The sequence below is a fragment of the Myotis daubentonii genome, chromosome 13 (assembly GCF_963259705.1).
Source record: "Myotis daubentonii chromosome 13, mMyoDau2.1, whole genome shotgun sequence".
NCBI classification, from domain to species: domain Eukaryota; kingdom Metazoa; phylum Chordata; class Mammalia; order Chiroptera; family Vespertilionidae; genus Myotis; species Myotis daubentonii.
The window spans coordinates 54,431,746-54,673,571 of record NC_081852.1 but is presented as its reverse complement, the minus strand read 5'-3'; the positions used below and the strand labels follow the sequence as shown (position 1 = coordinate 54,673,571).

Genomic DNA, 241,826 nt, shown 5'->3' with positions numbered 1-241,826 from the left:
TCTGGCTTGGCACCATAAACTCTTTATAAGTAATTAATTAAGAGTCATAATTAAAAAAAAAAACTAAAGATTTTACAAATTTGACATTTTTAACAGAGGAAATAGATGGTCAGATCATGTGGGGTCACTTTTTGTTTATTATTTGAGTAATAGGGTATTTTTTTCTTGAATTATCATTTTTCATTGGTTAAAAGGTTTTTAATGATTTTGAATGTTTTACTTTGATAATCCAGGCATGTTATTTAAGAGCAGCCACAGCCTTTACAAAAACATCTTTCTACACAAACAGCACCATTTATGGTGGCTTGGAATGATTTTGTTTTGCTGCTATTGGCTGAAGAATGTACAAAACCTCATTTAGGGACCATTCCAAATAGTTTTATAAGTAAGTCACAATCACAGCCAAACTTTTCGAGGCTCTGCTGAGTGCTGTATATGAAATTTTTAGTTCCAGTACCTAACACTTTGGTAGATAAAAAGTTTCCATTTTAAAGTGAAATGGAAGAAGAAATCTACATTAATTAATCCAAAATAAATGGACGATAGCTCGTGAGCATCCTAAACGTGTATAGAAGGAGAAGGAGAATTAAACCAACATGGGCAAAAATGTTTTACCATATATATATTTGGAACTTCTCAGAAAACTTTTTTAGCATCTTATCTGACATTGAACATTGAATTACCAGATGCAGGGACAACAGGCAGACTTCAAGTTCTCATTACTTTGATGTAATAGGAAAATATTTTCCACTTGATGTCAATGTCTTTTAAATATATTAATTGATGTTTTGGTTTTCAGAATAACTAATTGAAATTAATGTCTTGTTCAGTGATTGAGTTATATTCCTGTGAACCAAATACTTTCAGAATTTCCTTATTTGGTCCCGAATAACCATCAATAGCTAGACTAAGGAACTAAGAGTAGAATCATCTTCAAGTACTAATCCCCAAAATGATCTGTCTTAAAAGAGTATTGATAGTGACTTGTAACTTTTCTGGTGGACTTATGTTCATTCAATTTATTTGGTATTGATCTTATAAAATTTCCCATAAAGAAGTTGTTTGAGCCCGGCCAGTGTGGCTCAGTGGTTGAATGACAACCCAGGAACCAAGAGATCACCAGTTCAATTCCCAGTCAGGGTACATGCCCGGGTTGCAGGCTTGATCCCCAGTGGGGCATGCCATAAGCAGTCAGTCAGTGATTCTCGCTCATCATTGATGTTTCTATCCCTCTCCCTCTCTGAAATCAATAAACACATATTTTTTTAAAAAAATTGACTTCCTAAATTTTCTTACGTGTTTTCTTTAAATGAAAAGTCTTATTCCAGAAGAACCATTGACAATAAAAATATATTGAAACTGTGTAGTTGATCATTTTGGTACATTAAAATGTCTGTTACTTAACGTCCATTTCAGCATAGGAACAATTTAGAGAATAAACTCTTTTTGGTCAAGCTATCACTTTAGTTTGTCACTAAAATCCATCAATGAACATTGGAATCCTGCCTTCAGGAAATTACATTCTATCCATCAACATTACTTACTGATTATCTAAGCACACTATTTGCTTTGTTCTAAATATGATAAACTTGTTTTTCAAGGACAAAAGATGTTCCATAAAATCCAGTTACATTATCTGTATAAGCCCTTTTGTTATTTCAAAATGGAAAGCAAGAGCTTAAGATCATAAAATGGTATCAGAGCAGCGCTTTAATACTATTGGGTAATGGTATTAAGCTGCTTTTTAAAGTTTCTCTGAAAGAACTATTTTGGACTTTGTTGTGGCTCTGAGCTCTGCTTGTGTGTCACATGGGATAAGCAGATAAAATTGTAAGTGAACTAAAAGCAACGGTATCTGGAAGGGGAATAAACGCCACATACCCTTGTATTTTTTGCTAGATGTTGTTGTTTTTTTAATTAGTGTCTTTTATCCATGAAAAGGGTGCCAAAATCTGTTTTATTTTTTTAACAGTTTGATTGAGATAATTCACATACCATATAACTCACCCATTTAAATAGTGTTGTGCAACCATCACCATAATCCATTTTAGAGTAATTTTATTCAAAAAAGAAATCCTACACCCATTAGGATCTTGGGTCTAGATTTGCTAGAAATAGTGGTGTTTAATAATGACAAGCCTACAGTTTTAGTCCAATAAGAATTATGAGTTAGTAACAAGGTAAATTTAAAATACATAGCAGTAAACCAGGTTATATGCAGTGTAGGTAAGAAACTTTACTTCCTTGGCTTGCAGGAGGAAGCTAAATGATCTTTATAAGTCAGAAAGGAAGATGAGATAGGAAGGTTTTAAATATTGGGGTGGATAACACCAGCTGACCTTGAATAAGCAATGTCATTTATGAAAATGGCCCACAATGGTGATGTGAATATATAAATGTAACTCTACCCAGTTTTTAAACTTTAAAATTGCAGCTTGCTATTTGAGATCTTGATAGTGAAATAAATAACTTATTGGGTTCCGTTTAGCCCTAAATCCTATAATTATGTAATTTCTGGTTACCATCAAGTTTTTTAAAAGTACATAATGAAAACGGTGCTTTAAATAGCTTCGCTGTTCACATGTCATGAGAATAGATGATCAGCCAAGAAACTTATCTTTTTGTTTCAAAGCTGTTAACTTTTATATAAGAACTCTATACTTATTCTAGGTTGTGTCCTAGTAATTTATTCATATGTATTAAAATTTTAAACACATGTCTGACAAACAGGTGATATAAGTCAGGAGTCATTAGAAGGTCAGCATGAAGTTCTTTTTATCACCATTGGCCAGAGGAAACAGATGGATTTGGTTACATTATCTTGCTCTGCCAAGTAAACAGTTGAGGAAAATGTTAAATATCCTTTTGCAATGTGTCTATGCCTCGGGTAGGAATGGTGCTTGATGTTAACCGTGTTAGTCTTTTCAGCTGCTTGATACTTAATGACAGAAACTTGAGCCTGGCCAGCATGGTTCAGTGGTTGAGCATCGACCTATGAACCAGGAGGTCACGGTTCAATTGTGGGTCAGGGCACATACCTGGGTTGCAAGCTCAATCCCCAGCGGGGGCTGCAGAAGGCAGCCGATCAATGACTCTCATGATTGATGTTTCTATCTCTCCCTCTCCCTTTCTGAAATCAATAAAAAGATATTAATGATAGAAGCTTGAAAACTTTTAAAATACATAATATGAAAATTATTTGATTTCTTATTGGGTGACTTAGTTTATTCCCTCAGGAAACATTTACTAGGTGTAATTGTGTGTAAGACACTGTGCTGGGCAGGGGAAGGGGCTTGGGTTCCTTAGGGAAATCTTCAGAGACCAGTTGTTATCGAACTAAAGGGGTCCATTGGCCTGCATGCTTCAAAGCCCAATCATACGCAAACAGTAATTTGCAGCCAAGAAAGGGTTTATTACTTGAGGAAATGGCACCAAGCCCGGAGTCACAGGTAAGCTAGTGCACAAAGGCCTGGCCCCCCGATGGTTTCCAGAGGATGGGGTATACAGGGAGAAAATCATGAATCATAGTGGTTGAAGGAATTGGGGTCATGGGTTCTACTGATGAGTCAGGGCCTGGGTAGGAGCCACTGAAGTATGTTAAGCAGAGCTGGTGTGCTAAGACCAGTTTTAGGCAGATTCCTCTCCCTGTACTGTGGAAATCATTTGAAAGGCAAGCCTAGAATCAGAGAAAAGAGTTGAGAAGCAATGGAAGCAATCATGGCAAGAAATGATGGTACCCCAAGTAGGAAAGTGACAACCCCAAACGATGGTACCTCAAGTAGGGGTTAGAGAGAAGGAGGCTTCTGAAGGGCAGTGTTGGCAGGATCAGTGAGAGTGAGGACGTGTCCATGAGCATCAGCTCCAGCAGGGCCGGGACCACTTTGACCTCATTTACCATTCCATCCGGAGGCCTGCCTAGCACAGTTTCTGGTACATGTTGACACTCAGTAAATATTCATGATCTAAAGAAAAGAGAAGAACCAAGAATGAGGCTTGGAAGTCTGACCAGGTTACCTGGGGGAATGATGAGTTGTGTCTGAGCAGTAGCACAGGAGTGAGGGGAGACCAATGAGTAGCTTGGACTGGTTGGGTTGTAGATTCCTGGTACTCATTCACATGAAGTCACTCAGTGAACAGTTGGATCTCCTGAGCTGCAAAATCTTGGCTAGCATAGGTTTGAGTGTCACCAGTATAAAGATGGTACCTTGAGTCAGAGGGAGAATAATATTCCCTTAGAATATATACATAGGCGAGAGGAGACAATAGGACAGAGCCTCTCAGCATCTCCCAAATTAAAGGTCAGAGGTTATGTAGTTTAGTAAGTAGGAACAGCCAGAGAGAAAAGGGGAAAGCAGGTGTCACACAAGACAGCAGAGAGGAATGTTGCCAATAGAGCATGAAGATCAGTTCTGGAAAATGCCTGTGTATTTAGAGCAAAGAGATTGTTGGTGACAATCTTCTGGGGAGTTTTAGAATACACAGGGAAATTAGAGATTGTGAATCATTTTATTGTGTTAAGGAGACTGATGGAGTGAGCTACCATCCTTTCCTCCTCTTTAGTCCTCCCCTTTAATTTTAATGCATCCCTGAACTTGTACCCACTGCTAAATTGTCACCTTCTTATCAAAGTTCCAATGACTAGTTGGCAGTGGGAAGGTTTTTCCACTTGGTCACATTTGTAATCAGTGCACTGCCAGTGAGCTGACAGGGACCTGTTTGTGCGCATTCAAAATGTGGCTCCTGTGAAAACAGTCCTCCAAGTACTTTGCTTTCCCTACTTTATGATCACATCCACAGTTCCTGTGTGTCTTGTTCGTCTTCCCTAAAATAAAGATACACACACACACACAGATCCAGAAAAGGATAATAGATTTTATAACTAAAAATTATGCTGCTGTCATATTCCTGGTGATTGATTGACATTTGGATTGTGTATGTTTCCACATTTTCTTGGCTAAGGATAGTGTCAGCCTTGCTTATTTTCTGAATACAGCTCCCCACCTCCTTTCTTCCCTCGAGCCATCAATTCTCTTTTTATTACAGCTCCATAATATTTATTACTTTTTCTCTATCATCAACCAGCCCTGTTTCGTGCTTCTACTTAAACAACATGGAATGAATCTCTCTCTCTCTCTCTCTCTCTCTCTTATCTTTCCTATGTTGTATTTCATGATTTTCTCTTCATAATACCTCTTGGAAGCAACCAATCATTTGGCAAATTGCATAGGAATATTAAGGGCATGATATTTTGTGATAGAGTGTACTGTGTTCAAACAAAATGTTTCTCATTGTATACCCCCTGCTTTTGTCAGCAAAACATTCATTCAAAAACCACTCTCCTGAGCCCCTTCTGGCCAGTGGGCACCATGTATGTGCTATAGATATCAATAGCAAATGGGGGCCTTAGAAGCTATTCAATAAGTCTGTGAATGAATGCGAAACCTCAGGCAACCACTAATACTGATAGTTTTGGGGAAGCATATGAGATGAGATTAGACATCATACCTGGAAACCCCTAAAGATAACATGGAAGCATTCCACAGAGGATGGTGGGCCCTGCCATAGCAGCCCAGATAGAAGCAGACTAAGTGATGGATAGCAGGTCTTGAGTAGCTTTTAGAGATAGTGGATAAAACAAATTCACTCCCAAGCATGGCTCTTTGATGCTGAAAAACCTTTTGGTTGGAATGGCCACCAAAGAGGGGATTTTTCCAGCTCCAATTAAACATGATGAAATTATCCAAGTGAGCTGGGAGTACTAACACCATTTTGAGATGATTGGAGGGGTCAAACGTTAGCTCTGTAAAAAGACCATTGATATCATCATCATAGAATGTTATAATTAATTTAGAAATTTTTGAGAAGAGATATTGCTGATACAGCATGTGTAGTAATGGAAACTTTTGGCTTAGTTTCCAGAGACTATCATTTAGGCCTGGTTCTGCCACTAATTTTGTGATCTTGATCAAATTAATTCACTTCCCTGAATTACTGAAAGAGATCTGTTTCCTCCACTAGAATGAGAGAGCTGATTAATCTCTAGGTCATGCCTGTATAATTCTCTGAGTCTGTTAGCTCAGTTGCTTTTTCCTCCCGAGTGTTTCATGCCTTTGCAAGACTTGGACAGAATGGTTTGGGTCAATCTACTTATCACAATGGCTATGGTCTATAATATTAAAATATGTTAGATGAGAAAATGTTTTGAACCACTTTATTTTGTTTATTATTTTACTAGAGGCCCGTGCATGAATTTGTTCATGGGGGTGGAGGTGGGGAGTCCCTCAGCCCGGCCTACACCCTCTCGCAATCTGGGACCACTGGCTTCTAACCACTCTGCTTGCCTGCCTGATTGCCCCTAAAACTCAAGCTTCTTCTTTTTTTATTCTTAATATTTATATTTCTTCTTTATTTTTTATTTTAAAATTCAATGTTCTTGAGAACATGAGGCATTTAACATTATTCCATATTCCTTACAGAGAGCTAAGCATGGTAAACACAGCCAATACTTAATACTTATGGGCTTCTATACAAACACTTTCCAACCAGGAATGTTTATTTTATTTTATTTTAAATATATTTTCTTGATTTTTTTTGCAGAGAGGAAGGGAGAGGGATAGAGAGTCAGAAACATTGATGGGAGAGAAACATAGATCAGCCGCCTCCTGCACACCTCCCACCGGGGATGTGTCTGCAACCAAGGCACATGCCCTTGGCCAGAATCAAACCTGGGACCCTTCAGTCTGCAGGCCGATGCTCTACCCACTGAGCAAAACCAGTCAGGGCCAACCAGGAATGTTTAATACGCAGTCTCCAAAAACTTGAACTGGAAAACCTAAAAGTAGAGTGCTCAGATTTCAGGAATCAAGTGCTATTTGCAGGATTTCTGTCCCAATTAAACTCTAATTCTGAGCTCTTAACAGTCTGGACAAGCTGTCCTTCACTATCTCCAAAGTTTCTTATTCGTCACTATCCCATTTTCTTCTGCTTCAAACCAAGGTAACAAACGAAACCTTTAATTCTAACCTTCCTCGCAGCAAAGGAACAGCAAACCTCAACTGAAACAATTTCCCGCCAGAAGTCACATCCAAATAGTGAGAGGCTGAGGACTATAGGGCTGGCTATGCACATGCGCAATAACAGGCTCACGTTGCAGCGGTAGGCGCCCAGGCATCCTCCACAATCCCACAATCTCCATCAAACTCACACCCTATCGCATTGCCTAGGGCACCCCTAACCGCTCCCTGGGGGGCGGGGCCAGCCTGGGCGAGGGGCCATGGTGTTCTGGTCTCTGGTTGTTCTGGTCGTTATGGCGTTCTGGTCGCTGGCTTTTTATAGATTTTCTTGGCTATAAATAGCAGCTTAGGTTTGGGATCTTGGAGATAGAGCAATGGGAGAATCAATCCCATACAGTGGTATTACCAGTAATTAGCTAAAAATGGGGCCATGAGACAATGGTATCAGAATAGCCTGTCAGTAGTAATAAGAGCAAGCATAGCCCATTCATTTTTTAGCATTCTCAAGGTAGAGTGAGCAGCTGGGAGCAGAACAAATCCACAGTGATTCACTTTGATAAGGTGCTGATGCAAATAATTGGTAGGACCTATATGTCACATCAGCTGCCAAGTAATGCCTTACAGCTCAGAACTGCGGGTCCCAGAGTCAGCCTAGTGACACCCTACAGTAGGAAGGCTTTGGCAGGTCTGTGGAACCTCTTTGGTGATTCCATTGGTTGATCATACACTTCAGGATTTGCTCCTCCCCTGCACTTAGAATAAATTGATAGTCCAAGAGGCATGAACAAAAAGGTTGAGGTGGCTTTGAGGAGACTTGGAAGTGAAACATAGAGAAGCTGAGTAACCCTGAGTAAGGACTGCCCGTTTCCTGCTCAAAGGAGAGAACTTTTGCATCCCATCCCCTTCCCTGTACTCAGCATTCCCTCCACAGGCTTATGAACGCCAGGTTCCCACATGGAAGATTAATTCCCCACTGGGCAAGGCAATGGGAGCACAGGAAGAAAAGCTGTTCTGCTTGTGGAAAAAAAAGAATAACTTTTCAAAGTTCCATTATTCTCTTTTCTTTTTCTGGATTATTCTCTGCAGACAGCTCTTCCGCCACAAGGAAGATGGATACAGGCTGCCGGGATACGAACCGCACTGTTAATCATTCATCCACGTTTGCAACTTCTTTCCTCCCATCACAACAGCCAAATGTTCAAAAGATACCAAGCATGTCCCTCTGTTTATCCCTAAAGGGGTCCATGGAGACATCTTTTCATCACTTCCTGGTTTGGTGAGAGGATGTTGTTAACCAAGTGCCGTTTTACTGGTCAGATTACGGTGTCAAGACTAACAGGGCAGCTGCTTTGCTTCACCGATAAAAGAATGAAAGACCTTGCTTGTAAATAGCTTTGTTTGTGTTAACCACCTCTTAAATCAGTCCTGCTACCCTCGCATTCCCCAACTGCTACTTCAAAAGCTCTGCTCCATTCCTAGGCTGGGAGTTACCCTGGTGACTAAGCTTGATCATTAGTTTCTGGAGGTTTCTATTGGGGCAGTTGGTGTATAATTTGGTGGGGCCAGGTGACTTTTGTGGACTTCTGTGTGTTTGCGGTTCCTGGTAATGTTGGAGGGGGTGTCTGTGTAGAGTAGGGTGGAGGAGGAATACGGAATACTCCCTCGCCGGGATCCGAGCAATGGGGTGCTACTGAATTTCCCCACCACTTTACGTGACGCCTACCGTAGTCATCTTAAAGATAAGGTGATTTATTCCCGGCCAATGCCAAGACTCTGGAGAGAGCGGCCTCTTGGCCTTTCTGAAGTTCTGAGGCGCACCTTTAAGTGCTGCTAACAATGGATAGTTACCTACTCCATCTTCTTCAAAACAGTCCTCTAACAACATTGCAACAGCTTCTGAAAAGGAGGTTGGGTGATAGAGGAGAAAAGAATTTAGTGCCTAAGTGAATCAAAAAAGAAGGAGGCAGGGGAGGAAGGCATGGAGAACAGGCAGGAGGAGGAGGAGCAGGGGAAGGCAACCAGATGATGGAATGAGGTCATTTTTTGAAACAAAGCATTTGCCTTTATCTCTTCTGGAGGCATCCAGAAACTTCCCTCTGCAGAATGGTTGCTTCACTCACAGGACTTTTTAACTCTTCATGGGTGTTTTTCTGAGATGATAGCTTAATAAGTGGTTGAGAATAGCTAACACCGCTCTTCATTTTAGGGTTTCTCAGAGCACAACCTGAGCCTCTCTCATAATCACTTAGGGCCCTAGTTAAAAAAGACAGATTCCTGGACCTACAACAGTATCTTCAGGGATAGGGCCTGGGGGGTTTGCAATCTGCAAGGCTTTTCGCTTTTGTGTTTCAGGAGGAGGGTCCCAGATGACTTTAAATACCAACAAAAATGTGTGCATCACTACTTGAATTCATGGGCTCTGTTTTTCTCCGTTAAGATAAAATTGAACAGTTCTTTTTAGCACTTGGATCATCAGCCAACAATGTGGGTGTTGCTTAGCTCCAAGCATCCTGCAACATTAAAGAAATATGTGTGTACAAATATTGAAAGAGAAAACAGTTGCTGCATGGCTACGATGCACAGTCAGACATCAGAAAAGATACCAACATCCTAGGTCATGAAACAAAAAGAATCAGGACCTAGCAGGTGTGGCTCAGTGGTTGAGCATCGACCTATGAACCAAAAGGTGAGGGTTGGATTCCGGGTCAGGGCATATGCCTGGGTTGCGGGCTTAATCACCAGTGTGGAGGTGTGCAGGAGGCAGCCGATCAATGATTCTTTCTCATTATTGATGTTTCTATCTCTCTCTCTCTCTCCCTCTCCCTTCTTCTCTGAAATCAATGAAAAATATATAGATTTTAAAAAATTGGGACGCTCATCTGCTGGTGGCTTAAGAGTATACGTATGTATAAGGGAACGATGGTACATCTGGAAGCACAGTTTGAATGGGGAAGTGGCTTTATCGGGGATCCCTTTGCAGGCTGCGCTGCGGGTGAACTTCCAGCGCAAGCTGCCTTCTGTCCACCCTGGAAGCCCGCCTCTGCCTCCTGAAGGGCGCAGGCCGGTTCCCCACTGTGGGCCAGGGAATGCGCTGACTTTTAGCGGTACCATAATCCGGGGCCGAAAAACACTGGGATCTCATGCCTCGCCACTCTCACAGAGTTCAACTCGCTCTTCTGCCATTTATGCTTATTAGCTTGGCATCCCGCTTCCGGGAAAACGTAGCATGATGTACACACTCAGAGATGTCAAGCCTGGATCATTTACAAAAATTCAGGACTAATTCTGGCTCGGATGCCGGGGATGGCATTCATATTTGCAGGTTTGTGTTCAGAGAAGAATCGTCCATCTTTCCCTAGTCTCTGCTTGAGTTTCCAGTTCTGCTCTGGATTTATTTTATTTTAGGACCAAATCCATGCACCTTGGCTAATTTGCCTGTTAGCTTTAGATGTTCATTCTGTAGCTGAGACCCATTATTGGGGGTAAGTTAGCCCCCAGATTGGAGAGGAATAGTCTTCTCTGACCCTCAAGAACACAGCCATGGTAGCTGTTCTGCTAACGTGCCTGGGTAGGCATTACACCAACACACACCTGCTGGGTCTGCATTAGGGGGTGTGAATGACAATTCTAATTGTTTTATTGTCTTTGCTACCCCCAGAGCTTTCTTGTCATGGAGCAGTTAACATAGCTGAAATTATTATTTAACTTTGTAAACTTCACGTGCCAGATGCCTGAAATCACTACATTACACAAGGGTTGCTCACAAAACTGTCAGTCTTGGCAATATTAATCATGTGTAGATTTGAGTCCAGTAAAAGACATGTGCTTCCTGTGGGCCTTAGAACGAGGAAATAGCAAGGGAACTTCACTTAGAGCAGGTTGGAGCTTCTCTGTGATGAAAGGAACATGTGTAGCGATTCTGCATTCTAAAAGCCAAGACTGAATTCCGTAACATTCTTAACACACTGTTTTGTTCTGACTCCAAATTCCAACAGTACAAATGAAAGCCAAGCCTTTCTTGGATTAAAATAAAAGATGGGCAGTAATCCCCTGTTGCTTCTCTAATGCTTTATTATTTACAAATTTCTGTCCCACTCAGCTCACCAGCCCAAGTCCAGACCACTATGTGCAGATGTCCCGAAAGCCCTTACTCAGAGCTTTGGTGAAACAGTTTGTTCTCTTGTTAGAACCCGGTCTGGACAAGCTGGGAAAGTTCCTGGAGGCAGGTGGGGGTAGAAGAAGCCTCTACTTTCTGTCCATGTCTTCAAATCCCCCCAAATGCCACTACTTCTGCTGTCATGTGTTCTACTCAGATGTGTAACTTTGGTGTCCTTATAGCACAGGGGACCTGCTGGGAACTGCGGGGAGTAGAATAACTCCATACCTTTCACTCCTTCTCAGTGGCAGCCTTTCATAGGTCTTCTATGAGCTAGTAAATGCTTCTTACTAATTCATTCAATGAATCTGGAGGTTAGGAGTCCTAGGTTCAAGTTCTTGTTTTGCCCCTAACAGAGTTACCTTGGGTGTGTCTTTCAGCCTCACTCTGTAGAGGAGAATGTTAGATCAGATGGTCTTCCAATTCCAGCACTCCATGTCTTCTAGAGAAGGGTTGAGTGTCTTCTCCAAATGAGACATGCAGGGGTGGGGAAAAAGTAGGTTTATAATTGTAAGACACATAAATAATAGAACAATCTACACTAATAAATGAGAAACATGCAAATTGGTGTCACTCCGCTACACCCACCAGCCAATCAGGATGATTATACAAATTAACCCAACAAAGATGGTAGTTAATTTGCATACGCAGGCACAGAGCGAAGACTGAAGGCTCCAGCCAAGTGAAGACTGAAGACTGAAGAGGCTTGTCTTCTCTACTGCAGCTGGACCAAAGGCCTGAGTTCTGGTGCCGGAGGAAAACCGGTGCCGGCAACCAGGGGACGGAAGGCCTATTGCATGAATCTCTTCGTGCAATGGGCCTCTAGTCTATATAATAAAAACCGAGTGGTCATAATGCCATAATAACTAAATACCAGTCACCAGGAGGCTCCGTGCATGGCAAGGGGTGCGTGGGTGGGCGGGGCTGCGCGATTTCACATGCTGGGCTTCTAGTCAGTAAATAATAATACAAGAATAAACTGTGCTTTGTGTACTCACTGCTGTAAACCTATCTTTGCCCACCCCTGTACAGGAGACTGTGAGGAGGGCCAGGTCCTGGTCCAGCACTTCAGTCACTACAGTAAAGATGGGGAGTGGAGACATAGAAATCAGAGCTTTTCAGCCCAGCTGGCCTGGCTCAACGTCAACCTATGAATCAGGAAGTCATAGTGGTTGAGCATCAACCTATGAACTAGGAAGTCTTAGTTCTATTCCCAGTCAGTGCACATGCCTGGTTGTGGGCTCGGTCCCCAGTGTAAGACGTCCAGCAGGCAGCCAATCAATGACTCTCTCTCTCATCACTGATGTTTCTATCTCTCCCTCTCCCTTCCTTCCTATCTGAAATCAATAAAAATATATTTTAAGAAAAGAAATAAAGGAACAAGAGCTTTGAGTCTAAGGCTATGTGTTAAATGTCCCAGCTGCTGACTGCTCAGGCTCTCCATTTTGATGGCAAAGCTTGAAAATAATACTCAATGTAGTTTGTAAACAAATCTGTTAGTTCTTGGAAGGCCAAATATCATCAGCAGTCTTTTGCAATTTGTTGGAGGAGGGACACTCCGTAAATTGTAGATATTTATAGAGATGAAACACAATACTCTAAAGGGCTTAGACTGTGTCTTCAGGAAAAATGAAAGGTCCTGCCACCATATTGTAAATTTAATTCCAACCAGAATCTTTATTAAGCCTCTTGGGGCAGGAGAACATGGGGACATAAACATTTTAAAACTTGGCCACTCTCCAGAAGCCAGCTGTCAAAAATGCAGTGGTGCTCTCTCTTCCCCTTTGCTGAAACAAGACTGTCCTATTTTAGCCATATTTCAGTCATTTTAATTGAACTATAACTCTTCATTAGCTAGTTCTTAAGATACCAAGACGAAGTTAAGGGGTGTACAGGTATGTAGAACAATGACTACTTTTTTTGGTGAATATTCCTAACCAAGCTTGATAATGAGTCAGGGTCTTCATTAGACCACGGACCTCAGTATAGGGCTCTGTACATGGGAGACCCTTACGAAATCAAGGGATTTACTTGAAATTTCAATATATCTGAGAGCCAACTTTTTTTGTGTGCAGTTAAAACATTTTTATTTTTGTTATTAATTTTTCATTGAATTTATTGGGGGTGACATTGGTTAATAAAATCATATGGTTTCAACTGTACAATTCTATAATATATCACCCATATATTGTCCTAGAGGCCTGTTGCACAAAGAGATTCATGCAATAGGCCTTCCCTTCCCTTGGCTTGCTGGCACCGGTTTGCCTCTGGCACCCAGGACCCAGACCTTCGCTCTGGCCAGGCTCTGGCTGGAGCCGGCCCTGGAGCTGTCAGGCTTCACTCTCCTGCCCCGGGGCCGTCCAGTTTCGCTGCTCTGGCTCTGGAACCGTCCGGCTTCACTGCTCCAGCCCTGGGGCCATCAGGCTTCGCTCCGCCACTTGGAGCCTACGTATGCAAATTAACCATCATCTTTTGGGTTAATTTGCATACTCTCCTGATTGTCTGGTTAGCGTAGCAAAGGTGCGGTCAATTTACATGTTTGTCTATTATTGGGTAAGATTGTGCATTCATCACCCCAAGTCAAGTCTTCTTTCGTCACCACTTTACCCTTTTCTACCACCCCAACCCCCCTTTCCCTCTGGTAATCACCATACTGTTGTTTGTGTCTATGAATTTGTTTCTGCTTAATGCCTTTACCTTCTTCACGCAGCCCCTGAACCCCTTTCTCTCTGACAGCTGTTCGTCTGTTCTCTGTATCTATGAGTCTGTTTCTATCTTTGTTTGGTTGTTTATTTTGTTCATTAGATTCCACATATAAGTGAAATCATATGTTATTCGTCTTTCTCTGACTAGTTTATTTCACTTAGCACAATACTCTCCAGGTCCATCCATGCTGTCACAAAAGGTAAGATTTCCTTCTTTTTTTACAGTCAAGTAGTATTCCACTGTGTAAATGTACCACAGCTTTTTTATTCACTCAGGTTTCTTTAGGTGTATTCCCAGAAATGGAATCACTGGCTCGTACAGCAGTTCCATTTTTTAATTTTTGAGGAAACGCCATATTGTTTTCCATACTGGCTGCAACAATCTGCATTCCCACCAACAGTGCACAAGGATTCCCTTTTCTCCTTGTTAGTCGATTTATTGATGATAGCCATCCTGACAGGTGCAAGGTGATATCTCACTGTGCTTTTAATTGGCATCTCTCCGTTGATTAGCGCCATTGAGCCTCTTTTCATGTGTCTATTGGCTTCTGTATGTCCTCTTTGGAGAAGTGTCCATTTTAAAATTGGTGTGTGTGTGTGTGTGTGTGTGTGTGTGTGTGTGTGTGTGTGTGGAGTTTGATATGTCCTTCATAAATTTTGGATATTAACACCTTATCAAATGTATCATTGGTGAATATGTTCTCCCATTCAGGGGGCTGTCTTTTTATTTCATTGATGGTTTCCTTTGTTGTGCAAAACCTTTTTAGTTTGATGTAGTCCCACTTGTTTAGTTTTGTAAAAATATTTTATCTGCCTTAAAAAAATTTTTCATATTTATTTTTTTTATTTTTTGATTGTCCTATATTTTAGTTGTAATTCCAGTGTGGTCCTGAGAAAAGGTAAGTGTAGCTTCTACCTACTCTTTCACAAAAGCCAACGTTAAAGAAATTAATTAACACTTACACAGTGGAAAATTTTATAAGTGATTTGTATTTCTGTTGCTTTTCTATATGACCCCATTTTACAAATGAGGAAACTGAAGATTAAGAGATGAACTTGCTCAAGATCACATTGTCATGGCATCAGATACCCCACCTTAGATTTTAAATTCCATAGTTCTTTCCACAGCTCTGAAGGTTTAGAACATAGACATAAATATAGACAGGTATAGATATTTCTCCCCCCAAAATTTGTATTTTTTGGAGGCAAAGTAATCCTTGAAAAAGAACAATTTCTCATTCTGTAGGATTTTCTCCCTTCCCATCTCCTTTCCTATTTCCCAGGCTTTCAAACACCTGCCTTGGTTGCATATATTGAGCTTCCCAAATATTAGACCCAAGTAGAAGCTTCAGAAAAAAGCAAAAAACAAAACAAAACAAAAAAAAAAACACGACCTTGAGAATAATTTTAAGACATCTTGCAATCTTTAAAGGTTCCTTTTGTACCCAGTGTGCATTGGCCAGGCTTCTTAAGCAGGGCTGACATCTGGCCTGGTGTTTACTTCCCTCTACTGCTACCTGCTGGTAGTAGATCTGCAATGGCAACTCCCAGTACATAGACCACATGATCATTCATGTTTCCAGGGTCAGACTGTAATGAGTCAGTGATTCTCAGCTCCAATGACTGCCTATTGCAATCATGTGGGACATTTTTTAAGAATTGTTTCCCAAGACCCACTCCTAGAGATTCTGATTCCGTTTGGTCTGGGGAGGGGCCATGGCACTGATATTTTTTGAAAAGCTCACCAGAAAATTCTAATGTGTAGCCAGAGTTGAGAACCACTGACTTAATCAGTCACATCTCACTAGTACAGGTAATCATAAAGTTCATGTAACCATGAAAAATATGCATTCAATTTTTTAATATCTACATCAGGTACTCCAATTTATTTCATACCCTTAATACAATCTATTTCAATTCTGAGATTTTTATGGATTAGAAGAAGTTATAATCAATCATTTTCTCTGTAAACTTTTAGAATTTTCATCCTAACCAAACAGGAATACTGCCTAAAATAAGTCAGCTTTCATTATTTTATCACATTTTATATTATAAACTATGATATAAATAAATGCTAAAAGTTATTTTAAAAAACATATAATTCAGAAAGAGAAGACATATTAATATGTACTTGATATTAGTGTTCCTGTAAATGTAGCATTCCTTTACCACACGAGTCCATGTCAGACTAAGAATCAGAGGCTTTCTTAATATTTTAAGTAGGCAGGTTAAAAAAGCAATTTATTTGAGATTTAATTTTGTCTAGTCATGAAGAAAACAGGAAATTTTCAGGAGAGAATATAAGTGCCAAGCCAATGTTGCTCAGTGGTTGAGTCTTGACCTATGAACTAGGAGGTCACAGTTTGATTTCAGGTCAGGGCACATGCCTGGGTTGTGGGCTCAATCCCCAATGGGGGGCATGAAGGAGACAGCCAATCAATGATTTTCTCTCATCATTGATGATTCTAGTTCTCTCTCTACCTCTCCCTTCCTCTCTGAAGTCAATAAAAATATATTTTTGAAAAAGAAAATAAGCTTTACACACACACACACACACACACACACACACACACACACACACACACACACACACACACACACCATGTATAGACCCTGTCTATTTTCATAAATTATAAATGGTGGGAAAAGTGTTTGAATTTCTTAGAAGTGAATTTGACCAATGATTCAAAGAACATGTTTTAGATTAAGTAAATGTTTATCCTGGGTTTCCAGGAGACATTCTGTAGGCCTGCAGGTCAAGAGGCACCCTCACCCCCTAGCCAACCCCAATCTTCAATAGCCCCAAGGACAATGCAGCCTGCTCACTCTATGGCTCCTCATTATTGTCGGGTTGTTTTGTATTTTGTTGGACAGAATGTCAGAATTTAAATATATATATTTGTTTGTTTTTATTGAATTCAGAGAGGAAGGGAGAGGGAGAGAGAGAGAGAGAGAGAGAGAGAGAGAGAGAGAACATCAATGATGAGAGAGTATCATTGACCAGCTGCCACTTGCATGCCCCATACTGGGGATCAAACCTGCAACCCGGGCATGTGCCCTCACCAGGAACTGAACCATGAACTCCTGGTTCATAGGTCAATGCTCAACCACTGAGCCATGCCGGCCGGACTGTCAGAATTTTTTATCATTGACTGTACCTGTGAGGCTTTGATCCTGTGACTTGCTAGACTTCCTGGTAGCAGGTGTGGCATTTTCTCCTTCACTGTGTGAACTTTCTGGAAAAATAAAAAAAGAAACCAAAATCAAACCAACCAACAACAACCCTACCTGGTATCTTTTGGCTTTTAGGCCTTTTTTTTTTAGTTTTTAAAAATTTAAGAACACACAAAACATTTACTGTCTTGTTAAGGTGTGTTTTTCTAGTCTCATGGAGGAAAATGGCCACTATTAGCCTCAATGGCTATTTATGTTGGGAAAAAATTTTATATAATGGACTATATAACCCATTCCTTAACAAGATGAATCTGAAGTTTTCACTGAACTAAAAAGATTTCCAATAATTATAGCTCTTATAAAAATAACCCAAGGAAATGTGAAAAAGAAGCAGGGTAAATTCAGTTGTTTTTAGTCTGATTGCCTCATTTCAACCTGGTTTAAGTTCTGAAAATATTGTGCAATTATTTATTTTCATGGCTGAAGGAATGAGTTACAAAACTCGGGAGATGTGATCTTGAAATAATTTGAAAACAATCCTCCAGCCCAGTCTCTCACCTTTGTTTTATTAAGAGGCTTAGATTACAGTCCTGTGAATGTCCCAATATTGTCCTTTTGGATTTAGCCAAAATTCCAATTCTGATCATTCAGAACAGATCTAGGGGAGGTCATGTGATTTTAAAAGTTCTGTTAAAATCATTTTGTACATGAAGGGAACTAATGTTAGTGCTTTTTGGTACTGAAAAGTAGACATCCATTTCCAAATTCCTGAGATTAGTGTCAATATCAAACAAAATGCTAACATGAAGATGAATTGTTCCACCCGGTTCTATTTAAAAGTAAATGGGATTGCACACAGGGATCCAATCTATTTGATTTAAACCCTATCAAATTGTTTGGGAGGGAAAGCTCATGATGGAGGCCAGATGGAGGCTTTAAATGGAGAAGGGGGTGGGGAACCAGAGAAGTTGTCACCTATCTAAGGTTGTACAGTGAGTCGGTGGTGAAGGTCAGACTAAATCCAGATGTTGTACTGTTCACCAACACCCCACTGTCTTAGGATCCCCACTGTTGAATTCATTGGCAACGTTACCCTCTTTTTTAGTTCTTTTAATAAAGGCAGACCTCTTCAAGTTTTTAACCAATTTCTTGCTTTTTCTAAATGGTGCACGTTCTCATCTGCATGTTAAATTCCAGCGCTCTTTGTATCCAAAAGATGTTGCTAGGAAGTGTCTAATCCATGCCAATTACTTTGCAGAAATGGCATGGCATAAGCAAAATTATGAAGTGAAAAATACTTGAGGCCTTGAAAGGGTACACATGTGGGATATGTCTCAGGTCAAAAACAAGTTATTCGAGAGATATTTGTTGGAAGGAGAAAGTCAAGATTATGCCGACAGCAGAAACCATAAGCAAGCAAGACCCAAGATCTTAGGGAGAACAGAAAATTCATGAAACTTTTTTGATATTGTCAGCATAGTGAGTATATTTTAAAATTTTAAATGAGTAATTTAAAGTATATGTATTTATTAATACACTAGAGGCCCGTTGCATGAAGAGATTCGTGCAATAGGCCTTCCCTTCCCCTGGCTGCCGGCACCGGTTTTCCTCCAGCACCCAGGACCCAGGCCTTCGCTGCTCCAGGCAGAGCCTTCAGTCTTCACTGCTCCGGCTGGAGCCTTCAGTCTTCGCTCCGCCGCTTCGCGCCTATGTATGCAAATTAACCGCCATCTTTGTTGGGTTAATTTTAATACTCTCCTGATTGGCTGGTGGGCGTAGCAGAGGGACAGTCAATTTACATGTTTATCTATTATTAGGTAAGATAGTTATACTTAGTTTTAGTGCACTTAACATGTACACTATTATTTTTTTAAAAAACAAGGGCATAATTAATTAAATAGCAACCAATATGCCTACTATTTAGAAAGTTCATTTTCAATTCAGATGTTGGTCAATAAAAATTCTTTCTAAAATAATATTGACAGAAAATATCTAATCTCTATCAATTTTGTATGGAAAACACATCTATTACAGTATTATAATTGCTATGCTTTTACCAAAATGTAAGCTCCATAAATGTAAACCACAATTGTTACTTATTTTGTCTAATGATATACCTCTGGTGCCTTGAATGGTCCCTGGGATGTAGTAGGTGCTAGAAATATATTTGTTGAACCAATGACTTTTTAAAAAAAAGATAGCCCTAACCAATTTGGCTCAGTGGATAGAGCGTCAGCCTGTGGACTGAAGGGTCCCGGGTTTGATTCTGGTCAAGGGCACATGCCTGGGTTTTGGGCTTGATCCCCAGCAGGGGGCATGCCAGAAGACCCCAAACATTTCTCATCATTGATGTTTCTATCTCTCTCTCCTTCTCCCTTCCTCTCAGAAATCAATAAAATTTAAAAACAAAACAGATACAAGTTGGCTAGCAGATAGCCAGGACTATAAATATGGAGGACTTACCAAGATTAAATAGCATTTACTGCTTGAATCTTCTTTCCACTTTTAGGTTGAGGTTGGTCATCAATTTGGGAATAAGAATGGATTTGGGGTTTGGCATGATTTTCCAGATCTTCAGCCCATGAGTTTGCAGCCACACATTCACCTTAACTGTTTGAAATGCCAGAGATGGCAATGGAAGGAAGCCTTATGTTTCATTCATCTTTATATCCTCAGGGTGTCTTATACACTGCAGGTATTCAATATATGTTGATAGAGTTGCACTGGACTACTTAAGCTACTTAGGCAACTTAAGTTTTATTTTTTTTAATTTTTAAAAATATATTTTTATTGATTTCAGAGAGGAAGGGAGCGGAAGAGAGAGATAGAAACATTAATGATTATTGAGCCCAAAACTTGGGCATATGGCCTGACAGGGAATCGAACCGTGACCTCCTGGTCCACCAGTTGACACTCAACCACTAAGCCACGCCGGACAGCTTAGGCAACTTAAGTTTTAAATGTAGCTTTCTATTTTTCTTGGGCAAATCTTAATCTGGGAAAGAATCGACATAAGGCCCGAACACATAGACATACTGTTAGTCAGCCCTGCTGTGATGATTAAGCTCGGTTTTATTTCCAGACCTGAAATGAAAAGCAGTTAACATATGGGGAAATGCTGTGCAATTCCTCTCCACCTGCCAGGCATTTTCAAGGAAAGTGCTACCCACATAATTTCCCATGTGGTTGGTTGTAGAATGGATTCATGTTATATTAAGATACTTTGCTTAAACAGTTCAATCTGAGGCCCCCTAGGGGCCAGGTAGGTTGACACAAATTGGCTAAACTTGCTCTCTCTGGTGCCCCACCTGGCCCACTCACATCACACAGCTAGGAGACTGCGAGGCTGAGTTTTCACAGGAGGGCACCAGGGAAGGTTGGGCACTCAAGGAGGGGGGACAGGGGGTGTACCTCCCAACATCTTCAGCACTCCTTCCTCAGAGCGAGTGCAGGAATTATTATTGAATGCTCACTCTCAACACCATTTACTTCCTTTCCAAATGCAATCTTCTCATCTGAAGCCCTGGGATCCAGAATTTTCCCTTCTGAAAAGACTTATACTTTTACTGGGTGATCATCTTGGTCTTGAATCATCGGCCTCCCGAGAAAGTCCATGCAGGGTATAACAGCAGCAGCTTCACCTGATGATTGCAGGATCTTCAAGTGATCGTTTCCTACTGTGCATTCTGGGCACAAACTCTCACCAAATGCTGGGGTCCCCACCCTTGAAGGCACAGTATTTATACCATGAAGTTGGGTGACAGGTTGACTGAGTCTTTCCATTGCAGATGAATAAAAACAGATGTGGATGCTTCAAACCATCAGTGGTCACCTAAAGAGTAGTTCTTTCTGCCTGGCTGGTGTGGCTCAGTGTTTGAGCATCAGCCTAAGAGCCAGAAAGTCATGGTTCAATTCCCAGTCAGGGCACATGCCCAGGTTGCAGGATTGATACCCAATAGGGGACATAGAGGAAGCAGCCAATCAATGATTCTCTCTCATCATTGATGTTTCTATCCCTCTCCTTTCCTCTCTGAAATCAATAAAAATATATATATTTTAAAAAGTAGTTCTTTCTGAACCTAAAGGGCCAGTGATCAAAGGTGCTTTAATTTCGAAACCAGATCACTTCTAGATCCCTGATGGCAGAGTGAAGCATTGAATTGTTCCATTTTGTGGAAGGCAGCACGGAAATGACTTCTATCATGTCATTTGTATATTAAAGTTCTAGCCTTAAATTTTTTAATTGCTTGGAGCAGAAGGACTAAATATATGATAGAACATACATACACACACACACACACACACACACACACACAACTAGGAGAAAGAAATAGAGGGGGGAAATCAATAAGCACATGAGAAATTAGTCTAAAAATTAGAACAATGATAGTAAAACTTGGAATGCTTTGTTAAACATAATGACATTAAAAGAAATTTAGACTACAAAACAAAGATCTTAAAGACTATTTTCCTCTAATAGAAATGCATCTCTATAAAGTACTTCTTTCCCATGGAATTAAGGAAATAAATTTGCTTATTCATTGACCAGCCAACTTCTCCTTGTTCTTTCAACAAGGAATAATAGACAAATTATTAAGTAAAAAAATTATTAGATATTAACTTTTAAAAAAGGAAGTGTACATTTCAAAAGGGGAAGAAAAGTAAATACTGGAAACCACCTTGATTTTATGTTGACATCAGGATATAATTAACAAAAAACAAAATCTATTGACATTGGGGAAAATGACCTTTTTTACCCAGAAAAGGTCAAATCAAATGAGTTGGATTTTTTTTTTTCACCAAAGGGTAGGACAGCATTTATGCCATGAAGTTGAGTGACAGGTTGACTGAGCATCTAAGCTCCAAGCCTGTACTAAGCAGCACTGAATAAACACTTGTGTATTGATCCCAAGTGGAGGACTTTTGGTAATGATAAATGTTAGAACTCTATTATCCCTAGAGTCTCTGAAGGACTCATCTTCGTAGCCAAAACCAAGTGGGGACTTGCTGTACTGTGGGCACTGTGGCTGCATTCTGGGGAAGGCCCTGCACTGTGAGATTTTAACTAATATTTCACTTTGACCTGCATTTATTATTAATCTGAGCACTCTTAACCCCAACCATATAAAGTGATCAAAATATGGCTTTTCTTGCAAAGCATCCACAATCTATTGATAAATAACCTTAATAGATTTACACACTTCAGAGAAAATAGATGTAAAGTGATGTGGGGACGTGGCTGGAGCAATCGATTCCACCTGAGAAGGGGAAGCAAAGAGATAGAGAAGGATGACTTTTGAGCTGGACCTTATGGGTCGAGTGTTCAACAAGCAAGCAAATACTATATTAAAAGTGTTGACAGCACTGTGCTTTGCTTTATTCTTTCCTGTAATTCCTATATCACAGAGAGTTACTCAGGCAATTCTGAGGGGGTTTTGATGATCTGGATCGTCACCTACACTCAGCAGAGGATTGCAGTAGGAAGGGTGGTTAAGGATAGAAAAATGCCTTGAGGATAATGAATAATGTGCAGACGCCTAACAGCCAACATCAGACCACATGAAGAGAAGCATCTTTTGTGAACTGATGGTGACACTCCCATCAAATCTATTTATATGGCTCAGTAAATAAACACTGCATTAAACACGTTCACAGCACTGCCTAATAAATCCATAACCCAGCTCAAGTTTGGCTCGTGTAAGCCGAGAGGAATCCTGGCAGAGTCCTCTGTGATTTCACCCACTTAGTTTGGAAGTGTGAGATATTAATTAAAGAAAAGCTGCATTACAGCATCCAGGCTGATTTGAGCTGGCAGCATCTTGCTAGCCATCTGGGACTGGTGAAGACCAGTTTTATAAATCTCTCGCTTTTTTAGTTCAAACCATCCTCCTCCTCCTCTGCTTAGCTCATTTGCCAGAGATTCCGATTCCTTAACTGACCCCCACAGTGTGATCATTGTTTAGGCCTTGCAAAACCTTTTCACTACAGTGTTCAAAAGTTGTGTGATTTGTGTGTGTGTGTGTGGCAAGATAATGCGGTTGCAAGACAGTTTATGAGAAATCAGGATTGGATTAGTGTAGAAGGCAAAAAAAAATGTTCAAAAAGTTAGTTACCTTTCTTTAGAGTACAAGAAAGCCCTGCCCGTCCTAAATATGACTTTGAACAAAAATAGCAGTTATGTTTCCTCAGCCGTTATTAGAAGAGGGCTTTAGAGGAAGGACTATAATTTTTGGCTACCTTAGCCAATATTACTTAGCTATTGATAAGTTGAGAAATATGTTACTTGTCTTTGATGATTTATTGGTATCTTTCCTCTTTTTCTGTAGCCTAGCTCTGCACATCCTTCTCTGCTAGACACTGAGCGCCCTCTAGACCTCTTTTGTCATCCTTTTGTTCTATTCTTCGTATAGTCATTTACACCTTAGTATAAAAGTGGGACTCAAAGTCCTTGAGGTACTTTTAAGATTTGATGGTAATAAGAATGATTATCTAGGAAGGAATTCAGGACCATTGTTAATTAGGTAATCTATTGTTTCTTACACGGGGATACTTTTACCATCTTCCTATGAAGTCACATTTCAGAAAAGTCTGCTGAATCAGTCGGTGAGGAAGACTGCTTCTTCCCTTATGTCAGTAACTATAAACGAAGCCAATTTCCAAGGTTGGGGTGATACCTTGATATCCAATTTCCCTACCCTAGTTTAGAGGCTATGAGGGAATTCTTAAAAATGTTTTTATATTGACATAAACTTTATGTACCAAATACAATTCAGTGGTTTTTAGTGTATCCACAGAGTGGTACAACCATCACCACTATCTTGCCAATGTAAGAAACATTCAAACCTGTGAAGAATTTTTGTGAGTTTATTTGAGCCAAACTGTTGACAATTGCTGGGAAGCAAAATCTCAATGGGTTGAGATAATGCTCCAGAGAAAGGCAGTTTGCACTTTATTTTATACATTACACTCAGAAGAGAAGACATAAGTTGGTTATATGAAATTCATTGGTGAGAGATTAGGGAGGCAGGAGAAAGCAGAGGTGGGGGGAAACTTCTGGGATTGGATTCAAAGTAAAATGATAGACATGTACACATTTTCCAAAGTGAGTACAGGATGGTGAATAGTCAACAATTAACATGCTAAAAGTAACAAAGAACGCATTTATAGTCTCTGTTCTGGTGCATTGGTGTGCTCTGAGGGGGTTGGAAAAAGGGAAGTTGCCCTGACATTCCGAAGGTATGTTATTTTAGATGCGAAAGACAATAGACAAGCTTAGTTAAAGTAAAGATTGACTTTTGTCAGGGAAGATGCTAGCCTAGGACATGACTACCTGCCATAAACTGCTTTCAGTTTAAAAGTTTTAATTTCAGACCATCCTTTATGGTGATTTTAGATCTCTGAGTTTGCAAGGCCTTCCCTGAGCTTGTCAGGTTAGCGTGAGGCCCCTTTCATCCACAATCTAATTTCAAAACATTTTCAACACCCACAAAAGAAGCCCTGTATCTACGAGCAGTCACTCCCCATTGTCTCCTTCGGTGACCATTATTTCACTTTCTGTCTCTATGGATTTGTCTATTCTGGACATTTCATACAAATGCAATCATACAACATGTGGCCTTTTGTGTCTAGATTCTTTTAGTTAGCCTAATGTGTTCATGGTTCATCCATGTTATAGCATGTACCAGTACTTCACTTCTTTTTGCAGCTAAATAATATTCCACTATATGGACATACCACATTTTATTTATCCATAATCAATTGATAGACATTTCCATTTTTTGACTAATATGAATGAGGCTGCACTAATATGTATAAGTTTTTGTAGAACTATCTCTTTTAATTTGATGAGGGGAAAATGTACCCCTAAGCAATTTTTATGTCCATATCCTTTATTAGATTATCACCTTCCTGAGGGAATTTTTCCCCCTCTTAATATCACCAGCACTTGTCACAGTGCCCTGCACCTGGAGGTGCTCAAAAAGTGATGGTGGTGACAATTCAAAGGTCTGGAATTGCATAAAAATTGAGTTCTACAGGACTTCTGAGAACGTCTTTGGTCCTGTAAATTACATACATTGTGACGGCTGTGCAGTGGGGTTTTGGCCTGATCTAGAAGATCAAGTAAATTCTATTCATTCTTCCAGATGTAAAATTCCACTCCCAACAATTAAAAAAAAAAAATCAATCACTCTTTGAAGCTTTTCCCAAACCAACTAGATAGGATTAGTCTTTAAGTCTTTTACTCATTTCACACTGAATTTTCTCTTTCACAAAGGATTTAGGATCATTGGACTTGCCTTGTAGTGATCTGTGTATATGTTTGCATCACCCCCATTGAGGATAAGGTTTGTAGTCAGGGATTCTTGATTACTCATCTCCTATCCGGAGGACCAGCCTTTGTCATTGGAACTGTGTACTAATTGCTCGTTAACTTGAGTGTTTTATGAAGCCAGGTGGCCATGCAAAAGGAGGGGTGTAAAACATGCTAATGAGCCACAACAAGAGCCTGCACAGAATTCCCTTGGTTCCTGGAACATAAGGTGTGGGCTTCGTTGGTTCTCCTGGGCAAGAGGCCCAGAAAATGAATGGGTATTACTGAAATCAGAGATGTGAACAAGCTGAGTCATTGCCCACATTCCTTGTTCTCCCTAGGAAGTAGGCTCCGTGCTGGCTCCTGTCTGCATCACTGCCCCCTGTGGACTATTCTCCTCTAGAGCTCAAATCATCGTCTCTTCCAGGAAGTGTTCAATGTGGCCTCCAAAGGCAACCGTCTGGTTTAAATTCTGGCTCTGTCATGCACTAGCTGTAGCCTTGAGCAAGCTATTGAACTTCTCTGGGCTCGAGCTTCCCCATCCAAAAGAATGGGTGTAGTGACAGCCCTGGTTGTGCAAGGCTGTAGTAGGATTCAGTGGTGTGTGCTCCCTGACTGTCATGATGAGCACCACGATCTCTCTCCTCTCTAAACTCCTCTATCATTACACACTATGGTAGTTAATTTTCTAGTTTTTTATATAGTAGCGTTACTTGGCTCCCGATCATTTTTCTAGTCGTCTCACCTATCCAGAACACTCTTGAGAACCAAGAGGCATACAAATAAATGACTGTACCACCAACACCACCATCAAGATAACTGTGCACCCAAATCAATGTCACAGAAACCCTGTACCAGAAATGAATGAGCTTTACTCAAGAATCCTCTTATACCCACACTCATAGTGTATGTGTGGCTAGAACAAGCCGTATCATCTGCTTTCCCGGCCTGCAGCATAAACAGAAGCAGTATGGGATCATTGGTGGAGGAGGAAACAGTCCTCCATACGGAATACTTGAGAGTGTGGTGAAATCATGCCCATCGCCTTGACCCTGAGAAGGAAGGCAAGAACATGTTGACACATTTCAGAAGGATTACAATGAACATAGTTTAAAAATCAAGCTTACAGAATGGTGCCTTCTCATATGACAGCAGGTAAACGAGACCTTGGTGTGCTCATATTTTTCTTCCCCATATGTCATAGGCTCTTGTTAGAGAGTTTTAGACCTTATATTTCCTCTGCATCCTCATAACAGCTCATAAGTCAATACTGGCTCTCCCGAGAAATCCATTAATTGTTGGGAAAACGGCTTGTATTTATTATTATTATTATTTAAATATTTTTATTAATTTCAGAGCGGAAGGGAGAGGGAAAGAGAGATGGCAACATCAATGATGAGAGAATCATTGTTTGGCTGCTTCCTGCACACCCCCCACTGGGGATCGAGCCTGTAACCTGGGCATATGCCCTTGACCATAATCGAACCTGGGACCCTTCAGTCCGCAGGCCGACACTCTATCCACTGAGCTAAACCGGCTAGGGCAAAGCTTATATTTAAAAGGCCCACAGCTTGGTTTTAAGTTAATCAGATTTAACCCTGTCAAAAAAAAAAATGCTACCAAAATCATTGATGTGAATATTTTATCTGGAAACATTATCAAAATAGAATAATGCTTTTGAACAAGGCAAATGTGACCTGTTCCCCTCTTGGAAGTTGAACACTGTTTTCTGGAACTTTCCATGAGGATGGACGTATTCTTTGTTGGGTAATGCTGTAGCCACCTGCCACATAGGGCTACTGAACATTCCAAAGGTGGCTAGTGCAACCGAGAAACTAAATTTTAACTTTTACCTAATTTTAAATGTAAAAGGCCACATGTGGCTGGTGGCTGCCAACTTAGGCAGGCCAGCTCCAGAGTTGGACCTGTGAGTGCAAAGTTCACTTAAACCTTTCGTTTTCCAGAACCATCTAGCCCGAGTTGATACTGAGAATGAATGGCTCTGAGATCCTGCCAAATCCTTGGTCATTAGGTAAAGATTTCATTAACAGAAAATGAACTGTATTTGAATGGCTCTTCTATGTGCTGAAGGTCTTTTCAAACCTAAATCTAAATACAAAGTGGGGATCAGGACACCTGCTCCTCAGAGCTGGTTTTAGATTCTTGGTTCTGCCACTAGCAGGTGTGAAACGGGGAGCCACGAAGGCAGTAGATCATTAAATGTTCGAGGCCTTGATTTCTTCCCATGCAAAATCACAGCTGGTGAAGCATACAGGGTGGGCAACGTAGGTTTACAGTAGGAGTATGCCAAACTCCCAACTGAGTTTATTCTTGTCTTATTATTTATTAATTATTGTACTGTTTTCTATACAAACAATTGTAAACCTACTTTTTGCCCACCCTGTCTTTTCTGAAGCCCCCTGTTGCTCTACCATCCCCAGGCTGGGTTAGTCCTTTGGCTCTCTGCCTTTGTTTTCCTACATATGAAAAAAGATTGGGTTCTTTTGGCCATCCGGGATCATTTAGTTAATGCATCAATTAGCTAAGACCTTCCAAACTTAGAAGTGCTGAGTAGTTCTCTTATTTAGAGAGCAAGCAGGTCTTTGCTGGATATGACCTAAAACTGCTTTAACTTCTAACATAGTTACTGGGTCTTTAAAAAAGATAATTATTGAATTCTAGAGGCCACTCTATCTCAGCATTCTGTTTATTTTTCTTTTTTCTTTTCTTCTTTATTTTTTTTTTCTGTGTGTGTGTGTGTGTGTGTGTGTGTGTGTGTGTGTGTGTGTTGCAGTTTGTCTCAGCATTCTGGACCACAGGCATGATGGGTAGCAGGAAGTGTTGGGAAGGCTGAATGATATCACATCTCTCTCAGGAATCTTGCCTTCCCGGAATGAGTATTTCCAACAGCACGTTCCCTAACAAAGAAGGGATTATGTGGACTGTGACCTCAGAGCGCACAGCACATTCTCAGTGAGGGAATTACCCAATCTCTGTCTGTGCTGTTTGGAACAAAGTCTGAGATAAGGCCTCCTATTTTCACTGTGTCCCGTAGTCTCTATCCCACTCGGCCCTCTTCACGCCCCTGACGCAGTTGCCAGCGAGGGCGTAGTTAGTCCCGTGGTGCAGAGGCAGCTGTGGGAATTCAGAGAGGTGTGCTGACTTGCCTCTCCTCACACAGCGATAAGTGGCAGAGTCCAGTACGGAGTCCGGGTCCTATCCCCACCCCTTGGGTGGGTCCCACATGTTACTCTCCAGTTCTCTTCTGATGACCCTTTCTAATGGCTGGGCTCCTCTTCGGGGCCCTCTCCAGTTCAGACTTTTCCAATTCAGAAGGTACAACGTCTTGGTATTTGAAGGAGCATGTACAGTCTATAGCGTGGAATTTCTCGGAATTTGGGATCCGGCCTATAGTGAGTTTCACTTTCTAAAACAAAAGGAAGAAAATAATTAAATGACTGAAGATTGTCCGCATGTCCTCATTCGCACCCTTCGAAGCAGGTTTTGAGGAAAAAGTCCGGTGATGAACTACAGTCAGAGGAGGCAGGAGGACTTGTATGTCCAGGTGGAAGGTGGAGTTTTATTGTCTGGCATCCAAGGTCTGGAGCCTTTTGGGCAGATCCTAAATGTCATCAATGGTGCCCGATGGGCCCATTTGTACCAAGAATTAAAAAGCCTCTGGATGCTAAAGACCAGAAATGACACCACCAGCCAGAACAAGCCCCTGACAAAATGGGGAGAAAATTGAAGTTTGATGTGTCTCCTGCAAAACTAGCATCTCCTCCCCTTCCATTGAAAATCTCACATTTTCTCCTCTCACTGGCTTTATCCAGCTCCACCCCATCCTCCCACATGAGTCCGCTCAAGGAAGGAGGGGCGATCTGCTTCGTTCAGGTGCTTAAAACAATAGCGGCCCTTGGCTGCCCTGCCTTTGCCTCCACATCTCCCCTCTTCCAACTTTCTTTTTCCTTCCAGCGGCCAGAACTTTGAATTTTTAAAAAGGACTGGATAGCTATTTTCACATAGAGAACTTGGCCAGGAATGGTAAGGGTGGGGAAGGAAGGGTTTTTTTTTTGTTTTGTTTTGTTTTTTTTGTCATCCGGATAATCATGCTGGTGAGCACCCCAGATTTCTCAGAAGCATCTGGTTGTCCCCCCAGAAAAAGGGGTCAGGCAGATGGAGCACAGGAGGAATGCTGCTGTCCCCTCCCAGGCAGAGGACTCCACAATCCAGAAAGGCAGCCTTGATAACTGCAGTCAGTGGCACCCAGGCAAACATTCTTTCCTTGGACCTGCCCCCAGGCCAAACTCCTTCTCTTGGCTTTGAAGCTGATGGGTCAGAGCATTGTTTGGTAACTTTCCAAAAGGTTCAGAAGATTCCATTGAACCCTAGGCCCCAGCGTGGGTATCTGGCAGAGGAAATATTGGTCCCCGATTGTTGGACTGGGCCCCTGAAAGCTACCTTTTTTTTTTCTCACCGCACAAACGCCTACCCGAGTCTTCGAAACTCAAGGCCAACACCTCCTTCTCTGAGACACCTTTCTGGCCTCCCTCAGATAGATTGATTCCATTCTCCCTTTACACTGCATGGCTCTCTGGTCATCTCAAGGCACACGCTGGATCATAGCTAGCACATAAAATGCCTGATTTATCACTAATCTGTGAACTCCCTAAGCTCAGGCTGAGGCCTCTTTTGTAGCTCAAGGACCTACAGCCAGCATACAGTACATGTTCAATAAATAGCCAGTGAGTGAATGGAGGAACGAATGAATGAACAAATGAATCCTTGCTCTCCACTAACTAGTTATGTGTCTTAGACAACTCACCCAATCTTACTGGTTTCCCATTTAGATAATAGAAGTGATACAATCTGTCTCACCAACAAGGTTACATGTGATATGACCCACAGAACCACAAACTCTCAGAGCTGGAGGAAATTCGAGAGATCATCCTGTACAGTGGTTTGCAAAAAAAAAAAATAATAATACTAAGTAATGGTTTCTTCAAGGAGAGCTAACAGGAAAGTCCAACGTATAAAAAAGATAACTGGTAAATGTAAATTGCTCTGGTTGAAGCTCCATACCGTCCCCTTCCCCTCTTCTCCTGTCATTTTCAGGGGCCAAGAAGCATAGTTGAAAACCAACTCGCCCACGTTGGAGAGAAGAAACTGATGCCCAGAGAAGGAAGTGTTTCCCAAGGTCATGTGGCTCGTCAGACATAAAAACGGACAAGGGAAGGCATGAACAACATGGAAACGGTACTAACAGGCAGAACCATGGCTGCGCACTTCATAGGTACCACTCACTGTTGTAAGCACGTTAGATATATTTTCTCATTTCATTCACCAATAACTAATATTATCACTACATTAGAGAAAATTGAGGCCAAAAAAAATGATTAAAGGGCGCGGGATGCAAACCTTGAGCCGGTTTGGTTCCAATGCAAGTTCTTTATGCCACATCATGTGTCTGAGGTCCTGACCAGCAATTCAGTCTCCTAGTCCAGTGCTCGCTCCCTAATTACCTCACATGAAAGGGCCCTATTATAACTTTCTGTTATTTACACTCCTTAGTCTCTTATTTACACATGGTGGCTGAGGATTGAAGAGTCTCATTTGTGTTCAGATACAGTTCAGACTCAATCTAAGACCTTGATCTTGTTCCTTCTGGCACCGACTTGCCCTGGGCAGGGCTGGTCAGCAGGACTCACCTCCTTCTGGATGGACCGGCTGAGAAACAAGGAGGCCTCCTCCAGACTGTGGGGCTTTAGGTCATTCACGGCCAAAAGGTGGTCTCCGTGAAAAAATAAGCATCCCAGGCGTGGGGGTCCCTTCCACGCAGCCACACTGCAAGGGGAATACAGCGTCGGACACAAGCATGAGACCACACTCACTGGCAGGACACGGATGGGGACACAGATGGGGTCCCTCACTCTAATCTATCCCATCATTACTACCACTAGTTTCGTTAGCTATGTTATACCACATCCAAAGTAATTGAATCCTTTTTCTGTCTGAAATATTCTTTCCTCTTTCCCCACTGTGGGAGCCTTACCCTTCCCCCAAAACCTCTACAATGCCCTCCTGCATTCCACTTCCCTTACTCTAATTAATCGCTCCTCTCCTACCCCTGGGCTTCTATTGCACTGTGTGAGCACTCACTTATGGTATATTTAAATAAATGCGTTTTATATTGTTTATGCGGCTGTCTTTTTCACCAGAAGTATGGCACTAACTCCTTTTAAAAAATTGTATATATCCCCATAACTCCAAGAAAACAAAATGTGCTTAGTAAGTACGTATTCACTGAAAGTGAGCACATAATGATTACACTGCGAACATCTAATGAACAAATACTGTAAATGGGTTAATGCATGAGAAATCCCAGGCACAGAGAGGGCCACAGTTTTAATCAGGTATTTATTGAGCCTCAGATTGTGGGCGATGTGGGAAAAGGCAAGGCTGTGGTTCCTGCCTCCTTATAGAACCTGTAAGGCAATTGGTGTGAAATGTTTTATTTACACTGAAGCACTTTCTTCCCTTGTAGAAATGTAATCTTCCATCAGAATGAATTACAAAGTCTTTAAGAGAATTAGACTCAAATGAACTGTGATTATTTCAAGAAAACTCTCTGTCACGGGGTCTGTTGTGTCTGTCTCCGACCAGCAGGTTTTCAGCTGGTGTCTGGAAGTCTGATATGTCTTCCTTTTAGACCTTAGATTCTTGTCGGCTAAACTAACTTCATTCATTCACAAATACTCATTGCTCATTCATCGGGATAATATCCTTAGATGTATGTATTCCACCCCACTTTTCCTCACCCTGAAAAATGTCAGAAATTTGCTCCTTCCTGGATTTTTAGGTCTTCCTAAACCCACCCATCTCCCGCTGACCCTCCCACACAACGATTCCCTTATTTCGGCATCAATCAAAGACCAGCTACAACAGCAAAAGAACAGTCTGAGCTCTCCAGGCAGTTTTGCCACCTACAGTGTTTCAAAGTATGAGTGTTGCCTTCAAATCTCCCAACCGAGTTTATAATCAATAACCCTCCAATCTCCGACCCACCATATCAGTCCTGCAGCTTCTGTGAGACCCAAATAATTGGTGACGTCGAGAGGAGAAAGGAACACATTCAGTCTCTCCAAGTGGCTTTCTTCAGGAATGTTACTATGAGAGAAAACATTTGTAAAAGTCAAATCAGGCAACTGTCTTTGGCTTTGAACGGTACTTTCTGGGTACACTCTGGCCTCCTACATAGGAGATGGCCTTTTCCAGCTAAAGATCGTCCAACATATTTAGAGAAGAATATGAATTTAAGTTACTGAAAAGTACCCACAGATGCCCTCCCCACCCCTCTTGGGATGTGGTGGTGGATGGGAGACCATGAGAAGGGAGAAAAAATGGACTAAATTGATTATATAATTGTCCATATCAGGTCACTTTGCACACTTCTCCACTGGGAATGAAGAAGACACTGAAAGAGTTAAAATTGAGAATAATCTCATCAAATGCCCTTGGCATCACTACATCTAAATGTCCCTTTCCTTCTCCTCCTACTAGTAGTATAGAACCAGGCCTCTTATGATTTGCATGACCAAAATTTTAACAGTAAAAGCTGGGTGATATGCCCCCCAGATCAGTGTGAACCAGGGCCTGAGAGGCTAGCCCATGAAGAATCTTTACAAAATATTTGAAAATGCCACCCACCACCCAGGGAGCACAGCTTCCAGCCCTTTTGCACACTGTGCTTGGCCACCACGTCAGTGACAAGGGGAAGCAAGTCAGATTCTTGGCTGACTTTGAGATTTTTTAGGAATTTCTTTAAAATTTGAATTCTGAGTAAAAAAGGAAGGCTGTCTTGCTCTAAGGGCCCACAAAGTTTGAGAAATTAGAACTTTACTTGATTAATATGGACAATTGCACAACAGTTAGTGAGGTCGACCCCTTTTTGCCATTCATGGTCTGGGCCTCCGTTTTGGCAGGTGGAAGGCAAGAGTCACTCCTGGAACCTTGTTCTTGCAGATGAAGCCCCCTGTTCTGGGTCTCTGGAAGGGCCTGGGATTCCTCTTCGCTACCAGCAGACTCATCGGTTGTCTCTTTGAAGAAACTAGAGTATAAGAAGTGAACACAAACCCTTTTTTAGCATATCTATTGACAACGTTCACATGTATGCACCTAACAGCAATGTGAACATTAACAAGATGTTGAAGTACGTCCAACCATCAACATCGCAGTCACAGAATCAAATCCTACCAACTCTCCATCTAAAAGTGGATATGGAGTTAAAATAACCCTCCACCTTGAGAAGGTTGGGAGACAGAAGTGAGAGTGTGAGAGATGTAAATGCAAACTAGAAAATCACTTCCTCAGGAAACAGAAAAAAGTCCCAAGGATGTCATTAATGGTTTTCTGTGGGGAGAGAAGCCAATTCTCACTTTATCTTGTTTTGAGGTTCACTGAACGTGTTGAATTTGGTCTATGGTAATGCTTTTGTATTAACATTTCAATGGTGATTTTCTGTAACCATACATTAGCCCAAGCCAATTTTTAAAATATGGTAGTTTTACTTACCAGGATTTCATTGACATGTAATGATGCTCAAGTCTCTCAGAGACCTGGTTTGGACTATCAAGTTCAGTGGGTTCACCAGATTCATTGGCAGCAATAATATTATCCAACTATAGACAAGAGGAATAAATGTAAGGATGCAAGTCTACCAATAAGTCAAATGTCCATGATGGCTCTAGGCCAGGGGTGGGCAAACTTTTTGACTCGAGGGCCACAATGGGTTCTTAAACTGGACTGGAGGGCTGGAACAAAAGCATGGATGGAGTGTTTGTGTGAACTAATATAAATTCAAAGTAAACATCATTACCTAAAAGGGTACGGTCTTTTTTTTTTTTTTAGTTTTATTCATTTCAAACGGGCCGGATCCAGCCCGCAGGCCGTAGTTTGCCCACGGCTGGCCTAGGGCCTAAACTTGGAAATGCATCCACCATTGGATGCACAGCGGTGCTCGTTCTGAGGGACTGATCCAGGAAAGCTCTGGCAGACTCAGAGTCCATTTTCCTCTCCTGGGTCCCCCATGCCCCTGTCGCAAGTGTTTTATTGGACTAAATTGCTATTGATTTTTCTGTTTCATTGGCAGGCACTTAATGACATGAATTCTTTCCCCCAACCAGTGACACTGTGAAATCATGTCACCTGGCTGGGTCAAAGACTCTGATACAGAGCTGGCCTCAGGCTACTATAATCACAGGTGACCCAAGTTGCTTCAAAAGTCCATAAAGGGTTTTACAGACCCTGGAGAGCTTCTCAACAAACCCCTCAGAACTAAGGCAGTCATTTGGGGTAGTGGTTGCTCAAAACCCTACGGGCTTTCTATTGCCTACCTAAAAAATGAAGCATCAACCCATAATTGGAAGAGTTCATTCCAGTCAAGCCAGTCTTCCCACTACATATCTACCAATGCCCTTCTAGTGCCCGTTTTCATGCTGTTTCCTTTACCAGGAATACCCATTTTCTCTGCTGCCTAATGAAGTGTGTTCAGACCTGGCTGAGGTCCCATGGCCCTTCCTGACCACTTCAGCCACTGCCAATCTTTCCCTTTGAACTTTTACTGCACAGTTTTGCAATTACTTTTTTTTTAAATGGACTTTTAGCTTCCACTTCTTGGTATATATCCAAAGAAACCCAAAACACTAATTCAAAAGAATAAATACACCCCTGTGTTCATTATAGCATTATTTACAATAGCCAGGATAGCGAAGCAACACAAGTGCCTGCCCATCATCTACCTCAACTATAGCTCTGGGTCAATAGTACTAGAAGATAATTTAGGTTCTTCCCCTGCCCATCTCAGAGGCCACCACAGCCTCTGTGCTGACTGCAGAATGAAGTCAACGCCCCATCCTGGTCTGGCTCATTTTTTTCCTGTCATATTCCCTACTGTGCCATTCACTCACTCTAAGTTACAGCCAACTGAACTATTTACTGTGTACCTATCAAGTGGCTTATTGTCTCTGAAGCCTTCCGTGACTCCAGGGGAGAGAAAAACTCTGCTTTTTCTATTGATTCCAGAGCTCGTTGACCATGCCTCTTGGGTAACATTGTCATGTGATAACTAGTAGGGCTGTGAGCTCTGAGGGCAGAGTGATATAAGTTCCATGCCTCGTAGAGCACTGTGACTAGCACACAGAAGGCACTCAGTAGGGGCTTCTAGTAGATCAATAGACTGGTTGATACACACCAAACCATTTATCACCCAAGGGCCTGTGTTCATAGTATTGTTTCTTCCCAGAATGCAGAAAGTCTCCCCAAGTCAACCCCCAAGTCCAAATTTTACCTATCAAGTGAAGTCATATGTCATCTCCCTGAAATGTTCCCTCGTCTTCTGTCTGGAAGTCAGTCTCCTTGCCTCCCACCCCTTGTGCACTCTGGGCATTTTATAAACATCTTTCTTCAGCATGGAGCCCTTTCATCTTGTATCATGGTTGGTTCCTATTCAACTGGTTGAATAGGAACATTGAGCACATCACCCGTGTCTGATTAACTGATTCAGTGTTTTACTTATCCAGCCTAGTGCCTCAGGAACAGTGCAGGGGCTCAGGCAAATATTTGTAGAAGGGATAAACGATTAATAAATGGAAAGGGTTACCTCTAAAAGAATACTTCGAGGACTAATATAATGACTCTCTTCTTCCGTATCCTGAGTAGTCTCTGTCAAGAAATCATGTAGTAGATGAGCTTGTCTGAGTCCTGGAGGACTTTTTTCCATTAAATGCTGAAAAAAAAGATGAAGACAGAATGAATGCTTTGCTTTTTCTTTGCAAGAGAACAGAATTAAACCACATGCTTTCTGGGAAAGCCATAAAAATGAATTGGATTGAGAAGATCAGAGGGTCTTCCAAGGTTACATCCAGAATCCTACACAACCTGGAGATGCCTCTTGAGTCTGGGTCACCCCTGACAACGTGAACATACGAGCTCATCTTTCAGGCTTTTCTCTACCATTGGGATCTGTAACTCAAAACAAGTAGTTCTCTCAGTGGGTGGCATCTTAAGTCACTAAGCTCTGCCAAAGTCCCCCACCCCCATCTTTTTTCTAGTTTTCATTCAAGGCATCTGAGAAGGTTATTAATCCAGAGTTAAAACATTGCAAATTTCCTCTTCCTGCTCAATATTTCTCTCTTGTGTTCTGTTCACATACTCCTATTGTTTTCATAGCAATGCAATGTGGTGGTGCTGGTTCATGTGACAGTATGAATTACAGGCTTCAGGGTGATCTAGGTTCAACCAATCACTGCCTTCCCTCCCCAATACATACAAGATACAAGTAGCTGCTTTGCATGGCAGGGAAATAGTTGGTACAATTCAATTCTTCCAAGAGCAATGCCTTAGAGCAGGGGTTTTTAAAAAGACCTGGGATGTTCTCTAGGCAGTCCTTGAAGGGAAGTGATTTAAAAAACATAGATGCATTGAAGTTGTGTCCATTTATCCAGCTCCAAGCTCATGGAGCCAGATCATGCTGATCTGGGGATGAAGAAGGAATCTAATTTAATTTCAGCAACAACAATAGCAAAAACAACAATAAATCCCAGCAATGCAGATGATATTCTTAGCTGGAACGGATAAAAACCACTGGATTGAATACATAGTGTGAAAAGGTGAGATGGCCAATAACATTATCTTTGGGGAGAAGGGGTAGCATGAGTGGAAGGCAAGAGGCATTTACTGAAAACGGTTATTCTTCCCAACCCTGTTTCCTGTCACCTCCCCTACAAACACCAAGTGAGGTTTTGGTTTGGTGAGCTTGATAAGCCACAAAAAGCTTTTAAAATAGTTGGAGAGCTTCCAACTAGATAAAAACAGAAGGCTATGCCATATTAAGACGTGTCTGGTACCCAGGGAGAAGGGGAAGTCCATGGTTACATCTCTAAGGGACAAAATAGTATTTGTGGCAGAAGAAGAAAACACTTAACCCATTTTTTTAAATAATATCTAAAGCTGGGAGGATCACAAATGCAAGAGAGCTGAGAGGACAATTACAAATCACTTCCAGAGGACAGATGTATTTTTTCTTCAACTAAATTTCATTGGAAATTAAGGTGAAATCACACACACACACACACACACACACACACACACACACACACATACAAGCAAGACTGATTTAGGCAAATGAAGTAAATAAAAATTCTGATTTTGCCTTGAGGAGCACAGATGATATGGCAGGAAATCAAGTGGTGTTTTGGCAATTTTTTGCCGAGATAATCTGTGCCCTGTGTGTGAAAGGAAGGATGAGGCTACTAACCAGCCTTTGGTTTAGCTAGGGGAGGTGAGAGTGGGAGGGGGGGCGGGTGTTCTTCCGGTATACCCAGATGTATCTGGAGGAGCATCCAAAATGAATGAATCCATTTAGAGGCAGGCGGGCAAGCAGTAAGGCTCATCTATAGTATAGCCAACAGACTACATCTAGGTTAAATACTGGGGATAAGAGTCGTTCTTATGGTGGGTTAGGAAGGGGTCAAATCCATTGGAGAGACCCTTGAAGCATCAGAGGACTCCCAGGCAGGGCATCCTGAGAGAGGGGAGGCGAGTCCGGTTACCATGTCTGGAAGAGTATTTCTTGATGTGGTGGATCCAACGGCCTCCGATGTGCTGGAATAACCGAGGAGAGGGCTGGGGTCTGAAGAGGGCCTTTTCGCAGCCAATAAGAGTGTCTCCTGCTTATGAAAAAGGATACTGGAATCAGGGCACGATGGACCTCTTGTCTGGAATGAGGCAACAGCCTCGTCCCTGGGCTCCCTGCCTCTGGTCTTTCACCACTAACATTTATTCCACTGGCCAGCGTTCCCTCACTAAGACATGGGGTGATCTTGTCTTCCTCCTGTTTCCAAATCCTCAAGGACTCTCAGCGTGGCCGCCAGACACTCCCCGAACTTCCCTCAACCTGTCTTTTCAACCCTATGGCTCTCTGCACCCCCTCCCCACCTCTTCGTTCTAATAATTTGAGTCAATTTGTAGAAACCGCATGTTTTCCCTTCTGCCTTGGCTTCAGCTTTTGTTGGAAGCACAAAACAACCTAGAAAACATGTTAAAACAATACCTGGAGGGCAACGTTCCATGAATAAAGGTCTGCCCTCCAAAAGGACTTGTGCAAATTACCAAAGGTTCTTAGGAAGTCAACAAAAAAAAGCTTCAAGTCACTAGCCCTTACATTAGAGAGACATCATATTGAAAATGCAAGGGAAAGGAAAAGCATTGTATAGAAACCACCCTAGACTTAGTCATCCCGAAGGTAGCTGTTATGTACCTGGAATAACAATGAGGGAAAATACTGTTGTTTCGGCTACTATTAAAAAATGTCACAGTTAATTTTCACTCCTCCTACCTCAATAATGGAAATCTGAAGTGCCTCTATTTTAGCGCAAAACACAAAAGTATTTTCCCCCGTTGTTAATCATAAAAATAACAAGGATGTACATTTTCTCACTTATTTATTCCTTGTATTAATGCCAGTTGCCAAGGAGGAGGGGGAGAAAAGCTCCCATTGTTTCCTGGTGAAAGGAGGGCTGTGCTCAGGTGCCCTGTCATTTTGTGAGTGATGGAGACTCACCTCTGCATTCGGGCGTGCTGCTTTCATATCCCGGCAGAATGATGACATGAACGAGACCCAGTCTTTAATCTTCTCCCTGTTGATAGGAATAAATTTGCAGCTGGCATGTGGCAACAATCGCGCCTTCGCTCCTTTTGAACTGAAGGAGGATTCTTTTGTGAAGGTTGGAACAGGCAGTGGGAGCAGGTACTGGGGAAATAAGGATTTTTTTCTAAGTAGCTTGAATGACCCCCTGGCTCCTTACCTCCTCCACACTCACACACTAGAATTAACCCTCGTGCCACCTCTGCGAGGAAAGCTCAGAGAAATGGGAGGGAAAGGGGAAAATGACAGTAGTAATCACAGGGTTCGGAGCTGTTGCTTTGACACTGATTTCTTTTGTGTTCTAAGCGAGCCCGGTACCTGTCGGCACCATTTTTTGTGTAGCCAGCCAGGTGTGCCTCCCTTGATACAATGTGTGTGTTTGTGAAGAACGTGCTTGAAAAGTTCCTATAAATCCCATTTTCTTTTCTGTTGATGCTTATGACAATGTAGAAGAAAGCTTTTTGCCTCTGGGTGGATCTGAAACAGATCAAGGCTCTTCCCACTGTGGCTGTAGCATTCGCTGCCCCCTCTGCATGGCTTCCTCCTCCAACCTTGGCCTCCCTATCAAGCAGATAATCATCCACGAAGAACCCACACGGCGGCACCTTCTTAAAACTGAGGACTCCTTCAGGGACGAGCACAGCCCCCCACCCTAACACATGTAGCTTGTACAGATGTCTGTGTAGTGGCTTCTTTTACAGGGGACGCATCTGGGGTGATGGTGACTGTTATGGGTTGAATTATGTGTGCCTCCCAAATTCATATATCAAAGTTCCAATCCCCGGGACCTCAGAATATGACCTTATTTGGAAATCGGGTAGGGCTGTTGCAGATGTAATTAGTTAAGATGAGGTCATACTGAATGAAGTAAGGCAGTATGCCTGGTGTCATAATAAAAAGGGGAAACTGAACACCGAGACGTGCACACAGGGAGGATGCCATGAGCCATGGAAGTACCAGGAGGCCTGGAGCAGGTCTTCCCTGGGGACTTCAGAGTGAGCATGGCCCTAGGCACTGTGATTTAGGACTCAGCCTCCAGGATAGTGAAAATAAACTCTTCCGTTGTTCTGAGCACCTCCTCCCCCACCCCCCCCCCCCACCCCCCATGTGTGTGCCTGGTTATGGCAGCCCTAGGAAATGAACACCGTGACTTTTCAAGGGATTTTAACCAATAGTGCAATACTGAAGACTGCCAAGATGGTGTGGAAGGGTGTGGGAGGGGTTCTGTTCTAAGCATGTTCATTGTTCACTGCTTTAAAATGGTTTTGTTTGCTTGCTTGGTGTTTGGCACCTGGGCAACACTGTTATCTGATGACTCACCTTGCTTGGTGTTTGGCACCCGGGCAACACTGTTATCTGACGACTCACCTGTCACTGCCGATGAGGAAGTACTCTCTGTCGGTGGTCCTGATGGACATCACCTCATCGGGGTGGCACTTAAACATCTTCTGTACGGATCGCATTTTTTCATGGCTACTTATGCCAACGTCTACACTGGAATTTCTGTTCAATATAGACATAAAGTATCAAACACATACACACACAAAATTAGAAAGAACACTAATGTTTCATGTTACGCTTCAAATGGAGTAAAACTTGAGGTTTGCTTGTTCAATGTTTTGAAAATTACCTAATCATTTTAGAAAATAAGTTTAGATCTGGGTCATCAAATACTTTGTTCAGCATAAAACATAATCCAAAAATTCCTCTTTCACTTGGATCCTTGATCCCACAATTATCATGGTTTCTAATTTTTTGGTACATAGTTCCTTAAAGACCAAAGATTCAATCTCAGTATTTTTCAAAACCTATCTGGGCTTTATGAAATGGTAATTTCATCTGCTCTCTCTCATCCATAAATTAAGTGCATCAATGCCTTTTGTAACTAAATACTAATGAATAATTTACCAACTAGAATGTACAATATGGAATAATTATTTAGCTATCTTCTACTCATATGTTCCTCAGTTAGCTTCTTTTTGGCAACAAATATGCTCCTTTTTTAAATTGATTTTTTTTTTTAGAGAGAGGAGGGGAGAGAGAGAAACATCGATGTGAGACTGAATACTGATGGACTGCCTCTTGCAGGGGTATCGAGCCCACAACCCAGGCATGTGCCCTGACTACTAATCCTTTGGCGCGGCGGGCCTTGCTTCTTTCAACAATGACTTCAATTTCAGTTTGCATGCAACAAAAGTTAAAAACTTTTGCTCAATTGGATACATACCCATCGATTTTAATGGAACCTCGGGGATGATGGTCCTTGTAATAGGAAAGACTAAAGCCCTTCTCCCGACTCCTGGTCAGAACAAAAAACCTCTTTTTCCAAGAGGGCTGAAAAATGAAAACATTTTGCATCTCAGTTAAATCTCAGAGGAAGTGGAAGGGTTGAAAAAATGCTCAGGAGGTTGGTGGGAGGCCTGTCAAAATCCTAGCGAGTACTTACTGCTGAGGAGAAAAGCTGAGGAGGTGGTGACTTAATAAAGTAATCTTGTTTGCAGACTTCATTTTCAGAATAATATGTAAATTGTTTGCCTAATAAAAGAAAGTGAACAGAACTCAGTTTGTTCCCAGTGAGTTTCTAAAAAGAACTGCTTTAGTTGGAAAACATTGTTTACTTCTGGAAAAGTCTTCAAATTATTCAGTTATGGAAAAACAAAACAACAAAAAAACAAAAAAAAAACCCCAAAACACCCATCTATAATAGGCCAGGAAAACAAAGGGCCCAAAGACCAAGTGTGTGACTCTTTTTTAGCCACGGCGGCGACCTTCATTCAGGTGCCTGCGTTCAGCTCACACCCGCTGGGTCCTCTGTTTCTGAAGCACTTAACTGGTTCTCTGGATGTGAGCAAAGGCTTGTCTCCCTTCCTGCTGATGCACCAGCCACAGGAGGAAGATGATTCTGCCTTGCCCTTGGCTTAGCAAATGAAAGCAAAATCACCAACTATGAAAAATATGGTGGCAAATGTGCTTACAGGGGTATCCAAAATATTGTTTCTTTTTTTTAAAAAAATATATTTTTTGATTTTTTTACAGAGAGGAAGGGAGAGGGATAGAGAGTTAGAAATATCGATGAGAGAGAAACATCGATCAGCTGCCTCCTGCACATCTCCTACTGGGGATGTGCCCGCAACCAAGGTACATGTCCTTGCCTGGAATCGAACCTGGGACCCTTCAGTCTACAGGCCAATACTCTATCCACTGAGCCAAACCGGTCAGGGCTATTGTTTCTTTTTTTAAAAATATATTTTTATTGATTTCAGAGAGAAAGGGTGTGGGGGGGAGAGAGAGAGAGAGAGAGAGAGAGAGAGAGAGAGAGAGAGATGGAAACATTAATGAAGAGAGAGAATCATTGATTGGAAGCCTCCTGCACACCCCCACAGTGGGGATCGAGCCCGCAACCTGGGCATGTGACCAGGAATCAAACGCATGACCTCCTGGTTCACAGGTCAAAGCTCAACCACTGAGCCAAGCCAGCCAGGCTTAAGTGTTCCTTTGAAAGTGTTGAAATTATATGCAGTATTGATTTTTTTCTATATTTTCCAAACTGTCTACAAGAAATATAAACCACATTCATTATTTAGAAAACATAACTAAATGTTAAAATAAAAAAAATAATTGTTCAGCCCAGCTGGTATGGCTCTGTGGTTGAGCATCCACTTATGAACCAGGAGGTCACCGTTTAATTCCTAGTCAGGGCACATACCTGGGTTTCAGGTTTGATCCCCAGTAGGGCATGCAGTAGGCAGCCAATCAATGATTCTTTCTCATCATTGATGTTTCTATCTCTCTCTCCCTCTCCCTTCCTCTCTGAAACCTATAAAAATATATTTTTTAAAAAATAATTTTTTAAAAAAGTTTGGTTTTGTTTTCATATCCAGATGATAATTCTAATTTGTTCTTGGTTTGGGGAAAGGCAGCCTTTACTAAAGAATTAGAGCTTTTTTTTTTTTTATCCAGTGAAAAGAGAATCTGGGTTAGGTAAGGCAGCTGATGGGACCATTACACTAGTGTTCAGTGATTCTTGGACAGCTGTCCTCACTCTCCTTCTGCAACTGCTCCCCAAAGCCCCCCCCCAAAAAAAAAGGAAAAGGAAAAAACCTGAAGGAAAAATATAACAAGTTTCAGCTCCTCTAGTAATTGTAGGGCCTTGGACAAATTAAGGAAATCTTCCCGAGTCTTTTCTGGGTATAGTTTGTTGTTAGTATCATCTCTAAGCAACAATGGAACGTGAAACAAATGGAACAAATTGTCCACGAAAATCAGAAAGTGCCAAGTTTCTAGCTAGAAGAGGTCTTACAAAATAATTAACTGAACCCAATGGCCTCTGCTACATCCTCCAAACCAAGAATCATTGTCCCAGAGTGCCACGTGTTATCCCCACTAAAACCATCTTCTGTATCCTGGTTAGATTGATGGGAATTGTTCCTCATTTTCAATAAAAGTGTTTTTCCTTCTAAGAGTATGCCCCCTGGGTACCTGGACTCTCCCGAGGTTTGGGTTCCATTGTGGCTGGCTGTTCTTGCCTGTCAAAAAGAATTAAGAGCTGTTAGTCCCCAAACAACAGGATGCTTCATGGATTAGCCACTTGATCATCAAGTATCAGGATGGTGCCCATGCATGGGGATGAGATGGGTTATCTGGCTCCTCCCCCACCTGGCTGATGGTAGCCACGGCAATAGGACCTTTCCAAGTAGCACTCACCAAATGTCAGTTCTGTGGAGATGACTGAAGAAGCTGTCTTCCCTGGACGTTGCTCCTGCTCTGACAAGAGAGTTCCAACCTAGCTGGTTTGGCTCAGTGGATAGAGCGTCGGCCTGTGGACTGAAGGGTCCCAGGTTTGATTCCAGTCAAGGGCACAGCCCAGGTTGCAGGCTTGATCCCCAGTAGGGGGCATGCAGTAGGCAGCCGATCAATGATTCTCTCTCATCATTGATGTTTCCATCTCTCTCTCCCGCTCCCTTCCTCTCTGAAATCAATAAAAAATATCCTATCTAATAAAATGGTAATATGCAAATTAACCATCACTCCATCACAAAGGTGGCAGTGCCCATAGCCACAAGATGGCAGCGCCCAGTCTCTCAGCCCTGCCAGAGTCCCCCAGTCCTGGGGGGGGGGGGTGGCCACTCAGAGTGGGCAGCGTGAGTGGCCTGGCGGAATGCTTGCTTCGTCGCCGTGGCGATGAGGCAAGCTTTCCACCACAGCAGCAAAGGGCCTCTGGGCAGTGGGCGTGGAGCAGCTAGGTCCCACTGAGAGCTACTGGTGCACGGATTCGTGCGCAAGGCTACTACTAGTCTATACATAAAAAAAATAGAGTGTCCCCGGGGGGAAGCAACACCAAGAAGGACAGGGCAAGGGCAGGGTGCTACGGATCAAATCTCGCTGAGAAAGCATTTCTGGCTGAAAGGAAGCCCACGATGAGCCCTTCTCCACGCCAGGAGCTCACTTTCCCGAGAGGGAACCTACACGCAAGGACCACGGCATGCTGAAGTTGCCCCAGCCCCGAGTGGCCCGTCCCCAAGGCTGCCTGGCTCTGGGGACTGAGGCTGACATGGTGATACTGACCCGGAGAGGAGACTCTTTCCTGGATGCTCTGCCAGCAAGCCCATGACCATTGGGGGACCTGAGAGAAGGGGAATCCCACAGGGCAGAGGGCCTCAGGGCAGGTGAGGTTCTTTAGAACAGGAAATCATGGATGGCCAGTTTTTCACATTGAATTAATGACTCACCCCCGAGAAGGAAGCACGGAACAGGGCAGTGTCAGGACAGTCCCAGAAAAATGGAAAGAGGCCAAGGGACTTTTGCTGCCCTTGGGCATGATGTCCTTCCTCCCTCTCCTTCCTAATTTCTCCTTTTCTTAGGCATGAACTCATTCTTTCCTCCTAAGGCATAAATGACTGACAGTCTTTCTTTTTCTAATTCTCACCCAAGGATATATTCTTTTTTGAGAGAGAGAGAGTGAAAGGAGAGAGGAGCAGAGAGAAACATCGATGTGAGAGAGAGAGACATTGACTGGTTACCTTCTGCACAAGCCCCGACTGGGGCCAGAAAGCAAACCTGCAACCAAGATATGTGCCCTTGGCTGGGAATCAAACCTGGACCCTTTGGTCCGTGAGCCAATGCTCTAACCACTGAACAACCCGAACAGGGAAGAGATGACAGTCTTAAGGTTAAGACCACAAGTTCCCAAAGTCTACTTGAGCTGACTTGTCAGAAACATGAGAGAGCTATTTGAAGACCAGTGGGTTTTTCTGGATGCTGAGCTCACAGCTTCCAGGACCAGAGAAAAGTTTTTCTTCTGTGGAGGGATCCCTATATACTAACAGTAATGATTATGTGGACAAATAAACACACAGCAAGTGAAATAACCACTAAGACCTTTCTGGTGTCTTAAGGCATTTGTCGAAGAAGTGTTGCCCTTGGCCCCAGCTGGTGTAAGGGTGCACTTAGCTCTGTGCAATGAGCTAGAATGCCTGAGGCCCCTGAGGCCAAACCCTCCATTCCCTGGAAGAGCAATTCTGTATGAGGAAGAGCAATATAACATACCTACGTTTTGTCCAACTCCCCCAAAACATGGACATTAAAAAAATTTACCCCTGAGATTTTGCAACTAACCCATTAGGTTCTTTCCAATTTTAGGGATTTCACTGCCTAAGCAGAAGTGGGACCAGTGGTTTTCAGTCCTTCACCCTTCCTTCCATCCATCTACGTGGAACTTGGCCAACCTTCCCACTGGGCATTTAGCCTAGTGAGTGTTAGAGTTCAAAGATCAGATGACAGGACTGTGCAGGAGCAATGAGCTGAGAGCGAGATATTTTCAAGCAGTGTGTTTACAGCAAGCTCTTGGTTTAAAAAGCCAATAATGTTTTCTTTTCTTGATCAAACAATGATTCATAGAGCCTTTATGGATTATAAATGTTGCATACATTGTTGCTTTGGTGTCTCAGAACTCGTGGCTCCTTTTACAAATGAAGACCTGCATTTGATAGAAGAGCCAGGTCGTAGGCTCCCAGCAGAGCCTACACCGCACCACACCGATGCTCACTCACAGACACTCCTGACAACATTCCTCTCCCTGCACACTATGGATGCAAGAGAGCTCGGAAGGACATTTCCAGTCTTCATGCCTGTGGAAGGCTCCACTGTCAAGCGTAGGGGCCTCTCCTCCCTCTTTTCTCCACCCACCATAAAAGGAGATGGCAGATGAGGCAGTAGGGTGTGGTGGGTTAGAGTGCTAACTCTAGAACCTGTATTTAAATACATCTCCATCTGTGACGAGAGATGTGATCTTGGGCACATTATACCACCTCTCCATACCCCCATTTCTTCATCTATATAAAATGAAAATTAAATATTACCACCCTCATAGGTTTGCTGTCAGCATCGCTTGAGATAAGCTAGCGAGGAGCGTTCAGTATCTAATAGGTGCTCAATAAATGCTACTTGTTAAGTCCTTTGTAGCTCAGATATTCCATAATTCTATGACTGTTTAATATTGACTAGCATTTATTGAGTACTTATTACATTCCAGGCACTTCTAAGGGAAATTTGTATAATGGATTTCATACATATGTCTATAATGGATTTCATACATATGTCTACATAAATTAGATTTTGGATATATAATATAGAATTTATAGAGATAATATGAAATATCTATACTAATAATAGCCCAGGGTCGTCACTACCAGACGGGTTGACCGAACACCAGGAAGTGCATGGAGCACCTCTAGGTCGCTCCCCCCACCCCCCAGGCTCCCATTGCTGGATGGCCAATGGGGAACCCAGGGGAACCAGGCTGGGTGATAGCAGAGCAGGACTGGGGACTGGCGAGCGGGCAAAGGCAGATCTCCTGGTCCCTCCCCCCAGCGGGCAGGCTCCAATGGATCCTCAGTTTCTTCTGAAAGGAACCTGGCGCCTCCACTGCGCAGCCTCCCAGGATGTGGACTCACCGCTGTGAGAGGCTCCGGAGGGGAGACTCCAACAAGGACTTCGGCACCTGCAGCGACCCTCAGCCTTCACTGCTGGGAGGTGGACGGAGAGCGTCAGCTTTAAAGCGCTAACACCCTCCTCAGGAAAAGCCGCCACCTGCCTACTCCACAGTGCTGCCCTGTCTGCAGGAAACGGCACATGCACCTCCCTGTGGGACGGGCAGGGCCAGAGCCTGAGTTGAGTGGCTCTGCGATGGGGGAGGGGCCGAGCCAGGCGGCTGGGCCAGTGCAGGGATGGAGGGAGGGAGGGCGGGGCAGGAGCAAGGGGGCAGCCCTGGTTATAAGTAATATCCTTATCTCCGTTTGATAACTGCAACAACTAATCCACAAGGAGACAGAGAAGTGGCCCAGAAGAAAGGGGAGCAGCCCTACCCACCAGCGCCTCACACTCCGCCAGCCCGGCACCCTCAGGACTTCTCTGGTGCAGAACCAGGTGCTCATGGAAAGCTTAACAAGTGTCCCCAGGATTATAAACACTCACTGTGCTGGGTGACATAGGAGGAAATCAGAGACTGGCACCCAACACCCGGAGACTGGCACCTAACACCAGAGACAGGCACCTGCCACCCAGAGACAGGCACCCAACACCCAGAGACTGGCACCCAGCACCCAGAGACAGGCACCCAACACCCAGAGACTGGCACCCAACACCCAGAGACTGGCACCCAACACCTGGAGACTGGCACCCACGAGAGCCAAGCTGTTCTCCTGGCTCCCCAAGCATTGCATTCATTTGCCTAATATCCATTAAGAGCTTTAGAGGTTCACTCAGTAGAAAAGGAAAGCAACCCAAACTAACTAAACAAACAAAATAGTCACTGTATCCCCAGAAAAGCATCCTTTTTAAACCTGCGCTCCCTTTCGGTGCTGCTGTCCCTGTGGAGTTAGGTCAAATGTCCTCAGCGCCCTTCCATTGACCCCCTCAGGAAACATTTCTGGAGCCCACGGGGTGTCGGCCCCAAGCCAGGCCCTACAGAGAAAGACGGGAAGGCCCTCCCCACCCCTGAGGAGCTCTCCCTGTGGTCAGAGCAGAGCCGAAGAAGGGACAATGCATCTGTCCTGTGTGCACCTAGATGAAAAGCAACCAGATGCAAACCATGTTTAATAATCTAAAACACACTCCTGCCGGGACACCCCACACTCCCACAGGGACACCCCACACGCTCCCACCAGGACACCCCATGAGCTGCCACTGGATTAAAGTAAAAAACCATGGCAGTATGCACACTCCCCGCTTCCGAGTCTAGAACTGGAAGACATTCAGCTCTGCAGACACCATCTGTGATAATAAAAACATTATATGCTAATTAGACCGGACAGTCAAACAACCTTCTGGGCATTATTCTGGACGTCCTTCCGGACAAAGCTGCTGTGGCAGGGGCCAAGGCAGAGGCGGTTAGGGGCAATCAGGCAGGCAGGTGAGTGGTTAGGGGCGATCAGGTAGGCAGGCAAGCGGTTAGGAGTCAGTGGTCCCGGATTGTAAGAGGGATGTCCAACTGCTGGCAGTCAGACATCCCCCGAGGGGTCCTGGATTGTGAGAGGGTGCAGGCTGGGCTGAGGGACCCAAACCTTCCCCCAACCCTCGTGCACAAATTTTGTGCACCGGGCCTCTAGTAATTATATATGAAACCCAGTGTATGTATATGTGTGTGAAATCCACTGCAAACATATATATGCAATAAATTATATCAATGCTTACATAATATAAGCAAACTCATATATATGAAATCTCATTATATATGTATATATATCACATAACAGCACTATAAGGCTAACACTATTTTTATAATGACACACACCCATTTTACAGATGAGGGCACGTACCAGAGGGATTAAGCAGTTGGTCTTTGACCACAGAACTGCAAAGAAGCAGAGTCAGAATTCTAACTTGAGAGTCTCAACCACTTTGCTCTTCCTCCCACCTCAGAAAGAAGAATGAAATCATTTCATAGTTCTGCGTGCATTTCTTGGCATTGCCTGCAAACAAGAAAGCCTTTCAGATTTAGCTCTTTGATCTCATGCGGGACAATCTACCCACTGCTGTTGCCTACCCTGGTCATTATCATGTCGTTTGGAATTTGATGAGTGTGACATCAAGGGGTCCTATTTCCCTCTGACTGTACAGAGCAAGAAGGTTATGAAGAGCCCATACCAGCGATTTGGGGCAGGTAAGCTTCCAGATCACCACGGCCTTGAGACCCCACACGAAGCACAGCAAACAGGACTTACTAGAAGCCAGGAGGTCCCAGGTTCAGCTCTCAGCAAGGAGCCCTCTCCCTGGGTTTCTTGCTTTACCCCTGCTCACTCTGAGCTCCAGTGCCAGGGTGATGATGCATGCACAAGCTCCGTTTGAAATGTGAACCAAAAGGAAGTTCCCCGACTTCTAGCTTAGGACAGATTTTACTCTCGCCCCAAGTTGAAATGGAAGCTGGTATCCCAGGGGAAGTCCCTGGCTTTTAATCTTCTTGTGGCTTGGCACAGACCTGCAGGCCTGCCATTCCAGTCGTCTAGAGAAAAAGAAAGAAAGAAAAGAATACATATTTTAAAAAAAAAATTCCTGCCAGACTTTGGACCGTAGTCACAATGACTTATTGAGAACAGTGGCAGCCCAGCCTTGACCTGCCGTGGCTTCCATTGAAACGATTCCCTTGCTTCCACCATCCATATCCTGCCCTGTCCTCCTGGGGATGAGAGGAAGGATTAGGAAACAAAAGCCTGGCTTCTCCAACACAGGTGTACAGGCCAAGGATGTCCAGGAAGACTTGCTTATCATCCGTAATGAGAATATCAACAGGGTGACACTGAGTGGTTCCTGCACAGCACCCAACAGTCCTTAGAAAGAGGCAGGCTAACGTGAATGGCCACTCTTACACCTGCTGAGTGGGATCTGGCTACCATAGGCCCTTTGGCATATTTTCACTTATATTAAATTTTTAGGGGACCCTGGCCAGAGTGGCTCAGCTGGTTTGGAGCGATGTCCTGTACTCCAAGGGTCATGGGTTTGATTCCAGGTCATGGCACATAACCAGGTTGTGCGTTCAATCCCCAGTTGGGAAGTGTACAAAAGGCAACTGATCTCTCTCTCTCTCTCTCTCTCTCTCTCTCTCTCTCTCTCTCTATCTATCTCTATCTCCCCCATCTCTATCTAAAAAAAAAATCAATTAAAAAATTTTTTTTAGGGTGAAAGAGGAAGTGGCTAATACATTTTATCTTCTTCGATCACCTTTAGAAGTGAATGTACAAAATTTTAATCTTTTTTTATTACTAGCATAACTGGGTTGGAACCAGCCCTACCAGGTATTCATTGAGTGGCCTTAGCTAATTTAAGTTTCCTCATCTTCAAAATGGGGTGGATAGTGTTGACCTCACAGGATCTTTTTAAAATTAAGTGAGGCCTGGCTGGCATGACTCAGTGGTTGAGCATCAGCCTATGAGCCAGGAGGTCATTGTTCAATTCCCAGTCAGAGCACATGCCTAGATTGTGGGCTCCATCCCCAGTAGGGGGCATGCAGGACACGGCTGATCAATGATTCTCTCTCGTCACTGATGTTTCTATCTCCCTCTCCCTTCCTCTCTGAAATCAATAAAAATATATTTAAAAAAATAAAAATAAAAAAAAGCATATAGTGCTCAATCCACGGTAAGCATTAAACAAAGATGATTTCTCTGTTTTTCCCTTTTGCGCCCCATGCACAGTACAAATATTATTGGTTCCTTCATTTAGAAAACACAGCTGGGTTTCAGACATGCAGATATGATTAGACTATCATCCACTTTTGCGCAGGACAGGTTGTTTTAGGAGAAATATTTTCTTGGAGCGTATTTCATTGTATGTTTGTTTAGGTCACCATTTGACTATTCTGAAAATAGTCTTTAATATTTTTACATTTGGTCTTTAACTAGCCATTACTAGTTATTGCTCTAAGTAGTTTATAAAAAGCTTGTGTTGATCTCCACTCACTTGGGAACTGGAATGCTGCCCACAGACCATCATCATAATCCAGAGACCTAACCAAACATAGGACAGAGAAAATCACTTTAACATTGTGTTTCTTTGGGAAAAAAATATCTATAAATCAGTAATAAAAACAGATGGACTTCCCATCCATCCATCCATCCATCCATCCATCCATCCATCCATCCATCCGTGTGTCTGTTCACCCACATACTCATTCACTCAGCCAACCTGTTCTAGGCTTTTTGGTCATATTTCCCTAATAGTATTACAAAGCTCTTTGAGGACCTTAATTTCTGGCACTTCTGGTCTATGTAGGCCCCTGCACTGAGGTGATTAACATGCAGGGGGGACAGCTGGCTGCTACTAGTGTCTCCTTTGGGAAAATGCTCTTCACTTCTACCTGCAAATCGTTCTGTGAAATGTCGTTTTTTAGCTGGGCACAATGTTATTTTCATCTCAATCAGGGTTTTGAGGATAAGGCAGTTGAGACATAAAGTAAACTAAATAATGCCCCCGTGCCTAGCCCAAGATGCCCACACCCTAATCCCTGGTACCAGCACTTAAATAATCAACCAGCACTGAGCAGCCATATGCCCAACAGAACAGTGGTCCCTCTCATTCCTGAGGGTACATGATCCATTTGTGATGGAAAAGGGCTGTGTTGGAGGATTTGTACTTTCAGAAACATCACAGTTGGTTCACACTTTCTCTTCTAAGTTATGACAGGTCTTGTGGGAGCTGAAGACCAATTTCTTGTTCAGACATGAAGATATGGAAGGTGTGGGTGGTTATATAAAAATGCACTAATTAGCCTTCTGAGTAAACCACACCTACCTGAGAAGCTACCACTAGTCTTCGACTAACCATGGTAGACATCTAAAGGGAAACAACCATGTATAGGAACAGAGCGGGTGATAAAACACTCCTAGTCCTCAAAGAATTTATATTTTAGTAGCAAAAACAAAGAGTTATATAATTTTATATAGTGAGAAGTGCTATGAAGAAAGATAAGGCAGGGTAGGTAGCTCAGGAATGGTGAGGAGGGGCAGGTTAAGTTAGGTGGAATAGCTGGGAAGAGAAAGGCCTCTCTAAGGCCCACATCAGAGTGGAGTGAGGGAGCGGGCCATGTGGATATGTGAAGAAGGAGGGCTCTACGCAGCGCAAGTCGCAGGTGCAAAGGTCCTGAGGCAGCAACCATCTGGGTATGTTTGAGAAACTTCATGAAAGCCAGTGCTATAGAGTAGGCTGACAGGAAATAAGGGTGAAAGGCAGAGAGGGTCATGTAGGGCTTTCAACCATGGTGAGCACCTTGGATTTAATTCTTATGCAAGGGGAAGACCTTAGAAAGCTTTAAGCAGAGAAGTGATGGGATCCAGTAAACTCTTATAAAGGAGACGCTGGAGGATGGATTCAAAAGAGAAAGAGTAGAAGCAGGGAGGCCAGGCGAGACGCTGCTGCAGCGGGGCCCAGGTGAGATGAAGACGGGTTGGAGTGGCCGTGGAGGGCATGAGAAGTTGTTAGACGTGGGCTTTCTCTTGCAGGTAGAGCCAGCAGCTTTGCTGACAGATTTGAAGTGAGACTATGAGAAAGGACTGGACATTGAGCGTGCCTTCTAAGTTTATGGCCTAAGCAGATAGATGCAATAGTTCTGTTTCCTGAGGCTGGGAAGAGGTTTGGGGCAGGGGAAAGGGTGAAAAGATTTCTGTTTCCCAAAAGTTGATGGAAAAGGGCTGTGTTGGAGGATTTGGGCTTTCAGTGAAATCACAGTTGGTTCACAACTTTTTCTTCCGAGTCCACACATTATTTTTGGCTCCTCCCAACATCCCTGTGAGCTGGGCATTTGGGGCTGGGAGGAAGCCTTGGCAGCTGGATCAGGGGTCTGCAGAGTGAGGGCTGAGGTGGCGCAAAACAACCAACCAACAAAACCGAAACAATAACGACAAAGCAAAACAATAGTAATAAAAAAAAGAACTCGCCCAACACAGAATCCTCAGTTAAACTAAGCAATATTGGGGACATACTTACATGAAGAAAATGACTGCTCTTTCTGAAGTTCCCACTTAACTGGGCACTTTTTTTTTTAGGGGACAGAGCCACACTCAGTGCCCACTCCTTGTGTGAAGTGCGGGCTCCTGGCTCTTCCATCCTCTTGCCTTCCTCCAATCTCCCAGCAACTTGACATCTCAGTATCTGCCCACATTCTTCCTCCTCTCCTTTGCATGCATAGCCATTATCCTCAGAAAGAACCTCTTGCCTATTAGAATCTTTTTGCATTTCCCCCCCCCCCACTTCCTAATCTCTTTCCTGTGGCCTAAATTACTTATTGGGACAGGCTCCTTTTAACACACTCCAACACTTACTCAGCTCTTTCTGTGTGGCAGGCGTTGTGCTGTGCGCTTTGCACTCATTAGCTCATTCACTCTTCACCAGACCCTTGGAGGTAGGTACCGTTTCCTCGGTACCCGTTCCCTTTTAAGATGGAGAAGCAGAGGTTTCGGGAGCCCCAGAGATTCCTCAAGGTCCTACAACTCGGAAGTGCCAAAGCTGGGATTTGAACAGGGCTGTCTGACGAGGGCCTTTGCTATTGACTAGCTCGCGGGGGAAACAGGATGGCGAGCCTTGGGCTCTGCTAGTCCAGCTTTCCAGCTTGTTCATGGTAGCTTTCCGAAGTCCCTGGGATTTGGAACAGGAGAAATCGCTTCTTCCATGCCATGTGGGTGGCCTGGAGGATTCGAAGTGTTGACAATATAACAATCCATAAGATGCATATGTATTTTGGGAAACCTTATTTTTAACCCTGAAGTGGGGCGGGGTGGGGGGTGGGGGGAAAGAAGTGTCACCCACAGGCTCTTGAAGGAAGACTTCAGCAGCCACTGCCAGCCAAGTAAATCCTAAATCAAACCAGGGACATCGTTCTTTAAACACGTTTGCCGAGGCTAAGGGGCAAATAGTTTATGCTGATTCTGGGTAACCATCCACAAATAAATTGTGTCAAAGAGGCTTTTTTTCCTCCAAGTGTTCCATATCGTTTTTGGTGTAAGCTGCCGCTGTGCTTTAACTGTCGGTAAATATTTGTGCAATTAATGTATGCTGGTAAATGTCTCGAGAGGAAAGCCGGCTTCTAGTGCCAGTTGCCATTAGTAACACAAGAGAAAAAGACTGTTTCTTTCATCTCAGTGCTTAAAAACCGTCAGCACTTAATACAGCTGGAACCTTCAGAAAGGATAATCTGCAAGAGTTGATGTTCCTCAGCTTTTAAGAGTTGGTCCTTTACTCTGGTATAAAAGCATTCACTTGAGAATTGTTTTTTTCCCCTTGCCTACTTCACAGTAATCTAGTTAATATTAATTATGAAAAGTGATTGTACAGAGAAGTTCTTTTTTAAAATGTCAGAAACGTTGTTAGAGGGAGCATCTTGCATTGTGGTACCTACAAGGTACTGGAGGGGAAGGAAACAGGAGAGGCCCTTCTTGTCTAGAAATGATTGCCTTCGTGATTGGAGAGGACCAGGAATGAGGTGCGCCTGCTGACACCAGCTGGAGAATCCAGGCACCTGCACCCATTCATGGCAAACTGGCTGGTGGTCTGCTCCTCCCTCACTCACATTTCCCCAGCTTCCTCTAAAGTCGCCCTGGGCTTGAAGTTACTGTGAAGCCTGTGAAAGTTCCTGGGCAAGAGGCCCCCTAGTTCTTGAATGTGTACCTTGAATCCTTTGCCATTCAAACTGGAGGTAGGATGGCTAATTGAGTATTATGGATTGAATGATTGTGTTCCCCCCTAAATTCGTATGTTCAAACTTAACCCCCAAAGTAATGGTATTTGGAAGTGGGGCCTTTAGGAGATCACGAGAGTGGAGCCCTCAGGAATAGGATTAGTGCCATTATAAGAGAGACCCCAGAGACCTCCCTCACCCCTTCTGTCATGTGGGAACACAGCAAAGAGGTGAAGTCTATGAACCAGAAAGCAGATTCTCACCAAACAATGAATCTGCTGACACCTTGATCTTGGACATCTCAGCCTCCAGAGCTGCGAGAAATAAATGTTTGTCGTTTTAGCCACCGATCCATAGTAATTTGCTATATAGCAGCCCAAACTGATTAAGAAATGGGTCTGCGAGTAGCCAATGCCTTGCTGGCCCTTTGGTGGTCTTTTCCAGATGCTTAATTCAGGCTTTGCTGCTATTCGTGCTGATGTGCAAGGGAGTCTCTGGTATCAGGATAAAGCATGTTGTCCTAGGACCACCTTGTATATCTGCAGCCATAACCCCATGTGGCTTTCCGATATAAATCTTTTGGCACAGATTGGCTTTATATACTTAAAACAAGCTTGTTAGAAAATTGTAGCACTGTAAGTATTTATAGTGCTATAGAAACCAAAAGCCAACTCATCATTTTTGTTGATCACATAGTTTCAGAGGACTATCCAGGCATGAACCTGCAAGATGGAGTTTCCACAGCCACACCAGTTTCCACTGCAGTGGTGGCTGGGGCCCTGCCAATGTAGTGTGCTTGCGTTAATGATTTCTAAGTCAAAATGAATTATTTGCCATCGGATCCAAAACAAAGCCCCGAGGTCTATCAAAAGGGTGACCTATGGCCCGAGGGCTCATGGGCAGAGAGAGAGCAGAATTCTCTGGGTGTACACAGGGCTCCAAGGATGGGTGGGAAGAGACAAACTCTGTGGCTTCGACGCACAACAGCTCCGACCGCCAACGGAAACATGCAAGGAATGGCTCCCTTAATCCTGCTCTGTTTATGAAGACATTTTAAAGGCTGCGGTCCACATTCGCAGACACTCTGAGAACATAAACAATCCTATGACATCACTCGGCTGAAGGCTCATTTGAAATAGACAAGGGTGTAGAAAGTCTACCACGGAAATGAAGGGCGTCATGTCGTCTTACAAGAAGATTTGCTGAAGGAGAAGAGATGCTTGAAAACATATTTTCGGTGAAAGCTCCAAAACACTTATGCTCCTTCCCTAATCCTTTTAGGCATGTACTTGATCAACTCCACGTTCCCTGCTGAGGGGAAGCAAAAATGTGTCAACAAGCGATCCTTGCCCTCAGAAGTGAGCTTCTCAAACTGGGATGTGTAGGTGGGTGCAGATGCTAGTTGAGCAGATCTGGGCGGGGCCGAGCTTCCAGGGGATGCTGATGTCACTGCACACACGTGCTGCTGAAGGTCCTAAAACACAAGGCAAACAGGGTAAAAGAACCCTTTGATCGGCAAATTTCTGAAGAACTGACAAACATCACATTCCTTCAGAAATTAGGGATACCCGGGCTGCTGCTGTGTGTCTCCCCGCCTAACACAGGTGAATTGCTGCTTTCAACTGGTGACCAACACAGCTTGCCACCTGGCCAGATGCCCGCAGGAAAAAAGCCCGACAGGTGAAAAGCTAGGCAGAAGGGCGTGCTCCTAGGACGTCAGAGGCCATCCTTGGTAGCCAGAGCGGCAGAACCAAAGATTTCAGGCGACACAATGCAAGACTGGACAAAAAAAAGGATTTGTCAACCAGTGTCTGCGCCCTATCAGTGGACATCGTTTTCTTTCTCACAGTGAGGCCTTGGCGGTGGTTGTTTTTTTGAGGTTGTAAATCACAAGGAAACACAGAAGCCTAGCACTTCTTTTGAGGCCTATTTTGCGGCAATCTGAAACATAATAGGTTTCGGATGGTTTATGGAAACTTGCTCAGAGAGCAAGCTCAGGGCAGAGCCTAAAGCTGATGCTTCAAGTAGGTTAGTGGCACCTTGAGAAAAGACAGAGAAACTCAGATTTGAGCCGATTAAGGTCGCACAGAATTGCACTGTCTTCCTCATGACAACAGCGCCCTGCCTGCTTCCCTTGCAGGGGGAGCTTGGTCCTAAGTAGGAATATATATTAACCATCAGATGCTCTCCTTTTGCCATCAGAATTTCAGGTAATGAAAGGATCGGAGTTTAAGACTAGAGTTGACTGAACACATACCCGTCCTGGAATAGGATGTGTAGTCTTGATAACCAAGTGTTTGCCCCGATGAAGTTGTCTAGGACAAAGGCTTTTTTTTTTTTTTTAATCCTCACCCAAGAATGTTTTTTTTCTTTCAATTGATCTTGAGAGAGAAATATCCATCGGTTGCCTCTTGTACATACCCCAACTGGGGACTAAAACCTACAACCGAGGTATGTGACCTGACCAGAAATCGAACCCATGACCTTTCGGTGTACGGGATGACGCTCCAACCAACCGAGGCACACTGGCCAGGGCCAAAGGCGCTTTCTTAATAGTGTTTTTATGTCTCTGATCTAAGGAGCATGAGGTAATATTCTATTTATAAACTAAGTAAGTGTAACTGCTCAGAGTTTTTGAAAATTAATTTTTTTTAACACGAGATCATTTCTCTCTCTATAATAAATGCTTTTGAAGGCCAATAACTAGAGTGCTATGATTTTTACTTCAGATGACAATGTATGTCGGCACATTTATTTCTATAAGAGGGAACAGGAGAGTCTTATTTTCCAAAGAACAGCCTGTGAATTCTGGGGAAAGCGGGCTGGTTGCCTGTTGATTCTTGATTCATGATCTCTGCTTCAATTTTGAACATTTGGTATATTTTAGATGGCAGAAAACCAGGGACAAGTCTCATAAACTGACCCTACATCCACTTTATTATTGAAAGAAGATAGTTTTACACCATCTGACTTATTGCCAAATTAATAAATGGCAGCCCGTCACAAACAACTTCAGACGTTGATTAATCCTTTATGTGAAGCATTTCGGTGATTCCCTAGCGATTACTTAGTATTTTGTGAGTGTTCTAGCTTCAAAAGAAATGCGAGTTATATTTTGTGTGGAGGACAAGTGAGTAGGGTCAATTCCTTTCCTGTTTTCTCATTTTCCCACGACCATAAGACACATCCAAAGGAATAGAAACTGAGCAGGTTAGACATTAAGCACGGTATTTTAACCAATAAATATGAACATTAAACCCATCATTAGACCCAATAAAGTATCAAAAGTTCAAAAGAAACCACCACCTTGAAAACAAAGTGCAAAAAATCTTTGCCATGAATTGTCCCCCCCTTAACAAAAAATGTGCTCAGAATAAGGCTTGGAATCATCTGAAAAGTTTCAGGTATCTATTAGAGCTAAAACAGACTGGTTTGCACATAGCAGGCGATACATAGATTATCTGACAACTGAATGAATAGAAGACTGAATGGAGGAATCGCTGAACATCAGGAAATATAATTACTTTTATTCACATTATGGGCAGCTTACATCCACTCCTTGTTCCTCCCCCGCCCCATTCACTGCCCCTTCCTCTGCTGTATTGCAGGGAAATACACTTCCCAGCCCCCTTGTCAACTGGTTTCCACGTGTGTCTGGAAGGGTAAGTGCCGGAGGAAGACTCGGAGGGCAGAAGAGGTGAAGCCAGGGTACTTCTCCATGTCTGACTCATCTGGTGTTGCCCCATCTCAGGCAGTGGGCTTGTCCCTGCCATGGCTCCATTTTCTGTAACTCCTCTCTCCTCGGGGGTGCTGGTTCCCACCAGGCAGCCCCTGGTTCCAGCTCTTGGGGAGACCTCCCGCAATATCAGGAAGACCACCCCCTTGGCTGTGTTTTGTCAAGCACTGGGACTCGTTGACAGGTACCAACATGACTCTAAATGTCCATCAAAGGCACCCCCACCCAGAGTGTCACCTACAGAGGTAATTGTTGTTGTATTGCTACATGTGACAACCAGAGAAGTACAAACCCCCCCCAAAAAACACAAAAAAACCCCATAATATTAAGAGGAAATGACAAAGTCATTGCATAGATAACATTGTCAACATAAGATAGCACCCAAGTCCCTTTCCCCAATTAACCAAGAAATTTTCCTGAAAGAAAAATCCTTTAGAATTTATGTAAATTTGAAGAGGATAAAAACAAAACAAAACATCTGATTATCAATAAAGGATCCATTGCTTTCCAGCTACACGGCACCCGTGGGCAAAGCTACTTAAGGAAGTAGAGGTCCTTGGTGAGCATGGAGACCATACACGGGATCTGCTTCTTCTCGTGGAATTGCGGGTCGTTGCACTGAGACTCGAAGTGCCTGGCCACCTTGTAGTTCACCCTGGTCAGGATCTTTAAGAGGTCCAGGCTTTTCCCGTGCTCGTTCAGGGTGGCGCAGAGGGCCTGCACAAACCAGGAGCCACATCCTGGGTTCCTCCACGAGTAATAGCCTTCAACAGACAGGAAGAAGAGCAAGTCAGCTGCCCTGGCCGCGGCCTCACTCACCCCTGACCGTGAGCTCTCGGTGTCTGGGGCCCTCCCACATACCTTTCTGAAACGGAGTTACTCTACTCTGCACGTGAGTCCCTAATGAGAATCGTGCCGGGGTGCTCAATGGGCAAATGTCTTAAGATTTAGAGGGCTGCATGGAGATGCTCAACACAGGACTTGGTGGACCAGCAGGGGTGCATGTCAGATTCCTAAGTGAGTGTGTGACAAGTCGAACACGGAGCCTGCCTAAGGAGAGGCTGGAGAACTGCCCCGTAGCTGGAACGCCTCACCATTCTTTGGGGGGAAGTGCTACTTTCCAATCCAAGGGGGACCCCAGAGGATTTTGAGATGTGTTCCAGCTGCTGAGGGAGAACTTAAAGGCTGGCTCCTGCTGAAGAAATCTAGAAGTGAGAGGTGGCTGAACGACCAATTACCTTAGGGGCAGAGCTAGGAGAGCCAGCTGCCCTGGGAGGGCTGGAGGAAGGGGGCCCGTAAGCCAAGGAATGCGGGAGGTTCTAATTGCAGGGGAGAAAGTAAAGACACAGATTTTAACCCCTACAGCCTCCATCTGAAAGGGATGCAGCTCTGCCAACCCACTTTGGAATTCTGACCTTCAGAGCAGTTAAGATCACACAATTGTGTGTGTTCAGCCACTATGATTGTGGTAGTTTATCACCGTGGCAACGCGAAACGCATACAGCCCCAAGCCTGCACTCTGATGGTGGAATGGCATGGCCCAGTGAGCAGATAAGGGACTTGATACCTGACACTGTGGAATAGGCGAAGAGAAAGTCGGCCTCGACGGGGATCTTCTGTCGAGGGCTGGCATCTGTGTCACCGATAGGCCCCGAGTCGGCCTGGATCCCGTCATCTAGCTCTGTCCCGCGGCACGCCTAAGTGGCAAAGCAGAGATCACTCCGTGGAATCAAGAACAGAAACACGCGTGCTGTTCCCTGCTGTGTCCCAGTGCCTGGAACCGTGCTTGGCATGAACGAGGAGCTCAGTGATAATCTGCTGAGTGACTCAATGAATGTTGAACTGAGTTCGTCAGCAAAGCAAGTAACAGTATGGCAACGTCTTAAAGAAACCCTCATGATTTGTGATCTGAAGCCAACACAGAAGCCCAGCATTTAGAGGTAGAAAAACAAAACCCACATTTACATAACCCAATCGAAACAGCACGGAGATTTGTAGAGATGATACAGTTCAAGTCACGCTGTAACCTTTTCCCTCTTTCAGTGGGGTTGGCTTTGAACAGGGTTTACCTGGATGAAGAAGAGCTTGGGTTTTCCTAAAAGGGTTCTGCATCTATCCCCCCGAAAAAGACTCGTCAAGTCCTTGATGTCCATCTTGCCGTCCGTTCCGTAAATCGAGTTTTCTTCTCCATGGCTCAACAAGACGCAGGCGAAGCAGGCTGCATTACTGTGGTCCTCCTCAGAGGCTGCAAGCAAGCGATTTGAACAGTGACCGGTTAAAGCACAAGCCCTGTGCGACCTCAGAGGCGGTGTCCCTCCCGCCTGGCAGCTGCCACTGACAGAGAGCCATGCAGGGGGAGGAACACCCCAGTGGGGAGGAGGAGGACCAGTGGAGAAGTTAGAGAAGTCTAGCATCCTCAGTCTGAAACCAGAATGGAGCTGTCTCATGAGGAAGTGACCCCACAGGTGGGAGGGTTTAGGCAGCTGCTGGGAGGCAGCATTTTGGGGTGCTGAAGGGGGTGGCCCTGCTATCTGTTAGGTCTGTGACATCAGGCACATTTCTTTGCCATTCTTTGTCTTGGTTTCCTTGTCTGTAAAATGGATAGGATAGTATCTATTACGTGAGTTAATATTTGTCATGCAAGTATTTGTTAAAGAAAATACAGCATCATGCTAAGTGAAATAAGCCAGTCACTAACGGACAAATACTTGATGTTTCCACTTACGAGGTCCCTAAGGAGTCAAATTCTCAGAGACAGAAAGAATGGTGGTTGTCGGGGGCCAGGGGAGGAGGGAACGTCATTGTGAGGTACACAGGATTATTCTTCTGTCTCTTCCACCAGGGAAAAGTTTACTCTTAAACTGTGTGATGAGCAGCATGGCATCCACTTGTTACTTCCCTAGGAATCAGCCTTTTGAAATTGAGACTTTCTGTAGAGACAGATCTTATTTCTCTTGCTGTCATAGAAGCTGATTTCATCTTTTTAGGGAGAAAGCTAAGTTTCCTGAAAGAGACCCACCCACCCCGGAGACAGGTACGGAGTGGTCCGGAGGCAGGAAAGGCCTCCCACCCTGAAATCCCCGTGTCCTGCGAAGCATCCTACAGAGACCAGCTGGGGCCCTGCTCCTCTCTCGGGCACAGGAAAAGGACACAGGGAGGAGGGGGTGGGCACGCACCGTTTTTCAGCACAGCATGCATCTGGGCACAAGAGTAGTTGTTATACACCACCACGTCGAAACCCAGGTCTCGGAAGGTCTTGAAAAGGGACCCGGCATCTTTGTCTGTTCCGGTCCGGACGGACATACCTGTGGGAGTCAAGCACCAGTTCACGGTGAGCAATCCTCGGCTGAGCACCATGTGCCGGCATCGCCCGGCCAGGCGCCACGTGCAGCTGAGAAGTAACTCTCAGCTGTAGTCAAGGCCAACGGCTCCCCTTGAGTCTCAGCTCATGCACATATAGGGTGTCCCAAAATTCACGCAAGATTTGAATTTTGCCTGAGCATTAACAACAACAACAAAAAATAAAAGCCTAATTTTACTTGGTTTATTGAATCAGATTCTAATATCTGTTGCCCTTTGATTTCAATCCCTTTGATTTGATAAGCATTACCAAGTACCAATTATGGCCCAGGAGCAGGGACAATGAAGACCAATGAAGACCACGGCTTTGCGTATGTGCCAGCAAAGCCGTGGAGGCCATTTACCCGATGTGCTATTCCATACATAACCCTGTACCAGGGGTCCTCAAACTTTTTAAACAGGGGGCCAGTTCACTGTCCCTCAGACCACTGGAGGGCCGGACTATAGTTTTAAAAAAAAGCTACGAACAAATTCCTATGCACACTGCACATATCTTATTTTGAAGTAAAAAAACAAAACGGGAACAAATACAATATTTGTATTTGCATGTGGCCCGCAGGCCATAGTTTGAGGGCCCCTGCCCTATACTGTATACTTTATGAATCAATCAAAATTTTACAATTTTTAATTATAAACCTGTGTTTTCTATCAAAATTACTTCTTGCGTGAATTTTGGGACACCCTATACATGGTGGGTCCTTCAACTGAAAGTTCCTGATTTCTCCACATCCCTTCCTCCTGGACATGCAAATACCATCTACAAAGGGGCCGTGTGCCCTAGTAGCTGGGCACACCACTCTCTGCTGAATGAGTGCTACAAGTCTTAGCACCGCTGGAGAAACTGGAAGGGAACGGGAAAGGTGAGCCCGTGCCCACAGCACCTACCTGTCGATTCATCGAAGTTCTTGTTGTTTATTATGATGCATTTGCCCACCTTTTCAAAATTCATGCTATACTGATATGTAGGCTCTTTCTCCTGGGTGCTCTTGTTGGATTTCCCAGAGTCATTTTTCTTCTTCATACTGGGGAAACAGAAAGCCAGTCAGGGGCTGTGGGGGAAGCCTGGACATGAATGGCCCTTGCTTTTACCCATCAGCATGAAAGGGGCGGCCAAGGAAGCTACAGTATCTGTGACGGAAAGACCTGGGGCAGACAGATGGCTCTGTTTAATCATCATATTTAAAAGGAACGTGCATCTTAATTGCATTAGTTGCCAGAGAAAAAAATCACAATGCAATACCAGAACGGCTGCACCTGTGGATGACCGTGCGCAGCACCTGAAAGTGTCACACATGGTTGGGCAGAGCCTGCTTTGTGCGGCCAAGTGGCAGAAGTCTCTGAAAACTGAACTTAACTATATCCTGTGACAGAGCAATTCCACTCCTCGGCATGTGCCCCAAAGTGAGCCAACGTGTGCCCCAAAAGACAGACCATAGCATGCGTAGAAATAACCCAAATGTCCAATCACAGTAGAAAGGGTAAACTGCTCAATAATCGTAGATAACAAGGAGAGTGAACAAACCATGACAGCATGAAGCCACAGGAACGAACCTCACAAATACAATCCTGAGGGAAAGAACCAAGAGTTAAAACAGCGGTTCTCAACCTGTGGGTCGCGACCCCTTTGGGGGTCGAACGACCCATTCACAGGGGTCGCCTAAGACCATCGGAAAACACATATATAATTACATATCGTTTTTGTGACGAATCACTATGCTTTCATTATGTTCAATTTGTAACAATGAAAATACATCCTGCATATCAGATATTTATATGACGATTCATAACAGTAGCAAAATTACAGTTATGAAGTAGCAACGAAAATAATTTTATGGTTGGGGGTCACCACAACAAGAGGAACTGTATTAAAGGGTCGCGGCATTAGGAAGGTTGAGAACCACTGCTCTAGGAGGAATCCGTCTTTCATAAAGTTCAGGAAACTAACACCTGGTATTCGAAGTTGGGAGGTGGTTTTCCTGATGGTGGGATAGTTAGGGACCGGAAGGGATATAAGGACTTTCTCAGCTGCAGGTCATAGTTTGTTCTTGATGTGGGTGCTGGTTACATGGTTGTGTCAGTTAGTGCAAATGCATTAGTGTGTGTCTCTTTCTATGTGCCCCTTAATTCAATGAACAGTGACATTATACCAGGGAAAAAGGAACAGCAATTTAAAAAAGACAGTAGGCCTCTTCCAATCTTCAAATGCCAAAGTCCAGTTTACCAAAAGTCTAGCATGTAAGCCCTGAGGCCGGAACAGGGGTATCATTGAGGGGCCTGGGGAAAAAAAAACATCCAATGTGAATGGAAAGCCGCCTTGCTAGTCATCCAGTCAAATGTTAAGTCCCACAAAAGAAGAGATCATTTTAAATCTGTTCTGAAAAATTGAGGAATCCCTATTACCTAGAACAATGCCTAGCATATAAGTGGCTCAATAAATATTTGTTATAAACCACAGGCCAATATCCCTTATGAACAGAGATGCAAAAAATCCTTAACAAAATATTAGCAAGTCAAATCCAGCAATCTATAAATGGGATTATACATCATGACCAAGTGTGATTGATCCCAGGAATACAAGGTTGGTTTAAATCTCTGAAAATCAATTAATGTAACCCATCCTATTAATAAAAGCCAAAGACCATACAGTCAACTCGATGGATACAGAAATGGCATTTGGAAAAATCCAACACCCTGTTATAAAAATGTGAAATAAACTAGGATGACGATGGAACTCGACTTGAGAAGGGCATCTATGAAAACCCCACAGCATCACACTTACTGATGCAAGACTGAATGCTTCCCTCTAAGATCAGGAACAAGCCACATAAGCCCACTCCTGCTGCTTCTATTAAATATTGTACGAGAGGTTCTGGTCAGGGCAATTAGGTTCAAAAGAATGTGTTACATAAATGAATGAATCAAGTCTTATGCCCCCATTTTCCAGATATGAAAACTGATGCACACAAAGAGGCAGGGGTTGTCCAAGATCTCCCAGCTAGTGACCAGCAAAGCGGGACCATCAGGCTTCCATGTCAGCATTCGAGAGCCCGATGCCCTTGAATTATTCATCCCCTGTTCCGCCCAAGCTCTTATCAAAAGCTGGAAGAGGTAAAGTGAAAGAGAAGATGAAGCTTGTTACCCATTAACTATGGGTCCAAGGGTCCTGGGCTCTGAGTTGTCATTAAATCTTATCTGTTGGGGTTTCTCAGGATATTGGAAAGGACCTGGCCTTTTCCCTTGCACCCTCCTACCTTGGTCCAGATTACAGGTTAGCTCTCTATGTCGAGCCTTCAGTTTCCTTGCTATTATTCAACTTCACCATGACTATATCCTCCACTTTTATAGGGCCTGATTTCTTCCAGATCATCTATATATATAAAAGGCTAATATGCAAAGTGTCCCCTTGGCAGTTCAACAGGGAAACTGGGAGTTCAATCACTCACTATGACATGTGCTGACCACCAGGGGGCAGCTCAAAACGAAGGAAGGTCCCTGCAGCTGGGGAAGGAAGGCCCTGGCCAGCAGCTGGAAGGCCCTGATCAGCCCTGATTGCCAGCCAGGCCTAGGGACCCTACCTGTGCATGAATTTCGTGCACTGGGCCTCTAGTTTTATTTTTAAAAGAGAAGTCTTCTGAATCTGTTCTCACTTCTCCCTCCCTTTGTTTGTTGTCTGTTTACAGGTGATGCCAGGTTCTCTTCCCACGTCTGCCCCCAGAGGCAGCCCCAAAAGAGCACTGGACCTGGAGTCAGACAGAGGTCTGCATCCCTGCACCTGTGCAACCTGGGCCAGCGAGTCTCCACCCTTCACAGAGCATCAGTCTCCTCTCCCGAAAGATGGAGCCTTGTATGACTGTCACAAGATTAGACATGGGGGCTCAGTGGGAGCGGGCACTCCAGCGCAGCCTTCTCCCCTCCCAGGCCTCCAAGAAAACCTCAGAGGAGTTGAGTATCAGCAAATCGAGTTTCTGTAAGCTTCAAGGACATGCCATTGGGAAGGGGTAGGACAGGTCATTGCTGCCTTGTCAATAACCCCTACTGACAGCATCTGTGCACATTAAAATATGTGGCAACAGCCCAGCCAGTGTAGCTCAGTGGTTGAGCACTGACCCATGAACCACGAAGTCATGGTTCGATTCTGAGTCAGGGCACATGCCCAAGTCTCAGGCTTGATCTCCAGGTGAGAACAGGCAGGAGGTAGCCAATCAATGATTCTCACTCATCATGGGTGTTTCTATCTCCCTCTCCCTCTCCCTCTCCCTTCCTCTCTGAAATCAATAAAAACATACTTTAAAACACATCTGTCCACAGCCTTTCATGGGCACCACGATCTTTGGTCTTCAATTGACGTCTCTGAGGTAGGTGGAGGGCATACAATCATACCCACTGTATAGGTCCCAATAACAGCAATCAACATCTGTCAGTGCTTTTACTATGGGTGGGGATCTGGTTAAACTCTCAGCTGCCTTTTCTCACTGACTCCTGACAGGTCTTTAGGTCACTTAAGGCCAAAGACCATAATCAGAGTCACACTGAGTCTGGCAGGCTGGAGAGCACGGTTTATGCACTAAAGCCCTTTCAGAGATAAAAGCCTATTTTTATCGTTGGCAGCATGGATTATTTTAAAATCAACTGTACAATATCCAAGTAACAAAATAAGATGTGATTTCTTTTAAGCTGCCATTAGCCCATCCTCGATGATGAGCAAACAAAACCAGTGAGCATCTTTTAAAGAGAAACAGGCTTGAATTGTCACATTAAAAAAAAGGACTCCGCTTCTATCAGAATAGAATTTGGAAAATTAAATGTGTTGTTTTTTTTTTTTTTTAAGGAACACAATAGGGGAATAAAGATATACACACTTTAAAGAAAACACTTTCCATGGTTATGAAAAGTGCCTTAAAACTGAATATGAAATGTGATTCTTATCCTTGGTAAACATCTCAAAAAGGAGGTAAGGAAAGTGTCCCTTACCTAGCCTGGCCCTAACTTGAACTCTCATTTTTCAAAATGAACTTAATATCTGCTTCCTTTTTCTAGATTTAAAGGTGGCTGATTCTGCAGGAACACAGGACAATTTTTGTGCTTAAGTATTTCTTTTGTGTGTGACATCTAATATTACTTGGAAATGCTTCTGGATTGACAAGTTTTCTTCCGTTTTTCCCCCCCTTGCCTCTCTCATTTCCAATTTTGAATTTTAATAGCATCCCTCAATTAAAAGACCTGGCTGGCAGGCATATGTGATTCAGCTAGCCCCTCAGTCCCATAATGACCAGCAGGACACTTCAAACATGCAGTTCAGTCTCTACTTCCTGTTTGGACTGGAAAGGGCAGGGTTTTTCATCAAAACCACAGAGTATTGAAAAAAAAAATGAGGAAGCTCTCTGCTCTGATGTGAGATGATTTCCAGTAAGTGTGAAGCGTTGAATAAAACAAAAGGGCAGAACAAGATGCTACCTTTTGAGGGGAAATGAGGAGGAAATAAATACATGTTATCAGTACTAATGTTCCTGTATATCATTCAAAGTAGGTACCCGTGTCTTGGGGGGCCAGGAGCAGGACAGCAGGAAGAAATGGGAAAAGGAATTTTTGACTGTACGCCTGTCAGTATATGTGAATAAGGTCATTATTCAATAATAAAATTATTATTAATAGCTAAAGATCACTTGCAGCAAATAGATTTCGAGATCTGACCTATTTAGAAGATTACTGGATTTTTATGCTAATTGTTGAAAGGGCTCCATTTTTCTGTTTCCCACTGTGGTTTTACCCGTCTCCCCAGCTTTTAAACTTCTTACTCTTCTATGCGTCAATAACAACATTCATAGTTATAATAAATATCATTATGCCCCACCCCGGTGATGGCGAACCTATGATACGCGTGTCAGAGGTGACACGCGAACTCATTTTTTTGGTTGATTTTTCTCTGTTAAATGGCATTTAAGTATATAAAATAAATATCAAAAATATAAGTCTTTGTTTTACTATGGTTGCAAATATCAAAAAATTTCTGTCTGTGACACGGCACCAGAGTTAAGTTAGGGTTTTTTAAAATGCTGACACACCTAGCTCAAAAGGTTCGCCATCACTGCCCCACCCTATCAAACACCACTCTCCACCTGGGTACAGCCTTTGGGACTCTTGGCTCTTGGCCCGAAGGTCAAGCGAGATGTGCCTTGAGGGGCACACACTGTGGAAGGTGCCCCAGGGCAGCATCGAGGTGTATTCAGGGCCATGTGTGAGGTTCACAACGTTCCATGAAACCTGCAAGGTCGAGCTGAACATTCAATCGAAATTACCAACACAACCAAAATGCGTCCGCGGCACAGCCATGGTGGAGCTGTCGCTCACCATCAGCCGTCAGGGGAGGAAAGATGGGTGATCCCCGTGGCAGCAGCTCATAAAGTTACCGTCTGTCTGGAAATCAACTGCCAGAGCCTAGCAGATCATCAGATAAATGACGCCCAATGGACAGGAGTAACGGCCCCAAGGGCTCCAAAGAGATTGCGCTAATTAACCAGCCCACGGCAGGAAGACAGCTACCGTCCACAGATCTGCGGGACAGCTTCTTGCAGGGCCGGGGGGCCGGGGAGGGAACGCGAAGGGTAGTAAGAAGCTTTCAAAGATCCAGATTAGAAACTTCTTGGGCTGGCGATCATCCCCCAGAGATAAGATTTTCTAAAAGTGGCTGTTCTTGTCCCACTTTCATATAAGGCCTTTCCGGCAGAGGAAGGAGGCTGCAACATGTGAGAACACAGCCCCTAACAAGTGGGCACGCTGAGTTTCTTTTAAGTCCGGATCAATGGAAACCAGTCTTTCTCCTAAATCTGATAAATGGAGGAATCACTTCAGGTAGCTCCCTAAATCCCCAGGATCAAGTATCGTTAACATTGGTGTGATGATTTATGCTTGACAAAGTGTGTGACTGATCATTCTTCCATTCACTCTGCAAAATCCAGACCAGAGACATAAGAACACTCAGCAAATAAAAGCCGGCCAGGGTATTTTTAGGCCACATTCTCTCTCTTGCCATTCTACCTCCTTCTCTCTTTGCTAATTCTCTGCTGATACAACTGCCCTTTACCTGGAACTTTTTTTTAACACTGTGAAGACTTCGGCCGAGATTATTATGTTGAGAAGAAATACACCCAGCCAGGGTCCTTGTCTTGGAACCTGGTGTTAAGTGTAAGGCTCATGATAACCCGGACCAGTGAATTAAAAGTTCTAAATCCTCTTAAAGGCTCATGTGTTCCACAATTGGCTACAGATTTTACAGCAAATCTGGCCAGAATATCACTGTGCTTAGGGCCAGATAAGCAAGACTGTAACAACTCGGGGAGCCTGGAAGAATGACTTAGTAAATGCACGTAAGTGTGCACGAGCGGGCAGTCAATAAGGAAGCAGGCTGGGTCACTGCGCTGCTTCCTGGCCATCCTCACTGTCTCTTGGTGTTGTGTTTCCTCACCCACCCGGGCCAGTACCGGTATCTCCGTTTCCCAGATGTGTTCAAAGAGGCTCAGATCTCTGCCGGGAACACAGATAACGCCAGCGTAGATGATCAGGAAGGAACTGGAATCATCCGAACTTCTTAGGTACAGAGCCAGTTTGTGGAGCCTCAAATTTCACAGTGCGAGGCCAACGCAGTCATTCCGACAAAGTCAAGAGGCCAAAAAATGACAACCCACGCTCGGTGGTTATTTAATATAAAAAAGACCTCCTGGAGGAGTCTATGGCAGCTCCTACCAGAAAGCACCAGCGGATTATATAACCGTCAGCTTACTTTGCAAAGCAGCGGAAAAAAAATCTCAGAAAAGTGCCCGCTGAACTTTCGTAATCCGCTCCGGGCGAGAATGTAATTTTCCCCATGGCCGGAGCGGGTAAGTACAGGTTCTATCCTCTTACAGATCCCCCAGCCTGCTCGAAACGTGAATTATAGCTTTCTATACTTGGAAGGGACTAGCCAGAAGCATGCCAAGCCCATGAACAGAATTCCCAGGGGCTCTGTGTGTGTGCAGGCATTCATCAGCACGAGAACAAACACCCTCCCAGCACACATTCCCCCTGGCCGGTTCATTGGGAACCAGAGCTCTGCTTTTCGTAGCTGCTTTGTCTAAATATTTTTGGGATGATTCACTCATGGCTGCCACATGTCAACAGAGGGCATCCCCAACACTCCTGACACTCCCAGGCACAGAGCAAGACCGAGAGGAGAGGGAAGGAAAGGGGCAGGGCAATACCTCGGGTCTCCATCCGAAAGCACCCCACTGGGCATCAGCGCCAGGCTTCGCCCTGTGACGACAGGCAGCAAGTTTCCCTCTTCTCTGTAATAATAAAAACTGAACATGCTTGGAGCTCAGCCGGAGACAGAAGGCTGGCGTAGCCGGCCGGGCCCTGAAGGCCTGCGACTGAATCAGCAGTGAGCTGCCCGCTGGAGTTTTCCATAGGACCATTCACGCTGGGGCTGGGAAAGTCACCCTGGCCTCCCCCTTCTCTGCTGACCAGCAGAAATGCCCAGGCTCCATCCACCCTGCTGCATCCTCCCCACCCAGTGATAGCTCCCCAGGGACAAAGAGACTTTCCATGTGCATGAGGTCCAAAGGAAAAAAGACCCACGTTCCCTCTAAGGGGCAGTCAGTAGCTCCATCTTTTAGAGCCAAAAGCTGGAAACAGCAGGGGAATGAATGGCTAGGCCAGGGACCGAGAATTAGTAAACTAAAATCCTACACAAAGTGGTGAGCACACACAGGCAGGCAACCTACTGAAGGGACAAATCTACCAAAAGTGGCAAAACAGCCCAGGCAGGAAGTTTGCAACATACATGAAATGGATAGGTAAGTAAATGAACAGAATCAGGGTGTGAGTTTGTGGCAAACCAAACAGTTCAGACTCATCCGGCTATTTTTTTTTCCTTCTAAAGGCACTCAAGGTAGTAATACAAATAACAAAAGGCTGGAGTGGATACCAGATCTGTCAATTTTCAATGAGGCACATCAATGTTCAATGTTTTGAATGAAGTCAGTGATCCCAGGAGTTATTATCGTTTCCCATCTCACCTCTCCAAGGGCAAAGGCAAAAATGTGAACTCATAAAAACCAAACACTTATTAAGCAAAAGGCTCGGCAAAGCTTCTCTCCATTTCCTGGTTCAGGGTCACAGTCGGTGCAAAGTGCGAGGCTTACAACACCTGCGACCCTGGGCAGACCTCCTAATCATTTCCACGCACAGGTCCCTGACCGAGAGAGGACACCGGCTCAGTGCATTTTCCCCTGAAGCCCAGTTTGCACAAATACCCTGGGAAACAAAGTCAGTTTAATACAGGCTAGGGGGAAAAAAGATTCCTTCCCCTAAATGCACCCCTCCACGTTTCCCTCTTCCCCCTGAAAAACGAGCAGAGGAGACCTCTGACAGTAAAAATTGATCAAGGGCTTAAAAAAATCACTCAGGGGAAATAAAAAACGGAATTCTCTTTACCTCACCTATAACCGAGCGGAAGATGCAGTGAGGCCTGCATGATGGCTGCAGGCCCCAGAATTCGGGACAGTTAACACGCTTCAGTCCTCATTCTTACACAACCACCTCATCCGTCTTTGGTCTTTGTCCCTTTCACCTGAGCAGAACGCACAGGCACCATCACAGACGCTGGCCGGGCACACAGCCCTCAGGCTCCAGCAGCCACCTCCTGGCTAGAACACGCAAGGCCATTATGCACACTTTTAAAGTGCATAATTGAGAAGCCACAGGTCTTATTTCCCTAGTACTTTCCTAGTCCTAGATTGAATTCTATACTAAGAGTGCTTTAAAATTTCTATTACTAGGAAAACCTCATTTATTTCCCTTCCTCATTTTTTTTTCTTTTAACCTTAGAGCTTGTTTTTCCCCCTTTAGAAGAGCCAGGACCTAAAACAACTGGAGGTGGTCTATGCATCTGGTACGTTTACACAGCCTCAAAGTTCCTTGACCCTGTGACCGTGTTTCAGATGGGTGGCTCCCTGCTCCCGAGACGTGCACGTGGCCTACCAGAAAGCTCACTGCCAAGCCCTGTGGGAACAGCGGTCCCTACCGCTCCCTCGCCTGAAGTGAAGCAGAAAGGGAGCAGTTTCAATAAAGAATTAAGTTTCTTGGGTAGAAGAAAAAACCGCTCTGCGGGTGGATTAACAGGGTTGAACAGTTCGGTGCCTCTGCAGTTGGGGATGGCACTTGATGTAAGGGGGTGGGGACCCTGGACTCCCAAGTTAGGCCTGGGTCTCGGGCCTGTTCCTGCTGGGTGACTATGGGTGGAGCACTTCACTTCTCTGGTCTTAGCTTTCCGTGATCTTTATAGAAGGGAGATGGATAAATTACCTTTTAAGGAGTCTTCCGATTTTAACATGACGCTGCCAGCGGTTCCTCCCTCAACAGGAATTCAGCAAGCTGACAGTTACTTTAATTCTCACAACAATCCAGTGGGTGGGTGTTCACATCCCTATTATGCTGATGAGGAAACTGAGGCTCAGAAAGGTCAGAGGACTCGCCATAGTCCCTCAACTGGCAAGTGAGAGGCAGGGCCAGGATCCGAACCTGGGTTGTTCGACTCCACTCCACCACCGATCCTCATTTAGGTGGAATAGTCCCTGCTTCAAACACAGCGCTAAATCTTTATCACTCTTTCTATACAAACTTGGGAGACAGGCATCCAGTATTCTGGAGTCTGGATCTGAAGCCTTCATTTGCTAAAAAGTAACCCGCCTCGCTATGTTTCCATGTTCCTTTGCTCTTAGGGGGCCCAGACACGGCCTCATTCAATCGACGGTTGTGATTGAATGACTTTCACTTAACACGGAACGTATTTTTCTGGAATGAATTAAGGTCTGCGTTCTTTGTTTTTCTTTCCCCCTCCAATTCTAAAGCATTGCTTTTTCTAAAACATTTTTTTCCTTCCCTTTCCAGATGAAAAGGCAGGCCACCTGAGTCTGTCTTATAATTACACAAATAACACATTTTTTATAGGGACCTGTTTACATCGTAACACTCACTGGGGGAGAAACCCAAGTTGCCCTGCCAAGGAAGAATTACGACCAAGTGGCATTTATTAAACACTCCGGGAGGACAAAGGCTGGAAGGACAAAGGCTGGAAGGCAAAGATGACACAGAGGAGAGAGAAAGCTCACGGGATCTGAGCCAGTGCCTCGAAAAATGGGGAGTTTATCAAGTTCTGAAAGATGGGCCTGTTCTGCCCTCTTCACTCAGGACCAGATCGTAAACAATCCCCCGGCAGGGACACACAGGCTCCACAGGCCCTGGGGGAATTCGAGAGGGAGTGGAATCTGTTTGCTACTTTAAAAAATGTTCCTTTAATACCGACCTTGAGCAGAGCTCAGAAAGGAATCTGACTTCACTGCAGACATGTTCCTGGGCAGGGCCATCTGCTAGGACGCCCAGCTGCTCAACCTGCAATGGCTCCTAGTGGTGCACCAGGACCAAGCTCACCCATCCGAGGCCTCCACCCACTCTCCCAGGACCTGTGCTGTGTGTTCCCAGGCCCTGGCAGGCAGCCCCTTCTGGTCCCCTGATAACCGACTGCTTTTTCTCTGACACTTCAAGTCCCAACTCCTCCTCTCCCCAGCCTCCCACAGCTCCCACTCAGTGCCCTACCATCCAGCAATTAGTTATTTTTTGGTATTAACTGTTTTCTATAGCCGTGCTCAGGCGATAAGAACCCAAGTTTATATCATATAAACTCAGGGACATCATTAAGTTGGGTGGCAGGTAATCTGTGCTAGGTGTTAGGGTCACCTTTACATGAAAAGGCGCCCTCTTCACGTTCACAGATGACACTAGGTTTTGTTCCATAAACTAGGGCTCATAATGAATGTCGACTGGGCACATAAGGTATTTCTTTTTCTTTTTAAATATATTTTTATTGATTTCAGAGAGGAAGGGAGAGGGAGAGAGAGAAACAGATGAGAGAGAATCATTGATGGGCTGCCTCTTGCATGCCCCCTACTGGGGATTGAGCCTGCAGTCCAGGCATGTGCCTTTGACCAGAATCCTTATCTGGAACCCTTCAATCAGCAGGCTGATGCTCTATTCACTGACCAAAACTGGTGAGGGCCATAAGGTATTTCTTCTAAACCATTTTTTAAAAGCCCAACACTTTACTAATTTTAAATTAATATTTAGAGGTTTTTCCTTTGTGGTTTTATGTGCTTTCCAAATGTTCTTCAATAATCAGACAAATTAAAAAACAATTTTAATAAATTTTTGTTTTTACATGAACCTAAGGAACAGGCTGGGTTTTATTCGAGCCCCAATGGAACGGAAATAAAATGATGCTGTTGTGCCATCTAGTGGCAATGAGACAAAAAAGCCAGGATGGGACTGAACTACCTACCCCAGGCCAGCGAGCGCCATCCAGGCTCTGGGAGAAAAGGAGTTTCTTTCCAGTTCCCAGAATCCTTGGTCTCCAGGGCAGGGTGGGCGGGCAGTCTGTCCTCAATTACAGATGGGTATTGGGTGTTACTGCTCCCTAAAATGCCTTACAAAACAGCAATTCTGAGGCCTTGGAGAAAGGTGCTGGGGATGGGATGGAAGGAAGAAGGGGCCTGCCATCAGCTGCAGGGAGCACCCTATTATTCCCAAAGACAGCATCACTGTTGAGCTAAAGTCCAGTGAGAGCAAAGCAAACACCTGCTCAAGGAGGTAAACACAGCACTTGGCTTTGTGCCCTCTCCTCCCTCCTTCCCTTCCCATCATCCATCCAAGAATTAGAATCCATCCATCCATCCATCCATCCATCCACCCATCCATCATCCATCTATCCAAGAATTAGAATTCAAGATGGCTTTCACGGGGATATCAAATAACACATTTATTAATAGAAAATAAATGGTATCAGACCTTGACTGATGGAAAGCAAGTTTGATAAGGAGAACTGGCTTTGTCCACTAAGTTACACAGCAGACATTTCCCATAAACGAATAAACTCCATTTGTAGCAACAAGGTCTTAACAAAAAGAATATTTCTTTTTAAAGCATATGGTCTAAAAGCATTTTCCAAGAAGAAAAAACAAGGATACTAACAAACGTTCGTTAATGCTTTTTAAATTAACGTATCTCTGTTGAGTATTTGGGCTAGACAAGTTGCTTCTAAGGAAAAGAGGAACAGGTTTGATTAACGGTTGTTAGAGAAGTTTTGATAAAGCCTCTTTGGTGTATGTCCCAGAAACTGAAAATATAAGTGTCTCTAAGGGCTGAATAACAATTCTTTGAAAGTCAGGTAATTCCCAATTCTTAATTTTCAAAATAACTGAAGAAGGACCTAAATGAGTTGTCATTTTCTGACAGAGAACTTGGAAGGAATTCAAAGAAGTAATGACATCAGTTGAAGAAAACTCCTGCCCACCCCATGCATTTATTCATGGCTCCTTAGAGCTTTTATCTCCAAAAAAAAAAAAAATTAGGAAAAAGATGATACTAAATATCTTTCTTTCTAGCGATAAGTACTATTTGTCCACTTATTCATAAGCTAACTTTTAAGGCCAACCCATTCCATTATAGAGTTTGCAATTTCAACACAATTTCCATTTAACAATTACTTTGGTGACTAACAACTTAACAATGTGGATGAATAAAAGGGATTCTATGGGAAGTAATTTCACAGGGTGATCAGATCATAAATTCCAAACTGGGCAGGTCACGGTGGGTAGTCATGCCCCAGGCCTATCACTTTTTTGTTTTTAATAATTTTGTATTTTTTCAATTATAGTTGGTATACCATATTACATTCCTTTCAGGTGTACAATATAGTGATTAGACATTTATATAACTTATGAAAAGATCACCCCTATAAGGTTAGAACCCATCTGACACTATACACAGTTACTATAATATTATTGACTGTATTGTACTTTACCCCTGTGACCATTTTTATAACTAGCAATTTGCACATCTTAATTCGTTCCCCTTTTTTTTACCCATTCCCCAAACACCCCTCCCATCTGGCAACCATCAAAATGTTTTCTGTATCTATGAATTTGTTTCTGTTTTGTTTGTTCCTTTGTTTTTTTAGATTCCACATCTAAATGAGATCATATAGTATGTGTCTTTCTCGGTCTGACTTATTTCACTTAGCATAATACCTTCTAGATTCATCCACGTATTGCTGATGGCAAGCTTCCATTCTTTTTTTATGGCTGAGTAATACTCCCATTGTATATACGTACCACATCTTCTTTACCCATTTGCCTATCAATGGAAATGTAGGTTTCCATATCTTGGCTATTGTAAATAAAGCTGCAATGAACATAGGACGCACACGTCTTTTCAAATGAGTGTTTTGGGTTTCTTTAGATAAATACCCCAAAGTGGAATTGCTGAGTGTTTGTTTTAAAATCTACTTGTCTGGTATAAGTATTGCTAACTCAGCTTTTTTTTTTCATTTCATTTTCATGAACTATCTTTCTCCACCACTTCACTTTCAGTCTGTGTGTGTCTTTCGATATGAAGCAAGTCTAGTGGAATTGCTGAGTGTTTGTTTTAAAATCTACTTGTCAGGTATAAGTATTGCTAACTCAGCTTTTTTTTCCCATTTTCATTTTCATGACTTCACTTTCAGTCTGTGTGTCTTTCGATAGGAAGCGAGTTTCATGTAGGCAGCATAAGTATGAGGTGTGTTTTCTATCCCACTCAGCCACCCTATCTTTTTATTGGAGCATAAATTCCATTTACATTTAAAGTAATTATTGATAGGCATGTAGTTATTGCCATTTTATTATACATATTTTCTTCTTAAAGAAGACCCTTTAACATTTCTTATAATACTAGCCTGGTGGCCAAGGTCAGCTGAGGCCTGTGCCCAGTCACCTGGTTGGAGCTACAAAGTGATCTGCGGTTGGTAGCTGCCTGTGCTGGGTTTGTAGGCACCTGAGAGAGGCTATGCTGCCAACCGAGGCCAGCTACTACTGGTGCCAAGTTTGGGGCCACCTGGCAAGAGGTACAGGGCATGCTGAAGTAGACACTGCCTGTTTGGGTACTTTTCAGAGATTTTACGGAAGTCCTCAGCACAGGGTCAGGTCAGCCGCTTGTGAAGAAAAGCAGTGGAAAGAGGTTCGGGCCTGTGAGTGAATTGGAGGGGGAGCGAGACCAGTGTTACCCTGGCTAACAGAGACTCAGACAAGCAAGCAGGGTGGGAGAAGGCTCAACAAAGAAACAATGGTGCCTGCCCTGCCCCAGAGAGCTGCCCCTCCAGCCTCGCCCACAGCCAGGTAATTCAGTTCCTCCAGGTATGTCCCTGTGCTTTTGAGCTACTGTCCCTACTCTGGGGCCTTTAAAAGGATGCCTGGGATTTGAGCAGCCCTCTGGCTCACCCAGAATCTCCACTGATTTTCACAGCCAGATGATGTGGGGACTCCTCTTCCTGCACTGGTGATCCGGGCTGGGTAGGGAGCCCTCGCCCCTCAAGGGGGACCTTCTAGCTAAGTTATCCTCCTGATTCTTCACCACCACACATACCAGTAGGTGTGGGACCAGCCTGTTCCGTGTCTCTGCCCCTCCTACCAGTCTCAATGTGGCTTCTTCTTTATATCCTTAATTGTAGGACTTCTGTTCAGCTAGATTTCAGGTGGTTCTGGATGATAGTTGTTCGTAGTTGAGGTGTAATTTTGATGTGGTTGTGGGAGGTTCAGAGTATCATTTACCTTAACCATCACCTTGACTGGAAGTCTCCAGGCCTATGACTTCTTTAGTTTTAAGCCAGCCCTTCCATTGTTCTTGTGCATCTAAGTTAACACACCTTTGAAATGCCAGAAGTAATACCCCTTGGAGAGGGTATTAACCCTCAAGACAGCATATAATGTTAACTGTCCGTAATCCAATCCTTGCCTTGCTTTCTCCCACCTACATGTATTTCCTTCCTTAATGTCAAATGCAGAAGAGAAACTGAAAAACTGTTATTCTCCAGAGCATTTGAGATCTTGCTCCCTGGCATCTGTCATCAGTTTGCCCCAAATAAACTTATAAACATTTTCCACAGGTTTGGACATTTCTTATGTTGACAATAATGCTAATGATTTATCAACATTTATTTGTTTAGATCAACTGTGAATTCATAGCTGGAACAGTAACTTAATCTACGAGAAATTAATAGTATGAATTTAGATTCCACTGGATAGGTTTAAAGGAGTTATTTTTAAATGTCAATATTTACAATACACTATTCATTTTCATAGTTTCTGGAAAGTACATCAAAAGACTCATATGCTAAGACTCATAAAATGATTATTACTTGATTTCTGTTCCTCTTTCACTTCGAAACCAATCTGCTTAACCCAAATACTCAAGAGTTGGAAAACTGAAATATTACATTTTTGTAACTATTTTGACAAGAAATTTAGGTATCATCTTAAAAGTGTATGAGGGGGATGTGTAACCTGACATTATTTGGTAGGGTGGGGTCTGTAAGCAAAAACATTCGAAAGCCACTGCTCTACAGGCTTAGCCTGGACCAACTGACCATATGCCTTTAAAATTTTCAGGAGCTGGAACTTTAAGTTCTGGCCATTTCATTGGGTGTTCTTGACCCTAAATGGCAGCCAGTAAATGCCAATGGAATTCAGGTCCAGGATGCTGGGGTCTTCCCACTTTTCTTAGTTTTATCTGGGATGGTATGACCCGAAGCTCTCCAGGATGTTTCAGAGAGCCAGGCTGCCCCTCCTCACCAGCTCTTCCCATCCTGAGTGCTGCCTGGGAGCCCCCCTAACCTCAACTATAACCCTCCCCACCCCCCCTCCCCCCACCCCAGCTGTCTCTCCCAGATGGGGCTTGGCTTAGGAGCTATCAAGAAGTCTGATGCTTCTGACCCACAGACTGTTCCCGTCTCTTTCAGGAAGCCCCACTCACTTGCCCCGCTGAGACCAGGGTTAAGGTGGGGTCTGAGGCTCCTCCACGTCTCTGCAGCCCTACTTCTAAATGGGAAGCACAGCGGATCCATGAAATGGGTGGGTGAAGCTGGCACCACCTGGGTTCTAATCTCGGCTCTACCATTTTTAACTGTCTTCAGAAAGGCAAGCTATTAGACCTCTTAGCACCTCAGGTTTCCTACCCATTAAATGGTGATAGCAATACAACCATTTCCTGGGGTTATAAGGACTGCATACAATACTGACCTGGCGTACAAGAGTTTAATACACAAAGTGATTATTATTAATATTAAATGTGAGATTTCAGAATTTACAAGTAAACTCAGTAAGGGAAAAAGTGGGACTCAGTAGACAGGATGCTCCCTTTTCAGTGGAGCACCTCTGAAGGCACAGGGTGGGGGTGAGCCCAGGTTCGACGCCCAACGGCTGTGGCTGCACCTCTGGCTAGGACAGCCCCTCAATCCTGGGCAGCTGCCACCCAGACACACAGCCTCTGGGCAGGAGACTCCATGGCTTGCTTTTTTCCCACACCTGGGCTTGTCCCAGCAACACAGGAGTACATGGGGGAACCTAGTCACACGGAGCCAGCAGGACCCTGTGCAAACCTCCCCTGCACAGCGTAAACGCTCTTCCCTGAGTATCCCCCTCCCCGTGGGTGGGTGGAAAAAGCAGAGAAGTGGCCCAGGCCCCTGATTAACCCAGCCAGGAAGGAAACTTACCTCAAGATTGAGGGGACAAAGGAGCACCGATCTGGCTTAGCATCAATTGCATCTTCACTTGCTGACTCCCCAGCTCCCTGCTCCCCGACAGAGTTTTGATCGACAGAGTTTTGATCGTCTGCCATCTGGGAGGAGAAAAACAAAACAGAAAATTGGTATCCAGTGTGATGTTTTTAAATAACACTCAGTCGGTGACGAGGTTTTTACTGAAGCTTAGAGATAAGCACTCATGCACACGGAGGCTCCAGGGCTGCGCTCCTGCCCCATCAATTCATTCAGATGCCTGAATGCTAACTCTATTCCAGGCATTGTTCCAGAGACGGTCCACGGTGGGGAAGAGCACCCAGTCCTTGTCCCCAGGGAGCTCCTACTAGTAATCCGGCAGCCATGATTTTGTTCAATGTTCCTTGTGTAAGAGAAGCTGTGGGAGGTAAGTTAAGGTTTGTAACAAGAAACGCCCCTGAATTCCTGACAGGTTATAAGGTGCTTATCCTTTGCCAGGTATCGCTCAAACCCAGTTTTAAAAAAGGAGCAACCTACAGTATAAAACTCTCTTTCTGCTTCACAGGATTTCCCATGGTTTCCCAGAACAGATTTCCTCAAATCTGTCTGGTGCTCGATCGTTTTTAAGAGATCCCTAGAACATACAATTTCAAATTTAACCCCACTCCTTCGACTTTAAGGCCCTTCAAACTATGGCCCGCCATCAGTTTTTAGCAGTATAGTTTTATTGGAACACAGCCTTCCCATTCACTGATGATCTGTCTGTGGCTGCTTTACCCACCACAATCAGAGTTGAGCAATTGTGGCAAGAGATAATATGACCCATAAGCTGAAAATATTCACTACCTGGCTCTTTGCAAAATAGGTGCACTGACTCCTGATCTAGGAAAACTATCAGCCGATAAGATCTCCTACTCACCTACCACTCCCTCTAAGAAGTAAAAATAACAATATAAGAATAAAAATTCACATTTAATGTTGTTTTATCAGTATTATCTTTTTTTTAATACTGCCAATAAATGCTGTTAGGTCAGTTTTTTTGATAATTGCCTTTTTAAAAAAAATATTTTTTGATTGATTTTAGAGAGAGGAAGAGAGAGAGAGAGAGAGAGAGAGAGAGAGAAAGAGGGAGGGAGGAGAGAGGAGAGAGAGATTGATTTGTTGTTCCACTTATGCATTCATTGGTTGATTCTTGTATGTGCCCTGACCAGGGATCAAACCCGCAACCTTGGTGTATCAGGACGACACTCTAACCAACTGAGCTACCCAGACAGAGCAATAATTGCCTTTTGACAGATGAGAAAGCTGAGTCTGAGAAAGGCTAATAACTTGTCCCAGGCCACATAATCAGTAAATAGTAGGAATCAGACCTTTAACCAGCAACAGGCACTCCAGAGACCACCCCTCACCATTTAGCTCCCAGCTCCCTTGGGCACACTATGCTGATCTCAGGTTCTGTCTGGACTCATGGTTGGTTCTCTTTCTAGAAGTCAGCACCCACATGGTTGCTGGATAAACCCTCTTTGCCCAGCTGGCTACTTCTCAATCTTCAGAATTCAGCGTAAATGGCACCTCTGCAGAAATGTCCTCCTGGATTACCCCTATCCCACCAGCCCCCATTCCCCCACCCCCTCCCAATTCCTATCCCCTTTACAGCCCTTGTGTTTGTCTGTTTTTTTGCACTCTGCTTACTGCTTGGCTCAAACACGACAATGTAAGTTCATCATGGCACAGGCTCCTGGCACACAGAGGTGCTTCCTAAATAAATATTAATTGAATGAAAAGCTGGGAGGAGAATTTGCTAGAAGTGATGCAGCTGGTCAGAAGCAGAGCCTGCTTTCGAGTCCTCTGCCCTAAATCAAGTCCCGTTTCCTTCCCCGTGAAGGGATCGGCTCTGCAGAACGAAGGCACCCCTCCTCCAGACCCTAAGTCTACTCGCCTCCGTCTCTGAGCCACGGCACAGAGCACAGCACGCTTGGCAGACGCAAGTCTGCATTCCTGCTGGGCTCACTCGGGATGTTTGCCAGATGAGGAAGCTGAGGCCGAAGACGGTTAATAACTTGACATTGATTTGGCAGAAGGTACGGTGTCCCAGAGCACAAGTAATGCCTTTTGGAAGGTGGAGAGGAGAAGGAGTCCAGCTTAGGGGGACGTGTCCAAGATGGCAAAGCACACCTAGAGGCCTGGAGCTCTACGTGGCGTTATCATGTCACGTTCCAGCTTCCCTTAGGGCTGAGCTGGCCAGTGCGGAGAGACGGACGGGGAGTCCGCCCAGATCTCTACAATGACCTTGAGAAGTCAGGTGGCCATGCCGTTTCTCAAACACATCACGAAGGCCCCCCACCATGGCCACCGGCGTGTTTCCAGTTCGGAGGCAGTTAGATTTTTCAGATCAGGACTCAAAATATTTCTCAAAATCTAGAGATAAAACCCTATCCTCAGGGAGAAGGGTAAATCCGGGTACGCGGAAGTGCTCAATAGTTTTTATTTCATCTCCTTCATACAGACTTAATTACCTTTCAGTGTGGATTGGTATTTAGCAAAGCACTGAAATATTTTCAAAATGAGCAAGTTCAAGTTATACATGATCCATCAGAAAAAGACACCAACTTCACCACGTGGTGTATAAGACTTGAGCCTTTGGATATCGCTAATCTTAGAGGCTGGATCTAGGCTGTATGATGATAAAACGATGTGACCACTGTATTAAAAGAACAAAAACAAAAAAAGAATGCTTAGCAAAATGGCTCCTATGAAAGGCAAACACTTAACAAGCTGGCACGGCTGAGAAGACTCATCGATGACTGTGTACGCGATGTCTCATGCGCCAGGTTGCGTGCGTGCTAGGACATGGGGGACATACTTTGGAGCACAGACCTGGTCCTGTCTTGTTGGGGAAAAGGCATCGTTCCCGTAACAGGAAGCCGCAAATGTGGGGCTGCTGTTGGGTGTGTGCGAATACCAGAGGGGCTGACTAAGCTTCAGAGGAATTGGAGAATTTTTCAGCAGAGGAATTGTTTGACCAGAGATCTGGGAAGGGTAAGAAGGGAGAAGTGAGCAGGCAAAGAAAACTGCACACTCATGGAACATCTGACCTGCATCATCAAAGGAGAAGTGTGGCTCATACTCCTTCCCGGACACTTGGGAGGGGGCTTTGGGCTTAGCTACAGAGTGGTTAAGTTCAGGCTGATTTCCATAGCTCAGTAGTGGGAATTTTCCAAAGATTTCCCTCCAAACACAGTGCCAGAAGGGTGTTCGGTAGGAAATCTACAGCATCTTTCTGGGTTAATGCTGAACAGTCTTGGAGGGTGGGGGGAAGGGGGGGGCAGCAAACATTCCTTCTAACAACCTGCTGGAGTGTATGTCTAAAACATGCCAACGTGGTGGACTTGGCCCTTATAAGTCTGCAAGCCTAAACATTCAGTGACTTTCTGATGCCTGTGACACTGGGCTTGATTTCTGAGTGAAACCAAGTTCACCCAGGGCAAGGGCAGTGACCGAGTGGGGTGCCTGACCCCAGTCACATCATTTCAGTGAAGCCAAGTCTTGGTGTTCACCCCTTATTTCCATGTGTCCTCACAGCCCACCATGAAAATCCAGGCCTATCTCAGCTCTCCGGTCTCTGGTGCGGGCACACCTGGCCTTACTTGTCTGATGTGTCCCCTGCTTGGGGCTCAGGCTCAAAGAGCAGTCATCATGGGACACTGCATACTCAACTGTTAAATACATCTATCTTCTCTTAAATTAATTCCTGTACAATATACACAAAGCATTAATCGTGTACATCTACAGGCACTCTAGGTTAATTATTACTCTTATCCATTATGAGTCAAGCTATTTGCAGACCGAGAGCTTATCTTAATGATCCTTTCTTTGGTTCCAGTCACAGAAAAGAGCCAGATACACGGCAGGCACACAATACATTATTTCTTTATAAATGCTGTAATGGAAAGGCACTTAAAATTTTTAAATTCTTCAGTGTCCCAAATAAACTGTGGATACAAGACACACAACAGAACTAAAGGGGCCCAGGGAGGGCCGCGGAGAGCCCAGTCAGGGAAAACAGAAGATCAGGGGCTGAATCAGCTCCTCCACCTATTGGCCATAGGACCTTGAGCAAAGTACTCAGTTTTCTCATCTGTAAAGTGGGCAAACAACAATGCCTCCGTCACGAGCAGCTGTCGGCTCATAGAAACAATGCACGTAAAGTGCAAAGCACAGCGAAGCACATTCTAAATGCTCAATCAATATTCCCTATTATCACCACGGCCTGAGCTACTCAAGACCAAGGTAACCTTCGACTATCAATCTTCACTGGTATTTTAAAACCACATCCGTATGTTAAGCAGCTTTTATGAAAACAAAACTAAAACCCTCCAGTGATTATGTCCACGCACGCTTCGTTGGCGACTGGTACACATCTGGCAGGAAATCACTTTTTTTTAATGGGGGGGGGAGGGGTGCAGGTGCTTCCTCCAAAAAAAAAAATGTCATAATACATCTTACACCCCATTCTTGGCCCCAATGAAGACAATCTTCCGGAAAGACTCAAAGAGAAGCAGCTCTGAGGACCTCCACCTCTTACCTCCCGCACTGGAGAAGGAGGGGGCTCAGGTACCGACCGCGCTGTCACCTGATGCTCAGGCACTGACAGGAGACTGGAGCCTTCGCCTGTACTGCACCTGCCTAAAGCCACACAGCTAAGAAGGCAGAAGCAGGCTGTGAATCTAGGAAACACCTGCCTATCAAGGAGGAAGGCCAGGCTGTGTAGATCCTTCCAGAGGAAACAGCCTTAAAGAAAAAGTTAGGGCCAAGCTGCCAGCCAGCCCAGACGTTCAATCTAAGCCGAGGAAAAGACTTGGGCATGACCCACACACAACCACCCAGAGGTAATTTTACTGCCCCATAAATGGATAACTTGAATACAACGGCTTAAGGTTACCAGGTGCCTGGCAGCCCTGCCTTTTTTCACTTCCTCAAGGCATCTTCAAGGGGCCAGCACAAGGGCACCCCAACAATGACGACAGCTCACGTGTAGCATACTAAGCCTCGCTGGAGGCACTGCTACGCACCCTAATCAGCTCCTCCCATCCTCGCTGCAGCCTTTAGCCTGGGCTCGTCATCATTCCCACTGAACCCAGAGGCCAAGGCCCCATGGCTGGCAAGCTGGGAGGCGGGGACTGGAACCTCCAGCCCCAGTGACTCGGGAGCCCTTGCTGTCAGCCCTGCGAGAACCGCTCCTTCCCTTCTAAACCCTCCTCGCCTTTCCCCAAACTGACTAGTACCGGGTGACGCCAGCCCGCTGGCTAGGAGGGAAAGGAGACCAAGCAAATCCAAGCGAGCGATGCTGGGGGCGCGGACAGCCCTCTCCCCAAAGTTGCAGCGCAAGCGGTCGGGCCGGCCTAGCGCACGGGACCCAGCTTCCCGCGGACTGCGGTCCCGGCGGCCGGAAGAGCGCGCGCGATAGAAGGGAAGGCGGAGGGCGGAAGAGGGAGCAGGAAGGAGGGAGGAGGGAGGAGGCGCGCCGCCGCGGCCGGCCGGGCGGGAAAGACGAAAGCGCGGGCGGGACCGCAGTTACCTTCCTCTGGAGCCGGGCCGCCGGAGCGTGCGGCCGTCTCTCTCCGGCTGCAGCAACGGTCTGGGCGACACGCACCGAAACGAAAGTAAAAGCTCCGCGCTGGCGTGGGAGGAGTCGCCGGGACGCACGCGGGACACCGGGGCCGCGGCACCGCCCCGTCCGCTTGGCGCGCCCCGAAGCCGGCGGTGCGCACCGTCGCGGAGGAGCGCGCCACGGTCCGGCGCCTGGTCCCGGGGCGGGGGGCGCCCGAGGCACAATGGGCCGCGCGTCCCGGGAAGGTGGCCGCGCACACCGGCCCCGCGGAGCCCCCTCCGTCCAGCTGCCGCGCGCCACGGCGAGCGTGCGGGGTAGTTGGCGGAGACCCAGGCGATCCCGCCGCCGCGCTCGCAGCCCCCAGGAGGCCACCGTCTGCAGAAATGGCCGCGCGCAAAGTTCACCTGGACAGCGCGCCCCGCCAACCTGCCGCACGCAGCGTCCCAACCACGCAACCGGGAGAGCCGCCCTGTAGCTTCCCGGCCTCCAAAGATGGGCGCTCTTCAGAGTCCTGCCCCCCTCCCCCAAAAGCCGCCCTCCCCCAGCCGCAGCTGCCTCCAGTCTACACCTGGACTTGGGCCTCAGGACTCAGCCTTAAGGGTCTTCCGTAGACGGACCTTGGACCCCAGTCTGTGCGGTTCGCGCCCCCGTGGCCCCCGAGAGCTCGCGCCCGCATCTGCAGAAACTACCTTCTTCCAAGACGGAGCCCCTCTGGCCTCACCGTGGAATGCGCGGCGGTCGCCCGTCCCCTGGCCGCTGGAATTTAATGCCAGTCGCAGGGGCGCCGCCTTCGGGAGTGGGCAGTACGTCGCTGACTCAGTTTTTCCCTGAGCAACTTTGCATCACAAATCAGCTAGCTGCAGGATTTGGCACCAGTCACTCAGCAATATTTACTGAGTCAGCCTTTGGGTTTGTAGCAGTTTGTTAGTCTAAACTGGGAAACTGCACTTCCACAAATTCCCCTCCACTCCTAACCCCACAACCCCCATCACTCTCTCTCTCTCTCTCTCTCTCTCACACACACACACACACACACACACACACACACACACACACGGCTTTTTCACTCCTCAAGGGAGCAGCTGATTAACTCAATCACCCTGAGGTGTAACTATGTGAGAAGAAATTCGTTGTATTCATAGTAGAGATCCTTGCTTTTAAAGAACTATCCACACCTTGAGTGAAAGGAGTGAAACCTTTCATGGTGTGACATCAGGTAAGAACCTCACCTTGCCTTGTGGTTTGCTTGCTTGCCTCTGGGCCCGAGACTTGAATCTTGTCTCTAAAATCCCACCAGGTAAGGACACTTTCTTGGCTTAAGAAGGACTGGTCCCAGGCAAGTGTAGAGGAATAATTGTAAGTTATTAACTTATGTGAAAATCCTTTGGGGCTCCATGGACACAGACATGGCATGGACGTGTAAGAGAGTCAACTCCCAATGGGGCAGAGCTTCCACCAATGGGAGACAGAGGCCAACAGAGAAATCTCCTATTTTCTAGCGCAGTGGTTCTCAACCTTGGCTGCACATTAGAATCACCTGGGAATCTTTTTAAAATCCTGATGTCTGGGCTTCATCCACCGGAAATTCTGTTTCTTTGTTATGGGGTGAGGCCACAACATTAGTAACAAAGGAACAGAATTTCCGGAGGATGAGGCCCAGACATCAGGATTTTAAAAAGATTCCCAGGTGATTCTACTGTGCAGCCAAGGTGGAGAACCACTGCTCTAGTGGATGTTCTTGAATTGTAGTTGCTCAGCTGGCCCCTTGGAAGATGGAGATCAAGCGAGCCAATGCACTTCATAGCAAGCGGTGGCTGCTTTGAGAACAAACCCTCATATTGACTCTTCTCCCTCCATTTCCTGCCCCTTGCTCCTGATCCTCGGGACACTTCTGAATAAGGTCCTTATACTTAAGCCCTTGCCTCAGGTTCTGTTTTCTGAGGAACCCAGGCTAAGACAAATGTTTGAACCAATCCTGACGGCCGATGGAGCTCGTGTGCTCCTTGGTGAAGGCTCCCATGGCCTGACCATCACGGCGATGACGGAGGGGCTCCAGATGTGAGAGAGTGGGATGGACACGGGGGTGGGGGGTAGGGCCGAGAGCCATGTCTGTCCAGAAGGTGAGGGCTGTGTGTACCTTACCCCAGCAATGAGTGTTCACTCTGGTTCCTTAAACCCGTGGTCGGCAAACCGCGGCTCTCGAGCCACATGCGGCTCTTTGGCCCCTTGAGTGTGGCTCTTCCACAAAATACCAGGTGCGGGCGCGCACGTACACTGCGATTGAAACTTTGTGGCCCATGCGCAGAAGTAGGTATTTTGTGGAAGAGCCACACTCAAGGGGCCAAAGAGCCGCATGTGGCTCGCGAGCCACGGTTTGCCGAGCCGCAGTTTGCCGACGACTGCCTTAAACTGTCCCATTTCCAGTTGGTGGGCGTTATTTCTCCTCACAGAGTCTAATATCTAATAAGTGCCTTTTAAAAACATAAGGGGTGGCGTAAGTCACATCTAACGTTTTTCATGTTGGCACTTCTGGTTTTCACAGGGTGCCGAGGACTTGTAGCTGCTATGGAGAACCACCAACCACAACCACAGGCAGAGAGAAAGTAGCTTTTTCTCGAGATGAACTGACTGTGGTTCCTCATCCACGCCCCCGCACCCCCTGGGTTGGGACAGAGTTCTTTCTTGGTGGTCACTGGGGCTTCCAGCCCACTTCCGAGGTAAGGCTCGAGAGATTCGGCACAGAGCAGTGCCGGGAGCCGGTCCATGCTTGCTGTTTCAAGGGACCTGGCATATATGGCATACGGTTCTTAATATGTTTGCTCACCTTCTTGGCGCTGTGTTTTAACCAAGGTCACCTCTCCAAGAAAGGTTGTTCCCCCAGGTAGGGATTTTCCCCTGAAGTTAGGGAGGGAATAAAACCCCTCAACTAAGTGCCAGGCGGGTAATTAATCACTTTAACTACGAACAATCATACTTAAGCTACATAATCTTTACTCCCTGGAATGGAGATAAGAAACGCCCTAACCTTTGTAATAGAGATTGATAGGATTGAATCAACTGGTATAAATACAGATGTAACAAGACAGAAAGAGACAGAATTTAGAACACAGAACTAGAGACAGAAGAACTTCGCTGGAGAGAGCATGCTGGAGGATCCTGGACAGGGACTGGCCTCGGAGCCTGGAGGCGGAGCCTGGCAAGAGAGCATGGCAGGGGATCCTGGACTGAACCTGACTGTGGAGATTGGCAGGAGAGCCTGACTAGAACCTGGTGACTGAACCTGACTGGAGAACCTGGTGACAGAACCTGACTGGAGATCCTAAGCAGAACCTCTCTGGAGTTCCAGACCAGAACTTGGCTGGAGATCTGGGCTAGAGATCCTGGCTAGGCTGCTGATCAACTGAACACTGTCTCCGTGTCCTTCCTTCTTCGCCGACTCCGTCTACGCCTTTGGGGACCCCTGGACCCGCTGGGGCAGGACCCCAGCAGAGCAGAACATTCCGGGAGCCTTCAGGTCTTTTGTTCTTTGTCTTTGCTGTTCCTGTTCGCCCAGGCTGCCCTGTATGTATCACATTTCAGCATGGGAGCCTTCCTGAGCCCGGAGCCCCTACTGAGAGTCCCCTTCCCTCCCCCTGAGAGCGCGCGGAGCCCCACTATCTACTATGGGGAGCCTCCAGCTGCACCCTCTCCTTAGTGTGTGTGATGCTAATCCTCTTCACTTGCTTTGCAGCCTCCTCCTCCCTGCTGGCTCTCCCAACAGAAGTGCTGTTGACTTTCCTCCACCTGCAGATCCCCCATCATCATAATCTCCGAACGTTTTGGCCAACTGGTCACTAATTGGTAGACTGCCAGCCAAATACTGCCCATGGCCCTGTTGTACTGTTTTGTTCCCAGTGTTTTACAAAACAGGGAATTTCATGTATAATCTGGCTTCTCTGGAAAGATCAGAATATTAGCCATGTTGGATACTCATGACAAGTTGGCTGGGGTGTGTGCCCTCCCATTTGGAAAGGTTCCTACCATAACATATGACTTCACCTCTGGCCCCTATAGGCATTTTGGTGAGAGTGTCATGTTTATGTCATTGATTCCTTGAAGAGGTACTGAGTACCTTTTCCATGTCAGTCCTTGTTCTGGGCACAGGATAGGAAATGACAACAAGGACCAAGTATCCTGTTTTGATGAAAGGAGATAGGTTTTTAAAAGTGGAGGCACAGTATTTAAGATGTCAGGTGGTGGCAACTGCTATGTAGAATTTAAAACAGGGTAAGGTTATATCAGGTTGGGCGCCATCTTTTTTTCTTTTTAAAAAAATATATATATTTATTTGATTTTCAGAGAGGAAGGGAGAGGGAGAGAGAGAGAGAGATAGAAACATCAATGGTGAGAGAGAATCATTGCTTGGATGCGTCCTGGGGATCGAGCCCACAACCCAGGCATGTGCCCTGACCAGGAATCGAACCATGACCTCCTGTTTCATGGGCCCACTGTCAACCACTGAGCCACTCCAGCTGGGCAAGGTGCCATCTTTTCTAAACTGTTTCTGGAAGGTCCATTTTGGGGTAACGTTTAGGGGCAATGAGGGGCTTCACAAAGCCAGGGAGAGAAAGTTTTCCTTCAAGCTGCTTCTCTTCAGGCCTGGGGGTGAGGAAATAAACGGGCCTTTTTGGAACAGTAACATACAGAGGCCAAAGCACTGATCGTTCTCATTTGTTCTTATTTTAATCCCTTTCCAGTTGCCAATATTTTTCATACATAAAGCTAAGATTCACATATGGCTTTTACCCCTACCGTGGCGTGGATCAGTCCTGTTTTATTTCCTATATTTTGGGGAGCTGCCCTTTCTGCTTTAGTCACCCTGTTCACAGAGCAAGCCTTTCTAATTTGATCACCGGGGGAGCGTGTGTGGTTTTCCCTGGGGTTCTTTTCTTGGGCTATGATCACAGCTAGTGAGAAACGACTCCATGCTGCCTACTCATACCCCAGGATTTGGCCATCCACACAAACATGATGCTGTTGTGAGTTCACTTTTCTATTTAGAGAAGCATGTCGGCTAGAAATACCTCTACCTCGCTTCCCAGACGCATGCGTGTTGAGCGCGTGGCCAAAATAGCCCCCTGAGTAAGTGGCAGCTTTAAAAGCCGTCCAGCTGCTGACTTCGAACTCGAAGGTCAGCAAAGGAAAGTGGAAGCTGGGTTCTGAACAATCAAGGTGGCCCAGAGTTGAAGAGGGGTCGGGATTTGCGAGACTTGAACGACTAGACTGAGGCTTCTCCTTGGACTCCTTGCCTGTCACCTGCCGCTGTCGCCTCCCCTGGGAAGTCAGGATGAATGTGCAGGCTTGCTCGAGATGTGGCTATGGAGTGTACCCCGCTGAGAAGATCAGCTGCCTAGATCAGGTCAGTAGACGTTGCTTGGCCTTTGGCAGGAATCACAAACGTGGGAAATTTATCTTCTCACGTAGGGACATGTGGATTCTTTTGAACCACCCGAAAAAGATGTATTTCTCACCCTTTTGCAGTTCTACCCAGTTCTAGCTATGTCTTCTATATTGTCTCAAAAAATGTCACTCATTTATATAACATACTGTAGCTGCGTGTTTTTAAATCACCGTTTTATGCCCAAAGCTCTTTTTTTTTTTCTAACCCTGAAATATGTAAGAATCCTGAGTCTGAAAAAAAAAAAGGGCAATTTTGGTAAATCTTTTCTGTATGATTTCTAGATATGGCATAAAGCATGTTTTCACTGTGAAGTTTGCAAGATGATGCTGTCGGTTAATAACTTTGTGAGTCACCAGAAAAAGCCATACTGTCATGCGTAAGTGTTCGATGGCCCTCCCCAACACCTCCTGAGTTTTGTTTGTTTATTTTTTAACAAGTAGCCAATCAGAGATTCAAAATCACGCACCCCAGGGGTAAATCCAAGAAATGTCTTCTCAAAGGTTTTTACTTACAATCGCTGATGAACCCTAAGGCAGGATTTTATGCAGTATATAAAAAGTTGAAAGTTTCATATTTCTTCTTATAAGTAAAAGATAAAATCTACCCTCTATAAACCCATGTCAAACTATTAAATATTGTCCAAAACAATATAATTGCCATGATACAGTATATGCATATAGAGTTTTAACAGTTTTTCTTTTAAATAATTTTGGAATCTTTTTGTATTTGTTCAGAAAGTTTTTAAGTGATCATTTCCAGTTACATTTGGTCTTTAAGTTACATATATTGAATTTTTTTTAAATTTATTTATTGTCTTTAAGACCTATTGTCTGGAAAATCATGAATTATTGTTTTCTATTTATTAATTTTTAAAAACGACTGTGCCTTTGAGATAAGTCACTCAATCATCTTGGAGAAAGTACATTTCTAATTTGGCTTTACACCCGTTTTTTGTAGTCACAACCCAAAGATCAACACTTTCACGAGTGTCTATCAGACTCCATTAAATGTAAACAGGAGGAAGTCTCCAGGAGACCTTCATGGGGTAAGTTACTTACTTTTGAATTTCAAAACAGCCTTTAAAGAAAGTTTCTTAGCTCAGACGCCTATTAAGTTTTCAAGTATGTATCTAAATGTGAACTTGCCCATTTTCTCCACATACACACGCATGTAGGTGACAAATGTTGCTATTGGTCCTATCACAGTATAGGGGCCCAGGGTAATCGTGCTTGAATATCTGAGGTGCTTGTATCCAGAGTAATCTCTCTGGTCTGCCAGCTTTGGACACATTGATGACAGTTTATACAATAGGTCCTGTATATACCAGGAGCCTGATACATAAAACAACGTTTTTATAGTTAGAAAATGTTACAAAAGCCTTTCCTTTGTTTCCCCCATAATTCTTTTGGTATAGGTAAATTAAAAACCTCTAGTACAGGGGTCCCCGCGGGCCACATGCAAATACAAATATTGTATTTGTTCCTGTTTTGTTTTTTTACTTCAAAATAAGATATGTGCAGTGTGCATAGGAATTCGTTCATAGTTTTTTTAAAAAACTGTAGTCCGGCCCTCCAACGGCCTGAGGGACAATAAACTGGCCCCCTGTTTAAAAAGTTTGAGGACCCCTGCTCTAGTATGACCATTTCAAATCTCTCCTAATTCAGTAGTGCTTAAGATTATTTGCAGCCTCTCTTTCCCCTTGGGGTAGCAGTAGGTCAAAGATATTTTTATTTAGAAGTGATATTTGGGTGGACAAGGAGGCCACGTTGATCAACCAGCCTCTTTTGAAAAAACCAACAGTGGAGTTTTGTCAAATAACCAGCTGTTGATTGAACACTTGAATTTATTACAATGATGAATCATTTAACTTCTCCTCCCAACCTCCCCATGCCCCACAAGAAGTTCTTTGGGGTAGAGCTAGTAGCTTTCTAAAATTAGAAAATTACACATTGGATGGAAGGTGCTCTAGAAATCTTCCTAATGTTACCTCATTTCCTACTGACTCCTGACTGCTCAGGCCATACTCCTCTCAAAAAAATGTGTATTAGATCAGCCTTAGCCTTATCACGTGGCTCGCTATATATACCGTCAAGATTGCCTATTTTGCTAAGTACTTTGCACTACTTTCAACTTGTTTTTTTTTTAACAAGCTTATATAGCACTTACTGTACATTTTTTTTGCTTAATTCATTTAATGTACATTGTAGTCCAATAAATTAAATGCTATTGTTATTCTATTCTACTGGAGAGGGAATGGAGGCTCAGATTGTTGTTCATTTATCATTGGTTTCTGAGGATTCACGAGACTTAAGAAGTCACAAGCAATCTTAGATTACTGAGAAGGCTAATTCTTTCAGGATTTTGTTTTCATCTCTTGAGGTCTAAGGGCACCTACATGATTATTTTAAAAATAAGTAAGTAATTACTAAGACAGAATTCCCTGTTTGGTAGAAGTTGTAGAAGAATGAAACATCTAGGTTCTTTTCTATCCAGAGAATGAACGTTAGCCTGCCGGGGTCCAACCCCAGCTGGTCCAGGGGTTCCCAAAGGCGTAGACGGAGTCGGCGAAGAAGGAATGACACGGAGACAGCGTTCAGTTGATCAGCAGCCTAGCCAGGATCTCTAGCCAGGATCTCCAGCCAAGTTCTGGTCTGGATCTCCAGAGAGGTTCTGTCCAGGTTCTCCAGTCAGGTTCAGTCACCAGGTTCTAGTCAGGCTCTCCTGCCAATCTCCGCAGTCAGGTTCAGTCCAGGATCCCCTGCCATGCTCTCTCGCCAGGCTCCGCCTCCAGGCTCCGAAGCCAGTCCCTGTCCAGGATCCTCCGGCATGCTCTCTCCAGCGAAGTTCTTCTGTCTCTAGAGAACGTTCTGTGTCGGTTCTGTGCCTAGGCTCTGTCTCTCTTGGTCCTGTCTTCCAAGCCCTGTGACTTGCTGTCTTGTTACATCTGTATTTATACCAGTTCATTCAATCCTATCAATCTCTATTACAAAGGTTAGGGCGTTTCTTATCTCCATTCCAGGGAGTAAAGATTATGTAGCTTAAGCATGATTGTTCGTAGTTAAAGTGATTAATTACCCGCCTGGCACTTAGTTGAGGGGTTTTATTCCCTCCCTAACTTCAGGGGAAAATCCCTACCTGGGGAAACAACCTTTCTCAGAGAGGAGACCTTGGTTAAAACACATAGTGCCAAGAAGGTGAGCAAACATTTTAAGAACAGTATGCCATATATGCCAGGTCCCTTGAAACAGCAAGGATAGACCGGCTCCCGGCATTAGCCCTTAGAGCAGTGATGGCGAACCTATGACACGTGTGTCAGAGGTGACACGCGAACTCATTTTTTTGGTTGATTTTTCTTTGTTAAATGGCATTTAAATATATAAAATAAATATAAAAAATGTAAATCTTTGTTTTACTATGGTTGCAAATATCAAACAATTTCTATATGTGACACGGCACCAGAGTTAAGTTAGGGTTTTTCAAAATGCTGACACGCCAAGCTCAAAAGGTTTGCCATCACTGCCTTAGATCTTCCTTACCCCGCTAATAGCATGTAGCCCCCCCCCCCCCACTTCTTCCTGCTTCCTCACAATAATCCTGAATCTTGTGGAAGGTCTCTGGGGACAGACACTCCTCAGTCTGGGATTTGTGCTGTGGGAGGGGGACCACAAAGATGTGGTTATGATTCCTTAAGCCAGTGGCTCTCCAGGGGACATTTGATAATGTCTTTTTTGATGATCACAACTGGGAGGAGGACATCTGGTGGACAGAGATCAGCTATGCTGCTGAATATCCTACAATGCATAAGAAACGCTGCCTTCGTTATGTAGTGTTCATGGTAGCTTCCTAACTCCAAGGGGAAAAGCATGTAAAACCTCTCAATTTATATATTTAAAAATATACGTATTGGAGCTGCATTATCTAGCCTAGAAAGTCAGTGATGGGAAGTGCCTTGATGAGGAACTAGAATCCCTGGGTTCTACATCTGGCTCTGACGACCCACTGAAAAAAAAAATTTTTTTTTAAATGTATTTTATTGATTTTTACAGAGAGGAAGGGAGAAGGATAGAGAGTTAGAAACATTGATGAGAGCGAAACATTGATCAGCTGCCTCCTGCACACTCCCCACTGGGGATGTGCCCGCAACCAAGGTACATGCCCTTGACCGGAATCGGACCTGGGACCCTTAAGTCCGCAGGCCGACGCTCTTATCTGCTGAGCTAAACCGGTTAGGGCCTCACTGAAAAATTTTAGTGAGTTCACTTCTTTTCCCAGACCTTTCTCATCTATAAAATCAATGGTTTAAAATTTAGCTTGTTAATATTGCAGGTTTTTGGGCCCCACTTTAAACCTCATAAATTATGTTATTAGACCTAAAATCTTTGGATTTTTTCTTTTATGGCTAGTCCTTTTTATGTTTTCTTTAAGAAATCTTTGCCTATTTCATGGTCACAAAGATATTGTTGATATGTCATACTCCCAAATTGATCTATACATTCAATGCAATCCCCAAATCTTAGGTTTTGTTCATGGAAATTTATTAACTAGTTTTAAAATTGATATGAACATGCAGAAATTCTAGAATGGCCAAGAAATCATGAAAAACAAAATTGCAGGACTTAGGTTACCAGATTTCAAGACTTACAACAAAAGTAGTAGTAATTAACTCAGTGTCGTAATGTCATAAGAACAAATAGACCAGTAGCATATAATCCAAGGTCCGGAAATAGAACTTCTCATATATGGTCACTCGAATTACAACACAGGCACCACTGCCATTCCATGTAGCAAGAATGATCTTTAAATAAATGGTGAGGGAGGGATTGGATATTTGCATGGAAAAAAAGGAACCTTGATTCCTACCTCACATTTATACACAAAGATTAACTAAAGATGTGTTATGGATCCAGATGCTAAAGGTAAAATTATAAAACATGAGAGAACACCTACTTGAATCTGGGGAGCCAGCATTTTTACAAGCTCCCTGGGTAACTGTTGCACAAACTAAAGTTAAGAATTGCTACTCTAATGTGTAGTGTTTTCTGAGGTTCATTTAACCTGAATTCTCGTTGTGTGATAAGCTCATGGAGACTTTAAGTCCTTGTAATTGCACCACTGAAGTGAACTTTGCACACAGCAGGTGCTCTATGCATGCTGCCCATCTGGTGGAACAGCTGAAACCACGAGGAGACTGACAGCACAGTGTGTTGTGGTGCAGTGATGCTGTGCAGTTGAGACTTAGGAAAATCCTCCCAATTCAGCTGCAGATTATTTCTTTTCTTTTCTTTTTTTTCTGATGAAAACGTTACTGACAACATCTTCATTGGTAGGTTGATGAGCCAGACGATGGTGGAAGGTTTAAATCGGTGTTTCAGTGGGACATGGAATCCAAGGATGGGGCGACCACATCTAATGGGCGACCATTGGTGAACGAGGTGAGTTATGAATGGGTTTGGAAACAGAAAAGATTGACACCCTGTGCAAATGAAATGCATTCTCATTATTACTGCTAGACAAATTCAGTGAGGCTTCTCTTATCCAGTTTGTACATCCAACTGTCCAATTACCTTTAGAACTCTTCTATGATGTAAGTGAATCGCAGAAAGTCGATTGCTTAGGACAGTGGTCGGCAAACTGTGGCTTGCGAGCCACATGCGGCTCTTTGGCCCCTTGAGTGTGGCTGTTCCACAAAATACCACGTGCGGGCGCGCACGTACAGTGCGATTTAAACTTCATGGCCCATGCGCAGAAGTTGGTATTTTGTGGAAGAGCCACACTCAAGGGGCCAAAGAGCTGCATGTGGCTCTCGAGCCGCAGTTTGCCAACCACTGGCTTAGGACATTAGGTTATTTTTTTAGTTTGATAAAAATGAACATTTTGCTTAGCTGAGACCTGCCATATGCCAATAGGAGAGTGTAGTTTTTAGAGAACTTCTCTCTGATATTGACGATGTGTTGTGAGCATTGCAGGGAGGGTGGGGTTGGTAGGGGGAATCCTACCTGCCAAATGCGCATAGGGGGTGTTTGTATGCATTTGTGTGTTTCCTTTTTAGAGACCCTACTGGACTGGATATGGGGAAGGGAATGCTTGGTGCCCAGGAGCTCTGCCAGACCCTGAAATCGTAAGGATGGTTGAGGCTCGAAAGTCTCTTGGTGAGGTAAGGGCTTTAGAAATTATTTCAGCCATTCATTTGAATGTTCCTTTATTTTAAAGTGTGGTGGACGGAGTACTGGCCCCTCCCCCAAGATCCCCACGTCCTAACAACTGGAACCTGTGCATATGTTACATGTCCAAAGGGACTTTGCGGACGTCAATAACCTAAGGATTTTGAGATGGAAGATTTATCGTGGATTATTAGGGTGGCCGCAGGGTAATCAATTGGGTCCTTATAAGGAGGGAGGCAGGAGGGTCGGAGTCAGAGAAGAGGTGATGTGACAACAGAAGCAGAGGTCAAGGCCCTGCGGAGCCAGAAGCCAAGAATGCTGGCAGCCTCTGGAAGCGGGAAAAGGCCAGAAACAGGTTCTCCCCAGAGCCTCCAGAAGGAACAGCCCTGAGGGCCCGGCTTAGGTTCCTGACAGCCAGCACTGTCAGAGAGTCCTCACTTTAGCAGGTTTTCGTGTGAAAAAGGCATTGGTAGCCCAGATGGTGGAAATCCTTAACAATTTGCACAGACTCCCTTCCCGTCCTCCCCAAACATCTGGGTTACCTGCCCTTTGAAGAAATCACTTCGGGAAATACGGGTAGTCTTCAGTGACTTTTCCTTTAGCAAATGGAAAGGACACAATAGAAACACAACTGCTAAGTTTCTGTGTCTTATTAGGGAAACTAATCAGAGATACTAAAAAAGCAAGGAGGGAAAAGTAACTAACATTGTACTCCCAATGCTGTTATAAGCATGTCACACTCCAGGCCTGCGGGCCACATGCGGCCCACAGCAAATATTCTTGCAGCCCAGCCGATATAACAGTATGTAAGAAACACTTTAATAAAAATTTTGTAGCTTAATTTTTATAATATCCTGTTATACATAATTATTAATAACAAATTACCACATTTGCTAGCGACTGATTACTATAATCGTGTTGCATTCATTTTCCTCATGCACCTTACGTGCAAGTGCACCATTTCTCTCCACTAATACTAGCAGTGAATATTTTAGCAGCCAATTGCCACATCTTTAGTTTTGTACTGACTTGTTTGGTGTGCGCAACAGGAAATATTTCGCTTTTGGAGAACAAAAAAAAAACAGTTTTATTTGCGTTACACTTATTAATTTGTGCAGTTATTCAGTGTCTGGTAAGTTAATGTTCAAGAAAAAATACGAATTTTTATTAAAATGTTCTATTATTTTATGTTAACGATGACTCATTTATTTCAGCCCTTCATATTCAGCACATCTCTATCAAAATAAACCTACATTTCTATGAAAATCGAAGCTTTTGTTCATTGCGGTCCACATCAACTTAAACCTTGTTCATTTGGCCAGTGTTAGCCTTTGAGTTTGGCATGCTTGCTGTAGAACTATCTCTAGTGGACAAGTTAAGGCCAGGCTCCTGCATATTAATGGATTTATTATCATACATGCCTTTGAGTCAAAGAAATACGGATTGAGGTGTGCCGGGTTCCACATAATATGATGTCAACATGGAAGGGGGAAGTTTTTTTTTTTTCACCTGGGGAATATTATTTGAAGGTGTGATTCATTTGTGAATAATAGTTTCCAAAATGTGAATAACATTTTTGGATTCATTCCAGGTGGCTGAATTATTTTCCAGGTATCTTACACATCCAGTGGCATTGGTTCTGATGGTGCTTGCTATTGCTATTTTATTAGCTCTCATCCGAAATTGTATAGTAGGTTCTCATGCTGACCTTGGTTCTGACCAGCAGGAGTACACAGAAGACTATGAGCAGCCGCGGGGTAAGGGGAGCTTCCCAGCCATGATCACGCCTGCTTATCAAAGGGCCAAGAGAGCCAGCCAGCTGGCCAGCCAAGTGAGTGTGTTCGTGCTTAGTCACTATTAATTATGCTAATGTTTGTTATTAGTGTACCCCCAGGGGTCAGATAAAATTCAATGAGACAGTGCTTTTGGACAGAAGGCACCATTAGTGTGGTGTTATGTGGAGAAAACTGTGTTCTTGTCTCTCCCCTATCAGTTATCCTCTGTACCATAATTGGGCCGCATCCATCACATGGAGAGAAGACCATGCATCTCACCCCAAAACTGGACCAAATAAGTTCTTGAGGTCACTTTAGCATGAAGGACACTGGTTCTTCTTAAGCAGATAGCAGACCCTCCTGAAGAACAGCACAGCTTGCTAGTTAAGACTTTAGAATTTGAATCCTGGCTCTCTCGCTGGCTGTGAGCAAATTACTTAACCTCTCTGTGTCTCAGCTACTTCTGTGCAAAATAGGGTGATGAAGTGAGTTAGCATTTGTTAATGTTTAGCAGTGCCTGGTACCCTCTTAGACTTTTCCTATTAGCATCATTGCTTTTTGAAGTGGAGACTCACCCCAGGTGTGTGTTCACAGTAGCCCCAAGGTGTAGCTTCTGGAGAGCTCCAAGGAGAGGTTTTCACAAAGGCCAGTGAGTATGACCTTGACCCTATACTGTCTCCTCAGGTGGAATACAAGAGAGGGCACGATGAGCGAGTCTCCAGGTTCACCACAGTGGCGGATACTCCTGAGCTGCTACGGGCCAGGGCTGGGGGACAGCTTCAAAGTGATGTAAGAAATGATGAAGGCGGAGACTCAGTGATTCTCACTTATGACCCCCCATTCTTTCCTTATTTGGAGAAGGAGGGAGGGGGAATGTGGGAGGCATGTCAGTCCTACACGGGGAATAGGGAGAACTTCCTAAGGTCAAGTATGGTCAGATCAGATAAGTCAGCTCACATACTGTAGACCTTGTGAAAACTCATGTTTAGAGAGAAAACTTGAGAATAGTAACAAATCAGATGTATCTGATGAATCTGAAAGAATTCATTTTATATTCTCTCCTTGTCACTGAAAATTATAGACCACAACTTCTAAAGAATTTCTACCACTTTTCATAGTCTAGTTGCTCCGTAGGATAAGGCCAAGAACTCACTATTGTTCTGAGTGGGAAGCTTAAAACAAGTTGAAGTTCAGCTGAACAAGTGGCTTCTATTTGCCTTGGGTTGAGAAGCCTGTCTTGTCTCCCAGACTTGACTGGCGGCTCCTCAAAGGCGGAAGCCGTATTCCTCTGCCTAGCCTTTCACCTGGCCCACACCAGGTGCTGCACACACACGTGTTGAATTCTACATTGAGTTTCATGTGCCAGGCACTGTGTCAAGTATTGGGAATAAGAAGGTAAATAGGATGTGCAGGGCCCATCCAGCTCTAACAGCTGTGACCTAACAGCTGTGACTAGGGGATTGCAGGGTGTTCCAGGAGCCCTTAGCAAGGCTTCCCACCCGATTGCCTGGTAGACAGCAGGATGGTGACATGCGATTCAAAGTTTGTTTTCATTTTCCAGGTGGTCTACACTGAGGACTATGAACAGCAGAGAGGCAAAGGCAGTTTTCCTGCTATGATCACACCTGCTTATCAGATAGCCAAAAGGGCCAATGAGCTGGCGAGTGATGTGAGTGTCCCCAGCAATGGTGTCCTGTTAGGGGAGGAAACAGGAAGTTACCTGGGCCTGACAAGTCCAACCTCCTGTCTCCTGTTGCATGGGCTGTGGACCCAAGAAGTAGCTTTTCTTCATGGTTGTCAATCAATTTCACTACAATCTGGCACTTTATGTCCCAGCACGCTCCCGGGACCCAAACATAAAAAGAACACTCCACAGCCATTTAGTTTTACACTCTGGCCTCTGTGCATAGGAGGCAGAATTCACCCGGTTTGTCCTTTCTCTTCAAACAGGTGAGGTACCATCAACAATATCAAAGAGAAATGAAGGGAATGGCTGGTTCAGCCACAGCAGCCGAGGGCACATTGGCAAGGGACTATGTGGACCAGTGTGGTCAGGTATGTGATCAAAGGACTCTCTGGGAGAACGGCCCTTTGCGATGGTCAGTTATGTAGCCTGTGACACAGCCCGTGGCCATTTCATCGGAGGTTGGGCTGTGGCTTATCTTTGCCCTATTGATGAAAGGTGGACTTTCCAAGCCAGAAAGTAGCGGGCAAGCAATTTCATGGGGGCCATCTTGAACCACTTAGGAAAACAGATTCCAAGCATTCCGCCCCCCCCCTTTTTTTAAAAATAAAGGACCTATATCAAGATGGTGGTTTTACAAGAATACAGCATTCTCATCTATTCCCTGAAGAATGGTCTCATGGACTAAAACTGGCTACTTAAAATTTTTTTTTTAAATTTATTTTGAGAGAGAGGGGAAGGGAGAGGGAGAGAGAAAGAAACATCAATGTGATCGGCTGCCTCCTGCATGCCCCCTACCAGGGATTGAGCCTACAACCCAGGCATGTGCCCTGACTGGGAATCGAACTGGCAACCTTTTGGTGCATGGGATGATATCCAACCAACTGAGCCACACCGGCCAGGACAGGACTGGCTACTTTTAACTCACTATTGCATAAGCACAAAGGGGATCTAAATACGTGTCTTGAAAAATATTTAGCAATTCACCAAGCAGCAGGGCTCATTTTCTTAAGTGGAGTTTCTTATCTGGGTTGCTGGATAAAGCAACATTCCAGAGAATGCAAACCTTTTCCCCAGTTTTAGTTCTTAAATGAACTATACTTGATAGACTGTAAAAAGGTTGAGGTGACAATTACAAGCTACTTTTTATTTGCACATCCCTGTCTGTTTTCTGGTACTAGACGGGTGTCGCAGGGGAGAAAGAAAACATTATTTTTTTCATGGTTGTAAGTAAAGAACATTGGAAGACCAATTGTGTGTACTGGAAGAGTACATTCACTGAGCTTAGTTAATATTTTTTTCTTAATTGGGCAGTTGTGTGAAATGATGGCAGTAGGTAGACTCTACAACATAAATGATTCATTCAACATAATTTATAAAAGATAACAAATAACTTATTTCTCTTCTTCAGAGAAACAGGTTGCCCATGTGCGGATACACTCGTGAAGATAGTTAGTGACTCCATTGCAAATGTCTGCCTGAGCAAAAATACTGCGTTTTGAATTAAAAAGGCCATTTTATGAAATTCCATAATAAGTTAGTTAAATGGTCTCCGAGTGCTTTAAACTCAGTGGAAATACTTTTTTTTTTTTTATTGATTTCATGTTTTAAATATGTTGTTAAGAAGGCTCAGGACAACTTTTAAAAAATCCGTACAGTATTTGGCGAAAATGATTTTGTTCTAAATGTGGGCCTGAGAAAGGTAGCATTCAGGACGACTGGAAGACAGGACGGCTTTCCCGGCATCCATTCAGAAAGGAATTCTCCATTATCCATGGGCCTGGGAGGCTGGGAAAGTGTCGTGATTTATCTGGCGAAAATGACTATGATGATAATGAGAATGGCCACCGTTTACTTAGCGCTGACTGGGTACTGGGCCCCAGGAAGTGGTGCTGACTCCACAGTCTGCTGCCTTAACCCCTACGTGGCACCACTCCTGGGGAGATCACTGGAATGTCCGGTGTGGACGGGCCTCAGGGGGAACAGGTTCTAGGAAAGATCACGGCTCACTTCCCACCCGTGCAGGGAGGGAAACCTTACTGATGGAAGGTTTTGATCAACTCAGCAGGGTTACGTGGAGGACTATGAGGAGCACCGAGGGAAGGGCAGCTTCCCCGCCATGATCACCCCAGCTTATCAGAACGCCAAGAAAGCCCACGCACTCGCTAGTGATGTAAGTACCGCATTGGGACGACCGCAGGTCCACAGAAGCAGAGAAGTGAGACTGAAGGCGGTGCTGGCTGAAACCTACACACGGATACATTTGTTAGAGCCGAGCCAAAGTAGAATGCTAGCCCTCAGTTTCTATGCAGATTTCTGGCATCCACTGCTTTTGTTCAGACTGTTTTGGTCCCATGTATCTGCTTCAAAGGAGATTGACATGGACAGAATGGCATGCCTCACTTTAGGTCAGCTGAAGCCAGTGCAAATGCTGGCCCAGGCAGGTATGCTGGGGCTAGGACACTCTTTGCAAAATAACCCATCTAGAAATCGAGCATTTTTTAAAATACTTTATTTTTAAGAATTATTTATTTGTATTCATTGTTTTATCTTATTCCCTGGAGTGTGGTATTTTTTTTAAGAAAATGTATTTTTTTCAAAATTTCCTTTTTATTTAAAGAAATGGTTCTTCCTAAGACAATGTAGAATACTCATTTTTCTCACAAGTTGGCCAGGAGCACACAAATGCAAGAATTTCTGATTTGAGATTAGTAGATTTGTTTCTTTCAGTCTTTTGTTTTTCACTTTTAATTTCTTTATTGATTATGGCATTACATATGTGCCCTTATCCCCCTATCACTCCCCGACTCATGCCCTCACCCCCAATCAAGCACTTTTGATAGCTGATTAGAAAAGTCATATGATTATCAGACTGGGTGTAACCCAGGTGATAAAATGATTTTTATTTGCAGAAGGTTGGCCAGCTACCGGTCCTTGAGAGACAGGCTATAATTAAATTTGGTAAAGTGACACACACACTGTGTAGAACTAAGACACCAACTTGAACTTGGTGTATAATTGGAAGCCAGGCATTCAGTTCACAACCCTTTGCCCTTCTCAATTACTCGGTTACTATTCAGTTATTAAACCTGTTTACCCAGAGCAATACACTTGCACCCCAAGGGGAAATAGAAAGACACATTCATCTCTCTGCCCCTTCTCAGCAGACAAGATGAGAAATGATGTTGAAACCTATGACAGACCGGGTTTGGGACTACACCTTTTTTTATGCAGAATTAGAGTGCAAAGTGTGAAAAGGGCCAGTAACTTTTTTGTAGTGAAATTCTTGTTTTTTTCTTATTCACCTTATTTACAAACGTGATCCTGTTTATTTCAGTTTACAATTATGTTACATAGACAGAAAATTTATAGATATTTCTAGGGTGTGAAAATGAGCCACTTTCCATAAAGACAGTGGTTCTCAACCTTCTGGCCCTTTAAATACAGTTCCTCACGTTGTGACCCAACCATAAAATTATTTTTGTTGCTACTTCATAACTGTAATGTTGCTACTGTTATGAATCATAATGTAAATATCTGATATGCAGGATGGTCTTAGGTGACCCCTGTGAAAGGGTCCTTCGACCGCCAAAGGGGTCGCGACCCACAGGTTGAGAACCGCTGCGTAAAGATGTACTGACAGTGCACCAAATAAAAGTGACCCGAGCCAATAACATTTTAATATGAAAGGGACTGAGTGGGATGTGGATTGTATGGAGAGAAAAAAACACATATGATATGATATTTGTCCTTCAGGAAATTCTGTGAAGTGAATGTTGCCATTAAGTGTGGTATAATTTGAGGGTAAGTTCTGCCATGGAGCATGAAGACAGCACCTCTGGACCCTCTTTGTGTGTGTCTTTCAGATAAAATACAGGCAGGACTTCAACAGGATGAAAGGTGCTGCTCATTACCACTCCCTCCCGGCCCAGGACAACCTGGTTCTGAAGCGGGCTCAGAGCGTGAACAAGCTTGTGAGCGAGGTGCGTATGGGGGACAGTCGCTACTGCTTGCTGTCACTTCCTTTAACCCCCATAAAGGCAGTGAAAGGACAAATTCCATGTAAAGCCACAGGCACTACACCTGGGCTGCCAGTTCCCAAAGAACGAACGTGCAGTGAAAGCAATTCACAGGCGAGCCCAGAACAAAACCAATTCATTAAATAACAAATTTAATTTCTGATGGCTCAAAAGCTTCTCCCTGAATTCTTACAGGGCTGAGCTATTCAGAGCTTCCAGGCAATAGATTTCTAGTTGCCAAATATCAGGTGAGCTAACCTGTAGAAATATGCGTCATCCCTATAGAGTGGGAATCAACGGACAGGAAGTGGCTTGAACTGGAACTTCTCCCATTCTCTCATCATTGTAGTCAAATTCCCAAGAAAATTGTGGGCACTACATGAATCACCTTTACCTTAGAGGCTGAACTGGCTGCCAGAGGGTGTGCTTTGTTGGTCCTACCCAGTGATTAAGCTATTTAGAACTGTTAGGACTCTTCCAAGGAAATCTCCCCTCTAGTTCTCCATGTCCTTTTCAAGCCCCAGATTCTCATTTGCTTTACCTATCTGGACCCTAAAGGCATTTGAGTTGGCAACAGGTCATAAAAGGGAAGAATGCTTTGTGAATGTTTGCTGAACCTTGCTCTTTTTTATTTCTTTTTAAAATATTTTATTGATCTCAGAGAGGAAGGGAGAGGGAGAGAAAGAAAGAGAAACATCAATGATGAGAGATAATCACTAATTGGTGTCTGCAACTTGGGCATGTGCCCTGACCCTGACCGAGAATTGAAGCATGACCTCCTGGTTCATAGGTCGATGCTCAACCACTGAGCCACGCCTGGTCACAGGGCATTAGATCTGGGTGGGACCTTTACAGCCTGCAGGTCCTTCCTTTGTCATAGGCCTGGAAAAGTAAAGTGTCTCTTTCTGGTTCAAAGAGACTTTCAGGGACAGAACTGGAACTAGAAGGCTGACAACACAGTCCTGCCACCCAGGAACAACAGTTACCATTTTGAGCTTTTTCTGTGTGAATATTTTATAAGCAAGTACATGAATGTAAGAACATACAGTTTCAGAATTAGAATTCAGCTGTACTTTTTAATTTTATACTAGGGGCCCGGTGCACGAAATTCGTGCACTGGGTGTGTGTGTGTGGGGGGGGGGAGTGTCCCTCAGCCCAGCCTGCCCCCTCTCACATACTGGGAGCCCTCAGGCATTGACCCCCATCACCCTCCAATCGCAGGATTGGCCCCTTGCCCAGGCCTGACGCCTCCGCCAGAGGTGTCAGGCTTGGACAGGGGACCCCCATCTCCCCCCGATCACTGGCTCTGGCCCCCGCCCAGGCCTGAGGCCTCTGGCCCAGGAATCATGCCTGGGCATGGGACCCCCATCTCCCTCTGATCGCTTGCTCCACCCCCCGCCCAAGCCTGACGCCTCTGACCCAGGCTTCAGGCCTGGGCAAGGGAACCATCATATCCCCCCAATCCCTGGCTCCGCCCCCCACCCAGGCCTGATGCCTCGGCCAGAGGAGTTGACCCTCATCACCCTCCGATCACCAATCACCGGATCGGCCCCTTGACCAGGCCTGAGGCCTCCGGCAGAGGTGTCAGGCCTGGGCAGGGGACCCCCAGCTCCCCGCGGTTGCAGGCTCCGCCCCTGCCCAGGCCTAACGCCTCTGGCTGAGGCGTCCGGCTCGGGCAGCGGGGACCCGCAGCTGCAGCGGCCCCGCGATCGTGGGCTCTGCTTTAGGCCCAGGCAAGGGACCCCTAGCTCCTGGGACTGCCAGCTTCGACTGTGCCCAGCTCCCATCGCTGGCTCCACCCCTACTTCCTGCTATCACTGGCCAGGGCAGCAAAGGCGCCTGATTCTCTGATCACGGCTGGGGGGCAGGGCAAAGGCGGCCCCAGGGCCACCTTTGCCCTGCCCCCCAGCTCTTAGCTCCCCCTTGGTTTTCCGATCACTGTCAGTGGCAGGGGGCTTCTTCCTGCTTTCCCTTTCACCTCCCTGCATTGTGCCTACATATGCAAATTAACCGCCATCTTGTTGGCAGTTAACTGCCAATCTTAGTTGGCAGTTAATTTGCATATAGCCCTGATTAGCCAATGAAAAGGATATCGTCGTACGCCAATTACCATTTTTCTCTTTTATTAGTGTTGATCCTATTGTGAGCATCTTGCATACCTTAGAAGGCATATTGCCACCCTATCCTATATAATAAAAGGCTAATATGCAAATCAACCAAATGGCAGAACGACCGCAATGACGCATACTGACCACCAGGGGGCAGATACTCAACACAGGAGCTGCACTCGATGGTCAATGTGCTCCCCTAGGGGGAGCGCCACTCAACCAGAAGCTGGGCTCACAGCTGGTGAGCGCAGTGGCGGTGACGGGAGCCTCTCCCACTTCCATAGCAGCCTTAAGGATGTCTGACTGCCAGCAGGCCTAAGCCATCAGTCGGATATCCCCCAAGGGCTCCTGGACTGCGAAAGGGCTCAGGCCAGGCTGAGGAACCCTCCTGAGTGCATGAATTTCATGCACCGAGCCTCTAGTGCAGTGAGGGCGAACCTTTTGAGCTCAGCGTGTCAGCATTTTGAAAAACCCTAACTTAACTCTGGTGCTGTGTCACATATAGAACTTTTTTGATATTTGCAACCATAGTAAAACAAAGATTTATATTTTTGATATTTATTTTATATATTTAAATGCCATTTAACAAAGAAAAATCAACCAAAAAAATGAGTTCGCGTGTCACCTCTGACGCGTGTGTCATAGGTTCACCATCACTGCTCTAGTGTTTAATAAAACAGGATAACAAACTGTATTGCCTTTGGTAAGAGGTCGCAAGGGAGCTTTGGTTTCTTTTTGCCCTTATGTTTATCAAGTGAGTTAAACCAGCCATGCCTCTATTAGTGGCAGTCACCCTCAGCTCTTTCTCCTGTGACCTGGAGTCTATTTAATAACTGCAGCCTCACATTTGACACCCAGCTACCCAGGGGAAGCTCAGCTAGCCAACCCATTTAAAATGAGAAGACACTCTGTGCATCTATGGTCGTATTTATTTTATGCCTTTGAAAAGTAACTTTTTAGGTTATATTTTATTGATGCATGCATACAAAGAAGTGCATATATCAAGTGTAACAGGAAGGATTCTCACTAGTGGACACATCTGCATAACTAGTGCCCAGATCAAAAAACAGAACATAACCGAAGTCCAGACACCCCCCCCTCTCTGTCTATCCCCGCAGACACCCGTCCCCAGTAGTAACCACTGCCTTGAGTCCTAAAACCAGTTCTGCCGTTTTTAAGTGGTATGAAATCTTATAGTATTTAGTCTTGAAAGAGATTGTATATTTTTAATGTTTAGAACCAAATTGATTGTCACTTATTTATTCCTTGAAAGGAAAATCTGTACTATTAACTTAAGAGTATGCTGGTCCTGGTATTTTTAAATCTTGGGCTGAAAGTTTTCTAAAAATATCCTGGTAAAGTCCTGGTGACATATTCAAGAGTGACTTCGGGTTCTATTGTGCAAGTGGTGTTTTGGTTTCTAAGGTGGAGTATAAGAAGGATCACGAAAGTAGTAAAGGTCACAGTATCAACTACTGTGAAACACCTCAATTCAGGAACGTGAGCAAGATCTCAAAATTCACCAGTGACGTGAGTTTTTAATGCCTAAGCATTTCTGGGTCTCCTAAGAGACAGTCTGCGTGAATGTATTTATGTGTCTTGGAAAAGCATGGCCTTTTAAGCACAGATACCTAACAGGTCTGATTAAGATTGCTGGAACTGGTCAATGTAGTGTTAAATTCTTTTACACCTCCCGATGCACACTTGACCTTGAGTGCTCAGGGCAGTGCCTGCCTGTCCTCTCGCATCCTTCCTGTATGGCAGTATCTGGTACCTAGAGGCGAATGCTGGTGAGCAGAGCATGCAACATCCTCTCCCAATGCAAATTTATGCTTCTTAATTTAACACCTGGCTGACCGGTCAGGAGATAAGTCGTGTCTGCATGTACATTAAGTCATTTTAAAACTCTGAAAGCTTAAAATCACTTAATGTAAATACAGACACGAGTTATCTCCTGACTGGTCAGCAAGGTGTTAATACCTGCTCTCGTTTGACCTGCAGAGTCACCTGGGGAGCCAGATGTTATTTCCCCCCGATTACAGATAAGCAGCTATATGCTGGAGTGGCATTTGCAAATTTGGGAATTCTCAGAGAAGGTCTGGAGATGTATCCTGGGGAACATAATCTACACCAGATTATGTGACTTTCCTTCTGTTTAGTTGTGCATCCTCGTAGAATTTAAAGTCACTCAGGACTTTGTAAAGCTCAGTGAGGTATTTATTTTTCATCAGTTAGTGGGGAAGAGCACCAGCTTTGGAGCTGACAGATGTGGTTTCACAATTAGCCAAGTGGCCAACTTTGGGCAAATTGTTTAAGCTCTCCAGCCACTTTGCCCATTGGAAAATGGGGATGATGGTAATTCCTGTCCTCATAGAGTGAGATCAACTGAGATAAGTAGAATCCTGTCTTGATATATAGTAACATTATTCTGTTTAAATACTCTCAGTGCCCAATAACTCAGTGGCCTCCCAGGGCAGGTCATGTTAATGTGGCTTCATTAGCTGCTACCCAAATTTTCCTATTTATGGCTTCTTATCATCCCATTTTGGTTCTCATTATTTGGTAAGCTGCATTTGGGGCACAATATTATTTCACCTGGTTGTAGTAGTGACCAATCTGTGGTGAAATGTTCATAGAATTTGGCAGAGCTCAAGTTTTATTCTTCATCTATTTTGAAATGGAGGCAGTAGTCTACAGTGATTGTACTATCCCCCAGCATGGGGCTTCACACACAATCAGGGCTTGCCCAGTAGAGAGCTCCTGCTCTCACAGTAGGTTTGCACATTGAAAAAGATCTGGTATATACACAATTGAAAATATTTTTTAAAAGTCAGGTATGTTTTGTGCTGGCTGTGCCCATCAGATTTTATGGTGTTTTTTTTTTTGTTTTTTTTTTTTTGCCTGCTGTGTGCTTGCCCCATTCCAACTTCTTGTCCTTGCTTGAAACTTCAGTTGATTATTTTTTTAAAAGTTGTGTCTTGTTATTCAGTGAAACACTGACTACTTAAATGGGTTGTCTTTAATCATTTATATTTTCAATTTAGTCCATTAAGAGGAGTAGTTAATTTTGAACATGTTGGGAAGAGAATGCTTTTGTTGAAAGTTTTGTGGTCCCCTGTAGAATAAATACAAAGAAAACTACCAGAACCACATGAGAGGCCACTATGAAGGAGTTGGTATGGACAGACGGACTCTCCATGCGATGAAAGTCGGAAGTCTGGCAAGCAACGTGAGTTCTTGTGTGAGGGGCCTGGCGGTCCTGGGGGTCAGTTGGAGGGGAAAGAGGTGGGGCATAAAGAGTTCAGCCAATTCTTTTCAGCCTCCCTTTGGAAAAATCAGTTTTCTGTTGTGTAAAGGCTGACCCATCAGAGTTCCTAAACATGAACCGATACAACCAAGGCTAGGTAAAAATCCTTGACATTGATCAGTAGCTTCAATTTATTTATCTCAGCTTTCTCTGGTTTGAAGAGTAGTCAGATCCATTGTAACTGATCCAGTGTGAGAAAAAAACTTTCAATTTCTGAGAGATAAAGAGAAATGGACGAGCATAATTTTTATTTGAAATTCCTGCTATGAAATTTGTTGGTTGGGTGGGTGCTTGGTTGATTGGTTCATTCATTTATTCCATCGTGATGTTCATTGAAGACCTTCTGTTCATTGAAGGCACTGGTCTTCAAAGTAGATCAGGTCCCTGTTTCATCAAAGCCTGAAATCTATTAATCCATCTTTGGCTTTGTCAATTCAGTTCATAGGTTTGCAAATGCCAAGTTGTAAATCTTACCAATTTCATTATTAAAACATAGAAATGTCAGATGTCCTCTGCTTGAGAATGTCAAATTTGATCTTTAGGGGGGAAAAATTGAAAGCACTCTGAAGACTCTTGACTTTTCATTTATTTTCTAGAAGAAGCTTTTCCATTGTATATTCATGTGCAAATACTTCTTATTAACAAAAATTACAAGGGGCTCCATATTTAATAAGATAAAATAAATGTGCTGCAGATGGAAGTTAATGAATTTTGGATTAATTAAGAGGAATAATTCAAATTAATTGAAGGCAGAAGTGTGAGCGTAACTTAATTTTCCTTGGAGGTGATGAAACTGAATTAATTTTGTTTCTGGTTACTTTTTTATTTCCCCCTCTGGTTACCTTTTAAAATACTTCCTATGACATTCAAACAAGGTAAACAAAAAAAAGTAGAGGCTAATTTCTCTTTTCTTGTTATTTTCTTTGTGTTTCAGATTGCCTACAAGGAGGATTACAAACACGATGTTGTCGACTACAACTACCCAGCCACTCTCACGCCTTCCTATCAAACAGTCATGAAGCTGGTTCCTTTGAAAGATGTAAGTCCTCTTCCAGTAGTCCTCTCTGCTCTTTCTTGTCGCTTCTTTCCTGTGGAGTGATTCTTAGGCAGCAAGATGGAAAGAAACAAGATACATAGGAAATGGAAGAAGGGATTGAGAAAGGGACACTCTTTTTCACTAGGAAGTCCATTTATGCATGTTTGGAAACTCTTCTTATTTTATTTTATTTATTTGAGAGAGAGAGAGAGAGGGGAAGGAGGGAGGGGGAGAGAAAGCGAGAGAGAGAGAGAGAGAGAGAGAGAGAGAGAGAGAGAGATACATTTGTGCCCTGATCAAACCCACAACATTGACATATCAGGATGATGTGCTAACCAACTGAACTACCCGGCAAGGCCTAAGGGAACTCTTAGCTTTTCAATATAAGGTGAGGACAACTCTAGTTTTGTTTTAAAAATAACCTGAGGTTGAATTTCTCCTGTTGGAATTTGGTGGACTGTGTCCACTGCTGGGCACATTCAGTAATTGTTCTTAGCAATGATGACCTTTTTTTTTTTTTTTTTTAAAAAGTTTAGGAGTGTGCTATGTTTAAGGACTGGAGGAAATAAGATAAAGTGGCTGTAAGTTGTGAGAAAGTGGTAATGGTAACTCAATTTTTTTCTTAGGAGCACTTGGGAAATATATGTGTGGAATAATATATAACTCAATTATTACATCAGTGATTTTATTTATAGTTTGGCTGGCACAAAATAAAATATGCAGAATTAATTAAATTTATTGTTTTTTACTTATAAGAATTTTACTATATCTTTATTACAGAAAATTTAGAAAATACAGAAAAGTACGAAGAAAAAAAGACAAAAGTCATGTCCTATCTTAAAAAGTACTTAAGGTGGTTTAGAATTGAGTTGATATCACAGTTACTTGTCAGCAAAGGTTATCATAAATCAGTCAATAACTTAACAAATATTTCAACAAATATTTAGTAAATGGTCAGTGCTACTTTCCTGCACATTCCTTTGGGATCAGTAGTTGACTTGGGTTTTGCTATTGGTAGGTAGGTCTTTATGTCACTCTGTCTTTTGCTCAGAGTAGGAGCAGTGTTGGCTGTGGTGGGTATCTCTAGTGTCTGACACAGTTTGCAGGACAATGGAGGATAATCATTGGCAAATGACAGTTTAATGGATGAAAGGGGCTTTCAAACATGTACTAAAGCAAGGCATGGGCGGTAGAGAAATATAAAGGACTTAAACTTTGCTTCTCTTTTTCTGAGGAAACTTGGTTGGGTTGACTTGCTCACTTCACCTTAATGAAACCCAAGGTTAAACTTGACTGCCAAAACGACTTCTTTTTTTTTTTTGGCTGCATACATTACCTGGGGAATGTGAGGATCAAGAGCATTTCATTAAAATTCAAGTGTGTGCTCTTACAGAAATCATTGGTAATAGCACAAGCAAACCAAGGTAGATTCCTACAACGTGTACTCCCATTATAACATGGCTTGCTATGACATTCATCTGTATAAGGCCGACTCAAACCAAGCACCTGAAATATAGCCAGCTCACCTTTGGAAATCTGGGAATAGAATGGAATTAGACTGGATTAGAAATAAGCAGAGGTAAGTTCAAAATGGAGCCCATGAGCCAAATCCGGGCTGCTAAGATGTATTTGGCCACAGAGTGTTTAAAAAAAAATTGGACCAGTATATAGAAATTTATGTAAGTGAGCACAAATTTTTATATTCTTTTTTTTTTTTTTTAAGTTGGAAAACTCAGGGAACTGTGGCCCTAGTTCCTGCATGGCAGTGCTTGGGTGGGACTGAGTGGCAGCTGCTCTCTGTCACCACCTTCCTCCTACTTTCTTGGCTCCCTGTGATTTTGAGTTTACACCCTAATGTAGGGGCGTTGGTGTTCAGGAAGTTTGGGGGACCCATTACAAGAACATTTGTGGCCTCTCTTGCTGTCTGGTAGTTGTAAAGGTGGTCAGATAGCTATGAAATTAAACAAGCACAGCCCTTGATTAGAGAGGGTTCCCTTCAGATGGGTTTTATAAACACTAACAGAATTACAATGAGACTATGCTCAGCGAAGAGCCCCTTCAGAGAGAAAACTGAAGCAATGGCCACGGATCTCTGAGGTGGCGAAGGTGTGGTTAATCACGGAGACTGTCAGTTATGTCCTGCAGAGGAAAGCAACTGTGCTCTGCCACATACTTAATGCAGAGTTATAGGGAAGGAATATGCCATTCTATAAATATAGTTTTTGTGACCTTTTATCGTGCATAATTCTGAATTCTATTAGACACTTCATTATGAGATGATAATTTTTCCCTCTGAATTAATGCATCAGGAAGCCACTGTACTCTAATCTCAGTAATAGTTGACATTGAAATGAGTTTATATTTCCTAGTTTTCCCTCCATACCCCATGTCCCAAACTCAGAATGTGCAAAAACTTTTCTTCTTGAATCTAGGCCTGAAGAAGCTATAACAGTGTGTGGGGTGCTGGGTGGGGTCCTGGGCTTTAGGCAATAAAACAGAGGCATACCCTAGCCAGTTTGGCTCAGTGGATAGAGTGTCAGCCTGCAGACTGAAGGTCACAGGTTCGATTCTGGTCAAGGGGAAGTATCTTGGTTACAGGCTCAATTCCTGGCCCTGGTTGGGGCATGTGGGGGCGGCAGTCAATCGATGTGTCTCTCTCACATGGATATTTCTCTCTCTCTGCCTCTCCCCCTCCCTTCCACTCTCTCTAAAAATCGATGGAAAATTATCCTCGGGTGAGGTTTAACAAACAGCAGAGGCATGATGACTGTGAGTGGGGTGGGTGATCAAAGCCAGAGCCCAGCTGACTAAGGGCCAACGTGGAGTCTGTGCCTGGAAAGGCTCAGGTGGGCTCGGAATGTTTGTTGTCTCCAGTTGGAATCTTTAGTTCTCTTTCTAGTCATTTGAGAATCGCAGCTCGGTTGGGCTTAGGCAGACGGGGCTAAGCAGGTCTCAGAGACAAGTGCGAGTGACATCTTCCTGTGCCTCTTTGCACCCAGGCCAACTACAGGCAAAGCATCGACAAGTTGAAGTACAGCTCTGTGACCAACACCCCTCAGATTGTTCAAGCCAAAATCAACGCCCAGCAACTGAGTCATGTAAGTGACCCCACATGCCCAGCCGGATGTGGGTGACTTGTGATTGCCGGGTGGCCTCTGGATAGCGGGCTCCTAAGGACGTGACTTTCATGAATGGTGACATTTGTCTTATTACAGCTATGAAATGGCCCCCCCGCTCTTGACGAATTCAAATACATTCACAAGTAAAAAGAGTAGTGTAAAGAATCCCCATGGCCCATCACCCAGCTTCACCCTCACCTCACGGCCAGTCTTGCTTTATCGTTATGCCCATCCACTCCCTTCCCCGCCCATGTTATTTTGAAAAATATCCCAGGTATCATATTATTTACTCTATAAGTATTTTAGTATGAGTCTCTAAAAGATGAAAAAAATTTAAAACATAGTTATGCATTTTTTATATATCACAACCAAAAATTAATAATTCTTAATATCACTAATGTTAATTAGTGTTCAACACTCCAGTTGTCTCATAAGGTTATACTTTTTTATAGTTTGTTTGAATAGTCAAATAAGGTCCACATTTTGTGATTAGTTGATATGTCTTCAAGACTTTTCATCTTTTAAGTTTTTTAAAAAATGTCTTCTTTTCTCGCAAATTGTCTGTTGAAGAGACTGGATTGTTTATCCTGTACCATTTCCCACAGTCTGAGATTTGCCAACTGCATCCCACTGCGGCTTTCACATGTTCCTCCAGCCTCCACTTGTCCTATGAAATAGTGGTTGGGTCTATAGACTCGATCAGGTTCTGGTTTAATTTTGGGCAAGACTGTGTCTCAGATGATGCTGTATTCTTCCACTGGGAATCACGTAATGTCTGGATGGCTCTTTCTTGGAGATTGAAGATTGCTTTTCTTCAATGTGGGCAGACATTTGATAATTACTCTTTGAGTATCCACCATGCATATCGCAAGATGTTCTGCACGGCAGTGAGATAATAAACTAAGCTCCATCGCCTCACGAGTTCTTCAAAGGAGAGCTGCTGAGGTGGCCACAGGGAAAGCCTTTGCAAGCTCATGACTCTGAGTGCCTCTGAGTTGTTTTACTTTCCACTGGGCATCTTCAGTCTGTTCATTTAAAACATTCACAGAATTGTAGGCTTCCTGGTCAAGTGCCTTTTCCAGAAACTCCTTCTCAGCTATGAGTCTAAAGGGAAAGTGGAAAAGAGAGTGTTCTTCTGCCCATCCAAACACCTTGCATTTACCCTGTGGGTTTACTTGAAACCCAATAGGTGAATTACCGTGCTGACTATGAGAAAAACAAGTTGAATTACACATTGCCCCAGGATGTACCTCAACTGGCGAAGGCCAAATCCAACGCCGAGCTCTTTAGCGAGGTAAGCAGGCAGCATGGGGAGAGTGTGGTGGAGGTTATGTGCACAGGTGAGCATGATGATACCAGTCCCAATGAGCCGGGACTATTCGGCTCATGAGATGGGTTCGTTCACAGCACCTACCATGCTATAATTTTGAATCTTGCTGTCTCATGGCCTGTGGTAGTTCACTGGGGGTAAATTGATCTTAGCAGTTTTATTCTCACAATATGAGCATGTGTGCAATATGTGTATGAACACGCACATGGCATCATCATCATCATCATCATCATCATCATCATCTGGGTGACTTCAAGCTGGAGCTTTGCTGTGTGGAGAAACTTTAAGTTAAAGATCGATGTTAATTACCAGATTCTTCCTGGAGTCCCAAATGGGCTGTGATTAGGCTTCTCATTCTAGATAGGATTTGTGGGACAAAAGAAGAAAAGAAAAAGGAACTAATATTTGTTGATGTGTATTCTGTGCTGGGCACTGGGAGAAGCAATGGAGTTAATTGTCATACCCCCAGGAGGTATTTATTATAGAGACATAGTGACGTGGGCTTTGGTATCAGATAGACCCAGGTCAGATGTTGGCATTGCCACTTTCAACCCATGTCCCTACATGAGGTTTTAATGTCTCTGAGCCTCACAAGCCCAATGCAAAGACTTAGAGTTGCTGAGTAGAAGACACATAGGAAAGGGCCAGAAAACAATAGGCGCTGTTACCATGGCAACACCAATATCAACACCTTAGATCTAGGTTGCACTTTACCAGCTTAAGATCTGTTTTCATATACTACATCCAATTTATTCTCACATCAATCCTGAGACAGATAATAGGGTATTCTTTTTGCAAATGACAAACTAAGGCATAAAAAGGTAATTTACCCAAGGTCACATGATCAGGAAACACCAGACCTAGGATGAACACATGGGTCTTCTCTTTGTCCTACCCATTACCGTTGCCCTGCATGGCTCTGCAGCTAAGGAATCAATGAACTGTCGTAATAATTGCTATGATCCTTTTGATAATAACACCAAGATTCTTGTCTGTAGACAGATGAAGATGCCACCTTCGCTATTTGTTTGTTTTTTTCTTCAACTTTTGGCAGGAATATGGATAGGGACTCTTAATTCACCTGTGTCTTTGTTTGTCAGATTAAGTACAAAGAAGGCTGGGAAAAGTCCAAGGGGAAAGGATTTGAAATGAAGCTGGACGCCATGTCTCTGCTGGCCGCCAAAGCCTCCGGAGAGCTTGCTAGCAATGTAGGTTTTTCTCTCATTAACTCAGAAATGCATAAGAAATGGTTTCCATAAAATGTCAGTGGTCCTGCAGAAAAAAATAATGACTGTTAACGTGGCAAACATCACAATCCTTTCATCTTCTGGGTGCGAAAGACTGGGAGGTGTTTTTGCAGAATTATTCCCCTTGCACTTGTTAAAACCAGAACCCCTGATATGGGAAAGTTTCTTTCTCCCTCACGATAGACTTTCTTCTTTCTCTCAAGATTAAATACAAAGAAGAATATGAAAAAAGCAAAGGCAAAGCCATGGGAACTACGGACTCTAGGCTTCTGCACTCCCTGCAGGTTGCCAAGATGAGCAGCGAGGTAAATTCCTTTTTGCCCACCATCCTTTACTTAGAGTTGTGTTACTTTAAAGTTTTTCCTGGGCCTCCTTCACTTGGGACTGTTACCTTTTTATTGACTCCCACCTACGACTTCTTTCCTGGCTTGTGTGAGAAGTTTGTTCCATTTCTTTGTTCTTAAATGTATTTTTGTTGATTTCAGAGAGGAAGGGAGAGAGAGAGAGAGATAGAAACATCAAGGATGAGAGAGAATCACTGATCAGCTGCCTCCTAAATGCCTCCTACTGGGGATAGAGCCTGTAAGCTCAGCATATGCCCTGACCGGGAATCGAACCAGTGACCTCTCTCTTGGTGCATGGGTTGATGTTCAACCACTGAGCCACATCCGCCAGGCTGTTTCATTTCTTTTGTTTGCAAAAGCATTCTTTTAAAATAGATGAGTGATGTGTTCCCTATGAGTGACCAGGATCTCCTAGTGAAGGTATAAAGGTGTTCAGCCTCATTTACTGATTCTACAAATGTTTACTAAACAACTACTATGGGCAAGATCCTGTGTGAGAGACACGGGGCTCTAGGAATGAGAACCACATAACAGGTTCCTCTCTGACAGAACGTAATTCTACTGAGAGGGTTCAGCAGTAAGCACCCTGATTACTGTGGCGATGTCCTGGATGAATCCTGTAGTTACAAATGCACACAGTATTCAAAATATTTAGCAAACAACTGGGCATCTAGGCTCCAACCAATCAGAGTGATGCTCCTTTGTAAACAACTATAGTTAATGTCTGGAGATGAACTGTGGTAAATTGTCACTTACTGAAACCCCGTGGGAGGTAAATTCTGCTAGAAGGGGCAGATGTGGCTTCTCATCAAGTCTTCCCTGCCAATACTCAACAGTTAAAAGGACATGTAAGTATCAGGTTTCTGCTTTATGACTGCCTGCTCCAAGCTGTGAGGCCAGCTGACAGTGCTCTGATGGTGCAGACTGGTCTAATTGCCTGGTAAATCATTAAGGAGCCATGGCTTGAATAAAGTAAGAAGGTTGGTGTCCGAGTCACCATTTTGGATGTGCCTATATAATAAGCCCTTTAAAGTGCATAGTTGTGAAACATACAGAGAAATTGAGAATCTGGCTTCGGGTTAGATAGAGAACGAAATGGTATTTCATATTTGCAGTTGGAGCATCTAGGGCCAAAAAGACTGTCTTGCCCAAGGTCATATAGTAGTCAGTGATAGTGGTGGAGGGGTAGAGAACTAGATTCTAGAACTCTTGCTTACTGGCACTATATTCTTTTTACTGTAGATCACTACCTTTCCCTACCACCGTATCATCACCACCGACATCACCATCATCACCATCACCATCATTATCACCACCACCATCACCATCATCACCACCATTACCATCACCACCACCATCACCGTTATCATCACCACCATCGTCGTCATTCCTATCATCAACATGATCATCACTATTATCAACATCACCATTATCACCATCAGAACTATCACTGACATCATTGTCATCGCCAACACTATCATTACCACCATCATCATTACCATAATTACCATCAACACTATCATCATTCCTATCACCAACATCACCGTCACCATTATCAACATCACCATCATCACTATTCTCCTCACCACCACTATCATCACCATCCTTCCCATTACCAACATCATCATCACCATTATCAATATCACCATCACCACCATATTATCATCACTAAGGCCATCATTACCATCATTATCACTATTATCATCATCACAATCTTCACCATTGTCAACACCACCATCACCACCATCATCACTGTTGTCATTGCCAACCTCATTGCTAACATTTACCAAGCGTTTTCTGTATGCCAGCCTCTGCATGAAGCAGGTATCACCTACTATTTTGTTGACTTATCACAATAGTCCCCCGAAGAAAATGAGCCCTTAGAGCAGTGGTTCTCAACCTTCTGGCCCTTTAAATACAGTTCCTCATGCTGTGACCCAACCATAAAATTATTTTCGTTGCTACTTCATAACTGTAATGTTGCTACTGTTATGAATCGTAATGTAAATATCTGATATGCAGGATGGTCTTAGGCAACCCCTGTGAAAGGCAACCGCCAAAGGGGTCGCGACCCACAGGTTGAGAACCGCTGCCTTGGAGAGATGATGTAACTTTCCAGAGATCTCCAGTTGGCAGAGGGCAGATCAGGTTTGAACTCAGGCTTCTCTGGCTCTGGAGCCTAAGCTTTGTTATTCTACCTTTTCAAGCTTCTACAGAAACCATGGATAAAGTGTTTGCCTCCTGGGGTAGCCAGATAAAATGATTTAGGATTGGAAGGAGGCATTTCTCCCAGAGACAAAGTAGTGTGGAATCTCAGCTCCCTGGCACTGTCATCTTACAGAGCCAGAAATGGGTCCCACTTTCCTGACAGATGGGTGCCATTGCCCAGAGTGCCAACTTCTCACGAAAATCTGGGCTTCTTTCCTGTGTTTCCATATCATGCCTGCAAACACAGGCTTCGAGTAATGGGCCTCGTTTTGGTACATTCAAGGTTGAATACAAGAAAGGCTTTGAAGAGAGTAAGACCCACTTTCACCTGCCCATGGACATGGTAAACATCAGGCATGCTAAGAAGGCCCAAGCTCTGGCCAGTGACCTGGACTACAGGAAAAAGCTGCACGAATACACCGTGCTGCCCGAAGATATGAAGACGCAGTGGGCCAAGAAAGCCTACGGGCTCCAGAGCGAGGTGAGCCCCTCTCATTGACAGTCTCCCGTGCATCTCTCGCAGTGGGAGACAGTGACACTTTGAGTGTGAACCTGTGCACATGAAATGACATAACTAGAAGGACCAGGAAGAACTGCTGGAGATGTACCAGGCCTGAGGAGGGTGGATGGGGAGATAGAGATACAGTTTTAGCTGAAACAGTGGAGACTAGAGGATGCAGGACAGGGGGCTCAGAGCCATGACAAAACTCAAGATGAGCGAAGAGGAATCAAATGTTGAAAATGGTAAGTAAATCTCAGAAATTTAGCAGATTGAAAGATGAGGTCCTTGATCAAAAAGTCTGAAAAGCCCACTTTCTGGTTAGGTTAGGACGTTTCAGTGCTAAAGTAGAACATGGTTACAAAAGTGGGCCCAGTGTCCTCCCTACCTAGGCAGAGTCCTGACAGATTATGAAGGAGTAGGGAGCAGTTCTTCTAGGAAGACGATGCAGAAGCAAGGAATTTCCTAACTCTCCCCTCACCTTTGCGCAGTCTGCACCCATGCATCTGTTAGAGACTGGCTTTTCTCTTGCAGCTGCAGTACAAATCTGACCTGGCGTGGATGAGAGGCGTGGGGTGGCTGACGGAGGGCAGTCTCAATTTGGAACAGGCCAAGAAGGCTGGACAGCTGGTCAGCGAGGTAACCTGAGCCGAGGCCCCTGGCTTCTAGTAGTGATCTTGTCCTCTGATTCCCCCCCTCCAACCCCCAGAATTATTTGGGGTATGACTCATAGGAGTATTTTTTTATTTTGCACCTGGGGAAGGTATGTGTACGCAGCCCAGCAATGTAAGTAGCAGCAGCGTCCACAGAAGAGTTCAGAAAGGTTGTCATACACAATCTGTTGGCATGAAGAAGCACATGTTTGTTGTGTAAGTGTTTGTGATTACTTCTGAATTAGAGTTCGACATGTGGAGGACAGTGTTCTCATTACACCCTTGCCTTTCATTCACTGCAGACTCTGAGCAAGTCATTCAACCCTCCCCGCCCTCTTTCACATAAAAATGAGAAGGTTGGACAGGCTATACCCTCCAAAGTCATCATGGCTCCAAGCTTGCTTCTCTTTGCACTGTGTAAAGCTGGCTTTGGCAGCAGGCAGAGGAGGACTTTTGAAGGGCATTTCATTTGGAAATGGGACTATTTCAGGATCGCTCTTTGGGATCTTTTAAAGGGGATTCTTGTGTCGTGGCCAGGAAGGCTGAGCCGACATCTCTCTTGCAAATGGTAATAATAGTGGTAGTCATAGCTGCCAACTGTGGACTGATAATTATGTACTCATTGCTGTCATTTATTTACCACTTTGAGTGTGTTACCTACATATTGCTCATTTATTGCTCACAGCAGCCCTAGGTGAGTGACACTATTATTATTCTGTTAACATCCCATTTTACACACGAGGAAAGTGAGACTTAAAGTCACACTTCCAGGAACTAGCAGAGGTGGCAACTGAATCAAGTGTTTGACCCAGTGCCCCGGCTTTTGACCACTCAGCAATATTGCACCCCCCAAAGCACGTTTTTGTAATTTATCCTTATTTCCTACGTACTCGTCTTTCTCTCCAACCCAGACACATTTATGGCCAGAATGTATAAATAAGGAAGGTAGAGAGGATAGAATAACCCTTTAGGGTCCTATTACTTAGCTTCTTTGAGACCAGCTAAAATACAGGGGGAGCAACTAAAGGTTCACTTGTCTTGGACACGAGTGCAGTAAGGAGCCCCAGCTAGCCGTAGGAACGAATTCAGCCTGAGGAATGTGTTTCTACCTCACTTCCTGTGCCTACTCATTGTTAAGCTCCTCAAGGGACACGTAGATACCATCTCCTTCGCCTTTTTAATGTCCCTACTGTGCCCTGTCCAGGGTGATTCTTGGCTCCTCAATAAGAATGTTTACCAGTGTGGACTGAGGGATAAGTGGGAATTTCAATCTTGGAAGGGCAATGTCACTTCCTTCAATTATGTGGGGAAGGGGTTTTTCCATCAACACAATGGAGCTAGGAAGGAAACTGCAATTGTCTGGAGTATTTGCTCTAGAATTTTATTTTCCTGCAGGGAGGAGATTTGGAGGGGTTTTTTTTTTAATATTCCAATTCCTATTTGGGGTTCAGTTGGTATCTATAATCCTCTTGCCGACAGCACTGGGGGTTTTGCTCATCTCTGAAGCTGGAAGGAGGTGGAGGTGAGATTCAGACTTTGGTTTTCATGATTGTGAAGTCCAAGTTCCCTACACCTCCCTATCCTGGGTCAGATCTAGATTTGTAAGATGGACACATCCCAGGGCACATGGTGAAATACAGAATTGATTAGGAGAAAACGCAGGAGTAGCAACTAAAACACTCTCACCAGAGCAGGCAGTCTCAGGTCTGCCTGGCCCTAAGTGCAGAGAGAGAGAGAGAGAGAGAGAGAGAGAGAGAGAGAGACAGACAGACACGGGGGTGGGGGTCAGCCTCATCCTAATGGGGTCCCTTTTCTTTGAAAACAGAAAAACTACAGGCAGAGGGCGGACGAGCTGAAGTTCACCAGTGTGGCCGACAGCTCCCAGATGGAGCACGCCAAGAAGAGCCAGGAGCTGCAGAGCGGGGTGAGTCCCGGGCTGCCCTCTCTCCACCAAGCTGCTGTGTCATGGGCCTGGGAGCCTCTGGGGACAACAGCAGGTGCTGCCCAGGCACGATCCAGGGACCAACAAAGAATCATCCCTTTAAATAGGCTGGACCCAGCTTTCTGCAGGCTTCCAGGCTGTGTCTGGGAGCTGGATCCCTGGTCTCCCCGCCTCATTCACCACCCTTCTCCCTAGTTGTTGGGGTCAATGCCATCTGATTTTATTCCTTTCAGCTTTCCTTATTGCCTAGTTCCTTCTTTCTTCTTCTTTCTTTCTCCTCCGTCTCTCATCAGAGGCTCTATAATTCTGGAGCCAGTAGAGCTTTATCGTGGGGGACAATGATATTTGCTTGTGGGTTGTGTACAGTTCATGCCCGCTTGAGCTCACATGTGGGGGGCAGAGCAGTGAAACTCCACGCGTGTTATCGATACATCAGTGTTCAACACTGGTTGCGCACCTGCACCAAGTAGGTATCGTCGTTGCTACGGTCCTCACTTTCCCTCCTAAAGGTCCAGGTACACCTGCCAGAAAGGATGCTATCAACGTAACGAGTCAGCAGAAAGCCACTGTTTAGAAACTCAAGTTGTTGGTCGGGAGGAAAGGAGAGGGAGAAAGAGCCAGAGTGATGGAGGTGTTCACTCATGGTGTCGTTCTGGTCGCTGCTCACTGTCCAGGTGTCAGACCTACGAATGCATTAGGCTCGATTATGGGGGCCCAGGAGGCAGAGTGCGCTTTTCATTTTTCCTGCTTGGAGAGTCTGTGCTCACTTGAGCTCTCTAATGGGTTATTTTAAGGCTGCAGACAGCGTAGGTGAGAACACTATGGGGCGGTCTATGTTTTCTCAAGGGAAAGGCATGAGGGATTTGGGGGTTGGTTCCCCGGCCACATTCTTTTCTCAACTCCTCACTGCTGCTTCTCCTATTAACTCTCCTGTGTTAAGCCTCATTTACTGTATCTCACCAGCCACTGTCTGGCCTGGGTGGTTTTGTAAGGTCTTCCCAGGCAAGGCACAGAAGATTCAAGCAGACATAAGAACCCATGAGTGATGCCCATCCGCCCACCTGCTCTTGACCCAGTTCTCTCTCCCAACAGGTGGCCTACAAGGCAGGAAACGAGCAGGCCCTCCACCAGTACAGCATCAGCAAAGACGAACCCCTCTTCTTACAGGCCCGAGCCAATGCTGCCAATCTCAGCGAGGTACAGCATGGGGCTTCCCTCTGTGGGCACCTGGACCCCCAAACCTGACCAGCCATGTTGGTGGGTCAGCTCGGGTTGCATACATCTGGTCATTGTAAACAGCTTGTCTAGCAACCTTGTTCCTGACCAGTGTTTTACGGGAGGACAATCTTTCATAGGAGTGAGCCAGTGGTGACTTGAGCCACTGACTGTGTGAAGGAGTAGGAGGCAGTGGTTATCTGGGGTCAGGGTGGACACAGCATAGGAGCAGTGTCATAGGGGAGGGAGTAAGAGCTCAGACGTTTGCTCTAAACTGCCTGGGTTTGATCCCTGGCTCTGCCAGTTACTAGGTGAGTGACTTTGGGCAAATTTTTGCTCTCGGTTGTCCCATCAGTGTCTTCTAAGGAGGGGCCTTCGCTCTGCCACTCAGCTCCCAGGTCTTTGAGGTCTTGATCTGATTAACGGGGAGAGGAAAGAATTAGAGGGAGTGACAGAGGCTAAATTGACTCACACACAGCAGGCAGGGGAGCCTTCCAGAAGAAAGAACTTGAAATCTGGAGGTGGAGGCAGGACAGGAAATGGGAGAAGAAAGGACAAGACACAAAGGAACTAGAGGCTGGGGGACAGGGAAAGAAGAGAGTGGGGCAGCGGCTGGATCGGTGGGGTGTGCCCTGAGCTGGAGAACACCTTTCAGAAAGGTTGCTGTGTGTCATGTCATGTTATCCCATCTTCGGCATGTCAAGGCTTCTCGAGTTCAATGTCTGCTTCTTTTTGATTGAAGCCATGTGTTGCAAGAGGCATTAAGGCAGGAACAAGGAGGCCTGGTTGTGTTCAGGTTACAGGGTTTCTGAGGTCTTGGGGTTTGGGGGAAAGGCGTGATCGGTGTTTGCCTCCCAGAGGGGTTGTTACGTAACGAGTCCACGGGCATGGTCTCACGTGAAGATGATCTCTTTTCCCCTGATTCCCCTTAGAAACTGTATAAGAGCAGCTGGGAAAACCAGAAGGCAAAAGGCTTTGAGCTTCGTCTTGACTCCTTGGCCTTCCTGGCAGCCAAAGCCAAGAGGGACCTGGCCAGCGAGGTGAGTCAGTCTCCAACTTGTCCATGTCTCCGTGAACCCTGCCGTTTACAGCATGTATATATACACATTACATACTCCGTAGGTCATGTATATATTATGTAACATATGGATTCCATGGACATAAATATAGAGAGACGTCAGCTGAACTAAACAGTGGCTTGGTGGTCGGTTGATTTACATTCCAATACCAGCTCCTTATGCTATCCGAGGGTAACATTTTACAAACCAGCTCCGGTCTGGAGTGACACAGGTGTATACCAAGCCTGGCTCAGAAAGTGTCCAGTGAATGGTGACAGATACTGATACGGCTGTTGCTGTTGGCAGAGGTGAGCGAGGAGCCCAAGTCACCTGATGGCCACAGCAATGACAATGTTGAAAATAGTGCCACACACTGGTATCCTGTTACACTTTTTAAAACATTCCCATACTTATTCTTTCTCCTGATTCTCATTGCTCTTGGCCTAATACCTTTTTTTTCTTCAGGCCAATATGCTTCCTTTGGCACCCATACTTCTAAATGGGTCCCAGTTGTTTTTTAATTCGAGCTCCTTTCTCAAACAGCAATTGCATTTTGGACATTCTGTGTCTTTTTAACTTCGTGAATACTTTTTATTTATAATGTTTTCACTGTTACCAAAAAGGATTTTAAAGTGGCTTTCAGGAAAGCAAGAGGGCACTTAAAAATAAATCCAGGAAGAGGGGTGGCAAATAATATAGAGAAAAGATGGAATTTCACGAGGAAATTTGGAGAAAACTGTTCTATAACTGAGCATCGTGTGGCTCTGAGCTTTCTGGTAGCTCAGGTGGAAAGGGAATAATGAGCAGTAATATTTTATTTCACTGTTTGATGAAAGGTTATTCAAAGGAGGCAAACTTTTTATTAGGATTCTGTCATATGGCTTTGTTTTAACTTTCACACCTGTGTTTTTTTGTTTGTTTGTTTGTTTTAAACATGTTTTCATTGACTTTAGGAAGAGAGTAAGGGAGAGGGAGAGAGAGATAGAAACATCAGTGAGAGAGAAACATCGATCAACTGCCTCCTGCAAGCCTCCTACTGAGGATCTAGCCTGCAACTCGGGCACTTGTCCTGACCAGAAATCAAATCTGACCTCTTGGTGTGTGGGAAGATACTCAACAAACTGAGCCACACCAGCCAGGCAATGCATGTGGTTTAAAATGTCACAATTCCTTTATTTTTAAAAAATACGTTTTTATTGATTTTCAGAGAGAGAGAGAGAGAGAGAGAAGAAAGAAATCAAATCAATGATGAGAGAATCATGGATCGGCTGCCTCTTGCATGCCCCCTACTGGGGATCGAGCCTGCAACCCAGGCATGTGCCCTGACTGGGAATCGAACTGTGACCTTCTGGTTCATGGGTCGATGCTCAACCACTGAGCCACACTGTCCAGGCCACACTTCCTTTAGGAGATTCTGACCCACCCCTGCTCTCCTCTTCTCATCCAGGTGAAGTACAAGGAGGACTACGAGAGGTCCAGAGGGAAGCTCATTGGGGCACAGGGTGCCCAGGGCGACTCGCAGATGAGCCACTCCCTGCAGATGTCCAAGCTGCAGAGCGACCTGGAGTACAGAAAGGGATTCGAAGACACCAAGTCCCAGTGCCACGTCTCCCTAGACATGGTCCACCTTGTGCACGCCCGCAAGGCTCAGCATTTAGCCACAGACGTAGGCTACAAGACGGCGTCCCATCACTTCACAGCTCTGCCCACGGACATGAAGGTGGAATGGGCCAAGAAGGCTTACGGTTTACAGAGTGATGTAAGCTCCGTGTATGTGCATGTGTGTGTACGTGTGTGTGGTCGCCTTGGTGCAGGTCACCCAGATCCTTCAAGACAATAGTTTATACTTACGGAAATACCGACTTCTGGGTCCCCAGGTGGAAACATGGCAGCTTCCTAGTGTTTTAACTCTTATTCAGATTATGCCCCTTGTAAGTTCGATAGGACTAAACAGAAAATTATGAAGCCACTTTTTTCTTCTTGGAATTCTGATCTGCATACGTTTTCCTTGTTCCTTTGTATTGCCCCCTGGTGAGGGGGATGTATTTGTGACCTTCTGAGTGGTGGCTTCCTTATGGGAGGGCATCTCTGATAGGCATTCCAACTTTTAGAATGATCAGCTCGCTAATCAATAGCCCTCACCCCCTTTTCCTTATATTCCCCACCTGGCTCTGTTTTCTTTCATCTTCGGTTGGCTCTTGTACTCGAAGGTGGGTGAACTGAAAAGGCAGGTCGGCGGCGGCCAGCAGTTACACGGGGTAGACCGGGTGCCGTGTGGACACATCCTCGCCGGTAGAGCTGTGTCAGGGTAGATAGGGGATATGCCCGTTTCAGAGAAGTGTCCATTTAATGGCTTTCCATTGTATCTACTCCTTCATTGACAAGAAAGGGAATGAGAACTCCACCCCCCGTCCGCCCGGAGGTGAGGTGTGTACGAAGGAACTGGCGCTGTGGGAAGCCTCGGGTGTCTTGTGAAAGTCCCTCCAATAGCTCCCCTCCTGGGTTCCGTTGTGAATTCTCATTTTCTTCTCCCCTGCATGTCATTTTAAACAAGGAAACGGGAAGGCAGACAATGAGGACGTTCCTTTTCTCTAGGTAGACCTCAGTTTCTAATGAGGGACCCGGTGGACTCGGCCCCTCCCTCCCCACCCCCAGCAGTGTTGGGCGGGGCCTAAAGTGGCCATCAGCAGGCAGGCTGCAATTAAAGGGGAATTAATTTACCTTTTGGAGCCTTACCTGTGACTGTGCAGAAATGGATAAGACAAAGGTGGCATCTCATTCAACTCAGCTGCCACCAAGGCTACATTGGCAGTTGCTAATAGCCCTTTAAATGCCTGCATACCAACAATGGCCTGTCTTTTTTTTCTTTTCTTTTCTTTCCCCTTTGTCAGAACCAATACAGGGCAGATGTGAAGTGGATGAAAGGCGCGGGCTGGGTCGCCGTCGGGTCATTAAATGTGGAGCAGGCGAAGAAGGCAGGAGAACTCATTAGCGAGGTGAGATTTCCTGACAGCCTGCAACAGGCCCGGCTGCATGAGGCATGTGGCATTTCTGTATAAAATTAAAATCATTTCCACTCAAAAGGCAAAGAAAAAGGGGAAGCTACATGAAAGACCTCCAACCCCACACGAGGGCTGGTAATTATAGAGAAACCACATACCAAACACACACCAGTAGGGGCCCATAGAGCCCTGGCAAAAACAAAGTGGGTGACAAATGATATGATGAATAATAATGACAATCAAACGGGAGCCCAATTGCTCCCCCACTAACTTACCTTTTTAATGAAGCAACACGGGAGAGATGATGAAAAGACACGTTTATTGCTCCCAGAAAGCCCTTTTGTGAGTTTATGCACATTGTCTCCCTTTCTTTCTGCCAGTATAAACAGCTTTTGAATATTCACGTGGTGTGGAACACGTAACATGGTTCCCTCTTGTTGCGGGGGGGAGGTCTTACTTCTATTTAAATCTCACTCCTGTCTACTTGTGGCCACCCTCCCTGGACCCTAAGGCATTCCGGCTTCATGAAAAGGGGCACTTCCTCACCTTGTAAGACAGCCTCATGGAGCAGATCAGGGTTGCTCAATCTTGGCGCTGTTGACATTTTGATCGTCTTTGTCGTGGGGACTGTCCTGGGCCTTGTAGGGTGTTTGGCAGCATCCCTGGCCTCTACCCACTAGGTGCCAGTAGCACCCTCTGCCCAGTTGTGACAACTAAAAATAATTCCAGACATTGCTGGAAGGTAGAGGCCCACTCGACTGGATACACCAGGTAGCTGTCCTTGGCTCACGCTCACAGAGAGGCTGCGCACTCCCAAACACCCCAGATCCACCCCTGCTCCTGTCTGTCTGGAGAGGGACTTATTCAGACACCAAGTAAGCATTTGTTTAGTTGCCTTCAGAGTTGCCTGGTCCTTCTGGACTTTTCTGGGCGGGGACCAGAGTGGCCGTAGCCCCAGAAGACTTCAGCCTCCGCAGTGAGTCCGCCGGGACCTTGTTTTGGTCCCAGGAGGAGACTGAATGTATACTTAAGACAGACCCCTGTGTTGGATTTTCAAACACACGTACTCAGCACTGGCATTTCCCAGTCAGAGAGCATTCTAGTTACCTGATACGTCTTGGAGCTGATTTGGAAAGCGGGCTCACTCTGGTTGGCCTAATTTTTAGAAACATTGGTCAGCATTCAAGGCTCAGAAGACCCTGAGAGCCTGGTGGAGACTGTACCGCCCTGGGAAGTTCTAATGAAGAAAAGGCCATCTTAGGAGGATGCCTGTGGGAAACTTACAGGAGCAAACATGTAGGTTTGAGGATTCATGGCCCCAAGCTCTCCATAGGGGACCCCTCATAACAAGACACAAAGAATAAAGACCATTATGCACGTCGTTTAGACTTCACAGTGATGCCTCCATGCATCCACGTCTGGCAGCAAAGGGATCTGCCTGGAGCTATCTACCCCACAAGGGTCTTAATTTTCCACCTCATTTTGCAAATTTACTCAACAAATTTGCTTACCTTCCATGCTTCAAACAAGTCCTCAAACTTCAGGAAGTCAGGACATCTTTTAGCACCTTTTCCCAACCATCTCGCTGCAGTCTGGCATGCTTCCAGGTTAGTGTCACATGGCTGACCTCTTAATTTTCAGACGGAACGTGAGGCTCCATCAGAAGAGCCATGAAAGCACCCCCACCTATCAGTGAAAGCAGCCGTCAGCAAACCTTTTTTTGTGAAGGACCAGATAGTAAATATTTTTGGCTTTATGGGGCCGCACGGTTTCTGTCACAACAGCTCACCTCTGTCATTGTAGCGTGAAAGCAGCCACGGGCAGTACGCAAATGAATGAGCATGGGGTGTTCCCATAAAACTTTATTTACAAAGTCAGGGGATGGATATTGAGCTGTGACTTCTTAAGACAACCCAGGATATGGGAGTGCTCATAAAATAATTGATTGGAGGCAAGGTAAGCTTCCTAATTCCATGAAGTTGGCAACTGTTCTATTCTCTTGAGAATGTGCTTTGATTGAAAGACAAATTCATTTAAGCACGATTTTTAGAATCAAAATGGGGTTTATAGGCTTTCACCAGCATTTGAATTTGTTGCTGTTGTTGTTTCAAACTGCATGATGACTCCCATTACCCTTCTCCTTGTTACTGTTAACCATTGTTAACCAAAACTGAACCGGGTTCAGAATTGGTTAGATGGTGTACGATCACTCACTGTTAAATGCGAGGGTTTTGACTGTGATCATCTCTGCCAAGTCCTTTCGTGGAAAGAAAATTAGACAGCTTCCATTGATAAATGCAACTATGAATGTTCTTTTCTTGCCTCGGAGACTCAACCTAAGATCTGTAAACAACTGTGAGGCACTATTTAAAGCCTATAAAAAAGACATCCTTTCCTAAGTGTGTCTCCCATAGCATTTTACTGGTATAACCTAATTTTGAGATGTTTTCTTTGCACCAGGTAGATAGACTTTAATGTTAATTGACACGAGGTTATTCTTAAATGGAAACAAATATTAACCTGAAGCCACCGAGGGTATAAAGATGGAGGAAGCCGAATAATAATTATGTTCACAAATTCACTCTAATCTCAAGCAACCTATGATTTTTCTCTTTCAAATGGCATGAAAGAGCCGCACAAAATTCACAGCTTTGATCTTTTTCTGCTCAACAGAAGAAGTACCGTCAGCATCCAGATGCTTTGAAGTTTACCAGCATTAAAGACACTCCGGAGATGGTCCAGGCCAGAATTAGTTACACCCAAGCAGTGGATGTAAGCGATAATGTATATACATTATGACTCTGAGAGTGGGCGCCTCTTTCAACCCTGCGATTGAAGCCGAGGGGTTCTTGGCTTGCTCCTTCAGTTGCTCTCGGGATGAAGGCGCGTCTTGTCCTTTGCTGAGGCTCACCTTAGCGGGGTGCTGCCTCATTAGGGTGTGGGGTGGGGTGTGTGAACGCTTTCAGGATGCCAACTGGGGCTCCGCCACCCCACAGCCCCAGGCTCACTTTTTCCTGTTTGGATGTCGGGAAGATTTGTCTGCGGTGGGGCCTCCCCCCCCCATCCCCCCCGCCCCGGCTCCTTTTGTTTTAAAGCATTGTTTGCAGAACTGGAACTTTTGGGGTGAAATTCTCAGTAGTTGGAACACTGAAGCCAGGCTCAGGGCTCCTGGGGTCTGAAGGACAGGAATTCTTCCTCTTGGAATTTCCCAAGGCTTTGGAAATGATTTGGATCTCGTGTATGTACCTTGGACTAAACTGCCAAGCCACGTCTCATCTCCCCAGTTTAATGTCAGCCGAGACCTGGCCTTTTGTCCTCTCAGCTCAGGGTTCATTGAAAGACGGGGTGCTATAAAAAGTCACCCGAGGACACCCGGTTTGGCTGACTCTGCTGAGAGAGGTCCACAGATCTCTGTGCAGGGCACACACGCCTGTGAAATATCTTCAAACCATTCAACTTGCTACGAGGAAAATCTACCAGCCTTATGGGGAGCGGTTTCAGAATGCTCCCCTATTTCCTAATTGGGCCAGGTATTCCGGTTGTGCCTTATTCGACAGGCATTCTGAAATGGCCCAAGCACCCGTCCAAGTATGTTCTGGGATGATTTAAAAACGCCCAGGCTTAGGAATGTATCCTATCTTGATAATCAGACATCAGGATCAAATTGGATTCTGAGAAACACGAACTTTTTTGTATGAAGGAAAACAGTACCTGCTTCTTCCTTACCCTAACCAACTCTAGGGGGCAGTGCTGTGATGCACAGAAACTTGGACACATCAGATACGATTCGGGGTGGAAAAAAGCCCAGTTTAGAAACTTTCTCTGTGGCTGTTGCCAGCGCCATGTGTCCCTGCTCACTACCAGAATATCCCAAAGCCCAAATCAGAATTCTGGGTGAATAGTGCCCTAGACCCACCCAGGAGACAGTTTTTAAAAAATATATATATTTTTTATTGATTTCTGAGAGGAAGGGAGAGGGGGAGAGAGATAGAAACATCCATGATGAGAGAGAATCATTGATCAGCTGCCTCCTGCTCGCTCCTACTGGGGATTGAACCTGCAACCCAGGCATGTGCCCTTGACCGGATTGAACCCGAGACCCTTCAGTCCACACACAGGCTGACGCTCTATCCACTGAGCCAAACCAGCTAGCGCAGGAGACAGTTTGAGCACAAGAATCCTTGCAATGGGAGAGGGATGAGGATTGATGTAAAGCCAGGGGAAACCTCACCTGTGGATGAGCCGTCGTCTCTCATGCCGCCTGAGTTTTGATGCCCTCTCTTCGCTTATATAGTTAATAACAAAATCACGGATGTTAACCGGACCTCATTTGTCATTTGACACCCGTCTCAGCCGTGTGCTACCAGTGGAGCGTTAACCCAGGGCGCAGTTTCAGCCTGTCGTGTTCTGAGCGGGGATGTAGAACTCGGGAGGGAATGAAGCGTGTGTCCCCGCGCTGGCTGTGAAATCCACACGGAGGCAGGGCGCCCGTGGTCCTGTCTCGGGGGAGGTGGCAGCTGCCTCACCTTTGTCGGCCGGAGTTTAACTTGGCTGATGGCTGCGTGGGGGAGGCTTCTGGGTTTAATGCGAAACCTCTCTCCGCCCACAGAGGTTATACAGGGAACAAGGAGAAAACATAAAGCATCATTACACGCAGACCGCCGACCTCCCGGAAGTCCTGCTGGCCAAGCTGAATGCCATGAATATCAGCGAGGTGAGGCTGGTGGAGGGGCACGGGTTTTCACGGTGGGGCCTCGGGACCTGCGCAGACACAGCATCCTGTGCCCAGAAGGGCCCCGCTTGGCGTGATGCTCTGTCATTGTCTTGGAATGTGTGATAGTTTTGAACAAGGGGCCCGCATTCCCATTTGCCCTGGGCCCTGCGGATTAGGTGGCTGGTCCTGCGGGAGCGTCAAGGTCATTTACAAGGAGGGGGCTAAGAGAAATGCCTTAGTGCAAGGGGCATGTGCACTGTGGGACTGGTATGTGGGCATCAGAATACAGCGGCTGTGGCGAGGAGAGACACGGGGGCCTTCACCTCCAGAGTCTCTGCCAGCCCCCCACCTGTTCCTTGACGGAGACAGCCGGGTTCTCTTTATCCTACGTAAAGAGCCACGCACGTACAGCCTCACGCCTCCTTCTTGCAGTTGGCCTGCTGCTCACAGAAATCTGGGTCTGTCTGCCTCCAAAGCTCTTGCTTTGTAACCCCCCGTCCCCTCCCCGCGCCCCCCGCCCTTTCCCATGGGTGGGCAGGAGCCGGGATCCAGCTCTTTGGTGATTTGTGCTAAACCCCAGGGATCTCTGACTTCCCAACTGGGAGACAGACCTACCACAAACCAGATTCCCGTTTTGGTAACGGGAGCTTGGGAAGCCAGCAGGCCACATGACGGTCTCTACTGGTGCACATCTTCCCAACAGACACGGTATAAGGAATCCTGGAGCAAGCTACGAGACGGCGGGTATAAACTGAGGCTGGACGCCATCCCATTCCAGGCGGCGAAGGCCTCCGGTGAAATCATCAGCGATGTGAGCATCCATCTCCGTTACCGTGGCAGCGTTTAATTCTAACCGATGTGGTTGCCTTCTGCCCCTGACCCCAGCCTGTGGATAATACCCTCTCCTCTCCCAACTGACGGTGGCAGGGCGATCAGATAACGACCAATGAGAAAGAACGTACCTGACAACAAAAGAACTGCCCTGGCTGGGGTACAAAGCCAGATGCTTTGTAAACATGGAGCCTGGGCAGATGAAATGCACCCTCCGCCCAGCGTGTTCCTAAAGCAGGTCCCTGTGCGGAGACTGCTGACAACGCACCCACCTTCTTCCAGCCTGGGCCGCCCGAGCGCTCACTCATCCTGCCATGTCACATCCCAGCCCTTTAGTCATTGGGAGTCTTGCATATGAAAGAACGGGCCCTTTGACGACTCCCACGTGTTTCTTTTAACTCACCCAGTCACTGTCAAAAGAACAAAACATTTTCGCCCAATGCCCACCTCTTCCATTCCGTGTCCCTTGTCCCCGAGCTGTTACTCTCTCCTGTTCTCTTTCCCTTTAGTACAAATACAAAGAGGCATTTGAGAGAATGAAAGGGCAGATGCTCGGCTCCCGGAGCTTGGAAGACGATATCAGCCTTGCGCATTCAGTGTACGCCAGCTCGCTGCAGAGTGAAGTGAGTGGGAGAAAAATGCCACAGAGCCGCACCCCCTCCCCCACCTCCCCACCCCACCCCCTACCATGCACCGCTGCCTAATGTCGATCGTCCTCTGGTTGCGGGGACTGTCTCTGTGGCATGGTCAGGCCCCTCGGCCCCTCTGGGTTTCAGCTTCTTCCTCCGTCAAGTGAGAGGTTGGGCTAGCTGACCCCTTACTCCTGCCAGGCTGGGAGTTCTATGATTTTTGCCCAACAGCCTCTAAAAGGGACCTGAAGTCTGGATTTGGATTGCAGAAGCGTTTTGTTGTGTCTGCAATGAATTCATTGCAAGCCTTTAAAAACGGGAACTTTCACATAAAAGTTTTAGGCTTCTGGCCAGAAGGCGGCTCTGGAGTCTGCAAAGCTACAGGTGCCGTTGATTACGGAGAGCTGCATTTAGAGGGGCCTGTGCCTTCCTGGTCATGCAGCCCTACCCCCTCGCCCCCTTGTCCCCCACTTCCTCCTTCACTTCTTTTTGCTGCCTGTCTGGCTCCTGGAGGCATCTCAGATTACAACCCTTGACTTCACCCCTCTGGATGCTGGCACATGTGTGTTCCCTGCCCCCTGGCACATATTAGTATATGTGGGACTTAGCTAGTAGTAGTGATGAAATCTGATATGTGGCAACATGTTACAGAGGACCAAACACTTTTACATGCAATGTCTCATTTAACCGTCAGACTCTCTCTGGGAACGTCATCTGTTTATTCATCCTGGGTGGGTGTACTGATAAGGAGACCTACGCTCTGGGTGGCTCAGCCCCTTGCCCAAGATCAGCTGGAAAGGGGAAGAGCCAGCTCCGCATCTTACACTCTTTCCACAACTTCTTGTGTTCTCTGCCTCAGTGTCCCCATTTCTAACATTGTTTTCCCCATTCTGTCGTGGGGTGCTGACCTAAGAGTATGGGGTTGGACATGAATTGTCCTTGGCTTTATGGTAGGGATGAGGGGAGGATTCGCGGGGGTGGGACTGAGGGTAGGCAGGAGTGGCTGCAGCTAAGAGGTGGTGATTACACATCTGACTCCCAAGAAGCCTGGAGTGAGCTTCACAGACCTGCAGACAGCTCCTCCCGGGACTCAGTGGAGCTTGTGGTCTGCCAACAGGCTCCTCCCTTTCTCCCCCGGGATGCGGGTTGGGCCCTTGGAAATATCCGCCCCTCCAAACTGGCTTCCTAGGTGGCCACCCACTACACCTGGCTCCCAGAGTTCCTGGGAGGGCATCCGATGCTTTGAAAAAGCTCTTCATAAGCTAGCTTGAGAGGAAACTCCTTGGTGTCTAGAACCTGAACTTGAGAAGGTGAAGGGAAGAGCCTGTGGTGGGAGGGCTCGGGTCCCCAAGCATCTTTTTGCCTCGGGAAAATGGGAAGAGCCCGTCTTGAGCGTTAGGACCTGGAGATTAGTTCTGTGTATTAAGCCAGTCCCCAAAGCAAGGAACCCCGTCCCTGCCAAGAACCTCCCCCAGACTTCCCTGGGACAGTGGCATGGCAGTCCCTGTCCCTGATGCCCCTGAGGCGAATGGTGGCTTTGAAATAGCTGCCGTGGATCTGTCTGCCCCTCTAGGTGAATTACAAGAAAGGCTTTGAGCGCTCAAAGGCGCAGTTCCATCTGCCGTTGGACATGGTCACCCTGGTGCATGCCAAGAAGGCGCAGAGCCTGGCCAGCGACCAGGACTACAGACACCCGCTCCCCCAGTACACATCCTTGGCGGAGGACCTGAGGCTCAGCTGTGCCAAGAGAGCTCACAAGTTGCAGAGCGAGGTAAGGAGACCTGGCCTCTCTCTCTCCCAGGGCTCTTTCCTCTCCCATTTGCCCACAAGGCACTGACCTGGCGGCTCCCTTTGGCTCAGTGGGGCCTCCAGAGAAGGGATACCCAAAACTTGGGGTTTCTTTGAAAACCCCCTCCCCCCATGTTCCTACCTAGCTCTTCATAGAAAGCACGCACAGCTGCACAGATCTAATAACAACAACCATCTATGGAGTGTTTCTGCTGAATTCCGAGCCTGGCGTTTTCATGCATTATCTCATTTAAACCTCAGAATGACCCTGTACTAATAGTCTTGGTCCCATTTTACAGAGAAATAATAGTGAGGCTGGAAGGAGTTGGGCAGCTTGCCCAAGGTCACGTGGCTGTACACGAGCAGGGGAACTGAGCCTGGAAGTGCATTCGTGGCTCACGCCTCTGTTTTCTGAAGCAGGCAGGGGACGGGGGAGGGGTAGGGGGGAGAGGGGGAGAGGATCTCCTCACTCCCAAGGAGATATAGGACGTCTCAGCAGCCTCCTTAGCTTGCCGGGCTCTTGTGCTGTAAGATTTGCATTAACGGGCCTGTGTCAGAAAGGAAACGGCTCCAGCCCGGCTTCCTGGTGTGGCTGGGCCTGCCAGCCCAGCAGCACTTAGATCTGGGTATCTGTCGTCTGCTCAGATTTTATGCCCGTGTGCGGCGTTTACTGAATGACAGAAGCTGACAGGAACCGCCGAGCAGTTGTAGGGACAGGAGCTGCCAGGCTCAGCTCGTGGGCCCTTTGTCACTTGAGCACAGCCCTCGCTGGCCCCGCCTCTCCTCCCGATAGCGATTTGAAGGCAGCGCGCCCAGCGGTACCTAGGTGGCTGAAGGGGAGTGGACTTGGGGGCCCTTTAAAGTGTCAGCCCACATCACTGAGGTAGCCACATGTGCCTTACTCAGCAGACTCAGGCAGGCCTTTGCGACATTCTTCTGGATTCATTCATTAGTTCTTTCTTAACCTTTGATTCATTCGTGCCACCCGCTGCTACTGGGTTTTGTTTTAGAAGACCTGTCAGACCATTTCCACGTTTGCCCCAAGTCGACTGACTTTCTAACCACCATCCGCCCCAGCGTTTATTTTCCTAATGAGCATTTACTAAGCTGTTGGCTGAGTATGAGACATCTGGAGAGACCGGCTTGGCCCTGAGTACCAGCCACGGCGCTGTCCTGTCCCGGGTCCTCTGGCTTCTCTCTGCTCCTTTGTTCTGCAAGTTTGGCTCTTCTGATTCCTAGTGTTTTTTGTAGAATGAGTACCGGTCGGACTTGAACTTCATGCGAGGGGTGGCCTGTGTCATTCCAGGCACGTTAGAGATCGAAGGGAGAAAAAGAGCGTCTGAACTCATCAGTGAGGTAACTGGGACTCGAGGGGTGAGGGCTGTCAGTATATTTCTACAGCAGAGGTTGTTGCATAGCCATCAGGTGTTTTTTGTTTTGTTTTTAAATATATTTTTATTGAATTCAGAGGTGAGAGAGAGAGAGAGATATCAGTGATGAGAGAGAATCATTGATTGCCTGTCTCCTGCATGTCCCACAATGGGGATCGAGCCCACAACCTGGGCATGTGACCTAACTGGGAATTGAACTGTAACCTGGTTCATAGGTCGATGCTCAGCTACTGAGCCATGCCGGCTGGGTACCATCTGTTTGTTGTTACTGTGAAAGTGAGTTATATGTTCCACTATTAACATTGGTGACTAGCCACTAACCTCTTGCCCGGCTTCTCTTCTTTGCACTGGATTCTCCATTCAGACCAAATGCCATTTAAGACAGCTTTGCAGCTAGCGAGTCAGTTCCGTTGTGAACATAAAAGAATTATTCACACTTCACTGACTCATTAGATGTATCTCCCTGTGTCCTTTTGGAGATTGGCGCTGTGGTGCAGTGTAGACAGGGTAGGCTTTAGAGACCAACAGCTGGAGGCTGAAATTCCACTCATTTGCTGTGTGACATCAAGCCAGTCACCTAACCTCTCTGAGCCTCAACATTTTAATCAGCCAAATGGGGATACTATTACAACCTTTGTTTAGTTTTTGTTAGGATTGGGACTCATTGAAGCTCAGTGCTTCTCTGGTGGCTGTACATGAAATGGTTGCTCTAAGCTGGATCATAGTTTCTTGGTAGAATTATAGAAGTTTAGAATTCTAAGCTCCTGGAATCTTGCTCGCCCTTGAGAGGGCTTTGGGACTTCTATTCATGGTAGATCAAGGACAGGAGGGCATAATGGAAGGCTCTGGAAGTGAAGGGTGGTCAGTGGCCAGATTGGGTAGTATTAGATGGGCTTATGGCTTGCTTACACCAGCGGAATTGGCCAAAGTTTAGATTTAACTTTGTGCTTCACTTTTCCAATGAAATCTCCAAAACAAGTGGTTTCTAAACCTTGTGGTGCATTGGAATTCTCATTGGATCCAGAGCCTTGGGTCCACTGCCGATTTACTGAATCCTGATCTCCCGGGGTGGGTGCAGGCATATGTACAGGTGTTTCTGGTATGTTCTCAACGCTGAGGAGCCCTGGATTTATAACGAGCAAAGGTTGGGAGCAGAACTGGAATTTCAGTAGTCACCTTCACATTCATAGCAAAGGGCTAGCTCTCCCTTTCCCGCTGGTTAAGCGTCTGATTCGGTCTGTCCTATGCTCCTCTCTGCTCCTCCATCCCATTGAATTCTGAGGCCATAAGAGCAAATGACAGACTAGGTTCCAGCTGACAGACTGCCAGCCTTTGCAAAAAGAGGTTTTATCACCAGTGTTTCAAGAGCTGGTTTTATATCTTACCACATCTTCTTATTCCTTCTCGTGTGTGAATTCAGAGCAAATACCGTCAGCATCCCCAGTCATTCAAGTACACAGCTGTGACCGACACCCCCAGCCTCCTTCAAGCAAAACTCAGCAACCAGATTACGAATGAGGTAAAGTCTCCCGCTGATGGCTTTGGAACGGGCTTTGGAGAAACTGCTAGATTGTTAAAAATATGTGTGACTGTGTGTGGGTTTGGGGAGGTGGTGGAAAGCCTGGGTGTTTGCATGGAGGTTTAGGAGAAGAGAACGCCATTATACGGAGCTTAAATATTTCCCCGAAGGAGGAGGCCCAGGTGGAAATCTGGTTGTCTTCCGTCTCGTCCAAGTGCAATCACAGACCAGCAGGCAGCATCTGCTTCTCCTGGGAGCTTGTTAGGAATGCTGAGCCCCAGGCCCCACCCCAGACCCACTGACTGCGTATTAACCTTTGAGACATGCTGGTGTGCCATTCATTTGTTCTGTCTCAGCAAATACTGGGTAACCACTTTTGCAGCGCCATTCTGATGGTTGTCGTGGGGAGATTTGTGGTGAGCCAAGGATAGCCCTAGAGCAGTGATGGCGAACCTTTTGAGCTCGGCGTGTCAGCATTTTGAAAAACCCTAACTTAACTCTGGTGCCGTGTCACATATAGACATTTTTTGATATTTGCAACCATAGTAAAATGAAGACTTATATTTTTGATATTTATTTTATGTATTTAAATGCCATTTAACAGAAAAATCAACCAAAAAATGAGTTCGCGCGTCACCTCTGACACGCGTGTCATAGGTTCGCCATCACTGTCCTAGAGTATGTTGTTTGTCAGACTTCTCGAATTTCTACCTCGTCGTGTCTTCTCACTCATCCTTTACCCAGTTTACACTTTAATACATCTATCGGAGGGGGAACCAAGGAAAGGAATCTCATGTTAAACCATCTTTTCAATTCTGTTTCTTCTTAGTGGCTGTCGGACAAGCTTGAAATAGAAAGTGAACTTGGCAGAGAATTAAATTTTGCATCATCTTTAGTTTATAAGATACTCCCCCTGACTCTAACTCTTAGAAGTCGGTTGAGATTTGGCTATTTCTACTATTAGTTCCCACTCTCACTTGGGATAAGTACATCCAAAGGGCTTCTTTCATGAGTTGTAAGTTTTAAATTCCTGTTGAACCTTTCTTGTTTGAGTGGTGAGCTGGATGCTGTGGGGTAACAAAACCTGTTATGGCCTCAAAGAGCTCAGCCACCACAGACCCATTTCTCATCACGCGAATAAATGCTTTTGCCCTGGCGGAGACCCCTCAGGCCGGCCCTGGGGTGGCTGCCCCTGTGGCAGGATCTGCGGTTTTAGGAAAGAACACAGACTAGGGTTTGGGAACGTCCCTTACACATCGCAGCGTTTCTCCTACACTTCCCACGTCTTCGTGTTGTCTTGACACTGAGTCCTTGAGGGAAAAGTTTATGTGGGAAGAACGTTGAGATTGACTTCCTAAATGGTTTTTCTTTCCTCAGACTATTATTGAGTGAAGTGTAGGGGAGGAAAAAAACACCTTTTTCTTTCCCTTCTGAGGGTCTGGGCCAGGGCTCTGTGACAAAAGACAGATTAACGAGAGAAAAGCACAGACGTTTATTTAATATGCATGTCAGGTGGTAGGGGAGCCTTTGTAAAGAAACGAAGACCTGAAGACATGGTTAAGCCCGAGCGTTATTACACTGGGTTTGAGGAAAAGTGAAAAGTCGTGGGGAAATGTGACAGGACAAAGGGTATCCGCTAAGTGTAGGAAAGTGGGGGACATTCAGCAAGGTCTGTTTGCTCAGCTCCTTTCCGCGTCCTGCGGCGTCCCTTTCGTCTTCGGAGATAAGGATGCTGTTTCCTCAGGTGTAGGGAGGGCACCCGCACCGGAGGGGCTCGTGACCTGCCTGGGGGGGGGGGGGGGAGCCAGAGAGCATCCTTGTAGCACCTGCACTTCTCACATCCCTTCCGCTTGGGTGCCCTGTTTGGAGGTATCACGTCCTGAGCCCTACCTATCAAAAGTAACTTGCAGTCTCTTATTATACATTTTATGTCACGCAATTCGACTCATGCAAAAAGCTTTCGTGGAAAGAAACATCTTGCCCAAGGCTGCCGGTGCACCCAGGGCACAGCGAATGGCCTTGTACAGATGTGTTTTCCGACTGCGAGCGAGGGAGGGCCTCCAGGCCTGCAGACATGCACCGCGCTGATCTTCTTGCTTTTCTTGCTTTTCCTGTCTTTCTCTTTGCCCAGCGTCTCTACAAAGCAGCCGGGGAGGATGCGAGACACCAGTACACGATGACCCTGGGGCTGCCCGAGTTCGTCCGAGCGAAAACCAATGCGGCCAACCTGAGTGACGTAAGCCTTCCTTGTTGCTGAAGTTCAGGCGCACGCCAAAGCCACGTATGTCTGTGACGTGACCTAACAGTGACCCTTCCAGCGTTCACAGGAACGTGAAAACACACACACACACACACACACACACACACACACGTGTCTTTTCGATGCGCATGTTAAATAGACCTTTTCACAAATGTGTTACGTTCATAACCTGTCAGAGCCCACGACAGCGACAGCAGGTGTGCTGATGAGATTTTCTTTGCAAAACAGAAAGCTCTCGCTTGTCAGAAATAGATCCTGGGACACGGTGCTACAGAATGAAAGGGGTAGCCTTTGTTCATTGATTCATGTAATTTTTTTTTAAAGAAAATCTACATGTGTTTCCATTGTAGGCAAAATACAAGGAGTCTTGGCATAATCTCCGTGCTCAAGGCTACAAGCTGACAATAGACGCGCTCCCCTTCCAGGCTGCTCGGGTCTCTGGAGATATCGCCAGTGATGTGAGTGGAATGATATGACCTTCCGTCTCGCCTAATTTCTGTTAACTTCATGTAAAACCAGGTCTGCAGCTGATTTTCCTGAATTAAAGCAAATCTCTCGCCGTGTGAGACAGGATGTCACCTGCAGAATATATTAGTTACGAATGAGATTCTCTGACAGAGGGAGGGGAAGCGAGCTTTTGTTAATCAGAAGCTAAATTCAGACAACGGTCTCGGGCAGGAAGGAGATGGTGATTTATTTCTAATTGCGATGTCGAGGCCACCGTCCCTCTGGACCCGGGGAACTGCCTGCTTTCTCACGCCACCCAGAATTAGAGAGAAAACGCGCCAGAGAAATTGTACTGAGCCCGAGCACGTCTCGCTCCGGGCTCTCTGCAGTTCCACACGCCGGCTGTGTGCTAGGATTTGCTGGCTGTGTGCAGACGCTCTGTTGATGGCGTCCATCGCGTTGGGGCATGAAGGTGACTTTCTCTTCCACACAAACAAGTCACTGAAAACGTGGACTTCAGATAAACGGGTCCTGTCTTTTGGGTTTCACGTTTTGCCAAGTGCGAAAGGATACATTTATTTTTAACCCTTTTTGATGAACTCCTCTTGGCCACAGGAGACGCGGGCAGTGTGGAGAGTGGGGCCCTCGCTTTGGTCCCGAGGACCTGGCTGTAATTAGAAAGGAAGGATGGGGGGATGTTTTAATTGTTGGTCCCCCAGGCAGGAAGCCTGCTCCCAGGCTGGCCTCACTGTGGCTTTTCTTATAATCATCACTTCCTACTGTCAGAACAGGTGACTTTTCTAGGGTCTGCGGTGAGAACGTGCAGGTGGGATTTCAGCAGGTGGCACGCCAGCCCCTGACCCGCGGGCCTTCTCTTCCAGTTTCTCTACAGACATGACTTTGTGAAGGAGCGAGGGAGGCTGATCGGGGCGCGGAGTGTCAGCGACGACCCCCGGCTCCGGCACTGCCGGCGGGTGGGCCAGCTGCAGAGCGAGCTCCAGTACAGGAGGCAGGCAGTGGGCAGCCAAGCACAGTACCACCTGCCCATGGACATGGTGCACCTGGTCCACGCCAGGAAGGCCCAGGCCCTGGCCAGCGACCACGACTACAGGACACGGTGCCACGAGTTCACGGCGCTGCCCGAGGACCTGAAGATGGCCTCGGCCAAGAAAGCTCACGCCCTGCAGAGTGAGGTAGGGGCACCTGGTGGGTCAGACACCAGCTCCTGACCCTCCTCCTACTATCAAGCCTGGGTATAACTTACAATCTCTGCTCCCTCCTTAGCCTGTCAGACACTCCCTATGCCCAACAACGACTTGCTCAGTCTGTGTTATCTGGGTTGGAGTTAGTCAATCCGTCATTCAACAAATATTTATTGAGCACCTACTATGCACTGGGTGTTATTCTAGGTGCTGGGACTATAGCAGCCAACAAAAAAAGGCAAAAGTCCTGTGCTCTTGGAGGTTCCATGATATGGGAGCGAGATAAAATAGGATAAGTCGAATATTTAGTGGGGTGCCTGCTGTGGAGACAGACAAAGCAGAGAAGTGGGCTAGGAGGGTGTGATTGTGTGTATGTGTACATACACACGTGCAATGGAAGATGGGGTCATGGAAAAGGTGGCATTTGTGCAAAGAGCAAAGAGATGCTGGAAGGGAATGGCGCTCTCCAGCAAACAGAATAGCAAATTCAAAGGCTGAGCCCAGAGCAGGAGCAGTCTCAGCATATTTGAGGCCAGAGTGAAGCATGAGGGTGAGTGGGGCGGACGTCGCAGGGTCCAAGAGAGAAGTAGGGGCTCAATCATTAATGGCAGGAGTGATGGTGATGATAGAAAAGTCATTGTCTCGCAGCTGACACTGATTGAGTGATCACTGTTACTGTCACCCTCGCTATGGTGCTGTGAAGTAGGGCCCATTGTTACTCATGTTTCATTTTATTTTTTTAAATATGTTTTTATTGATTTTTTAGAGAGAGAGAAAGGGGGAGGGACACAGAGATAGAAACATCGATGAAAGAGGAACATCATCCATTGGCTGGCTCCTGCAGGCCCCCTACTGGGGCTGGAGCCTGCAACCTGGGCATGTGCCCTGACTGGGAATCGAACAATCCACCTCTTGATTCCTGGGTCGATGCCCAACTGCTGAGCCACACCAGCCAGGCTCTTACCCCTGTGTTTAAGATGAGGTCACCTGGGAAGTGTCGACGCAGGGCTGGCTCCGGAGCCCACACTTGGTACCATCCTGCCCTTCCGGAGGGAGCTCCCTGCAGGGGAGTCATGGTTCCTACAGCTCAGAGCAGACACTGAGGCCCAGAAAGAGGAGGTCCTCTCCCAGGCAAGGGCACCACGCAGGCTGGCAGGTAGCACCAGCCCCGCCCAGGTCAGCTCCAGTCCCAGGCCCCCTCCAAGCTGGGGCCCTCGGCGGGGACATGGCAACGAGGGTAGCGTGTGGTCAGCACGTACGGGCTGTGTGCGCATTGGCTCTCTAGGCCCAGGAGGGAGGCGCTCTCATTTCAGAGCACAGACCACGGGACTCTTGTCACATCCACCCTCATCACCCATGTCGGGGTTTCTCAACTCTGGCACCTTTGACATTTGGGGCTGGAGAATTCCTTGTCGTGGGGGCCGTCCTGGCAGCATCCAGGCTTCTACCCAGTAGATACCAATAGCACCCACCTTCCCCCAGTGTGACAGTCAAGTATGTCTTAAAGTATTTCCAGATGTACCTGGGGGACAGCAGTGCACCTGGGGGAGAAGCCGTTTCTCAGTTGAGAACTGGTCTGTGTGAGGCACGCAGCACGGTGCCTGGTCCATGGAAAACACCAGGAAGAATGAGCTGTTCTGATGACGTTCCCTACACCAGGCCTCCCAATTCTGGTCGCCCTCAGGCAATGACTGTTCTTAGTTTGCTTATGGCACAGGCACATTATTCTGAGCACATGATTGATGATTAAGGATGATACAATGATTGAATGAACGAATGATGTTCCAGTTATTGTTACAATTTCCTGGAACTACAGGGTGGCGCTGTTCACTCGCAGGCTGAGTATGGGGCAGCTTGCCCAGGGTCACAAACTGGCCGGGAAATGGCTTGTTCAAGACCATGGAGCCAGTACCAGGCCAAGCGGGCACTTGTCTCCTGACTCCGGCTCAGAGCTCTCCAGCTCCCCCAGGTGGCCGGATTAGGAAACCCAGGTGCTCTAGCTCCTGAGGTGTCTCTCCAGGGCCCCAGGTGCGGCATGCCCAGAGGACAGCAGCTGGTGGCACTTCTGAGACTCTGAACAATCGTTTGAACATCAAAATGGTCCTGTAGGTGGAAATAAGAACCCCGCCTTTGCAGGATGGTGTGTGAACAGAACGAGAGGAGTCTAAAGCAATGCACACCTTATGCAAGGCAGTGATTATTATAATGATTCTTATTAGGATGACAAATATACCCTTCCCGTGGCCACCTCCTGGGCGCAACTGCTGACACGCTCCTGTTAGAAATCAGGGACCCAGCCTGGCCATTGTGGATCAGTGGTTGAGCGTCGACCTATGTATGAACCAGGAGGTCAGGGTTTGATTCCTGTTCAGGACACATGTCCAAGTTGCAGGCTCAATCCCCAGTAGGGGGCGTGCAGGAGGCAGCCGATCAGTGATTCTCTCTCATCTCTTTCTCCCTCTCCCTTCCTCTCTGAAATCAATAAGAATAAAAATAAAAAAGAAATCAGGGACCCAAATACTTAGCCTGTGCTACAACACAGTGTGTGAATCTGCAGGTGGCTTCCAGGCCTTACTGTGTGCAAGGAAAAAGGGTGAGGCTGCCACATGGGGATGCCAGGTTCAGCCAGGCTGCTCGAGAAGGTCTCTTATTATCTTAGAATCCTTCTTCGAAGCCATCTCTGGGTAGCTGCGTCTTCTCGACCCCCCTCCAGGCCCCCCCCTTTTTTTTATCGTGAACTCTGAGGCAGGCGTGTTGTTTTTAGGGTGTGTGTGAATAGTCAAAGCTGGGCCGGGAGCTGAAATATTAATAGACCGTCCATTTTATAAGAGAGTCGGAGGCGCAGTCAGATCTTCGGGGAACCCGCATCTTGCTTTCTGACTTACCTGCGATTGTACTGTGCAGCACAACAAAAGGCGAGTTGAAAGAGCGCTCCCCACTTCATCTTGCTTCTGAAAGGAGCAAGGCCCGGCTGTGAAGAGGCCCTGTAGGATTATTCTCTCTAACTTAGAAATTTATCCAATTTTCTCTGTTCTTCATCAGAGTGGAAGGCATAAGCTTTGCCGGTGTAGACTGAAAGATCGTGCTCTAAAAAGCAGTGTGGTTGACACGGGGTTTTGAAACCTGCTCCTGAACCCGAGTGATGTCTCCTGCATCAGTTGGGAAGCAGAGTGGGATTTGCACGGGGGCATTCACCAGCAGACAGTACATCAGAGACGGACCCTCTTTGAGGCCGGCTGCGAGGGCCCCTGTGAATCCTGAAATGAAAGGGAACTAACAAGGCTGCAAGGCCGGTCTCTGGAGCGATATTTTTGCGTTACGGCAGAGCTGATGTCTAAATTAGAGGAATGCTATCAACTTTGTTTAGATCCAAATTTTAGATTTCCTCAGAGGGTCTTTTTCCATCTTTAAAAATGCCTAATAGCCATAAAGCGAAGAAGAGAAGCATGCATGCGCAGGCTCACCGTCAGCGATGGTGGGCAGATCAAGGCATAGTAGTAAGGTTAAGGCTTTCGGAACCCCTCACCAGACCCATTGTCTTAAAGCACTGCTTCGTTTCTCCCAGGAATGATGCTGCAGATTTAATCTTCTGAGTTCTTAACAAAAAAAACAAAAAGAAGGGAAAGCCTTAGCCCATTTTTTGTAATATAAGCACATCATGACTAACAGTGGGAGGAGGGGGTAAACTGAGGCACAGAAAGGTTAAAATGGCTTGCACACAAGTCTAAAGATACATTTAGCTGGTTGTATCTGAGTTTGGTCCTGTTTTTAGAGTCCTGCTCTCATGGTCCCCTCCACTCCGCCCACTACCACAAGGGAATAAAACACCTAGCGAATAGAGTAGCCTTTGCCCCCAAATACGCCCCAGTGTTTTTTTTGTTGTTGTTTTTTTGTTTGTTTTTGTTTGTTTGAGCACAGAGTGGTTGCTATGAACTCCAGGCATCAGAGAGAGAAACTGAGTCACATATTGGTCAAGTGACTTGGTCCAAGTCACAGCAGGTTGGACCCGGAGCTCCAAGCACTTTTATCATGGGGAGTGCGGAAGTGTTTCCGTTGAGGCAGTTGGTCAGTCACGTGGCTGCCAGAAGGCAGCAGCATCCTGGGCTGGTGCTCGGCCTGGAGCACATCTCAGCCCTTCCTTTACAAGGGCATTCCCACAGGTCTGCATCCTCCGCTTCCGGTCCTGCCATCACGCTGGCGGGTTCTGGTTGTGTCTTACACACGATGCACTATTTAATCCCTGGCAGAGTGCACACATTCAAACACCTTCGCTTAACATCATGCAGGTGTCGCGATGTTGTGATGGAGCGTTATGACCAAAGCCCCCACAGGCTCAGACCTTCCCTGATGAAATGTTCTTCTTTCTGCAGTTCCGCTACAAGTCAGACCTGATGGGCATGAGGGGCACAGGATGGCTGGCGCTGAGCTCCCCGCAGATAGAGAGTGCAAAGAAGGCTGGAGAGCTCATCAGCGAGGTACCACCCACCTGCCTCTACTGCGACTACAGCCTAGCCCTAACCTCCTTCTGCAGAGGGGACCTATTTGTGGGGGGGGGGGCGGTTCCCAAGAGAGCCCCATGGCCACTGAACGCCCAGTATTCTTCCAGGGCCATTTGCAGCCAAATCCCAAAAGGGAACAAGCTTTCTCTCCAAGTGAATTCTTTGCTGAGGAGTTAAAGACACGTTCAGATTGGGCGGTGAAAGATGGAAGATGCATTAACAGCGGTTCTCAACCTGTGGGTTGCGACCCCTTTGGCGGTCGAACGACCCTTTCACAGGGGTCGCCTAAGACCATCCTGCATATCAGATATTTACATTACGATTCATAACAGTAGCAACATGACAGTTATGAAGTAGCAACGAAAACAACTTTATGGTTGGGTCACAACATGAGGAACTGTATTTAAAGGGCCAGAAGGTTGAGAACCACTGCATTAGAAGGTTCTCAATAGATACATTGTGAGCAATATAATCTAAACGGGCCCATCGTTTTCATGGGGCAGGGCACAGAATTTACCACTCACCTTCTCAGTTTACTCAGGGTATCCAGGGTTTCTCTGATTGCAGGTGTTCAAAGATGCACAGGGATAGTTTCATTAACTGAACTCTCACCATTTAAAAAAAAATTTTAATTGATTTTTTTAGAGAGAGAGGAAGGGAGAGGGATAGAGAGATAGAAACATTGATCGGCTGCCTCCTGCACTCCCCCTACTGGGGATCGAGCCCGAAACCCGGGCATGTGTCCTGAACGGGAATCAAACTGGTGACCTCTTGGTTCATGGGTCGATGCTCAACCACTGAGCCACACTGGCCTGGCTGAACTCCCACCGTTTATTTTAATGGCCGGGGATTCTTGCCCTGGGATCCCCTCCAGGGTGCTGCATCCAGAAAAATGCCTGACATTCAGCTGTTACGTGGGTATCTTTGCCTCCTTTTTACAGACCAAGTACCGGAAAAAACCAGACAGTCTCAAGTTCACCTCAGTGGTCGACTCCCCGGACCTGGTTCATGCCAAGAACAGCTACCTGCACTGCAGTGAGGTGGGTGTTTTCTCGTCACTCCTTCCAGGCTCACGGCACTGGGTCGTGAGCTCAGTGGTCAGTGCTGAGCAGCACGGGCTCCCCATAGGATGGCTGTGTGTGAAAAACCTGCTTGCTACCCGGATGATCTCGGGCCAGTAACTTCATTGCTTCCAACCTCAGTCCCTTTATTAGAAAGAAAGGGAATGACAGCACCCATTTCATAAGATGCAGTGAGTTAAATGAGGATTAAATAAAAGCACATGAAGCTTTTAGCACTGGAACATAGGAAGTCCTCAGTAAATGTTCCTCATTATGGTTTGATTCATAACTGTAACAATAATAATACTAAGTGTTATTGATGATCCCTTACCAGATACTAAATCAGATACAGTGGGGCCTTGACTTATGAGTGTCCCAACTAACGAGTTTTTTGAGATACCAGCTGTTTCTCGGCCGATTTTTTGCATTGAGTTGATAGAGTAATTTGAATTAACGAGCTCCTTAACGAGCTCAGTCTCAGAACGAATTAAACTCGTAAGTCAAGGTCCCACTGTATATCCTTTTTTTAAATTGATTTTAGAGAGAGGAAGGGAGAGAGAGAGAGACATCGATGTGAGAGAGAAACATTGATAGGCTGCCTCTTATACATGCTCCAATCTGGGATCGAACCCACAACCTTTTTGGTATATGGGACGGTGCTCCAACCAGTTGACCCACCCAGCCAGCTAGGGTGATCAGATACATCTTAATTATTGATAGATGGTAATGGAATTATCAGCTTAACACAACCCAGGTAGAAAAGAACAGCTATGCTAAAAGCTTCTTTCTGCTTTACTGTCTGTATGAGTTAGCCCCATTTCCTCGCTCCTGCATTGATTTCAAAGAATAGGAAGTTAACTGTTATTTCTCTGAAAGTGTCAGAGATTTCAGTTCTGTACACACAGTGACAAAGCTGTGCCAGCCTCCCTCGAAATCTGAATGCTCTCCCACTCACGTTGGCAAAGCCCGCAGTGAACTTGGGGAAGGATCAGAAAATTAAGTATTAAATTCTCCTCTCGGAGCACAGATGGGACTCCAGTACTTCTTGAAATTGTGTGCAAGCCTTAAAGTGCTGCTCTAAACGTAACAGCTAAGATAAAGAGTGAGCTTTAAAACTGTGTCTTTCCGGGACCCCGAAAACTATGAAAACTTCACTTTTCTGAGCACATGTTAAAGTGTCCTACATAATAAAAACCTAATATGCAAATTGTCCCCTCAACCAGGATTTCAACCAGGGGGCAGGGCCAGCTGGCCCCGCCCCGGCCAGCAGCGTCAGGCAGCCGGGGGAAGGGAGGCCCCTTGGTAGTAGCAGCTGCTAGGGACCCTACCCGTGCACGAATTTCATGCACTGGGCCTCTAGTTTTAGAATGAAAAGACTAATTAGTTCTTGTGTCATCTTGAGGCATCTTATTATGAGTAAAAAGCTTGAACGCTGTTCAGCTGCAAAGATTCTCCGAAGTAGCCACACTCTTGACACTGTTCGTAAAGCACACGGTGGCGCCCACAGGATGCTGGTGGAGTGACCCATTTGGAGCAGAGCTTGAGGAATATTTTAAACAGGGTCTGTTTCAAAGCAGCCACCCCACCTGGCCCTGACCACGTGGGCCCTCCCTCCTTACCTGGGTGGCTTCTGAGGGATGCTGTCCACCTGCAGGCTGGGCTGTGTCCCTGCGATGGGCACTCGAGCAGGAGGGGCAGGAGCAGAGAGCAGCCTGCTCCTCACCTGTGCGTTCAGCAGGTGGAGTTCTACATTGACCGTGAACCTGTCTTACCTGCAGCGCCTGTACAGGTCGGGGGATGCGGAATCCCTGCACAGATTCACCCTGATCCCCGACCACCCCGACTTCATCAGGGCCCGCCTCAACGCGCTGCACCTGAGCGATGTGAGTGAGCCGGCCATCCATGGGGGCCGGGTGGGAGGGTTGCCTGTTTCTGTCAGATTATCCAAAGTGGCTTTTATTTGTTAAAAGCAAAAGTCCTAGAGAGGAAGACTTAGGAGAAAAGGAACGCTGCACTGAGAGTGGGATTTGAGTCACTTTCCCCGCTGGGCCTCAGTTTCCTCAGCTGTGAAATGGGAATGGAACTGAGCTAATGATGCCTGTGGTTCCTCCCAGCTCTCACATTCTGGTTCTGGACATGGCTGCAAAGACCTCGGTGTGTGCTGGGTTACAGCCAGAGGAGTGGGCCCCATCAGGCGTGGACACCTGCTCTCTCTGATTCCTGGACACCCCTCCGTAGCCATTCAGAGGGTGACCTTGGAGAAACGGTGGCTCTTCCTCACTCTGCAGTTTGGAAAGTTGCTGCCATGGTGGCCCATCAGGCGCAAATACAATTTGCTCCTTGTGCATGGGGCTGTGGCCTCCACACTCCAGTTTCCCTTGGATGTGTGCCCTTTGCGTGCATAACCAAGATGCTGTTTCCTAAACCCAGGCTTGTTGTTGGCGGGGGGTTGGAGGCCCCTGGTTGTAATAGAATAGGCGGCCGCTCGGCCAGCAAAGCTGTGATCCTGGGATAACAGGTAGTGAGGCGGCAGAATCAAAAGACGCTGTCAGATCAGAATAACACGGGCTGAGTGTGTCGGCCTGGGGCGGCGGCGGGCCTCCCAGCGTCGGCCATTCTCCCCTCCCTGGCCTGGCCATTGTGTCCTGGGGCTCCGTGCAGAAGAACAGCTGCTACCGGTCGCCCCAGAGGTGGCCGCCTTGCAGGGGTTGGCGAGGCGCCTTCTAGTTAGCGTGTACGAGAGTTTGTTGCATTTGTAAAGCCCTGTGGGATCCCACGCAGCGGATGCGATGGTGCTTTGTAAATAGGAGTCATTATGACCATCTGAGGCTTTGGAGGGATGCACGCGGGATAATTTTAGAACAGCAGCCCTGGTGGGCTGACCTCCATCTGGGGAAGCGGGGCCTCCCCCTTCTGCAGAGCTGGAACAAAACATCCGTCTCATTAACGCTTCGAGGATGGGGGAGGCCAGGCCTCCGTGCGAGGGACCACTGGAGGCCCACACAGCCCTAGAGACGGGGATAGGACTGCCAGTCCACGTGGGGCCCAGCTTAAAGAGGACAGCCACCCCGGGCTGGCGATGGACGCGTCTTTCCTCTCACGGGAGATGCCCGTCTATAGAGTCCTGGAGCTGAAATTAGCCACCGGGGCATGCGGATGTGGAGAACTCACAGACCTCTTTTGAAAGAGCACTTCTTCAGGGCGTGCGGAATACACACAATTGGATCAAGTGCTGTGTGCGGAGGCTGTGGAGGGAAAGTGACCTTCCTGGGCAAAGAAAGCCATTGAGATGTGTCAGGCAGCCGAAATAACTAAAAATCAAATGGCTGTAATGTGTGAGGATGAGGACAAAACTGTGCCCACTGTGATAAAGAAGAGGAACGCCCAGGGTTCCAAATCAAAGGGGCTGCGGAATCTAAAGACTCCCAGTGGCAAGGCAAAAACCTCAACAGAATCAAAAACTCGGGGAGGAAGTGATGACCATCAGGCACATAGTATCCAGGGAGCAGTGACCAGGAGGAAGGGGGCCGGGGCCTCGAGGAGAACCCCGATCTGGGTCACGTGCTCTCGTTGACCCTCCGTTACAGAGACTCAGAAGCTGGGGTGCACTGCACACCAAACTGGGGTGATGTTGGGGTTGGATGCTGTCATTACCCAGCCCAGGTCTGGTGTGGACCAGGCTCTTGAATTAGGAAGACCCTGACTGTTCCCTCTCCAGGAAATGATCAGGGTTTGACTCAATTTGCTGGGATATTTGTGGGACCCCTTCTATATGGCTCCCCTTCCTGCCTGCTAAACTCAACAGTGACCCAGTAAATCCAATCATGTGGGCCTCTGTGTGAGATCCACCGATTAGGTGGTGACCCCAGGGATGATCGGTTCTGTATTTCAAGACCCTTGCACATAGTAGGCTTTTGGCTCCTGGTTTGTGGTGGTAGTTGTTGGGGCTGGAGGCTAAGACGCAGGAGAAGATGGGCAGCAGGACACGGGAATGATAAGACCCATCAGGCTTGGCCCAGGCCCTTCACAGTCCCCTCTGGTTCCAGTTGTAGAGTGGGTGAGGTTTTATCTTTTTATCCACCACTGCTCCTTCGTCCGTCCTCCCTCGCCCCCCTCCCCCATCAGTCCCCTAACAAAACAGAGCCCCAGCCTTGAGCTCTGTTTCCAGGTGACAAAAGTGAGGTTCTTAAGGGCGCCCTGCTGTGGCTCACAGAACGAGCCAGCTACCGGCCCGCTCTGGGGCTGTCACTTTGTCAAATGCTGGTGATGAGCCTCTCCCGCTGCCTCCCTTGCCTGTGGCCGAATAAAGGACAGAGCCTCCACGGGCATCTCCAGATGACTCCTTTCACAGAGCCGTTGCCTTATGCATCCGCTACATGAAGGCACGGGCGATGGCGATGCCTCTGTCCGTGATGCGGGTCTACCTGGGGACCCAGGGGCTGTGATTCCAGGCTCCTGGAGGGGGTGTGAGAACGACTTGAAAAGGAGGAAAATGAAAGAGGAAGATGTGAGATCCACAGGTCAGGGACTCAGTCAGGCTCTTGACAATCAATTTAATTCAGGTGAAGGCTCTTCCCTCGCTCAGTGCAGCCACCAAGGGAGCATATGGGATGCAGCATAATGGGGTGACATGACATCAGAAGTAGCCGAGGGCCCCTGGGAAGTCAGTGGAGCTAATGAACATGGGGACCAGGATCCAAGGAGCAGCACCTCCTGCTGTGGGAAGAAACAGCTCTTGATCTTTGAGTTCCGGCATCTAGAAGCTGCAAACCTGCATCCCTGAATGTGAGAGCAGACATGGGAGGGAGGGGGCGGGGGCCTCTGATAGCAACGGAGTGTGGCCAGTGGGCCAGACCCACAGACCCTAAGACCCACAAGAGCAGCCCCTGGCACTCAGGTTGCACTTGGAGCTGGAGCCCATGGTGGCCAGTCCCAGCAATCCCAGAGCAGAGGAGGTCCCAGATGGGCTTGGGGCCATGGGCTCTGCCATTCTGGGCACCATCAAGGCGAGGGTTTGTGCTTAGAAACTGCCCTGCTGAGAACCAGCCACATGGCAGACAGGGAGTGACACCTGCTCACTCACTTCTTTGTTCTCCTTGTCTAGAAAGTCTACAGGAACTCTTGGGAGCAGACTCGGGCTGGCGGCTACGACTTCAGGCTGGACGCCATCCCGTTCCAGACTGCCCGGGCGTCCAGGGAGATCGCCAGCGACGTAAGGCCTTGTGTTCTCTCGCCTCTGTGACCAATAGATCTTACTCTGGTTTTCCCAGTCCTGCTGACAGGCAAACCACCAGGAACCGAAACTGAACAAGTGGTTCATGGGAGGGGAAGAAATAGGCTTTACTTCTGAGAAGTCCATTAACACGTGATTGATTTGTTGAGCTGCAGTAAAGGGACTTCTTTCAGCTGAAGTGCAGTATGATGGGTTGGAAGAGATTGGTTTTCCCCCTTCATTGACTTAAGGTGCTGGCTCAGTCATTTAGGAATTGGCTCTAAGGCAGTGGTTCTCAACCTTCCTAATGCCACGACCCTTGAATACAGTTCCTCATGTTGGGGTGACCCCCAACCATAAAATTATTTTCGTTGCTACTTCATAACTAATTTTGCTACTGTTATGAATCATAATGTAAATATCTGATATGCAGGATGTATTTTCATTGTTACAAATTGAACATAATTAAAGCATAGTGATTAATCACAAAAAACAATATGTAATTATATATGTGTTTTCCGATGGTCTTAGGCGACCCCTGTGAAAGGGTCGTTCGACCCCCAAAGGGGTTGCGACCCACAGCTTGAGAACTGCTGCTCTAAGGTCTTGGGCGAGTTGCTTAAATTCTCTGAACTCAAATTGTTACATTTATGAAATCGGGATCTAACACTTGTCTACTAGGATGGATGTAGGAATGAAAACATTAGAGCGTCATGCCCATAGCAGGTGTCCAAACATGGCAGCTGTTACGATGGAAGAGGAAGCATCGTGGTTAGATATGCATCATCTGTGAACGGCTTGGTACTGGTCCACAATGAGATACATACAGAAACTAAGAGCAAGCATTTAGAAAGATGTTTAACAATTAGACATGTGAAATCCAGGCATGCGACCTGTGGACTCATCTTGTTGAGCAGTGGGGAGGCCAGTTTGGGTGTTTTTAAATCCATGTGGTACCACTGTGCACTAATTGCATCCAGTAGGACCATATATTTGATGAATTGCATATTGAAAAAGCAAATTGAAATGAATGTGGTCCTTCATATAGAGAGTTTGAGGAGCACTGGACTGGATCCCTGAAAGATGGAAAGAATCAGAGGAAGAGTGGCTGCTGAGAGAATGGGTACATTTCTCTTCCATGGGATTGTGAATTACAGCAGCAATAATACTCGTAGCCACCACTCAGTGCCAGACATGAAGCTAACCCTCCATGTCATGGAATCTTCTCCATGTCCCATAGGGTGGAAGTTCATTCTCCCATTTTTTTGTTAAATATTTTTATTGCATTCAGAGAGGAAAGGAGAGGGAGAGAGAGAGATAGAAACATCAATGATGAGAGAGCATCCTTGATTGGCTGCCTCTGGCACGCTCCTACTGGGGATCGAGCCCACAACCCGGGCATGTGCCCTCGACTGAAATCAAACCTAGGACCCTTCAGTCCGCAGGCCAACGCTCTATCCACTGAGCCAAACCAGCTAGGGCCATTCTCCCATTTTTATCAGATGGGGAAACTGAGGCTCAGAGAGACTCAGTAACTGGCCCAAGGCCACACAGCTAGAAGGTAGCAGAGGGCCATACAGATGGTAAGTCTACTTGAATCCAAAGCTGTGCCCTTGACCCACTGTAGAATTCCTGCTGAGAATCCGTGGGGAGAGGTGGGTACCCATGACCCATCTCTGCTCTTCTGACCTGCAGTTTCGGTACAGAGAGGCCTTCCTGCGGGACCGGGGCCTGCAGATCGGGTACCGCAGCATCGACGACGACCCAAGGATGAGGCATTTCCTCAGCGTCGGCAAGCTCCAGAGTGACAATGAGTACAAGAAGGACTTTGCTAAGAATCGGTCCCGATTCCACAGCCGCCCAGACCAGCCCGGCTTCCTCCAGGCCAAGCGGAGCCAGCAGCTGGCCAGCGACGTGTGCTACAGGCAGCCCTTGCCCCAGCCCACCTGCGACCCGGAGCAGCTGGGCCTGAAGCACGCACAGAGGGCCCACCAGCTGCAGAGTGATGTGAGCTGCCCCACCCGCCTGGCCGAGGCCCTTCAAAGGGGTGGCTCCAACCCCACAGTCAGGCTCCATCTGGGAGGAGCCAGGCTGAGATAGAACCCGGGATGCCTGATACATTAGTTCCCGAAGAAGCAATATAACAATAACTGCTCTTTATCCAGTCCTTACTGTGGGCCAGGCTGCGGTGCCAAATGCTTTCCAAGCGTTGTGTCCGGTAGTCCTCCCGATAGCCCCATCATTGCCCCATTTTACAGAGGAGGGACCTGAGGATTCGAGAAGTTAAGTAACTTACTCAAGATCCCGTGGCAAGCAAGTGGCAGACCTGGGACACGAACCCCTTTGGCTTGATGTGAGAGCCCACGCTCTTGATGGCTATGCCAAACTCTTTCCAGGGGATCTTAGTAGTTACCTAACCCAGGCCTTGCCCTTTTCTCTCTGGGAGGAAACTGAAGCCCAGAGAAGGGAAGTGACTTGTCTAAGGCCACAGAGCAAGGTAAGGTAGGAGCTTGGACTTGAACCACGTCTCCCCATCCACCGCCCCCATTGTGCTCCCCTCACTTGAAATGGGTGGGGAGCGTCTGGCCCACAGGCCACATAAAGGCCCGAGAAATCATTTGGTGTGGTCCTGCCAAGGCATTAGGGGTGAGTTAATTAAATGTCTGACCAAATAGAGCGGGCTAATCGTTAAGTTGATAACTTTGTATGGCCCACGAATGATGTTATAAATATCCACATGGCCCTTCGCAGAAAAAAGGTTCCCTCCCCTGAGAAAGATGCAAGGGACAGCGACAAGCTGGCCGGGTTCACAGCACGTTGGGTCAGGGAGCTCCTGCTTTAGATAAGTTTGCTCTCCTTGCTTTACTGACAACACATTTTCCATCTCACGCTCACCTGTAAGCCTCTCCACCCCATGCCCAAACCATCCCCAAGCCTGCTGACACAGTCCTCTTACTTCCCTTCCCCCCCCCAAAGGTCAAGTACAAATCAGACTTGAACCTGACCAGAGGTATTGGCTGGACCCCTCCTGGCTCCTACAAAGTGGAGATGGCTCGGCGGGCTGCAGAACTGGCCAACGCAAGGGGCCTGGCTCTCCAGGGGGCTTATGTAAGTAGCAAGGGGCAAACCCGGCTTGCAAGGCCACGGGCAAGGGCAAGCTCACCTTTCCTTTTTCAGGCTTTATTTTTGGCCAAAGTTCAGCTGGCTCTAAAGAGTGTGAGATGCAGCTCGAGCAAGGTGCCTAATTCCATGGGTCCGAGGTGACCAGGCGGATGAGACCTGGGTTAAACTTCCTGCAGGGTTTTCTCTGAAGCCGCAGCCATTAGTTCTGCGGCGACGAACCTGCTGGGGCCGCATCAGTCCTGGGCCACGGTGGGCTGCCTGCTTGCTCATTACGTTCCCACAAAGGGTCAGGGACTTGCTGGCTACACCAGTCTGGGTTTTGAACCCTCCTTTGTTCAGAAGAAAGACAGCGCATCTAAATGAAAAATTGGCTTTGCTTCCTCCTCGTTCTTGCCTTGAGGATCCTTTCTCTGGAGAGAGGGTGGTGGAGGGGAAAAGGAAGGGCGGGTGGACGTGTTAAATGCTCCCGGGGCCTCTTAGACACCTCATCCTAAAGGAGCCGGCTGGAAGCTTCGTTTGGACTCACGGAGGTGTGTTTGGTTTCTGCAGCGGGGGGCAGAGGCTGTGGAGCCCAGAGATCATCTGAGGGCGGATGTGAACCCAGATGCCACTGAGATTCTGCACGTCAAGAGGAGGAAGGTGCTGCCGTTGTGAGCAAGTGGGTCCACCCAGGATTCTCGGGAGAGACGCTGGAGAGGAAGCTTGCACGCCAGCGACAGGCCTAGTGGCTTCAGCTGGGGCGAGCCATGTAACGGCACACCAGCCATGCCCTGGTCGCCTTTATTAAAGTAACAAGTCTGTGAAAGCAGATGGAGAATGCGGTCTTTTGTGGTCCTCTAGCTGCTACCTAGAAGTGGACGGCTCGTTCTGTTGGGGGCCTTGAGGGTCTCCGATGAGGCAAACAGATGCCAAGGGTCACCCACCGATGTGGAACGTTGAGAGATCCCACATTGGCAAATGTCCGAGGTGGAGGCAGTCAGTGAACCGTGATTTTCTAGAAGGTGCCATGGTGTGAAGGGAAGCAAGCACAATATATTTAGGGCTGATTCTGTCATTTCCTGACTGACTCGGGAGGGAGCCTGATGATGGTGGAGATGTTGGTCCGGGACGCCCCAGGCCGGGAAGCTGTTGTCTCTGCTTAGAGCACGGACGCTTCGCCGTGTGCATCCTGGAGGCTCCCAGGGGTGTCTGTTGCTGCCCACGAGGCCTCGCCTGGTCTGGGTGCTCAGGAGGAGGGGCTCTGAGGTTCGGAAGGTACCTTAGAAGCCAGTCTCCCTTTGGATGGTGGCTTTGATCCAATTCAGGAACTTGGTAACTTGGGTGTAGACCCCTGGCTTCTTCCCACATTCCTCGCCCCAGCTCACTATCCCATAGACATAGTAGGTCCCGTCCTTCTCACAGGTCAGAGGGCCTCCAGAGTCACCCTGGGGGGAAAAGATGCGAGTTCAGCTCTGTGAACAGAATTCGTTAGGAGACACCCCACCTCCCATGAGGGGATGGCAGCGGGGGATGGCGTGGGCCCTCGGGAAAGCAGTGACAAGACTCTTCCTGGGCCTCGTGAGACCCAAGGCTCTGAAGCAAATACCAGCCCCTGCCCCTGGGTCAGGGAGGGCCTGGCCACAGTGCTGTGGTCACAGCCTCATATCCAGATGCCATCATGGCTCTCAGTAACACAGGTATTACTATCGTGAGTTCTCAGGGGCCCTCGACTCCTCATTCCAGCAGGACCTGGGGTGGGGTTGGGGTGCCCTGTTAGGATAGAGCCCTTCCAGGACCCACGGGGCACACACAGGGTAGAAGGGTGGGTCTCAGAGGCGCATGGCTCAGACGTCCAACATGCTTTATGGGGTTAGATCTTCCGGGTTCCAAATCAGGCCCTACCTCCTGCTAGCCAGCTGGGCCTCCATGTCTCACATTGTGAACGGTGTTAGCAACAGAACACTACCCCCACCCCCAGGATTTTTGTGAAGATTTAATGTTTGGAAAGCACATAGAACAATGCCTGGTTTATATCAAACCCCACACCCCCAAGGAAAGCGGCGAGGAGGAGGATGGCTCTCAACCACACAGCACTGCTTACACTCTCCAACTGGATTTTCAGTGTTACCTCTTTTCATCTGCCTCAGATTTTACGGGGGCAACATTTCCATCTTATAGATGAGGCACCCGAGCTTCTAGAATTATTTTGGTGCAAGGGACTGAATTCATATGTTGAAACCTAACCTCCAAAGGGATGGTATTGGGAGGTGGGGCCTTTGGGGGGGGATTAGGTGATGAGGGTGGAGCTCTCATGCATGGGATTCTTGCCCTAGTTAAAGGGTCCTAGAGAGCTAGCTCACTCTCTCGACACCACATGAGGACACAATGAGGAGTTGGCAGTCTGCAACCCGGGAGAGGGTTCTCCCTGGAACCCAACCACGCTGGCGCCCTGATCTCAGACTTCCAGCCTTCAGAACGGTGAGAAATTCCTAAGCTCTGTCAAATAACACTAGTGACATCCCCCTTGACCAGAGTGTCACAAGGATGAAATGCAGCAACGCAGGCAACGTGACCACCATGGTGATTGTGCTGTATCTTCCTGGATTGATATGGGTTCAGATATGCCAGCCCAGGCCTGCGCTTTACGGCAGGTGGGTCCCTGAGCCTGTCTCCCAGCCCAGGGCTCTAAGGGGGTCTGTGCCCCCGTGTAAGGTCCTGCTAGCCTCTTGCTCTCCAAGCCCATTTGGAGTCTCTGACCTGGCAGGTGTCTTGCCCAGGCCTCTGCAGGTTTCCCGCACAGATCATGGTCTCGTCGATCGTGTGGTTGTAGAGTCGGCGGGAGTTGCACAGAGTGTTGGCGATCAGCTTGACTTTGGCGTCCAGGAGCTGTCGGGATCCTTCCCCTGCGGGGCAGAAAGAAGAGGTGGCCACTGAGGGGACCAGGGTGGCACCCAGCCTACCAGAAGCCAGCTGGAGTAAGAAGAGGGCCACCAGCTCTGAGCTTGGGAAGGAAGGGTCTCTCCAGGAGATGGGCTCTGCCTGCAGCTGTCACCAGGGCTATCTGGACCTGCAATGCTCTGCTTATCACAACGGAGCAAAAGCATTCATTCCCTCCTCTGTCTGCCCAGCTAGACCGTGAAGTCAGGAAGACAGGGAGGGTGTGTCTCAACCATTTTTTAATTTCCCATGACTAGCAGAGGATTGGCATGTAGAAAATGCTTAGTGATGGATGCATTTCCCTGGTTGATCATCTACATCACCTGCTTCCCAGAGCAGGTATTTCCTCCCCTAAACTTCTGTTCTGCTCAGAACGCTTTAGTCGGTATGCTGATGGGGAGAGGGTTAGATGGACTATAATGACGATAGCTACAAACAGGGTTAACCCTAAATCCAATGAACCAGCTATCTTCTTTCCCCCAATCCTTCTGACCATTTCATATATTACATGCCACTTTCTTTATGAATACAGGCCTACTTAGAGTGACTCCTGCTTTTCCTTATGAAGGACATGATGTATGGGGAAGAATTCCATCTTGAATATTAAAGAAAGTCCCATATATTAGAAGATATCATCATGTCAGTACTATGAGCAAAGTAACACTTTGGTTACTTTCTTAGATAAGACCAAACCCTGGAGCCAAATCAAAAGTTTGATGTAACAAAACTTTATAGAACGCCTACTAAGATCAGCACACTGTGGGAGACGCAAAGATGAATGAGACCTGATCCCACCCCCCTGGGTTGAATTAATCAGTGTCTCTCTAGAATTCTATCTCCTGTTATCATGATTCTAAACCTAGGAGGTAAATATGGTTATTGGAAAACTGAAACTCGGCTGCCCAAGTGACAAGCCAAGAATCTGACTCCACAATTCATCTTCTTTCCAGTGTATCCCCTTTCTAGTCTACTTAGGGAAGGCAACAGTTCATTATGGATACAGGGTCAATGCTTGATGAATGTCAAGGGGCCAGAGCCAGAGGCAGGTGTGAGATCAGGGACACTCCTTGGAGCTGATGAGACTTAACCTTGAGAGATGATGCAATCTTTCTTTCGATAATACATTTTGAATATAACACTGGTTTCAAGTTCAGAAGGACAGTTGAGTTTGACCCTTTATTTTCTGGTTAAAATAACTCACCCGAGTCTCAGGAGACGGCATGGCCAGACTCACCTGTTTCTGTAAGACCCCAGCCAGAGATGTGGCACTCGGTCCCAGAGGGAAAGGGACCATCAGGCAAACATACAGTCCTCACATATTTGGATTCCAGAGCACAGTGGCCATCCACTGGCTTTAGCTTGAGCAAAGCTAGTTAGAGAGAGAAAGTGGAAATGGGTGATGTTATCCTCTGTATCAAAGCATCCACTCCACCTTGATTGGAAGGTGCTTGTAGCAAAGCCCCACTTTTTCCATAATTTCATTTTTTAAATGACTAATCAATTTAAAAAACAACAACAGGCTTTCTAAGGGTAAAAAATGATATTGAGGAAGGAGAGAGAATGAGAAGTACCATGAATGGAAAACTGGGCAGTAAGAAGCTTAAGTATATCATTGCCTAGCAGGTGTGATACGGGGTGTGCACGGGGACACATGCACATGATGACACCTAACACACAGGAAGCTGAGAATTGCAGTCAGCTTCCCATTTTATAGAAGAGCAAACTGAGGCGAAGAGAGGTGACGCTGGCTAGCAAGTGGGAGAGGTGGGATTCAAGGCTGAGCTCTTTCACACAACACAACATGGCTTCCCCTTAAGAGCTTGTGAATGTTTATCCACAACAGTAACCTTTAAGGACTAGAAAGTGATGGAATAAATTTTCTACCTTATAAGGTCTATGAGGGACCAAACAGAACCAACCCTCAGCTTTCCATCAGTAGAGAAATCCACCCAGGACAAGACCCGAGAGAGATCCCCTGCTAGAAGAGACTTGCCGATATCGTTGTAGGGAATGTCATCTCGTTCATGATAGTGGCTGTACTTGAGTATCTTCTCTACCCTGAAGGTCTGCTCATGGAATTCTGTCTTCTTCAAGTCCTGGTCCCCTAGTACCACTCTTAGATTTTTGGCTTTTAGGCTGCAAGGGAAAGTAAGATGGTCAAGAAGGAGCCCTGGCACTGGAGAGGCTGCAGCCAAGCCCTGGCTCTGCTCCTGGTGAACTGTGTGACCTTCAGTAAATGGCCCGACCGCCTGAAGACTTGGCATCCTCATCTGTTATCATTGTCTTCTTCACAGAATTCTTCCGTGTGGTCCAAATGGGACAACATGAAGAAACTGTTTTATTGAGGGGACAGTCTTTAAATACAAGCTGTAACTTGTATCCCACATCTCCTGGGAGACCTCTCATTCCCCACGGGTTTTGCTAAAGAGCAGCCAATGAACATCTTGAACAAATATCCTTGGTAGATGCCAATGTTTGCATGTTTGACCCTTGAGGGTCAAAGAAATTGTCTAAGAACAGGGTGGACAGGAAGACTTTCAAGGCCACCACCAGAGCCTGGCTTCCATGGGACCAGCCCTGGCCACAAACTTAGGGAAGTCAGGGGAGGTAGTGATTCTTCAGGCTCCCAGTGGGTTCTGGCTTCTCTGAGGCACACAGGACCGAAGACACTTGACCTGGGAGGCTCACTGGTGAGGGCATCAGATGGGAGCATGTTATTGTTTCTTTCTGTCCAGATAGGACTAAAGAGGTGAAGGAAGCAGGTGGTCTGGGTTCACATCCCACTCACCTACTTCCTTACCATGTGACTTAAGGCCAGGTGCTAAACCTTCCCAAACTCGGGGTCCTCGTTTATGAAATAAGAGTAACAGTTAACTCTCTTTTTGCCCAAGTGTTTACTGAGCACTTGCTCATACAAAGACCTATTCTGGGCAGTGGGGACACTTTAATTCATAAAAGGTAAAAATCCCTGTCCTCCCTCAGCCTGTCTTCTGGTGGATTGTTCTGAGTTTTAAATGCCATAAATACATGGAATTCAAAGGGACGCATTCTGCCACCCTCTTGGCCCCTGGAGAGCAACAGATGCTGCTCAAATGGGAAGGGGAGAACATCCCCATGGACCAGGTCCCCTGTCCTCTGCTCCCAGCAGGCACCTACTCAGTGCAGTGGGCAGCAGTGAGCACCCAGCAGGGGTGGATCAGCGCCCCCCCACAGAAGTGGCCCTTGGGCATGAAGGTGGTCAGTGGCAGCGAGGTCTGCAGGGACACCTGCCACGGGTGCTTGCCCGCCGTGCTCTTAAAGCCTCCGTAGATCCTCTTGATTTTTCTCTCTGTTATCTCAGTCCTCCCGCACGAGTCAAAGCCCGGAAGCTTGGTCAGGGGCTCTACCGGGTCGGTAATGTCTGTGGGACACAAGAAAGACAAATCACACCATTCACCCTCCCTCCAGGTCCTCAGAAGGACCTTGTTAGAGGTATGACTCTGAGTCTAGCAACTTAGCGAGTATCCAGAGCTAAGAGATGGGTGCACACAGGGTGAGTAGGTAGTAGGCACACAATATTTGTTGACTACATTGATTGATATAAAGCAAGTCTATAAAGTTAACAATGAAAAACGTTGCTTTTTCATTCTTATTTTGACATGTACACACACAAAGATGTGAGTGCAAACATATAAGTGCATCACTGGGTATGTTCTTAGCTATCATTAGTGCACACATATATTTGGGGGCCTCTTTTGGTGTATAGGGAAAGATACCCAGATGAAGTAGAATGGGGGAAATAAGACATTTGCAGAGGTAACCATCATACAAAGTGATAAGTGCTGTAAGGATGGTGCCTGGTTTCTTTCCCTGAGGTTTCTGAGGTGGGGGGGAGATAGTACTGTATTTGGGAGATCATGAAGGACTTCCTGGAGGAGGGCTCCTTGAGTTGGGTCTCACAGAATGGTGGGTTATGGACAAGAGTAGATATGAATGCAGTGTTACATCAAAGGTGATCGTAAGAGCACAGAAGTGAAACTGTCCAGGCAGGCAACCCCATTGATCAGGATGGAAGGTGCGTTGTTCCAGTTGTGGGTAGAGAGGTGGGCCAGCGCAGCCTGGAAGACTGTGAGGCTGGAATCCAGGCTGTTTTGTATCCTGAGAGGCTATGGGGGCCCAGCCAATGTTTGGTCACCATTGTACACCCAGAGCCAGGCATAGTTCCTGGAACACAGCAAACAATCAACAAATATTTGCCGGGTGCACTGACTTGGAGTTAGGAAACACGAATTTGCATTTGCGCCACTGGCCCAAATTGACAAAGGTCTCCAGTCCTGCTCGGCATCCCAAGAGGGGAGTGGAGGATCCGGCAGTGGGACCACCACTGGGATGAGGGTCGGCGAAGCAGATGCTTGGGAAGACAAAGGTGGGAGAGATGGGGGCCAGGAACATCTGTCTACGGATCTGCATCCTCCCCCGACCAGGGCCTCTGGACAGTCAGGGTCTTACCTAGGGCTGGGCAGGCTGGGACATCACAGTACTCCCATTTCACCTTTGCACTGTTTGCTTTAATGAAACACCAGGGCTTTTTGTCTCCATCTGGGTTTCTAAAACAAAAACCAAGGTAGCCCAGGGTCAAGGCTTGGTGAATCCACGGGACCTCATTACAGGACCCTTGGGTAGAAGAGCAACACATTCTTGTGTGTCCCTGGGATCATAGATTGATTCTGGCATATAAGGGTGGTTGTAGTTTTTTGCAAAACCTTAACTTCCAGAGGAGAATCCAATGACCAGGAAGGAGTGCATGAGCCTTGTGCCAGATCCATGGGACACATCCAATTATTTGTAGGAAAAGAAGTGAGATCCCCATTGACGATCCTTCTTTGTCAGGAAAGTGAAATAGCCACAGAAACATAGTGAAAGTAGGGCTCCTTGGCCCCAACCTCCAAATTCCATGCATGGGAAGTCTCTGAGAAAGGCCGCTGAGGGAGTCACCCTGAAGACAGCTCCATGAAGGGAACAGCTCAAGGTGAGTGAAAGTGGAAGGTCCCTCTTGCTTAATGGAACCAGATTAAAGTCATACAAACAACTCCTGTCTCTTAGATACAGATCACAAATGCCCTTGGCCTTGATTAGACAATGAAGAGTAAGAGAAAACCAGCAGAAAGGTCTGGAGGCACGAGAAGGGGCAGAAGGGAACTTGTTGTCACCTTTCCTTGGGAAAACCTGAGCATTCTTGTGGTGAAGACCCTAACCCTCACCAGACATCCAATTTCCTTCTCCACATTTCTCCCTTAATGTTGTACGGGGCCTCATGACACTTTTTCATCAATGGCATATGTGTGCAGAGATGATGTGTCACTTCTAGGTTGAAGTAGTAAAAACAAAGCAAAACTCCTGCTCCATTTTTTTCATTCTCTTTCTTTCTTGCCCTTTCTGGGTAATTGAGTCACTTTGTGGAGCTGAATCCCCCCATCCCCTACCAACCCACAGGACACATTAGTGAGAAATAAACTTTGATGTGTTCAAGCCACTGGGGTTGGGGTTTGTTTGTTACAGCAGCATCACCTAGCCTGTTCTGAGTATGAAAATCTTCCTAGAAAGAAGGATGATGAGTTCCAGTGTTCTGTCCCAAAATGTCTAAGCTGGCCCAGGAAATCTTGGAGCAGCGGGAAGAGACAAACCAACCCTTACACTGACAAGCGACCAAGACTGAGCGTAGGGAAGAAGGTGGTTTTTACCTGCAGAAGTTGTGCTCCCCAATCCCGTGGGCTTCAGCATCCTCCATAAACATGTTGTAATTCTCTTGCAGGAGGAGGTGGGAATTCCAGTAAAGGCATGAGTGCTGGTTGATCGTCTTACTCACTTTCCCCCGGTAAGAGTAGCCATCACCAACATAGCAGTCATCAGAACCTCAGAGAGAGCAGGTAGGGATGTGAGAATGGAAAGCAACTGGCATGCTGCTCCTGAAAAGGACTTGGCAGGTGTGTCAGGGCGTGAGACGATTGGGCCTGAATAGTGATCACCCTGAGAGTTCACAGCAAAGTCCCAGAAAGAAGGTGCCTTGAAGGTCCCACATTTAACCCAGCTCAAAAATGTGAAATAACCCTCGCTGGTTTTGCTCAGTGAATAGAGCGTTGGCCTGCAGACTGAATGGTCCCGGGTTCGATTCTGGTTAAAGGCACACGTCTGGCTTGTGGGCTTGATCCCCAGTAGGTGTGCAGGAGGCAGCCAGTCAATGATTCTCGCTCATCACTGATGTTTCTAACTCTCTCCCTTCACCTCTGAAATCAATTATATATACAAACAAACAAACAAACAAGCCTATGAAATAAAAAGTGCTTGTGGGTGGGTGGAAACTTACTTAACTTTGGCTCTCACAAGACCTGGTGGCAGGTGGGTTGAGGCCCAGAGGAGGCCCAGGTGGATCTGAGTTGCCTATACTCTATCCCAGTTTCTTACTTTCTCTACCTGGAGCCAGACACACTGTATGCCCTCAGGTGAGACAGTGATGGCGAACCTATGATACGTGTGTCAGAGGGGACACGTGAACTCATTTTTTTGGTTGATTTTTCTTTGTTAAATGGCATTTCAATATATAAAATAAATATCAAAAAGATAAATCTTTGTTTTACTATGGTTGCATATATCAAAAATTGTCTATATGTGACACGGCACCAGAGTTAAGTTAGTGACACGCCGAGCTCAAAAGGTTCGTCATCACTGGGTTAGAAGGCTGAGGCAACAGCAGAGTTTGAGAATCTTGACTTGAATCCTATTCTGGGAACAAAACCCAAACAGAACAGGATTCACAAGGCCTCGCTGGTGGCCCTGAGATTCTGCCGAGGTGGTGGCAGAGACCCATACCTATTTCACAGAATTTCCCCTTGAACTGGTCAGGACAGACACAGGTGAACTTGGATCTTCGCCGGTTCCGGGAGCAGACACCACCGTTTCGGCAGGGGTTTGGCCTGCACGCGGGAACCGCTGTGAACACAGGAAGTGGGGCCAGGAAAGGTCTTCAGAATGAGTTGCGGCCACATATGAGATGATGAGGAGACACTGGTGGCATTCCTCTGGTGTCCATCATTTCACAAAAGATAGGTCACCCAAGGGACAGACAGACCAACGGACACCCTAGTAAATGTGCACATCAACTCAAAGATCATCTACAAACACGGATGAGGCGCTGTGATGAAGTCCACAAAGTGTATGCAAGTGCATGGGTCATGCAGTAAGGAATAGCAAGAGGCATGGACTGGCAGGCCTTTGGGGGTCAGTCTGAGCTAAGCTGAAACTTGGCTGTCCCCCTTTAAGGCTGTGTGACTGTGATCAAGTTAGTCAACCTCTCTGAACTTTACTTTCTTCATCCGCAAAATTCTTCCTTGAGTGTTTTAGGGAGAATGTGAGAGAGAATATAAATCGCCTTGGACAATCCCTGACTCATACACTGAAACAGTATAGATTTATGCCCCACCATGGGCCATTCCGGGAATAAACCAGGGCTGACTTCCTGGAGGAAGTGATTTTTAAGATGATTCTTTTTGGATGATAAGGAGCACAGATCAGGCAATTCTCAGTAACTCTCTAGGGATGATGAATCTTTAAAACTCCTAGTGATAATGGCCATCATGGATGTTACTAGAACATCAAATGTATCTGGACTGTAAGGTGCAGAGACCCCAGGCACGAGCCAGGGCAGAGAAAGTCTAGCATGGAAGGTGCTGCGGGCACTTACCTATGGAGCAGTCTGAACCCAGGTAGGGGTGCTTGCAGGCACAGCGGTAGTAGGGAGGACTCTGAGTAATGAGACATTCGCCCAGGCCACATGCGTTTTCCTTGCACTTGTTTTTCACTGTAGGAGATCCATAGAGAAGAAGGTTCAAAGTACAGAACATTATTGGGGGCACATTTCACTTAGAGGGTTACCTGAACAGTACAATGTTTGAGGGTCAGATGGCTGATGGAGAGTGTGCCCTTGTCCATGGTCCTGAAAGACCTGCTTCTTTTACCCTGCTGCTTTCCCCGCCCCTCCCCCCCCCCCACACCCCCACCCAAGCAAGGCTTTTCTCTAATCTTCAGGTTATTATGATTGCTTCCCAGTTCCTTCCCATACTTACTCACATATTATTCTATCTTGATAAAAACCTTGATAACGTTTCCACCTTTAACAGAGCTGCATTTTGAGTTTCTCCGTTTCATAGCTGATTTTATAGTTCATTTACATCTCCCCCTGACCATTCTTCTGAGAAGGTAAGGGGTGAACCCAGATACTATGTTTATATCGATGTACCAAACTATCCAGAACCATTTGTGGAAGGACTTGTAGGATTGAAAATGGAAGGAGTAAATAAAGAGGACACAGAAGAGAGAAGTCAACCATAAAACCCTATGTATGTAAGACCTCCACTGCCTCCCCCACCCTGGTTAGATGGCTGCTAGATGGAACAGAATCCAGGTGCTCTCCAGGGGTGCAATTAGTCCACAGGAGTTCCATTTGTCGTGCTTATCGTATGCCCCCAAGAACTCATTGAAGGCAGACACAGCCTTTAATCAGAGCCCCCATGAGTGAGGAGAACAGGGAGAAAGCATGGAGCCAGGCGTTAGGCACCAGGGCTCTAACTTATGCTCTTCTCCTAACTAGCTGTGTGGCCATGAGGAAGCCCCCTGCCCACGCTGGGCCCTCTTTCTCTAATGGAGTTGGGTGTTATGTGCCCTGAGGTGCTTCCTGCTCTCCCATTTGAGAACAATGTTTCTCTGGTGTCATTAGTCTACACACTCAAACCAAAACAAAGACAAGTCCTGAGTTTTGAATATGCCTTGGTCAGATTCCAGCTCTTATCTCTTCTTAGCCTTGATATTCTCAACTGTAGAATGGACACACCACTCGTCCTATGTATCATGCAGGGGCAAGGATTCAGTGAGCTGCTGCCTGTGACCATGCTGAGGAGTCCATCATGCATGTTGTAATGTGTGTGGCGATGATCCTTCCTGAGGGATCACTCGGCTCTTCTTTACCCCATTGACCTGGAGAAGGAAACTGCAGAGGGAGAGTGAATCCAGTGAAGGTGCACTCACCATTCTGACACCTGCTTCCAGAGAAAGGGTCCAGGCAGCTGCACTTGAAAGTGTCCCCGCTGATGAGACAGGTCCCACCGTGCTCACAGGGGCTGGACAGGCATGGATCTGAGACATTTGGACAGAAAGCAATGTTTGCAATAAACAGCAGGCAGGCGAGGAGCCCCCTACATACTCATCGAATTTCAGTCTCCGGCCAAAATGAGGAAGTAACTACACAGCCAGTGACTGGGGAAAAGGGGACACAGGCATGGCCCTTAAAGAGCAAGGAAGCCCTAGCCAGTTTGGCTCAGTAGATAGAGCATCTGCCTGCAGACCAAAGGGTCCTGGGTTTAATTCCGGTCAAGGCCACATACCTCGGTTGCCCAGGCCCTGATTGGGGCACGTGCAGGAGGCAACTAGTTGATATGTTTCTCTCACATCATTGTTTCTCTCTGCCTTTCCCTCTCTCTTCCACTCTCTCTAAAAATCATTGGAAAAATATCCTCGGGCATGGATTAACAAAAACAAAACAAAAGAGCAAGGACAAAAGCAGTCACACGACCAGAGAGAGGGATTCAGGTTGGAAAGAGGACTGACAAGAAGGAATGGTGACTGTCTCCCCTCTGCCTGGCTTGCGAGGGGGCCTTTCTCATTGAGAAACTCCCCTTTCCCATCCTCAGTCTTTTCCTCCTCCCAGCCTCGCTGGGAGTGCCACGGGGTCTGTCTCTGATGCTGAATGCATTTCACAAGCCTGAAGACCTCCCCTACTCCCAGGCCCTGGGGGTGGAGGTCAGGCCTGGGGAAAGAAAACCCACCCCTAACGGAACACACGCTTTCTGAACATCAGGCACGAAGACCAAAGGCAAGAGGGTGACAGAAAAATTGACGGCAAGGAGGAAATGACCCAGTGGCCTTCATCTTTCTTCAACTACTTGTTCAGTTAGATTTTGTCATATTTCATCTGTGCCTTTGGCTTTTCATGGTTGTCTGAATGGATCTTCCCTCGGGGAATTCTTTATCCTTCTGTTCACACGCATTGTTCTTTGGTTCAGGGACTAGGATCCCTGGGCCCCGCTCTTGTTTTGATAGTCCCTTCTGATGTTCCCCCGATGCCCCATGTCTTAGCCCTGCCTTCCAGGCCACTTCGCACAGTTTCACAGCTTTTATTCCAGCGGCTGGCTGCTTTCTGTTTCTTCCGCTGCTGTAAGGCACATGGCTGTGCTTGGGCCAGCGTCTCCCTTTCCTTTCTGCACTATGGCTCGGTTAAGAAGCCACAAAAAAAAAAAAAAATGGGGCAGAAGCACACATGTGAACACACACACATACACACACACACACACACACACACACGCACACACGCACATCCTAAAAACAATGCAAAGCTTCTAAAGAATCAAAGAGGAAGAAAAACACAGCGCAGGCGCGAGGGAAGGGAAGTGCCAATGCCAAGTTTGTGAATGCTGCCAATCTGACGCTGAATGTTAACTCAGACGCTTCTCCCTAATTAGGGCCTACCTGTCAGGAAAGCTCTGGGAATGATTTTGACTCTGACTCCTACTCACAGTGTCGGGAGAGCTAGATGATGAGGCACTAACTTGTGTATCAACTTGACTGAGTCAACTCCTTTCCTGGTCTCATTTGCCTCACCTGTCCTCTGAGGCTGAGAGAGATGGTCTCAGAGGACCTCCCCAGGCCCCACAATATATAATTCTAGCTGGAAAAATAGCCAGTTTAAATAATTTCTTTGGTACCTATTTTACCATGCCCGTCAGAGAGCAGGAAGAGCGGGAGGCCTTTACACATGGTAACACATAAATTCACCTCCAGGTGTGCTGCCCTCCTCCTGGGAGGGCCCCTGAACAGTGTTGGTACCTGCTATTGAGAGGAGTTAGCTTGGAATGCAGGCAGATAGGCCTGGGGTCCTGTGGAAAACAAAAGCAGGTGGAACACAGGCAGGGGCAGGCACGGCAGTTTGAGCAGCCTAACCACAGGAACCAACCAAGCAGAAATAATAAAACGGTTCTGGACTCAAAGCGGGAGGCATGGGAAACCAAGGGAGGGCCTGCAGTAAACAAGATGCACGAACACACAGAAACAGGGAAAGTTCAGCACAGGAACAGAGAAAGCACACACAGAAACAGGGAAAGTTCAGGTCTGTTGCTGGGCAAGAACAATTGAGGGCATCAATCAGGTGACGACACAGGTAGACATAGAGCAGCTTGTAGCAAATATATACGCCTGGACCACAAGGCTTTAGTGGGCATCCCATTCTTGGGTCCCCCTCTCCTTGTGGGGAGTCTGAATCTGCTTGTAATAAATTTTCCACACTGTGCTTAAATCTTTTGGTCCGCATAGCTCATTCTTCAGTGTCTTAAGACACAACCCCTGGAAAACACCTTGGCTCACCGTTCCGGTTATCACTGTAGTCTTCATAGTACCACTCAGGATTATCGGGGTGTTCAACAGCACCATCCGTGCTCTCTTCCTGCGTGTAGTACTCAGGGCTGTACTCATAGTTGTCGGGAGTCCAATCTGCAGGGGTGGGAACAGGACCGAAGAAACCCTAATGATTACATCAGCCATTTTATTTCACTGAACATTCCCACCCCCCCCCCCTTCCGCAAAGATTTCAAAGTCCTGGAGGAGGAATCATGTGTCTTTCCAGATCCTCACACTGATGGGGTGGACAGAGGTCAAGCATCATGAGTTTCCATTTGGAAGAAGGATGAGGTCACCCCCAGCAAAGCAGCGTTGGCACTGGACAGGGTGAAGAGCACCTGATTGGAAAGGGGAAGAAGTCACGTTCTGGCTTCCCACTGAATGTGACCTTGGACAAGGCAATGGTGTCCTTGGTGTCCCCGTGTTCTCATCCGGAAGCAGCATGAAGGTGATTGGAGCCTGAAAGGTCTCCAAGGTCCTGTGTAAGATCTGCCCAGGGTCGAAGCCAATGGCACTTGAGTGCCCCATTGGATGGTTCTGTGAATAAAATTTCTCGATGGGACTTTATTAGTCACCTGAGCTTAATGAAGTCAAATGAACTAGTCTTCTTGGTCACAGCATCAAATCCTCCTGAGTTGTCTAGAGAGTCATCACACAGCTAATGTTCATTGAGCCTTTACTGTGTACCAGGCCCTGGACTAAGCATTTTACATGAACCTTCAATTTCATCCTCATAAAAATTCAGATATGTTATTATCTCCATTTTAGGTTGAGAAACGCAAGGCTGAAAGAGGTTAAGTAACTTGCCCAAGGTCACATACCTAATAAACAGCAGGATATAAATTAAGACAGTTTATCTCAATAGAACCCCTAAATTGAACCCTTGGCTGCTTCAGTTTGGCCTCGTACAGGCCTTAGGTACCTCTACACTTGCCCTTGGGAAAAGCCATCCCCGTGGAATAGCCAGCCTGCTAATTAGGAATCGCCCAACGACAACCTTGAGAAGGTTCCTGGATCCTGCGCACTGAAAGGCGGGGCCGTGTATGGCGTTTCCCAAGGTGCAAACCTCACACTGGCCAGTCCACTGGGAAGAGCAAGTGTGTGACAGGCTGGACTCAAGCTCATTGACATGGGGCCTTGGAAGATGCTGGGAGCTCTGTGGCTCACGGAGAGAAGTCTGGGGTTTGCAGAAAGTTTGCAGAGGCCAAGCAGCTGGGGGACCGAGCAAGAAGGGCGCTAAGACTCCTTCCATTTGGGGTGAGCGGCAGCATGTGCTGAAGGTGCTTTGTGGGGGCATCACCTGGGAGGGTTGTTTTACCTCTGAACTTAAAGCTTATTTTGTCCTTTCTCTTCTGTTGGCACTTAATCCCATTGTCTAGATTAAAAACACGTGCATTGTACACCATGGACTTGGCTGGCTCCAGCTGGCAGGAGCATGGCAGGCAGAAGCCGTACGGAAGCCGTCCAGAGATGCATATGATAATGAGGCCAGCGCAGATGCAGATAGCCGACCTGAAAAGGCGCTCCCACCGAGCCAGCTGATGGCTCCGAGGACCGCACTTTTACCCAGGCCCGGTTATCAATCGCATTACCTCACTCGTCTCTCAGTCATCCCCTTCGAGTCTTTATCTCTCTGGCTTTTGAAAAATCGACTTTTGCACAATGGCTGTTTTATATTTCCCATTAAAATGGAACTATCTTTTTATTTCCTTTTTGAATCTGCCAACTCTGGTTCCTTGCCAGAGTTTCACCTCATTTATCACAGTGTCAAGTCGAGACTCCCTTTGCTTGCTCATTATTTCTCCCGAACTGCCTTTCCCCACTCTGAGAATGCTCCCAGAGGAGGCCACCTTCCAGGGATGAGGATCTGGGTTGAAGATAAGGCCATTGTCTTCCTGGAGCAAATAAAGTTTCTTTCCATCTAGTTGGATAAAGCAGAGAGAAAGTGAGGGGGAAAAAATGTTTTTCTGAGTTTGACATAACAGCTTTCCAGCTGACATTTGGGAGAGACAATGGGGTCTGATAATGAGGTATTGCATCATCTCTTTCTTTTTTGCTTTGGAGAATGCATTTTTGTTTTTCTAACAGGTGTTTATAGATAAGTGCCTCCCATTGCTCCTGTCATTTCTCCCATCACTCCCTCAGGTGGAGGGTCAGATGGGCTAATCTTGGTGAGGCCACTCAGAATCCACCCCTTTGCAGATATTAGGAGAAGAGAGTTTCACGTGGATGGAATGGAGCAACTTCTCTGGGGGTCGGGGAAAGGATGAAGTGTCTGCTGGACGATTTTGACTTGAATCCAACCCTAGGAACAAGATCTGCTCATCACTCAGGAAAGCTACGGAGGGAATAAACCAGGAAGGCTTTGAATTATGCTCCTGCTATTCTCCTGGGCCCACGCCCTAGGTAAAGGTGGACGGAGGCCGCAGAGCTGGGTGCTGTGCAAAGGGCACTAAGATCCTCCCCACTTGGGGTGGGCTGCAGCATCACCGGGGAGGAGTCTTCACCTCCAAACTTAGAGCTTATCTTGGCCCGGCCAGTGTGGCTCAGTGGTTGAGCATCGACCCATGAAGCAAGAGTTCACAGGTTTGACCCACAGTTGGGGCACCTGCCTGGGTTTTGGGCTTGATCCCCAGTAGGGGGTGTGGAAGAGACAGTTGATCGGTATTTCTTTCTCTTTGATATTTCTATCTCTCTAGCCCTCTCCCTTCCTCTCTCTCTAAAGTCAATAAAAACATATTTAATAAAACATGTTTGATAAAAAGCTTATTTTGTCTTTTCTATCCCATTGCCTAGGTAAAAATATGTGCATTGTATACCTACAATGGGCCAAGAATTATGGCAGGTGCAGGAAGGCCTTGGGACAGTGGGGAGTAAGTAGTACAAATAAGAGGGGATGTGGCCTCCATCAAAGCAGCATCTTGTCTGGGTTGGTGGGGGAAGAAAACCGGCCAAGGAAGGAGATGAAAGGGTAGCGCAGAGGTAGGGAAGCCAGATGTGGCCAAGCTCAGGCCTGGGAGCCTCAAGTTCCACATTGGCCCTCTGGTGTGGTCAAAGCCAATCTGATGGAAAACATGGCCCTGGCTCCCACCCTTCCCTGTAGCCACACCTTTTGCCATGTGACTTTGAAGCTCCTCCCACAAAAGATAAAGCCCATTTTCCCTGGCCCTTGGGTTTGGGCTGCCCTTGCGACTTGCTTTGGCCCATAGCATGTGGTGAAAGTGTGCCTGGGCCTCAGGAAGCCTTGTGTGCGCCACCCCTCTCCCCCATGGACCCCTGTGACTGCATGTGAACAAGTGTGGCCTGTTCTACAGGCAGATGAGAGGACATGAGGGGCAGCAGCAGGTCCAGTGGTCCCAGCCAAGGCCTTGGACACGTGAGGAAGCCCAGCCCATCCACCAGCTCAGCCTGGTCCAGACCAGAAGAACAGCATGGCTAAGCCCAGTCTACATTGCCAACTGAAGAATTAAGTTCTACATACATTGTTGATGGTCAAAACCACTAAGCCTGGGGAAGTCATAACAAACAGACACCCAGGGGTTGATTGATATTGGGTTGCCGGTGGGATTAGAATCTTAGATGCTAGAACATTCCTCAGTGGCCCAGGTGGCTGCAGAGGTTAAGTTTCAGGGCCAGATCTCAGATGGCCCTTCTCTCTTATGGTTCCTATTTAACTCCTTCTATCAATGTGCTTCCTCCAACTCGGTCGGTTGTTGGTTTCTTAAGAGCAGGGCCAACCCTATTTTTCTTTCTACCCCACGATGCCCAGCACAGAGCCCTATATGCACTTAATGTGTGTGTTTGACAGATTAATTTTTCCCTCTGTGACTAAGCCCTTCCTTCTATTGGCCTGCACACAGCGGGCACACAGCTGTACCAGCAAAGATGGCGTCTGCTTGGAGCAGAGTAAACGGGGAGTGTAGGAGAGAAACTATGTGAGATTTGGGTCAGGTGTTTGGTGGGGAAAATGCCTGTTGAGCTCTGTAGGAGTCTAGAAACTTGTCCAAGTACTTTTCTGGGTAGAGAGGGATTGCAGCCTAACATGAAATTTGGCTCCATTGGTGGATTGTAGAAAAACAGTCCAGGTTCAAATACAGATTCCTTGAGACTTTCTCTGGGCTGTAGAAAAGGCGAGAGCTCTGGGGGAGAATGCAGCAGCTGTCAGAAGCACATTATATTAGGTATAAAAAGAAATCCCTGTGGATTTGTCTATTGTTCAGAGTCTGTGTCTAGAGTGTATCAGGGAGAAGAGCGAGAGCTTCCTGCATTAACCCGAATCATCCTAACTAGAGGTCATTCTGCATCGAGTATTTTCTATGTCTCAGGCACTATCCCAGATCAATGTGCTGCCCACCATCTTATTTAACCTTAAGATAACCCCACGGCATCGTTATTATTACTGCTATTTTGCAGAAGAGGAAAACCTCAGGCGGAAGGAGGTGGCATCTGAAACCAAGTCTACCCAACTCCAAGTCTGGGGGTGCTTTTTTCTAAGCCCTGGAGCCCCCTCAGGGTTTATGTTTCATGAAACCCCATGGGTTTGGCTTCCAGGAAGTAACACGCACTGGAAAATGTTCTTTAAGCCAGGCTCCTGGTCCCTCGGCCTGGATCACCATGGTCCAGACCCAAGGTCTCTCGGAAAAACTCCAGAGTCGCTGTGACGGAGGCTTTGCAGCTGCTCCGGTTAAAGAGCCTGCCAGATGTGTGGAACGGAATAAAAATCCCCGGAATGCCGTCCCTGTTGGCGTCATCCATCACCGTGGCACAGCCGGTTCCTCCCAGGGCCTCCCCCAAACCCCAGCCCTGTCCGTCTGCATTTGACGCTTCCAATCCGGCTGACAGGGCGAGCCCAGCGGAGACCCTCCCTGGCAGGCGGCGGGACAGCTGATGGATGGGCTCAGCCTGTGTCGCTGGGCAGAGCCAAGCCAGCTTTGAAGAGGCATTTCCGCAGGCCTGTTGGCTGTCGCGTCACCTGCTTTGGGGAGATGGGCAGAGCCTGTGCCATTTGATGGCCACCTCCTTTGCCACCCACTGGGGACCGTGGCATGGGTACCTTCTCCTCCAGCAAGACCCTCCCCGTGCCCTGTCTGCAGCAAGATCAACGGGAGGAACAGCTTGCCTGTGGACAGGAGACCGCGTTTCCCAGGCCACACCGTGGTCCAAAGCCTGCTGGGCCCTGACAGATTTCATCAAAGCACAACCCCCCTGTGAAATGAACTCAGACACCAACAGGGGTGACTTTAAAACCTAAGCTGCCCTTTGCAGCAAGACTCAGCCCTGCACCTCACCCCGCTCCACGGCCGGAGGCTGACAGGCACCTCGAGATGGACTCAGAAGCCCAGGGGTGGCCTGCCCCACAGTCCCTCCCTCTACTCGCCCACCTGCCAGAAGCTACTGGCAGAGTTCTTAGCGAGCCCAGAACCTCGGGATGTCAAACCCCACACTCTCCACTCCCGGCTAAGTTGTTCCGTAGCCCTTTGCTTAAATACCACCAGTGAGGGGGGAGCTCACTACCTCTCAAAAGCCCAACAGCCTATTCAGATGTCTGGACAACTCTGACAATGAGGACGTTCTCCCTGTTCGCAGGTCAAATCTGCCCCTATCGACCCCACCCTGTTTAATTAGAGTTTTGTGGCCACCGTGAATGAATCCACTCCCTTTTCTGGGATCTCTGCTCAGTAGGGCCACGGCTCCCAGTTGTCCCTGTTGTTCACTGCACAATCCAGGGCATCATGAGCTCACGGTCATTGTAGACGTATGTCATTTACAACTTTCCGGCAGATGGCAGTCAAGTGTCATGAGGCCGAGACGCCTCTTAATTCCCACAGTGTCCACCTCATGGAGGAAGGGTGGGGCTGCTTTTCAAACACTTAAGGGAGTGCGGTCCCTGGAGACTTTCATGCCCCTATTTCATCACTGGGTGACCCACAGTCCTGCCGTTCTGTCTCTCGGACACCCACACCAGAGCAGCCCCTTAGCAGGTGCCTGAGCAGTTAGTGCTGAAGGCCGGGGAGGGGGCAGCGTGTGGCTTTGGACCCTCCCTGGAGTCCATGTGTGGATGCTGGCGTGGCCAGCCGGGGGAACGCTCCGAAACAGGGGTCCCCAAGGAACTGAATTATAGGTTGGCTTGGGCATTCTCCTTCGCATTGGGGAAAGACCCAGATCTTCTTAGAAACCCACAAGCACGCTCACATAGGTTCCTGTGCAATTCCACACACATTTCCTGAGCAGGCAGGCAGGACAAAGGCCAGGCATCCATTGCCTGGAGCAGCACAGCCTGCCTGCCCATCCCAGGCTTTGCTGAGGAAGAATATTGACTGTCGTACCAATTTGGTCCAGTGATTGGCATCTTGGCTCCAAATAAATCCAAAGTTTAGAGGTGACTGCAGTCTCCAGAGGCAGGTTCAGACCCGGGGCCAGAGACCAAGCACAGGGGATGGGAAAGGGAGAAGGCAAGAGGGCGAGGCTGAATGAAAGAGACTCACTGGGGAGTGGACACATCGAATCTCGAGGAGAGAGACCAGGTGGGGACACTGGGGAGCTATCGCCAGGGGTGGGTCAGCCTGGGGGCTCCCTGCGTGGCACTGACACCCTCCTCTCAGCATAGAGGTGCTGGCTTCCCACCTCAGGGGGCGAAGTGAGTGGGGGTGGCATAGGGCCGCCCCTCCACCCCGGAGTCAGTCATTGCTCGATGACACCCTGACTTTGTCTTGTACCTGTCACCTCATCTCAGACACCAAAGGGCTGGGTGACCTGGGGCAAGTTGCTTCCCCTCTCTGGGCCTCAGTGTCCTGCTCTGTAAAATGAAGGGGTTTAACAGCATCAGCAATTTGTCCCTTGGGGTCCTGAGACTGGGCATCAGGGGTGTCCATGGGCAACTCGAAATCAGGTAAAGCACTGTGTGTGTGTGTGTGTGTGTGTGTGTGTGGCCATACAAACACCCGGGAATGTATTTTCCCAGGAAAATCCTCAAAGGAGTCTGCGATGCCTCTGGACCATTTGAACTCTGAGGTTGTGCCTACACTCCCGTGCCTGGTTGCCCTTCTCCCATCCCAGAGCCAGCCAGTGGGGGCAGGAGGGGGCGGGGGGAAGCCCCCCGGCAATCAGCACACTCACCTGGGTCCAGGTCTGGGAACAGGGACATCAGAGAAAACTGGAAAACAAAACGACACAGACAGAGCCAGGTGAGTGAGTCACGGAGCCGCTGACGCGCCCTCCAGCAAGGCCAGGCGCTTGCCTGCCTCCTCACACGTACCCGCACCCAGCACAGGGCTGGCACACGGCATTCCTCAAAGAGTTTGTGTTGGGTCAAGGATGCTATCAACAGTTCCTCTTAGAATGCAGTACTTACCAGAAAAAGAAAGCTTTCCTCATTTAGTCGCTGGGATATTTCTTTTCACGTAAATCAAGGGTTAATAACCCCGCAGTTGTGGTTTTATAAATAAAGTTTTATTGGAACACGCCATGCCCATTTGCTGACATGGTGCTAATGGCTGCTTTTGTGCTGCCATGGAGGGGAGTTGTGACAGAGACAGTATCGCACCCTACATTTGTCTGGCACTTTACAGACGTTTGCTGACTTCTGACTTGGAAAAGGAGAGGTCTGTCGCCCACACGTTTCCTCCTGGGCCCTGGTGGCCAGAAAGCTGGTCTCCGCGATGCCCCTTCCGGCTGCCCACGTCTATCTCGGCAGCACCAGCTCTAGCTTTATTTTTAGTTCTGTTTTACTGTAGGCTTCCTTATCCGTTTGGGGACCGAGGCAGATGCCAAATTAGGAAAGAAAGGTAAAAAGAAGGAACGCATCCCAACACGATGTACCGAGGGCGGGAAATCAGCAAGCAGCACCCTTGGCAGCAATGCCTGTCCTGCATCTACTCACAGGGACCACGCCTGTCTTGCATCTCCTCACAGGGAACACGCCTGTCCTGCATCGACTCGCAGGGAACATGCCTGTCCTGCATGTACTCTCAGGGAACACATCTGTCCTGCATGTACTTGCAGGGAACATGCCTGTCCTGCATGTACTTGCAGGGAACATGCCTGTCCTGCATGTACTCGCAGGGAACATGCAGGTCTGGGTGGCGGGCTTGCTACGGAGCGGCTCATCTGGACTCTGCAAAAATGCCAACGCCGCCTAACACAAAAGGATGGGAAGACTGCTCTTCACTAAATGAGACTGAAGAGACACAGCACCGAAATGCAGCGTGTGACCCTTGGTTGCATCCGAGAGCTTTAAAAACAGCTAGAAAGGACATTCTTGGAACAATTGGGAAATTTGAATGTAGACTTCTATGAGATAGTATCATTGTCTCCATGTTGAATTTCTTGAGAGTGATAAGGGCATTGTGGTTCTGAGGGAAAATGTTCTTATGCTTAGGAGATGCTGAAGTATTGAGGGTGCTGTCTGCAATTTAGCTGCAAAGGACTCAGCACACCAAACACATACAGTCATACACGAGAGAGCAAGAAAGAAAGCAACATGGCAAAATGCTCATCGCTGATTCTACTTGAGCGAAGGATATTCATTGCATGAGTCTTGCCACTTTTCTGGAGTTTTGATAAATTACAAAATAAAAGGCTGGGGAGGGGAAAGGAAGGCCCAGAAAGGAAGAGAGGCCCTTTGTTGCCTAGACTGTGCCTGTGTGATTGCTTCCCAGTCCCATAGCCCTGTTGCTTCAGGAGATGAGACAAGGGAGGGGGTGGTTTGCTTGGCTGGGATGGCAGATTGATAGTGGGAGGCTTGGCAGAGGAAGAGCAGGGTCAGGTCTCGAGGGTGGTCCTGGTCCTGGGGTGCTTACATGGGGAGCATCTGGAGTTGACACCGCTGGGCTTGCGTGTCAGGGCAAGAGAGGACCCTGAGGACAAATGTATGCTGCCCCCCATCACGCTCACCCTGTCACAGCCAGTCAGCTCTGCCTTGGTCCGGGTCCTGCCCCAAGCCCCCCCATCTTCCCACCATCCAGCATGTCTGGAGGGCAGGGCCCACCCTCTCTACCTGTCAGCCCTTCGGAGACAGATATCCCCTTGAATTCTCCTATTTGAGCTGAATAGTGTGGGCCAAGCCTGGCTTCCAGCAGTGCTGAGATGTGGGCGGAACCCGAGGGAGAACTTTAGGGAGTGTTCATCCTCTGGAAAGGGCCTCCCAGACCTGTACCTGGGCCAGGCAGAGCTCCACATCTTAGTTCTAAACTGGAACCTGAGGGACAGCCAGGTGCTGTGCTGCCCATGGCCAGCAGGTGGCAGACGTGCCCTTCCCAGGAGCTGGAACTGGACTGGAGCTGAGGGAAACCAAACAAAAAGAAAGACCAACCGGACTTTCCTGGACTGGGGTGGGGTGGGGGCTTCAGATCCCACGGCTCTCAGGGAGCCTGAAGCAGCTGCCGCCCAGCTGTGCAGCCTGGCTGCAGGTCAGGGGGTCCCAGGGACCTGAAGAGGCTTGCTCATTTTGTGAATCACAGGTCCACGTGAAGAGAGAGGCTATGGTGAAATGTGGAAACTGGCAGTGCAAGCACCAGGCTGGATACTGGGGGAACCATATGGGAAAGGTCAGGTCAATAGCCAGCTATTTATGCCCTGGATCTGGATCCTGAAACTGACCTGGGTGATGGTGGGGGCGGGCGGGGGAATGAATAGATGTAATATTTGTCTTATTTCATTCCATTATTCTGTTCAGTTTCCCCACACAGAGACAAGGCAATAAATGATAGAAGTCCTACTCCTGGGACTTGCAAATCCGATGAAGAAGAGCAACACAAAGGAAGGAGGAGGAGGAGAAGGAGGAGGAGGAGGAGGGGGAGGAGACAACTATGATCTCACTTTGACTAGGAGCTGACAGTGTGCCAAGGACTGTGCTAGATGTTTCACATGCATTCTGTCTCACTGATTGCACACAATACGGATCACTGAGGCACGGCGATTATGTCCATTTTAGAGGTCAGAAAATGGCCCTAGCCGGTTTGGCTCAGATCATCGGCCTGTGGATCAAAAGGTCCTGGGTTCGACTCCAGTCAAGGCCACATACCTTGGTTACAGGCTCCTCCCTGGCCTGGGCCCTGGTCAGGACGCATGCAGAAGGCAACCAATCGATGTTTCTCTCTGTCTTTCCCTCTCTCTTGCACTCTCTTTAAAAGATCAATGGAAATATATCCTCAGGTGAGGAGAAGAAAGAAAGAAAGAAAGAAAGAAAGAAAGAAAGAAAGAAAGAAAGAAAGAAAGAAAGAAAGAAAGAAAGAAAGAAAGAAAGAAAGAAAGAAAGGAAGGAAGAAGAAAGAAAACAGGTTGGCAGAGATTGAGTTGGTCAAAGGAGCTCAGCTAATAGATGCTGGAGCCGAGATCAAATGGAGCCAGGTTTATCCCAGAGCCCTCACTCGGAACCTCCGTTGCTGAGGGAACCATGGTGTGCCCCTGTCGTAACGAAAGAATAGAGGAGAAAGAAACAGAAGAGCTCCCTAACCCTAAGAGACAGAGTATTGAGCGAGGGTCAGAGACTGGGTCCCTGTTCTTTGAAAGCTTTGTGAAAGGCCTGCCCAGAGGAGCCCGGGCCTGGCCGGACACAGAGAGGGCCTTGAGGTTCCGGTGAAAGCTGGGGAGCCCCAGCCAGTCCATCCCTCAACAAGCCTCTCCACCCAGATCGAAAGGCAGGCAAGCCGCTGCCCGCCTCTCCACCACGACCGTCCCAAGTCTCAACAGGGCTAAAGCAGCATGTGGTCCATTGGCCCCAGCTCCTCTGGGAGAGCTGCACACAGCTGCTTCGCACACATGGAAAGGTAGCGGCTTTGCCATGGATTCAGAGAGAACCCCTCTAGGCCCAGCTGCTGGTCCACTTGGGCTTTCTCAGTGGATCCATGGCTCGGGACTCAGGCCTTCCCCAGTTAGGAGCAGGCCCTCGGCAATGTCAGCCGCCTCCTGGCCACCAGAGAACCTGTGTCAAGGTCTGGTGTCTCGTAGGCTAAGGGTGGTCAGTGGGGAGGGGCCGAGAGAGAAGGATCCTGAGTCTTACTGATTAACAGTGTCATCTCCTTAGATGTGAAGGGCATTGGGGTCTAATCTATGTTGTCCTATCTTTAATCTAGTGATTATTACAATTCAGGTTCTTCTTCTGCCTTTAAGAATTCTAAACCTTCTGGGAAAACAGAAGGGCAGAGACTAATCGTCTGAGTTAATGATTTCCAGGAATTAGCTGATAGGAAATGTTCTCCGAGAACTGGGAAGAAATGGAGGGGAGATGGGCTAGTCCTGTCCTTTGGGGCCAGAAGCTTGGCTCCAAATGAAACAAAAGCAAAACCATCTTTCACCTGGTAAGTCAAAGGTTGGAGCTCTAATCCCAACCCTCCCTTTATCCTCAGATGTTCCTTCTCTCTCAGAAGAACTGGTGGTAGACCAGATGGCCACCAGGAAAGGACTGCATTACTCCCAAAGGCAGCTGGGTAGGAGAGAACTCTGCACCGTGGCTAAGTGAGGCTGCAGCTGTTGGGGACCAAGCACAACCCTGAAGCTGTCCTCAGGCCTGTGCTCCCCACGGTGTGGGAAGGGGACCACTGGGGGGCACCCAAACGGATTTGCGTGGCTCCTGGCCAGGGTGTCACGTAACATTCAAATACAAGGGAGAAAGTCATTTCCTTCTCAATTTTAGTGTCAACCCTTCCAATCCCATCACAAAGTGACTCGGGGGGTGGGAATGGGGGTGCTGGTACATTTCTATCATCTACCTCTCGCTAATCTCCCCTTCTACCAAGGAGAAAGCAGGCTGCAGGCTCTGAGCGTGAGTGAACACTGGAGCCAGTCAGAGCTCAATGACATCCTTTTGTTTTCTTTGATTTTTTCCATCTATAGTTGTGACAGTTTCCTTTTAAAAAATGCATCTATTTAGCTAGAGAGAAAAGGTGAGTCTGTTTTAACAAAAGTATGAGAGACTAGTTTGGGCTTTGACAAGATTTCTGAAGGTGGATTCATACATGATTAAAGGTTGGAAAGCACTTGAACTAATTAACTAGCTGTCTGGAAGACTGGATCTGTCCCGGATGAGAAGAAAAGCTTCAGGGACTGTGGGTGGAGCCTGCAAGGGGAAGTAAGCTGATCTCCCACCTGAAGGTGGAGTCTCAGGCCCCTGCCCTCTGACACCTTTCACACCACCTTGAACCTGCTCATTTGTTTATGTAGCGCCTGGCGTGGCAGCCTCCACCACAAGCGTTGGTACAAGCATGGGATTTGGCATCGGGCAGACCTGGGTTTGAATCCCAGCTCGGGCAGATTCTTTACTTTCTCTGGAGCTTGGTTTCCATTCTGTGAAATGAGGGTGGCTGTGGTCCCCGCCTCATGGGACTGCTGGGAAGCTATAATGGCATAATAAGCCCACAGCACATAAGAGCTGATAAATAGTTGCTATTATGACTATTATCATGACTAGTAGCCACTGCTGTCAGGGAGTTGGAATTCTTTACATTTTTATTTATAAATTTTTGCAAATTGTGGAGCCACTGAGAAGAGCTCACTCAGCACAGACTCTTCTGGAACTTGTTTGTCGGGTCACCGTCACGTCACACAGCCCCCCAATCCCCCCGGCCCCCTCTCTTTTTTAAACCCGGGATCTTTGCCAAGTCCTAAGCCAGGAAACCTTGTTATATTAATTATGAAGAAAAAGCATGTTTTATTTAAAATCCCGGCTGCTGAATATTCTGCCATGCTGTTTCCCTGTGACAGCAGAATGGCTTTCGCATTTAGCGAGCCCTAATGAATTTAAAATGTCACAGTGTCTGTGCCTAGATACACATGCGATTCTGCGACCTGATTTCCCTAAGTCCCAGGCTACACTGCCAAAGCTAACGAGTCGGGCTCGTGCTTAAAATCAGTTTAAAAAAATCGATAAGCAGGTGCCATGCGATTCAGGCCCTCTTTTTGCCTTAAGACTGTGGGTTACCGCGAGAGGGAGTGCTGTCTCCTAAACCTGCAAGAGACTGGCATTCTAGAGCATCAAGGCTTGGAAAAGGGGTGCTCGTATCTGAGGCCTTCTTTGTCCTGAGGGCCACGAAGATTTGGGTACTTGAATTAACAGCGGCTGAACCCGTTACTTGGCCATCCAACATGGATCCCAATACTTCAACACCAAGCCAACTGGAGAAAGCCAAATATCATATGATCTCACTCATACATGGAATCTAACGATCAAAATGAACTGACCAACAAAATAAGACCCAAAGCATGGAGGCATGGAACAGACTGACACACCTGATGTGGGGGTGGAGGAACAAGAAGAGATAAACCAAAGAACTTATATACTTACTGGAGGCCAGGTGCACAAATTCGTGCACAGGTGGGGTCCGGCTGGCCTTCCCATATCAGGGCCGATCGGGTCGGGACAGTAAGGGGGGGAGGGGATGTGGGAGGTTGGCCGGCTGGCCTCACCCCTGGTCAAACTCCCGGTCGAGGGGGAAATTTGCATATTAGCCTTTTATTATATAGGATATGCATAGCCAATGGACACAAGCAATAGGATGGTGAAGACCTGGGGGGGGGGGCATAGGGGCAGGAAGGGGTTAAGGGGGGTGGGGGGAATGGGAGACGTCTGTAATACTATCAACAATAATAATATATATATATATATAAACAATAAAAAATATATGTATTAAAAAATAAAGTGATTATTGATAGGTTAAGAAAAAAAAAGACTTCAACACCCATGGTGATTCTGAACAACTAGATAAGATGGCTCTCTCTGTCTGTCTGTCTCTGTCTGTCTGTTGCTCTCACGAATAGAAACAGGCAGGTGATGTGCATCAGGCAGGCAGAAAGGGTGTCAACAATAGAGAATGGTGAGGCCTGTGGGACCTGGGAGGCTTACTGTTCTAACAATAGCAGCAGTAGCTTCTCTCGCTGCCGTGCGAGAATGTGAACTCCACGAGACTAGGATGTAGGGTTTTCAAGAAAGGCTAGAGATTTCTACTCTTAAGTGAAATGTTGCCAAGCCATTGAAAGGAAATCTTCAGACTGACCCCCTACCTTCCAAATAAAACTCAGGCTGTGAGCAGAACACACCCCGAGCTGCCACTTTGCGACCTCTGGGCTAGGCAAACATTTGTGCAGCTCTAGATCCAGGGGGAATTCTTAAGTTCTGGAGTTCCTGGGTTTAAACTCTAGGGTTTTAAAAAAACCCAGAAATAGGAGCAAACACACATTCTAATCCGAAGACCCCCTTGTTGGGAGCAGGACCAGCCATGTCTTCTCTCCTGTCTGGGGATGGATTGAGATAAGCAGGGCAGGCCCAACAAGCCATGAGCTCTGGCTTTTGACCCTGGAAGAGGTCAGATTCCATCCTGGCTGAGTTCATGCACCCCAAATCACCCCAAGAATCACAGCAAGCAAAGGTTTCTGAGCCCTAGAGGCAGTATACGACCCCCATACAGTCAAGCAGGCCTCTGGAATGTGCCAGGAGTCAGACGGATCCGGGTCCCAATCCTGGCTGGGAAGTTAGTACACCATCTCCAGGCTTCCCATCCATAAAACAAGGATAACAGTACAGGGCTGTACTGGGGACAGGTGTTCAACACTGACCGGTAAGGACAACCAAATCTAGGCCAGACAGGGAAGGCCCTCTGAATGGGTCCCCGTGCCCACGGTAGTGATATTTGCCCTATACCTCTTTGGATGGCAGATATTTGAATAAACATTTATGCTAAAGATGAGTCAGAGACGTCATCATGAGATTTGCTGCACGGTCTGAGTTCATGGGAGGGATCCAGGTGTGTTCCCCGGGTAACAGTCACAGATCCTGTGACCACTTTTGTTTAAATTTTCTGAGGTCCGCACAGTCCTGCCAAACAGTCCCCTGGTCTAAGAGCCTCCTGTCCCTCCAGGAAGGACCACGACCCTGAAGCAATCTCATTTGTAGCTGGGGTCCAGGCCAGAGAGCGTATCCAGACAGAGGGATACCACCGTTCAGCCACTTCCCAGCCGTGTGGCCGGAGGCCGAGCCACCAGCGCCTTATCTGTAGAGTGGGAGCAGCACTAGTGCCTCCATCTCAGGGGAATGGTCCCTGGAAAGCACAGAGCCTGACACACAGGATTCCCCAGGAAATGGTCGCAGCTGGCTATTATGTTTAGCTCCCCGGGGCAGGAGAGGCCGCCCAGCCCATCTGCTAAGTGGCTCCTTGCCCCCCGTGATGCCTTGAACTCTCCACAGCATCTGAGCGACTTGGCCACTTTCCCCTGGATGTCTGTGTCCTGGCTTGTGAAACGCAAGCCGCCTCCCCGACCACCTGTCTGGCTCACATCTGGGGTAAGAAACATTCCAAAGCCCCGAGCCCTCTCCTTGGAACTGACTAAGCTCATCGCCTGAAGGCTCTCTCTCCTATTTCCTCTTTGATCCATGATTGGCTTATCATTTTATCGCTAACCCTAAAAATGCACCGGGGCTTGCAAAAAAAAAAAAAAAAAAAATTGGGACCATTATCTTTTTGTGAACTTCCAACAGACTGCATCAACTTGCCTCCTTGCCTGCAAACTTTAGGATTTAATTCTTTCTGGCTGGTCCTTTCTCTGGACCCCTGTGGGCCTCTGATAATTTCTACCACTTTGCTGGAGACCTGAGTGATATTTCTGCGGGGTTTCGGCCCCAGACATACCACAAGCCATCAAAGGATGGAGGGGGCTTGATAACAACTTGTCCTGCGGCCACACCACACACACTCGAGGTGGCTTCGGAAAATGAACTCAGAGGTGAGCCACTTGGCAGCTTAAGACAGATTGGAGGGAGGCTCTGAGTACCGTTTGCCGAAAGGGGAGCTGTTTGTTTTTAAAGTATGCTAATCAGAAAACCTGGAATTTAATCTGTTACCTGCAGGAAAAGGCCCTATGAAGTAAAATGGGAAATAAAATGCAAAGGTATTTAATGAGATAAAGAGGTTATAGTTGTTATTTCAGTTCCCATAACCTGCTCGTTCTCTGCCCCTCCCCCAGTAAAGGGGCGCATTTTCTGATTTTTATAGACGACTTGTGTCCTTTCTGGAAATTTTCAGGGAAAAGAGCTAGCGCTCAGTGAAGGCTGAGTGCACCGCCTCGTTCAAGCAATCCTGACCCTCCCCGAGTTTGTGAGAGATTATCACTGGGTTGGCAGGAGAGGAGATGGAGGCGCAGAGAAATCACACTTGCCCAGCATTCTGAAGCTAAGATTGTGGCAAAGCTGCGATTCCAGTCCTCGCTCCACCGCCCGCCCTCAGGCCTCCAGCCTGGAACTCCAGGAGGCTCTCTGTGCTGACCGACCACTCATGCGCCCAGAGACGCAGCTAACACTCCTGACTACAACAGCAAGCAGCAGGAGCGGCCTCTCCACAGCTCATCCGCCCCCAAATGTCTTGAGTTCCCTATGCGAGTCCCCCTTCCCTCCCCTGCTCACCACGACCCCTGTGGGCCCTGCTCACCTTTAAATCACTCCAGTCACGGTCACAGGGTAAGGGGAAAAGCAACTGTCTCCAAAACTAGCCAATCTAAGTCAACCTGTTGCCGGGCTTACTGGCGGCCGGCAGGATTCTGCTCTAGGGCCAAAGCACAAGGATTCTAACCCTGGGGTCCCCCCAAAGGGCTGGGAAACTGGGCGTGTCAGCATGCGCAGAGAGAGACTTTCCAGCTTTCCTTGGCTTTTTATTTTTTTTTAAAAAAAATATATTGTATTGATTTTTTTACAGAGAGGAAGGGAGAGGGATAGAGAAGTAGAAACATTGATGAAAGAAACATCGATCAGCCACCTCCTGCACACTCCCCACTGGGGATGTGCCCGCAACCAAGGTACATGCCCCTGACCGGAATCGAACCTGGAACCCTTGAGTCCGCAGGCCGATGCTCTATCCACTGAGCAAACCGGCCAGGGCAGCTTTTCAAATTATTACTTATTTTTATTGATTTCAGAGAGGAAGGGAGAGAGAGAGATAGGAATATCAATGATGAGAGAGAATCATCGATCGGCTGCCTCCTGCACGCCCCCACTGGGGACCGAGCCCACAACCCAGGCATGTGCCCTGACCTGGAATCGAACTGGTGACCTCTTGGTTCCTGGGTCGATGCTCAACTACTCAGCCATACCCAGCTGGGCTCCTTGGCTTCTAAAAGGGGTCTCTGATCTGTGCCAGGTCACGACCCATGGCCTTAGCCAAATTTCTTACCCCCGTCTCTGCCTTTGGGGACAGTTCCAAGAGGGTTCAAGTCATTTGCACGGTTTTATGGGATGAGCTGCTCAACAAAGCCACCCCAGGCCTGCCTCACCTCTGGTCATCGGATACATTCGACCCAACAACACTCGTCTTTCTCCTGGCTCCTGGCCCAGCTGGTTCGGTCTTCCTAATAAGCTCACAGTCTCTCAGCCACAGGTACGAGTATTTGAGAAGAGCACTTACCCCGAAGGCTGTCTTCCCCACCAGAGCCAGAAGCAGCAGGACACGGAGATCAGACATTCTGGCAGACATCTTTGCAGCTTAAGGACTCCCGTTTGGCTCTAAATTAAATTTCTTTCCATGCCTTTACGGGGGGGAAAATGTCCGTCTCCAAGGATTCAGGAACAAATGAAGAGAATGCAAATTATTAACTAGGCATCAAATACTGTTTAATGTTTAATGTTTTGCAAACCAACTATCTTGATTAAACACATGGTAACTTTGGGGCTGGGCTGAGTCATAGGGTGGTTTCTTTTCTGGGAGAAAGTCTCCAGAAAAAGTGGCCGAGATAAGAAGCCCCCGGCTGCTGGCTGGGGGGCCGGGGGGGGGGTGGGCGGGAGTGAGGGGCAGCCCAGCATTCAGTGCGGGATGGTTAATAGCATCCCAGCTGCGGGATGAGAGCCCCAGGTGACGTGAGGTTTCTGCCACTGGCCTCTGACGTTGCGGATTCGCACAGAATGTGAATCGAGTTCTGATTCATCAAATCTCAAGCAGAATTAAGGCACGGATGAGCTCCTAATAACATCACGCTTTACATTCATGAAAGATAAATTAAAGGATGCAAAACTGCTATTGACAAACATTGATTCTGGGCCCTTTGAAGCGTTGCCCGTGGTTGCTTGTTGGCTTCAAAAGTTTTCTTTCAAATTTCATTACATAAGGTTTTTACTTTTTAATTACTTTTTCCCCCCATTGGACTCTTTCTTTGATCACGGTGTGTGTGTGGGGGGGGGTAGGGGAGGGGGGAGACCCATGATGCTCATGTTTGGGCCCATTGTTTCCTATGTGCTTTCTGTAGCTACACTGGTTGTAGGAAGGGCTATATAAAGCAACAGTTACCTATTAAGCGTGGGTTCTCCTGGACACAATTGATCTCTTTAATAAGCTCCTGTAAATACTTGATTGCCCTCAGTCATCTGTGCAAGGGCTCCAGACATCCTGCTACCTGAGTCCTAAATCCAGGTTCTGAAACCCTGCTGCCGACGGAGGCAGGCGCTTACCTGGGCCTCCCGCTCGCCCATCTGCAATCCTCTTTGGCACACACACTCGGACGCTCCACCTTGGAAGCCAGGTTGCTGGCCATGGAGGGCCCCTGGGATCCCATCCAGGACAAGGCCGAAGTCCATGCCCCAGCCACCTGCTGGCCCTTGAAGGACAAACCAAGTCCTGACATTTTACCTCCTGAAGGACCCCCAATTTGTCTTCTTTTCTCCACTTATTTTGTCTCCACCCCATTTTACTCAGCCATCCACTCACCTCCTTTCTGGAAAGTTCTTCTCTAAGCTCATCCTATTTTTACCCCGATCCTTACTCCAACCCTCCCTCAGTCCTTAGCTCTAATCCTCATCACTCTTTAGCAAGGCGATTCAGTGAGCTCACCTAGTCAATGTATCTTTCAAATCTCAGCCCAAACATTACTCCCTCTGAGGCCCTGCATCTTCCTAGCACCATCGCAATTGCATACTCATCGCTGTTTCATTAATATCTGTTCCCTCACGGCCCCCACTAAACTGAAAGCTCATGAGGGCAAGCACTCTGTTTGGCTCACCATTGAAATCCTGGCATGGAGGCCTAGCACTGACCTGGCCCGTGGTGGGTGCTCAATAAATATATGTCTTTAGAAAAAAAATTCTCACTTGAGGACAAGCTTAGAGAGATGAGGGAGAGAGAGAGAGAGAGAAACATCAATGTGAGAGAGGAACATTAGTTGCCCTCCATATGTGCCCCGACTGGGGATTGTACCCAAAACCCAAGTATGTGCCCTGACTGGGAATCGAACCAGCAACCTTTTGGTGCACAGGATGACGCTCAACTACTCAGCCACTCCAACCGGGCCGAATAAATATATCTTAACATTGTGGGCGGATCATGAGAATTCTCATATTTTCACATTACACAGTGTTTTACAAAGTATCATACTTTTAAAAGATATTAGCTTGTAAGTCCATGTAATAAATAACTTCAAAATGCAAGGGACATTTAATTTTAAGGCGTGCCTTTAACATTTATGTAAAACGTTTTTTGTACTTGTTCAATAGAAACTTATCTGGCTACTGGGTAAAGCTAGCAATAAAACTACTGGTCCGCAATGTGTTAAGTGAATAGCCACTTTATGAAAGTGACAGTGGTATACTTTATAACAAGGACACCTAAGATATCATAGCCAACTCAACGTGAAAAGAAAACCTAAAAGTATTTGTGAAATTTTTAAGCAACCTCTATTTATTGATGAACACGACATCAATCTACATCATATATTTGCCAATGACCTGCTGTGAGCCAGGCCCTGGCAATGCAGGATCAGAGGAGGCAGAGAGGAGCTTGCTATTAAGGACCACGGGGTCTGGGTTAGGGGAAGGGAGGCAGACAATAAAAAAAGTAAACAAGTTAATTTTTAAAAAAATATATTTTATTGATTTTTTACAGAGAGGAAGGGAGAGAGATAGAGAGTTAGACACGTCGATGAGAGAGAAACATTGATCAGCTGCCTCCCGCACATCTCCCACTGGGGATGTGCCCGCAACCCAGGTACATGCCCTTGGCCGAATCGAACCTGGGACCTCTCAGTCCGCAGGCGGACGCTCTTTCCACTGAGCCAAACCGGTTTCGGCAACAAGTTAATTTTTAAAAAATATATTTTTATTGATTTCTGAGAGGAAGGGAAAGAGAGATAGAAACATCAATGGTAAGAGAATCATTGATTGGCTGCCTCCTGCCCCCTCCCCCCAGGGGTTCGAACCTGCAACCTAGGCATGTGCCCTGACCTGGAATTGAACCATGACCTCCTGGTTCACAGGTCAATGCTCAACCATTGAGCCACCCCGGCCGGGCTAAACAGGTTAATTTTAGCTGGTGATAGCTATGAAAAAGAATGAAAGGAGGTGATGAGACAGTAGTCCTTGTGGTTGGGAGGTTTCTGTGGGCTAAGAGGTGGTGATGATAGTGATGATGGCTGGTGGGTCACAGGTGTGGTCTGACCCTGTTGATGGTTCTCTGATCACAGAGCTAGGGCCCAGGAGGCCACGTGCTCGAGGAGCTCACTGTTGTTCACGTTCACAGCTGGAGCCTTTGTAACGTGGCACAGACGGTGAAAAGGAGAAACGGAAGTTCAGGCAGGTCGGATCCGAGAATCGCTCACGTGACTTCCGCGTCTCTTTCCCTCCTGGCCCTGTGTGAACCGGCCACCTTCTGACCTTGTGGAGGGCGTCCCAGAAGCGTTTCTTCCTTCCCCTGTGATGGGGAAGTGAGCAGGGTGAGTGGGCTGTGCGCCTTTTTAATCCGGATTAATTTCGCCGACATGTAATCTTCCCTTTATGACAAGGAAAAACTGCTCTTTGTGTAATAACCGCAGGCCTCCTGCACATTGTCTCTTATTTCCCTCACGTTTTGTTATCACTACGGGGTGAACTGAATACATTTCTGCACGTAGCCTGAAAGGGGAGAATTCTCTAAAAGATACTTAATCCTTTCCGTTTAGGAGGACAAAGGGGCGAGTTGATCATGGAATGTGTCTTTATCTGGGGAGCTGGACCAAACCTACCTGCAGTTTCTGATTTTTAAACTCAAGCACAGAGCCTTGGATCCTCATCCCGGTGGGGGTTTCAGCTAGTAGCCCCTCGGTCTACTCCCTCAGCGCTGGGTGACCCTGTCTCTCGTGCGGGGCTGCAGGTCTCTGGAGGGAGCCCCTGCCTGCCTCAGTGACCCTGGGACTCCGCTTCTGAGCGGTGGCTGACTCCTTCACCAAAGGAAAGGCCTCCTCACAGTGCCCAGCCCCAGCCCCAGCCCCACACTCGGATGTCCTGGGGCTATGGTTGGCAAACTGCGGCTCGAGAGCCACATGCGGCTCTTTGGCCCCTTAGGTGTGGCTCTTCCTAAGCCGTAGGAGTACCCTAATGAAGTTAAAAACAATGTACCTACCTATATAGTTTAAGTTTAAAAAATTTGGCTCTCAAAAGAAATTTCAATCGTTGTACTGTTGATATTTGGCTCTGTTGACTAATGAGTTTGCCGACCACTGTGGGGTAAGGAGTGTTACTATTCAGCGTCACCGCCTGGGCCTCAGCCCACCTGTTTCCTATTTACTGCTCTTCCTCGGGGAGTAACAGTCCTTCTGGGCCTTCAGCGTGGGAGGCAGAGGGAAGAGGGCCCCTAAACAGGAGCCTGGACTCAAACAGACCCAGAGAGAGTGTCCCAGCTCTGCCACCCCCTTCCCCCCCGCACCCTCCCCCCCCCCTGCCCGCTGTGTGACTTTGGGTCCGTCGTCGTTGGCTCTCTCTAGCCCTCTGTTTCCTGGCCTGCAAAACAGGAATTGTATCATTCCCACTTCATGGCATTCCTGAGAGGTGCATGTGCACGCATAAAAGGGAGGTGCTGGGTGCAGCGGCCGGTAGAGAGCGTCCTTTGCAGACACACAGGCCTTGATCTCAATAAAGTCTTTTTATGGGATGGCACTTACTGAGCCCCCAGACCCTCGGAGATGCAAGGGCCTTGTGCGCAGTGAGTCTAATCCCCAACCCGGGGAAGGAGTGACCGTTCTCTGTGTGGGGAGTGCCTATCTCATTTGTTCTTTCTTGGACAGGGGTCAGCAAACGTTTTCTGAAAGGGCCAGACAATGAACATTTTAGTTTCTTTCCTGGCCATCCAGTTTCTGCTGTGACCACTGAGTCCCGCCATTGTAACACAAAAGCAGCCCCAGGCAATACTTAGGCTGACGGGCGATTGTTCATACTGTACAATAGGCGCCTATGTGCATTGTGACATATTGGCTGTGTTCCAGTCAGATCATATTTTCATGGTTTGTGCATCAATGATACAGGGGTAGCCAGAGCCTCACACAGCATGGGCAGGGGGTGAAAGGGGGGTGGGAGGAGGAGTCCCTGGGAAACAATGGAGACACATTGGAAACCATGGGAGGGGACCCTGGACTGATAATGGGCTACTGCCCTCAGAGGGTTTACCCAGAAATTATGCTGCCCATGCGCCACGGGGGCTGGGCCCGTGTACTGGGATCTCCATCTTTGGATCTGGGCTACCCTGTGGGTAGAAGTCTGTGCCAGGCAACTCTGGTGAGAGTTAGTTTTCAGAGAGGAACTCAACTGCCAACACCCAGCAACTGAGAGAAAGGGGGCCTCATTGCTGAGGAGGGGGTCTGGTGGTACCCCCTGCCCCCAGCATCTACTTCAACTGTTAATTCACAATGTCCATGCCTTGGTCCAAATATCCAATTTAGGAAATCTAACGGGCTCAGCCAGGTTTTAAATGAGTATCCCTCGTCGATCTTTGGTCTAATCAGAGATGGCTGGAGTCACAAACATGGCCAGGTGGACCCAGGTTCATGGGGCAGACACAGATGTTTAGTTGGGGTGATCAATATCTAGGAGAAAACCAGAATGCCATTATGGAAACCATGAACTTAATACAGTCATCAGCTGTGCTATAAAGGTATAGCCCACAGGTGGGGAATGTCCAGCCTGAGGGCCATAGAAGGCCTGCGAAATAATTTGGTCTGGCCCTGCCAAGGCGTTAGGGGTGAGTTGATTAAGTATTTGACCAAATACAGCAAACTAATTTAAAATATATATATATATATATATATATATATATATATATATATATATATATATATATATATATATATGTTGATTTCAGAGAGGAAGGGAGATGGAGAGAGAGCTACAAACATCAATGATGAGAGAGAATCATTGGTTGGCTGCCTCCTGCATGCTCCACACTAGGGATCGAGCCTGCAACCCGGGCATGTTTAGGACATTGAATCGCGACCTCCTGGTTCATAGGTTGATGCTTAACCACTGACACACGCCAGTTGGGCCTGCGAATGATGATATAAATATCCAAGTGCCTCTTGGCAGAAAAAAGGTTCCCTACCCGTGGTCTAGCTATGTTCTCTGTTGGCCAAAGGAAAAAGAAAACCTGGTCATTTGGCATGATTTCCATTACACGCAAGTCTGTTTCACAGGAAAAAGAAAGGGCTTGGTTTTTTAACCTATGGTCAATTCCAGGCCAATTTTGATTTTTTAAAAAACCTTATAATCTGATGAGTCCAGGTTGGAGTTGAGTCAATAGGACAGGGAACCCCACCAACACACCGACAATCCTGAATTCCACATGGCCCCTCCACATGGCCAGAAGAAGGCAGCCCATCTATCAGGCTGAGCCAGAGGCCTGGATGAGCCCGGAGGCAGACTCCCCTCCTGTTCCTCAGAAGGTGCCCAGGAAATGCCAGCTGGAGGCTGGGAGGATGACCACCCTCCTCCAGGCCTCTCCATCTTAGAAAATGGCACCAGTATACACGTGGCTTCAACTGGAAATCTGGAAATCACCACTGGCCACCTCTCCCTCCCCAAACCCAAATCATCAGCATGTTTCTACCCCTGGAATGCATCTCAGATCCTTCCAGCACCTTCCACCTCAGCTGCCCCCACCCTACTCCAAGCCCACACCATCTCCTCCTGCCCAACCCTCCTGCAATAGCCCCTCAGGGCTCCTGCCTCCTACCAAATCCATTTGACACCACCCAGTAACAAAAAACTCTTTCATATTTTCCTTCTGCACATAGACTGAGTTCCCTGCTTGAGCTGGCCTCTGCTTGCTTCTTCAGTGTCACCATGGGCTCTTCTCGGGCATGCAGTGTTTTAAGTAAGACCAGGGACCTGGCCTGTCATGCTCATGGCCATCTCCTAGCTCAGGACCTGTTATGGAATGCCAACAAATATTTGTTGGATGGTTGGATGGATGGATAGACGGAGCAAGGGACAGTGAGCAACCACATTTGATCAGATGACTAAAGTCTCTCTCTCCTCGCAAGGGCTCCCAGCCAAGCCCTGAACTTCAAATTCAGATGTGCTTCCCTCTTGCCCAGATGAATCCTGGTCTTTGGTCACTGGTGGCTCTGGCTCCTGTGAGCTATGAGGTTTGGGAAGGTGTAAGAACCACCGGCGCAGTACAACTGTGTCACCTCCACATGCTGCTCAGCCCGGTGTGAATTACACACCTCAGGATCTTCACACAACCAGTGATCTGCCCATTTGTACTTCTTTCCTTCCTTTAATCTTTCAGTGGGGTTTCCATCTTCCCTCTCGGATTTTAAACTCTCTCTGTTCCGTGGTTGTCTGTGTCAGGGAATGTATTTTTCTCCCCCTGATCTCTCCCATCCCATCAATCAGTTTTACAGAAACACACGGCCGCCCCCTTGGATCTTCAGCCTCACAAAGAACTATCACCTGGGCCGTGTGATGTTTCCTGTTCTAAGTGCATCTTTGATTTATTAAACATTTTGGAATAAAATTCTGCATATGGTTTGCATGTTGGCTAGTCCCCCTCCCCCCTCCCTTCACTGCAGTAGAAAACTTGAAAGAGCGGAGGGATCTTGAGACGTGGGTATCTCTTTCTGTCTGGACTTGTCAGCTTTCTGAGAGGAGTGTGCTATGCTATTTTCAAAGCCTAGTCTCTTTGGGGAGAGCAGGTCCTTGCTGAGGCCAGTGCTGAGACTCTAGTCCAGCACCTCTCTAAAATGTACTTGCAGCCACTGCCTGACATCAACATCTTTCCGAAGCACATCTGCTTGCTACCTCCGCAATGTGGTGGCAAGAGCCTGGGTTGGCGCCACTAATAAAGCCATTGACTTGCTGTGTGATTTGGGGCAAGTTGCTTGACTTCTCTGAGCCTGTCTTGAGTAATTTTTGTGTGGATTCAATGAGAAGGTATGTGGAAGTATGTGGCACACAGTATGTACTGGATTTGTATTATCTTTTCCCCTTTTTCTATTCCATTTCTTGGTTTATTTTTAATTTATTATGGAAACGACAGCTTCCTTCAAATTGGGATGATAATCAACGAAGCAAGTTTTTATAAAAGAAGTTAGACAAGAGTGGAAACAAAATAACACAGAGCTGTGCAACTTCTCTCCCTGAGTCATGCATTCTTTCACTCATTTTAGGAGAATTCATTGTGTGGGGGGCACTATGGCACCCCAAGATGCATAAGAGATCTGTCTCTATCGAGGGAAAATCAAGTAGGCAAATCTACAACCTATGCAAGCAGGTCCTTGCTGAGGCCAACTCTGAGCCACGCAGGATGCCTGGGGGTTGGAGGAAGACAAATTTGAAGAATGACAGGTGCAAAATGGATTTCGTTCATGACTAACAACTAACACTCCTACTGAACCACACTCTCCAACCTCAGGCCATTCAGCAAAGCCAACTGTTGCAGTGGTAATTATTATCTACTGGTATTACCCAACATAGTGACGGTGTGCCTAGCACCAGACTTGGCTCTGTGGATGGAGATGGGAGAACAGACCTACCCACAGCCTCTATTTTCAAGGCTCTCACACTTCCATCTGGGGGAGCAGTCCTTAACTTCCCTGACTCAGTTTCCTCATTTGAGATGGGAAAACAATATCAGTATGTATCTCACGGGGTGGTTACAACAATTCAATGGGTGATGATGTGTAAAATTCAAAGCGCTTGGAACCGTGCTGGCACAGAGTGGATGCTCAGAGAGCATTGGTTAAACGTCTGTGTATTTTTCCTCTCCCACCAGCTTTATTCTCAACCACCATCGCCACTCCCCTGACATACACCCCAAACCCCTGCAGCGTGTCCATGGCGGAGAGTGCTACAAATCTCACCATCTCAAACAGCACCAGGGACTCAGAGAATTGGCACAAACATTGGGGAAAGAAAGAAATTGATTGTGGATGCAGTGAGCAATATGCGAGACAGATGAGTGAGCGAGCAGGCACCTCTGCCCGGCCCCAACAGCATCGAAGAATCTGGTGAAGCTGGCATCAGCACCTTCGGAGAAAAGTCTAGGTTTAGACTTCCTTTCGGTCTCACCTCTGACTCCCGGACCAGCCAGGAGGCCAGCCGACCCCGCCGCTGAGCTGTGATGACACCGTGACCCTTCCCTGCACATGCTGCCTAAGAAGGGAGGAAGTGGGGACCTACAGGGACCGACATGTGGGTGATCAGATGCCTCTTTGTACCTGTGGCAGAACTGCTCTCATTGTAACACCACCGGGCAGCAGGCTGAGAGGGGAAGCCGTGCATTCCCACCCTCTGATTAGCAGAGGAGCCCTTGTTCTTTCCCGAAGAGCCTGGCAGCTGCTGAAAGCACAAACTGGCAGAGGTCCGTTCACAGCATGTGAAGTGTTTCGAGCAGCTCCTGCGACGTAGCCTAGACCTCTGATGTTACGCCATTCCCGCCCTGTGACGTAATTAACGACTGATCAAGCGTTAGATCACGTGGCACAGACCACATCTGGCGCAGAATTTGAGAAGAGGAAGTCAGGACGGTGTGGCCACAGGCTACACGTGGTGTCTGCAGGCTGGGATTGGGTTCTAGCCCCTTCTGGGCCGGGTTGGTACCCCTGGGCAAGTGCGCAACTTCCCTGGGTCTCTGTTTTCCCAATTGTAAAATGTAGCTCGTTTGACCCACTCTGCCGACGTGGTGGTGGAAGGCTGGGATGCTTCGCGACCACAGTGCCCTCCTGATCGGAAGGGCTGGTTGTTCTCCTGCCCCTGCGGATCGCCCTCTTCCCTGAACTGTGGAATATCGATCCGTGTGCTATCACCTGCCTTGCACCTAGCAGCCATTTCTGCAATTGTTTGTGCAACCCTACTTATCAGTTGACCTGGGGCAGGTGCTCTTGTCTGCAGAGTCCCCTTCGCCAGAGCTCACTCCTCTGACCTGCCGGGGTCTGTGGAATGGGCTCCGTGCAGCCCCCAGGCCTGCCCAACCCCCGGGAAGGGGTCCTTGCAAAGGATGCATGTGAGTGCGTCGGTCTCTGCACGCCCATCTTTTGCATCTGTGCCCGCAGCCCCGCCCTCACCGCCATGCTGTGGCTCAGGCCGTCAACATCCCTGTCCGCCTGGATCTCTGCAGGGGCCTCCACTTCCAGCTCTGCCTTCACTTCCAGACTTCACAGTGCCAGGTGAGTCATCTTCTTCTTTATATGTGTGAATATATTTTTATTGATTTCAGAGAGGAAGGGAGAGGGAGAGGGAGATAGAAACATCAATGATGAGAAAGAATCATTCATCAGCTGCCTCCTCCACACCCCCTGCTGGGGATCGAGCCTGCAACCCGGGCATGTGCTCTGACCGGGAATTGAATCTTGACCTCCTGGTTCATAGGTTGATGTTCAACCACAGAGCCATGTGGGCCGGGCCGGTGAGCCATCTTCTAAAATGTCAATGTGGTTGTGTCACTCATCCGCTTAAAAGTCATCATCGGTGCCCCATTGCCTACGGGACAAAGTCCAGGCTGATTATAGGAGGCCCTGCTGAGTGGCCACTGGAGCCTTTTGCTTTTCTCCTCTCCCCACCCGCTTTACTCCCAACCACCATACACCCACCCTCCCCGCCAGGCACAGGCCTGCGATGCTCTCACTTGGTTCCCCTGCCAGCGACGTCTTCTCTCCACTCTGGTTCTTGGAAGACTCGCTCTTTCTCTTTTACATCTCAGGTCAAAAGTCCTCCTGGGTAAAGCTTTCTTCCCGCAGAACTTGGGGCCCACTCTCTACCCTGAGGACTCCCTTGGCACCTTGAACATGTATGGCTGTAGGACCCTGGCATGTCATACCTGGGGACACTTTGAGGCACAGATTATAATTCTCTCGTCTTTGTGTCTCCAGTGCACAGTAGGGGCTCCGTATCTGTTTGCTGATGAGTGGATATGTACATGTCACCTTAGGGGCGTCTGAGATAATAGGGATTGGGGAGTGGGGGAAAGGAAGGAGGAAGCGGGACAAAGCAGCTTGGAAACAAGCAGTGGCGCCCTCTGGAGATGATAGGCCCCCACATCTAGTTTGAGGCTGTTCCCATGATATTGTTGGGGCTGAGTAAATAGAAGAGGCAGGAACAGCAAATAAGTAAAGGGAACGTTTGTCAATGCGTTTGTCAATGGCCCCGCGGGGATTGGTTCTTGCTGAAACAGGCTGCCCTTGCCTGTCAATACAGTTCCCGCGTGTGCTGGCTCCAGCCTGACCCCGCCCACTGACTCCACAAAAAGCAATTAGGGGCCTGGAGGGCTGGAGTTCACACAGAGGAACAGTGGAGCTGGGGACTTTGGATCTCAGTGTCCCCCTTTGCTAGCCGAAAGATCTGGGATTGATTGGTTATCCCACTAGCTGAGATCAATAAGGCCAATCCCATTAAGAACTACGTTGGAAGATCTTTGCGTGTAGTAGGTGCTTAATAAATGCGGCCGTTATTTTCCTGGGTTGCCCAAACGCAATAAATTCAACCACCACCAATAAAAGCACATATAGCAAGAGAATATTATTCATGTACTTTGTAGAACATCCTGATGGTTCCTTTATGAGGCTGGGTTTCTTCGTTTGATTTTCGACTAGATTATTACTCAAGGAAATAACAGTAAAAACCATTGTACACCTGAATTAGTTTCTACGGGGCGGGGGTGGGGGGGTGGTGGGGACATATATTTTCTTGACTCCAAGCTCACTTTGTGGTTGGATTGAGGATTTTGAGACCACATTGAGGCCAACAGATCCCAGAGGTGTCTAGGTCTCTGGGCCTCTTTCAGTTAGAGTTTTTTCCAGCCCTTTCTCATGAGACCAGATCTCGGATACGTTCTTCACAGAGGTGTCTTTGAAACATTCACACTGGAGATGGCACCAGCCCCAGAGAGGGACACATGTACATGGAGAGCTATCGAATTGACCAATTCGTTTGGCCAATATTTGGATCAACTATAAGTTTAGTCGATTCCCCATTTTGCACGTGCGAGGACTGGTTCATACTGGGCTGAAAGAGCTATTGTCCATGGCACCGCCCCACACCATTCCGTTCATATGTTACCTTCTACGGCAAAAGGCACTTTGCAGATGTGATTAAGGATCTGGACCTCGAGATGGAAAGATTGTCTTGGACCCAATTTCTTAAAGACATGAATGCTTAAAAGCAGATAATTTTTCCTTGCTGGGTCAGAGGGATGAGACCAAAGCAAAAGGAGAGACTCAAGGTGTCAGAGAGACTAAACTTTGAAGATGGAGAAAGAGGGCCGCGAGTCGAGAGTCGGGCAGCCTCTAGAACAGGGGTGGGCAAACTTTTGACTCGAGGGCCACAATGGGTTCTTAAACTGGACCGGAGGGCCGGAACAAAAGCATGGATGGAGTGTTTGTGTGAACTAATACAAATTCAAAGTAAACATCATTACATAAAAGGTTACGGTCTTTTTTTTTTTTTTTTTTTTTAGTTTTATTCATTTCGAACAGGCCGGATCCGGCCCGCGGGCTGTAGTTTGCCCATGGCTGCTCTAGAAGCTGAGAAATGGTCCCCATTGGTCAGCCAGCAGGAAAACAACCCTGCAGATGCCTTGATTTTAGCCCATGGAGACCCAGAAAACTAGACCCACGGAACTAGAAAAGGATAAGTTTGTGTTGCTTACACCACTAAGTACGGTACATGGTTATGGCAGCAACTTAAAACTAAAACGGAGGCTAAAATCTAGTTGCTAAAGAAAATGTAGGGGAGAGGTCAAGAGCCAAGGCTCAGTGGTAGGAGGGGCGATGCATTCTCAAGGAACTGAAAGTGAGGAGCTATTTATCTGCGTGGAGGCCTCAAGTGGAGGCAAAGCAGGAAGGAACTTTGGGAGGACAGATGGGCCCTGTGTGGCCCCAGGGGAACTGGTGGCGAGTGTGAGGTCAGACGGGATGGCAGTAACCAGCTAATGAGTCTAGAGCTACCCTGTAGCTGCCTGTGGGAGCCAGGCAGATAATCTGCAAGGAGTGGAATGGGGAGATGTAAGGAAAATAGCCTGAGGATGGTAAGGGAAGGTAATAAACACTTAGCTTCAGGGTGGGGAGCAACAGGGGGTGGTGGAGACTGTGGTGAACTGGGGCAACCCCACCCAGCCCCCTTGCCCTGCAGGAATGTGGGCCTTGTGGCCACAGAGGTGGCTTTTTAAAGAGAAGCCAGAAATCCCGAACTCTTTCCATTTCCAAACATTAACGCTGTCGTTGATTTTTTAAATCTGTGTGGGCCACCATTGTCTGTGTCCCATGAAGCGCGTGGCCAGCTTTGACCTTTGTCTTCTGCTCCCAGCTTTCTCTCCTCCTGGGTTTTGGATTCTGTGCTGGCTTTCCCTTTGGACTAAGTCAGCCCCGGGGGCGATTACACAATCCTGTAGTGGGAGGTCTTGAGGGAGGCTGAGTCTGGCCTTCCTGCTGATATAAACCCAAGTGATTAATTGTAAAAATAAGACATGAGCTCATCCCTCCTCTTCCCATCCTCCTACTCCCATCAACCCCCAAAGGAAAACAAAAGGAGCACATTTAAAAAAAATATATATATATATGTTTTTATTGCATTCAGATAGAGGGAGAGAGGGATAGAAACATCAACGATGAGAAAGAATCATTGATCAGCTACTTCCTGCATGCCCCCTTCTGGGGACTGAGCCCACAACCTGGGCATGTGCCCTGACTGGGACTCGAACCGTGATCTCCTGGTTCATAGGTCGATGCTCAACCACTGAACAGAAGAGCCACACCGGAGGTGCAGGAACACATTTTGCTGGCGTGCTTGCCTGCTCACTGAATACCTGCTGACTTCCCCTCAGCCCTGGTCTTGGGTGCTGAGGAGGAGCAGGCCCACGGGTGAGGGCCTGGCGGGCAGGGGTATCTTGCTGTTTGAGTTGACAGGGCTGCAGGTGATGGGTGGCTTTATTTTTATTTATTTACTTTTAAATATACTTTTATTGATTCTAGAGTGGAAGGGAGAGGGAGAGAGATATAAAAACATCAATGATGACAGAGAATCATTGATTAGCTGCCTCCTGCATGCCCCTACTGGGGATTGAGCCTATAACCCGGACATGTGCCCTTCACCGGAATCGAACCTGGGACCCTTCAGTCCGCAGGCCGATGCTCTATTCACTGAGCCAAACCGGCTAGGGCTGATGGGTGTTTAGTCTGCACTCCTTGCTGCCCCCTTCCCTGCGTTTTGCCCAGGACTTTCCAAGACTTACCTGGAGCCTTAGGGGAGGGGGAGAGGGAGGCCAATTATTTAGGTTTCTTGTCAGGAACTACTTTACACTGCATTTATGTGAACAGAATTCAATATTTTTCTTCCCCAAAGCTACTATTCATTTATGTACTTATCTGGGGGGTAAGTGACCCTTTCACTTTTCCTGTACCACCTGAGTGTTGCCAGGGAAGTGATTTTAAGTGACAGAGGGCGTGTGTGTGAAAATGAAAGCAGGAGAAAAGATTTCCCAGGGAAGTTTCCTGAAAGAGCAGGTCCTTGTTCGTGGCTGAGAGAGGGTGGCACCTCAGGCTGCTTCACAATGAGGCGGGACCCTGGTCTTGCGTCTGAGATGACTGACCTGCGGGTGGCAGGTTGGTCTGCAGCTCAGGCACTGGGCGAGACGTTCTGGATCCACGCTGATCATACAGGTGATCTTGGGAAATCAATCCCTCTGAGCCTGTTTCCTTACCTTAGAGGTATTTGGGGGTTGATTGTGTAAGTGCTTTGCTGTTATTTCTTGATGTGTTTTATGTATGAGCATGAAACCTAGGCCACATGTGCCCAGAGTGTGAAAATGTGCACACGTGTGTACACTGCCTGGGGACGTCTGTCTGTCCTCAGATCCATTCCTGTCCTTCCCCTGCTTTATTTTGTATGGAGGGAACTCCCTTTGTCAAGCTCTCCTGTCCTCTGACTTCTGAGCAGGTTTGGCCACTGGGGGGCGCTAGGGAAGGATTGGGGGAAGAAGGAAGGGAGATGCTAGGTTACCCTCCCCTTTCATTGCTTCCCATGGCATCTCTGGAAACTTCTGTGCCTCCTCTATGATCAGCACCCACAGAATCTGGTGGCATTTCACTAGTTACAATGGCAGGAAACCTCCTTGACTGTTTCCATGAGCAAAGTGCTTTCCATGTATTTTAACCATAGTTAATCCTCTCAAGAACCTGAAGTAGAGGGCACTACATTCCCTAGCCCCATTTTACAGATAAGAAAACTGAGTCTCAGAGAAGTTAAATGGCCTGCTGTCCATCCCATTGCTGGTCCCTCGTGTAGCCAGAATGTGAACTAAGGCCGCCTGACTCCAGGGCCCCTGACCACTAAGCTGCGTGCCTTACAGAGCAGAGGCTGGCTCAAGCTTCGCTATGATTAGCAAAACATAACCTTAATCCCCAGGCACCAGGAGGGACACCAGCCCGGGCTGGGCCTTCGCAAGTGACATTCCCCTTCCCAAGTCCAAGAGGGGAAGAGCTGCCTCCAGCGACGGTGAAAGTTGTGACAGACAGCGCTGGCTGGGCCTGGGAAAGGTTCTATGGCTTTGATGGGAGATAAGGCCCCATTCGGCAGTGCTAGGAGATGGCTTTGCTCTGAACAGATAACTCCATATAAAGGAGAGGAAAAGTGGAGGGGTGGGGGGAGGGTCGGGGAAGGCAGAGGAGGCGGGGGAGGGAGTCCCGATTTCACAGAGCCCAACCCCAACCAGACACTCTCTGATGACCAGGGGAAAGGCTTTGAAAAGTGGAGGGGCAGCGCCTCAAACCCCGTTCCCTGAAAGTGGGGGTGGATCCCGGCAGCAATCACATGGGGACCCCTGCTGTGGAACCAGGGAGACCGAGGAAGGAGTTCAGGTGTTAAAAAAAAAATGTTAATAGAGGACTGAGTGCATCTGGCTGCGATTCCAGCCTCCGGTTTTCCTTTTTGAAATCCCGGGGACGGAATCCTGCGGGGCCGCCGCCTTCCCTGCCCAGGCAGCCTCCACTCACCCGGGACGACGTGCCACGCTGGCGCACTGCCTGCGGGGTTGTGATGTGAGAAACTCGGTATTAAATGTGGCCAAACAGGCATCTTGGCATGAATGGCTTTTCTGTTGAGCACCTTCCTTTCTCCCAGGCTGATGGTCCTCTCTCCCCAGAAAGATGAGGTTAGGAAAGAGAAACCTCATTGATGCCTCTGGTTCCTTCTCCAGAAACGACATCTTCAAGCACAAAAATGAGGTCATTGTAGCTTCCCTGGTGAGATCTTTCAGCGCCTTCTAGTTGTGCTTAGAATAAAATCAAACTCCTGACTTGGCCAGCCGAGCCCTGACAAGCTCACCTTGGGCCATTCTATCCTTCATCTGCAAAACTCCAGCCGAAGGGCCTCCTCTCAGTTCCTGAAACACACCCTGCCCCCTGTCACTGCCACAGGCCCTTTGCACATTCACTTTCCTCTTCTCGGACCTCCCGTCAGGCTGCTCTGTGCAAGCGTGGCTCCTTTGCATTCGCTGCCTCAGCTTTCTTTTCAGAGAAGAGAAGGGCTACTATTTTCTATCTTGACATCCTTTCCGGTACACCCACAATCCGGAGTGAATTTACTTATTGGCTGTCCCCTTCAATGGTCTCGTAAGCGCCCCTCCCAGAGTTCAGGGCCCCAGCCCGTCTTGTATTTGCCTGTGTTCTCAGCTTCGAAGCACAGGATATTGCTGAATCTATGATAGGCTGAAGGAGAGCAAGAAACAGAGAAGCAGAGCGGGGACCCCTGGGTGAGGAGGAGGCATGCCGACTGTTGGTGTGGGTGACTTCCTGGAGGGGGTGGTGATGCAGTCAATAACCGGGAGCTGGCCGGCCAAGAGGGAAGATTACAGAAGGGGGTCCACGCAGGCAAGAGGAGGCCTGTGCCATCTGCTTCCAGGGCTTTCTGCCTCGAGGGGCAGCCTTGGTTTTGGCATCTGACCACCTACCAGCAAAAGCGGGCTGGGCCTTGATCCGTTCTTTGTGTCTGGGCCAGTTTCCAGGCTGGTGAGCTCCTCATGTGTTGTGAGTGGTACTTCCACCCAACCCCCTGCATTTCTCAACTGCGGTGAGGTCATGCAGAGCAGGGGTGGGGAACCTTTTTCCTGCCAAGGGCCATTTGGATATTTATAACACCACTCGCTTAATATAATTCACTAGATATAAACTTATGTTGCTATGAAAGAAGCTTCTAGATTTATTGAATTTCAAGTCCCGCCTGTGGTTGCCTTGGCAGGGCCAGACCGAATGATTTTTCAGGCCTCACATGGCCCACGGGCCAGACGTTGCCCACCCCTGATGGAGATGAAGACGTGGTAAGAGGAACAGTAAAGGACAGGAAAGCAAGACACGGTAGCATCTACATACTTACATGTATGTGTATAAATAAACATTTAAAAATATATAAATGCATGCACTATTTAGACAAACGTGACCAATAGAGGAACTAAGAGCCGTGCTGTTAGTTCTCTTGGGAAGAAGGAAGGAGGAGAGGTGGGTGAGTGTTTGTGAGGGAGCTAAACCCTCTTCTATCCAAAGGTCATAGGTAAGGTCATCTGTCCAAAGGTCGAAGGTCACAAAGTGCATAATCAATAAAATAAGACGTGCTGATGGAAGCATAATAGATGGAAATGTGGAAGCAACCACCAGAAGAACTAAAAGTAGAAACAAGTTTTAAAATGAAAAAGAAATTGCCTCTGGGCCTTTTCGAGGGGAGGGTTATTTTATTATTATAAGCCATTTAATGCCATTATTTTTTAATCCTATGCACATATCATTTTATACAATTTCTTAAAAAATTACTTTTAAAGGGTATATTTCAGTGGTTTGCATAAGCATTTAAACATTTTATATTTTATAAAATATTCATACATTTAATTTTTTCAAAAGATGAAGACATAAATTGCAGCAGGAAAAAGGGGAGGGATTAGAAGGAATGAGTTGGATGCCACTTAAAACCCAAGAAAACAAGTTGAGACGGTGTAGCTCCCATCAGTGCCTCTCCCCAGCCTCCCTCGGCTGGTTGCATGGACTGTTGCCTTTTCTGGAATATTCTCCTTGTCCTGCCGCCCGTTCCCCCACCGACACTCCTGGGAATATCTCAGATCCTGGACAGGCATCCAGCCCAGCCTCCTCCCTCCCCACACGATTGTGGGTGAAGGAAATTAATGACAGAGAAGCCCGTGCGCCCCTGAGCCGAGCCAGTCAGCAGCACTTGAAACTGCAGTGTCCCCGAGGTTCCCACGTCCTGTCAGCAGGTGTCCTTCCTGTGCTCACGGAGCCTGGAGAAGCGAGAATGGGGAGCCCAGGGTCTTCTTGGGCACCTTTCCCATGTAGCTTTTTAAAATATATACACACTAGAGGCCCGATGCACAAAATTGGTGCAAGAATAGGCCTTCCTTCCCCCGGCTGCCGGCACCGGCTTCCCTCTCGCACTCGGGACCTGGGTTTCCCTCCAGCACCCAGGACCCGGGCTTTCCTCACACCCCAGCTTTGTCCGAAAGGTCGTCCGGAAGGACGTCCAGTCTAATTAGCATATTATGCTTTTATTATTATTATAGATATTTTTTATTGATTTCAGGGAGGAAGGGAAAGGGAGAGAGAGATAGAAACATCAATGATGAGAGAGAATCGTTGATCAGCTGCCTCCTGCATGCCCCCTACTGGGGATTGAGCCCACAACCTGGGCATGCGCCCTGACAGGGAATCAAACCGTGACCTCCTGGTTCATAGGTCAATGCCCAAGCACTGAACCACGCTGACTGGATCCCACGGAGTTTGAAATGGCACTCTGGGTCTCACCTTCCTACAGACCCACCAAGACCCAAACACAACACTCCCATTGCCCAGGGCTGGAGCCAAAGCCTGGCCATGGTCTCGGGACTGGAAGGCCGGCGTACCAGAGAGGGGGTGGCTTCTGCAGGTGAGTGTGAAAGTCCTGCCTGGACAGAAGCAGAGCCAGCCTGCCTGGCTCCTTATTTGCAGGACCCAGCACTTATGCTTTTCATGGTGTGGGAACAGGCAGGTCGGGGGTCCCCAGGCCGAGAGGGAGAGACGCGTCGTTGGCTTGGCAGACCGTGCAGGCATCACCCCCGAGGCCCCTGCTGCTCTTCCTCCTCCTCCTCCACGTCCCCCACTGTCCTCGGAAGCTCTCACCCTCTATTTGCCCTCTGCGGGCTCCTCTGTCCTTTGGCTGCAGGGAAAGGACGCAGCCTGCATTTCCACAAACAGCTCAATGCGGGGCTTTGCGGAGGGCTTTCTCTTATCTCGCCTCTCCGTTCTCAGAATGGCGCCCAGGGCCGGTTTCAATTTGGGGATTAATCTAACCAAAGTACAGAACCTACTTCTCTGCATGGAGGATGCTCTCCCTTCTGTTGTTTATCTGCCGGCCCCCCACCCCCTCCCTGTTCCACCCTAATCTTTGGAGCTTAAAAAGGCTTAAAACGCTTCTTAGGCATGGGATAGCTCTTATAAGGCAATTATTGATGAGCTCAACAGAAATGACTTCGAAACTTAGAGTGCGAACTTTCCCTCCGTGACTGCATCGCCGGGCGTCCAGCGGGAAGGGAAGGAGAAGTCCTCCTATCGACTTCCATCGTCAGCTAGTCTCCCCGGGGGAGGCTGACCATCAGGGCGTTCACATGTGGAAACTCGGACCCGCCTTAGTGGCAGCGATGCCCAGTGGCCCTCTCTCTTCTCCCGTCACCTGATCAGCTCATAAGCTGGTGACACTCTGCACGGTGGCCTCACCCAGCTCAGACCAAGCCTGGGGCTCTTACTATACCTGAGAGGAGGAGCTGCTGTAGTCCCCCCTTATCCTCAGGGGTATGTTCCAAGACACCCTCCCTCCCCCAGTAAATGCCTGAAATGGAGCATGGCACTGATCCCTATACTGTAGACCAGTGATGGTGAACCTTTTGAGCTCGGCGTGTCAGCATTTTGAAAAACCCTAACTTAACTCTGGTGCCGTGTCACATATAGAAATTTTTTGATATTTGCAACCATAGTAAAACAAAGACTTATATTTTGATATTTTTTTAATATATTTAAATGCCATTTAACAAAGAAAAATCAACCAAAAAAATGAGTTTGTGTGTCACCTCTGACACGCGTGTCATAGGTTCACTATCACTGCTGTAGACTATGTTTTTTCCTAGACATGTGTGCTTATCTATAATAAAGTTTAATTTATAAATTAGGCACAGTTAGAGATGAGCAACAACTAACAATTCAATAGGGCAATGATAACAGTATCTATATATATAAAAGGCTAATATGCAAAGTGTCCCCTTGGAAGTTCGACCTGGAGAACAGGAGTTCGATCGCTCCCTATGATGTGCACTGACCACCGGGGGCAGCATGGAACATGGCGGGCGACCAGTGGTGGGAGCAGTGAGGTGCTGAGGGAGCGAGGGAAGGAGGAGGCAATGAGTGGGGAGGTGGGGGAACCTGATCACACCCTGATCTCTGGTCAGGCCTAGGGACCCTACCTGTGCACAGGGCCTCTAGCACTGTAATAAATGTTATCTGAAGGTAAAATCAGGGCAACTCCAGCACAAGCACTGTGATCTCACGACAGTCCATCTGAACACTGAGATGGCGACAGATTTCATCATGCTACTCAGAGCGGTGTGCATTTTAAAACGTACCGATTGTCTTATTTCTGGGATTTTCCATTTAACATGTTTGCACTGTTTCAGAAAGAGAAACCGCGGGTAAGGAGAGACTATTGTATTGCGTTTCACACCATCCTCATGCTTCTTACTTCATCAATTCACAGCAAAATGGCAGAACCGAATCAACATTTAAATTGCACCTTGCGGTTCGAAAACCGCTTTCACATGCATTATTTCATCTGCCATTCACCCCAACACAATGAATCTGAGTCGCGTGCCTCAGTGACGTTTTGATCAACAACAGACCACATACACAACAGTGGTTTCATAAGAGTCTAGCAGAGTCAAGTAATTCCTATCGCATTGCTCATAACACAACCCATCGCTAGCGTGTCTGCGGTGTAAACACACCTCCTGAGGAGCCGGAGTAGGAAGTACAGCACTTGCAATCACATAACACTTTATAATGACAACAAACAATGGTTACTGGTTCACGTATTTACTATACTATGCTTTTTATGGTTATTTTACAGTGTGCTCTTTCTACTAACAAAAAACAGTGCTCTAAAACGGTGTGCTGTCTTACGCCAGCAATAGCCTCAGACATCTCGTGCTTACCGCGTCTATCGATTGCACCACCTTCTCTTGCGGTTGGTTTCATCGCCTGTTGTTTTGTGAATTTAGTGTAGCCGAGGTGTGCAGTGTTTATAGAGTCTGCAGTAGCGAACAGTAATGTCCTAGGTCTTCACATTCACTCACCCTCAATCCTGACTCACCCAGAGCAATGCCTTGTCCTGCAAGCTCCCTGCATGGTGAGCGCCCTCTGCAGGTGTACCAACTTTGATCTAGATCAGTGGTTCTCACCCTTCCTAATGCCGCGACCCTTTAATACAGTTCCTCATGTTGTGGTGACCCCCAATTTCATTGTTACAAATTGAACATAATGAAAGCATAGTGATTAATCACAAAAACAATATGTCACTCTATATGTGTTTTCTGATGGTCTTAGGTGACCCCTGTGAAAGGGTCGTTCGACCCCCAAAGGGGTTGCGACCCACAGGTTGAGAACTGCTGATCTAGATCATATTTTTCCTGTACCTTTTCCATGTCTAGATACACAACACTTAACATTGAGTTACAATTGCCTACAGTCTTCAGCATAGTCACCTGCTGTACAGCGTTGTAGCCAAGAAGCCATAGGCTGTACCATCCAGCCCAGGTGCAGTAGGCTAGACCACCTCGGTCTGTGTTAGTGCACTCTGTGATGTTCACACAATGACAAAATCACCCAATGATGCATTTTTTTTAGGATATAGCCTCTCATTAAGCAACATGTGACTGAAAATGACTTGCCTTTGCCGTGTGAGGAGACTGAGGCTCAGAGAGGGCAATCAAGGAAATACCAACTGGGATGCAAAGGATGCTCTCCTGGGGAGAGGGGGACCTAGGCCCCAGGGACTTAGACACTGAGTTTGTGGGCCCGCCTTCGCCTTAAGAGCCTATTGGCCGTTCTTGGGTCTACACCTGTGTTACCCAAGGGATCGCAGTAAGTGTAGTGTTAGGATTAAATGTAAGTTTCTGATTCTGCAGCCTCTCAGGGCCCACTGCTGGTCCCATAGCAACGAGGGAAGCTGCAAGATGGGTGATGAAGGGTGACCTTGGACAAGGGGTGAGCCCTTTGCAGTATGAGGGGGGAGAGGTCCGTGAATCATTTGCATATCAAATCAATGGGAGACTTCGTGCAAGAGGATGGGACGAAAAGGACCCAAGAGAAGACATCTCTGAGCTGAAATGAACATGCAACAGGCAATTTACCTTAGTGAGTCGGGGAATTACTAACCAGTGACCTTCAAACCGACGGGAACCTGGGGTATGTAGAAGCTGACCCTGCACGTGGGAAGGAAGGGAGGGGGGAATTATGGCAAAGCCAGATGATTGAGGGGGAGCAGGGGCTGGGTGTCTCCCGATAATTCCACGCCTCCCCCCCTCACTCTGCAAATTGAGACAGGCGGGCTGGAGGAGGAGAGACAATTTGTGAAACGCTAACTTGCCTCAGCAGCCTCCATCGGTGCTGATTTCAGAAGAAACCGAAAGCACAGGTTTGGAGGTTAGAAGCCTTTGCTGCGGACTTGAGCTTTCAGATCTCCTGTGCGCATCGTTGAGAAAGCAGTAAATGCCTGATTGCATGCCTTCAAATCTGCGTGTATTCCCCCGCTGTGGAAGCACACAGTTGGCGTGAAGCGAGGAGAAGGAATTTAGTCATCAGAAGGGATCGTGGGATGTGTGCATGGAAATCTGTGGATATTTGTCCTGCGTTTTGGGAGGATCAGGCCCCCTGCTTGGGGAAAGGGGGCGGAGGCAGGAGGGCTTCTTGTCTAAATCATCCGAGGAGCATGTGCTGCCTACTCAGGGACCCCTGGAATGCCCAGCGGTGTCCTAATAAAATAGTAATGGGGCATAGCCTCCTCCCCAGCTTTTCCACAGGGAAGACTTACCATTACCCTGGACAGGGATTAAGCCTAATAAATTACACTCCAGGACGCGGGGCGCACAGAAGACATCAGGGCTGCGTACACACGCGCATGGCCCTGAGCACAGAACATCCATCATCCTCAGCTCAGACACACAGCGGGCGCCAAGCAGCAGGACATGGCCTGGAATCTATCCCAGGGAAGTGGTCCTTGGAGCAGAGGAGGAAATACCAACAGGAAGGCAAGGGATGCTTACCTCTGGGGGTGGGGGGATGGGGGGTGGGGATGGGATTTGGGCCTGAGGGACTTGAACGCTGCACTTGTGGCCTTTGCCTTCGTATATTGGTCATTCTTAGGTCTATACGCGGGTTTCTCAACCTTGGTACCATTGACATTTTAGCCCAGATATGTCTTCGTTGGGGTGGAGGTGGCTGTCATGTGCATGTGTGGCCTTATCCGAGGCCCCTACCCACTAGATGCTGGCAACACCCTTCCCGCTACTTGTAATGACCACAATTGTCTCCAGACATTGCCAAATGCCCCCAAAGTGGAACAATATGACCCCCAGTGGAGGACCACTGGTCTATCCCAGGAAAGACAAAGGGTGACTTTGTTTCTCTGTTAGATTGCCCTCCAGTGACTTCCAGTCTCACTTAACATCCACCATGGACCCCTGGCACCTTCACGGTCCCCTGGTCACCCACACCAGCCACTCCGCTGCTTCTGTGTGCACCCGGCTTGCTCCCTTGTTAGGGCGTGTATGTCCTCTGTCTGGAATGCCCTTGCACTGCCCCCTTCCCAGTACCCACAGGGCTCATTTCCTCACCTGTTCGGCCTCTGTTCCAATGTCTCCCCCTGACCATTCTACTGGAAGAATAACCACTCCCGCCACACTCTAAGCCAGCGGTTCTCAACCTGTGGGTCGAGACCCCTTTGGCGGTCGAACGACCCTTTCACAGGGCTCACCTAAGACCATCCTGCATATCAGATATTTACATTACGATTCATAACAGTAGCAACATTACAGTTATGAAGTAGCAACGAAAATAATTTTATGGCTGGGTCACAACCATAAAATTATGAGGAACTGTATTTAAAGGGCCAGAAGGTTGAGAACCACTGCTCTAAGCCCTTCCTTTGATGTCTCTCTCTCTCTCCCGCCCACAGCCCTATTCACTGCCAGCCGTTCTGCATGTGATGCCCATCTTCCTCATGGGAACACATGGTCCTTGAGCTCAGACCCTTGTCTGCTACATCTGTTGCTATGGTCCCAGCTCCTCCCATAGGGCCCGGCCAGCATGGGTGTTCAAAGACCTGTTCACTAGATTAGGACAGAGACTATGCCTGTGTTGGTCATCCATGTAAACTCAGTGCCCACATAATGTTAAAGTAGGCTGTTGAGTTATGATTAATGAGTTGTTGTCTGACATCCCCTCTTACAGATGTGAGGCGGGAATAAAATACAAATCAGAAGTAACCCAGCCAAATGCATGGGCTGGGTGTCCGCCTGGGCCCGGCTCTGTATGGGGCTGACTGCTAGGAGATCAAAGAACAGGGACCCTGAGAAGAGTCTCATGGCTTCCGAGGGTGACTCATCCTTGGGAGCATCTGACGCTGGGCTCTGCATCGGGCTGCCTGGCACCTGCCAGGACACTCCATGGTGGGCTCGGGCCTGGGCAACAGCACTTCCCTGTGGTCCCTTTCCCAGCAGAGCGTTTTCTCAGGTCTGGACTCACACGATGGCCCTTCCCCTCCGAGGGTTGGGCCCAGGCTTGGGACACAGCTATAGCATAGCGGTTAGGAGTATAGGCTCTGCAGTCAGACCTCCTGGGTTCAAAACTTTCTTCTGTCACTTAGTAGCTGTTGGACCCTGGGGAAATTTGTTAACGTCTCTGGACCTCAGTGATCTGCCTGTGAAATGGGATGGTAGCTCCTTCACGAGTCATGATGAAGATAGAGTTAGCACATGCATACAAGAGTTCCTGGCATATAGTGCTCGCTCAGTAAATGTTCGTATTATTCTTCTACGGTGAGTTTCACACTCCTACAACAAATTGCCCTTCCCTAAACTCCAACCTATGGACCAGAACCCTCCAGAAACGTCTAGATTTTTAATCTGCTGCTGGCCATCCCTGGGAGGACTTCTTCCAAGGTTTTCTCAAGGACAGGTGCAGGGTTGAGTAGAGACCCTCTTCTGTTCACTGTCCTTGGCTCAAGGACTTCTCCTGTGGGTTGGTAGGGAGTCCCCATTCATTTGCCAGGGGAGCTCTAACACGAGTCCTTGCGACCCCTCCCAGGAAACCCTTTGCATGTAAATGTTGGTGGAAATGGGGAAGGGCCCTGGAGAGCAGAAGGCAGTGCCCTTCAGACCCTGCCTGGGGTAGCAGCCCACTAAAGAGGAGCTGTTGATCTCCTACAGAAATCCTGAAGCCCTTCTCACTTTGTCCCTTACTAGACAGTGTATTTAGACAAAAGCAATGGATTTAGACAGAAGAAATGTAACCTGCTGGTTCATCTCATTGTTCAGCTTCTCTGTCTCCCTCAGAGGACTTCCCAGGAATCCTATGAGCCATGAAAACATGCCCTGGTTGATTAAAATCTGTTCCTAAAAAAAGTTGGGTGATAGGACAGAAAGATAACTGATACACTCAGCCCTTATTTCGCGTCAAGTAGAGGACTAACCCTGTATATACATTATTTCATTTGATTGCCACCACAGCCCTATGAATTAGGTAGTCTATTATCTCCATTTTATGGGTGAGGGACCAAAGGTTCAGAGAGGTTAAGTATCTTGTCCAAGGTCACACAGCTAGGAAGTGGTGGAGCTAAGGTTCAAATCCAGGCCTGCTTGACCTTCGAGCCCGAGTGACTTCGTTTTGCATTAGGAAATGGAGTCTCCTAATGAAGGAATCATACCCCTGACCTCCCTTCTGATTGCTTGGGTATTTCAGTTAAACATACACTTTCTTTCTTAGCAATAGGAGCATTAGGGGTCCTGGGAGTGAGACTTACAAAAAAAAACCCCGCATTTTCTTTCCTACTCATTTTTGGTGATATCATGAAAAAGACACTTGACCCAGATATGCAGTATCTTTTGGAATAACTGGATTGCAGCAGATGCCTCTTAATTAAGCCATGACCTTCACCCGGTTCATCTTTTTCCTGAACGCACTCTCTCTTCTCTACCCAACATGCTCTCAGTGAAAGCGAGGCTGGACTGGAAAGCATTAACCTTTTTCGCTCTCCCTCTCTAATCTCTGCAGCTCTCCCCCTGATTCCAATCTCTCCTTTCCAGCTGCCCACAGGAAATTGCCACTGGTTGTCCCAAAGCCACCTCCTCCTCCTCGGCTGAGACAAAGCGCATCCTCTCCCTGTGCCCCAACCCCGCTTCCTGCTGGAGGTGCCGTTATTCCCCCAGCCTGCAGAGCTCAAGGTCAGAGACGCAGCTCTGAGGCCCCACTTCCTTCATTCTGATGTGCCAGGCGCCACGAAGCCCACAACAGCTTCCTTCCCGGTACCCCTGGTGCTTATCTCCCTCAGCACCTGGTCCTGAGTTCCAACCCTGCTCACCTCTTCTCAGGACTCAGGCCACTGGTCAATCTGCCTGGCGCTGGCCACCAGAGAGACCCTGCCCCTCAGGGCAGCTGCCACATCCTTATGGCCCGACAGCCCTCCGTGATTCCCTTTGCCTCCTGCACGAGTCAGCCAGGCGTCCTGGGCTCCGGACAGCAGCCCCTCTCTCACTTCCTTTTCCTATCAGATCTGTCTTCTTACTTGACATTCAGCGTCCATTACTCCCTCTAGCTAAAATGCCCCCCCTCCCCCTTTCTCTATACATCTTTAATCTACCTGTGTGTCAAGACCCAGAAAGGTAAATTAGATTTTAGGCCATTTTCCTACTCTGCTTAATTGGTGTTACTGCTTGGAGCTCGATCATAACCCCTGAGATTATATGCATGGTCTCTGAGAAGGAGGGCTATGATCGATTAGTGATGTCTACCATAGGGTAGAAGGGCATCGTGATTGATTAGTGATGTCTGCTGCGGGTTAAGGCACGGGGGAATTAAACTTGACATGCTAGAGGCAGGTGGCAGCCCATCTTTTCCATGCAGCCTGGAGACAAAGATGCCCTATGGGTCATCTTGCTCATGATTCGCTGTCATATTACAAACACCTTATTGCAATGGGCTCTGAAAACTTTAAAGACGTGATCTGCCTTGAGAAGGACATGATTAGGAATATATTTGTCCAGTTCTTTATCACATCTTACTACTTATAACAAGAATGGCTCACATACTTATGGGAATTACTCCGCACTGGGCCCCCTGCTGAGGTCTTGGCACCTGTCATCTCATTCAATCACCGTGACCCGGGAAGAGCTGTTACTGGACCCATTTTGCAGGTGAGGAGATGTTCAGAGTCATGAAGTAACTCGTCCAAGGTCATGTAGGCAGTGAGTGGTGGGGCCAGGATAGACGCGCAGAGCTGTCTGATTCAAAACCTTGGCTGTCAGGTTGACAGGTATTTTATGATTCTTTATTAGTAGACAGTGTCATTCAGTGTCATCCTGAGCTAGTTGCTTTTAGTGGAGGCGTTACAAATAGAATGTGAGGTCTCTGAGAGCAGAAATATGCCACAGACTTTGTCACACCTTCCCCTTCCACACCCACATACCCAGCACAGTCCTAAACCAGAGGTGATGAACATTTGGCCGGTCTTTCTTTCTTTCTTTCTTTCTTTCTTTCTTTCTTTCTTTCTTTCTTTCTTTCTTTCTTTCTTTCCCCTCCCTCCCTCCCTCCCTCCCTCCCTCCCTCCCTCCCTCCCTCCCTCCCTCCCTCCCTTATTTATTGGCATTTCTTTGATGTTCATTTTGAGATTGATCAGGCTCTATTAGTTATCTATTATTCTTTAAATTTTTTTAATTTATAAAAAATCTTTATTGCTGGAAGTATTGCACATGTCCCCTTTTCCCCCACATTGAACCCTTCCAGCTTACCCCAACACCCCACTCCAGGCCCTTCCCACCCCACTGTCTGCATCCATGCTCTATTAGTCTTTTAAACATATTTTCAAGGCATTGAACATAGGATCACAGATACAAAAAGTGTATTTGGGACTGGGCTCAACCTGACTCAGGGATCCTAAAAAATCTGCTTCAGGAGACAAAATCTCTCCCCCTCTGTGGCCTCAACGAAAGCTCCAGTTTTTTCTGCTGCAGCCGCAACTTTTGGCCACAAGAGGGCAGTAAAGACAAGGCTACCAGGACCTGAACCCACCAGACTCTATCCAGGCCTCTAAAGTGGAGGCTTTGGCAAGTGTGGTTTCTTTTATTATGGCCCCTGTCATAAACCTTCAAATCAAATGTACCAGAGCCGGCTGGTGCAAGGACCTCATCTATGGCTCGTTTGCAATTTCCAGCGTAAACTTAGCTAAACAGGTTTTTATTCATGAATATATTTGTGGCCTCTGCATTTATTGAGCACCTACTGTATACTGAGCACTGTGCTCTCTGCTGAGGATGACGGATAAGTAAACTGACAACTCCAGTATCAGGTCTCTAAAAGCTATCTGCAACCTCTGAGGGGGCACTGACCATATTCCTGGGTAAATCCGGGATGGCATCTCAGAGGAGGTGACATTGGAGCTGGGCTTTGAAGAGGGCCTGAGAGCTCACTAGGTAGAGTGGGCTGGGAGGGAACATTCTGGACAAAGGGAGCAGACGAAGGGTCACTGGGGTGGAAGGGAATTTTTTACGGCTGCCAGAGGCTGGAGTTTTATGGCTATCTTCAGATGAGGATTCCTGAAATTCTTTCCTCTTTTTTGGTCAGGTTATAACCACCCCCAGGAATGGGACTAAGGGAGAGCAGTGGAAGCCATATTTTCTAGAAAGTTCTGTGGTCATATTCTTCCTGAGCAGATTTGTGGGAGTTCCCAGCAAGGGCATCACTAATCATCCTCTGGAACAAGCCCAAAGGGTCAGTGCTGGGCGGGGCCCCTGGAGGCGCTCCCAGCCCCCTCCTCCCTCCTGGGGCTGGGGGTGGGCCTAGGGTACAGCTCTTCTTTCTGAAAACAGGCCGAGGTCCCTAAGCAGCTGGGCTTTCTCCTGCTTCAGGCTTTGTCGGATTCTGTGGCAAACAGTAGGTCCCCAGGCAGCTGGTCTAACCTCTGGCTGTAAGGCAGGGCAGGAGGTCGCCAGGTCATTGTGGTCGTCCCTGAGCTCAAATCTAGGCTATGTCCACATCTTTCTTGGCTGTGTGAGCTTGGACCTGACACTAAACCTCTCTGAGCCTCTATTTCCTCATCTGGGAAAGGGCCTCATGGTCCCTTCCTCCCAGGCTTGTGATGAGAAGTAGCAGAGGGAACTGTCTGCGAACTGAGGTCCTAGGGAGGGCCTGGGCTGTGGACCCAGCTTACCTGAGCGTCATGGGGGCAGTGACTGGACATGTCATGTGTCAGCAGCCCAGCAACTGAGGAGCCAAGTGGACAGGGTGGCAGGGCCCCAGGGGCGGAGTGTAAAAGATGTGATGCCATGAAAGGTCCTGTGTCTGTCCATCATCATCATCATCATCGTCATCATCATCATCATCATCATCATCAAGCTTCAGTTGACTGAGCATCCCCCCGCCCCCTCAGCCCCACTTCAGGCATTTTCTGTACACAAGACAGTATTTCCAGGTGGGGGTCATTATTATTCCCGTTTCACAGATGGAGACACTGAGGTTCAGAGAGTCTGAGGAACTAATCAAGTTGCTAGAAAGCAGTGAAAGCCAGGCTTGAAACCCTGATGCGTGTAGCTTCACAGCGCGGCCTCTCTCCAGTTATAGGAGGCACCATTATTTTCTGCACCACTCACTGAAAATATGTTTTTTAAAAAATGCTGCTGGTCAAACTAGGACTCCTTGCTAAGATGCTACGAACAGCCAGACACTTCCAGACCGTGGTGAGGGTAAAGTATGTCCTGGGTGTCTGTTTTAGAGTCGGTGACATAGGAAGGTGGTCCCCACATACAGCCCGCAGCACAGCGCCCGGCAAGGAGCCACAGCCAGTGAGTGGCAGCGGGTGAGGCTGCCCTTCTGTGCCATCTGTTGTTTCCAGGGTGCCCACCTGGACCCTCCCTGGCCTGGGGCATCAGAGTGAGCACCCCTCCCCCTCCCCTGCCCCTTCCCCATGCCCAGCTCTCGGGAGCACTTTCTCCCCAGCAAGGATGTGGGCCAAGTCCCTCTGAAACGGAGAAGAAAGAGACCGAAAGTTCTCGTGGAAGATTTCACTCCTTCTTTCAGGCAGCTTGTCAGCCACCTACCTGGCTCTTTGAAGGCTGGAACACTGGCTGGCACACAGGGGACCAAGAAGCCGCCTTCCTGCTGCAGTTCCCTGGGTCCTCCGTTCCCCCTGAAGAGCGAGGCTTTTGCACTGTCTTGAAAGACATTTCCCATTTGCCTGAAGAGGCAGAAGTGCAATTGGGTGGCCCCAACTTACTGCAGCCCCAGAGAGCCCCAGGCCAAGCCCGCCAGCTGTGCCCTTGTAAGCGTGACTTAGCCAGGAACTAGTCGTCGCCCGCTAGGCTGGAAGGGACAGGGAGGGCCTCCACGCTCCGCCCCGCTGTCCCCAGCCCCAGCCCCACCAGCCCCGCAGCCCCCAGCCCTGCAGCACCCACACTTCCTCATGGCGTTGGCCTCTCTTCTCTGGACCCTTTGCTTCCTCCTGGCCAGAAACCAGGGAAGAGGGAGAGGACAGCGACTGAGCTCAGAGTGACACTCACACCCCCACGGGGAAGGCCTGGGCTCACAGGTCTCCCCATTCTCCTTGCTGGGGAAGTTCACCTGGGCCTCGCCCATAAACCTGTCAGTTCTGTGTGTCCCTGAGTTCACCTCCGTGTCAGGGAGACACCTGCCCACCTCGGGGGCGCCTTTGACTTCTTTCCCAGAAGCACCTGCGTGTGAGTGGTTGGTACATACTGAGCCAGGCTCCCTGTGTGTGGACAGAGACCCTCCCCTGCTGCCCTGGAAACATTCATAGTGCAAGACCCCTGGAATGTTCTCACACTGTGGGGGTCTCCGGCAGGGAGTCCAAGGGTGTCTCATTCTTGGAAAAATGAGCCAGACTTTTGCTTTTTGTGAGCCCACCCATCTTCCTTCTTGAGGGTTCGATGAAGGGAGGGTGGGTGCTAAGGCCCATGCAACTGAGGAACCCAGCAGGGCCTGGGGACTCAGCACAGCACCCAGGCCAGGGGCCCAGAGAGGAGGCCAGGCAACACCAGGGCCAGGACTGGCTGAACTCAGAGTCCAGCAGGACCCAGCGTGGACCCGGATGTTTGGTGCTTAGACTCACTCGGTGGTGCGGTCTGACCTGATTTGATGTGAAGCAATTCATGGCTTTTATTTGTCTCCCCAAATGTGGAAAGACTAATGTGTGTCATCGAAGGCTGCTCCCACAGATCCTCCAAGGGGTGTACGTGTTGTAGGGTCTATGCCCATATGATTCCTTATTAAAATCTGGGCTCGGCGAGGCGTGAGTTTGAAACACATCAGCCCCAAGCATTCTTGCACAAAGGCCTGACGACCTGCAAGGGCGTCCTCCACAGACCATTCTGCAAATCAAATGAGCTGACGCATGTAAAGCGCCTGGCAGAGGACACAGCATCCAGTGAATTACCCTCTACCCAGCCCCGTCCTGCCCCCCCCCCCCCATTCCCCCAGACAGAAGAGGCAGCTGGGCATTGTTTTGAAGAGGGACCTTTCCCTGAGGGAGGAAAAGGGACTTCCTGTAACACCGGGAGAAACTCCGGCATCGCCCTTGTACCTCCAAATCGGGTTCCTCTCTGTGAATCCAGGCATCCACCCCGGATGCCTCCTAGTTGGCTCATGAAAATAAGTCCATTTCCAGAGAGAATGCTGTGCTCTGTGCGCTTTCTCCCAGCCGCCTTCAGTCGCACGCTCCCTGTGGGCGATGAAGTGGAGAAATCCATTCACATCTGTCCTTGATCTGCTAAGTCAGGAACGTGAGCACTCAGCAATACAAAGGCATTCCTCCACGCCCCTTCGGAAGGGGCAGTTTCCATCCGCGTGGGCCAGCCAGGGCTGCTCTACATGTGTTTTTGATGCAGAAACTATAACATTGGACGTTTTTTCTCCTGCTCCAGAGTGTTAACCAAATAAATAAGAGTTAGATGATGTTTGCATAAACTTAGATACATGACCTAAGATTCTTGTTTCTCTTCTGACTTCGGCACAAGGTTTAGCTACTTCATCCCCGCACTTTAAAGCGTGTGTTCTATTCATGTCGTCAAATCCATTTCTGCAGCGAGCGACCTCTTCCTGGATGAATGTATAAGCAAGGAGGATGTTTTGTATTCTCACCAAGGTGGAGGGAGACCTGCATGGGGGACTGTGGTTGTCTAGGGGTTGGGCTACTGTACTTCCTTATCTGGATCAAAGTAGGTTCTTTTCTGTGCTTCTATCTTTGGTCCCTGATTTCTAGACCCTATAATAAATACACCCCTTGGAGGATCTGTGGGAGCAGCCTTCCATGAGGAGGAATGGGTGTAGGGTGATTAATTGACTCTACTTGTCTGAGATTGAAGGTTGTCCCAGGCTCAGAATATTTTTTAAACGTGTGTGTGAGTGTGTGTGTGTGTGTGTGTGTGTGTGTGTGTGTGTGTTTATTGACTTCAGAGAGGAAGGGAAAGGGAAAGAGAGATAGAAGCATCAATGATGAGAAAGAATCATTGATCGGCTGCCTCCTGCAAGCCCTCACTGGGGATTGAGCTGGCAACCCGGGCATGTGCCCTGATTGGGAATCAAACCGTGACCTCCTTTCATAGGTTGGTGCTCAACCACTGAGCCATGCAGGCCAGGCAGGCTCAGAATTTTTAGTGTGAAAACTGATAAAGTCCTGGGCAAACTGGTGACTGAGTGGTGACCCGGGCATGGGTGAGAGAATGGGGTGCATCCAAGTAAACCACCCTAACTACTTAACAACCACTTGGGCCATCTTGCATCTGAAGAGGTATGCTTATCACATGGTCACACAGCCCAGGAAGAGAAGAGAAGGGAAGGGAAGGGAAGGGAAGGGAAGGGAAGGGAAGGGAAGGGAAGGGAAGGGAAGGGAAGGGAAGGGAAGGGAAGGGAAGGGAAGAGAAGGAAGCTACCAAGGTGAGGACGTTAGCATTTTGGTAGGAAGTGGTTGTGGATTGTGTAGAAATGGGAGAGGGGAGGCAGCCTCATCCCAGCAGGTACCAGGCACCAGGGACTAAGAGTTGGGACCCATCTCTGAAGAGCTTGGTGAGGACCCTGGGGTGGCATAAGGAAGAGAAGCCCACAGGACACATTTCCCCACAGTGCCAGGTTAGAACAGAAGCCCCCCTCCCCCAACAAACAAATAAACAACACTGTATTGCAAGGCTGCTCACATTATAATAATCAAAATGTCCAGTTTTCAACAAAAAATTACGAAGTATGCAAAGAAACAAAAATGGATGGCCTGTTCACAGGAAGAAAAGCAATCAATACAAACTGTTCCTAAGCAAGCCTCGATGTTGGACTTGGTAGACTAAGACCTTATATCAACTCTTTTAAATATGTTCAAAGAATTAAAAGAAACCATGGGCACAATGTACCACCAAATAGAGAATATTTGTATATTCTCTATATACAAATATTTATCTATATACTAGTATATATAAATTATTTTAAAAAACCAAACAGGAACCCCGGAATTGAAAGTTACAATAACAAAAAATAAGATATTTTACTAGATGGGCTCAATAGCATATTTGAGCAGACAGAAGAAAGAACTGGAAAATTTGAAATTGAATTAATTGGGATTATCTAGCCTGAGGTGCAGAAGGAAAACAGAATGAAGGAACATTAACAACCTAAGAGACATATAGGACACCATCAAGAATACCAACATATGCATAATTGGAGTTCCAGGGAAGAAGGGAGAGAAAGGGAAGGATTATTTGCAGAAATAATGGCTAAAATTTCCCAATTTCAATGATAGCATTAATCTACACATCCAAGAGGCCCAACAAACTCCAAATAGGATAAATTCAAAGAGATTCACTCAGAAATAAAGTATAATCAAACTGTATAACAAAGATGAAGAGGGAATCTCAAAATCCACGAGAGAAGTAATTTTCCATGTACAAGTAAGTTTCAATAAGATTAACAGATGATTCCTTTTCAGAAACCATGGAGGCCAGAAAGCTTTGGGGTGATCTGTCAAAAAATATTGAAAGGGGGCAGGGTGGGGGGGAACCTACCAACCAAGAATTCTTATCTGCCCAAAATATCTTCAGGTATGAAGAAAAAATTAAGACATTCCTAGATAAACAAAAATGGAATTAGTCTCTAGGAGATTTCCCTTACAAGAAATGCTAATGGAAGTTTTTCAGGCTAAAATGTCTTTCAGATAATGACTCAAATTCACCCACAGAAATAAGGAACATTGTTAAAGGTTATATCAACAGAAGTAAGTATAAAATACAGCATTAATCTATTTTTGGTTTGCAACTCCTCTCTCCCCCATGTTGATGGGCGCACAATGTATAAAGATGTAACTTGGGACAATGACAACCAAAAAGGGGAGCAGAGAAGGTGTCTTTAAGCAGAGACCTGATGCAAGTGAGTGGGAGCGATGACTATTTTTTGGGGGAAAGTGCTCTCGGCAGACATAAGAGTGAGTGGGAAGGCCTTGAGGCAAGAACTAGGCCTATTGGAGGAGGAGCAAGAAGGCCAGGTGGCCGGATCAGAGTGAACCAGTGCAGCATAGTAGGAGAGGAGGGCTGAGAAATAACAGGGTCAGAGCCATGGGGCCTGGTAGAAAAGTCTAAGAACACGGAACTGGGCTCAGGCTCACTGCCTCGGCCATCAAACCAAACGAGCTGATCTGCCACAAAACCATTTGCCTCCTGGACTGAAATACCTCAGGTGTGTGGAAGGTCTATTCTAGGCTGGGGAGGGGTGTGTTCTGGCCAATGTGGCGCATGCTCTGAAGGGAACGAGCAGCACAGCAGCTGGGTTACCACACCCCCCGCCTGGTTCCCTGTGTACCCTGAAGTCATGGGAAGCGAGCCAGTCTTTAGGGAGGAAATAAATGAAAAGTCCAGTCCTATGTGCCAGACACCAGAGTCAGCTGTCCTCCCAGGAACAAGCCATCCTCCCTCACCTGTGTGTCTTCCTCCTGCTCCCCATCACCCTCTTTCCAGAAAGTTTCTTCTGAGGTGTGCGTGGCCTCTCTGTGCCCACACTGCCTCTTATGCATGTTAGCGTACAGCCCCCCGGACTTTGGCGAGCACTCTGGTTGATAAGCGCCACGGGCTGAGGATAAGTTTGTAGCCTGGGAAACAGCTGCTGAAGAAGCGTGTGGAATTAAGAAGGGAAGCCTTGTCTCATGTGTGGAATCTAAGTAACAAAATAAACTGAGGAACGGAGTGGATCCAGAGACGTGGAAGCATGGAACAGAGGGCCGATTCCCGGAGGGAAGGTGGGGAAGGGTGGGTGGGTGGGAGGTAATCAACCAAAGACCTTGTGTGCACATATGCATAACCCTTGGACACAGACAATAGGGTGCTGAAGGTCTGGGGTGGGGGATAGGGCCGGGCTGGAAGGAGTCAATGGGGGCAAAAAGGGAGGGCATATGTAATATTTTTGACAATAAAGAATTATTTAAACATATTTTTAAAAAATATTTTAAAAAACAACAACAACAAAGAGGAAGCCTTGTAAAGGGTGTTTGCATCAGGGTGTAGGTTGGCCAGCTGTTTCTTGGCTTAAATGTACATTTAATTGTGAGAATTCCCTTTGTTAGGGTGTGTCTGTGAAATCCAACTCTTCCCAGCACCCATCCGGGGTGAGTTGATGACTGCCCTCTACCGACTCCACTGTGGTCCACACAGGGTTAATCCATATGTGCCTGTGTTCCCCTAAACGGAGAAAAGCTGGAAGCATTTCTGTGTGTTTTTTTCCTGTTCCTCTGTTTAACCGTTTTCCTAAAATCGCTCATTTTTCAAGAAGTAATTCCTTTGTCCTTTAGGAAGAATGAAGTTGTTTTTAACCTATTGTGTTTACCCAGGGCTTTGTTAAATTAGGCCTGCTAGTCCTTAGCTTCTGGGTATAATTAATGCCCATTATAATCATACAACTGACCAATCATGGGAGGCCCCCACGGGGACTGGGGCTGGGAGAGAGACTATTCATAAAATCATACTTAATGTAGTCTTATCTTGCCAGGGAAAAAAGCCATCTGCCTGGCATCTTACATCCAACGCTATGCAGGCAGCCCTCCTGTCTGGGGGCAGCTCGCAGCGAACAGGTTTCAGAAGTAAAGAGGCCACACACCGGAAATGACTGGAATGTCTTGGACTTTGTCTAAGGGGAGTTGCGTGTGCTGTTAGTGGACAAATGTACCTCACAGCCCAAAAGAGAAAAGGACGAAAAAAAAGAGAAGGGGAGGGCTCTTCTCCATCTCTCCTCCCACTGCTGCGTGCAGAAAAACAGCTGTTCTTTTTCCTCCTAAAGATTTTCCTTGAAACTGCTGCAAAAAAGCCAGGACGTTAATGAATCCCACCCCATCTCTTCCCTTTCCCCCTCCCAAAGAAGCAAAATAGGCGTATTTACATAGGTCAGCATCTGAAGGTAATTAGGATTGCAATCTTGTATTTGCAGCCAGCTCCCTCGTCTATAGTACATGCCCATCACCAGATGCTACTCCTCCTGTCCACCTGTGGTGCACCATAAGCTCCCCCCCCCTCCCCCGCAACTTATGTAATGGGTTTAGTTCCTCATGTCAAAGTGCCCCAGCTGGGTGGGTAGACAAGGAATAAATATGCCCATTTTACAGGAGAGAACACTGAGGTGAAGAGGCATTCCACGACTCACCCAAGTTCAGCAAGGCTAGATTTCCTTGTTCCCGATGAAGAGTTATTTCTACTGTACCATGAAGGTGATAAGGAATGGTTTAGTCATATGTGCCAACCTAGGTGCAAAATGTTCAAAAAATAGCACAGGGAAATGCCACTGAATAGAGTTTGTATAGAATTTTGGAGCTAGAAGTTGACTTGAAGCACACATGGACCACTCCTCGAGTCAGGGACAGGACCTGTGCCCCAGAGGGGACCATGCCAGCCAACGGGAACCCACAAAGGAAACGGCAGTCCAAAGCTGGAGGAGAGAGCTCCAACTCCTGGAAGACTGATCCAATGTTCTGATGGGTCCAGAAGTTACTTCCAAACCCTACTCCTGTGTATCCCTACCTACTCATTGTCAGGGATCAGCATTGTGAAGACATGTGTGATTATGTGAGCTTTCTAGTTGTTTGGGTTCTAAATGGAATTACGGTCGTAAAGCCAAAGGAACACAGATTGGGATGTTACACCAGAAGGCAGCAGAATGATTGAGCACTTGACTGGGAGTCGAGACACCTCTCTTCTGACTCAAGCTCTGTTAATAGTGCCTGGGTTACCTAGGCAAAGGGTTGGAGGCCTGGGGTCTGGTCCCCATCTAATTGGTTATCTGATTCCAAGTTCTCAGACTCTCAGTTTTATCATCTATTAGAGGTTGGGTGCACAGATTTGTGCACTGGTGGGGTTCCCTCAGCCTGGCCTGCACCCTCTCGCAATACAGGACCCCTTGGGGGATGTCAGACTGCCGGTTTCAGCCCAATCCCTGCTGGCCTGCAGGGATTGGGCCCAAACTGGCAGTCCAACACCGCCTGCCACTCCTGCTATTCCCGGCCCTGCTGCACCTGCCGCCAGCTTGCGCCCAGCCAGTCCTGATTGGGAGAGGCTCTTGCCACCTGTGCAGTGCTCGCCCAGCCAGGAGCCCTGCATCTGGCGCACATTGGTCTGCTGAGCAGCGCGCTCCCAGGGGGAGCGCACTGACAACCAGTGAGCAGCTCCTGCATTGAGCGTCTGCCCCCTGGTGGTCAGTGCATGTCATAGCGACTGGTCGGTGGGTTGGCCGGTCGTTTGGTCATCTGGTCATTCGGTCACTTGGGCTTTTATACATATAGATGAAATGGGGAGGAGAGAGGTTTGATGGGTTGATCTGGAAAGCTCCTTCTGCCTTGAGAAATCTTTGATTCCCGGGTACACGTGCCCTATTGTCTCTCCCCATCCCAGCCACTGGGACACCATCTTGGAACTAGCAAATAATTTCAAGTCTCAACTGTCCCTCCAAAGGAGCTTGCATCTTAATTGCTGACAGGGGGTATTGAATGGGAGGGGGAAGGTATGAGACGCTTTTAGTCTAACAGCTGTTTTTGTTCAAATGCCATCGTATTTGTTCTAATAGGATTTGACCTATATGTTCCCTTCATAAAACCTCTTCCCTCCCCTCAGTCCGGAGAACTCTCTCTTCCAGTGGATCCAGGGCCAAGCGCCCCTTATTGTGGAGTGACCTCCAGGTGACAGCGCCAGGGGTCAGTGGAGACTTTAAGCGTCACCAGGGCTCATGGCGAGTGACCCAGAAAACAGAAACAAAAGACCCAGACAAAAAGGAGGGTCAGCATTTCCCTTCCTGCTCTTCTTCTTCCTAAGCCCATCAGAGAAGTTCAATTGCAGGTCTATAAGGAGGATGCCTTCCTTGTCAATACTGAGGCAGCTTGGGCAGGACGGGGTGGGGGTGGGGGTGAGGGTACAGTGGGGAGAGCGCCCCCTTCCTCCCACTCTTGGAGCCCAAAGCAAGCCTCCTTCTTCAGGCTGCCCTTGCACATTGCCCCCCTCCCCTCCCTCCCAGTCCCCGACACACAATACCGAGTAAATATTCCTGGCTCTGGTCCATGTGGGAATTCTGGGGTGAAACTGTGATTCCCGGGAACACACAGACACCAGCAAACATTCATTTCCTGGCTATTTTGGGAACCAAACCTGCTGCTCTTGTCGCAATCAAATTGGGGACATTTCAAGTCCTGCTTTACAATAGCAACCTGTTCTCCCCTCAGCAGCCTTTTCCCTGCAAGGATTCAATAAGCGAGCGAGGGACCGAGAGAGCCCATTAAAGTTTCCTCTCCCCATCTCCGCATTGGCACGACACGCACGCCCGGCCAACTTTCCTGAGTCTCCATCGTAGCAAATTCTTCCTGACAATAGTTAGTGACAAGCATGTCATCTGTATGGCTTATCAATAATTTAGTCTCTTCCCCCTCGCGAGAGCCTGTGTGTTTTGCAATAATGAAATATATGATTTTAAAAATAAATAATAAGCTGTTGTCAGCCCGATTGTGGCTGCGAGTTATGAACGTGATTGATTGATTGAACATTTGACTCCATCCGCTCGGGCAGGATCAAAGGGAGCCCCTTCCACCCGCCTAGGGCCACTGGCAATTTATTTAGAGGCTGCGTTCGGATCCCAGCAGGTAGCAATATTGGACGGAGGTACACAGAAAAGCAGCTCTTTGAGGTTTTCTCCAAGTCCAAGGGAAGCAACAAATGAGATTTTTTTTTTTAGTTCATTAAATCATTAACCACTTAATCACTAAAAACAAGACATTCTAAGCTTTCCCCTACGCTGGGATACCCAGCCAGAAAGAAGAAGGCGTCGGACGGACGGTGGCCCTTCTTGCACACCGTGACAGTCTCTAATTGTTTATTTATACGGCACCGTATTTTTTTCTTTCTTCATCTTAACTCATCAGTGTGGCAACAGTCATGCTGACATCCAAAAGTGACAGGTGTCGGAATCGCAATGAGGTGGCTAGCCAACCGCCCAGGTGGGGGGAGGGGGCACAAAAGTATGGAGGAGATGGCTGTAAAGCAGATATTGCAACAGTGGATATGAGGCCGGTTGAGCAGGAAAAGGCTGAAAAAGAGAGAAGAAAACAGGGTCTAAAAACTGCTGGTGGTGTGGCATACAAGCCCCCCATTCGGCGCGGGAAGAGTCCTTCTGGAGTTTTTGTGCCCCGTTGGCCTAAGGGACACTGTCCCTTCTTTCTCAAGACGGGCCTGGGGGTCAGTGGAGATTCTCTGTCCCTCACACGGCAGCGTCCCTGAGCTTTTAAAAAAGCCCCGTAAGCCGCGCCACACCACCCCCTCCCGCGCAGGGAGCTGCTTGGCATTCGGATGAGCAGGGCTGGCCCTGACCAGGGTGCGGGAATAAAGGAGACAGGATGCGCAGGCCCGAGGACATCCACCCGCAGAGGGACGCCCATGCTAACAAGAACAGGTTCCGTCTCCGCGGCTCTAGCGGGGGAATGGAAGAAAGGGAACGCGCCTTCCCTCCCCAGCTCCCCAGTCCTGCGCTGTCTGACCTCAGGCGAGGCAATTTAATAATCATCCCAACGCTTTTGACTTCATAGGGCCTTTCATCCGAGGATCTCAAAGCACTGCACAAACACCAATTCATTAACCTCCGCCACCCAGCCTGGGGACAGGGTGGGCGAGCTCCCCCGTGGTGGGAACACGCGGCTGGGGGCGCCGAAGCAGCTCCTCCTCCAAGGTCACTTGAAAGTTGACCAGGAAACTCCGGAGTGAGATCCAGAGCTGCTGGCGCCAGGGCCGGGGCCTCGGATTGCTGGGGCCTCAGTTTCCCCTCCTTTGGGCCTTTGGGCTGGATTCCCACCTCTGAGTCTCCTTCCCTAGAGTAAAGGGGCTGCAAGTTCAGGAAGGGCTGGGAAAACAACACCGCTTACTTACCACCGCCGGCGGGGTGCTACCTCCACACACGGGGCCCCCTCACTCCCTGCCAGGGTGCTCTGAGGCTCTACACACCCCTTTTCACAGGGGAGGAAACTGAGGCTGAGGGCTGTTAAAGAATTTTCTCAAGGTCCACTAATTCATAAGCAGGGAGCCGATAATCTGTTTGTAATAATAATAATAACAATAACTCCTGAATATTGACAGCCACTCCCCCAAGGCCACCCCTAAGAACTTGTTTATGGGCCTTTCTGGGTCTCTGCTCAGCTCATCCATTGAGCCTATGAGCTGTAACAGGAAATGCTGAAGCCAGGAATGGCTGGAAACTCGGCTCGATTTATTATGGAGCAGAAAGTGGAGTTCGCAGGACAAAGGGGTGGCTCTGAAATGAGAGGGGGCATCCGGGAAGGGGAGAGGGACAGCTTAGGATGGGTAGAGAGGGAGATTTTAGAGGAACGAGTTCACAGGGGAAGAGAGAGGCTTGGGAAGCAGGCGCGCTGCGTGTTTGAAGTACCTCACGGAGAGATGGGGAGAAAAGGATTGTAAGAGGTCTTGCTTTGCATTGTGATGCTGTACCTGAGGGGCCGACTGCACTTGGATGCCGGCTGGATGCTTCCATAAGCGCCACGCCAGGCACAGGCAGGCAAAGCTCCGTTGGGTGCTCCGTGGGTTGTCCATCTGTCCCAGCAGCCCATCTCTGCTCTCTGCATGCCACGTGGCCTGTCATCCTCCCATCGCGGTTGAGTGGGAACTCCCGCTTCTGTGCCCCATGGATCATAGAGGGCGTGTGTAGATCACATGCTTTCTGCTCGCTCTCACACGGCTGTGTGACTGAATGCTTCGTTGTGAGTCACCTTGGTGGGTTTGGCAGAACAAGCAGCATGATGGGCTCTGCCACCCAGGTGAACTAACACACGTGCCAGGAGGCAACCAACATCTGCAGGATGCATTAGTCAGGGTGGATTAACTGCTGTAACAAACAGCTCCCAAATGTCCAGAGCTTAACCAAAGGAAGGATGATTTCTCACCCACATGATGTCCCATGTTGATATCCCTGGTCATCTTTTCTCCTGCACAAATACCCCCCCACCCCACCCCCACCCCCCACCCCCCGCAAGCCATGTCACTCAGGGGCTAGGCTTCTATAGTCTTGTTTTTCCCCTTCCTCTGATGCCTTGGAGTCCTGCACTTCTGTTTGCGAGAATGGTGGAAAGACCGAGTTTGGGCAAGGGCACTGGAGTTCTGAGCCAGGCCTAACTGGGATTGATACACACGTTTCTCTGCCAATCCCATGGTTCCACCTGGCTGCCAGGGAGGCTGGGGTGCGTGCCTAGCTGTGTGTCCAGAAGGAAAAGGAAGTCTGGTCTAGTGAGCATACAGCAGCCTCTGCCACACGGGGTCTTTCCCCACAACACCAGGGGCCCCCACATCAGCCACACTTGGAACTATGCTAGAGTTGCTCCTACAGGCAACCGGGCATCATGTTTGTGGGTGCCCTATGATTCTCCTTTCCTCCTCAATAGATGCATGAGTAGCTAGAATTCTCCAAAGGGAGCGGAGTTAGGGGGCAGGGGGAAGGATGTTTGAAAAAACAACAAACTACGTGGACCTAGGACAATTGAGAGGCATCTGACTTTTTCTGGTTGGAGGGAAGACATGTCTAATTTCATAACTGCCTTTCAACTGTCATTGACCAAGGCATTCTTCTACTTAGTCTGTAAAGATCTCCACCGCATGTAATGTGCAAAAACTGGATAGAAAAGGCTCCCCCCCTAGACACAAAGGGTGAGCACTAAAGCGCCCCAAATTCCCCTCTTTAATGTCCATCCAGGGAAGGCTGACCAAGCTTTCTTGGAGTAGCCAGTCACCCTCGTGCAAAAGAGAGGGATTTGTTTCTTGTCTTGGGAAAGCTTTGGTTCTGTCTCTACGTGAGCCATGGCCTAGCAGCAAAGCTGGTGAGAAACGCCATTTCTGTCTGGAGACCCACACTCGCTGGGTCACCATGACAGTCCCCTACACGTGCAGGTTTATTTGGGAACACAACTGTGCACATTGCTCACACACTGCAGGGGTTTAATAACGATATAACCTGCTTACAGCACAGTCTGTTTCTCTTCATTTCCCCTGAAAAGACCAAACTTAGAATGTTCCAGAGAGCCCAGGCTGAAATATTCCAAAGCAGTGTCTCACTCATCCTCTCTCCCAAGCTCTTTCCTCTGTTGTCTTCAGTAGCCCCTCCCTTTTCCATTTGTAGAGACAAAAGAGAAAATTCTATAGCTACTGGCCTCCATCCAGGGACAGAAGAAAATGAAGCAAGGCAAACAACAGAAAAGTGAACAACAAAGAGCAAACTCAAACAAAGCCGCTCACCGACCCTGCAGTGCACACCCAGTGGGTGAGCGCCGTGACTTCCTTCCCCTTTTCTCTGAAATGTCCAGCTCGTGGTCCAAATTCTTCACGTGAAATCAAAGGTTGGTAAAAGTTCTGAAAACTCCTACATGGAAGTCACTTGCCCATCAATATGCACCCTGAATCTTAAGTGTGGTTTGGCTCAGTAATTCCACTTCGAAGACTCTACTCAGAGTTAATGACTGAATTGGGGTCTCCCAGAGGCAGAGCCTGAGACAGGATGGGGGTAAGCAAGCAGTTTCTTAGGGTGGTGAGGCCAGGAAGCATGATGTGGGAGTGGGGAATGTGAAAAGCAGGGGAGAGAGGAAAGCCAATAGGACACTATGGGAGCTGAGGCTCAACCCTGTGAGGATGACCTGACAGGCCACATAGACACCTTGTCCCCTGAGGAACAAGGAAGGACTCTGGAATTCGCATCCCATGGGTTGAGGGTTGCTCAAGGACATCGACGCTGGTGTGTCCAGGCTGTTACACACACACATAGTTGGCACCAGGCATGGTCCCATGGCCAGAGCACAAGCTCAGGCAGGTGCGGTAGGAAGCCATCCAATCATCCAGGGATTGTCTTCAGGCACCTCTGGGAAAGGCCTAGAGAAAATGCCAGGCTATCTGGGGGAAAGAAGCATAACATAATTGCTGCATTTCTTATAAGATTGAAAAAATGAAGATGGCTTGAATATCCACATGAGGTCTATACAAGTTCTGGTATATCTACTCGATGAAATATTGCCCAGTGTTATTTTGTTCAATGATGTTCCTGTGTGCCAGGTTCCGCACTAGGTCCCAGCGTCACTGTGACGAGAAAGGCAGAACCTGGTCCTTGCCCTCCAGGGACCACAGTCTCCTTTATTTATATGGGATTTAAGAAAACATGGGCACATGCCCATGTTGTGCTGTAATCCCCTGGAACTAGGACTGTGCACACAGCATGGCCTTCCTTCTGTTTTTCAAAATGCGTAGAAAAAAAGACTGGAGGGAAATACACCAACTTGAGAATAGTGACTCTCTTTGCCTCTTGGATTTCCATTTTCACCATTATTTTTTATAAGGTAAATGCATTCCTCTCCTAAGGGAGAAAATAATAAACTTTTTATTTGAAAATAAGAGAAAAAGAAGTCACCTGCCAAGCAGAAAGGGACCCAAAGCTGGCCCTTCTCACCTTCTCCCTGTGCCCAACTTTTAAGTGTGTCTAGCATCTCTGGTTCCCTGTGGGATCTGGAACCAGCATCTAATGCAAAATAATTTGGGGCACCTCTCAAGCGTGGCCGGGGCCTGAAAGGAGCTAGCCAGCATCTCCTGATTAAATGTGAAGTTCTTAGGGCACCACAGAGAGAAGGAGAAGTAGCTCTCCCTCTTATTTTCCTTAAATTAATTCATGGAACCGTGAAGCCCACAGTTGTGTTGTCCACACTGTCTCCCCTCTATGCTGATTAGCTTTGATACCGTCTTTAATGGTTTGTCGGCAACTGGAGCGTCAGCACATTTCCTGCTACTGTTCTAAACGTTCCATCCCACTGGAGGGAGGGGACCTCTGCATTGGGGAATTTTCTTGCCAATCATCCCTCTAGATTCTCAAGACTTGGGGTTGAAAGGTGTAAAATAAATATAAAGTGTTCTCGTGAAGTGCTTTGAAAATGTAAAATGAGCTAGGTTTAAAGGGAGCAGAAATATGGCTCTATTCAAAGTAATTTCATTGATTGAAATAGTTCAAATTGGCAAAGTCCATCCTGAAATATTTTCCATGCAAATTTTGAAAGGTTAAACATTTTGGAAACCTTCTCCTTAGACACTCCCCAATCCTTTGATTCTGAGTAATTTCTGCTAGATCAGTGGTTCTCAACCTGTGAGTCGCGACCCCTTTGGGGGTCAAACGACCCTTTTACAGGGGTTGCCTAAGACCATCGGAAAACACATATATAATTACATATTGTTTTTGTGATTAATCACTATGCTTTAATTATGTTCAATTTGTAACAGTGAAATTGTGGGTCACCACAACATGAGGAACTGTATTAAAGGGTCGCGGCATGAGGAAGGTTGAGAACCACTGTGCTAGATGGAAACCCTGAAGTTCTTAGCCTTCACTAGTTCAGTATTTGGCTATCGGTCCAGGCTGCAGTGTGGCACAGCTACATGGGGCTCCATGCCCACAGGCTGTCCCTTAGCATTGTGCAACAGAGGGTGAGTCTGGGTCGATTCCAGAATGACGTTCAAAACAAGTGTCCTTGATGCTCCTGAATTGGTGATAGGGCTTTTGGATGTTTCCTTCTGATGAACATGTTCAAAGTGAAGGTCAGGAGCACTTGAGGATCATGATGATTGCTCCTCACTCTCCCCAAAGTGTGTTATTCACTGCTAGTTGCTTGGGATATCAACCTGTATTTTGCAAAAGAAAAGGTCTATGATTAAAGTTAAAATGTTTAGGGAAGGCTGGATATGACCGTTAAATAGGGCTTTCTCCTGTGGGATTCCTCCAGGTCCTGAATATGCTGGTATCGTGTGTCTTTATGAGTTTTCAAGAGAGAAAAGGCACATACTATGTTTGCAAATGTTTGAACGCAGAGATGGCCCCTCTCCACAGCCCTTTTTGTTTTTGTCCGGGACCGCACACAGCCGAGCCTGCAGTAAGTTCGCACTGTGGCCCTGAAGCATCTTGGGGACCAGTCTAGGCCTGTGGTTCTTGGATTTCATGAGCATCAGCTGCCTGGAGAACTGTTCAAGCACAATTCCCGAGCCCATCCCGAGAGATGCGGAGTCAGTAGGTCATGTGGGGCCCGAGAGAGTGCATTTCCCAGTCCCACGTGATGCCCATGATGCCAGGCGGGCACCGTATCGGAGAACGACCGACTTAGGGGGATTTAGTGGTTCCTTAGAAAGACAGAAAGACAGACAGACAACCTGGAGGGAAAGGAGTGGTTTTCTAGTCACACAGTTTGTCCTGTGGGATATGAACGCCACATTGTCCCATGAAGTGCATGATGGGCAATGACACACAGTAGGTGCTCATTACACCCTTATGGAAGAATCAATGTGTTTGGTAGAGGGATTCAACCAGCTCGACCCCAGGAGCCACTCAACAATACAACACTGAGATTTTGCTTTAGTTAGTCAAGCTTTTTCTTTTCAGAACAAACAAACGAAAAATAAAACAAAACAGAAATAAAATCAGACAAGGCTTTGGTTCTGAAACTCACTGAACGAATACACTTGGGTTATTATCTCCGGAAAAATCAATGACTTTCCCATCCACCGGTGGATGAGCCTTTGGCGTTGACCAGGAAACACTGAGACCCTCCTGGCCTGAGGCTGTCCGAGTCCACTGGCTGAGTACGCATGTCCCCGCATTCCCAGCCGGCCCTGTGTGAACTCATTTCCCTCTTGGAGTGCAGAGCCATCGCTGCAGGTAGTAACATGCCTGCGAATCCCTCTGCCTTCTGGCTAACACAGCGACGGACAAAGAAAAGAGGAGGTGAAGCAGGCAGCTGTGGGGCGTGGGTTTGGGAGAGCGAGGTTCTGGAATATCACAGGCGAGCTAAGCACGGCGGGGAGGTTGGCCAAGAGCTGAGCCGATGCCTGGTTGAGCAGCAGAATCACTGGGGAACCTTTTATTTAAATTTCTATTAGTAAAACGATTATTTAATGACATTCCCAGGTCCTACCCTAGACTTGATCCAGAATCTCTACCTTAGCACCCCCTTTTGGAGATTCCATGAGGAGGAATCTGCAGGAACCCATTTCTGTTTCGGGCCTGGATGCCACTGTTTGGCACTGTCTCCAACCTTTGCAGCTTACCCCAGGGGCTCGGGCTCGAGAGAATTCCTCCCAGTGCTCCCCTCAGAGGAACACACTGACAAAAGAAGAGGAGCTAGAACATTCTCAAAGACTTGTGTGGCGGCTGCAGTCACGTTTCTGGAAGGACATCTTAGAAAGCGCTCATCTTCAAAGATAATTACAGAGAGTGGCTAAGGTGGAGAGAGATGAGCCACTGTTTCTGGAAGAATGCCAGGATCTCTCCTTTTGGCACTTTGGTTCCCAGGAAGGAAAACTGGGTGAAGGGGACCCTTTGGGTATCTTGTTAACAAACGAGGAGCCGGATCTCACAGCCCGGGGAGCTGCGGACGACTCTGCCATGGGCTCCTCTCTGGCTGTCCCTGCTCCTCACGACAGAAACTCTCATTATGGAGGGCCTGGAGGCATTTTACGGGCAGTATCTCATTTAATTCCCACCACAGGCCTACACACTAGGTCAAGGTCACCCGCCTGTTTTTGTAAATGCAGTTCTATGGGGCCACAGCCTCCGCCATTCATTTCCATGTCATCAGTGGCTGCTTTCCCTCTGTAATGGCCGGTTCTAAAGTGCTTATAATGTGACCCTTTACGGAAAAGGCCCCTGGAGAGGGTCCCTGGTCCCACTTTATCTTTGGGGAGACAGAGTCACAGAAGGGCTAAGAGGGTTGCCTAAGATCATTTAGGTTAGAAAAGACAGCGTCAGAGAGGTCTCCGGCACCAGGGATAACTATTCCTGCGCTTCTCCCCACCTTACACTGTACTGCTGCCTGCTCTGTCACACGTCACACTGGTCTGTTCCTGCTCATCGTGTCAGCCAAGGAGGACATGTTCCTTTGCTCCCAATGAAACGCCTCAGGCTGACCTCACACGGAGGCCCACAGGAGATTCCGGATCCCAGAGAAGCCATCATCCAGCTCACCCCCTCTGCACCCCGCTTGCCCAGAGCTTATAACAGAGACCATCACCCAGGAGATCAGCTCAGGGATACACTGGCCGGGGAAGAACAAGAGAAGAACCAGGTAGCCCCAAGCCAAAGACAACAGTTGCCCTTATTGGAACAACACCCCCAGGGGGCTTACCCCCGATCCTATCCTGAGGACAGGCCCACACTTGCCTTGTCTGCCATCCTGCCCGGCCTGGTGTCTTTCCACATGTTGATTTTGATGTACCTGTTGATATTGTTCACGACTGTGCTGCCCTCCTGTCTGGAGTGCCCGCCTGGTCTTGGTTCCTGCCTGTCTGGCCTTGGCTCTCTCCTGACCATGTGACCACAGGCCATGACCCCACAGTGGCCTGCAGCATCTAAGGCAGGCCAAAGCTAAGGCTCCACATCTTGGAGAAAAAGTCCAGTTTCCTTTGAGGACTGGCCATTTCCACCAGGCCCAGTAGAAACTGCTGGTTTCACCAGGAGGCGGTCACTGGGCAGAGAGAATTCTGAGGGCTTCCATTTCGCATTCCTGCCCCTCCTCTTCAGAAACCTCCGTCCAGCTTCCCTGGCCTTGGCCTAAAGGAAACTGGAAAATATCTGAGCCCCATTAAGCTCTCTCTGTCAAGGGACCCCTCCTTATCTGAGAACAGATGGCTGGCTGTTGGGTTGCCATCTTGGGAACGGGAAGAGCGTCTATTTGGTTTATTTTTCGGAGGGAGGGGGAGGCAAAGAGAGCTGAACAAACACAGGAGAGTGGAAACTTGGCGCTTTTCTTACACAGTAGCTGCAATTTTTGTGGCCTTTTAAAAAGTGAGGGACTCTAGTGTTCTCTTAGCAGAAGTCATTCAATATCCCATAGGAGCCTGTGTGAGTCAGCAGGAGGCAGTAGGTTTGCCACTGAGTCATACTGGGTGTTGACTAAAGACTTTATGGGCCTCTCTGTGCATCTACCTGCCCGGCTCACTCACCGTCCGGCTCTGCCAAATACTGCAGGGCAATTCTGTCCACATCCCTGTCAGATTTCATTTTTCACCAGCAGCTTCATTAGGAAACAGAGGCTGTGCATCCTTAGAGGCACTTTAAACATTGAAAATAATGAAGGAGAAGTCAGCGCAATTAACCAAGCCCTTGGCAGTGGGGTTTGAATAGTGAAGGAACTAATTATGTGCCCCAGGCACCCACACACTGCGTTTGCCACATCATCGGGCCACAATAAAGAGTGTCTCCAAGCTGTGCATCTCACAGGACAGGAGTGAGGCAGGACTTCCCTTGGTGAATTCCTTCTCCATAAAGAAGGCTGATTCTTGCAAAGTAGAATCTGCAGTTATTTACTCACTATCCATTCCTCTCTTCTTCCTAAGAGAAACAAGATTTTGCTCAGATTGGCAATGTGCCAGATGAAAGAACATATTTCCAATTATAAGTGACCAATGAAATGTCAGTGGAAGTCAGCTGAGAAATCGGGAAACGCTGTCCTCCTCCTATTTCTCTTTCGTCTATCTAGAACATGGCTATGATAAACAGAGTTCCAACAGCCACCTGTTACCATGAGACAACCTTCTCTCTTAACAGAAGGGCAGAAAGACGGAAGGAGGCTGGATCCTGGTGACCATGAAGCCTCCATGTTGCCCAGGGACTCTCAGCCTCTAGACTTCATGTTCCACAACAGAATAAGGAATCTTTAATTATTTATTACAACTGTTGATTCAGATGTCTGTTTCTAGTAACAAGCCTAACTTTAACAGATACAACAGACATGAAGTTTTTGCCTCTCCCACACATCTCTCCAAGAGCCCCAAGAAGAGTTCAATGACTGACTAAAGCAATCATTTGTCAACTGGTATTTATGTAATGTGCACTGTAGGCCCAACCCTGTGGTTCACAGGGGGAATGAAAAGGTGAGTATGTGTAGCTCCCGACCCTGGGAGCACACTCCTGTTCACCAATTAGAATGAGCTGCTCTTTGCCATGGAACTTTGAGTCTGTGTTAGAGCTGCCTTGCAACCAAGGGATTGAGTGAGCTGCTAGAGAACCTGCCTTGTTCATCTTGGTCTCTCCCACCGTCCCTGGCACAATGCCTCTCAGTGTTTATGGCAGAGGCGTATAAAAGTGGAACCTTCAGCACAGCATGGCCTATTGGTTTTTTTTTTTTTAACAAAATATATTATTGATTTCAGAGAGGAAGTGAGAGGGAGAGAGAGATAGAAACATCAATGATGAGAAAGAATCATTGATTGGCTGCCTCCTGCACGCCCCACACTGGGGATGGAGCCTGCTATCTGGGCATATGCCCTGACCGGGAATTGAACCATGACCTCCTGGTTCATAGGTTGATGCTCAACCACTGAGCCATGCCAGCTGGGCCAGCCCAGCCTGTTTTAGCAACTGCCCACATCTGGCAGTCAGCATGTAAAGAACTGCCCATTTTGACTCAGGGTTCACTGACTCAGGGTTCGCTGATGATGCCCGTCTTTCCTCCAGCCACATGCTTTGGGTCTCAGGTGCCCATTCCAGCCTCACCATCCCCTTCAGGAAGAAGATGGGGCTTCCTTTCAGTTCTGACTCTGCCTCTCCACCTTGCCTGGCTTCAGGCATGACCTTGACTGCTCAGCCAACTCCCTCAGACAAGGAGCATACCTCACATCCCCCAGCCTGGCCACATGGTGAAGAGCCATCAAATCTGCCAGGCGGTGGCCCATTCTACAATTTGGCCTATCAGTCTATCATTATGGATAATCCCTAAGTATCAAGGGTTTCATCAGAGAGCAGCCAGTGGGCCTCTGACAGTATATTTAAGGAGGACCATATTTAGCAATGGAATTGTGGGCTAAATACACTACTTGTCTACTCTTTAACATGCCAATTCATAAGCCAGTCGTGACCGAGGCAGGCTATCTGCCAGGTCCTTATCCTGACCAGCTGGTGGTGATGGTGGTGGTGGTGTGTGTGTGTGATCAGTCTTGCTGTCCAGGCTCAGATTATATTGGAAAAGGTGGGGCTTGAATACCAGCTCCATCCTGAAGCAGGGGGTCCTGCAGGGGTGAGGCCGACGGAGCCCTAACAAAGCATGCCTGACTCCGGAGACCAGGTTCAGTGATGCAGGTCTAAGTTTATTGTGTAAGTGCAGCAACATATATAACATTTTGGACCAATCAGAAGTTTACACTATCCTTAGGGCAGCCAATGGTAGGAAAGATCAGGGTACTATGTAGGGGCTCTAGGGGGCTTGCTCAGGCGGGCACTGCCACTTCCCGGTGTGCCGAGGAAGCTTGTATAGGCGGAGTGTGCTCACGCCATTGCATCTGCCACTGCACTGAGATAAATCTCCTGAGCTCTTCCCACACCATCCCTTTCCACCTCTGCGATTTTGGATGAATGACTTAACCACACTGTCAGTTTTCTCACTGTAAAATGGGGATAACAGGTCGACCTTATAGAGTTGTTATAAAGATTAAAGGGAGTTGATGCATAACCACCCTTAGAACATGGTGAACTTGCAAGAAATGGCCATGGTCACCATCAGTATTATTAAAACCTGGTGTTCACCTGTGGTTACAGCTGTCTCATAAATTGGTGAACATTAAACGTCTTTAAGGCTCTAATATTGATCAAGAATCCCAGTTAGATTTTCTGTGGGGTATATATGGGGGGTGGGGGGAAGTGGTAACTTTAAAAAAGACCTTTTCACTTATTTTTCTCAACTCTTCTCTCTGGCGATATTATTTGTCCTTTAGGTCATTTGAAAAACAACCACATGGCAATCCAGGCTCTCATTCTCACCTTTGCTCTCAGCATCTTTACCACTCACCACCCGACTGGGTCGACTTGCTGAGTGCCTTCCTTTGTGAAGTTTACAGGAGAGAGTCAAGTTACCTGCCCGTTTTCTTCCCAGGGTGCTCCCACCTGGGGACAGGTCTGAGGTGTGCAGAGGCAGACAGACACGTAAAAACGCACGTGGGAATAAATGTGTAAATGTGTTTAGACTTTTCTCGGGGAAACGGGGCTTTTGCCGCCATCCAAGTTTAACAGAGATGGCTGTGCAGACCAAACAGTGGTGACTCGTTGACACCAAAACCCATTTGCAGCCCAAATTAGACACAACAAATCTGGGAAAGAATTTCTTAAAATCCAAACCTTGCAACCCACCCCTCTCCCCAGACTGCGTTGGCATGTGAAGTGAAGGGACTATTCATGCCAAGAGGAGGCAGGAGGCCAGAGAGGATTCTTCCTCAGGCTATCGAAGGGGAAAACCACATTTGTGAAAGCAGAGTTTGGGGATTGGGGCAGATGAGCTGGGAGGCCTAGGAGTCAAGGCCCGGGTGCTGCCTCCCTCTAATCCCACAATGAAAAGCCACCAGACTCGAGGGCCCGGGTCATCCCTGCTGATGCTCCTGATAACAAACAGAAACACTCAGAGACTCAGAGTCCATGCAAAAGCCAGACAGGGACATCAGCAGGAGTGGTGGCCTGAGGCCAAAGAGCTGGGGGGCCTGTGGTGGACCTGAGATGTCAGGCCCTGCAGGAGAGAAGAACCTCCCCCCCCCCGCCCCCCCCCCCCCCGCCCAGGGGCACTGTCTGTGCTGGTGGGCTACTATGAAGAAATGTAGGACCAGTGTGGCCGGGATCTTCAGATGGTTGAAGAGCTGCTATATATAAAGCTCCTGATTTTCAAATGTTGGCAACGATTCAACACATTGTGCAATGCTGTGTACAGGCTCGAAACAAACAGATCTGCCGGCTGGATCCAGTTTGCTTCTGGATCTGTGGTGGGGGCTGACTTTTATCTCACCTCTGTCAGGGCGTGGCTGAGCACCCACACGTATCCTCATTCACTCCTCTGCCCAGATCTTCCCGGTGCTAAATTAACCCGGCCTGAGAACTGCGCAGCATGGAGACACATGAAGCATCGAAGGACCCACACAGAACGCCTTCTGGGGAGAAGGCTCAGAGAGGGAGCTTTATTTTATTTTATTTTTTTAATATATTTTATTGATTTTTTTACAGAGAGGAAGGAAGAGGGGTAGAGAGTTAGAAACAGCGATGAGAGAGAAACATCGATCAGCTGCCTCCTGCACACCCCCTACTGGGGATGTGCCCACAACCAAGGTACATGCCCTTGACCGGAATCGAACCTGGGACCCTTCAGTCCTCAGGCCGACGCTCTATCCGCTGAGCCAAACCGGTTACAGCGGGAGCTTTATTTTTATTGTGTGTGTGTTTAATCATGTCCCAGAAAGGCTGGCCGTGTTAGCACTGCAGGCAAGACAGCAGTCACACACCCTCTGAAGCTCTTCGGACAGACAGACGTGACAGGCTTGGGAAGGAAAGGAGACGTGGAGGGTGGTAAGGGATACACCCAAGACCACCCAGCGGGCTGAGGCAGCCTCCTTAGGGGCCAAGTTTACGTCCCTCCCTCTTGCCTGTTAGTTTGAGGCCCGCATTCCCAGGCCACCCTGGAATTTGGAATGTCCAGATGACAGCTCTGTCCGCCTCCTCAGGGAGCTAGGTTTGGAGGGAAAAGCCTGGTGTGTGTGTGGGAAAAGTGGGGTCCTAGGCTTTCCCATCGGCAGGGCTCAGGGGAAAGCCCTGTCCCGAGCAGCGGATCATGGTGGCATCTCTCAGTCACCCCACTGCCCAGGAAGGACTGTCTCCGGGACCCCAAATGTAGAACAGGCCAGCATGTCTGGGGGTTAGAAACGGCATCAGAAAACACACAGGGCTCAACAATCTCCAATTCCAGGCCAGCGGTGCAGCAACCCAGCCAGGACGTCTGAAGGCCGCCCTCTTCTCTTCCTGCACAGCTGCTTTCGCTGTCGCTGCACATCTGGGGAAAGGGAAGAAGAGGAAGACAGGAGACAACACAACAACAGAAACCAAGGCCAGGTAGAGCCCCCAAGCCTGTGATTAAGGCCTAGAGGGCTGCCTGCTCATCGCCACGGGGGAGCACGTCTCTGCCCCCGCGCCCTGCTTCTCCAAAGCACCTCTCCCACCCACCAGCGCGGGAACCGCTCCCTCGGTTCCCCAGAGCTCACACCGGCTGCTGCTTCCAAAGATCTGGGAGCCCGCGGAGCATTGTGGGTACTGGCATGCAAATGAGGAGCGCAACCCAGCGTGTCCCACATTGCTTCAGAGGACCTGCATTTTTTATGGCTTCTCTGTGCTTTTTGATGTTTTCATTGTCTCCCAGCATAACTGATATGCATTCCTATTCTGACAACGAGGAGTTGTCGGGTTGTGGTGGGTTTTTTTTTTTTTGGTTTTTGATTTTTGTTTTTCTCCTGGAGCTGGTCTTCTCTACCTTAAAAACAAAACAAACAAACCAAAAAACCCAAGGAGGATTTAAACAAAAAATGCACCGTAGCACACCGAGGTTTCTTTAAGAAGCGAAATATTTTAAGCAATTCAAGCCCAGATGCAACCAGGAAAGGAAAACATGTTGATTCTCTTAAATTCCTTGCAGGAAAACAAGGCCAGCTTGCCTACCTCACTTAAAGGGACAACTTCCAAAAGGAGGAAAGGGGGAGAC

The 241,826-nt window shown here is 47.1% G+C and overlaps 4 protein-coding genes across 17 annotated transcripts; 1 reads left to right on the top strand and 3 right to left on the bottom strand.

Annotated features, from left to right (window-relative positions):
- Positions 1–28,129: 28,129 nt before the first annotated feature.
- PLEKHS1 (pleckstrin homology domain containing S1) lies at positions 28,130–47,207 on the bottom strand. Of its 7 annotated transcripts, none has more exons than XM_059661471.1 (14): positions 47,014–47,207; positions 43,763–43,885; positions 43,541–43,584; positions 41,508–41,596; positions 41,289–41,395; positions 40,430–40,564; positions 38,978–39,053; positions 37,968–38,087; positions 36,017–36,142; positions 33,931–34,037; positions 33,260–33,466; positions 32,425–32,526; positions 31,068–31,203; positions 28,130–28,786 (listed from the first exon to the last, which is right to left on the bottom strand). In XM_059661471.1, exons 3-14 carry the CDS (start codon positions 43,566–43,568, stop codon positions 28,607–28,609), a joined length of 1,413 nt encoding a protein of 470 aa, XP_059517454.1. In that variant the 5' UTR covers positions 43,569–43,584; positions 43,763–43,885; positions 47,014–47,207; the 3' UTR covers positions 28,130–28,606. The 7 variants fall into 7 exon arrangements, with proteins under 7 accessions (XP_059517454.1, XP_059517455.1, XP_059517452.1 ...); XM_059661472.1 differs by having other exon boundaries at positions 43,763–43,878; XM_059661469.1 differs by lacking the exon at positions 47,014–47,207 and adding an exon at positions 44,627–44,795 and having other exon boundaries at positions 33,275–33,466; positions 43,541–43,587; positions 43,766–43,885.
- A 10,901-nt stretch (positions 47,208–58,108) lies between these two features.
- Positions 58,109–85,864, bottom strand: CASP7 (caspase 7). Of its 3 annotated transcripts, none has more exons than XM_059661465.1 (7): positions 85,733–85,864; positions 79,430–79,554; positions 62,704–62,840; positions 61,635–61,763; positions 60,528–60,703; positions 60,026–60,155; positions 58,109–59,222 (listed from the first exon to the last, which is right to left on the bottom strand). In XM_059661465.1, exons 2-7 carry the CDS (start codon positions 79,552–79,554, stop codon positions 58,993–58,995), a joined length of 927 nt encoding a protein of 308 aa, XP_059517448.1. In that variant the 5' UTR covers positions 85,733–85,864; the 3' UTR covers positions 58,109–58,992. The 3 variants fall into 3 exon arrangements, with proteins under 3 accessions (XP_059517448.1, XP_059517447.1, XP_059517449.1); XM_059661464.1 differs by lacking the exon at positions 85,733–85,864 and adding an exon at positions 85,011–85,166; XM_059661466.1 differs by lacking the exon at positions 85,733–85,864 and adding an exon at positions 84,718–84,739.
- Positions 85,865–89,406: 3,542 nt separating this feature from the next.
- On the top strand, positions 89,407–156,674 carry NRAP (nebulin related anchoring protein). Of its 4 annotated transcripts, none has more exons than XM_059661456.1 (42): positions 89,407–90,441; positions 90,765–90,859; positions 91,441–91,528; positions 95,811–95,915; positions 96,533–96,637; positions 98,368–98,475; positions 99,104–99,208; positions 99,981–100,088; positions 100,370–100,474; positions 102,169–102,276; positions 103,970–104,086; positions 107,656–107,760; positions 109,352–109,459; positions 110,472–110,576; positions 113,573–113,671; positions 114,882–114,986; positions 116,123–116,230; positions 116,473–116,574; positions 119,105–119,302; positions 119,855–119,959; positions 121,799–121,897; positions 123,008–123,112; positions 124,063–124,170; positions 125,636–125,947; positions 127,080–127,184; positions 129,864–129,962; positions 131,800–131,904; positions 132,608–132,715; positions 133,245–133,358; positions 134,938–135,135; positions 136,404–136,508; positions 137,964–138,062; positions 140,194–140,298; positions 140,673–140,780; positions 141,651–141,962; positions 146,342–146,446; positions 147,412–147,510; positions 149,310–149,414; positions 152,636–152,743; positions 154,439–154,750; positions 155,720–155,851; positions 156,416–156,674. In XM_059661456.1, exons 1-42 carry the CDS (start codon positions 90,370–90,372, stop codon positions 156,518–156,520), a joined length of 5,199 nt encoding a protein of 1,732 aa, XP_059517439.1. In that variant the 5' UTR covers positions 89,407–90,369; the 3' UTR covers positions 156,521–156,674. The 4 variants fall into 4 exon arrangements, with proteins under 4 accessions (XP_059517439.1, XP_059517440.1, XP_059517441.1 ...); XM_059661457.1 differs by having other exon boundaries at positions 89,408–90,441; positions 98,371–98,475; XM_059661458.1 differs by having other exon boundaries at positions 89,409–90,441; positions 98,371–98,475; positions 102,172–102,276.
- A 57-nt stretch (positions 156,675–156,731) lies between these two features.
- On the bottom strand, positions 156,732–187,799 carry HABP2 (hyaluronan binding protein 2). 3 transcript variants are annotated; one of them, XM_059661461.1, is made up of 13 exons: positions 187,642–187,799; positions 177,377–177,413; positions 170,228–170,353; positions 167,840–167,947; positions 166,500–166,616; positions 165,629–165,748; positions 164,503–164,674; positions 163,271–163,368; positions 161,939–162,182; positions 160,776–160,918; positions 160,017–160,151; positions 158,603–158,748; positions 156,732–157,290 (listed from the first exon to the last, which is right to left on the bottom strand). In XM_059661461.1, the coding sequence occupies exons 1-13, from the start codon at positions 187,708–187,710 to the stop codon at positions 157,126–157,128; spliced, it is 1,680 nt and encodes a 559-aa protein (XP_059517444.1). In that variant the 5' UTR covers positions 187,711–187,799; the 3' UTR covers positions 156,732–157,125. The 3 variants fall into 3 exon arrangements, with proteins under 3 accessions (XP_059517444.1, XP_059517445.1, XP_059517446.1); XM_059661462.1 differs by lacking the exon at positions 167,840–167,947; XM_059661463.1 differs by lacking the exon at positions 170,228–170,353.
- Between the last annotated feature and the right edge of the window lie 54,027 nt (positions 187,800–241,826).

Excerpts from the sequence above, each read along its gene's own strand:
- CASP7 (XM_059661465.1), bottom strand. The coding sequence starts at position 79,554 with ATGGCAGACGATCAAAACTCTGTCGATCAAAACTCTGTCGGGGAGCAG. Across the intron at positions 62,841-79,429 it reads TTTGTCCCCTCAATCTTGAG|TATGAAGAAGAAAAATGACT; the intron begins GTAAGTTTCCTT and ends CTGTTTCCCCAG. Across the intron at positions 61,764-62,703 it reads GAACTTCGATGAATCGACAG|GTATGTCCGTCCGGACCGGA; the intron begins GTAGGTGCTGTG and ends TGACTCCCACAG.
- PLEKHS1 (XM_059661467.1), bottom strand. The coding sequence starts at position 44,676 with ATGGTCATGGGCTTGCTGGCAGAGCATCCAGGAAAGAGTCTCCTCTCC. Across the intron at positions 40,565-41,288 it reads GGTTCCATTAAAATCGATGG|AAATTCCAGTGTAGACGTTG; the intron begins GTATGTATCCAA and ends TATATTGAACAG. Across the intron at positions 38,088-38,977 it reads CAGCACGCCCGAATGCAGAG|CAGGAGACACTCTTATTGGC; the intron begins GTGAGTCTCCAT and ends CTTTTTCATAAG.
- HABP2 (XM_059661461.1), bottom strand. The coding sequence starts at position 187,710 with ATGTCTGCCAGAATGTCTGATCTCCGTGTCCTGCTGCTTCTGGCTCTG. Across the intron at positions 167,948-170,227 it reads CTACAGTGATAACCGGAACG|ATCCATGCCTGTCCAGCCCC; the intron begins GTGAGCCAAGGT and ends CAAATGTCTCAG. Across the intron at positions 163,369-164,502 it reads GGGGAGCACAACTTCTGCAG|AAACCCAGATGGAGACAAAA; the intron begins GTAAAAACCACC and ends TTTTTGTTTTAG.
- NRAP (XM_059661456.1), top strand. The coding sequence starts at position 90,370 with ATGAATGTGCAGGCTTGCTCGAGATGTGGCTATGGAGTGTACCCCGCT. Across the intron at positions 100,475-102,168 it reads ATGTGGACCAGTGTGGTCAG|CAGGGTTACGTGGAGGACTA; the intron begins GTATGTGATCAA and ends TGATCAACTCAG. Across the intron at positions 132,716-133,244 it reads CCGGTGAAATCATCAGCGAT|TACAAATACAAAGAGGCATT; the intron begins GTGAGCATCCAT and ends CTTTCCCTTTAG.